Here is a 288358-nt window from a genome sequence, read left to right on the forward strand (position 1 = left end):
ACAAAACAAAAACAAAAACAAAAAGCCATAGAGGAGCCTTAAATGCATATTATTAAGTGAAAGAAACCAATCTAAAATGGTTACATACTGTATGATTCCAACATCTGGAAAAGGTAAAACTATGGAGAGAGTAAGAATTTTACCCAGGGGGTAGGGGATGGGGAGGGATGAATAAGTGGGGCACAGAAGATTTTTCGGGCAGTGAAAATACTCTTTGGTATTATAATGCTGAATACATGTCATTATACATTTGTCCAAACTCATAGAAGGTGCAACACCAAGAGCAAACCCTAATGTAAACTATGGACTTAGAGAGATTATGACGTCTCAATGCAAGTTTTAATTAATTAATTTAGGTTATTTATTTATTTATTTAGGCTGTATTAGGTCTTTGCTGCTGCGCACTGGCTTTCTCTAGTTGTGGCGGGCAGGGTCTACTCTTTGTTGTGATGCACGGGCTTCTCATTGTCGTGGCTTCTCTTGTTGCAGAGCACGGGCTCTAGGCTCTAGGCTCTAGGCTCTAGGCTCACAGGCTCAGTAGTGTGGCACGTGGGCTCAGTAGTTGTGGTGCACGGGTTTCGTTGCTCTGCAGCATGTGGGATCTTCCTGGACCAGGGCTCGAACCCCTGTCGCCTGCATTGGCAGGTGGAATCTTAACCACTGCACCACCAGGGAAACCCTCAATGCAAGTTTATAAATTGTAACAAATGTACTACTCTGGTGGGGGATGTTGGTAATGGGGGAGACTATGCATGTGTGGGCAGGGGTTATACAGAAAATCTCTATACCTTCCCCTTAATTTTGTTGTGAATCTAAAATTGCCCTAAAAATAAAATCTTAATAAACAAACAAACAAACCCTAGAGGCTATCAAACTTAATGTTGAGAAACTGGATGCTTTCCCCCTAAGATGGGGAACAAGGCAAGGAAGTCCTCTCTCATCTTTCATATTCCTCTTATACTGGAAGTCCTAATTAGTGTAACAAGATGAAGAAAGGAAATTTTAAAATATACAGATTTTGTTTCTTCACAGACGACATGATTCCCTATGCAGAAAATCCCAAAGAATCAACCAAAAAACCGCACCCCCATCCCCAACTCCTGGAACTACTAAGAAGGTATAGCAAAGTTGCAGGATACAAGATTAATATGCAAAAGTAAATTGATTTCCTATATACCAGCAATAAACACTTGGAATTTGAAATTAAAAAACAATATCACTTATAATAGCACACAAAATTTAAAATGTAATAAAATATGTATAATATCTATATGAGGAAAATTACAAAACTCTGATAGAATAAATCAAAGATCTAAATAAATAGATATTCCTTGTTCATTGGAAGATGCAATATTGTTAAGATGCCATGTGTCTGTCAATTTATATCTTCAACACAATCCCAATCAAAACCCCAATAAGCTATTTTGTAGCTGTGGTTCTAAAGTCTATGTGGAGGGCTTCCCTAGTGGTGCAGTGGTTAAGAATCTGCCTACCAATGCAGGGGACACAGGTTCAAGCCCTGGTCCAGGAAGATCCCACATGCCATCGAGCAACTAAGCCCGTGAGCCACAACTACTGAGCCCACGTGCCACATCTACTGAAGCCCGCGTGCTCTAGAGCCCGTGCTCCGCAACAAGAGAAGCTACCACAATGAGAAGCCCACACACTGCAACGAAGACCCAACACAGCCAAGAATAATAAATAAATAAAAATAAATAAATTAAAAAGAATAAAATAAAGTCTATATGGAAAGGCAAAAGACCTAGAGTAATCAAAATAATACTGAATAAAAAGAACAAAGTTGGAGGACTCACAATACCCAGTTTTAAGACTAACTAGAAAGCTATAATAATTAAGATGGCATGGTGTTAAAAGAATAGGTGCATAAATTAATGAAACAGAATTGAGAGCTGAGAAGTAGATACACACAAATACAGGCAAATGATCTTTCACAAAGAAGCAAAGACTGACAATTCCATGGCGGGTAATGATGGTCTTTTTTTTTTTCCTTCCAGTTTTATTGAGAAATATTTGACATATAGCACTATATAAGTTTAAGAGGTACACCGTAATGAATTGACTTACATACATTATGATATGATTATCACAATAAGTTTGTTGAACATCCATCATCTCATAGATACAAAATTAAAGAAATAGAAAAAAATTTATTTCCTGTGACTAGAACTCTTAGGATTTACTCTTTTAATAACTTTCACAGATAACACAGCAGTGTTAATTATATTTATCATGTTTTACATTACATCTGTAGTACTTATTTATCTTATAACTGGAATTCTGTACCTTTTGACTGCTTTCATCCAATTTCCCTCCCCTACCCCAACCTCTGGTAACTGTAAATCTGATCTCTTTTGCTATGAGTTTGTTTTTGAAGTAAAATTAACCTACAATACTGTGTTATTACAACATAGTGATTCAATATTACTGTACATTTCAAAATGCTCACCATGATAAGTCTAGTTACCATTTGATACCATACTAAGATATTACATAGTTACTGCCTATTTCTTCTTTTGTTCTCATCACTTGTGATTTGATGAGTCTTTAGTGTTATGTTTGGATTCCTTTCTCTTTTCTGTGTGTGTATCTATCATAGATTTTTGGTTTGAGGTTTATATGTAGCAATCTACATATATATGGGTGTTTTTTTTTTTTTTTGTGGTACGCAGGCCTCTCACTGTTGTGGCCTCTCCCATTGAGGAGCACAGGCTCTGGACACGCAGGCTTAGCGGCCATGGCTTACAGGCCCAGCCGCTCTGTGGCATGTGGGATCTTCCCGGACTGGGGCACGAACCCGTGTCCCCTGCATCGGCAGGCAGACTCTCAACCACTGTGCCACCAGGGAAGCCCTATATGATATTATTTTAAGTTGATGATCTCTGAGTTCAAAAGCATTTTAACAACACTGCATTTTTACTCCCCCCCTCCTGTTTACTATTTTTGACATCACATTTTACATCTTATTGTTTTGTGTATCCCTTAACTACTTACTGTGGCTATAGATGATTTTACTACTTTTGTCTTTTAATCTTCCTCTAGATTCTGTGTGGTTGATTTACTGCCTTTATTGTATATTTGCCTTTGCCAATGAGATTTTTTTCTTTCATAATTTTCATATTTCTTGTTGTGGCCTTTTCTTTTTCATTTAGAGAAGTTCCTTAACATTTCTTTTAAAGCTGGCTTGGTGTGCTGAACTCTTTTAGCTTTGACTTGTCTGTAAAACTTTTGATCTCTCCATCAAATCAGAATGAAAACCTTGCCAGGCATAGTATTCTTGGTTGTAGGTTTTTCCCTTTCATCACTTTAAACCCTGCCACTCTCTTCTGGCCTGCAGGGCTTCTGCTGAAAAGTCAGCTGGTACCTTATGGGAGTTCCCTTGTATGGAACTTGTTGCTTTTCCCTTGTTGATGTTAATATTCACCCTTTATTTTAAATTTTTACCATTTCAATTACTCTGTTTCTTGGTCCTCTTTGGGTTCATCCTGTTTGGGACTCTCTGTGCCTCCTGGACCTGGATGTCTGTTTCCTTTCCCAGGTTAGGGATGTTTGCAGCTGTGATATCTTCGAATATATTCCCTGCCTTTCTCTCTTTCTTTTCCTTCTGGGACCCCTGAAATGCAAATGTTAACATGCTTGCTGTTGTCACAGAGGTCTCTTATACTATCCTCATTTCTTTTTTTTTAATTAAATTAATTTTTTTTATACAGCAGGTTCTTATTATCTATTTTATACACATTGGTGTATATATCTCAATCTCAATCTCCCAATTCATTTCTTTTTATTCTTATTTCTTTTTTCTGTTCAGCAGCAATGATTGCCACTACTCTTATCTTCCAGCTCACTGATCCATTCCTTTGTATCATCTCATCCACTGTTGATTCCTTCTAGAGAATCTTTCATTTCTTTTTTTTTTTCCTGTTATTTATTCTTTATCTCTGTTTGGCTCTTCTTTATATTTTCTAACTCTTTATTAAAAACTTCTAAGTTCTCACTCTGTTCATCCAACCTTCTCTCAAGTTCTTCAACATTTTTATGATTATTACCTTGAACTCTGTATTGGATAGATTGCCTATTTCCACTTCACTTAGTTCTTCTGGGGTTTTATCTTGTTCCTTTATTTGGAACATGTTTCTCTGTCACCTCATTTTGCCTAGATTGCTGTTTTTATTTTTATGTATCTGGTAGGTTGGTTACATTTTCCAGCCTTGGAGAAGTGGGCTTTTGTAGGAGACATCCTATACCTCCCAGTGGTGCTTGCCCTCTCTTCAGAAGAGCTGTATGTTCTAGGGGTGCCCTCTATGGGGGCTGCATGAGTCCTTCTCTTGTGGCCGGCCGACAACTGTGGGTGGTCTGGTAGGCATGGCCAGCCCCAGTCTGATTGGTTGCCAGGCCCTGCCTTGTGTGGAGGCCTCTGGTGGGCAGGGCCAGGTCACAAGGTGGCTAGTTGTGAAGCTTGAGGTGTCCAGGGCCTAGTGCCGGCCCAGTAGTGGGCAGAGCCAGGTTCTGGGGTGGGAGGTTGTGGGCCAGGAGTCCCGGATCTAGTGTCCACCTGCTGGTGAGTGGGCCAGTTCCTGACATGGCTGGCTGTGGCGTCAGATGTGTCCCAAAGCTGGTCTTGGCCCACTGGTGAGTGGGACTGAATCCTGGGGTGGCTAGCTGAGGGGGTCCATGGTGTCTCAGAGCAGGTGTCAGCTTGCTGGTAGACAGAACTAGGTCCTGGGGTCTCTGGCTGCAGAGGCCCAATTTTGTTCCTTTTTATGGATGAGTAATATTCCATTGTATATATGTACCACATCTTCTTTATCCATTCATCTATTATTGGACATTAAGGTTGTTTCCATGTCCTGGCTATTGTAAATAGTGCTGCACTGAACATTGGGGTACATTTGTCCTTTTGCATTATGGTTTTATCTGGGTATATGCCCAGTAGTGGGATTGCTGGGTCATATGGTAGATCTATTTTCAGTTTTTTATGGAACCTCCATACTGTTCTCCATAGTGGCTGTATCCGTTTACATTCCCACCAACAGTGCAAGAGGGTTCCCTTTTCTCCACACCCTTTCCAGCATTTATTGTTTGTACTTTTTTTTTTTTGTGGTACGTGGGCCTCTCACTGTTGTGGCCTCTCCCATTGTGGAGCACAGGCCCTGGACGCGCAGGCTCAGCGGCCATGGCTCACGGGCCCAGCCACTCTGTGGCATGTGGGATCTTCCCGGCCCGGGGCACGAACCCATGTCCCCTGCATCGGCAGGTGGACTCTCAACCACTGTGCCACCAGGGAAGCCCTGTTTGTACATTTTTTGATGATGGCCATTCTGACTGGTGTGAGGTGATACCTCATTGTAGTTTTGATTTGCATTTCTCTATTAATTAGTGATGTTGAGCATCTTTTCATGTGCCTCTTGGCCATCTGTGTGTCTTCTTTGGAGAAATGTCTATTTAGGTCTTCTGCCCATTTTTTAATTGGGTTGTTTATTTTTTTTGATATTGAGCTCCATGAGCTGTTGGTATATTTTGGAGATTAATCCTTTGTCAGTTGCTTCATTTGCAAATATTTTCTCCCATTCCAAGGGTTGTCTTTTCATCTTGTTTATGGTTTCCTTTGCTGTGCAAAATGTTTTAAGTTTCATTAGGTCCCATTTGTTTATTTTTGTTTTTATTTCATTACTCTAGGAGGTGGGTCAAAAAAGATCTTGCTGTGGTTTCTGTCAAAGAGTATTTTTCCTATGTTTTCTTATAAGAGTTTTATAGTGTCTGGTCTTACATTTAGGTCTCTAATCCATTTTGAGTTTATTTTTGTGTATGGTGTTAGGTAGTGTTCTAATTTCATTCTTTTACATGTAGTTGTCCAGTTTTCCCATCACCACTTATTGAAGAGGCTGTCTTTTCTCCATTGTATGTTCTTGCCTCATTTGTCATAAATTAGGTGCCCATATGTGCGTGGGTTTATCTCTGGGCATTCTCTCGTCTACCATTGATCTATATTTCTGTTTCTGTGCCAGTACCATACTGTCTTGATTACTGTAGCTTTGTGGTATAGTTTGAAGTCAGGGAGCCTGATTCCTCCAACTCCATTTTTCTTTCTCAAGATTGCTTTGGCTATTCGGGGTCTTTTGTGTTTCCATACGAATTGTAAAATTTTTTGTTCTAATTCTGTGAAGAATGCCATTAGTAGTTTGATAGAGATTGCACTGAATCTATAGATTGCTTTGGGTAGTGTAGTCATTTTCACAATATTGAAACTTCCAATCCAAGAACATGGTATATTTCTCCATCTGTTTATGTCATCTTTGATATAATGTCATCTTTCATTAGTGTTTTATAGTTTTCTGAGTACAAGTTTTTCGCCTCCTTAGGCAGGTTTATTCCTAGGTATTTTATTCTTTTTGTTGCAGTGGTAAATGGGAGAGTTTCCTTAATTTCTCTTTCTGATTTTTCATTGTTGGTGTATAGGAATGCCAGAGATTTCTGTGCATTAATTTTGTATCCTGCAATCTTACCAAATTCATTGATTAGTTCTAGTAGTTTTCTAATGTCAGCTCTAGTATTTTCTATGTGTAGTGTCATGTTATTGGCAAATATTGCAGTTTTACTTCTTCTTTTCCAATTTGTATTCCTTTTATTTCTTTTTCTTCTCTGATTGCTGTGGCTAGGACTTCCAAAACTATGTTGAATGAGAGTGGTGAGAGTGGATATCCTTGTCTTGTTCCTGATCTTAGTGGAAATGCTTTCAGTTTTTCACCATTGATTATGATGCTTGTTGTGGGTTTGTCATATATGGCCTTTATTATGTTGAGGTAGCTTCCCTCTATGCCCATTTTCTGGAGAATTTTTGTCATAAATGGGTACTGAATTTTGTCAAAAGCTTTTCCTGCATCTATTGAGATGATCATATGGTTTTTATTCCTTAATTTGTTTATATGGGGTATCACATTGATTGATTTGCATATATTGAAGAGTCCTTGCATTCCTGGGATAAATCCCACTTGATCATGATGTACGATCCTTTTAATGTGTTGTTGCATCTGTTTGCTAGTATTTTGTTCAGGATTTTTGCTTCTATGTTCATCAGTGATATTGGTCTATAATTTTCTTTTTTTGTGAAAAAGATGTCTGGTTTTGGTATCAGGGTGATCATGGCTTTGTAGGATGAATTTGGGGATGTTTCTCCCTCTACAATTTTTTGGAAGAGTTTGAGAATGATTGGTGTTAGTTCTTCTCTAAATGTTTGATAGAATTCGCCTGTGAAGCCATCTGGTCCTGGACTTTTGTTTTTTGGAAGATTTTTAATTACAGTTTCAATTTCATTACTTGTGGTGGGTCTGTTTATATTTTCTAATTCTTCCTGGATCAGTCTTGGAAAATTGTACCTTCTTTCTTTTTAGAATTCTTTTATTTTTGTTTTATTTTATATTTTGACAGTTTCAATGTGCATTTTATAAAACATTTGTTATATTCCACATGTTGTATAATATATCCTTGTAGCTTATTTTATATGTAATAATTTGTACCTCTTAATCCCCTACCCCTATATTGCCCGTCCTCCCTTCCCTGTCCCAGTGGTAACCACTAGGTTGTTCTCTGTATCTGTGAGTCTGCTTCTTTTTTTGTTATATTCACTTGTTTGCTGTATTTTTTAGATTCCACATATAAGTGATCATACATTATTTGTCTTTCTTTTTCTGACATATTTCACTTAGTGTAATACCCTCCATGGCTATCTCTGTTGCTGCAAATTTCATTCTGTTTATGGCTTAGTGGTATTCCATTATATATATAAATCTCACATCTTTAAAAAAGAACCGAAACACACCTTACACCTTTCACAAAAATTAAGTCAAAATACGTCATAGACTTAAATATAAGACACAAAACTATAAAACTTCTAGAGGGAAACATAGGAGAAAATCTAGATAACTTTGCATTTGATAAGGAGTTAAATTTTTTTATCATGGTAAAATGTAAATAACATAAGAATGATCATTTAAGCCATTTTTAAGTGTACAGTTCTGTGCCGTTAAGCACATTCATATTGTTCTGTAACTATCACTACCACACATCTCCAGAACTTTTTCATCTTCCCAAACTGAAACTGTGTACCCAAATAAACAGTAACTCTCCATTACTCCCTACCCCCAGCCTCTGACATCATTATCGTACTTTGTCTCTATGAATTTGCCTGTTACAGATATTTCATATAATTGGAATAATATAATATATTTCCTTCTGGTTTATTTCACTTAGCATTCTATCTTCAGGCTTTATCCCTGTTGTAACATATGTCAGAAGTTCCTTCCTTTTTAAAGCTGAATAATATTCCTTTGCATGTACAAACCACATTTTGCTTATCCATTCATCTGTTGATGGGCACTTACATTGCTTCTACCTTCTGGTTGTTGTGATTAATGCTGCAGTGAACATGGGTGCAAAAGTATCTGTTTGAGTCTCTGCTTTCAGTTCTTTTGGGTGTATACCCAGAGTGGAGTGGTTGGATCATATGCTGATTTTATGTTTAGTTTTTGAGGAACCACCAAATTGTTTTTCACAGCAGCCACACCACTTTACATCACACTAGCAACGCAAAACATCCCAATTTCTCCACATCCTTACTAACGCTTACTATTTACCTTTTCTTTTCTTTTCCTTCATTTTTGTTTATCACAGCCATCCTAATGGATGTGAAGTTGTGTCTCCTTGTGGTTTTTATTTGCATTTCCCTAATGACTAAGATATTAAGTATCTTCTTATGTGCTTATTGGTCATTTGCATATCTTCAGATAAATGTTTATTGAAATATTTTGCCCATTTTAAAATCAGTTTTGTGTGTGTATGTGTTGTTGTTGTTCCTGAGTTGTGGTAGTTTTTTGTATAATCTAGATATTAATCCCTGATTTGGAAATATATTCTTCTCCTCCATGGATTGCCTTTCACTCTGTTATTAGTGTCCTTTGATGTACAAAGGGTTTTAATTTTTTTTTAAAGATTTATTATATTTATTTTATTTGTTTTTGGCTGTGTAGGGTCTTAGTTGTGGCATGCGGGCTCTTTGTTGTGGTGCACGGGCTTCTCTCTAGTTGTAGTGTGTGGGTTTTCTCTTCTCTAGTTGTGGCATGCAGGCTCCAGGGCACGTGGGCTCTGTAGTTTGTGGCACGCAGGCTCTCTAGTTGAGGTGCGTGAGCTCCGTAGTAGTTGTGGCCCGTGGGCTTGGTTGCTCTGCGGCATGTGGGGTCTTAGTTCCCTGACCAGAGATTGAACCCGTGTCCCCTGCATGATAAGGTGGATTCTTTACCACTGGACCACTAGGGAAGTCCCCAAAGGGTTTTAATTTTGATGAAGTCCGTTTATCTTTTCTTTTATTGCCTTTACTTTTAGTATCATATTCCAAATATTATTACAAAATCCAGTGTCCTGAAGCTTTTCCTCTTGGTTTTCTTCTAAGAGTTTTATAGTTTAATCTCTTATATTTAGGTTTTTGATCCATTTTGAATAATTTTTGTATATGGTATAAGACAAGGGCCCAACGTTATTCTTTTTTTCTTTTACTTTTTTAAAAAAATAGATCTTTATTGGAGTATAATTGCTTCACAATACTGTGTTAGTTTCTGTTGCACAACAAAGCGAATTAGCCATATGCATGCACATGTCACCATATCCCCTCTTGAGCCTCCCTCCCGTCCTCCCTATCCCACCCCTGTAGGTCATCGCAAAGCACTGAGCTGATCTCCCTGTGCTACACTGCTGCTTCCCACCAGCCAACTATTTTACATTCAGTAGTGTATATATGTCGATGCTACTCTCACTTCGTCCCAGCTTCGCCCTCCCACCCCATGTCCTCAAGTCCATTCTCTATGTCTACCTCTGTATTCCTGCCCTGCAACTAGGTTCATCAGTACCATTTTTTTTTTTTTAGATACCATATATATGCGTTAGCATACAGTATTTGTTTTTCTCTTTCTGACTTACTTCACTCTGTATGACAGACTCTAGGGCCATCCACCTCACTACAAATAACTCAGTTTTGTTTCTTTTTATGGCTGAGTAATATTCCATTGTATATATGTGCCACATCTTTATCCATTCATCTGTCTATGGACATTTAGGTTGGTTCCATGTCCTGACTATTGTAAATCGTGCTGCAATGAACACTGGGGTACATGTCTCTTTTTGTCTTTTTTTTTTTGGTGGTACTTGGGCCTCTCACTGCTGTGGCCTCTCCCCTTGTGGAGCACAGGCTCTGGACGTGCAGGCTCAGCAGCCATGGCTCACGAGCCCAGCCGCTCCGTGGCATGTGGGATCTTCCCGGACCAGGTCACGAACCCGTGTCCCCTGCATTGGCAGGCGGACTCTCAACCACTGCACCACCAGGGAAGCCCACATGTCTCTTTTTGAATTATGGTTTTCTCAGGGTATATGCCCAGTAGTGGGATTGCTGGGTCACATGGTAGTTCTATATTTAGTTTTTTAAGGAACCTCCATACTGTTCTCCGTAGTGGCTGTATCAATTTACATTCCCACCAGTAGTGCAAGAGGGTTCCCTTTTCACCACACCCTTTCCAGCATTTATTGTTTCTAGATTTTTTGATAATGGCCATTCTGACTGGTGTGAGGTGATACCTCATTGTAGTTTTGATTTGCATTTCTCAAACAATTAGTGATGGTGAGCATCTTTCCACGTGTCTCTTGGCCATCTGTATGTCTTCCTTGGTAAAATGTCTATTTAGGTCTTCGGCCCATTTTTTAATTGGATTGTTTTTTTGATATTGAGCTCCATGAGCAGTTTGTATATTTTGGAGATGAATCCTTTGTCTGTTTCATTTGCAAATGTTTTCCCCATTCAGAGAATTGTCTTGTTTATGGTTTCCTTTGCTGTGCAAAAGCTTTTAAGTTTAATTATATCCTGTTTGTTTATTTTTGTTTTTATTTCTGTTACTCTAGGAGGTGGCTCAAAATAGATCTTGCTGTGGTTTATGTCAAAGTGTGTTTTTCCTTTGTTTTCCTCTAAGAGTTTTATACTGTCTGGTCTTACATTTAGGTCTTTGATACATTTAGAGTTTACTTTTGTGTATGGTGTTAGGTAGTGTTCTAATTTCATTCTTTTACATGTAGCTGTCCAGTTTTCCCAGCACCACTTATTGAAGAGGCTGTCTTTTCTCCATTGTATGTTCTTGCCTCATTTGTCATAAATTAGGTGCCCGTATGTGCATGGGTTTATCTCTGGGCATTCTCTCCTCTACCATTGATCTGTATTTCTGTTTTTGTGCCAGTACCATACTGTCTTGATTACTGTAGCTTTGTGGTATAGTTTGCAGTCAGCTCCATTTTTCTTTCTCAAGATTGCTTTGGCTATTCGGGGTCTTTTGTGTTTCCATACGAATTGTAAAATTTTTTGTTCTAATTCTGTGAAGAATGCCATTGGTAGTTTGATAGGGATTGCACTGAATCTATAGATTGCTTTGGGTAGTGTAGTCATTTTCACAATATTGATTCTTCCAATCCAAGAATATGGTATATTTCTCCATCTGTTTATGTCATCTTTGATATCTTTCATCAGTGTTTTATAGTTTTCTGAGTACAAGTTTTTTGCCTCCTTAGGCAGGTTTATTCCTAGGTATTTTATTCTTTTTGTTGCAGTTTGAGAGTTTCCTTAATTTCTCTTTCTGATTTTTCATTGTTGGTGTATAGGAATGCCAGAGATTTCTGTGCATTAATTTTGTATCCTGCAACCTTACCCAATTCATTGATTAGTTCTAGTAGTTTTCTAATGTCAGCTCTAGTATTTTCTATGTGTAGTGTCATGTTATCGGCAAATATTGACAGTTTTACTTATTTTTTTTTCCAATTTGTATTCCTTTTATTTCTTTTTCTTCTCTGATTGCTGTGGCTAGGACTTCCAAAGCTATGTTGAATGAGAGTGGTGAGAGTGGATATCCTTGTCTTGTTCCTGATCTTAGTGGAAATGCTTTCAGTTTTTCACCATTGATTATGATGCTTGCTGTGGGTTTGTCATATATGGCTTTTATTATGTTGAGGTAGGTTCCCTTTATGCCCATTTTCTGGAGAGTTTTTGTCATAAATGGGTGTTCAATTTTGTCAAAAGCTTTTTCTGCATCTATTGAGATGATCATATGGTTTTTATGCTTCAATTTGTTAATATGGTGTATCACATTGATTGATTTGCGTATATTGAAGAATCCTTGCATCCCTGGGATAAATCCCACTTGATCATGATGTACGATCCTTTTAATGTGTTGTTGCATCTGTTTGCTAGTATTTTGTTCAGGAGTTTTGCATCTATGTTCATCAGTGATATCGGTCTGTAAGTTTCTTTTTTTGTGATATGTTTGTCTGATTTTGGTATCAGGGTGATCGTGGCTTTGTAGAATGAATTTGGGAGCGTTTCTCCCTCTGCAATTTTTTGGAAGAATTTGAGAAGGATAAGTGTTAGTTCCTCTCTAAATGTTTGATGGAATTTGCCTGTGAAGTCATCTGATCCTGGACTTTTGTTTGTTGGAAGATTTTTAGTTAGAGTTTCAATTTCATTACTTGTGAGCTGTTTTATATTTTCTAATAATTCCTTGTTCAGTCTTGGAAAATTGTACCTTTCCAAGAATTTGTCCATTTCTTCATGGTTGTCCATTTCATTGGCATATAGTTGTTTGTAGTAGTCTTTTGTAATCCTTTGTATTTCTGCAGTTGTGATTTCTCCTATTTCATTTCAATTTTATTGATTTGTGTCCTCTCCCATTTTTTCTTGATGAGTCTGGGTAAGGGTTTATCAATTTTGTTTATCTTCTCAAAGAACCAGCTCTTAGTTTTATTGATCTTTGTTATTATTTTCTTCATTTCTATTTCATTTATTTCTGCTCTGATCTTTGATTTCTTTCCTTCCCCTGACTTTGGGTTTTCTTTGTTCTCCTTTGTCAAGTTGTTTTAAGTGTAGGGTTTGATTCTTTATTTGAGATTTTTCTTTTTTCTTGAGGTGAGATTGAATTTGTAAAAAATTCCTTCTTAGAACTGCTTTTGCTGTGTCCCATAGGTTCTTGGACATCGTGTTTTCATTGTCATTTGTTTCTCTGTATTTTTTAATTTCTTCTTTGATTTCTACAGTGATCTGTTGGTTATTTAGTAGTGCACTGTTTAGCCTCCATATATGTGTGTTTTTTACAGTTATTTTTCCTGTAATTGATATCTAATCTCATAGCATTGTGGTCAGAAAAGATGCTTGATACGACTTTAATTTTCTTTAATTTTTTGAGGCTTGATTTGTGACCCAAGATGTGATCTATCCTGGAGAATGTTCCATATGCACTCGAGAAGAAAGTGTATTCTGCCACTTTTGGGTGGAATGTTCTATAAATATCAATCAGATCTATCTGGTCTGTTGTGTCATTTAAAGCTTGTGTTTCCTTATTTATTTTCTGTTTGGATGATCTGTCCATTGTTGTATGAGGGGTGTTAAAATCCCCTACTATTAATGTGTTACTGTCAATTTCTCCTTTCATGGTTGTTAGCATTTGCCTTATGTATTGAGGTGCTCCTATGTTGGGTGCATAAACATTTATAATTGTTATATCTTCTTCTTGGATTCATCCTTTGATCATTATGTAGTGTCCCTCCTTATCTTTTGTAACAGTCTTTCTTTTAAAGTCTATTTTATCTGATATGAGTATTGCTACTCCAGCTTTCTTTTGATTTCCATTTGCATGGAATATCTTTTTCTGTCCATTCACTTTCAGTCTGTATGTGTCCCTAGGTCTGAAGTGGGTCTCTTGTAGGCAGCATATATATGGGTCTTGTTTTTGTATCCATTCAGCCAGTCTGTGTCTTTTGGTTGGGGCATTTAATCCATTTACCTTCAAGGTTATTATCAATATGAATGCTCCTATTACCATTTTCTTAATTGTTTTGTTTTTTGTTTTGTGTGTGTGGTATGCGGGCCTCCCACCGCTGCAGCCCCCACCCCCGCTGTGGAGCACAGGCTACCTGGACGTGCAGGCCCAGTGGCCATGGCCCACGGGCCCAGCTGCTCCACGGCACGTGGGACCCTCCCGGACTGGGGCACAAACCTGTGCCTCCCGCATCGGCAGGCAGACTCCCAACCACTGCACCACTAGGGAAGCCCTTGGGTTTGTGTTTGTGGGTCTTTTTCTTCTCTTGTGTTTCTTGCTTAGAGAAGTTTCTTTAGTATTTGTTGTAAAGCTGGTTTGGTGGTGCTGAATTTTCTTAGCTTTTGCTTGTCTGAAAAGCTTTTGACTTCCATTGAATCTGAATGAGATCCTTGCTGGGTAGAGTAATCTTGGTTGTAGGTTTTTCTCTTTCATCACTTTAAATATATCCTGCCCCTCCCTTCTGGCCTGCCGAGTTTCTGCTGAAAAATCAGCTGATAACCTTATGGGGATTCCTTTGTATGTTATTTTTTGTTTTTCCCTTGCTGCCTTAATATTTTTTCTTTGAATTTAATTTTTGTTAGTTTGATGAATATGTGTCTTGGTGTGTTTTTCCTAGGGTTTATCCTGTATGGGACTCTCTGTGCTTCCTGGATTTGGGTGACTATTTCCTTTCTCATGTTAGGGAAGTTTTCCACTACAATCTTTTCAAATATTTTCTCAGACCCTTTTTTTTCTGTGCTTCTTCTGGGACCCCTATAATTCAAATGTTGGTGCATTTAATGTTGTCCCAGAGGTCTCTGAGACTGTCATCAGTTATTTTCATTCTTTTTTCTTTATTCTGTTCCTCAGCAGTTATTTCCACCATTTTGGCTTCCAGCTCACTTATTCATTCTTTTGCCTCAGTTATTCTGTTATTTATTCCTTCTTGTGTATTTTTCATTTCAGTTATTGTGTTGTTTATCTCTGTTTGTTCTTTAGTTCTTCTATATCTCTGTTAAACATTTCTTGTGTTTTCTCAATTCGTGTCTCCATTCTATTTCCGAGCTTCTGGATCATCTTTACTGTCATTACTCTGAATTCTTTTTCAGGTAGATTGCTTATTTCCTCTTCATTTATTTGGGCTTGTAGGTGTTTACCTTGCTCCTTCATCTGTGACATACTGTTTTGCCATCTCTCTCTCTCTCTCTTTTTTTTAATGAGTGGGATTATGTTCCTGTCTTACTGGTTTTTTGGCCTGAGGCTTCCAACACAGCAGTTTGTAGGCTATTGAGTAGAGCTGGGTCTTGGTACTGAGATGAGGAACTCTGTGTGACCTCACTCCAATGAATATTCCCTGGTGTCTGAAGTTCTCTGTTAGTCCAGTGGTTTGGACTTGGAGCTCCCACTGCAGGAGCTTTGGCCTGACCCCGGGCTCATGAGCCAAGATCTCACAAGCTGCGTGGGGCGGCAAAAATAAAACACAAAATACAAAAAACAATAAGAAAGTAAAAAATAAAATTAGCCTAGAAAAATAACAGATATGTTAGAAAGAAGATAAAAATAAAAATATAGATGAATCAACAACTGGAAACTACATCAGTACCACAATAGTAACAAAAGAGGAGGAGGGAAAAGAAAAAGAAAAAAGGGAGAAAAGACCTTGGCTGTGGAGGGTGGAGCCTAAGCAGGGCAGGGTTTGGGTGGTGGGTGGGGCCAATGCTCAGGACCCACAGGGTTGGAAAAGGCCCTGGGGACTGTGGGGGATTGGGGCTTAGGCTCAAGGAACAGAAGGGCCCCGGATGTGGCCCCCACCCCTGGTCTCAGATGGTGGGGGACCTCACCTGGGAGACCAGTAGGCTTTCTGGGCTTGAGTGGGTGGGGCTAACACCCTCCTCTCCTCTCCTTGTCCTCCTGGAAGGCCCCTCCCGCCTGCCTCTCCTTATATTCTGGACCTCCCTCCTATGTCCCCAAGGACCCTCACAGCCTGGAGGGGGGTTTGGAGGGCAGGGGATTGGCCTGGGAGCTCATCAGGCTCCCTGGGTCCGAGTAGGAAGGGCAAATGCCCTCCGCTCCTGTTCTGCTCCTCCCGGAGGGCCCCTTCCACCTGCCTCTCCTGATCTCCCCGGCCTCAGGGGTGCCGTTCCTTTCTGGCCTCCACTTCTCCTTCCCCCTCAGTCCCGCTATGTCCTTCCGGTTCACTTTGGGGTTCATCCCATCTCCTTGGGTGTTGGAGTCCCCCACCAGCGGCTGGCAGGTGCCCTAGTTGTGGGGAGATGCCAACTCTGTGTCTTCCCACACCGCCATCTTCCCATTTTTATTCTTCTATATGTGGACATCCAGTTTTCCCAACACCACTTCTGGAAAAGACTGTCATTTCCTCATTGAATGGTCTTGGCATCTCTGTCAAAAATTATTTCACAATATGCGTGAGGGTGTATTTCTGGGCTCTCTATTCCTTTCCATTTGTCTATATGTCTGTCTTTATGCCAGTACCACAGTGTTTTGATTATGGTAACTTTGTAATATGTTTGGAAATCAGGCCTCCAACTTTGTTGTTGTTTTTCAAGATTATTTTGGCTATTCAAGGTCCTGTGAGATTCCATATGAATTTTAGGATGGCATTTCTAATTCTGTACAAAATGTCCTTGGGATTTAGACAGTGATTATATTGAATCTGTAGGTTGATTTGGGTGCTGTTGACATCTTAACACTATTGTCTTCCAACCCATATACATGGGATGTGCTTTATTTATATACATCTTTAATTCCTTTCAGTAATGTTTTGTCATTTTCATTGTACAAGTCTTCACCTCCTTGGTTAATTCCTAAGTATTTTATTCTTTTTGATGCTGTTGTAAATGGAATTGTGTTTTTTTGTTTTTTTTTTTTTTGCGGTACGCGGGGCTCTCACTGTTGTGGCCTCTCCCATTGTGGAGCACAGGCTCCGGACGCGCAGGCTCAGCGGCCATGGCTCAAGGGACCAGCCGCTCCGCGGCATGTGGGATCTTCCCTGACCGGGGCACGAACCCGTGTCCCCTGCATCGGCAGGCGGACTCTCAACCACTGCGCCACCAGGGAAGCCCGGAATTGTGTTTTTTATTTCCTCTTTGGATAGTTAGTGTTTAGAAATGAAACTGATTTCTGTGTATTGACTTTGTATCCTGCTACTTTGCTGAATTCATTTATCAGTTTTAACAGGTTTTTGGTAGAATCTTTAGGATTTTATGCATATAAGATCATATTGTTTGTAAACAGAGATAATTTTCTTTCTTTCCAGTTTAAAGGCCTTTTATTTTTTTCTTTCCCTAATTTCTCTGACTAGAGCTTCTTGTACTTGGTTGAATACAAGTGGTGAAAGTGGGCATACTTGCCTTGTTCCTCATCTTAAAGAAATGCTTTCAGTTTTCATCATTGAGTGTGACATTTGCTGGGGGTTTTCTAGATATGGCTTGTACTATGTTAAGGTAGTTTCCTTTGAAAGTCTTTGTCTAGTAACTGATGCATGTGTTTCTTCAGAGATGGCTTCTGGAGATTTATTTTCTTTCTTTAAATGAGTATTTCCTCGTTTCTTTGTATGCCTTGTGATCACTGAAAATTTGGCATTTGAAAAAATAGTTGCATCTCCAATATTTGCAGACCAAAATGCAAGACCTTTACTAATTTATGGGCCCTTGAGGTTCTTTTCTTTTTTGAGTTTAGAGAAACGTTGTGTTTAATGGTAAAGCTTAGCACACTCCAGCAGCAGGCATGGCCTGGAGTCCAAGCAGCAGGGGTGGGTAGGAGACCTCCATGGAGCCTCACATGGCGAAATTGATGAGGAAGACGACCATCAGATAGAAGAGCCACATAGCCTCAGATAGGGCAAAGCCCAGGATGGCATAGGAGAAGAGCTGCTGCTTCAGAGACGGGTTCTTGGCATAGCCAGTGATCAAGCTGCCAAACGCTCTTCCAGTACCGGCCCCTGAACCAAGCACACCAACTGTGGTGGCCCCAGCGCCAATAAACCTGGCCGCTGTGTCAGTGTCCTGGGAGACCACACTGGTCTGGAACTCCCGCCCGGCCACCTGAAGTGGGACACTGCTGTAGGAAGGCTGTTCAGATGGGATCTCCGGCCTCCTCAGGAAGGAGGCAGACGCAGGCCTGATCAGGCCCCTGGTACAAGAGTGGATCAGAGCAGGAGGAATGAGTAGTGCCCTGCTGGTCTGCTTTTTTTCTGTCTCCCGGCTTTAGCTGTAGGACTCTGGGCCCTTGAGTTTTGTGGTCATCCCTGGGTAGAGGCTGAAGATATTATCAGATGTTTTCTATGCATGTGTTCTGTCTGGGCTTGTGTGTGTGCTTTTTAAAACTTTCTTCTATTTACACAGCTGATTTCACATGTCTTAATTTTGCAAAGAGCCTCACTCCAACTTCTTCTCAGAGCCTTAGATGCTCTGTTTATTTTTCTATTATTTTTGAGAAATTTTATTACTTGTAATGCCTTTCCCCCAAGCACTTGCATGTGTGCAGTTCCTTTGTGGTTGTCACATATCATGGCGCCCACTACTGTCTTCTGTGGCCTCTGCCAGTCTGAAATCCAGATTATGCCGCCTTTCCCTTTTTGAGCTCCAAGTCAGGTGAGGTAGAAGCCAGTCTCTGGGTCAGTCTACAGATCAAAATGTTGCAAACAAGTTATTCTCTGCTCCTTCTGTCCTGAGGAATGGAACTGGGAATGAGGCCACTTCATTCTGATCACACTGTGCTATCCTGGGTGGGATAAGGGTGAGTAGAAACGCTGTGAAATTTCCTACCATTCTGAATGTGATTTTTTTCTTGATGGGGCATTTGCTTGGTTGCTGTAGATCTTTGACTGGTTTCCAGAGCTCCTGTAAAGTTATTTTAGTCCGTCTGTAGTGTGTTGTTGAATGTTCCCCCTCAGGAAAAATGGCCTGGAGCTTCACCATCCACCATCACTCCTGGTGAAGAGGTTTTAGATACAACACAAAAAGCAGTCCATGGAAGAAAAAATTGATAAGTTAGACCTTCTTAAAATTAAAAACTTCTTCTCTGAGAAAGACACTGTTAAGAGAATTGAGAGACAAGCCACAGCTCCGGAGAAAATACTTATAAAACACATATCTGATAAAGGACAGGTATCCAAATTATATAAAGAATTCTTAACAATAAGAAAACAAACAACCCAGTTTCAAAATGGGCAAAATATCTGCTCCGACACCTCAGCAAAGAATATGTCAAAGAATCACAAGAAAAGATGTTCAGTATCATTTGTCATTAGGGAATTGCAAATTAAAACAACACTGAGATACTGCTAATGACTATTAGAATAGATAAAAGTCACAGAACTGACAATATCAATTGCTGGCAAGGGTGCAGAGGAGAAGGAACCCTTGTTCACTGCTGTGGGAATGCAAAATGGTGCAGGCAGTGTGGAGACAATTCGGCAACTTCTCGCCATGCAACCCGGCAAATTGTGCTCCTAGGTATTTACCCAAGTGACTTGAAAATCTATGTGCACAAAAATCTGTACATAAAGGTTTATAGCAGCTTTATTCCTAATCAACCCAAACTGGAAGCAATCAAGGTGTCCTTCGATAGGTGAAAGTATAAACAAACTTTGGTCTATCTAAACGATGGAACATTACTCAGAAATAAAAAGAAATGAGCCATCAGGCCATGAAAAGACATAGTTTAATCCTAAGTGCATGTTCCTAACCAAAAGAAACCAGTGTGAAAAGTCTACGTACTGTATTATTTGCATCATGCGACAGCCTGGAAAAGGCAAAACTATAGTTAAAAGATCAGTGGTTTGCAGGTGTTTGGGGGGAAGGTGGGAGGGTTGAATAAATGAAGCACAGAGGGTTTTTTTAGGGTGGTGAAAATATTCTGTATGATACTGTAATTGTGGATATGTGACACTATACATTTGTCAGAACCTATAGAACTTTGCAGCACAAAGAATGAACCTTACTGAAATAGATAGCTAGTGGGAAGCAGCTGCATAGCACAGGGAGATCAGTTTGGTGCTTTGTGACCACTTAGAGGGGTGGATAGGGAGGGTGGGAGGGAGACGTAAGAGGGATATGTAGAGCTGATTCACTTTGTTATACAGCAGCAACTAACACAACAGTGTAAAGCAATTATACTCCAATAAAGATGTTAAAAAAATATTAGGAGAAAAAAAGAACCTTACTACACAAAAATTAAAAAAAAATCATTTAGGAAGATCCCAGGATGGAATGAAAAATATGACAAAGCAATCTAGCTTATTACAGATGCATGAAACAACCTCATTGAAGGGGATAGGGGAAAAGTTGCTGACCTAAATAACTTTGGAAATGAGTGTAGTTTGTACGACCAAAAGCAAAAGAAACTGCATATCAGCACTCTACTCTAGTTGATAAAGTTGTTTCCCATATGAGTTCAGGTTAGCAATTCTGATACTGTATACTGGAGTTGAATAATGGATAACAGATGGTGGGGTCCAGTTTTCTTATTGTTGGAGTGGGAGTTTACACATACACAAAGGGAGGAAGCTACGATGTTCCATATCATAATTAATTAGAGACATTAGTATGACTCATGTTTAGCTTAACATAGATAGTTAAATATAGAAATAATTATAGATATGTATATATACAGGAGTTAGTATGCACATGTATATATTCTTGCCTTGTCAGCTGACAGGGCCTAGAAGCAATGACCCTCTGGTAGCAACAAGCATACCTCGCACTCAGATCTTGGTTTCCAATGCCATTCTCCAATAAAAGGAACTGGGGTCCTTGGAGAAATCACTGATTAGGGCAGAAAATATATAAGATCAGACTGGAGACTATTGTAGTGCCAGAAAATAAGGAAGTGCTCAGACGACCCCTGCCAAAAAAACCCACGCTGATGGGAGTGTGCAACAGGGCACAGAACCAATGGCAAGAGTTCCCAGTGGCCAAAGCTGAAACATTTTTGCACAATAAAATAAAGTAATACTGGATTATAACCCAAAGCATAAAGTACAATTCCATGAGTATAACTGATACAAATAAATAATTGACTAAATAAATGAATAAATAAATAAATGGAAGAGAAGAGACGGAACTCCCAGGCAGAAGAATTCCAAATAATTTATGTAGATATTCCGTCCTCAAGGAGGTAGAGCACAACTCCCACTTCTTAAGTCTGAGCTGTAGATGGTGACTTCATTCCAAAGACTGCAGCATGAAAACGAGGAATAAAAGAGTACAGATGGTTCCTGACATACAACGGTTTGACTTACGATTTTTCTACTTTATGATGGTGCAAAAATGATACATATTCAGTAGAAACTGTACTTTGAATTTTGATTTTTTCCTGGCTAGCAGTATTTGGTACAATACTCCTTCATGATGCTGGGCCGTGGCAGCGAGCCTCAGCTCCCAGTCAACTGTGTGATCACAAGGGTAAACAACAGACACACTTAGAATCATTCTGTGTCCAGACAACTACCCTGGTTTTCATTTTCAGTACAGTATTCAATAAATTACATATCTCATTCAACACTTTATTGTAAAATAGGCTTTGTGTTAGGTGATTGTGCCCAACTGTACGCTAATGTAAGTTTTCTGAGTGTGTTTAATATAGGTTAGGCTAAGCTACGATGTTCGGTAGGTGAGGTGCGTCAAATGTATTTTCGACATGATATTTTCAGCTTATGATCTGTTTATCAGGATGTTACCCCATCATAAGTCGAGGAAGATCTGTAGCTTTTATAGTGGAGGAACCTGACAGACACTGCCTCAACCAGGATGACGGTCAAGATCAACAGTGATAAGGGATGTTAATAGTATATACACTTCATATAACGTAATGAAAATGGCAGTATACCTCTGTAGTGTTCCTCCCAAGAACACATAATCCCAGTCTAATCATGAGAAAAACATCAGAAGAATCCAAATTGAGGGACATTCTATAAAATGCCTGACCAGTATTCACAAAATTGTCAAGGTCATAAAAAACAAGGAAAGTCAGGGAACGTGTCACAGCCAAGAGAAACCTAAGGACACGTGATGACTACATGTAATATGGAATCCTGGATGGCATCCTGGAACAGATAAAGGACGCTGGGTAAAATCTAAGGAAATAAGAATGAAATATGGACTTTAGTTAATGATAATAATGTCTCAATATTTGTTCCTTAATTATAACAATAATTATAATTACCATACTAATGTAAGATATAAATGATGTAAGATATAAATCCTGGGGTGTATGGCAGCTCTCAGTACTATCTTTGCAGTATCTGGAACAGGCACCATTTACTTATAATGTTTTTGGCCTCACCTCATTTGTTTTTCCCCGCCTCCTCTGGGATAGGACGGTCCTGTATTCATGTTGGGCAACCAAGGCGAAGAGAGCAGCAGTGAGTGTGGCAAATGTTCACTGCAGAGCTGGGATTGAAATCCAGTCCAGACCAACTCCACAGTCCCTGTACCCACTGTATATTCCACTTCTCAATGCCCTTCAGCTGAAGACCACCAGGAGCATACTTGTACAATTTGAGCATATGCTTTGTTGATGAGGGAGAATACACTCCATCGTGAAACTTGTTGTGTCCCAGCAATAGTGTGTGAAAAAGAACCTATTACAGGACTTGACCTCTGAGTAGGTCATTGGAGGGTATCTCTATGATTTGGAGGTTTGCTGCAGATTCAGTGCTGTTAGAATGTTGTCAAATTAGGAATGAAAGTGGGGATCTTACTACCAACCTTACAGAAATAGAAAGGAATATAAGAGAATACTATGAATATCTGTATGTCAACAAATTAGGTAACCTAGATGAAATGGATAAATTCATAGAAACACATAAACTACCAAATTGACTCAAGAAGAAATAGACATTCTGAATAGACTTCTAACAAGTAAAGAGATTGAAGACTTCCAACAAAGAAAAGCCCTGGTCCAACTAGCTTCACTGATGATTCTACTAAATATTCAAAGAAAAACTAACACATTCTTTTTTAAAAAATTAATTTATCTTTATTGGAGTATAGTTGCTTTACAATGTTGTGTTTCTACTGTACAGCAAAGTGAATCAGCTATATGTATACATATATCCCTTCTTTTTTGGATTTCCTTTCCATTTAGGTCACCACAGAGCACTGAGTAGAGTTCCCTGTGCTATACAGTAGGTTCTCATTAGTAATCTATTTTATACATAGTATCAGTAGTGTATATATGTCAATCGCCATCTCCCAATTCATCCCACCCCACCCTTAGTTCTCTATGTCTGTGTCTCTATTTCAGCTTTGCAAATAATATCATCTATACCATTTTTTTAGATTACACCTATATGTGTTAGTATATGATATATTTTTTTAAAATATTTTATTGGAATAATTATTCAATTGTTAGCATGATATTCACGATAACATTATTCATAGGGTGATTCTTTCCACTTTAAGGAGATCTATTTTTATTTTATTTATTTATTTTTGGCTGTGTTGGGTCTTCGTTTCTGTGCGAGGGCTTTCTCTAGTTGTGGCAAGTGGGGGCCACTCTTCATCGCGGTGCGCGGGCCTCTCACTATCGCGGCCTCTCTTGTTGTGGAGCACAAGCTCCAGACGCGCAGGCTCAGTAGTTGTGGCTCACGGGCCTAGTTGCTCCACGGCATGTGGGATCTTCCCAGACCAGGGCTCGAACCCGTGTCCCCTGCATTGGCAGGCAGATTCTCAACCACTGCGCCACCAGGGAAGCCCAGTATATGATATTTGTCTTTCTCTTTCTGACTTACTTCACTCTGTATGACAGTCTCTAGGTCCTTCCACATCTCTACAAATGACCCAGTTTTGTTCCTTTTAATGGCTGAGTAATATTCCATTGTATATATGTACTGCATCTTCTTTATCCATTCCTCTGTTGATGGACATTTAGGTTGCTTCAATGTCCTGGCTATTGTAAATAGTGCTACAGTGAACACTGGGGTGCATGTGTCTTTTTTTTTTTTAAAGTTTTAATTTTTTAATTAAAAAATTATTTATTTTTGGCTGCATTGGGTCTTCGTTGCTGCACATGGGCTTTCTCTAGTTGCGGCGAGTGGGGGCTACTCTTCGTTGTGGTGCATGGGCTTCACATTGTGGTGGCTTCTCTTGCTGCGGAGCATGGGCTCTAGGTGCGTGGGCTTCGGTAGTTGTGGCACGTGGGCTCCGTAGTTGTGGCTCACGGTTGTAGAGCGCAAGCTCAGTAGTTGTGGCACACGGTCTTAGTTGCTCCACAGCATGTGGGATTTTCCCGGACCAGGGCTCGAACCTGTGTCCCCTGCATTGGCAGGTGGATCCTTAACCATTGTGCCACCAGGGAATTCCCGTGCATGTGTTGTTGTTGTTGTTTTTTGCGGTACGCGGGCCTCTCACTGTTGTGGCCTCTCCCGTTGCGGAGCACAGGCTCCTGACGCGCAGGCTCAGCGGCCATGGCTCACAGGCCTAGCTGCTCCACGGCATGTGGGATCCTCTCGGACCGGGGCATGAACCCGTGTCCCCGCATCGGCAGGCGGACTCCCAACCACTGTGCCACCGGTGAAGCCCCATGTGTCTTCTTGAATGAAGGTTTTCTCAGGGTATATGCCCAGCAGTGGGATTGCTTGGTCATATGGTAGTTCTATTTTTAGTTTTTAAAGGAACCTCCATACTCTTCTCCATAGTGGCTGTATCAATTTACATTCCCACCAACAGTGCAAGAGGGTTCCCTTTTCTCCACACCCTCTGCAGCATTTATTGTTTGTAGATTTTTTTTTTTTGATGATGGCCATTCTGACCGGTGTGAGGTGATACCTCATTGTAGTTTTGATTTACATTTCTCTAATAATTAGTGATGTTGAGCATCTTTTTGTGCCTCTTGGCCATCTGTATGTCTTCTTTGGAGAAATGTCTCTTTAGGTCTTCTGGCCATTTTATGATTGGGGTGTTTGTTTTTTTGATATTGAGCTGCATGAACTGTTTGTATATTTTGGAGATTAATCCTGTCAGTTGCTTCGTTTGCAAATATTTTCTCCCATTCTGAGGGTTGTCTTTTTGTCTTGTTTATGGTTTCCTTTGCTGTGCAAAAGCTTTTAGGTTTAATTAGCTCCCATTTGTTAAAAACTAACATTCTTTTAAAACTTTCAAAAAAGAGCAAAGAATACTTAACTCATTCTTTGAGACCACCATTACCCTGAAACCAAAGCCAAAGACATCACAAGAAAAGAAAACTATAGACCAATATCCCTTTTAATATTGGTGCAAAAATCCTCAAAACAAACAAAAAACATAGCAAACCAATCCAGCAGTGAGATATATTCCAGGGATGCAAGGTTGATTCAACATACAAAATCTATCAGTATAATACACCACATCAACAGAATAAAGAAAGAAATCCACATGATCATTTTAATAGATGAAAAGCATTTGACAAAAATCCAGCACCTTTCATGATAGAAACATTCAACAAACTATGAGTAGAAAGGAACTTCCTCTGACAAAGAATATCTATGAAAAATCCACAGTTCACATCATACTTAATGGTTTAAGACTGAAAGCTGGGACTTCCCTGGTGGTCCAGTGGGTAAGACTCCGCGCTCCCAATACAGGGGGCCCAGGTTTGATCCCGCCCCTGCATGCCACAATGAAGATCCCATGTGCCGCAACTAAGACCCGGCACAGCCTAAATAAATACTGAAAACTTTCCTCCTAATATCAGTATCAAGACAATGATGTATAGTCTTGCCACTTTTATTCTACATTGGACAGGACTTACTAGCCAGATAAATTAGGCAAGAAAAAGAAATGAAAGTTTCTGAATTGGAAACACTCACACACACACACACACACACACACACACACACAAATACAAATACACACACCTCTGAGAGATAATAAACCAGTTCAGCAAACTTGCAGGATACAGATTAACACACAAAACTTTGTTGTATTTCTACACAATGACAATGAACAAGCCAAAAAGGAAATGAAGAAAATATTGGGTTGGTCAAAAGGTTTGTTTGTTTTTTTCCGTAAGATGCCTGTAGTAGCACTTAGTTGTCTTTAACTTCATTCGAAACAATTTTGTTAGATTGTATGTGACAGCTGTCATATCAATGTGCATTTAAAACAAGACATCCAAATTGGTGAATTTTTGTGTAGCTATTTTAATATTGAAGATGGAAGAAAAACAACATTTTCAGCATATTATGCGTTATTATTTCAAGAAAGGTAAAAATGCAACTGAAACACAAAAAAAGATTTGTGCAGTGTATGGAGAAGGTGCTGTGACTGATTGAATGTGTCAAAAGTGGTTTGTGAAGTTTTGTGCTGGAGATTTCTCGCTGGATGATGCTCCAGTCGGGTAGACCAGTTGAAGTTGATAGCGGATCACATCGAGACATTAATTGAAAACAGTCAACATTATACCACGCGGGAGATAGCGGACATGCTCAAAATATCCAAATCAAGCAGTGAAAATCGTTTGCACCAGCTTGGTTATGTTAATCGCTTTGATGTTGGGTTCCACGTAAGTTAAGTGAAAGAAACCTTCTTGACCGTATTTCTACATGTGATTCTCTACTTAAATGTAATGAAAATATTCTGTTTTTGAAACAAATTGTGACGGGTGATGAAAAGTGGATACTGTATAATAATGTGGAACGGAAGAGATCGTGGGGCAAGTGAAATGAGCCACCAGCAACCACACCAAAGGCCGGTCTTCATCCAAAGAAAGTGATGTTGAGTATATGGTGAGGTTGGAAGGGACTCTATTATGAGCTCCTTCTGGAAAACCATCACTCCCATTAGACCAACTGAAAGCAGCACTCGATGAAAAGGGTCCAGAATTAGTCAGCAGAAAATGCATAATCTTCCATCAGGATAACGCAAGACCACATGTTTCTTTGATGACCAGGCAAAAACTGTTGCAGCTCGTCTGGGAAGTTTTGATCCTTCCGCCATATTCACCAGACATTGCACCTTTGTATTTCCATTTATTTCGGTCTTTACAGAATTCTCTTAATGGAAAAAATTTCAGTTCCCTGGAAGACTGTAAAAGGCACCTGGAACAGTTCTTTGCTCAAAAAGATAAAAAGTTTTGGGAAGATGGAATTATGAAGTTGCCTGAAAAATGGTAGAAGGTAGTAGAACAAAAGGGTGAATACGTTGTTCAATAACGTTCTTGGTGAAATGAAAAATATGTCTTTTATTTTTACTTAAAAACCGAAGGCACTTTTTGGCCCACCCAAAATTATCCTGTGCATATAACCCGAATGTGTCTGCAATTACTGTACCCAGTATAACTATCTGTGTTAATTATGACTTACAACAGTAATCAACTTGTCCTTTTTTCTTTAGACATGAGACTTCTAGACAGAAGTATAAAAACTGTCAAATATCTTATGAGTACTCATATTACTTTAAAATTTTGAGATGGCAAAAATATATTATCATCCAAAATCATTTGCATATTTTGTTACTCAACTGATATTTTAAGAAATAAGGGTAAATTAAAATTCTTTTTGTACTAGTTTTTTCTTTTCAAAAATTGTAACAAATATTTAAAGATTAATTTAGGTCTAAGGTTTTAAAGTTACAATCTGGACATTAAAATTTTGTTAACATATTGTCTTCATGAATTGTAGTAATGTAATATAAATACTATTTATAAAGGTATAAAATTTATAATATATTTATATTTTTATATACATTGTATTTAAATAAAATAATGGATATCTTTTAAAGCTATATATATAGCTTTTAAATTCAACCTTGGCCTAGTACAAAGCAAACTCTTGGGCTAACCAGTTTTTCACTAGAAATTGTTAGGCTGAATCCCGTCAAAGCTTCAGGTTTGGTTGGTGAGTATGTTGCCTCTCAAATACCTGCCCTAAGAGTTATCTAGAAAACCCAGGTAACAGCAGAAACCTGTTTGTATTTTTTTTCCCTTTTCCAGGTGTATGGTGTTTCTCAAGCCTGCAGATGAGGGTCCTGTGGGTGAAAGCAGGAAGGCGTTTGGGAGTTTCAGGTGATTCTTCCAAAGGAGCGAGTTTAGGATCTCTGAGATCATCTGACTGAGGTAAAGTCTGCCAACAAAATCTTTTAGTTTGTAAATGAGGGTTTATATGAAGCTCAGCTGTTCAGTGGCTTTGTCACCTTATGAACTGCTTTGGTGTACAAAGAAAATCCCAAGCCTTAAATTTATGTCTCGATTTTGCAACTGCACACAGGAGCCCCTGCTAGTGAGACTGTGCAAGGCCCAGGTCTGCCATGAGGCCGACGCGCGGGAGCTCTGAGTGGACAGGAAGCTGGTGTCCCAAGTCTCAGGCAGAGCATAGGCTGGGAAAGCGATGGGGCTGGCTCTGCTGAGCTTTGCTGCAAAGCAGAGAAAAGGTCAGACTTCAAACCTCTCTGTACGATGCTTCAACTAAACCACTCTGAGCTGGACAGGTGGATTTCTTCATCGTGTAATTGACCTCAAACAGAACATTTATGTTTGGCGTCTCTGGTTACCCAGCAAAGACTGGCTTTATAGATTGCAAAAAGGAGGATGAGTAAAGGCAGCTGGAGCAGGCAACACTTTCTGAGAGATTAAACCAAACTGCCCAGGAACTTGCCTGGTATCTGTATGGTCTCTACAGGCACCACTTGCAGAAGCTGTGGGAGTTTTGAAATTGATAAAGGGTCAACATGCTTCTTTTAAGATGTGTGAACTTTTTTCTATCAAGGGCACTTTTTTTTTTAATATAAATTTATTTATTTTTGGCTGCGTTGGGTCTTTGTTGCTGTGTGCAGGCTTTCTCTAGTTGCGGCGAGCGGGGGCTACTCTTTGTTGCAGTGCGTGGGCTTCTCATTGCGGTGGCTTCTCTTGTTGTGGAGCACGGGCTCTAGGCGCGTGGGCTTCAGTAGTTGTGGCACGTGGGCTCAGTAGTTGTGGCTCACGGGCTCTAGAGCGCAGGCTCAGTAGTTGTGGCGCACGGGCTTAGCTGCTCCGTGGCATGTGGGATCTTCCTGGACTAGGGCTTGAACCCGTGTCCCCTGCATTGGCAGGTGGATTCTTAACCAGTGCGCCACCAGGGAAATCCCTATCAAGGGCCTTTAGGGAATACTATGGAAATAATCAGAATTTAATTAGACCACAGTGCTTCTAGCCATGGTAAGTCCAACTCCACAGGATAAGGCAATGACAGAATGATTTACTTTGGTGTGAGAGAATCTAAATACATGCATCTTGTGTGTAAAAAAAAAAAAAAAAAAGACACAACAATTCAAGGCTTTTGAAAAAAGCATCATTTATTTCAAAGTACAACACAAAGTTGTATTTTTAAGAAATACACATTCAATCTTGTATCTCAAGACTTGGCTATGTGCATTTCAGTTTATCTTTAAAATAAATTCAGGTATACAAATGTTACATACCTCAAGTACAAACAGCACAGAAAATGTGTATGGTCTCAACCGAATGTTTTTACATTCATTCACTGTTCTTAAAGTTGACTTACATTTCTGTAATCTGCTTTTAAACCGAGACAGCCTTATTTTAAAAAAATACTCTATTTTTCAGCACAAAGTCCTCATACGTTTTTAAAATTAGATCTTGGCGCATAATATTGTGAAATTATTAAAAACCAAACTTGGTAATTTAATAAAATTGTCACATGCCAGGACTTCTGAATCAACTCAAGTTATTTCCTTAGCTGTAATGTCAAATTTGTGTTCATACAGATAAATAAAGAATGGAAGAAGACAAGTGGTGGAAACTTGATAACAGTTAAGGTTTTCAGATGTACAGGTCTTATTAGAGTTTGTGGCTGAGTCCAGACTTTTCTCTAAAAGCACAACAGCAAATCTCATATTATCATAATTGCAAGAAAGATCTGAAAGAAGCGAGTGGTACAAGACTGCCCTGCTTGAGTCTGTTTTGCAAAGATGAGGGTGGGGATTGGGAAGCTCTAGCGGTAAGAAAGAGCCTTAAAAAGATGTCTCGAAAATGGGCACATCATGATGTAGACGAGGGGCCCCCACTTTTTTCGTTTTCTTTTTGCCTAATTTCAATTCTCATGAGGGAAGTGCGAATTGGACCAGGGGTCGGAGCTCCTCCTTCCGATGGTGGGGCTCCATATCCGCCACGGGTTGTAGGTCTGGCCCAGGTCGTCGGCGGGGCTGGCGGCGGAGGGTGTGTGAGGAGCAGAGGGGCTTTCGGGGCCCATGAGGCCGATGCTCGGCAGCGCGTTGGCAGGGCTGGTGAAGGGGAGGGTGCTGTGCAGGCTGCTGGACCAGATGGAGCTGCTGAACGGAGTGGAGGACCACAGGCTGCTGGTGTTGCCGAGGATCTGCTGACGAAACACAACACAACGGGGAGCGTCAGGCTCAAGGGAGGCAGGCAGGTGGTAAAGCGGCGATGGTTATGCTAAGGACGGGCTAGACCGCACGGTTCTTTCACTTTAGTTATCTTAAAACAAATGTTTCAGAGTCTGGGCGCACGGTTCTGATGTTTTAAAGAAGGGGCGGCAAGCCACAGCCGGGGGGCCGAGCCCAGCCGCCCGCTTCTGCGGCCTCAGCGGTGTGCTCAGGAGCTGGCCCTGCCACCTGTGCACCCAGGGAGGAGCTGGACAGGCTGCACCAGAAATAACGGCCTGCAAAGTCTCAACAGGTACCGACCCCGTTTTTTTTCTTCTTAACATCTTTATTGGAGTATAATTGCTTTACAATGGTGTGTTAGTTTCTGCTGTATAACAAAGTGAATCAGCTATACGTATACGTATGTTCCCATATCTCTTCCCTCTTGCGTCTCCCTCCCTCCCACCCTCCCTATCCCACCCCTCCAGGCGGTCACAAAGCACCGAGCTGATCTCCCTGTGCTATGCGGCTGCTTCCCACTAGCCATCCATTTTACAGTTGGTAGTGTATATATGTCCCTGCTGCTCTCTCACTTCGTCCCAGCTTCCCCCTACCCCTCCCTGTGACTGTTCCCATTTTAAAGAATGGTTAAGATGACTGTAAAACTGAGGACAGAATGATTACAAGTGAAGACAAACTTTGGAATCTATGAAGCTAAAATATCTACCATTAAACCGTGCACATCTAATCAATTTAGTTTTCCTGAGGATGAAGAGGTCATCACGGTAGGGTCATATTTGTCTGTCACGATTTGTAAAAGCCGAAACCAGTGATCATTTTCCCTGGTAAGAGCACGATCTCTGCAGAACAACTTAGCTGAGAAGCAAAGAGATGCTCTAGACAAGCTCCAGCGAGACGCGGGCGCTGCTCGGGACCAGGCACGCGCCGAGCTCTGGCACCGTCTGACTCTGGAGGTGGTGGGACCTGAGACGGGCCACCCGCCACCCCGCGGTCTAATTCAGTCGGGAGAGGCTGAAGTGAGAGCATTCACCCGTCAACCCCCAGCTGCTCAGCTGTTCCTCCCGTAACTAACTGCTTGACCGTCACGGCTCCGAAGAGTGATGGTCACTTCGGCAGCAATGAAGACACGGCAGCAGAGGTGGTGAAGGCGCTAGCCCAGGCCTTCCGAGCTGCTGTTTGTCATTCGTATCTGTCAGCACCACCCAAGGGACAGCGACGGCAGTGATGACGTGTGAGCGGGCGGGGCCCGAGCCCAGTACTCACTGTGGCCGTGTGGGTCGGGGAACCGGAACTGGCTGGCCAAGAAGGGCTGGGCTCGGTCGCTGGAGAGTCCCAGAGGTATGAGGGGCCACTGCTCAGCTCGTTCCAGCTCCTCTGTGAGGCCTGATTGCACGATCGCGATAACCCGAGCTTGCTGAAAACTTCTGGAGGTGAGGAAGCAAAGGCAAGTCCGTGCTGGATCTGGCCGTGCTCCCCCGGGCAGGTGGGGCGTCCCCTCAGGGGTCCGCATCCCACCCCCTCCATCAGCTCCCACCACATTCGGGGAAAACAGGGTGCGGGGTGCTGTTCTCCAGACCCCAGCACGCCATCTGAATACCTCACCCACACCTATCACTGGACGGTCAAGTGCAAACATCACGATCACAGCTAATGTGAAATTCACACAGTTGCCCCTAATTCTGGACAGCAAGAAAAATAAAGAGCCCCAGCGTGGCCAGGAGTCACATCTCAGACGCAGAATCCTTTCTTGCAGCTCTTAAGTCAGTTCTGCGCAACACGAGCCAGCTGGGACGCGGAGAGCATCGAGCAGACCACCGCACCTACGGGCTGGGGTGCCGAGCGGACAGAGGACCCTTCTGAGGGCCTCTCGCTGGGCCTCCTCACACCGGGGCAGCTGTGCCAGACCCCGTCCAGGAGAGCACAGACAGACCCACTTCCCTGAAGGCGGCCCATCTGCTGCCACCTGACTGCACTGATACAGGGAAACGCATCCTTTAAAAATGTCCACTAAGCGACCATCGTACTTTCCTCCACGCATGAAAGTGGACCTTATCCTCCCTCCGTCCTTGTCCACAGGCTCATTAGTCATGGGTCTAGTGTTAAACACTCACCACCAGTTAGGTTAAAAGAGTTTCCAAAGGCCGAGAACGAATTGAGGGGTGTGAAGTCAGGGCTGCTGGGGTTGCTGACGGGACTCCACAAACCCGAGCTGAACGTTATAAGAGGAAAATGCAACACACAAAAATGTGATGGTTAGTGGAGACAGATCCGTCACGCACGGCTTCACACACAGGAGGCGCTGCTTCAGCTGGGGGCTCGCGTATTACAGGCAGAAGTGGGGACTGGAAACACCTTCCATAACACAAAGGAGGGAGGCACGGAGGAGTTCAGAGCCCAGGCTACCCTGTCATGAGCTGACGGCCTGGCTCAGCGGAAGTGTCATGCAGAGAAAAGAGGCGTTTCTTGTTTCCCTTTTGGTAATGGAAGATTTATTAAAAAATTATTTCAAATCTAGGATTAATTTCCTTTTAGTGTCAAGCAGGTAAAACTGGGACTCTACTTACTGACAGTTATAATCTTATTGTCATCGTTATTTATCTGGGAAAATGAACCGAGGCAGTCGCTGCATGCCACCAGGCCACTGCGGTTGCTCTGGGTCAAAGAAATGGCCTGTCCAATAATTTATAATAAACTGCCTAGAATTTGTTCCGTGTCCTTCCTCTCGAGTGCGTTTTTGTTCTTCTACTTCTAATGATCGGATCACATCCTTTTCACAACAACCATGATAACGGAGAAGGATCAGAAGAGACTCAGAAGGCGGAACACCAGTCTGTCTCCCTCTCCGCTGGGCCGGAACATGTCGCGGCCCCTCCTCCCGTCAGGGAGCCAGGTGGGAGCACGCACTCGCACTCGGGGCTCTGCCCCACCCAACAGAGAGGCTCCTGACCGCCTCCGACAAACACCTGCTTGTCACCTAGGGGCAAACGCCTCGAAGCACACATACGATAGAAGATGCTAAACTGGCCGGGGAAACCCTGCTGCCCTGCCCTGGTAAGAAGGGCCAGACGTACCTGTCTGAGCCATCGCTGTCAACGGGAGTGTGTGACACGCCAAGGCTGCTGGAAAAGTCTGTTTTGCTTGAAGAAACCTTAGCAAAGCCGTTCCCACCTGTAACAATGGGCTCCGAGTGAATCAAAGCAGCCAGGTACCTCCAGGCCGCAGGTACCTCCACCAGGCCCGAGGCCCAGCGGTGCCCGGTCTCCCAGTGCCAAGCCGCTCACCTGGGCTCTTGTCGTACCCGGCCGTGACTGCAGCAAACGTGGGGTTGCCGTTCTGGCCCGGGAGCGAGGCTGCTTTTGTCAGTCTGTGTTTGCTTCCATTTGAATGCTTCGTTTTAGAGTCGCTTGACGGAAGAAGCAAGGATATAACAGCTCAGTCCTTGTGGGCAATGCCCCCCACGGAGGCCCGCCGGGCACGTGTCCCAGAGCCTGCGAGGGAGCCGGGGACGGCCCTGGGCCGCCCACAGGGCCTGGCCAGGCCTCAGGAAATGCTCTGTGGCCTGAGGCTGTGTAGCCTGGGGGGACGGGGTGGGAGGGGAAGGAATGTGGGAGAAAGGTAAAATTCCAGGTGCGGGCGAGAGGCGGGGGCCGGGAAAGGAGGCAGCCCCGTCCTGGAGGGAATGCCGGGCAGCTGGATGGAGCGGAGCGTGCGGACAGGTGAGCAGCCCCCGTGCGAGGGCCCCGGTGGCCAGTGCCCACCAGGCCCGGGGCCTCCCGCCTCTTCCCACGCGGGCAGGGCGGCCGTGGGCCAGGCCGGGCGCCGCCGCGTGTGCGGGAACAGGCGGCCCCTGCTTGAGTGTCATCACCATGCGGGTCACTGTCACTGCCTGGAGGAGCCCTCCCTGCTCGGCTCCGACCTCCTCCAGGTCCCGCCACAGGTCAGAGGGAACGACCCGCAGACCCGCTTCCTTGCCCACAGCGCAGCTGCTGTGGGTCCTCAGTCCTCGCTGAGTGTGCTCCTGGCTCCTGGCCTAGATCGTGACCCTGGGGCCCCTTGGGCACGGGTGACGGGTGGGAAGGCGGCGCTGCGGGGAGGGTGCTGAGCCCGCCGAGGGCAGAGGCGAGAAGGGATGGCCGTCTGCGGCCGCCGAGGATTCCCACCTGCGGGGTGCAGCGCCGGCTGAGCGCGGCACGGGCGGGGGCTGCGGGCCTACCTGCCAGGGCTGCCGTTGACGATGCTGCTGTAGCTGCCCCGGGACGTGAACGGGCAGGGAGCGGCGGGCGGTGACGGGGAGCTGGGCGGCGGCGAGGTCTGGCGTTGTTTTAGGAAGACGTCTGCGTTGAGGGTTTGCAGAGAGAGTTTATAAAGACTATCGGTAGCTGGAAGTTAAAAACAAAGGGTCTCAATGTGATACTTGGATTTTTACCCTTCAGTTTCGGTTACTTCCGGCGTTCTAGCTGGTGCTATGCAGGACTCAAGTGCTTCTAACAAGAAAAACCTACAGCTGTCATACGTGTTCTGTTTAAAGAAAAAAAGGGAAGTCATGTCTCTCTCTGCATTCCGGGCCTTTCCCGGAGTCACCGTTGTGACCCACCTCCCGGCTGCGTTCTGCAGGCCCTGCCGGAGGGCGCGGTCCTCTCCCTCCCACACCTCAGGCTGGGAGGAGGCCTCTCCACGCCCCTCAGGGACAGGCAGGTGGAGGCTCTGCCAGGACCTGAAAGCCTCTGATCCTCCACACAGGTCCGAACTGCGCAGGTGCGGCCCCAGGAGAACACCCCCAGCTCCTCCAGGATGACCCCCGCTCTCCGTGGGCCCACCTGGTGTGGTCCCGGTCCCTGGTTTACAAGGATAGGAACTCCTACTATATTCCTGCTGCCCTTTAAGGCACAGCTGTTTTAAAAATTTAAAACAGAAAAACTCTCAGTGTCACAAAAGAATACTGATTCTGCACCCACCGAATGGAAACACACAACTTGTATCAGAAAAAGGTACCACCTCGCACATCTATGGTGCACACCGCCAAACAAAGCACCCTTCTCTTCGAAGGCGGAGTTGTCCCATCTCCGGAGCTGCACCCGCCCCGTGACTCTCCCTGCCCCTCCCCCACGGTCCTGGCACCTATCCACCGACCCGTCTCCAACCGCCCCGCTCTCACCCTTGCTTACGTGGAGAACCCCTTCTTCACCTGCTCCGGGGTTTGCTGACCTGATGCCCACACCCTCTCCCTGTGTCGGTGCTGAGGCCGGCACGGCTTGCGTTTACTTCACTGCGCCCCAGACAACGCAATGAAACCGGCTCCCTGGGCACGTGGTATTTATTCCCTGCACTGGGACGCAGCTTCTTCTGTGCAGGAACCACCCCGATCCCAGGGTACAAGCTGAGGACCAGTGTCCGGCTGAAACCCCGGAGGGGACCCAAGGCCTCGAAAGCATCAGCCGGGACGCCGGGTGGCCGAGGCCTGCCCAGCACTTCTCGAATGCCCGGGGCTTTTGGATTGTGTCTCATCTCAGGCAGAAGTACAGGACTATGAGGCACCAAGACGTTTCACAGCAATTACGGGCCTGCAGCTTCTCACCCAGGGAGCATCTCTTTCCAGCATGTATTTACAAAGGTGCGTGTTTAACGCACACCTCACCCGAGTTCCCGAGTTCCTCGCCCTCATTCAACTCACCACCCCCTCTTCTCTAAGCCTCCTTCACCTCAAACCTGGTGCGCAACCCTCATCTTCCCTTTGGCACAAATGGGCCAGACGGAGGCCGTTCTGACACCTCGGTGAGTGTAGACAAATCAGCCCTAAGGGACTGACCCCCAAGCCCTGCCACCAGGCCCTCAACCGTGCTGCTCCGTCATCTTCTGCTCCAGGTCGTAAATTTCTAGAGGGCGAGGACCTCCGCCCTCTTCTAGGAGGCGGTGCTACTTCCACAATTTCCTGCAGGCCTGACCGGAGGAACGAGGTCAAGAGGCTAGTGAGAGAACTAACACAGGTTTATGGAAAAGATGTGGGTAAACTGGGAATAAACTGCATTTTTACAAAAAGCAGTTACAGTGTAAATGTATGAGAAACTAGTCAGGTAAAGGGCTGCTGAGCTGATGCTTTCAGGAGGCAGTACTTTGGGTGATTCACTGCTCTACGCAGATCCTTCCATCCCCTACACTCTGACTAGCCCTCTGGATCGTCTGCCGATTTCTCTGGTGTAAATACTCCCACCGCGGCCGATTTAGCTGCAACAGCTTAACGACCAGCAGACTGTTGAACAGCAGCTTTTGCTGGCTGCTGCGAGCCGGCTCCGGCAGGCTAGACACTGGGTCTCCTTCTAAAGCAATACGTGCCCCGGCCACCCCCACCGCGGTTCTCCGGCCCAGAGCTGGGTGGGCTGTGGGTGCGGAGAGCCCGTGGTCTCCAGGTCACCATACTTACAGCTGCCGGGCTTGTGAACGGGCACGGAATCCCACTCTGGCGGTGGAGAGTCTTTTTCACCTTCTGAGCTACTGGTGTTGCCTAGTTCTTGACTATTTGGGAGGAATTTTGCTAGGGCAGGTGGCCTGTTATCCACTAACTTATTTGTACCTGTACAGAATTCAGAAAAGAAGGCTGTTATGGAGGATAATTCCTTTCTTTCGGGCCAATTTCAAAGAACCCATTCTCTTCTAATGAGAATGAGAACCCAACCGTAGCCGTCCTATGACTGGTAACTACTGACTGATTACTGCCAACTCACAACTACCAACACAACGAATCATTAGGGCATCTGTATGATGAAAAATGAAAATACCTTTTGTTTTCTGGGAATTTCGTGGTTTGGATCCACTTGTCAATGTAGTTGGAAGAGGAATCTTGGTTGGGAGATTTCGACGTTGTTTACTTTCCAAAGGGGCGGTATATGGTAGCTCTAAAGAACTGAAAGACAATCACAGGTGGAACATTCAAACGCAGCCCTTTGTTTCAGAGCAGAGAGGAGGAGTCACTGATCCCTCTACAATTTCAACACCTTCTTTTACTCATCTGGCCTCCTGAGGCGTTATCAACCCACAGTCCCGAGGGCTGCCGCGTTCCAAGCACCTCCAGTACGGTTCAGGAGACTCGCACTTGCAGATTTATCCTCTGCTATTCGGAGTGCGGACGAGGAACTGAGGTCCATTGTTTAATAGTATGTAATGGGTGGGAACACCTGCGTCAGAGAAGGTGTCTGAAGCTGCTGGCACAGACTAGCCACTCAGGAGGTACTAAGTGCAGTCATCCCGCTGCTGAGTGAGTCTCACCTGGCAGCTAGACCGCCTGTGGGGCTCCAGAATATGGAGACTCTAAAGGGTCTCAGACTTAGAAATGCCAAAGGTTCTGCTACTCAAAGCCTTGAACGCATTTTTCTCGCGAACACTGTACTGACCAGGGCTAAGCTCCTGGGTGACCTACAGAACCCCGAGAGCCCAGGGCAGAATAGCAAGGCTGCTTTACTTGCCGAAGGTGTAGGCTGAGTCGGGGAGATGAATATTCTTTATTCTTGAACTCAGGGTTCATCTTAGACAAAGACTTAAATACTATTTTTATTAATCTATTTAGAGTATATTTCTTCTAAAATATTTAGAGGTAAGCGTAACATAACAAACATATATAAAAAGGACAACGAATTGGCTCTGACCTTCCTGTCGGCAAGGCAAAGTGGGCGGCAGCTGGGCTATTTTGAGTTTCCACAGCCTGATGAAGAAAACGTTAAAATGTGCCGAGAGAAGCAATCTCTAGGAGAAATGAACTGGGGAGATGGCCCACGTAAAGGAGCCTGGTGAACAATGGAAATGCATGGACCCTAAAAACCTTCTTTACAAAGCTGCTTCTGTGCCGCCCACCAAGATCAAGTCGCAGGCTTGGGAGGCCTCTGACAGGAGCTGGGCTGACACAGTCCAGGAAAAGGACGTCTTCCCGGGGAACGGTGGGACACAGCTGACAGAAGCCAGCGGCCCCTGACGAGAATTCCAAAAATCATCACGCGTCTCCACTGGGCTCCTGGTGACGGCTGCAAAGCTGTCAGTTTAAGGCTGAGCCAGTAGCTTGCTTTTCATCGAAAATATTACAAAGTTTACCGGTCGACACAGATGTTCTTAAAACGGGTACGTGTCTGGCATTTTCCACTGTAGCACACGTCCTGCCCCAGCCTGAGTGCCCCAGCCCTCAGACGTGTGATTCCCACATGCCACTCTGCCCCCGGCCCCACCCTTCAGGTTCCTCCTCCTACCGCTGCCCCTCCAAGTTCGCACTCCCTGGGGGGCGGCCAATTTCTGCTGGGCTCGGGGCCAGGCACAGACCACGCTGGTCCACACCAGAGTGCAAAGGTCAGAACGGGTCAGGCTTTCCAGATCCAACGGCACCACCAGCACCGGCACGCCCCCCCCACCCCACCCTGCAAAGAAGGTAAGCAGATGACAAAACAGTACATGAAGCATGACTTCATAAACAGATAAATTTTTTTTTAAATGTATAGCTTTTTTTTTTAAACATCTTTATTGGAGTATAACTGCTTTACAATGGTGTGTTAGTTTCTGCTTTATAACAAAGTGAATCAGTTATACATGTACATGTGTTCCCATATCTCTTCCCTCTCGTGTCTCCCTCCCTCCCACCCTCCCTATCCCACCCCTCTAGGTGGTCACAAAGCACCGAGCTGATCTCCCTGTGCTGTGCGGCTGCTTCCCACTAGCTATGTATTTTACGTTTGGTAGTGTATGTATGTCCATGCCACTCTCTCTTTGTCATGGCTCACCCTTCCCCCTCCCCGTGTCCTCGAGTCTGTTCTCCAGTAGGCCTGTGACACAGATGAATTTTGACAGAGGCTCTTCACAAACATTTTATAAGGTAGGAGGTCAAAGGTCGTTTTCATTCTTTTGTTTCTTTATATTTCACAATTTTTCTATAGTAAAGTGTTAGTATATTTGGAATTAGTGTAAGAGCTAGCCAAAAGTTCGAAGGGTTCGGTTAAGCCACATAAGTAGAATTTTCGGTGGGATAACAAACTGACGTGAAAAAATCCACCGTTTACGGGCGAGACTATTAACGCTGCAGTTTTAGAAATCATCTGCCCTTCTGCTTCTGACTGACAGGGTTATTTAAAAACGCCACCTTTTAAAAAACAAAGGCTCCCCTGACAGAGACACCCAGACCTCTGGTAGTGGTGGTGGTGGAGCTGGGTGGGTGTGAACTGTTTGTAAGCAAGTCGTTTATAAGTGTGGGGCTGGGGACTGTCTATACAAAGCTTCACTCTGCACCACTGTGGAGTTGGTTGGTTTTTAAGGAAAGAGGTGCCAGACAACTACTTTTGCTGACTCATCCTTTCCTAAGTTAGACCAGATGAGCTCCACCAAGAAGCCTTTTTTAAGGCTTCTGAATAAAAGGGATAAGGGCCAACTTAATTTAGGTGATTCCTTGGAAGAGAGCAGAACAGAAAGCTAGCTGGGATGCTGACGCACGCTCATGAGTGTCATACTCGGTCCACGCCCCCGTCTGGGGGAAGAGGGGAGGCAGAGAGCTGAGGGCAGCGTGAGGCTTTCCCAGAGCCGAGGGCCTGGAGGCCGGTGTGTGCGCTGCGCAAGCAGGCTCTGACAGAGGGCGCAGTGATTCTGTAGCACGTTTTGCTTATTTTAGATGATTACGTTTAAGTCATGTAAACATACATTGATAAACAGAAAACAAAAGAGTCAATGGATAGCTGGTATCCTAAACCAGGGGGCCCTGCGCCTTTCCCGGTCTCCTGAAGTCCTTTTAGTGTCCGACATCTCTCACTCCCTGGCATCTCTGACCTAAAATACAGCCTTCTGGAGGTCTACAGACCCACTTCTACAGCGTATAAGCTGGAAAAAAAGGGGAGACCAGATCTCTGCCCTGTAACCCTCTGCCCCACAATCCTAGTGGTTGTTTTGAAGTCAACTCTTCAGAGTTAGGGAGGATGGGGCTACACAGGCAAAGACCACGTGGGAGCCATTCCTCTGGCTTACTACCACTTACTTATAGGAAAATGAATTCTTCAGCATTTAAGGATTTGGGTCTTCTGGCCTGGAGGTGATATAATATAATGTTCCAACAACATTGATAATATTTAAAGACTAATCTTTGATAAAGTGAATGTGAGCTTAACCCACAGATTTTACTATTAGAACATCAGCTTTTTGGCCAACTGATATATAAATGCTTTTTCCCCACCAGGTAAATCTTCCAAAAGAAAGTCATAATATATGCCTTATTAATATCTTTTTAAAAAGTGTGCACCTATTTCCTTCAGATACGTGGAATCACATATAACACGCTGAGAGCACTTCTTAGGTGACAGGAACGTCGGGTGTCACTGGGGCGGGACCAGCGCGGGATAGCACAGGGCACTTGCTGTCACTCCCGAGTGGGGACAGCAGATGGCTCTATTCAGAGGCCACCTTTCTGGTTATTAAAAAAGGTCTTGAACTCTGAATTTGACTGAGGTACTAAAAGATTCTGACTCAATACTTTTATCCCTGAATTCAGAAAAACACAAAACAAGATCAGTGAGTTTAAAGAGATTAGATACAGGAGGTGAGAAGACCAGGGTTGATATAGATTTCTCCAGTTACAAAAGACAATTTAGAGCACGTTGCTTAAACTGTCTTCTGGTAATGATTTCTCTGTTAACTATACATCAAAAGGACATGAGTTAACCACTCTAACTGCCTCCTAACAGGGGCTGGAGAGCGGGCAGCTCTGGCCTTGGGTTTACCAGCAAACTCAACATCCCTGCAAAGTCAGGGGGCATCAAGTGGAGTCGTTTACAAACTTGCAAAGTCAAATCTGCTAATGGCTAAGTTATTTCATAAAAAAATCAGAATATGACAGAAATCAATGGAAGAGGGACGAGAGGATTAACATGTACACACGATCTGTCTTAGAAATACTGCCCTCAGGCATCAAGGAGAAGAAACGGCAGATCTGGGGACAGCCACCTACGAAATGGTTTCACTAAGGTAATTCTTAGAAGCTGGGTTTTAAAATTTATGATAAGAATGATAGCATAACTGTCCATTCTCACAAAATCTCAGCATTTGTAGAAACTAGGGTTTTTCATAATTTGGGGTTTTTAGCCTCATTTACTTTAAAACATCTGATCAGTCAACTAAGCCTGAGAAAGGTCTAGAAGAATCATCCCTAGTCCCTGGACGAGGGTTGATTCCTGTCCTGGGTGGCAGAACACTAGCACCAAAGGACCTCAGGCGGAGACTCAGTCTCGGGAGCCTCACGTGCATCAGCCATTACTCCACTTGACATTGCTTCTAACTGGGTCAGACCGTTCTCAACGAATCGTGGGGTTAGGTCACTTAAACTGACATTTTGCACAAAAGGGTAACTTTTAGGTATAAATACTCTGTTACTAATCACTGCCATATCCTGTGTTATTGCATAAATTCAGGGACAAGGTTAAATTTTACTGCAGTAATCACTAATTTCTTATTAGCTTCTGGTTCTACAGAACAGACGGCCCCTGTCGAGTTAAGCTGTATAACCCAGGGACAGAGTCTAGCTTACTGATGTTTCTGCAGAGCTCAAGTTTTATTCCTAGAATCAGAGTAAGAACAGACCCGCAAAGCTAAGGGCAATTCTAATGATAAATGTCTTCCTTTATCAATTTATACCTAATTCCCTCAACTTCCTGGGTCGACGGCCACTTACCACACAAGAAGGCAAATACTGGCTTCCACGCAGATGGCCTTTTATATGCTGAGCTAGAAAGGGCATCAATAACCACACTGAAACTAGGAGTAGTTTACTAGACAGACCCAAAGCTTAGTGAAAGTACGAAGTAAGCTTGGTAACGAATAACCCAAGAGTTCAACTCATTCACTGACCCGGGGAAACATCCTGCAGGTCGCCCTCCCTGTGAGGCCCACAGGACCTGCCCCACGGGAACTGGACGGGAGCTACTTCATGGTAGAACTGTCCGGTAGTCACATCTGCCCTGAGCACTGTTTTTTTTAAGGTTAAGAGTAAGTCCTCCCAAGTTGTACAGCACAGAATTCTAGACCCCAACGGCAGCTCTGGGTTAGTGAGCAGACCAGGGCTCTAGCTGAAAGAAGTTATGCTCGTACCTGCGGCTAAACCACCAAGGCCATCTCTGTGCAGAAGTGAAACGGCTCTCTGCCTGGGAACAGATCACCAACCTACATTTTCCTCCTCTATTTTCACAAGTAGCTTTAACTCTGCCTTTTATACTTCTGACATCAGAAGCATGTGGCTGTCCCTCACCAGCAACAGTGAACACTGGGCATTAGGAAAACCCCCCTAGGAACGTCATGAGGGATGCAGCTTTTGTTGCCAAAACCCCCCTAAAAACCAACCAAGCAAATGAAAATATTACCTGGTTCTCACCAGTACCTTCTTTTACATACCTCATTTCTCTGAACTCATTTTTCTTACCTGGGTTTCACATCTGTTGGGATTTCTTTCTTAACATTTAAGAGTTTTTTGCTTTTCTGTTTCACTTGAGACATTTCATTTTCATGTTTTTCAGGCATGGCTTGTTTTCCCTTTTGCTTTTCTGTATCCTATAAAAAAAAATGGACACAACTGCTGAGAAGGATTAACAAAAATGCCTGATATAGTGCTGTCTGAAGGCAGAGACACAGAACCAAACATGTAGTAGATACACACATCACATGAATAAGAATGATCAGCTCCTTTCTTCAAACCTCTCTTTATTGTGGGTCTGTCAATTTTTCAGTCTCTGACTTACTATAAATTATGTTTTGGTGAGTGTGAGTTATAACGAACGTCACTTTAACTTATATCCTGACTGGGGTGGGTGCTGACAGTGGTAGCAACAGACGGGTAGCTTCTTGTTTTTAGGCACTGGGGAGCAAAACCTTGCCTTTTGTACAAGAAAAGTTAACTCGGGACCACAATACAGAGTTACACACGACTGGCGTTGTGGCCTGAGAAGGCCACAGCCCAGCTGCATCTCAGAGCAGTGCTGCCCCTGGGTCCTCGACCAGTTGAGCACGGAGACCATACCGTGCGTTTCAGAGTAAGGTGATGCTGCCGCAACACCCAGGCGTGAGCACAGGGGGCTTGTCTCTAAACAGGGCAGGTATCGTTCAGGCACTGGTGACCCTGCCCGGGAGCCGCCTGTGGAGCGGGCGTGCACCGCTCATGTGCAGAAGGACCACACGCAGCACAAATGGGAAATGAAGAAAACAGAAACCTGGTTCTGTGTTCAGGGTGCATAGGGCCAATCGGGGGAAGACATACCCGGCCGAAGGGCAGAGCTGTGGGTATGGGGGGAGCTCCCGACACAGGGCAGATGAGCGTCCACCCGACAGCATCCGGCTGCACGGTTCTGGCAGCCTGGATTTTAACAGGTCACACAGACCCATCTATTTAACTGCAGAGAAAGGGTAAAACAGCCTCCTGCACATACACCTTTTGAGACTCTTCTGAGTCGTGCAGTATTTCCGGAACTCTGTGGACCGTGAGCCCCTACAGGACAGGAACCTGGTTCTTTCGTCCACGGCTGCTTCTCAAGCACCCAGCACTCAGGTACTCAACATGTATCTGCTGAATGCATGGGTAGAATAGGGCTGGAAAAGACATACATCCAAGAGAAAATGACCTCCCAAGACTGAAATCCACTTTGGAAGAAAATGCGCAAAACTGGCAAAGAGATCAGTCACAAAGAGACAAGAGCACATGAACTCTACGCAGGAGTGCTGAGGGGGAGGCATACAGACTGCTCGGCCGGGAGAAGGGTAACAGGCACGGAGGCCGCCAGTCCTGAGCTGTGTCTGTAAGGAAGCAAATGACCGGGCAGGAGATGGGACAACCAGGAGAAAACCAACAGCAGAGAAGGGAGGATGATGCCAGTGGGTGCACAGAGGGGGTCTGCTGGAGAGGGGCCACTGAGGAGTGGTTAGGAAAATGCCGGAAAGGCAGAAAGGAAGTGGGGCAAAGTTGTGGAGCAAGTCTGTGCTGAGAACGCTTTCCAAACGCTTATTCATATCAGAGACGGCTGGGACCCCACTTGAGGACCAGTAGCTGGCATTCTGCTCCTCTGCAGTCATCTGTCACAGAGGAGATACGGGACACAACGCCAGCCCCATCCCTGATATTTGGCCCAGAGCACCCGCCAAACGTCAGGGATGCACAGGGGAGGGCGGCTGGCCAGAAAGTGTCACGTGTAAATTTTATTTTAAAAATTAATATATGTGGACGACACTGCTGGATATCTTTAAGAAATGATTTTTTAAGCCACTAGATTATGACTGAGAAAGAATTCTGCTCTACAATATTAAAGGCTCTATTGGGATCATTTCAAATTTGAAATACAGTTATTTAAAAATAGAAATGCCAGAACAGAAGTACGCCCTCACTTTTCTGCATACCACTTATAACTCACACTCCCTGACACAGTCACAACAGTAACATTAGCCTCCATTTATCTCATGGCCACGGTGTCTGCACATTTTGCTGTGTTACCCCTGATGCTCGTGACCTCCCCACCCCCGGGAGCAGAGGATGGGGAGTGAGGCGGCCTCCCGGCGTGCGCTGGGTGGGTGCCCGGGCCAGAGGTCACAGTCCCTGCTCTACCTGCTCCCAGGGCCCGCTGTAGCAGCGGTGATCCGACAGGACACGGCCAATATAATCCATCAAAGTGACAGAATTCCTCCTCATCCTCTTTTTTTTTTTTTTTTTTTTTTGCGGTACGCAGGCCTCTCACTGTTGTGGCCTCTCCTGTTGTGGAGCACAGGCTCCGGACGCGCAGGCTCAGCGGCCATGGCTCACAGGCCTAGCCGCTCTGCGGCATGTGGGATCTTCCCGGACCGGGGCACGAACCCGTGTCCCCTGCATCGGCAGGCGGACTCCCAACCACTGCGCCACCAGGGAAGCCCCTCCTCATCCTCTTTTGATACTTAAAATCTGAAACAATTTGCATGAGCCAGAGTCGTTACTATTCTAGATGGTCCCTAACTTTCAAGCTGTGTTTCCAGTTTCTAACTATTTCACCTTATTAGCAGGCTTCCTAATTTGTTCCCAGGGGAAGTGAAGATACTCACGCCCAGCGCTGTGGAGCTTCTGCAGGGGAGTGACTGCCTGGGCGTGTCTGTGCACTCTTGAGCACTAGGCCTCAGAACGTGTGCGCGTGTTGAACACAGCACATTCACTGTGTGTGAACCCTGCTCTACGGGGCCGTCCTACCTCCTTGAGGAGCGGGTCTGTGTCTGGGTTGGAGGTCTCTGTGGTGGTGGAGGAGCTGTCGTCGTCGGCCAAGGAGTCCTTCAGCTCGTCTTCCTGGGCCTTTCCCTTTCCCTTCTTCTCCTTTTCCTCTTGCTTTTTAGGTGGTTTTACCTTGCGCTGAAGAGGCTTTCCTTTCCCTGGGGATGACAATGAATGTAAAATGACACTTGATTTTTAAACAGCTTGGAAAACAAAGCCATTAAAACTTTTTTTGGAGAGACTGAACCCTGATTAATAACTGTTTCTTTCTCTACTTCAGTTCTTCTCTAAAGCTTTTGAAATCATGTTTGGCTTTTCTATTAGAATATTTAAAAAATCAGCTTTCTCGAGGCTTGAGTTATATGCAAGAAGATACACCCATTTTAAGTGTACAGTTCCATGAGCTTTGGCAAACCCACTAGTTGTGACAAATCTGTACGTCTCTCAGAAGACAGCTGACCCTTGAACTGCAGGGGGTTAATCGGTGTATAACTTATAGTTGGCCCCTCTGTACCCTCAGGTTCAACCAACCACGGACCGTGTAGTACTGCAGTCTCTACTGCTGAAAAAAAAAAAAAATCCATGTGTAAGTGGACCCGTGCAGGTCAAACCCTTGTTGTTCAAGGGTCACCTGTACTTTTTTATATCCCGGAGGGTGATGTAGCTTTGAAAAGTCACAGACATGAAAACCAGAGATCCTTTCAAATCTTTCTGGAGATGGGAGCCTGAAGGCGGCACGGGATGAGCTGCATGTATGTCACTTGCAGGGTGCTGAGAACCCCGGTAGCTGGGTCCAAATCCTGGTTCTTCCCTAACTAGCAGTGTGACCTTGGCCTCTCATCTGCAGACTGGGGGAGACGACCTCACAGTGTTGTGATGAGGAATTACATGAAGCCCTTAGGACAGTACCAGGCATATAAGTACCAGCTAATGTTATATATGGACAGAGGGTAAAACAGAACTACGAAAAGCCTATTATTTTATTTTAATTTTTTCAACCTTAGCATTTTATATTTTTTATTATTATTATTATTTTTGGCCACGTGGCATGTGGGATCTTAGCTCCCCTACCAGGAATCGAACCCACGTCCCCTGCATTGGAAGCACAGAGTCTTAACCATTAGACTGCCGAGGAAGTCCTATTATTTTAAAAGATGTGGATGTTCCCAAGACAGATGAGAAAACAACCCTCGACACATTCGAGTGCCTGCCGTTTCCCAGGCAGTGTGGCGTGTCCTGGGAACACTGCAGTGAACACCAATAACATAACGCCAAGAGCCCTCTTGTCTGCGGCAGAAGGGAAGGACCTGTCCTGCTCTGGCCCTGAGAGCCCTCGGATTTCGGAGTCTGAGTGTCTAGCGGTTCATGCTGAAAGCGCTTCAAATTTTCCCGCATGGCTGACATTAACCCCCATGCGATGCATTTCCCACCTGAAATTATACCTTTTTATCATGCTCAGGTTCACTGGACGAGAGGCATTATCTGTATAAATAATCTGTATTCACAATAACCTGAAACCTCCTTGATAAATAGAAAAGATCTGGAAGTGATTAAAAAAAAAAAACTGGACTCAAATTTTGAAGCCACAGATGTACAAATAAAGGAGAAAAGGAAACAGCAAACCAGCAGTTAGTTAAAAAAATCTTATTTCATGAAAGAGTAGTTTACACTTTGACCTCCAAATCCCCATCTTTTACTGACTTTTTTTTTTTTTTCTGACTTCTTAACATGCTGCCCGTGGACGTCTGTCCCTAGCACCTTATAGAATGTGATTTTGACAGCAGCCCAACTGTCAGTGCGGGTGACCTCTAGCACTTCTCATTCTACAAGACCTCTCGGTTCCACTGGACTCTTTGGATTATCCGCCTCCCTGTCCCTGCTGGAGCCCAACATCATCACCCTCTTCCGGTACTGTGATTCTTCTGACACCTGGCTTCATTGCTGGTGTTCCCTGGAAATCTGCCCTTGGAACTTCTTCCCTTTCCTTTCATATTCTCCTTTGGGGCTGAACTTTAATTAATTTGACATAAGCAATTCAAATCTAAAATGTCCCAAACTGAGTTAAACAACCTAGAAACATCTTTGGGTTCTCAGTCTAAAATAATGGTTCTTGCACCTTAGAACAACCTAGGAAGCTTTTAACGAACACTGTTCAAGGCTCCACCCCGCGAGATTCTGATTAAGTGGTTCTCGGTGGGACCTGGACGTGGGTATATTTTTAACAAGCTCCTCTGGTGGACCCACTATGCAGCCAGGCTGAGGATCACGGCTCCAGAGTATCAGCATCAGTCCATCACCCAGGCTAGTGGCTACCTCACTGTCATGTATGGTTTCTTCTGCTGCTTCTATTCCCAAGTTCAAAAGTTGGTGGGAGAGGAGAGAGTGCCCCTTCCCTAGAGGAAGGACTAATGATCTGAGTGGATCAGACGGAGGACAGGCCCACATGTACCCGTAAGCAGTCCCTGCTCCCTGCGAGGCTGCACGCTCGGGGTGGCGTGTCTCCCTCTTGCTGCTGGCAAGCTTGTTCCCACGGGTCTCTACTCTTCCTCAGGGCTCCCGGTTCTTAAAGTGTTTTCCCAGACCAGCAGAATCAGCAACACCTAGGAACTTGTTGGAAATGCAAATTCTCAGGCCCCTCTCTAGGTGTACTGAACCAAACCCGGGGTGGGGGCACCCGGCAATCGGTGTCAACAAGCCCTCCTGGGGACTGGAATGTAGGGCTGATCTCAGAATCCTTGGCTTGGGCTGTAAATTCCACACAGATTTATGAGACCTGAGCTGGGCACTGCAGGCACAGGATCGGCTGCCTTGTTTCCGGTTTCTCGTGACCTCTGTGTGTGTATATCCCGTGGGAGTCTCAGGAGGAAAGGTACCTGAAGTAGAGTAGAATTTGGGCAATTCCGAGCCACCTGGATGAAATGATCCAAAGAGCCCAATTCCACCATCAAGTAGTCACTCAAATGGATTCTACCTCTAAGACCTCTAATTCCTTTCTTACCTCACTCCCACTGCCACTTCCTCAGCTCAGGACTTGCCCTGTGCCTGGCCTACTGTAACGGCCCCATCTTCCTGTCGTCTCTCCTAATACCTTCCACCCTGCCAACAGCATTACTTTCCTTTTGAAACACTTCTTAAATACAAAAACTTGATTCTCGCTGTTTTCTATAGGATAACGTTCAAACTCCTTTACAGTCTGGACCCATCTATCTCTCCAAGTCTGCTCTAGCCTTGTCCCGAGCCCTTCCTTAGCCCTTGGCCCATCGTGGAACATTCAGTTTCCAGAGGCCAAGCTACCAGTTCACACCCCCGTGCTGTTGCTGGGCACAGAAGCAAGAGTAGGAACCTGGGAAGTGGGAATAGAATTCTGAGGGAGACTGCCCTCTCAAAGATAAATTAACTCAATACACAGTGGAGGAGACTGGAGGTCTCCTAGCCTTATGGGAATCATGACTTAACTGATGCATGATCAGTAATAGAAAATTAACCCATCCAAGTAAAGACGGTACAAGCTGAAGGGAGAAGCAGCTTAGTAAACTCAGAGTATGTTTCCAGCAGTGACCAAAGGAGAAATATACGCAACATGAATGACAGGTTCCTCAGGCTTCACACCACTGCCTGGATAAACTGTCCCGGAGGCCACTCACCCTACGTCTACCCACCCCCCCCCCCCCCCCCCACCATCGGCGAGCAGACTCCTGGCTGAGGCTGCTAGCTGACCTGCTGCGATCAACACTCACCCCTAGGCTCTATTCCTTGTACAGTCTTAGCACCTGAAGGGCAGAGATTAGGCCGCACTGAGCTCTCCATCCTCAGTGCCTTACAAGGCCCTGCATGCAGCAAGTGCTCAGAGCCAGTGTCTGCTGAGCCGCAGAAGTGAGTTTTGGGCCTTTCGGAACAGTGAAATACACCAACAGCATGACCTGCTCTGAGACTTGCTGCCCCAAGTCCAGAAGCTTCTCCATCTCAATCCTTCATGACAACTTACCCAGGTTTCAATCCAGAATCACACTTCACTCCATTTACACAACACTCTTGAAGTGACAAAATTATAAGACTGGAGAAATGATTAAACCTCCTCCGGGGTTTAGGCTGGGGGGAGGGGGGGAGTGGGAGGGAAGCGAGTGTGGCTAGAAAAGGGTCCATAAGGGATCCCTGTGTCTTGACTGCATCAACATCAGTATCCTGGTTGTGATGCTGTACTGCAGTTTTGCAACATGTTATTGGGGGAAATTGGGTAAAAGGTACAAGGGATCTCTCCGCATTATTATTTGCAACTGCATGTGAATCTATAATTACCTTAAAAGTAAAAAAAAAAAAAAAAAAAAAAAAAGTGTATGTCTCACTGAAATTTAAAAGCAAAAAGTCCCCAAGAGGTCACATGTGACCAAGTCATGGCATGTTCATGGCGTGGGTACGAATCCTTGCCAAGTACATTAATCCTTCAGAACACATCAAGTGTTGTTTACTTCTAAGAAGCTAAACACATTTTTTTTCTTTTGCAAGTAAAAGGTCCATTTGGCCTGAAAGCCACCCTTCCAAACTCTATTCCAACTTTTTTCTCAACATGCCAAAGACTGGATCTCTCATTCTAACCTCTTGTCCGTCCGTGAAAAATGGGAGATTTACAAATGTCTACCTCACAACTGACCACTGGGCCACCCTGTTCCACTCACTGAAAAACAAACAAAAGGATCATAGTTCAGGGAAGTTGACAATGATCTCCTGTCCTTATAACACAGACACTCCAGGCATAATTACCTTAAATGACAGGCTGCATTAATTACAAATCCCCTGTTCTTAGACACTTAGTTTCCAATTTTCACTATTATAAAACATGAGGTATGTGAGATCATCTCCTGATGTTACATTTCCAGATATGAGCTTACTGGCTTTCAAAGGATGCACGTGCATTATTTTATTTTTATGGCTTTTGACATACTTTAGAAAACTGGCTGCTTTTTGCAATCCATGAATACACAGACTTCTTTTTAACATAGCTACCACTGAAAAATTTTTTCTGTATATGATCTATGGCTCCTAGGCTACTGATACTTCTAGAGATACATAATTTGAATGCCCAAATTAGAGAAAGTGAGGAAAGTCATTTGACAGGTTAAATTCTAATCATCAACAATGAACTAGAAATTAGAAGATAAGCCTGCTAAGGATATGACAATGACCATGAGAGGCTGGCCAGTGCGCTTATGTGACAAGCTTTCTTGCCCAGGTCTTCATGTCCTGACTCCAGGGGGTAAGAAGAGGCCTGGTGGCCCTGTGCATCCTTCCCCCCCAAGAAGGGTTGGCCACGGCTGGCTGGAAAAGTAAACCTGGGGTGCCTTCCGAAGCCCTAACCATCTATCTCAAGCTGCCATTCCCAAACACACAAGTTCTGTTACGAAGTTTCAGACCTGGAAGGGAAGCAGGAAGTCCCGCTTGGACTCTGCATAAGCTTCTTCTCTACCTAAGTTCCATCATGGGCAGGAAGGTGGTGGAGAGGTTATGGATGCCTAACTGGCGACTGTGAGAGTGGTACTTTATTGCTCATTGTGTGTGTGCTTCTGGGGTAGGAGGCCTGAGAGAAAACAAGAGGTGCAAGTTAGAAAGTGGGCCCCAAAACCCACCTCACACTGCTGACAGGTGACAAGCACTCATCAGGACTCAGTGGGTGAGTGTGAAGCCCTGCCACCCAACTCGGACAGGGGCTACTTTCTGCAGCTACTGCATCTCGGTGAGATGACAGGGTCAGCTCTCCTCAAAATGAGGTATCCGGTTGGTGGATGCTCTTAAAAATGGTCAGAATGAAATAGTTTCTTCATTACTTTAAGGCCTAATTAAGTATATATTTCCTAACAGTTGAGTGGATTCAAAACTCTTTATTGACAAAAACCATCTGTCCCCACCTGCAGGACCCCTGGGAGCTACCCCCAGCGGGTACAAGAACACGAGGCAGGCTGCTAAGTGTGTGCGACCGAGCACCACACCACCTGCTGCTGACGGGTCCGCCATCTTCACCTAACAGTGATGCTCTGACCCTTATGAGATAATCCAACCACAAGTGACTGTATATACACCCACAGGCCCCACAGATGCTGTGTGTGTGGGTGAGGCTGAGCGTACGTCTAGGAGGCATGATGCGGTGGGGAGTTAAGGTTCAATGTTACACGACCAACATAAAGCATGTGTGTGAAGAACATTCCCGTTCTCTCTGCAACAAAGACACAACGCCCAGTCTATCACCCAGTGTCCTCAGATTCCTCAGCGGGACTTCAATGCCAGCGAAGTCTGGTTTTTCAGATGAACTCTCCTGCCTCCTTTTCCTGCAGAACTATATAAGGATGTTTCCCTTTGGCCTCAGCCGCCAGGAAATTTGCAGCTCAATTTAACACTGAATGGTAACAACAAACTTTATTCTAGGTTTTTGTTGAGATAGCACCACAATTAAAAGCAAACAGATAAAACATCGAAAACCACTTTCTGTCTTTGATTCACTGTTTTACATGTGCTTTAATCCTTTAAACCACCACTAATCGTTTTAAAAGTAGGCAAAATACGAATTATCCATTTAAAGAATATGCCCGACTCACTCAGTTACTCTTTTGTCTTCACTAAGAAGCGAATAAAGGAATTTGTAATCGCTAGTTTGGGGCAAGTTGCTTTGGTTGTGTCTCTCCAACTTTAAATCGTTTCACTTAAGGCCCACCCAAAAGAACTACTTCAAGACCATTTCAATTACTAGCAAATGGTTTCTCTGAACGTGTGCAGTGCCCGGCAGCTGTGAACCTAAGCCAGGCAATGACAGGTACACCTGACTGAAGGTTCGGAAGAAGCTCTGGAGGATCATCCGTTCCGACAGGAATCTGTCTTTCTCCTCATCTTCTGCCTGGTTAAAAGGTCTAAGTGAGGCCAATAAACAGTACAGACCAACATACGATTTATTTGGGTCAGTACTGGTCATGTAAGTTTACGTCTCCCTACTGGTTCTGAAATGATACGTCAATATGAGTATGATAACCTGAAACATACCAAAAGGTGGCATATGAAGGAACTCTTCAGGAGTTCTTTAAGCTAAAGTAAATATTGTTTTCAAAAATCAGTAGCAATTACCGTCTTATTTTGTCATATTAAGTTCCGTGCTTAGGTAGTGAAGATACTGGTTTAGCCCACTAGAAGGTAGAAAAGAATTTTTATTAAGTGAAAAAAATTTACATCTATCCCAGGAAAGGAATTACCTATGAATTTGCGGGCAGACCCATATTCTCTTTTGTTCTAGTTTTCCTTGTACATTAGGAGGCTGTACATACCTTCTGAAGCACTAAGCAGAATAAGGTACACGGGACTGAGACAAAAAGGCTGTGCAACCATAACCTTATGCAGCATAGAGAGTTCAGTTATTTAGGGTTTTCACAGAAGTATTATGTTCGATTAGATTTTGGATTTCTTTATTCTAGAAATAAAATATCATGGATATTCTAGAGCAAACTTAATACAACTCAATGCTGGGAAAGGATAGCTTCTGTCTTCCCATTTAGGCATTTCTCTCCACTATCTTTAAGGGCAACTCCCAGCTGCCCAAAAACCCACTAGATGGACATTACATGAAATTCCTAAAAATCTTATCTGTTCTGGTATAATGTTATAAGTCATATTTCTAGTTATTACTTTAAAATGTATATCTCAGAAATAACTAAATTTCCTTGTCAATTGCATTATTATGAACTTTCATCAAATCTTTAACCGTGGTCATTTAGGTCTTTTGTCATTTACAGACAGTTCTGGGTGTACTCTGCTGCTTTTGCAAAAATGTTCCTATAAGAGGGTTTCATCTTCAAAGAATTCATGGAAAAGACTCTGACAAGTACAGGTTTCTGGTAACTGACTATACTGCTGAACTGAACGAATAAGCATTTTCAGAACTATAATGGAAAACTGATGAACTCATAAAAGTGCTAACAAAAGATCAAGATGAAAAAAAATTAATTACATGGGACTGAGTGAACTGATGAGGAAGATTATATTTTTTGTGACTGTTTGAATAAAACAAAAACAAAAAACCTACTAGATGGGCCCAGCCCCAAACCACCCCCCAAAAACATTCATTGGTTACATTCCCCTAGTGTAATGGCTCAACACAGGTTATCCCAATCTCCTGCAGATACTGTTAAATAGAGAATCTGATTCGGCAGTCTGGGTTGGGGCCCAAGATTCGACATTTCTAAAAGCTCTCAAGTTACGTCACTATTGCTGATCCCTGGACTTCAACTCTGGGCAGCAAGGCCTCAAAACACTTACCCAATACCCTCTCTTCCAGGGCGGGGTGGGGAGGGCTCCTCTATGTAGGGGCAGCCACCGTACTTCCTGTCCCGGTGGCAAGCTGACCCCAGAGGGCCTGCTTCCCCAGAGCCTACGCTAGCCCTTCTCTCTGCTCACTCTCGTCCAGCGTCTCTGCCTTTGTTGGGCGAATCAGGTTAACTTCACTCCAAGTGCTAACTACCTTGGCCTGTGGGGCTGTACACAGTAATAGAGGAGGGTGCAGAAAGCTTACCAGCCAAGCGCCGGGCTCCACCAGGACCTAGCAGATGCCCTGCTTTGCAGTGAGGAGTGTTTACAGTGGATTTTCGTTTCAGCTCTAAATCCAGTCTGTCTGTTCCCTTGGTGGGCGGCCCAGAGGCAGGAGGGGTGACGCATCAGATCTGCACCCCTAGGACCCTCTACACACACTCTGCCCAGCCTCGACAGTGGAGCCTGCACACCCCGCAGTGTTCACTGAGGAGCCTGGCAGTGACTCATGGACACTTTGGACTCTCAAGCTCCCATCATCCAGGCCCTGGCCTGGTACAGGTAGGGATGACAATCTCTATCAGTCACTCTGAAATCCCGAAGGCTTTCAAAGCTTTCTCTCCCAACTCACTTAGAAACAAAACCTCTTTTGGTGGCACAACTGAACTGAACTGACATGAAGCTGCTTTCATGTTCTCATTGATCTCATGGCACGTCATCGTATACCTTTCTGAAAACCTGAATTCCAACAAAGGTGGCTCTCGAGTGTTGTATAAAGGCCTCGCTGGTGCTAACGGGCTTTATTTCCGTTACACCCCCACACCTCACTTCCAGGCTGCACCTGAGGGCCTGTTACTGCGCGGAACTGCTTTTTCTCCCAAACCCTAAACCCTCACGCCTCCTTTTCACACCTTGGTCTCCTCTCATTCCCTTGCTTCCATCATCCCTGTAACTTGACTTGTTGGAGCCCCGGCCCTTGACTTGTCCATTCTCCCTGTCGGTGAGCCTCCTTCTGTGTTAAGGTCCTGCTAATTCCGCACAGCGTGGCACGCCCATTGTTCTCCTGCCAACGCCCCACGACGTTCTCAGCCCCGGTCTCTCTGCTGTCCTTGCCCTGCAGGGCTCCAACCACCCCGTGTTCACTCTTCACCCGTGGGCTGCACAGTCAATGGAGAAGAACGGCACAAGCGTGAGGGAGGCCACAGTGACCCTCAGCTGGGTCCCCGATGTTGCCCGAGAGACTGCTCTGCAAATCCAATTCCCATGTCCTATGGACTCCCAGCCTACAGAAATCTCAGCTATCTGAGGTCTGATCATTCCAGACTTCCTCTACCTTCTGTTTCTACCCTACCGCTTCCCCTTTGGCCTCAGAAGCTACCAATCCCTCTGCGTCCACGCGCCTGTGCAACACGTGCCCTCGTATACTCTGCGGAGCTGGGTCCCACCCACCCACCTCCCTGGGTACTGGGTCGCACCAATTACCTACTCAAATGCTGCTCCTCCTTGTGGAGGAGGTGGCGTCGTGCAGCTGCGAGCTGAGGGTTCGGGTTGGGCCTGCGCTTGGCTCCTGTGTCTGCCTGACGTAACCCTTCTTAGACTGGGCTTCCCCCCTGCAAACAGGGTCAGCGCAACGCCAATCACCCAGGTGCCCGAGGCACTTGCGGTCGTGTCTGGAACTTCAGGAAGCGCTGACAACACCGCTGCCCTCAGCTCTACCCCCCTTTCTGTCCTTGGCCCACAGATATTTTCAAGCAACATGTTCTCCTATTTTTTTCTTCACTAAAAATACTACTGCAAGATATACGCATCCTTTTTTTTTTTTTTTTTTGGTTAAAAATCAAAGAACATGGAAGCTACAGATTAAAGAGTAACCTCCACCCCTCACTCACTGGCCCCTCACATGCACACCAAGAAGCGGCCACTGGTAACGGTCTGGTGTGCCAGGTGCTCTCCAAGCCACAGTTACCTGGCTTCTAGGCTCACTTCACAGAGACTATTCCTGCCAAGGTCCTCCAGGCTCTGTGGAGCTCGGTTCTCCCTCTGCTCTGGCCTTGCTGGGACATGCCAACCACATCTGCTACCTGCTTCCTGTCACACTGTCTGCTGGCCTTGTCCTCGGGATTCTGTCCTCAGCTCTCTGCTTATCCCATTCCTAACCCTCAAGACCGAGTTCCAAGCAGACATTCCCGCTGGGATGGGCCACAGCCAACTGCTACCCAGCAGCCTAGTGATGGCAGCGCCATTTCCTGCCCTAAAAATCACAGCAGTGCCTACCCCCTACCATGTAAGTAGAAGCTCTTCTCTCCACTTTAAAGGTAACAAACGGAGGCTCAGGGAAGTAATTGTCTCCAAATCACACAGTTAGTTAAGTGGCAGAGCCAGGATTTGATCTGGGTCTGCCTGAAGGTAGAGCCTGGCCTTGTGAGCCCACATCACTCGGCTTCTCCCCACCTGAGATAAAGCTGCCCCTCAGACTGCCGACGGCAGAAACAAGGGTGGCGGCAGATCCCACTGTTTCTGCAGTGAATGCAGACACTGAAAGTGGCTGCACCAGGCTCAGTGTGTTCTCAGGTTTTAACCCTCAATCCAGCAATGGCCCCTGTCCAGTCCCCAGGACTTGCGTGTCACAGGAGGAGAAGCCACAGAAGTACAGAATCTAATGACTGCCCAGCCGTAGGGCCCCTGCTCAGGCAGCCATGAACAGAGGGCATTTCTGGGTCCCATCTCCCGGGAGGAAAAGTGACTGCTGGGATGACTAGAGAAGTGACTGGATGGCCTGCAAGCCATCTACCCAGAGAGGGCAAGAGCAGGGAGGCCCCGTTCATATGAAGAAGGGTCTTTCTGAACAGTCTCCAAAAGCCAGACGTCACTGAAGCTCATTACAAGGAAGATTTCTTTGAGCTACTGGGAAGGGCAGGGGAGAGAACAGGGTGCTTCTGAAAAGAGAAGGTTCTTTAATGTAAACACGAGACTATTTTAGCAGGGGCGCTGGGGTAAGCTTTAGAGAGATGATAAAGGTTCCACCTGGCTAAGAGCCTATGGTTTTATCATCTATCACTATTTTGCAACTCCAAGATCAACGCCCAACTTTTTTTTTTTTTTTTTTGCGGTACGCGGGCCTCTCACTGTTGCGGCCTCTCCCGCTGCGGAGCACAGGCTCCGGACACGCAGGCTCAGCAGCCATGGTTCATGGGCCCAGCCGCTCCGCGGCATGTGGGATCTTCCCAGACCGGAACACGAATCTGTGTCCCCTGCATCGGCAGGCGGACTCTCAACCACTGTGCCACCCGGGAAGCCCTCAACGCCCAACTTTTAAAGTTCTTTTAAAAGACTGAGTTTCTACATGTATGTTATACTTCAATAAAACCACTTATTGAAGAAGAAAAAAAACAAAACTAAGATCTGGCTCTTTCCTTCTTTCCACACAGCAGCAGTGGGAAGGCTACCAAGTGGGGTGGCCACTCATGTGAAGCTGGTAATCACTGTCTCCTTGTGGGCTCAAGAATCACTGATAATGTGGTACCCACGCTCCATCATTACACAGCTTTTAGTAGGTCGACTCTCGGACCACTGTGAACAATAAAAAACACGTTTAAATGTTAAGTTCTAGATGAATGGCCCTGAAAAGAAAAACGGGCCTATGGTGGTGTTAGAGGACTATCTTAGACACAAGCAACAAGGTGCTCACTTCGACTGCCAGAGCCCCTCTTTGTGGTAAGAAGGGATAATATATGTTTATTTTAATATATGTTTATTTATTTAGGAGAAAAACACATTATGTAGCTTGATCTAATTTATAAAAGGAACTTTAAGCATTCATTTAATATTACTGTAAAAATTACCCTAAAATATGTAAGCTCTATTAATAATGAGATAACAACAAAAAAAGGTTTCTATGGAAGAAGTTAAATATTATTCAAGACTTTCTACTGTTTTAAATATCCAAATGCAAGTAATTCTAAGAAGACCATATAGAACTTCTCTAAAAGAAGACTCTCGGATTCTGGGGCGTCAGGTTTCTTCTGGCCTCTCAGGGCTGCCAGGTTCCCTATTCCCTGCGCAAACCAAAGGCAAATACTCCTTGGCACCTCAGTGAGGGAGGGACTTAAATAGGCTTAGAGTAATGTATTAGCATGGCTGCCACAGGAGAGAGAGGAAGATGCAAAAAAGTTCAGGCTGTAAAGGGAATAAACTGAAATATAGCCAGAAGCCATTCACTATTTTTCACACTTTGATTCTGGAAGTTACAAATTAGCCTGCCTATGTATGTGTGGTGCGTAGACTTCAAAGAAGGGAGCCCCACGTTATGCTCTCGTGGAACTCTCTCTCCCGGAGTGTGGCTGGACCACACTTCTAATGAGAACACTGCAGAAGTGATGGGGGGTCACTTCCAAGAGTAGGTCACAGAAGACCACGACTTCTGTCCTGCCAGCCTGTTCTCTCTCTTGCCTTCCTACTTGCTTGCTCTGGTAAAGCCAACAATGGCTTTGAGCTGCTCTATGCAGAGGTGGCTGGCCACAGTCAGGAAGGAACCCAGACCCTCAGTCCACCAGGCCGTGAAGAACTGAATCCTGCCGTCAACCACCTGAGCGAACCTGGAAGCAGATCCACCTTCAGCTGAACCTTACAAAGGCTTCAGCGCTGGACAACACCCCGACTGCCGTCTTGTGAGATCCAGAGAAGCCGGCTAAGCTGCACCCAGATGCCTGACCCCCAGAAACTGTGAGATAGTAAATGGTGGGGTGTTAAGCCACTAGGTTTTGGGGTAACTGTTACTGAGAAATGGCTAACTAATACAGCATGAAGAACTCTAAAGCAGGGCTCAGCAACCTTTTTCTGGAAAGGGCTAGACAGTAAATATTTTCTGGTTGTGGACCTTACAGCCTCTGTTGCAGCTGCTCAGCTCCGCCACTGCTGCAGCACAAAAGCAGCCACGGACCGTGATGAACGAATGAGCACGGCCGGGTCCTCATAAATCCTTCTTTACAACAGGCGATGACTCGGCCCACGGGTTGTAGTTTGCCAACCCCTGCTCTAAAGCACAGGTTGTGCAGAAGTCCTATTTTTGAGTTAAAAGGCAGATGATCTCCGTTCTGTTAAAATTATTTTAACAATTGAAAAGCTCAACCCGCCACAGTAACACAGTAATCACACGCAGTTGAAAGGGAAAACAGTAGATGTCCAATAACTTCCTGAATTTGGCAAGTAATCTAAGAAATACAAATATCTTTTATGACAAATGGGTACCTCTATCTGCATCTTGATATGGAAAAGCTGAAGTCCAAGAGCAGAGATGAACCTGGGCCAGAAGAACACCTACTAAATTAGCTGCTCATCACAACTACGATCACAGTAGCCCCCTAAACACGCGCTGGCTCTCCCCTCACATGTCACGCTTTCCTGGCCGTGAGAACCCATGATTACCTTTGCTTTTCGACAGTGGTGAAGGCGGCTGCTCTGCAAACACTTCCAGGGCTGGGGAGTCGTGGTGCTCGAAGTCTTTGTCCAAGGCTTCGATGAGACTGGTGATGTCCGAGTCCTCCGAGCTGTGCCGTGTGCTGCCGGGGTGCTCCGGGTGGGCCGGGGGTGTGAGGGGTGCGGGGGACAGCCTCTCGGGCTGTGGCTCCTGGTGCTGAGGCACTGGCGGTGGCGGTGCTGAGTGATGCTCCAGCGGGCTGTGGGCATGGTGCTGGCTGCCGTGCTGGCTCTGTTTTGCCCCCTTGGACTTCCTGCCCGCTGTGTGACCCTGGGCCATGGCATGTGAATCTAAGACCAGGGCGCTGGCTTTGCTCGCCGACTGGGCGTTAGTCCTGCTAGAGGTACTTGCGCTGCTTTTGGCTCTGACGTTTTCCACGTCAGCTGAGTTCCTATTGCCGTGACTGCTGTGTGGGTGGACTGGTGGGCCACACTGCTTATGACTCCCTGCGCTGGGTCGGGACGCCGAACCGCCTGTTCCACAGAACCCCCTACTGTGACTGGGGTCACAGCTGAGTGTGTTCAAGCTGAAAAAAGGACCAACTGCAGATCAGTAATAGCAACCTACAAGATCTAAGATTAAAAGCATTACTTCATCAGTATAGCCACCATAAATATGAACTACCCGAAGGAAAAAACAGCAAGAAACAGGATACTTTCCACAACTGGACTGGGTCTGTTCTAACTGACAATATAGGAATTGAGGTATTGATACAACTGAGAATATTTTAACCCTTATCAATATAATAAAAACATGGCATTTGCTGTGAGTTCTTAGTAACAGAGCACTATACGCAGGGTATTTAAGATTTTTCCCCTGAGCGAAGATGAAAAGAAGAAACGTATTTTTTCTTTTAATTACATCAGCCAAATCTATATATTGGAGAATTTATTTCCGGCAGGTGAACATACTTTCCTTCAGATGAAATACCAACGATTCTCCTGAGATCAAATGGTCTTCCCACATCAAAGGGCGGGTTCGAGGCCTCAAAGGATAGTCGCCTTCGAAAGGGCTCCCAAATTCCTTGAGCTTCTAAATAGGCTGTTCCAATTACCAAAAGGAACAGTGCACTGCAGGGGTACAGAAGATGGAGAATCGGGGTTCAGTTGTGAGCGCAGGAGTAACAGAATGTGACATTAAAGGCAAGTTACTTGGTAAAGTACAATATGATATAAAAAACAAAATGCCTGTGACATGACAAAAGAGCATTATGGATGAAAGGTTGCACACCGACTTTTCTAGAATGCCAACGTACACGGAGGCTCGTACGGAGGAAATAATTATTTGTATCAGAACAGACACTGGAGGGTAGCTTTTCTTTTACCAAGAAGAAGCAGCTCTTATCTTTTCTTTTACTTCTAACTCTCTAGGCCAACTCCTTTCCCTTAAAGGATGTGCAGGGTAACTATGTAAGTTAATTCAGAGGCGAGTATATCTCATTCTTAAAAAAACATAAAGAAATATGCTGAAAAAAAGATGAGGATGTTGAGGGTTTAAAAAATATTTCTCATCAGTTTTATGGTGCTTAGGTATGACTCAGGAAGAATAAACTATTGAGTACATTACAAATGCCCAAATCGAGTAACCACCTGGTAAATTATGCATGTTTTTTTCCTTTAAGAAATTAACCTGTACTTCATTTGTATAACAAATTTCAAAGGTAGAAAAGACTCTGGTTTATCGTATATGCCACCCAAGCAGGGTTCAGTTCTGACTGCTCCCACTGGTGCATGTAGGCTTGACAAGAGAGGTCTGCCTGCTTTGTTCGCTGGTGCATCCCCGGCACTCAGAACAGCGACTGGCACGTGGTGGGCCCATGATAAACAGTGTCAAGTGACGCCTAAATACTAATCTCGAAAGAAGACGCAAGTACCTCATTATTCCTGAGATGATGATGTACAGAGCCAGCTCCCAGTTGGGCCTGGGCAGGGCTTCTGCACAGGTTGCTAACATATGGTAAGGAAGGGATGCATTCAATACAAATACGAACTCAGAGCCACTGGTTGTTATAAACTTCAGTTCACGAATAACTCTAGAAGCTGTGAAATCAGGAGTAAACCTAAAACAGAATGATGGCAGTGAGACTAAAGTTTTTAAAACTATACCGCAGACAGTTTAAATATAATGCCTTTGAAACAGAACACAGAATTTTAGAGTTTGATACTTTTATTCAACTTTCTTATTTTAAGATGGACAAAGTATTGCCCTATGAGGTGAATAACCAAAACAACTATATTCTGTGGATAATTGGAGAAGTTACATAAAAAGAGAACAATAATCCCATGATCATTAACTAGGAAAGTAGTCTCTGAGCTTCCTTCCCTTCCCTCTTCCTTCCTCCTTTATTTAATCCACACTCTTCTCTTACGATGCATTCCCACTGCCTTTTTGTGTGTGTGTGTAGAGAACCACCCTAGCCCTACTGATGTTCATCGCCTGCAGCACTGCTTTCTGCCCTAATTATATTATTTTTATTTTGTTAACTGTACGCCCCGCAAGCACATGATCTGCACGTTGAGGAAAGGCGTCTTATTCCTCACTGTACCTTCAGGTGCCAAGTGTATGCCTTACATGGAGTAATGTAGTTACTTATGAAGTAAGTGTCCACTGAAGGTCATGAAATTATCATTCCATTAAGGGGACAGAAGTTACATTTTATTATATAAACTTTATAACATAACAGGTAATCAGTTGTTTAAATATGCTGCAACTACTGCTGATGTAGGCATTAAAACTGTCTTCTGACCAAAATATCACACATTTGTATACACTGCACAACACAGAAAAACCGCATGTGTGTAACATAGGTGTCTGCTCTGCTGCTGAGACTGAATTTATAGTCACTTTCCTACACAATCTTGAAAATAATTTTGAAACTGGTTTCTAAGACTATCTGATCCACTTTGGAGTTTCACAATTTTGAAAACAAAGATATGAAGAAATAACCAAAGACTAAGTGAAGAAAAAAATCAAATGAATATATTTGTGGATAAAGACCTTTTTTTGTGAGTATGCAAACAATTTTAGCATAAAGTTTGAACAACTCCAGTATAAAGTTAATGAGAAGTTAGTGATTTGTTATCGTATGAGAAAATACTTACAAAATGATTATGTCTTTAGAGGCATTGGCACTCAGTGCAAATTCTTGACAATTGACAACTTTAAAGCCATATCCCTCGCATGAGTACCCACTGACTTCAATGGTTTCTATGTGAATTTGAAGTTGTCCTGTATTCTCTACTTTAAATGTTCTTTTCAATGTGAAATTTGGTTCTCTTAGTTTCAAACCTAAAGGAAAAAAATGAGGAGTGAGTATAAATCTTGCTATCCTGTGCTCCAGGTCCAAGTAATGATAATACCTTCTTTATGAATGTATCCCAGAGATTATGAACGGAGCCCCTCAGGGCAAAGAGATCAGCCATTACCCAGATTTCATCAGGAAGTATTCTACTTTGTTAAGTCATTTTACATGGCAGAAGTTTAATTTTGCAGTAAGTCCCCTACATACGAACGAGTTTAGTTCCAAGAGTGTGTTCATAAGTCCAATTTGTTCATAAGTCCAACAAAGTTAGCCTAGGTACCTAACCACCACAATTGGCTATATAGTACCATACTGTAATAGGTTTATAATACGTTTCACACAAATAATACATAAAAAACAAACGAACACAAGAAATAAAACATTTTTAATCTTACAGTACAGTACCTTGAAAAGTACAGTAGTACAGTAAACAGCTGGCATACAGGGGCTGGCTGCAGTACTCGCTACGTCACCGCTGCTTTTACGGTTGCTTCTGGACATCCTGGGCTTGAAATAAAGGTACTGTACTACTGTACTCTATACAGTACTGTAAAGTACACAAAAGTACAAACACTTGTAGAGGATGCACACACGTGACAATGTGCGCCAGACACGTGAACTAACTTACGTGATGGGACATGCAAACGCATGTTTGCAGCTTTGAAAGTCTGCAACTTGAAGGTTCATATGTAGGGGACTTACTGTGCTTTATTTTTCACATTCAGAGTAAATCATCTAAGGCATGCAATGAATACTGACATTTCAAATTTTTTAAGATCCAAACCAAACAACTCTGAAAGCAAGTCAGGGTGTTTTCTTAAAATCTCAAGTATCCATCATTAATATACACATGTGTACATGTAGAAATACTGTTCTTGTTTTTGGAATTATTTACTGTTGACAACAAACGCTGAAATTTGTGCCCTTGGATATGACAGGAATACTCACTGTCTGTACAGTCCTTTAATAATGCTTCTGTGATTTTAAAGCGCAAGGAGCTCCCTGGACCTGGAAGCTTGCCTGCCACCCTCAAGTTCTCAGTTGTTCCTTGTCCTTGGACCATCACAGCATCCATCACAGTCAGGTTATTTCTATGTAAGAACAAGAACCACAGATTTTCCTCCCATTAAATTTGCACAATCTTTTGATCTATAATTTTTACTGTTACTTTATAAACCATGTAAAAATTAATACACTAAATTTAATGGTGAAACATTTGCACTTGAAAAAATTTTAAATGTTTACACAAAGAGGAGCAGGAGTTTTTCACTCTGAAGAGTCACACACGGTACAGGAAGACAGTATTCAGGTCTTCTGGCTAAAAATATCATCACAAAGGTATGTTTCATGAGGCGTGGTGTGTGTGTGTGTATTTCGGGCAAAATGAATACCCTATTTCAGAAATAAATTAATGCAAATATTAATATTGAAACGAATCAGGAAAGGACTCTATGTAAGTACTAAAAGTCAACCCACACTTAAATCACAGAACATACCTGATTATGATTAGGGAAGAAACAGTTCTATTGTGAATTGGAGTAAACTTTACTTTGACAGATTTCTTTTCTCCAGGTTTTAAAATTAGGTTTAAAATTAGATGTCGGGAGAGGCCCTCTGTAAATCCCGTTGAACTCTGCAGTGGATGAGCCTTGAATCATTGGGTAAACAAGGAGTCATTAGTATATTCTCTGGAAAAGCTTTTTTCCCTTTACCCCATGCACAGCCCAGTATTAGTTTCTCGAATTGATCAACTATATAAACAATTTTATCCCTGACGATTTAGAGGCTGGATGGCTGGCAAGCAGAGCTGGGCAACCAATGATGACACTTTATATTCTGCATTAAGTCCCAGAAAGGGCTTTGTTCCCCAGGTCACCGAAGTCTTCATGTTTGTACTAAGCACTTGTTTTTGCGTACAGATCTTTTTATTTTTAACTTTAAAAGTTTTGAAACATGACACAAAAACAGAAAAGGACACAAACCTAAGAGATGAGTAGCTCAGTGTTTTAGCACAAAGCAAACAGCTGTATACCGAACACTCAGCACCAGTGCTGTCCCCACTTTCAGTCACTGTTTTTCTGCCCCTCCCCTCAGACAGATATCAGCTGGAGGATCTTAAGGTTGCATCATTTTATTTGTAAAAATATTTCCAATTCATATCAAGCTATCTTTGAATTTTATTTTGAAAGCTAAGCCCATAATTACTGTTTCATAAACACTTGATGATTTAAAGTTCAAGTAATAGCTTAGTTTAATAATCAAAATATGACTTCCCGACAGTTATAGATAAAATTAAAAAACATTTGTTTTTTATTTTTTAAAAATTCATAGTTCACATATAAGGTTACACTGTTCTGATTTCAAGTAACGTTAATCTTAAACTTTTTGGGGGGAAGGGTTGGTAATACTTGGGTATAAATGTCCATGGCTCTACATGGGTCTGCTAACTTGTGAAAGGAGAGTGCATTTTGTATGATTTTTCTACTATATACAGACCTATCTACTTCAACAGCATGATTCTACAAACATAACTTCATAGTCAATAGACTTTGTGAAGCACACTACTTTTTAATTCTCACTTCTGAGGCAAATATTTTTTCCTACATCGAAAATTCTTCTCTGTCCATGTCTACTAGGACAACAATCTTTTGACTGCTCCAAAATGGTTGGTAAATAGGTTCCCTTTTAAATGAACTATTCTGAGTAGTTGATGAACACGTTATACATTATACATATATTCGCCAAAACAACTAATTTAAACTCTGATGACTTGGAAAATACTTTAGGATGTTGTAATGCCTCTGGGATATCACTAAGGCCCTCAATAATTCTCAATAATTGTTGTAGTGGTGGTTCTTAAAAAGGGATTCATGGACCCCTGGGGATCTCAGAGGTCTTTTCAGGTGTCAAAACTATTTTCAGAACACCGACAGACGTTCTTTGCCTTTTTCACTGTGTTGACCTTTGCACTGATGGTCAGCAAAAGCAATGGTGGGAAAAACTGCTGACCCTTTAGCTAGAAGCAAGGCAGTGGCATCAAACTTCCCTAGTAGCCACTGTCTTCCTCACTGCCATGCACTTGCAGTTAAAAAAAACAAACCCCAAAACTGTTACTGATTAAACAGTAATAAATATTAATCTTATTAAATCTCAACCCTTGAGCACGTGCCTTTTTTTGTTTTTGGATCACTGTGTTTTCATTGTCATTTGTCTCTAGGTATTTTTTGATTTCCTCTTTGATTTCTTCAGTGATCTCTTGGTTATTTAGTAACATATTGTTTAGCCTCCATGTGTTTGTGTTTTTTACATTTTTTTCCCTGTGATTTATTTCTAATCTCATGGTGTTGTGGTCGGAAAAGATGCTTGATATGATTTTAATTTTCTTAAATTTACCGAGGCTTGATTTGTGACCTAAGATGTGATCTATCCTGGAGAATGTTCCGTGTGCACTTAAGAAGAAAGTGTAATCTGCTGTTTTCAGATGCAATGTCCTATAAATATCAATTAAATCTATCTGGTCTATTGTGTCATTTAAAGCTTGTGTTTCCTTATTCATTTTCGGTCTGGATGACCTGTCCATTGGTGTAAGTGAGGTGTTGAAGTCCCCCACTATTACTGTGTTACTGTCGATTTCCTCTTTTATAGCTGTTAGCAGTTGCCTTATGTATTGAGGTGCTCCTATGTTGGGTGCATATATATTTATAATTGTTATATCTTCTTGGATTGATCTCTTGATCATTATGTAGTGTCCTTCCTTGTCTCTTGTAACGTTCTTTATTTTAAAGGCTGTTTTATCTGATATGAGTGCTGCTACTCCAGCTTTCTTATGATTTCCATTTGCATGGAATATGTTTTTCCATCCCCTCACTTTCAGTCTGTATGTGTCCCTAGGTCTGAAGTGGGTCTCTTGTAGACAGCATATATATGGGTCATGTTTTTGTATTCATTCAGTGAGTGTCTTTTTTTTTTTTGCGGTACGTGGGCCTCTCACTGTTGTGGCCTCTCCCATCGTGGAGCACAGGCTCCGGACGCACAGGCTCAGCGGCCATGGCTCACGGGCCCAGCCGCTCCGCGGCATGCGGGATCTTCCCGGACCGGGGCATGAACCCGTGTCCTCTGCATCGGCAGGCCGACTCTCAACCACTGCGCCACCAGGGAAGCCCGAGCGTGTGTCTTTTGTTTGGAGCATTTAATCCATTCACATTTAAGGTGATTATCAATATGTATGTTCCTATTACCATTTTCTTAATTGTCTTGGGTTTGTTTTTGTAGGTCCTTTTCTTCTCTTGTGTTTCCCACTTAGAGAAGTTCCTTTAGCCTTTGTTGTAGAGCTGGTTTGGTGGTGCTGAATTCTCTTAGCTTTTGCTTGTCTGTAAAGCTTTTGATTTCTCCATCGAATCTGAATGAGATCCTTGCTGGATATAGAGTAATCTTGGTTGTAGGTTCCTTCCTTTCATCACTTTAAATATATTGTGCCACTCCCTTCTGGCTTGCAGAGTTTCTGCTGAGAAATCAGCTGTTAACCTTATGGGAGTTCCCTTGTATGTTATTTGTTGTTTTTCCCTTGTTGCTTTTAATAATTTTTCTATGTCTTTAATTTTTGTCAATTTAATTACTATGTGTCTCGGCATGTGTCTCCTTGGGTTTATCCTGCCTGGGACTCTCTACACTTCCTGGACTTGGGTGGCTATTTCCTTTCCCATGTTAGGGATGTTTTCAACTATAATCTCTTCAAATATTTTCTCAGGTCCTTTCTGTCTCTCTTCTCCTTCTGGGACACCTATAATGTGAATGTTGTTGCGTTTAATGTTGTCCCAGAGGTCTCTCAGGCTGTCTTCATTTCTTTTCATTCTTTTTTCTTTATTCTGTTCTGCAGCAGTGAAATCCACCATTCTGTCTTCCAGGACACTTATCCATTCTTCTGCCTCAGTTATTCTGCTACTGATTCCTTCTAGTGTATTTTTCATATCAGTTCTTGTGTTGTTCATCTCTTTTTGTTTATTCTTTAATTCTTTTAGGTCTTTGTTAAACATTTCTTGCATCTTCTCGATCTTTGCCTCCATTCTTTTCCCAAGGTCCTGGATCATCTTCACTACCATTATTCTGAATTCTTTTTCTGGAAGGTTGCCTATCTCCACTTCATTTAGTTGTTTTTCTGGGGTTTTATCTTGCTCCTTCATCTGGTACACAGTCCTCTACCTTTTCATTTTGCCTGTCTTTCTGTGAATGTGATTTTCATTCCACAGGCTGCAGGACTGTAGTTCTTCTTGTTTCTGCTGTCTGCTCTCTGGCGGGTGAGGCTATTTACTGAGCACGTGCCTTTTCAACACCATGTGATCAAATGGAGTACGCACGCAGCACCCCTTGCAGCATACTGGACCATGCTGTCTGGAAGAGCTATCGTTTCAGATGCCAACTGAACTAGTTCCTGCCTCTGCAACACCATTTATATTTGAAAAAACGATTGACAGTCAATATATGGTTATTCAGACTGGAGTAGTTAGTAGACATTTTTACGAAAATGAAGTGCATCTGTTCCTTTAAGGAAACAACTGAAGCATTTGTTGCCAATGGTAAGATTTGAGTGTTTGAGCAAAATTTAGAGTTTTGGCCCTGTGAGCTTTAGAGCCAATAGTTAAAGAACACCCTGATGAGATTAGTGGTTGTAAGAATGAATATGATTTTCTGGATACTGCAGAGTGAATTGTGTCAACATTTGGAAGCTCTTCATATCTTAGTGAACCAATATTTTCCGAATGACTGATGCATGGTGTTATGATAACTAAAAAAGCAATTAAGACACTCCTTTTTGCAACTATATGAATGTGTCAGGTCAGGTCAGATATTTATCATATACTTCATCAAAAACGATGTATCATAAGAGACCAAATGCAGAAGCAGACAGGAGAACCTATCTGTATATGAAGTCAGAGAGCCATTGAAGAGCTCTGTAAAACAATCTACTCTTCTTGCAAAATGGTTCTTAAAAAATATATATATCTATTTTTTCATTTTTATATTACCTATGTCAAATATAATGGGCTTATTATTATTTTATTATTTTAAATGAATTAAACCAATATTTTAATGATCTCTCAGTTTTAGTTTCTAATATGTTAAATATTGATAGATGCAAACCACATAAACAAAAAACCTCTTTGGAGTCCTTAATAATTTTTAAAAATTGAGATAATGTAGAAATCCTTAATTATTGTTCAGACTGTAAAGGAATGCTGAGACCAAATATTCTGAGATCCACAGTTTTATAGCACTGTAGAGAACTGTGATAGAATTTATCCTAAGCTCACCCTAAGACCTCCTCCAGCATTTCTTATTTAGAATGAATTCCTGAGGTGTAGAGTATTCTTATTCATCTTCCTATCTCTCACAGTACCTACATCTTGTAAGTACCACTAAAGATGTGGTAAGATAAAAAAAGGTAAATATAGGTCATGTACTTCTCATGAGTGTTTCCTCTCTTATAAAAGCAGAGTGAAAGGAATTTCTGGTTACTGAGCTTTCTAGATATTTGAGGTCTAGATAGCCTTGAACTTATTATGTTGGTACTTTATGGATGGAAAAAGCAAAGTAAAAAAGATTCCAAGAGAAGGGCATGGACTAGAAGATGAGACTATCTAAATTTCAGTCTAGTATTCTACCTATTACTCAGCAGAAAATAAAAATACAACATTGAAAATTACTGTCTCTTTTTAAAGAGAAAATTTCTTTCTCTTACTTTCTTATATAAGATTTACTTAAAAATAGACATAAAAACAATTCCATAAAGGTTTGGCTAATTTATGCCTTATACATTAAAACACAAAGCTATGGGAAAGGACACAAATCCTTCAAGAACTACAAAACATCTAGTTGGACAGGTTAATTAGTGATTCCTAACAGTAACGACTATGTGTCACGAAAGTATGGGCAAGGGTTCTGGACTCTGAGAGAACTAGATTTGAATTTGGCCCTGCCAGTTATCACAGGTAGGAACTTGGGCAAGTTACTTCCTCTCTCTGAGCTTTGTTTTTCCACCACCAACAGAACAAGGGAAATACTTATTCTTAGGGTGGTTAGTAATAGCTCAGCCTGGCTGCTGTAATGATTACATGAAATTATAAATGTGAATGCACCTGCTGATTATAGTGATACATATGATACAGTGATATATATGATATATATATGATATAGTGATATATATGATACACTATACACATATATATGATATAGTGATATGATACACTATACACATATAGTGATACAATGCTGATACATAGTAGGTGCTCATGAAATACTGAGAACCTTCGTATTGCCTTTCTTTCCCACCTGGTGAGCCACAGACTGACTCATCCAGTCAACATTCATTGAGGGCTTCCTATGTCCCAAGCAACCCATCTAAGGGCTTCCATGTTGGTCTGCTTAACCTGTTCAAAAACTTTGTAATATACAAATTATTAACTTCACTTACAAGTGAAGAAGTTGAAGTTTGGAAAGGTTTATTTACTTGGTCGAGGTGACCAAGTTAGTAGGTACAAAGCCATGGTTATTCTAGGAGCCAACCTCCCTTATTCCAAATGGGAAGCAGCAAAGCCACAGCATGGCAGGAAGGCATCCCGTGGCTACTTGACAGACTGGGACCGTGCTCAGAAAAAGAGCTCAGCAAAAGGAGAGAAAGGAGGTGGTCGTTTACTGTTTTCACTCAAAGTAATTCAGATGATGGAGGATTAACTAGATTCCTACTCTCATTCACTCAACACCCTTCGTATTATAAATGTGGGAAGGAAACCATATAAGTAGAAGAAAAGCCCTCAAGGAGCTTATACCCAGAACTGGGAAACAAGGTACCTACCATACGTCAAAAAGAAAACAAAAAACACCGCTAACATGCTTGCAAACAAAGATTCAGGGAGAGCCAGAGAGCCGAATCAGTGCACGCTCCACAGCCATCAGGGCTGGTGTGAACAGGCTGTTTAAGGCTGGATGAAAGTGGCTGGGAAGGGCATCTAGGCCAAGAGACTTGGGCCAGTTTGCAGGTGGCTTTAGTTCCCAGTGCTAATTTCCTGACTGACGCAGATCCTACACATTAAGTTCTTATATAATCATGAGTGGTTAGTGGCTGCTCAGCCCGGCCTGTATGATAGAGAATATTTGGTCCTAGAACAAACCAGTTTATGTATACATTTATTAGTTTAAAGATACTTGTTGAGTTATAACTATGCTCACTGCTGCGCTAAGTATGAATACAGCTAGCCGTGGGTCTGGCCTTCATGGAGCTTACAATCTTATCAGAAAGTATCCAAAATAAAAATTTAAATGACCAAGCTCAATATTTTGAGGCTTAATAAAAAAAAACCATTATCTATCAGTATATACCTTATCTACATAATCTCAGAGGTTCTGGCAGCCATTATGATGAACCTTCATGAGCTTAATGTTTAATGCCCACAAACAGGACCTTCTATCCAGGGTGCCTCATGGCAATCTAAATCCCACCCATTCTTCCGGGGCTTTTTGCCTCTAAAATAATTACTAGACTGTTCTGACTTCTCCAGTAACTTGCCCTTCAACCAATTTAAGGATGGTTAATATTTTTCTTTCACATTTGCATTGATCATATCGTAGAATTACTTCTTTGGAATAGTATGAAGTCTGAATACTTACACTGTTTCTGAAGACTTGGAATTCTAGTGTTCTTAAATCTATCTTTGCCACCTTACTTAAGTTAAACCTGAAATAAAAAAAATACACATATTTCTTTGTAAACAGCATCATAATTAAAGGGGTTATAAATACTAAGGTTGTGCTTATCTTTTGGCAGATTTTGAGATCAATGTTATCAGATTAACAGCCTTCAAAAAATAGCTACAACTTACAGTTAATATTTTGTTCACTTTTTAAAAGTAAAATACTTGAAAGGCTCCACCACTTGCTTCCTCTTTATAAGATTTTAGGAAGGAGTTCTATATTATTTTTTTCTTGTCTTAAACTGGGAGCTTTTCTAGATGTTTAATATAATATCCATCTCTCTCCCCAGAACCTTCTCTCAACTTCAATTACAGATGCAGAATTTCTCTAAGCCCAATCTATTACTGTATGAGCTGAAATAAAGTTTTAAATGTGTAAAATAATAATTCACTGCTAATATGAAAACATTCTGATAAACTACCCGCAATGCCTACCTTGATATTAACTTATCTACAAAGACAGAAGGGTTGGAATATAAGGCCAGAGGAATAAACTGAATGTAGACAGGCGCATCTGCAGGATTTTCTAACGTAATCTCTTCTTCCTTAAACAAAGTAAAGACACAGTAAGTGAAAGACTGCCACTGTTAAAAGAGCCAGGACATGCAGGCAACCTAAGTGTCCACTGACAGATGAATGGATAAGGAAGATGTGGCACATATATACAATGGAATATTACTCAGCATTAAAAAGAAACGAAACTGAGTTATTTACAGTGAGGTGGATGGACCTAGAGTCTGTCATACAGAGTGAAGTAAGTCAGAAAGAGAAAAACAAATACCGTATGCTAACACATATACATGGAATCCAAAAAAATAGAAATGCTTCTGATGAACCTAAGGGCAGGACAGGAAAAAAGATGCAGATGTAGAGAATGGACTTGAGGACACAGGGAGGGTGGGGGGGTGGAGGGTAAGCTGGGATGAAGTGAGAGAGTGGCATGGACATATATATACTACCAAATGTAAAACAGATAGCTAGTGGGAAGCAGCCACATATAGCACAGGGAGATCAGCTTGGTGCTTTGTGACCACCTAGAGGGGTGGGATAGGGAGGGTGGGAGGGAGACGCCAGAGGGAGGGGATATGGGGATATATATATATGTATAGCTGATTCACTTTGTTATACAGCAGAAACTAACACAACATTGGAAAGTAATTATACTCCAATAAAGATGTTAAAAAAAAAAAAAAAGAGCAGATACTTCATAACCCTATTACAGATTTCCCAGAACTGATGTCACTCTGAATACTTACTGAAGAGCAGTTTGTATTAGTAAGGGGAAACCTCATGTGATGGGGTGAGCTGAGGACGGACGGCCAGGAGAGCTCGGCAGTGATTTTCGACAGTATGTTTTTTTGAAGGTCTGTATTTACTTCAAATATAGCGCTCAATCTAGAAAAACAATTTGTAAGTCACTGTAACAAAATGAAATATTTGAGTTTTCTGAATATAGGAAATTCTATTAGGCTTGTGTATTTGAGAAATTTTACTTGCTCTAATATTTAAGTCTGCTTCTCATAGAGACATGTATGAAGATGCCTCTATTTTGGCACAAAGAGCTGCCAAAGTATCACTGATCACCTGTACAGTACTGTCTTCGTACTGAATTCGAAAGGGAAAAGGCAGGGATATTCAGATAACATGATGTTACAGGGATCCTAAAGGATCTTGCATGTTTAGTGGAAAGATCCAGACACCAACAGCAGGCACATGTTTTCAGTAGAACTAATAAGAAGGCAGTGCACTGCTTGGCATATGGCTTTTTCCCCCACTAGAGATAAAAAACAAAACAAAATCCTGATACACAATGAAGACATCAGTTGAAGAGGTAACACATATGAGGATTCTGTCCCGATATATATAGTTAAGAGCAATTTTCAGGGCCTCATTTGACTATTTCCCTACATATGAGTATTTATAAGCCAGCGGTTAAGAACTCAGGCACATTCCCTAAGGAAACAATATTATAAATGGGGCTAAGGTGCCTGGGCACAAACACTGAAGCCTGTTTTATCCTATAAGACTACTGAATTATGACACCCTAATATTGGTGAAACTACCGGTTTTGTATGACGAGTAACGAATTCTCTGTAACATTCACGCTGAGAAAGTAAGACAAAGGCAGGGGCAGGGAAAATGCCACATTCACTGTGCAACTGGGACACAGTGGCACAGGGCAGGCAGGGAGCCTGGGTCTTTAGGAGTGAAACACTAGGCTCACAGAGAGGAAAGCAGGGGTTTCAGGGGGCGGGGCGTGAAGAGGTTCCGGGCAGCACTGCAAGTTATTTATTCATAATTGGATGTTAAACTGTGGAGGCGACCTGTACCTTACAATGTCCGCTATGGAACTGTAGAGGACCAAGGAGTGTTTGAATTAGTGTTCTCTTAGTGAGTTCATTAGAAGTCGTCTCTGTACTAATTTTAACCATTGTAAAGTTAAAATTTAACTCTCTTTTGCCTTAAGAGAACCTTTCACAGAAGATAGTTCAGATAAATAGAAACCTGCAGATTTAATCATTCATGGCTTGAAAATCTTACATACTATAAATTGGAAGATCTTGATGACACTGACAAATACATTTCAAATCAGCCAATGGAGAAGAACCGTTTTCATCAGTTTGCTAGTCAAATTCTCTTCTGAAGTACACAGAAAGATCAAATTTCTATACTGCCACATAAGTGTGTCTTTGCTTTTGAATCCAGATGCGGTACTGATTTGTCGCTGGGACATTTTCTACCTGCCACAGACATAAGGTTGAGCCCATGTGAACGGGCCATGCACCCCTAACAGCTCAGGTCTGGAAAGGGAGGAAGCAGTTCTTTTCAGGAGGGGCAGAGACACTCCTCCTCCTGTGAGGTTAAACCTAGAAAGTGTTTTCCTAGCCTTTAACAGAGGTCAGTGGTAGGTAGAAACTTTCTTTCTTATGCAAATGGATGTGTCTAAGGTAAACAATGAAGTTATCCTACACAAGGACAACTTCATCGAGTTCCTTTGACTTTAAGGAAGCATCTAGAACACTGGAAAAAAGACAAAAATGGTAGTGTGCATACTTCTGAGAAATATACAACTACAATGGCAATTCAAGATGCTTCCTGAAGATTAGGCATATTTTCTTACCTACAGGGAAATAAAATAACCCAATATAAGAATAACTTTAGAAAGTCATGTTTCATACTGGTAAAGATAGCTCAAATACTTAAATGAAGCAAAACCACTTACTTATGACCTGAATTTTCCTTTATTCCCATCCATCCTTTGAACAGACTTTGATGCAAATCCCAGTCAGCATCCCAAGCATCTTCCTGCATGGCTATACCAGGCTGCACTTTGGGTTCAGCTAAACCAAGGAGACAAATGGTATGACATACTCAGCCCTTCAAATGATTCCTATAGCATCAAGAGATAGGGATGGGCCTTAAAAGTGGCCGCCTTTTATTAAAGAGTATTCTGGGGAGGGAGTGAAGGGCATGAGAGAGAACGGCAAGATAACTTACATTTGGACAGAAAAGGCAAGCCAACATAGCAATGATCCCCACACTGCAGTCCAGGATCAAAATAAATGTTTGCAATCTACAAAGAGGCACAGGAGAACCATGAATCCCCAATCCACAGAAGGTCACAATGACAAAGTGCTAATGGACGGGAATTTTTGCAAATATAACATTTTCAAACCTTTGATTTTTTCCCTGGCTCCAAATCTTCCTTATTGCCCCGTAATCGTTTGTAGTAAAATCGTACATCTTCTGACAAAGATCGTATTTGTTGGATCTTTACCTTCTGTGAGAAGGAATTCATAATATTTAAACTCTGATGAACTATTTTCCCCTGAAGGAAGAAAACAAACAAACTCATCTGTAAATGGTAGATTTTCTTCAGAACACACACTTTAGAGCTGACAGACATATTTCTAGGAAACCAAAGTTCAAAGGACATTTAGAATTTTCAAAAGTTGATAAACTTTAAATTTGTAACCAGAGCCCCTCCTCCAAATGTACGTATTTTGTTGTTTTTATGGCCTATTACAGATAAATTAGCAGGTCAAATCTCTGCAATCTTGTAAAAATGAATTAAAGTAAAAATGTTCACATACTAACAAAGGTACAGAGCTAGCTTTGAATAAAGGAAGCAGTCACTGTCAGTTTGTTAAGAAAGGTTTGATTATACCAAGGCCAGGGTGCCTTAAAAGTATCCAAATTCAGGATGAAATAAGTGAACTCTAAAATCCAAAGCTATTTTCTTTATAAAAGAAAAATACTATTTGTGCCAAAGAGAAATTAGACATTTTTAAAAAACACAGGTTATCAAGCATCATATTAAAACAGTATACAGCTTAAATCATTAAATTACCAATGATTGCTCTTATCAGCTGCATGCTTCTCCCTATGACAGAGTACCAGATTTTAAATAAAAAACTACATGATTCAAATAATCATCAATAAGAATCATATTATAATATTTTACTTTCTTTTGTCTGAATATAGAACCAGAATCCTATAACCTGATTCCTAGCCATTTGAAGAAGTCTCTAAAATGACCAGACCCTGCTGGTCTAATATTTGGTATTGAAAGACAAAGAAGTCGGGACTTCCCTGGTGGTCCAGCAGTTAGGACTCCCGCTCCAGGTGCAGGGAGCCTGGGTTTGATCCCTCATCAGGGAACTAGATCCCACATTCCACAACTAAAAGATCCCACGTGTTGCAACTAAGACCTGGCACAGCTGAATAAATAAATAAATGTTTTTTTTTTTTAAAAGACAAAGAAGTTAAGAAAATGAACAGTAAAAGGAGTTGAATGATGGTGCAGTTAAGACTAACACACATCATTTACAGTCTGACCAGAGTAGAAAGATGTTAGAGGGTGGGGACGCTGCTGTGAGGATACGAACATAAGAGAAGAAAGCAGAAGCCTATGCTGAGTCCCAGCTTGGCCTCCACCCAGCTGTGTCTTCCCGGCAGTTAACTGGTCTTCATGCACCTGTAATAACTACTACTCTTGTGTCCACATCTTGTCTCTCAGGGGTATGGTGGGGATCAAGAGAGGTAACAGATACAGAAGTTCATTTTATAATGGTATTCAAATACGAAGTATTAAACTGTGAGTTATTTGAAATGTTCATTCTGAAGTACCAAGTTTTCATCACTTGGCTCTAGTAGTCTCCATCTGATAAGAGATTTTACAGAATTTCATGACTGTTATGGGCTGAACGTCTGTGTGCTCCCCCACACTCACATGTTGAAATCCTAAACCCCCAGTGTGATGGTATCAGGAGGCAGGGCCTTCGGGAGGTGATCAGGTCATGAGGGTGGAGCCCTCATGAACGGGATTAGTGCCCTTAAAAGAGGCACAAGAGCTTGCCCTCCCTGTCTGCTCTTTTGGCTGTGTGAGGACACAATGAGAAGATGCCTGTCGGCAAACCGAGGAAGTAGGCCCTCATCAGACACCAGATCTGCTGGTGCCTTGATGTTGGACTTCCCATCCATCTGAAGATATCTGAAAGCTTAATCTGAAGTACTGCAAAACCAACACCTTGTTTTTATAGATGCCTTCTCATTTACTCTGTCCATGAGCCTTTCACTTTGTCATCTACTGAATTATTCCCTTCCAGGATATATGCAGGGATCAAGGAGATCATGGATTGAAAAGGCAATTGAAGGTTCTTTTGGATAAATAATGAAGTCAAGAGTTCTGTATAGTCAGTACAAAGTGGAATGATAAGAAGACAAAGATTGAATTAAGACCCAAACTTAGGTGTGCTGAACCTATTAATTCAAATTTATATTTGAAGCTAATTTATATTTAAGGAGCTAAAATTTGAATTTAGGTTTTATCGTATATAGCATTAAGATTTTGCAATGTACTGTTTCTCTTAACCCGTCAGGTCTCCTACCACAGCTGAGAGACACTTCCATCTGTTCCAAGGTGTCCTGAATCGTCTACACTATCTTCCTGCAAAAGGTGGCCTCCTGGTTTCCCCGTTTCTTTCCTCCCTGTTCTCCAGGCTCAAACTCTACGTCATATTCTTGAGTCCTCTATCTACCTACCTACCCATACCTGTTTCCATTAGTATAGCCTCCTCAAGATATTCAAGTACAGTTCAAACGGTTCATCGGAAATGTCTCTTGCCTATGTTCTCTTTTTCATTATTTTGCTCCTTCATCCACCCATTATCTACTAGATACCTGCTACTTGGGGTATAAGATCCCTCATCTCTTTCCCACCGGATCTCAGAGTCTTGTTGGGGAGACCAACACATAAGGCAACATTTACAGCACAACGTGAGGCTTGCTGCCAGAGAAGTAATCTCAAATTGTTTCAGAAGCACACATGAAATAACTAGTACTGTCTAGTGGAGTGAAGAAATCTTCAGAGAGGAGATGACAATGGAATTGGATCTTGAAAGACATGAAAGAGTTCTTGAAGGTAGGAGAGGAGGAAGGGCAGCCAAGGCAGATGAGCAGCAAAGGTGTGGAGGTATGAAAGCGATTTACTGCCTCTGCCAATGCCCTAAGCTCAAACCTCCCTTTGACGCTTTCCTTGTGGACGGTGGCCAGAGTCTCTGGGTTGGCTTCCAGGTACACTATTGCTACTCCCAGACGTGTCCTACGTTTACTTCTGCCAGAGAGCCAGTCTTGAAAGCTTAACTCTGACGATGTCCAGCCTCTGCTCAAAAACTTTAGATTTTCATGGACTTAAGTGCATTGCATTTTTTTCATGCTATCACTCCAAGGTACCATTCCATCTTCTCTCTTGAAACTTCCCTGCATTCTTGTAAAACTGGACGACTCACCACTGCCTAAAGCCATCTCAGACTCTGCTGCCTGTGTCTCTATTCAGGTTGTTTCCTGGGCCCTGAACGCCATTCTTGCTAACCCTTGTCTATCCCTGCCAGAAGAAATTCCAAGCCAATTCACATGGCACCTTCATCAATTAGATATGTATTTTCTTCATAGCATGTTATTTTTCACCTCTTAGGGCAATTTCTACATCCTGCTCTACGTCTATGAATCATGGGCCCATTTCTCATTCTAGATTGAAAACTTTTTGAGAGAAGGGACTATTTCTTATTCGTCTTTATGTCTCCTAAAGAAGCTGGTACAATGTCTTACCTTAAAATAAGTGATTAATAAAGAGTAACTGACTTTATTGTTGAATTCTAGGAACATAAAGGCAAAGAGAAAAAAAATTAGCAAGAAGAAGGCTACAAATTAACTGTCTTACTGGAAAAGAAGGTGGAAGAACCATATGCTTTGGGAAGCAAGTCAGAGAACCCACTGCGATCACAGCTTTCACGGGAATTGTTAGGATCTGTGGAGGGAAGAAGCAAACCACAGAGAAATGAGTGTTTAAGTCTGCGATTGACACTGACAGTTGTTGTAGGGGGCAGTTATTTTGGGGGATTAAAAGAACCAATCTTGGGATGTATATTAGCATTAACCAACTGATAAGCAAAATTAAAATCACCCATGGATACTGTTTAATCTATCCATGTACTTCATAAAATGCACTGAAATACAATAAATTTCCATGTACTTCTCAGTGAGTCGATGAAAACACGGTAAACAAGACCAAACAATGGGGAAGGAATGAAGAACAGATTTTTCATAATATAGGTTTTATTTTGTAGATTATTAATTCAAAAAGTTCAATTATTCTCCTAAAACAATGAATGAAAAATCCAGCATTTTCTAAAGTTACATAGCTCTCTACTTTTTGTACTCAGCAATAAATTAACATCAAGCTAATTTGAAAAAATGAGTTGAACGTTCCAGATTTTGAATCTCAACTCGTATGCTTATTTGCAATTCACAAAGATGCTGACACTTTGCTAAGATATGAAATGTACTTATTCCTATCAAAAGTGATAAACGTGGATTCCTTATTTTTGGAGGTAATTTGACATACTCCCAACATATCATTTATTATTAGATGACCAATTCTGTTTATTCTGAATTAGTTTTCTTTCATGTGGGGGTTGTATGTACTGAAAAGATAGGAGAACAAGGGTAGCAACTTGCTGACTTTAGCAGTGCTCGACTTCCCAAACAGCTCTGAAATAATAAATCAAAATATTTAGGTGTGGCAGAAATATGTCTCTTCAAAGTCTCATTGAGTGCAACATGTCAAACCCCACAAAAAGCCTTTAAAAAGTTCACTGATTTTCACTTGGTTCCTTGACTTAGAAGTCAAGGAACACGTAAATATGATTGTGAGAACTCAAATTAAGATGTGATTTCCTGATTGTATCTTCCTTCTTGGAAATGTTACACAGGAGGATATTTATGACCTCAGAAAAGAGAGAGACCTATCTCAGGAATTTCAGTCAGGGTCTGTGCAATGCTACAACTATTTGTAAGCAGGCTTCTAACAGCAATTCTAAATGTGCCAAATCCATTTTTCTGAAGTTGTTTTTAGTCAAAAGATTTGGGTTTTATCAGAAAACTATGAGCTAATGAACACAAATATTCTGTAAACTAGTCTCAAAAGCTCAGTTTTTAAGGCATGAAAGCGATAAACTGTAACTTTCTGAGTAAACTTAGTTCTGTTTCTATAAAAACAAAAAATGACTGAATTACTCAGAAAGACCCCATTGACATGAATCCCTGTAAATAAAGTCCTTACCTCATAGTCTGTTGTGATCTGTATGGCCCCATCATGAATCCCTTCCAGTTTTTTTGCAGTAAGTTTGACTCTGAACACTGCAAAATATCCTGAAGCTAGTATTACCTGTATGTAGGAGAAATGACATCATTCATCAGCCTTGCTGGCTGAAGTTTTCTATTAAAATGGAAAAGAAAGCCACAGTGATAAACTGACTTCAAAATCCTAACCTGTAACACTGTAATTCAGTGTAACACTGAATTACCATATCATCACATACAAATATCTCAAAATAATGCCCATCCCTGGATGTTTATCTACTATACTTATTCCATGGGCTACTGAGAAAACTGGTTCCCTGAGGAACAGCTGACTTCTCAGCTGCAAAGCTGGGGAGGGGTGTGGGCCTCACACCCCAACCGGGTACGTGCAGGGTCAAAGCGGGTGAGGGCTGCAGCAGAGGGACACAGGCTTCCACTAACCCTTTGGCCACATTAGGGCACAAGTATTAATACATACAAAGTTGGTTATGCTTCAAGTTCTGAATTTAACTCTGTCATGTTTTAATAACCATGTCCTCAGATCCACTGAGATTGGATCATATGGAAACATCAAAAATCATGGAAAGAAGGAAAAGTTACGCAATAAAAATGTGAAAGAAAGGAGAATGTGGATCTTGTTTTCTCAAGCTATTTGCTGATGTTTCTGGCACTTAACTTTTTCAATCATGATACTTCCAAAAAACATGAAATTCAATTTGTGAAGTTGTACTTTAGTTTGTAAATGTTGATATGCCAAACATACTCACTTTCCCCCTTTTATAAGCATTTCTGTGTTGGATTGGTGCAACTCTAACGTTTTCATCATGACTCTAACCAGCCAAATAAGAACATGTGTCTCAGGAGTGCAGAGAGCTGCTGGCAGTGTGTGTTTCATAAGGAACAGGATGCTTGTTTAGCTCATAGGTTTGGCTTTTCGGCAAACAGGGGGAAAGCAGCTGAAAGTTCAGGCATTACAAACTTAGACACACATATTGTGGAGCTGCTATTTGGAAGCTGGCAACTCACTACACTTCCTATTTTAAGTAAGCATTCATAACAGTGATCTCATCTTTCTGTCCCTTGTTTTTGTGTTTATACAGTTTTATATAAGACCTAATTCTAAAACCCTGAAGTTTCAAGCAGGCTTCATGTTACTGAGTGGACCTCTCAAATTTAAGTAGTAAGTGTTAACACATGTTATTTAGTACGAGGAAATGATCCAGAGTCCTAAAATTATTAATTTACAATGTCTTATAAAAAACAGTATAATTCAACCATCTCAGATTAGATATACATACAATTTTACTGTAACTTCATTACTGAAATGAACACATTAATGGCTGGTCTCATTATTATCCTTTTTCAGCACTCAATTTGTATTAAAAATAAAACCTCAGCTGGGGTGACAAATATTACTTGTCACGGGCATATCCTTTTTTTGTTTTAAAAGGAGGCTTTATTTATGAATCAAATTTAAAACATTATAAATTATTAAAATGCAAACACCCATATACCGACCACAATATCTGATTATGTAGCCTGAATGCCACACAACTGCAATTAGAATACACATTATTTAGTACTATTTCCCACTTTTTCAGAAATCCTTTTCCAAATTTCTACATACAATCGTATTTACAGCTTTTTATTTGCTTTAATATTCAATCATAAAATCATGACTTTATGCATGTGGCTGTTTCCAGTCATTTGGAATTATTAATAATGCTATCAAACATCTGCATTCTCACAGCGTTTGGCTCTTTCAATTACTTCCATGGGAAACATTCCCAGGAGTGGTATATGTTGCCAGATTGTCCTCCAAAAAACCTATTTTGGGGGATGTTTAAGTCAATTTTTATGACCTATGGCATTCCATGGAAGCATATTTGTCAATAACCTCTGTGCGTAAGGACACTTGCTTTTCCTTTTGTAAAACTGCCACAAGAAGGTCTACTCTAAACTACAGATGACATATCTTCTGCTCCTTCGAAGTCGTACAAGGTGATTCTACTAATTCTGTTCTGAGTAGGTATAAACTCCAGGTTCTCTTTTCAGTAGTGGTCAGGGCTTAGACTGCTACATTCATTTACTCTTGTTTCATGCTCTTTTATGACCAACTGTACATAAGATAGAGTAAAAGTATATAGGGAGATCCACACAGAGATCCACCAAACGATGTTTGCCTCACTGATACTCTCTTCTAATCAGTACAGAGAATTGACCAGAAACATTACTGTATAATTGAAAACACCTTCTATCAACGTGCAGGGCTATCTCTTCTGCCTAGTGAATTCAATGAACACAGGGTTAGTTTACTACCCATGGGAATTTCTCCTGTAAGGACACTTGTGTTACAACTTAACTCCTTTGAGTCTCAAGTGCTCTCTCACCATGAGAGGAAGGGGTTTAAGTAGACTACCTATAAGGTCCTTTCAACATCAAATAGTCAGTGCTATTGCAACTCTCATAAAAATATTATGATGACTAGTCTTCTATTTGAGGTTTACATCTAAGTTTAAGGAAACAATAAAAAAGTTAACTTACTGATGACTGGTCTGATAAGGAGGATTTTTCTAACTCTGGAAGGCTTGAGATTATTGTAGTTCTATTGCCTCTTTCAGTAGCTACGAGTTCTATTGATAAACCATCTCCAATGATATGCCAACTTTTTATAGCCAACTTAAAAGAGAGAAAGATATGAAAGTGATTATTGTGGCACTAGCATAAAATCCTTAAATGTGAGTGAGAATAAAAACAATTTTTTTTTTTTACCTCAATTGGGTTGCTGTTTATAATTGCAAATAAAATGTTACTTGCTTCTGTAGCACTCAGTATACCAAAATCTATGAAACGTTCTTCTATTTTTGGGGGTAATACAAAGTACTGGAAAGATATAAAAGAACTAGATTAAATGTAAAGTCACACTTATGTAAGAGAATGTTATCAAGAAAAAGTAACTGTATTAAGATATACTAAGGTTCCTATATTTTATGTAAATATACGCATACATAATATATAATTAAGAACTTTGTACAATGGGAATATTTTGATTACTCAGAAAGGAAAACACTCATGGCCTCTACTGAATTGCTAGTTCTCCTCTGAAGGCACATAAAAATAGCAGGAAACTAAAGTGCTAGGTGAGATTAAGTGGAGCCCTGGGGAATTAGGCAAAAAGTCCTCCGTCTCAGCAAACATCACACATTCATGAAAGCAGCTACAAACCAGTAACTATTTAAGCAAGAAATGCAGAAAGAGTGGTACAATAGTGACGGTCCCTTCAGCTCTAAAATTCTTGTTGATGCTAGCTTTTTGGAGAACTGCATCTCTCTGTTTTCACTTTCTTTTCTATCTTTCCTATCAGTTTTCTTTCTCATCTAAACTTCTTGCATTGATAATTTTAAGCACAGCTTTGTTTGGATTTTTTTTCCTGGCTTGTTTTCTGTACTAGAAAGACCTTTCCTGCCGTATTTCGGTGACTATTCCAGCTGTGTCTTTCCCACCTATTCCCTCTTTCTTATCTGGTTCTCTTCTTCATTCTTGCACTTCTTGGTTTTGGTCATCTCTTCCCTACAGAGTTTTCTTTTCACCCGTCCTATAGTCTTTCTTCCCTGCTTATTATCTTTCTTCCACTTAGCTCGTTTTTAGCTTCCCCATGACTATGACAGTGTAAAAGCAAAACCAAGAGAAAGTGGAATGTGGAAAACATCTAAATAGAGGCGTAACTAGAGGAGTAAACTGCATCATGAGGAGACATGGCCGCTGGGAGGGTGAAAATCTTGTAAGTACTGACGAGGGAGGAATTAGGACAACTTGTAAAGCACAGAAATAGCAAAATTTAAGTGTGTGCAACACGACTGGCTAATAGTAGCTGAAAACACAAATGACGTGTAGGGAGTTTAAATTTTAAAGGCAGATAGCATACTTACATCTAAAAAACCTGTGTATACCCGCACAGGTAAATGAAACTTAGAGGCATTGGTAATAAGTAAAATATTGTTATCTATGTGCATGGATGATGTGGATGGCATAAAAAACAGAGTAAAAATGTATCCTGATCCATTTGGAAGAATTAAGACTGGTTTGCTGAAGTTGTGAACCTAGGAAATGATGGGAGAGAAAAAACAATGTGTCAGCATCATTTGCTTGGCAGATCAGTAAAATTAAAAGTATGAGGGTTCCCAGACATACTTTAAACATTGTTTTGGCTTCTTCTGGTAGCAACACATCATGAATGAGGATCGCAAAACTGAAAGTGTTAGTGAGGTAAATTGGCCTTTCCACAGGATCAGCAGGACTGTCTCGGATGTGAAATAATGTTGCAGAGTGATCAAATCCCAAATAACTATTTGAAAAAAACAAAATAAATTATTTTTATTTCCACGTGTTAATTTAAAATCCAAGTTCTTTCGCTGTAATAATTTACATTCAGCATTATGACTGTTACTAGAGAATTAAGACTATAAACATTTTAGTGGTTGACCACATGGAGTCCCTGCCATGCTGGACATTAAACTATTATTGGTTAAAGTATAATTAGAAAATGAACTACATCTATTATTGCCCGTTTATAAAAAGCTGTAATTCTAGAACAGTGTTTAACAAGTCTATAAAGGAATATACATGACTTTGTTTCAAGTGACAATATACTTTAATAATAAGCCATAGCCACTTGCATGTTACAAAAAGAATTACAGAAAGGAAATGGTTCAAATGATTTAAAAATCACGGATTCATTTTTCTATTGTATTATGGAATCATTAAGACTTCATTTAAGCCCAAATCATATCATATCCCATTTACCTCTTTCTTCTAAAAAAAGTAAACAAAATACAGGAGATTTTTCTCCTTTATATCTGAATTTGTTCTTCTCAACACGAATTCCATGGAGTTTATGTGAATTTGGCTACTACTTTTGCTAAGATCAATAAATTTATTTATTAGTAAAAAGTTATGAAGTTTATTTTAAAGAAAAACTCACCCATCTAAAACCTCTGCTTGATATGGTATTTCAAGTTTAGAATAACTCTTTTCCTTTGCTTTAACAGTTATTTTCCCAGAAAACTGAGATGGTTTTTTTGCCTTTGATGCTGAAAGGAAGCATAAAACATAATCTGTCACATTTTGCTACCAAAGAGTTTATACAGAGGATGATGAGAGTGACTTTGCATGTAGACTGACAAAATCTTAAGAAGCTGAGCTTTCAAACTGGCACAAAGAATACTTTTACAACATTTTAACTGAAATATCACATTTTTCATACAAAAATGGGAAGATACTTTAATTTTCCTATAATGCGATAAACAGGTAAGGAATTAGCAAGTGAACACAATTCAGGAGGAAAAGCGCTATATCTGAGCTACTTTCTCTACAGCCATAAGCTTTGGCTTTACCTACAGCAGGGTTTCTCAACCTTGGAACCACGAACATTTTAGGCCAGGTAAACTCGCTGTTGGGTGGCAGAGTGGCTGTCCCTGTGCTCTCCGGGATGTTGGGCGGTGCACAGGACGGCCTCTTGCTAGACATCAGCTGTGACAACCAAAAGTGTCTGTAGACGTTGCCAAACATCCCCTGGGAGGCAAAACTGCCCAGCCCCCCCAAGTTGAGAACTGCTAGTTTACAGCTGGATTAAGAAATAACATTCCTTGTGTGGCCAGAGTCTTGCTATAAATACCAATAAAGTAGCCTGGTGCAAAAAATGTCAAGAGTTACGAGCTCTGACTTTTTATATTAGCCAACCCTAACCTATAGTGTAAGAGGAGGCATATACCCTCCCTGCCATCATACTGTCCTCACAGATGAAGTAAAACCTTTAAGTTTTGTAGCACTTCTGAATCATTCCATCTGGAATTACAGAAAGGAGTCAGTTGGATCCAATCTGTGTACCCATTAGGTGTTCTTTCCAAAGCAAATAAAGAAGCTGTGTATCTTTATCCCCTGTAAGTACTTCAGGAACACTTCCACTTATGAGAAGAATTTATACGTAAGTTCTGCAAATGTTTGTTATCCAACTCTAGCACAAAAAAGAACATCAAAAAGAATGGAGTGACATCTAGTATGTGGCTTATGTACGGACAGCGCAGATCCAGATTTTTGAAACTCCCATTAAACCTCGTTTCTTTCTGCTTTTTACTGTAGAGCTGTTTCTGGATGCTTTAAATGTTTTTTTTTTTTTTTTCTGCTATTTATTCTGACATAAGGCTGATAACAAGGGCCATAATTCAGGCATTTCATAGTATCTAATCAAGTTATATTTTAGCAATGAAGTGGTCAAAACCTCAAGAAAATTCAGTTAAAAATCATAAAGAGTCATGAGTTGATGAGACATGCTTGCTTGGTAAGTGAACACTGTGGAGTTAATATTCATGGCACGTTCTGAAATTTTAATTTTTAAATAAATTAATTATTTTGGCCACGCCTCTCGGCTTGCAGGATCTTAGTTCCCCTAACAGGGATTGAACCCAGGCCAGTGGACCGCCAGGGAATCCCCCTAAAATTTTTAAAAGTTAAGTAAAACAAGCATTTCTTAGCAATCTCAAGGGTAATATCATTTGTATTGGAATCCGGGGTGGTGATGGGAGAGGTGGGAGGTGAAAGGTGGAGGGATTTTCCCATGATAATAAAAACCACTTTTAAGAAATGTAGCACCTGCTTTAAAAGATGCTCTCCCTTGTCTCTGTGTTAAATTTTACATCATTTCTTTAAGAAACACTTATTTTGGAGTCTGTGATCTCAGAACCACCATTCCTGACTTTCATTTATCTCAGTGGAAACAGTCACTGTATTGTCAATACAGGAGCTGGAAAAGAAGAATGGGGGAAGTACACAGCACAGCTGCCCCAGTGTACACACCCCCCCCCCCCCCAACTCCTTGGATTTATCAGAAGGGTAGGTCCTACATGTTGTTCTTGGGGTCAGAAATTATTACTGGTTGCTCTGTTTCTCCGTAAGGGAAGACAATGTACCTACTGATACTGACACTGATACTGGTGGTCATGGCTGGTATCTTAGCAATACAGAAGACAATTTATCACACATTTGGAAATATCTGTGCTATCAAGCCTTCTACAATACTGATTATTTCCTGACAGCTGGACTATGGAAGTATGCCATGTATTTAATCTTAACTTCTTTGGGAGTTTTCTCTGAGCTCATAGGATGAACACTGTGCTGGCAGCCAACTGTGCAGTTGCTCCAGATTCTCCCCCAGACTCTCCATGTGCATGGAGTGAGCCCAGATGCTCTCACAAACACTGTGCCACACTCAGTAGGTCACTCAGTGACCAAATATTCTCTTCTGATGAGGAGCTTAGTTGTAAAATGTGGACTATGAGTAAAGATGGCTTTATCCCGCGGCCCAAGCTTAAGCTTCAGGGCTCCTCACTTGCCCGTGCCTTTATGAGCCAAGTCCCACTTGGAGTTTCAGCTTTCATTAAATTTAAATTACATATACAGTCAGACAGCCATTACATCACTACTCAAAAAATTTTATGACAGCAAATTCAGTAAATGTTCTAGTAAAGTGGGCAAAACTGAATAAAAACATGCTATTAAAATATGTTAAAGTCTGGGTTAATATTTCAAATGTCAAAATACACAATATACGTGTTTGAAATCATTGTTATCTAATTTGACAATTCTATCATGAAGGCAGTTATTTTAGTTTAGGTAGGACAGTCTGCCTCGTTAATAAAAGCCAATATATGGAAATGTTACAGAAAATACTTTATTTCTGCTCTTAAATTCAAACATGCTTCTGAAATTCAAACATATATTCACTTAATTACAAAAATTAATGACTTCATAATTAAGGCAAAGCATAATAGGTATATATGTAAAAGAGCCCAGATAACAAAAATTTAGTTCCAACCCTAATGTATTTGCTAGTATTAATTTAGGTTTATGAAGTTAGAATATTTTCTTTCGTGAAACAATCAAATAAGAGTTGGTGATGATTTACAAGAAAAACCAACCTAACCAGTACTATAATATCTGACTGTAAAATGGTCTGGGTTTCTATATTAAGATGTCAACATAGATGCCTTCTAATTTATCAAAATAAGAGCACTCTACCAGAGAGAAAAAGTTGAACACTTACCATCAAAGCTGATACTTGCAACCTTGGTATATTTACTTTCTGAAGCTTTTAATGTAATTGGTTTAAAGTGTACCGTTATAGCGTCATTTTGTGGTGTAGGTCGAACACTCTGCAAAGAGAAAAATTTACATAGCATTATTTTAGTCTAGTGGTTCAGTTTATAGTGAAAAGTAAAGCAGAATGAAAACTTGAAAAGTTTAACTTTATGTGGTCCCTTTAAATAGAGTAGGCTAAGCTGACAAGACCTCAAATTAACTTCATTAGACTATTTTTATGAAATAAAATGATGACCAGAAGGAAAATGATGAAGTGACTGTAAAAAGTACAATGGGTATGAATACATAACATAGAAGAAAAGGTATTTATTTTCTAAATGAATGCCTAATTTATATATAAGAGAAAGGGACATGAGAACTTATGATAGGGGCTGCACTCCCAACTGTGGGGTGAACCGTGAGGAAGAGGATGGCAGGGATGCGCAACCTGGAAGAGGTCAGAACGCTTTCAACTTAACAAAGTAAGAGCTTTCTGTTCAAACAACTAAACCTAAAACAACAACAAAACAGTAAAAGCTTGCACTTTTTGAGCAAGCTTAAAAAATAAGTACTATTTAAGTGCAGTTACTTTTTTAATATGATAATCCGCACTGACAAAAAGCATTTTTCATGGGAAGGGCCCTTTAAAGATACCAATTTCCTTCCCTGTTTTACAGATGAAGGACATCTTGCAATACTGAGTGATGTTTCAACAGCTTGGCATCCAGAGACAGAACTGGAAACCAGCTGTCCTGACTTGGTCCAGGGCTCTTCACCTGGCATCCTACTGCCCAAACATATACTAATGAAAATTGCGGTATTGAACACAAGTCTTGATCAAAAATCTTCTTTTAGAATGCAATTTGAATACTACTTTGATTTCAGAACACTTCTGGGATTTCCGTTGAATTTTCAGGGGGCTTTATAAACTTGTCAAAGCAAGATGTTTCCAGTAGAAAGGAACACTCATCAGGCAATCGTGCTGACATGGGCGCAGTCAGATCCCCATGAGCCACCAGGTTCTTCCTCCAGCTCCCCACCCACCTTTTCTGCTCATTTATAAAGGTGGAATCTGCCTATAGAGAATGAAGGACAGTCCTCTGAAGGCACAAGAAGCACCTCAGAAGAGTGTGAGGAAAAGCAGTCTCTTGCATTGTGTTTCAATCACAGGAAACAAAGTTGGTTACATACAGAGTGATGACAGACACTGCTTTTCAGTCCCAGTCAGCAGGGCGCCTCCCTTCCCACTGCTGTTAGTCCTCAGTTGTTCGGGTGTCTTTACTAGGCCTGGGAGGATAGCCCTGCAGTTTCCTGTGCTAGAAATCTTAATTGCCTTAGCTCTTGGCCTCAGGCTCTCCCAGTATTTTAACTCTTTTTCTTTCTTCTTCTTTGAGAACTCCTCATTTGCTTTTTTTTTTTTTTTTTTTTTTTGCGGTACGCGGGCCTCTCACTGTTGTGGCCTCTCCCATTGCGGAGCACAGGCTCCGGACGCACAGCCTCAGCGGCCATGGCTCACGGTCCCAGCCGCTCCGTGGCATGTGGGATCTTCCCGGACTGGGGCACGACGTACCCACGTCCCCTGCATCGGCAGGCGGACTCCCAACCACTGCGCCACCAGGGAAGCCCCTCATTTGCTTTTGAATCTCTAATGGAGCTGGGAGTTGACTGGTTCATATCAATATATTTACTATCAATAAGCTTGCTGTTATTAGCAATCATTTAAAGTATGAATCTCTTCATTCCTTGAAGGGTATGTATATATGTATATGTGTGTATGTGTGTGTGTGTATTTTTAACAGTAAAACAAAGTGGTTTGACTATAAGATAAACTACAAACTGGACAAAAGGTTCATTTGGTTTCATCACACTACACTAAAAACTTTTTCCAAAGGAAAGGAAAGCAGTATAGAAGTACAGGTGAGACCCAGAGTGATGAGTTTACAACAGAAGGATACTAACTATTTAACCAGCAGTGTGAGTCTGAGTAAGCTGCCCATTTACTCTGGGCCTTATTTCTCCCACCCGTAAAATCCTAGGGGTTGGATTAGATTTTTTTCTAAGTTTCCACCTATCTGAAAAATTTTGTGATTCTATTAATTTTGCTGTTTTTTTTTGGTGGGGGGCTGCACCACACAGCACGTGGGATCTTAGTTCCTTAACCAGGAACCCAGATTGAACCCGGGCCCCCTGCAATGGAAGTGCAGCGTCTTAACCACTGGACCACCAGGGAAGTCCCTAATTATGCTGTTTTTTGTTTTTTGAATTAGACACATTTATCCTGAGGTCAGGATCTGTTAGAGAGATGACCGTATAAAGCCTTACAGTTTACAGAGGACACATACGGTTCCTAATTCTTTCACTTACTCTATTGATTATGATACAGCAGCAAGGGAACCTTGACCATTTTCAAACACTTAAAGAATTTAAGTGGTGGTTCATCAGTAACAAGCACAACCCCATGTCAGAAACAGCTAAGCAATGGTATCTATTACCATACATAGTCACAGTAAGTAGTAAGAACTAAGAATAAATATTTGATGAAAAAAATGTTTTTCTCACATGAAACACACTTTAAGATTTTTCTTACCAGAGGAAAACTTTACATTCAGTATTATTACCTTAAAACATGTCACACTAACAGTAAAATAATATTCAACTGACTCATGTTTTATACAAATGGTCTAAATTAAATTGTTCACCTGTTACCATTAAAAGAAAAAAAATCTCCCAATCAGTTAAAACCTGTTTTCCAAGGAAACAAAAACAAAGAGAGACAAACAAGCAAAACACTTAAATAGCTGTCTCATTCTGACAGTTTTATAAAATAATAAATAATCATTAACTTGTAATAAGCATATTTATACTAATAATATATTTTAGTACCAGTCACTAACTGTTGCTTACTTAATCAAGAAGTGGAAAAAATATGGCAAGATTCCCAGGAAAGGCAGTTTGCACAGGCTTGAAGTATACTGGGTTGGTCAAAAAGTTTGTTCCGGAAAAGACCGAACGAACTTTTTGGCCAACCCAATAGTTCTAGCCTTTCTCACGACATTCATACCCAACTAATGCTCCGTAACTCTCAAGTGAAACTCAAGGCTCAGGACATTCTGAAACTACTCAACTACTTTGAGCAAGCAAGAAAAATAACCTTTCAGTAGACAGCGATTGTATTTTTAACAGTAGGTGCACCAATGAGCTAAGGTCCATGTCAAGTTGACATTAGTAAAATTAATTAAGTACAGCTGTGGTTTTTATTCATTAATTAGCAAGGAAACTTCATACAAAGGTGCCTTAAGACATCTCAGGCAAACTTATTCCATCATTTATATAGTATTGTTTTATAAACATTGAGGAAAACCATATTCTCTAAGTTGCATTATAGACAACGTCAGGAAGGCTTGGACCTGGGCATCTTGTCCATTGACAGGTGAGGAACTTATATTTGGAGCTGCTTCCTTTAGTGGTCTTATATCTTGAAAGATGAAGAGACTCTGAATTCCCTGAAGGGGAATTTTCAAAAACCCTCTGAGTTTTAGCATTGTTGAGCTCATCCTAAAATTCTATATATTTGTGGAATGGAGGGAGGGAGGGACGCTTAAAAAAATGCACCAGTCTCTAGGTCTGGCATATTATGGAGAAAAATACAGGAAAAACCTTGGGAAGCTCTCTTAAAACTCAGTTTCCATGGTAGATGGGCTCATCCCCTGGCTGATAAGGCGAGGAGTCCAAGCTACTGTCATTTCTCAAGTGGACCATGCAACAGATTTTTAACCTTCTGCAGTTCATTCTCCACAAGCAGCTACACTGACTTTTTACAACGCATAAATCAAATGACATCACTCTCTTGCTTACAATTCTGTAACTTCCCATTGCACTTATAATAAAATCTAAACCCCTCCCAGGGCCCCAGGAAGCCCTGCTTGACTCTCCAGCCTTCATCTTTTCCATTCAAGCCACCCCCTCAACCCTGCTTCCCTTGACAACAAAGCTATTCCTTTGCACTTGCTGATCCCTTTGATGGGAACACTTGGCCACCAGCTTTTCTTATGGGTGCCTACCTCTCACTCTTGAGTTATGACGGCAAACGTCAGCTCTTCAGAGACAACTCTATCTAAACCAACTCCCTCCCCGACTTACATGCCATTCTGCTTATTCCTCAATTTACAATTATGCTGCATACCTGTTTGTCTGTCTCCCAGCTAAAAAATGAGCTCAGTAAGGACAAAGACCTTGGTTGTCTGATTCCCTTCTGTATGCTCAGTACTTAGCACAGAAGCTAGCATATAGTTGATGCTTATTAAATATTGACTGAATGAGTGAATGAGTGAATGAATGAGGAAATGAGATAAAACTACCAAAACACTGGCAGAGTATAGGCTTTGGATGTTAGAAAAAATACATACATAGGTAGACACAAATGTAGCTCTAAACACATATACATAAATCAATAGGTTAATGGGAATATTGAATATAAAACGATATATTCATAAAGACTTGATCAATAAGTATCATTATATTCCTAATATACTTTCATGTAACTTGTACATTTTACAGTCAAATTAAGTCACTTAAAAATAAAAAGGTCTGACTCATTTTCCCTATTTGGAAAACAAGGACCTGAGTACGTTACAAGAGAGCTGTATCAAATAAGGTAATCTGTGTAAAGAACCTAGATATGTCTAACCCATGGTAAGAAAAATGTTCACTTACAGTGTATCCTAAAACTCCTTAATAAAAGAGAAAAGGAGGAACATGGGCCTGTTTATATTGAATTACCTATCATAAATGAATTACATTTTTTCATTCACATTCTTAGAATTGCTAATTTCATTTTTCTAGAAAATGTTTATTGAAAAAGACATTTGTTTGAGTCTATTCATTGTATGTAAAAAGTTAGACCAGAATGCTTGGGCTAAGTAAATGCACTTTCCCATCAAATCTCTAAGCCCTCACATTTGGAGAAGTGACTTCAAGGCCTGAAGTCTGCCCCAAAAGCATGAGAGTTCCTCCTCTGTACAAGACATCCCACAGACTGAAGAAACCAGTAAGAGACAAACAGCATGCGGAACACATAAAAAGTAAAAATTATCTGACATCTCAAACGGAGGCAATGGCAAGTGATCCACCGATAGGCGGGGTCTGCCCTACAGACAAATGTGCTGCTGAATCCCAGGACGTGCGGCCAGACGGTGTGCTTCAGGAGTTTTCCTTCGTGGAGGTCAGTGCCCTGAGCATGCGGGCAGGAAACGGCTGGGGAGGCAGTTGCGTGCACATCATCACGTATACGGTAACTGTGCTTCATGATGCCAACTGGGCTCAAGAAGAAATCCAAGACCAAGAAGTTCAAAGAACTTCTTGTAGGCTGTAGCCAAAGCAAGCTGGACAAATCTAGCAGAAGGAATCACGCTCCATTGCAGAGGAGAGTCTGATATAGTAAACTAGGACATTTGAACAAAAGGAAGCACAATTCTGAGTACAAAGTGAGATTTTAAAATGTTGTAACAGAGCAGTGGTTATTAGGCCTTTGCATTTCACTGGTAAAATCTAAAATGTGTGTGTGTGTGTGTGTGTGTGTGTGTGTGAGGAAGTCTAACAGGTTTTCTAACTTTTTATTTTGCAAATGTGAGGATGTTGGTGGCAGGGAAGGAGAAATTCCTACTATCTACTACCTTTCTTCATAAAACAAAGGGTATTTTGGTATCAAACCAAAGGAAAAAAAAAAGGAAATTAACAAAACAAAAAGTTGGTCCTTTGAAAAGGTCAACAAAATCAACAAACCTTTAGCTAGACTGACCAAAAAAATTTTTTTAATATAGAGAAGACTCTAATTGCTAAAAACAATTAAAGATGGGCCATTACTACCTACCTCACAGGAAAAAAAAAAAAAGTATTATAAGGGAATACTGTGAACAATGGTATGCCAACAAATCAGATAACTTAGATGAAATGAAAAAATTCCTAGGAAGACATAAGTTACTGAAACTGGTTCAAGAAGAAAAAGAAAATCTGAACAGGCCTGTAGCAAGTAAAGAGATTGAATTAATAATTTTAAAACTTCCCACAAAGAAAAATCCAGGTCCAGATGACTTTATTGGTGAATTCCACCAAACATTTAAAGAAGAATTAACATCAATCCTTCAAAAACTCTCCCCAGGGTCTTCCCTGGTGGCGCAGTGGTTGGGGGTCTGCCTGCCGATGCAGGGGACGTGGGTTCGTGTCCCGGTCCGGGAGGATCCCACATGCCGCGGAGCGGCTGGGCCCGTGAGCCATGGCCGCTGGGCCTGCGCGTCTGGAGCCTGTGCTCCGCGGCGGGAGAGGCCACAGCAGTGAGAGGCCCGCGTACCGGGAAAAAAAAAAAAAAAAAAAACTCTCCCCAAAAACAGAAGAGGAAAGAACACTTCCCCACTTATTCTATTAAAAAAACAAAAACAACCCTCTCCCAACTATCTACTACCTTTAATAATAAAACAACAAACATTTTAATGTCAAAGAAACAATGACATTATCTCAGAATAGTCCTTATCCAGAAAGGGTGTTTACAACTTTATGTTAATTATGTTAACATATACACACTCATATTTTTATAAATATTTATATTGCTCTTTTTTTTTTTTTTTTTTTTTTGCGGTACGCGGGCCTCTCACTGTTGTGGCCTCTCCCGTTGCGGAGCACAGGCTCCAGACGCGCAGGCTCAGCGGCCATGGCTCACGGGCCCAGCCGCTCCGTGGCATGTGGGACGAACCCACGTCCCCTGCATCGGCAGGCGGACTCCCAACCACTGCGCCACCAGGGAAGCCCTATATTGCTCTTATTTTGCTCATTTTTCTATAGACTTGTGAAAATTTCAATACAGATTAAAGAGGCAAAAACAATCACTAACCCCTCAATATAGCAGTAACAGTCAGCAGTATGTGTTTTTTTTTTTTTTTTTTTTTTAAGAAAAATATAGTATCAGAGTGGCTAGGTCAAAGGAGCTGTTCCTTGTCATCTGTGGAAGGGTCCCAGGCCCTTGAAGACTTCACCAAGGAGCAGGGGCATGAATCCCAGCAGACTCAGGCACCTTCAGAGCAGGTCCCTCTCAGTCGGCCTAACACTCCAGTGCTAGGAACCTCAGGTTGGGGTAGTTTCAGCTCCACTGCAGATTGGGGGAAGTTCTTTACCATAGGCGTCCCCAACCCCCGGGCCGCAGACCGGTAGCAGTCTGCGGCCTGTTAGGAACTGGGTCGCACAGCAGGAGGTGAGCGGTGGGCAAGCGAAGCTTCATCTGCTGCTCCCCATTGCTCGCATTATGCCTGAACCATCACCCACCGTCCCTCCACACCCACCCCGGTCCGTGGAAAAACTGCCTTCCACAAAACCGGTCCCTGGTGCCAAAAAGTTTGGGGACCGCTGCTTTACCAGACTCCATTCCCCTAACCCACCCCCAATCCTCCTACCTAGCAGGAAGAAATACTAGGTCATATGGCAGGACACTGCTTAGACTATGACTCTACTAGTGAGCAAGGTCTACCTAGATTTTGCTTTAGCTCACAACCTCACCTCCTGGTGAGGTTCCCAAGGTACAAAGAGAACAAGGGAAGAGGAAAGCAGCATATTTTTATTATAACCTGTGCTGATGTCAGAAAACCCAAATTCAGAGAACTCTGATAAAATGAAATAGATCAGATGGGCTTTGAGACTTAACAGACTGTTGCCCATCCCTGCCCAAACCCAGAGTTTACCACCAAATGGTGGAACAGAGACCAAAGAGAAGAGAGTATACAAACCCCAAGTGACGGGAGAGATGGTCATCCCAGGTAACCACATTTTAATGCACAGTGACCTTGCTCACCATCTCATGACACTCCACTTCCACTTACAAGGCATCAAAGTCACCTGTTCTTCGAGTATGTGTGAGGGGGAGAGAGGACCCTAGTTTACAGTGTGCTGTCAAGGGTAACTACGGCAGCTGCAGGTTAGAAGGGGTACCAGAGACAAATGTTAACAGCACTCAACCACTACCTACCGGATTTCTTTGCTTCCTTATTTCTCTTTCCAACTCATCTGAATCTTTTCTTCTCTCTTTTTGCTTAACTGTACCTTAAGTCTAACAACCCGTTTTTCTTTGCACATGGCACGCAGATCCTAGGATTTATCAGACTCTACAGGCCTAAACAGGAACCTCATGAACTTTGGTTCACACTTAGCTTGGGGAAGATTGTCCACATGCCCTTCTCATCCTGAAAATCTGGTGATTAGAGAGGCAGAACAGGTTTCTTGTATCACGCTTTGAACCAAAGTGTCACCAGGTCACCATAAAATAGAATTCCTTTAGAGCAAGGGTTTAATCATTTTAAACTCTGTCATAAGTTTAAAAACAAAGAATATATAAATTAGGAAAAAGAAAAGTAAAAACTTACTGTTATTGGTACATCTTTTGTTCCTGAATTTAATAAATGAAGATTTAAAACTTTTGGTAGATCTGTTAAAATTGAGGAAAAGAAAATATTTCTTAAAATGGTATGCTTTATAGCAAGTTAGAATCTTTCTCTTTTTAGATATCAGACTGAATGTATTTTAGAATGTGAACTAGAATAACAATCACATTTATAAAAAGAATGTGACAATCACACTCCTTGACAGGCACTGCCTTACTCTTAAGGACAGTGAGTACTATAGGAACTGCCCCCTCCTAAACAATCGGACCAAAAAACAAAACAAAACAAAAGTTTTCATTGAAATTGACGTTATCACTATCTTTTAGTTTCCCAGCAAAGCATAATGAAGCAATTCAGTAAAGTACAATATAAAATTATTATATTAAAACCAAATCTAATTTTCAAAACTGAGTCTTCAATCCTAAACAACCAAATTTTTAATTACATATGGCCCACAGGAATCCCAAATTACAGGTACTCTTACTTTTCTCTTAATAAATCCTTTTTTGGTTATTTTCAATTTTAGAATTTGAATTCTTTCTCTGACTACTGGGGACCAATTTCTAACATTATGTTATTATAATGCAATTGGATAATCCATATCTAAACAAAAATCCAGCAGTCAATCTTTTTACTTCCTTTATTTTACTATTAAAAGAAAAGATTCAGCATAACTAAATAGGTGAGAAACTGGATAAGAAACTAAGAAACGACTTGATGCCTCAATCTTCCATTTAGAAGACTTAAGTTACCCATGACATTGCTTTCCCCTCTTGTAAGCAGTGGTATCCCTCAGAGGAATGGGGTATAAATCACTAAGGGCTCTGAGTTCCCAAAAGCAGATTTCTACAAGATCATGTAACCCACTGAGAAATAACTTTCAAAGCTGAATTAATTACAAAGGAGTTAAAGTAGAGCCATTCAGCAATGAATACAGGGATTTTTTAAAAGACCTATAAAGACACTGTCTCTTTTTTTACCTTGTGTTCGCAGTGTACCAAAATCTAACATTTCAGTTGAGGAATAAATTCCAGGAGCTTGGAAAAAAGAAAAGTAAACAATTATATTTCACTTTGCCAGAGTAGGATGTACTGAAACCAAAACAAACTTGCAGCTCCTTTAGTCATCCACTCACCTGTAGTAACTTCCACCTCAACTGGAAGAATGATAAACTCCGTGCTGTCTGAAGCATTAGTCTTTATTCTTATGAAAGCTGTGTGATTATCTGCTTCTCTAGATGAAAAACTGGCTCTCATCACTCCCTTGGTTTCATAAGGAGGAATTTCCTGACAAGTTAACAGACCATAATGTAGCAAAACCACCACAGTTTACTGAATAAGATGACATCACCTGAAAGATGCACTATTATTTTATACACTAAGAAAAAAAACATATTGCCAATTAAACAAAGATATTCATTCCACTGATTATAACACACAGTCCAATTTTGGAGGATGTTAAAAACACACATATCTTAAAACTAATGAAGTATGGTGTGTAAAACTGAGCAAAATGAAAGAAATAAAATTATATGAAAACAAACTGTCAGCGGCAAAATCATCATTAAGATGATAAGTGATTAAGATAGAGTTTATCTATAAAAATCAATTACTATTTGATGTATTGCTGGTGCTTGGGTATATAATTCAGTCCTGAAATTCTCTAAACAACAGAGACATCACCATCAGAGGGAAACTGCTTTTCCAGAAGTTTACAGGATTCTCTTTTTTTTTTAACAGATCTTTATTGGAGTATAACTGCTTCACAACACTGTGCTAGTTTCTGTTGTACAACAAAGTGAATCAGCCATATACATACATATATCCCCATACCCCCTCCCTCTTGAGCCTCCCTCCTACCCTCCCTATCCTACCTCTCTAGGTCATTGCAAAAAGGATTCTTTTTTTTTAATTTATTATTTTTTTAAACAAAATTCTTTTAATTGATGGACTTCCTGATACATCTCTGTAATACTTTTTTCCCTACACTTTTTAGCGACATACTCATTAACTGTCTCTTCATATGCAATAGTTTCAGAATATAGTTTTATTTTAGCTAAATAATGTTTTATTTATTTATTTATTTTAACATCTTCATTGGAGTATAATTGCTTTACAATGGTGTGTTAGTTTCTGCTTTATAACAAAGTGAATCAGCTATACATGTACATATATCCCCATATCTCCTCCCTCGTGTGTCTCCCTTCCACCCTCCCTATCCCACCCCTCTAGGTGGTCACAAAGCACTGAGCTGATCTCCCTGTGCTATGCGGCTGCTTCCCACTAGCTATCTGTTTTACATTTGGTAGTGTACATATGTCAATGCTACTCTCTCACTTCGTCCCAGCTTACCCTTCCCCCTCCCCGTATCCTCAAGTCCATTCTCTACGTCTGCGTCTTTATTCCTGTCCTGCCCCTAGGTTTTACAGAACCAGTTTTTTTTTCTAGATTCCATATATATGTGTTAGCATACGGTATTTGTTTTTCTCTTTCTGACATACTTCACTCTGTATGACAGACTAGGTCCATCCACCTCACTACAAATAACTCAATTTTGTTTCTTATTATGGCTGAGTAATAGTCCATTGTATATATGTGTCACATCATCTTTATCCATTCATCTGTTGATGGACACTTAGGCTGCTTCCATGTCCTGGCTATTGTAAATAGAGCTGCAGTGAACATTGTGGTACATGACTCTTTTTGAATTATGATTTTCTCTGGGTATATGCCCAGTAGTGGGATTGCTGGGTCAAGTGGTAGTTCTATTTTTTTTTTTTTTTTTGTGGTATGCGAGCCTCTCACTGCTGTGGCCTCTCCTGTTGCGGAGCACAGGCTCTGGACGTGCAGGCCCAGCGGCCATGGCTCACGGGCCCAGCCGCTCCGCGGCATGTGGGATCTTCCCAGACCAGGGCACGAACCCGTGTTCCCTGCATCGGCAGGCGGACTCCCAACCACTGCGCCACCAGGGAAGCCCTATTTTTAGTTTTTTAAGGAACCTCCATACTGTTCTCCACAGTGACTGTATCAATTTACATTCCCACCAACAGTGCAAGAGGGTTCCCTTTTCTCCACACCCTCCCGAGCATTTACTGTTTGTAGATTTTTTGATGATGGCCATTCTGACTGGTGTGAGGTGATACCTCATTGTAGTTCTGATTTGCATTTCTCTAATGATAAGTGATGTTGAGCATCCTTTCATGTGTTTGTTGGCAATCTGTATATCTTCTTTGGAGAAATGGTCTTCTGCCCATTTAGGATTCTCTTTAAATGCTAACCAAGAGAGAGTAGACTCTGCTCTCCTTTCATTTAAAACCTAACAAAACAAAGCTTCCCAAGCAAATCCACAGTTCACCAACCGCGTTCAGTAAGGCTCTGAGCATGTAAGATAGCAAAACTTTTTAGGCTCATAAAAAGAGAACACTTACATCTACACTAGAAGGAAGACTCACTGGAAAAAAAATTTGTTTTTGAGGTATAATTCTTTTCCTGGTTTTTGAATAATCTGGCTCCCTCGGGACCACCAGAGTTTTTCTGCACACACCTTTTGGCCTATTTTAAGAAATCCCCATGGTTTAGAATTTACTGGTCTTCACTTGCCTCTACTCTCTTAACTTTTTAGTCTCAAAGTAGGAAAGAGGTGACTGGAACCCTCCTGGGGCCACTAGAGATAGACCATCCACTTCCCCATCTTTAGGAGCTGGGGTTTTCTCATGTACACTGAAATGGGCTGGGGGTGAGGTCAAGGCCAATTGACTTTTTCTCACTCTAGATTTGTAGGAATAAGCTCGTAGCTGCTAGGAGTATTAAAACAATCTGCCATGTCTGCTACCATTCGTTACTGTTCTTAACTAATTAGAAATCTGAATTTTTTAATGTTTATTTATTAGAATCCGGTTATATTTCATAGTAAATTCTTAGTTCTTCTATCTAGAATTATAATACAAATTTAATTGCTTATAGTTAATTCTATGAAGCACTGCTTTATACACTATTTCTCCCAAAGGCTTTTCAAACAATATCATAATTTCAAGGTAAATCATTTTTGTGAAAGGATATAAAGAGACCATCCATTACACATTTCTACCTGCGAGAGTGCTTCTACATCTTAGAAGTTAACCTAGTCACTGACAAATTGGTTTCTAAATGTTCAAGTCAATACCCTAAAAGCGTCCCCTCCACGTCCCTTCCCTGGCTGAGACTGGTCATACGACAGAATCTAGAGGCTGTGTGTGTTTAACAGAGCAATTAACAAAGAAACTTTGATGTTCAGAACCTACTCATAGTGGTCAGATCCATGTGTCTTCAATTATGAATGAGCAGCGATTTTAGCGACCTCGGTACAGGAACTGCATTTTCTATGACTTTCCCTTCTTTGATTAAAGCTGGGTAGGCAACGTTAAAAAAAATAAAAACAACCCTCCTATGGCAGGAACCTTTGTAAATAAGGTAGTTACTAGGTATTCATTAATCTGTTAATATTTGCTAGTATTCTCCAAGAAAAAGTGGTTCTCTGACCATGGACACAGAGTACTGTCAAATATTAAATAGCATTAAATGTGGCTACAGACCGCCTAAAAATTTAAAGTTTCTAAGTCATCAGGAGGGCCTGACTATGTTCCCTCTGCAAATGGCACCTCCTCCATCAATAGTGAGTATGCGTGTTCAATGCTTTACCTTAAAACATGGAGCAGGTCCTTCTCACGTTTTTTTTTTTCCTTCTTCAATATTAGTGTAAAGCATATTATAAATGATTAGATTCAGAGACAACTTTACTAATATTATTCTGAGGAAGAATAGTTAAAACCTCTTTCTTTCCACACAGTGGCTTAGAGCTTACACCAATTTTTGTTCACTGCTCTTTCCAAAAACTACTATTCTATTTCTCTCTGTCTCTCCAATTTTCAAGTATACGTGATATAAATTTATTTTATCTTTTTAAATTAATTTTTACTGGAGTTGCTTTACAATGCTGTGTTAGTTTGACATAAATTTAATATTAAGACAATAATTACAGAAAAGTCACCCGTATTTCTTCGGGTGTTGAGGAGTTAAGTATTTTCTGGTGTATTTAAGAGAATAACTGGTTTCATGTGAGCTCACAAGAGAGAACACGTCAGCACTCACCCACAGTTTCCCGGTGCCTCCCTGCTGGCCTGTCGGAAGTTCGAGGTGAAGATCTCCGCCACTAGAGTACACTTCTACAACCTATGGCAAAGGGGCACATGACGGTTAAGTCAAAATCATGTGTGCGATGCAAGTGATCTGCTGTTATACAGAGACGTTTGACACCCTAATTGTTCATCAGAAAAAATTTAAAGGCGTTTACAGATATAAATGTAGGATAAGAGTGGTGTCACATCACCAGAGGCAGTGCTCACATGGGTAAGCAATGGTGGTGTATTTAATTGAAGCAAGGTAACTTTGAAATATTGAACTCGGAAATAGCGTAGCTGTTTCAGAGGCTGGAGTTTAGGAAATCCAACCATAGGACATTTATTTCTATTTTTTCCTAAGGAAACAGTTTATGGAAAGTATCATATTTTAGAAATACAAATTTTACAGTTCTTATAGTAACACAAATGCTTCTTTATTCACACATTTATAACAAGATCTAGCAGCAGATCTAATAACTACTGTAATTGTGACATAGTGAAGAGCATATCATTCTTCAGCATATGCAACAATATCAGTGCAGTATGAAAATATTTGAAGACTTCTGTAGCAAAATCACAGCTACTATTAATGTATCTCTGTGGCTTGTACCTACACCCATGATTGTTTCTTTTAAATATTTATTTATTTATTTGGCCATGCCGGGTCTGAGTTGCAGCAGGCGGGATCTTCACTGCTGAGTGCAGGATCTTTGCTGCGGCGTGTGGGATCTAGTTCCCTGACCAGGGATCGAACCTGGGCCCCCTGCATTGGGAGTGTGGAGTCTTAACCACTGGACCACCAGAGAAGTCCCAACCCATGATTTTTAAAAACTGTTTACTGAGGTATAATTCATGTACAATAAACTATACATTTTAAAAAACTATTTATCTATCTATCTATCTATCTATCTTTGGTGTATTGTGTCTTCGTTGCTGCGCACGGGCTTTCTCTAGTTGCAGCGAGCAGGGGCTACTCTTCCTTGTGGTGCATGGGCTTCTCATCGCGGTGGCTTCTCTTGTTGCAGAGCACAGGCTCTAGGTGCGCGGGCTTCAGTAGTTGCGGCACGTGGGCTCTGCAATTGTGGCTTGCGGGCTCTACAGTGCAAGCTCAGTAGTTGTGGCGCACAGGCTTAGTTGCTCTGCAGCATGTGGGATCTTCCCGGACCAGGGCTCGAACCTGTGTCCCCTGCATTGGCAGGCAGGTTCTTAACCACTGCGGCACCAGGGAAGCCCTAAACTATACATTTTTATTTTTATTTATTTATTTTTTTGCGATACGTGGGCCTCTCACTGTTGTGGCCTCTCCCATTGCGGAGCACAGGCTCTGGACGTGCAGGCTCAGCAGCCATGGCTCACGGGCCCAGTCGCTCCGCAGCATGTGGGATCTTCCTGGACCGGGGCACGAACCCGTGTCCCTTGCATCGGCAAGCGGACTCTCAACCACAGCGCCACCAGGAAAGCCCTATACATTTTTAAAGTGTACAACTTGATGAATTCTGACATGTACACAGGCATGAAGCTACCACTATAATTACAATATTAAATAAACCCTTTACCTCCTAGAGTTTTCTCATGACCTTTGCAATCCACCTGTCACCCTCTGCCCTCTCCCATCCCCAGGCAACCACTGAGCTGCTCTTGGCCACTCTAGATTAGTTTGTAGTGTCTAGAGTTTTATATAAATGGAACCATACGGTATGTACTCTTGTGTCTGGCTGCTTTTATTCAGTGTAATTATCTGGAGATCCACCATGTTGTTTTATGTACTAATAGTTCATTTCTTTCTTTCTTTTTTTTTTTTTTGTGGTACGCGGGCCTCTCACTGCTGTGGCCTCTCCCGTTGTGGAGCACAGGCTCCGGATGCGCAGGCTCAGCGGCCATGGCTCATGGGCCCAGCCGCTCCGCGGCATGTGGGATCTTCCCAGACCGGGGCACGAACCCATGTCCCCTGCATGGGCAGGTGGACTCTCAACCAGTGCGCCACCAGGGAAGCCCAGTTCATTTCTTTTTGATTTTATGGATATGCCACAATTTTTGATCCATTTACTTGTTGATGGACATTTGGGGTGTTTCCAGTTTTTGGTCACTACAGATGTTTGGTCACAACGCTGTTATGAACACCACATTGTATAAGTCTTTGGGTTTTCACGTGCTTTCCCTTCTCTTGGGTAAATACCAAGGAACAGAAGAGTCATATGGCAGGAGACTTTTCTTTAAAGGCAGGTAACCTTCTCTCTTAAAAATAAAGAATATATTTAATTAAATGCAAATTTGAGGTGAATGAGAATGGGTAGAAAACCTTTACTTGTTTTATCACAAAAGTCCTCTAGGAGTACACAAAAAAAGGATAAAGCAGGAAAAACAGCAATACTTTAGCATATGCTTAAAGGTTATTGTTTTTGTTTTTTGTGTGTGTGTTGTCATTACAGTGATGCATTTAGCAAAGACTAATGAGCCAGGACTTTCTCTGAGTACTATCACTTGCCTTCCAATTTATTAGTGTTCCCCTACAGTACTGCGTTAACAGTAACAGCACCTTAACTGATGGGGTGACTGCAGAGCTTTTTCTAAAAACCAGAAAACATCATGTATTATTTCATTTAATCTTCCAAGGTATTAAGGACACAAGCCTAACAATGTTTGGAAACATAAGATTACAAAGGTAGGCTACTGATAACAGGAAAGGGAATAAGGAAATGAGGACAGATAAAGGCTAAACTATAAAATCAAAGGACAGATTACATTAAAACTAGGACGACACACTCCTGACTTTTAGTCCAGTGCTAGTTTTCCTAATATAATAAAGTTTAGAGAAAAAAAGGAAGCCAACAATATATACAAAATATAATTTATGTAAAAAGATTCCCACGAAGAATGTTAATTTTTGTGTGCCCACATATCTGCACACAAGCACACAGAAAAAGGCCTGATGTGACACACGGAGATCACATGACAGGTATCGCCAAGGAAGGGTTCAGGCTGGAGCTGTGCTAACATAACAGTCACCAGCTACATGTGGTTATTTAAATTGAAATTAATTGAACTAAAGTAAAACTGAATGTTCAGCTCTTCAGCCACCCCAGCCACAAGTTCAGGTGCTCAACGGCCACCTGTGGCTGGTGGCTGCTGCACTGGACAGAGCAGACACTGAACTTTTCCATCAGCACAGAGAGTTCTGCTGGACAGCACTGGACCGGAAGGTAGCAAGTTCAAAGGGACTTTTGCCTCACACGTTTGAATTGTTGACGTTCTTTTTTCAATGAGAACATACTCGTGTGTTTGTGTTGTATAATGAACAAATCAGATGTAATTTCTTGCTTTACAATACTATCTTAAATTTAAGGACAAGACTCATATTATAGGACTCCCAGGTTAAGAGTGCCTTCCACACAACCTTCCAGTTATTAAGGCAATTAAGTCACAGGAATGTGACAGACATGATAGTGACTATAGTTAAACTATACTGTATACCTGAGACTGATATAATGTTGTATGTCAGTTATACCTCAATTAAAAAAGCGTCCATCAGGTAGGGACTTGGATTTTCTCTTTAAAAAAAAAAAAAAAAAAAAGCACTCCAGATAAACAATCTATTGTTTCTAAGAGGGCAACTTTGGCTTTCCATTTGCTCTCCTGTGCGCTGATGAAAAGTCCGTTGTGGTAAATCTTGAATTGAAATGTTATATAACTGAAAAAGACTAAATGAACAAAAGAAAAAAATCACTATTGAATTCAGAGATAATTTTTCTAGATTATAGCTTGATGACTCCAAAGGCTGAGGAGCAAAGGCGCAGACTGTAAGGCTACTAAAGTAACCGTAGATTAGCCAACATCTGCTGAGTCTGTAACCTCCATCCTTCCAAGCAGGAAGCGAGGCCCTCAGTCCGTGGTGTGGCAACCACAGAGAGGGCACATCCCTGGGTGCTTTGTAACACTGCTGCTACAGAAGAGTGTGGCAACTCATGCGGCAGGGTCTGAGAGAATGAGAGGACAGTTTTTATGTCTTGGACTGAAAACAGTCAAGAAAAGAAAAGTAGCAAGAATTTCTGAGGTTTCTGTACAGATTTGTAATAAAAGTTAGCCAGAACAGGGAAAATTCACCATTATCCAAAGTAGCAAAAGGATATAAACGACAGACTGATGATGGAGAGGAAATACTTTTCACTTGTAAAAGCAGGAGACAAGAGCATTTTCCTCTTTTATGATCAAGATATCCAGCTACAAATAATCAAAATTTGGGTGGAGTATTTTTATTTGTAGCTATCCTCACCCAGTGTCAGCCAAGTTTGGGGGTGAAACCTTTCTTGCTACTAAATTCCTAAGCATTTCATAATCCCAGCTCTGAATATCTTGTCTTGTTCTTTCTTGTTTTCACCTTCACTGTTTATGAGCCCTTCTACCAGGGGGTTCTAGGATGGCAAAAACCATTTCGGTTGCCAAAGTGTTGTGGCTTACCACAATGCATGGTATTTTCCCTCCACCTGCCATTTTCAAGGCACCACTAAGTTCTGCAGTATTGGGGTCCTAAAGAACTCTACGGGCCCTGGGTGTGGACATTAAGGACTGTTCTGGAAAGCATCCACATCTCCTTCCAACACAGACAACAAAACTAGAAGCTACAGTGGCAGCAAATGTTACACGGCTGGAAGTCACTGGGGGCATGGGGTGGGGTTTTTATTTTACGAAATATTTGAAGGAGTGACGCCAGTCACGCCCACTGTCTTAGAGACAAGGGACGAGTGAGGAGGGATTTCAAATGTGAAAATAATTACTACTAAAACACTGGGTAAGATATGAGTTGGATTTTTTAAAATAAAAATATAAGTTGGCTTTTAATCAGTGGTTCTATATTACCCTTTCCTTGGATTTTCATTTCCAGGCTGCCATCACCAAAAACTTATTATTATTAGAAATAAATACGAATACTGGTTTAAAAAATTTATACTGGGACAGAAGGAGCTGAAGGCAAGAAAAGCAGTGTCCTTGTATAGATGAAAACTCTTCTTAAATTACATGTACAGGTGCTTAAAACTAACACCAGAGAAACCACAGTCATTTTAAAAGTGGTTCCAAAAATTCGATAACTGGACTGATATAACCCCAAATGCAGACTACAAGCTGCAATAAAATAATATCTCTCTTTAGTACTATTATTCAGTACCACGTTATTTTAAATAGTCTTGAAAACTATAACAAACTGAGATTTCACGCTAAGCATTAATTTCCACTAAAGTTAAACACATTCAAAATCACCACCATAAACTCACCTGTAAAGGCTCACTGTGAGGATTGTGTATGTTTATTATAGGCGAGAAACTGCTATTCACAGGGACTCTGGCCCCAAGGAACGGCCTCAATCGGTATGGATTTGGAACTCCAATACCAAATACCTGATTCCAAGGAGGAAAAAAAATGCAATTTTAGTTGCTTTTAGATTTTTAGAACATTTTTATAGTTATAACTGATTGATCTAGGGAAAACTGGTGAGGTTAACTTATGGAAAAAATCGTAACTCCTTTTAAAAGAAGCACACATGTAGTTTCTATACTTGTTTGGCTACCTATTTGATATACATAAAATTCTTGATACACATCAAGAATATATACATATTCTTTTATATATATATATAAATGCACATATATATACATTTGGAATGATTTCTATATTAGAAATGAAAATGATAGTAGTCCTTCACGAGGTCATAGGATAGACAAAAGGAGGAAACAGGGAATTAAAAGATTTCCCTGTTCCAACCATCAGAAGATGGATGTAGGGCCCAGACAATCTCTTAAATACGAAGCACAGTCCCAGGTCATTCCTCCATAGGAATGTGGGCTGACCAAACAGGGTGAGCCAGTCATTCAATGACAACTATTTATTAAGTGCCTATGATGTGCTAGGTACAACCACAGGCACTGCTGAACAATTCAACAGTGAACGAGACAGATAATGTGCCTGCTCTTATGAAACTCACATCCTAATATTAGGGACAGCCTAGATAACAATAAAAAGGTTTAGAAAAATGGGTAATGTGATACAGAGTAACTGGGTGGAGCGAGGGTGGGAATATTCTTTAAGAGAGGGTGGATGGGAAATGACGTGAACTGACGTCACCTGATAGATGAGAACAAGCCAACAGTGAAAGTGTATTCTGCAAGGGGAAGTACACAGGCAAAGGGCAGGAGGCAGGAAAGGGTGTGGCTTGTTTGGAGACAAAGAACAAGATGAGAACCATGGTCAAATGGGATGAGGTGGGAGAGCTACACGGGAGTCAGATCCTTAGAGCCTTGTTGGCCTTGGTCAGAAGCTTTCACTTTGCTCTGAGAGCAATGGGAAAACATAAGGATTTACGTGAGGAGCTGACTGGATCTGATTTATGCTCAGAGAATATCACTCTGGCTACAGAGTGAACAATGCACTGTAGGAGGGGCTGTGGAGGAGAGGAAGGGCAGTCAGGAGGCTCCTGTGTCATCATCCAGTGAGAGGTGGGGATGGCCTGGGAGCAGTGGGGGTGAAGAGGAGAGAGGTAGACAGACTCAAGGTACATTTAAGAGAAAGACGTGGTGAAAGACTAGATGCGAAGAGGTGAAGACACCTGGCACTGAGGCTCACCTTGAGAACAACCTGATCATGACCCTCAGGTCACCCGTGGGCCACAAACACCTAGGTCAGTTGGGGGCACCATTGTAGGGCACAGGTCTTCATATTCTCATGGTGGTCTTTTTATTTACTCAACAAGTATATGCCAAGTGCTCTGTACAGCATGTCAAAGTTATTCATCTGTACTGGCTTCAAAAGTATATACTGCCTATCAGACAACCACTAAAGACTTGTGCACCATAAATAAGCGTAAGATATGATTCTTGACTAAAATGGAATGTTTACTCTGACACTAATTTCCAAAATACATGAAGTGTCCTAGGTAGTGGAGAAGAAATGTTCAAAAACAAAAGCATAAAAACTGTAAAGTAAGACACTAGCCAAGTAAGGATTTAAACAATTGAGTTCCATGGGCAATATAGCTCAGTGGTTAAGAGGATGGTCTTCATAGTTATAAAGACATGGGTTTGAATCCCTGCTCAGTAACTTAATAGTAGCATAATTATTTAACCTTTCTCAACTTCACCTTACTCATCTAAAAAAGTGAGAATAACAGTATCTGTAATGCAGGCAGAAGTGCATGTAAAGTGTGTAGCACAGTGTCAAATAAGTAATTATTCTTAGTAATCTTGATATATAAAAATCTTGATTCACAAAACATTCACTTTCTTTAATAACCCAAACAATGATTGCACATAGAAAAGAGTTTATCAAAAATTTTAAACAATATAATTACCAAAGAAAAGCAGGCACATAAGTTTTGATCCTGAAACTATTATCACTTCGTAAGCGTGCAAAAAGTAAAAAAAAAAAAAAAGTCTAGAGTCACTGTGAAAATATTTTTAACTGTTCTTTTGCCAACCAATCTTACAGTAACACTTTAGCTGTAGCTTTAAGAGCATTTGTTTCACAGTCTGATGTGAACAGGGATATTCACAAACACAGCTGTAAGTATAAAAATGCTCAGTATTATGTAACAACCTAAATGGGAAAAGAATTTGAAAGAGAATAGATACACATATAGGTATAACTATGCCACTTTGCTGTACACCTGAAACTATTACAACACTGTTAATCAACTATACTCTAATATAAAATTAAAAGTTTTAAAAAAATTCTCTGAATCTAAACTCTTACATTTTCCCTCATCCCCTGAATTTTTTAAAAGAGTTCCCAAAAGGTTGTCATATGACAGGTTGAAGATGATAACTGTATTTTATAAATAAAGTTTTCATTCTGATTCTTACCTGGTAAGTGAATACCCCATGATTAGATGTATTAATAAATAAAGTATTTTCTACATTTCCTACTACTCTTGCAAGAAAAACTACATCAAATGATGTATTTCCTCCTGGAAGAATTTTCTGAAAAAGAAAAGTAATAAGTAAAGTTAAATTAGTAACCAAAAAATCAGATCATGGTGACCACAATTAGATAGCTAAAGTTCCTGGAACTTCCCTGGTGGTCCAGTGGTTAAGAATCCTCCTGCCAATGCAGGGGATGCGGGTTCAATCCCTGGTCAGGGAAGTAAGATCCCACATGCTGCAGGGCAACTAAGCCTGCGTACCGCAACTACTGGGCCTGTGTGCTCTAGAGCCTGCGTGCCACAACTAGAGAGAAGCCCACGTGCTGCAACAAAGAGCCTGTGTGCCTCAACGAAAGATTCTGCGTGCTGAAACTAAGACCCGGCGCAGCCAAAAAAAAAAAAAGATAGCTAAAGTCTTCTAAAACATCTTAGAATCATTTGCATAAACTAGCCTTTTCCTCCTAAAGGTTTAAGGTTTAAATTAGCCAAACTATTTTGCAATGGGAAAAAAAAGATGTCTTCATATTGGAGGTCACATATCTTTGTCAATCATGATTCTAAAACCCTGTACAACAGATGGTTCCCTTGAATTCTGTTCATTCAACAATAACTAGGCTGGAATGAAGTACCTAATTACAGGCTCTTCCAACATCAGACGATCAAGGAGGAGCTGAGCTGAAGCCGAGCTTCTTATACAGATGTTCTACTCTACTACTGAGTAGACACTTGTACTATCCGAATAAACAAATAAGCCCAGCCTCAACCTCTTGACCTCTGTCGTCCATTCACAAAGGGCACAAAATGTGCCAGCAACTTACATTAAAAAAGAAGGGAGCCTTGGTAACACATGCAGGAACTCCTTCCTGTTACCTTGTGTAGAGACTGAGAATGTCACGGTGGTTAGCAAACTAAATTTTATTACAACAAAATAGGGCTGCTTCATGAAGTTTGAGAGACTGCAAATGCAGTTCTGCCTGCAATGAAGCCTTAAAATGCATTTTAATATGTAAAGTCATTAACTTCTCTCATTCTGCCTCTGTGGCTAGAACTCTAAAATGCTCCCCAAATTATAGCTTAAAATATATGGCACTGAGATGTCTGTCTTTACCTCTGGATGTAGAAAGCTGGGAATTTCTCCTGCATTATCAAAAAGAATAATCTGCAAAATCATAACTTTTCTTGAATGCATCACAATTTGTGTATCAACTAGCCCCAAACTTAAGGAAAGACAAGCACCTTCGAGAAGAGATAGAATGTGAGTACCGGCTAACCCATGACAGAGAATGGGAAGAAGATGAGGCTAACGTACAAGACGGTAAAATGAATTCAGCTAAAATTTTTACACACTGCTAAATGCCGAGTGTGGGCGACAGAACTCTGGTGCATAGAATCCCTAGAAGCTATAGATGCTAGATGGAGGTCACACTTGAGCCAAAACATCAGTAATAGGATACTGGTAAACAACACACTTCTAAATAACCCACTGGTCAAATAAGTAGTCACAAAGGAAATTATAAATTATTCTGAATCAACTGGAAATGAAAACACAACGTATCAAAATTTAAAGCAATACTCTTTTTTTTAAATAGATCTTTATTGGAGTATAATTGCTTCACAATACTCTGTTAGTTTCTGTTGTACAACAAAGGAATCAGCCACATGCATACATATATCCCCATATCTCCTCCGTCTTGAGCCTCCCTCCCACCCTCCCTAACCCACCTCTCTAGGTCATCGCAAAGCAAGGAGCTGATCTCCCCGTGCTATGCTGCTGTAAAGCAATACTTGGAAGGAAAATTACAGTATTACACGCTTATCTTGAAAAGAAATGTCTCAAATCAATAATCTATGTTTCCACCTTGAGAAACTAGAAAAAGAGTAAATTAAACCCAAAATAAAGAAAGGAAAAATATTAGACAAGAGCTTAAAATAATGAAATAGAAAATGGAAAAATAGTGAAAAATCAGTAAAACCAAAACAGTCCATAAAACTGATAAAACCCTAAACAGAATGACCAAAAGTAAAAAGGAGGAAGATGAAAATATAAGAAACTGAAATGTGGACATCACAATACAACCTTTACACATACAAAGGATGATAAAGGAATATTACAAACAACTCTATGCCCATAAATTTAATAGCTAGAAGAAATAAGACACATTCTTTGAAAAACAATCTGCTAAAGCCCATTTGAAACAAAATTGCCAGAACAGTCTTACAACCATTAAAAAAAATTTAATTTGTAGTTAAAAAACCTTCCCACAAGGAAAAGCCCAAGCCCAGATGGTTTCACTGGTAGAATGCTAGAGTTCTATACCAACCATTAAATAACACCTATCTACATAAGCTTTCAGCATACAGAAGAGAACACTTCCCACTTCGTTTCATGAGTCTAGTATTACCTTTATACCAAGACCAGACAAAGATGTGACAAGAAAAGAAAACTACAAGCCAACATCCCTCATGAATGTAGACATGCAATCATTTACAAAGTATCGGCAAACTGAATCCAGCCAACATAAAAAAAGATAACACATCATGATCAAGTGGTTTTTATCATGACAATGAAATTCTGAATCCAGCCAACGTATAAAAAAGATAACACATCATGATCAAGTGGTTTTTATCAGGACAATGAAATTCTAGCTCAACATTCAAAAATCAAACCAATGTAATTGATATTATCAACATACTAAAGAAGAAAAATCCTTTCAGTAGGTGCATAAAATAATTTGACAAAATTCAGCATCCATTCATGATTAAAAATCTCAGTAAACTAAGTCAATAGAAGAGAACTTCCTCAACCATATAAAGAGCATCTACAGAAGACCTAGAGATACCAGACTTAATGGTGAATGACTGAATGCTACTCTCCCGCACCCCCAATGTGGAACAAGGCAAGGATGTCCTCTCTCATGACGGCTATTCAACATTGTATTGGAAGTACTTGCCAGTACAATGAGACAAGAAAAATAAACAGAAAGCATATACATTAGAAAGGAAGAAAGGTCTGTTTTTAATCACAGACAACATGGCTGCCTATATAAAAATTCCCAAAAATAAACTTCAAAAATGCTCATAAGAGCTAATAAGAGTTTAATGAAGTTGCAGGAATCAAGGTCAATATATAATAATCAATTGTATTTCCCTACCTTAGCAATAAACACTGGAATTCTAATTTTTAAAAAAGTATCATTTACAATAACACGCACACACAAAAATATAAATCTAATAATATGCAAGTTCTGTGAGCAGAAAATGACAAAGCATTGCTTAAAGTAATAAAAGAAGACTTAAAAAATGGAGAGATATGCTGTGTTCATAGATAGGAAGATAATATTGTTCAGATGTTAATTCTCCCCCAATTGATTTATGTATCCACCGTAACTGCAATAAAAATTTCAGCCTAAGGAGAAACTAAATACAACGTGAAATAAGATCCTAGAACAGAAAAAGTACATTGATAGAAAACTGTTAAAATTCATATAAGTTTTTAGTTAACAGCACTTTACCAATGTTAATTTCCTGGTTTTGATAATTATACAATATAAGAAGTTAGCATTAGGAGAAACTGGGTGAGGAATACAAGATTATCTGTACTTAGTTATCTATATGTTTAAGATTAATTCAAAAAAATGTTAAAAAGAATCTTAGCAAGAGGTTTAAAAAAAGAAATTGACAAGCTGATTCTAAAATTCAGATGGCAAGAAAAGGGAATAAGAAGAGCAAAACCATTTTAAAAAAGGAAAACGAAACTGAAGGGTTCACACTGCAATTCCAGGAACTACTAAAAACCTAGTGTAATCAAGGCAGTGTGGTTATTGGTGAAAGGGTTGACATATTAGATATCTATTAGATACACATTAGAACGTAATGGGAAGTCTAAAAAAACAGGCCCACATATTCAATGTCAACTGACTTTGACAAAAACGCAGCGGTATTTCAATGAGAAAGGATAGTCTTTTTAACCAACAGTACAGTAACGACTGTGTATACATATGCAAAACAAAACAAAATAACTCGATCTATACCTCATGCCATAAACAAACATTAACTCAAAAAGGATCACAGACCTAAATGTAAAATCTGAAACTATTAAACTTCTGGAATAAAAACTGGAGAAAATCTTTGTGACTTCAGTTTAGGCGAATAGTTCTTAGCTACAAGTCCAAAAGCATAACCCATAAAAGAAAAATTTGATAAGCTGGACTTCGTGGAAATTAAAAACTTCTGTTATTTGAAAGATTTTATAAAGAGGATGAAAAGACATGCTACCGACTAGAAGAAAAGATCTGCAAATCACATATATGATAAGGAAACTTGTTGTACTCCTTGGAAGTATTTAGTGAAGTTTTAAAGGAAATAAGTTGATTTGCAGCATTACATTTAGTAGTTATGTGCTTCTTTGAGAATGCCAGATGTGGCTGTCTTCAGTCTATTACATGGACAAACATACATTAGTACAAAGATTTCTTTGAAAACAGATTTCAGTATTTGTTGAAAGCTGTTAAAAGCATTATATCCTGGGAGAAAAAAAGAGCCTGGATACAAGAGTACAGGTTCTCTTTGATAGTTCCTAATATCCAATCAACTCTTTATAACTTAAAGACTGGAATACTCTAAGAAGATGCTGAGATACACAGAACACATCTTTTCTTTCTTTCTTTTTTTTTAATAACAGGGAAAATCTACTCCCAAATGACAATTAACAATGTAACAAAACAGTGATGAAACAGAACAATAAACCCAGGCTCAGGAATGTAATCTTCCCATAAGAATTCATCAGATTTGCTACAATTCATCCTTTTGTTCCCTCTGGTACAACAAACTTCCTAAATAAAATAAACTTAGTTTGATTAAAAAAAAACAGTAGGAAAAAGTAATGAAGACGACACAAGGTGTGCTAACTTTAGTTTTAAATTATCTGCAGCAAAGTCTCACATATTTGTACCATAGATCAGAGTCCCTGGCCTTTTGCTCCCTTGGTGATCTCACCCAGGTCCATGGATTCACATCTTTACTTCTATTTCGAGTCTAGTCCTTTCCCTCATACACCAGACTTCACTTGCCTACTTGGCACCCCCAGCTGGACGTCTAGGAGACATGCCAAATCTAACACGTCCAAAATTGAACTACTGACCACACTCCCGAAACCTACTCCACCCTCAGCCTTTGCCGTCTCAGCTGATGGCAACTGTCTTCCTAGTTGCTCAGGACAAAAACTCTGGAGTCCACCTTGACTATTCTCTTCCTCTCAATCCCACCTCAGAAAATCCTATTCCTACCTTGAAAATATACCCCCAATGCAGCTTTCTTCACTTCTTCACTCTGCTCAGAGTAATCCTGCCCTGAGCCCTGCAACAGCCAAGGTAACTAGTGTCCCCGATTCTCCCCTTACCCTTCTTCAGTCTATTTCTGATAAACAGTGATCCTTAGAAAACATAAGCTATCATTCATTCCTCTGCTCAGAATCCGTGATGGCCTCCCATTTCAATCACAGCTTCTAAGACCCTTCACAGTCTGTCCCTTCCCACCCCCCCTTTACTTCTGCTCTCACCCTTGCTCACTCTGGTCTAGCTACACTGTCCTCTTTGCTCACCAGTTGTGTTTCCACATTGGAGACCTTGCTGCCTGAACGCTCTGCCTGGAATGTTCTTCTTCCACACATTCCATTTCCCCCCCTACAGTCTTCTCCCTTACCTCCGTCAAGTCTGTTCAAATGTCACCCTCTGAATGAAGCCTACTCTGACCATCCTGTTTAAAACTGGAGGAGTGATGCCAGCATCCTGGTGGTGTAAGACATTCCTCCTTTTTGTCCTCCTTTTAAAACAACGGGTTAGACATCCATCGACAAACAGAAGTGCCTCTGTGGGACTTGGGGAATACAACACCACACGCCTGAGGATCTGGGAGCTGTCTTGCCCGCCTGTGCATCTGGAAACAGGCCGTGGGACAAATGAACCTGCCCCAACCCTTCTCACTGCAGCTGGGAAAAAAACCTAGAGACTGCTGACCTGGGCAGATACTGATGGACAAGAGATAATGTGCAGAAGTCTAACTTTCCCAAGGAGATAGTCCAGCATGCCATTGGAGGAAAAAAAAAAAAAAAAAGAGTTTGGTTGCAGTGGAGATAGTAAGAGGAATTTTCCCAGGGCCAACTCCCCCACCCATGCTAAGGCAACAGTGCATGGGATGGTGACCTCTCCTGGGCGGGGGTGAGGGGGTGGGGGGAGGAGAGTACCCTGAGCGAGTGAGTGCCCAACTCCTCCAGCTGTGCAGGATGTGGCTGGGAATCCTGTTTCTCTCCACTAGCACCCACAGTACTGAGGTGGGACTTCCATAACTGGGGGAGGCAGGAGATCAGGAAAGAGGCAGATAAAAATATCAAAGGGCATTAAAGGTAGGCAGTTCCTGCTGATTGTGCTCAGGACTGCAGCAGGAAGTTCATCCAGGAGTCTCTGGAGTATCTCACTGGAGGATCTCCCCACTAGGTCTGCAGGCACCCCCAATGCCCCAAGAGCTAAATCCACACCTCCCCCAACTCTGCAGACGGCTCCTTGTGTGCACTCCCAAGTTAGCAAGAGCAAGTCCGGGTACATGGACTGCTATCAGAAGAACATACCAGGATGTGTGCGCAAGGGAGAAAGCACAAACTTGAGCTATAGCACCACCACCTTCTGAAAAACCCTAGACATATAACAGCAGCCATGAACAGTACACCCCATCTGAAGGCAACTAGTGAAGATTTAAGGAGGTGTGACTGCCACTTCAAATGTAAAAGCAGCAACACAAAATTGTAAGAAATGTGAAAAATCAAAGAAAACATATCATCACCAGAAGAACAGTAATTCAACAACTGAGCTCGAAGTTACAGAATTTTGTGGTCTAGGTGATAAAAGATTTAAAATAGCTGTTTTTCTGTTGGTTTTTTTTTTGCGGTACACAGGCCTCTCACTGTTGTGGCCTCTCCCGCTGCAGAGCACAGGCTCCGGACACACAGGCTCAGCGGCCATGGCTCACGGCCCAGCCGCTCCGCGGCATGTGGGATCTTCCCGGACCGGGGCACGAACCCGTGTCCCCTGCATAGGCAGGCGGACTCTCAACCACTGCACCACCAGGGAAGCCCCAAAATAGCTGTTTTGAAGAAACTCAACAAGCTACAAGAAAACCCAGAAAGATAATCCAACAAAATCTCAAAAACATACACGATCAGGCTTCCATGGTGGCACAGTGGTTAAGAATCCGCCTGCCAATGCAGGGGACATGGGTTCGAGCCCTGGTCTAGGAAGATCCCACATGTCGTGGAGCAACTAAACCTGTGCACCACAACTACTGACCCTGTGCTCTAGAGCCCATGAGCCACAACTAATGAGCCCACATGCCACAACTACTAAAGCCTGCGCGCGTAGAGCCCATGCTCTGCAATGAGAGAAGCCACTGCAATGAGAAGCCCGCGCACGGCAACGAAGAGCAGCCCCTGCTCACCACAACTAGAGAAAGCTCCACAGCAACAACGAAGCAACGAAGACCCAACGCAGCCAAAAACAAATAAATAAAATAAGTAAATTAAAAAAAATACATGATCAAAATGAGATATTTACCAAAGAGAAAGAAATCACAAAAAAGAACCAAATAGAAATTCTAGAGCTAAAGATTTCAATGAATGAAATGAAAAATGCAATGGAGAGCATCTGCAGTAGGTTAGATAAAATGGAAAATAGAATAAGTGAGCTAGAGGGCAGGAATTTTGAAATAACACAGCACAGAACAAAGAAAAAAAGAATGAAAAAGAGTGAAGAAAGCCTATGTGATCTATGGAGTTCCATCAAAAAATATTAGAATAATCAGAGCTCCAGAAGAGAAGGGAAAGGGGGCAGAAAATTTATTTAAAGAAATAATAGCTGAGCACTTCCCAAACCTGGGGAGAGACTTGGACATCCAAGTTCATAAAGCTAACAGATTACCCTATTATCTAAAGCAGAAAGCCTTTCACCAAGATGTATTATAATGAATGTGTCAAAAATCAAAGAAAAAGAGAGAATCCTAAAAAGAGTCAGAAAAAAAAAGATTGTAACCTACAAAGAAAACACATTAGGCAATCAGCAATTTCTCAGCAGAGACCCTACTGGCAAGGAGACAGTGGAATGACAAATCAAAGTGTTGAAAAAAACCTGCCAGCCAAAAATACTCTATTCAGCAAAGTTATACTTCAGATATGAAGGATTTCTCCCAGACAAACAAAAACTGAGGAATTTCATCACCCCTACACCTGCCTTGCAAGAAATGCTGAAAAGAGTTCTTCAAGCTGAAATCAAAAGATGCTAATCAGCAACATGAAAACATACAAAAGTATACAACACTCTAGTAAAGGTAAATGTACAATCAGACAGAGAAAACTTAATTCTGTAATAGGATGGTGTGTTAACCACTTAACTACAGTATAAAGTTTAAGGAGAAGATTATTAAAAATAATTACAGTGACTATAATTTGTTAATGAATACACAATATAAAAAGAGGTAAATAATGACACCAAAACACATTAAAGGGAGGGAGTAAAAGGGTAACACTTTTGCATGACATCAAAATTAAGTTGCTATCAATGTAAAATGGACCATTTTATCTAAAGATATTTTATGTAAGCCTCATGGTACCAAAAAGCAAAAACCTAGAGTAGATTCACAGAAGGTAAAGAAAGGGAAAACAGAATATAACACCGTGGAAAATCACCAATTTACAAAGGCAGGCAGAAACAGAGGGGAAAGGAAACAATGGAAATATAAAATAAACAGAAAGCCATTAATGAGATGGCACTGGGAAGTCCTTACATGTCAATAATTACTCTAATGTAAATGGACTGAATTCACCAACCAAACGCACAGAGAGGCTGGATGGATAAAAACACAAGACCCAACTATATGTTGCCTCCAAGACTCACTTCAGATTTAATGAAACACATAGGCTCAAAGTGAAGGGATAGAAAAAGAAATTCAGGACTTCCCTGCTGGCACAGTAGTTAAGAATCTGCCTGCCAGTGCAGGGGACACGGGTTTGAGCCCTGGTCCAGGAAGATCCCACATGCTGCGGCGCAACTAAGCCTGTGCGCCACAACTACTGAGCCTGCGCTCTAGAGCTTGAGAGCCACAACTACTGAGCCCACATGCCACAACTATTGAAGCCCACGTGCCTAGAGCCCATGCTCTGCAACAAGAGAAGTCACCACTGCAATGAGGAGCCCGTGCACGGCAACAAAGAGCAGCCCCTGCTCGCCAAAACTACAGAAAGCCCACGCACAGCAATGAAGACCCAACACAGCCAAAAAATTAAATAAATAAATAAGAAAAAAAGAAATTCAATGCAAGTGGAAACCAAAGGAAAATGGGGTTAGCTATACCTATATTAGACAAAATAGACTTTAAGTAAAAAATGGTAACAAAAGACAAAAAGGTCATTACATAATAAAGGGGTCAATTCATCAAGAAGATGTAATAATTATAAATATATATGCACTAACATTGGAGAACCTAAATATATTAACAAATATCAACAGGTTTGAAGGGAGAAATAGGCAAGAATACAATAATAGTAGGGGACTTTGATATCCCACTTTCAGCAATGGATAGATCATCCAGACAGAACATCAACAAGGAAACACTGGACTTGAACCATACATTAGACCAAATGGACCTAACAGACATTTATAGGTCATTCCATCCTATAGCAGCAAATACATATTGTTCTCAAGTGCACATAGAGAAGAATAAGTTTGAAATCATATCAAGTATTTTTTTCAGACCACAGTGGTATTAAACTAGAAATCAACAAGAAGAAAGCTGGAAAATCTACAATTATGTGGAAATTAAACAACATTCTCTTCAACAACCAATGGGTCAAAGAAGAAATTAAAAGAGGAATAAAAAATAACATTGAACAAATGAAAATGGAAAAAAAACATACCAAAATCTACGGAATGATGCAAAAGCATTCTGAAAAGGATAAACTTAGTTTAGAGTAATAAATGCATATTTTAAGAAAACAGAAGGATCTCAAATAAACATTCTAACTTCACAGCTCAAGGAACTAGAAAAAGAACAAATTAAGCCCAAAGTTTGCAGTACAGAAATAACGAAGATCAAAATGTAACACAGGCCAGAAAAACAATAGAAAAAAAAAATCAACAAAGAGCCAGTTTTTCAAAAAGATAAACAAAATTGACAGATCAAGAGCCACATTAACCAAGAAAAAAGAAGACTCAAATAAATAAAATCTGAAATGAAAGAGGAGACATACTACAGAAATACATAGGATCATAAAATACCAGTATGAGCAATTCTATGCCAACAAGCTGGATAACCTAGAAGAAATGGATTAATTCCTAGAAACACACAACCTACCAAGACCGAATCAGGAAGAAACAGAAAATCTCGATAGATCAATAATGAGTTAGGAGATTGACTCAGTCATCAAAAACCTCCCAAAACAGAAAACTCCAGGACCAGATGCCTTCACTTGTGAGTTCTATCAAATACTTAAGGAAGAATTAATGTCAATCTTTCTCAAACTCTTCCAAAAAGTAAGAGAAGGGAACACTTCCAAACTCATTTTATGAGGTCAGCATTACCTTGATACCAAAGCCAGACAAGGACACTACAAGAAAACTATAAACAATATCCCTGATGAATACAGATGCAAAAGTTCTCAAAAACTATTAGCGAAGTGAATTCAGCAACACAATAAAAAAGCATTTGACAAAATACAGCATCTTTTCATGATAAAAACCCTCAACTGATTTGGTATAGATGGAGCACACCTCAACATAATAAAGACCACATACAAACACACAAAGCTAACATCACACTCAATGATAAAAATCTGAAAGCTTCCCCTTAAAATCAGAAACAAGACAAGGGTGCCCACTCTCACCACTCTTATTCAACATAGTACTGGAAGGTCTAAGTTAAAGCAATTAAGGCAAGACAAAGAAATAAAAGGCATCAGAAGTGGAAAGGAAAAACTGTCATTATTTGCAGGTGATATGATCTTATATATAGAAAATCCTGAAGACTTAACCAAAAAACTGTTGGAACTAATCAAAAAATTCTGTAAAGTTATAGGATATAAAATCAACACACAGAAACCAGTTGTGCTGCTACACACTAACAATGAAACATCTGAAAAAAAAAGATTCTACTCACAATAGCATCAAAAACAATAAAATACTTAGTAATAAATTTATCCAAGGAGGCGAAAGATCCTGTATAATGAAAACTGTTAAGACCCTGATAAAAAGAAGTTGAAGACAAATGGAAAGATATCCTTTATTCATGGCTCAGAAGAATTATGTTTTTAAAATATCCATACTAAGCAAACCCATCTACAGGTTCAATGCAATCTTATCAAAATCCTAGTGGAATTTTTAACAGAGATAAAACAAACCTAAAATTTGTATAGAAACACAAAACAATCATAAGAACAACAAAACTGGAGGCAGCAAACTTCCTGCTTTCGAACCATACTATAAAGCTACAGAAATTAAAACGGTATGGTTCTGGCATAAAAATAAAACATGTAGACCAGTGGAACAAATAGCCTAGAAATAAACCTCTGCATATATGGTTATCTAATATTTGACATGGGAGCCAAGAACACTCAATAAGGAAAGGTTGTCCTGCTATATCATTGCTACTGCTATATCACATTTGTTCAATTCCCATTAACATGTATGGATATCAGAAATAGAACAAAAAATGTCCAGGTCTCTACATATAATTAAAAAATAATCATTAATATTCATTAATGACTTTCAACCTATGAGAAGAGATTGTTTACTATATTAAGCATACTAAAATAAATGGGTAAAAACATTTTCATTTTAGCCATAGATTGAAACAAAGTGTATCCTAATTAATCTTCAGTTTACCTGAAAAGGTAATCAAACAAAAGGCTCTACAGAATCAAGGAAAATATACTTTTTGTTTGCTCACCAATGTCTATAAGGCACCCATTTCCACAATTCTATGGTAATTAAAATTTGACTATTATAGAGTATTAAAAAAATCTGTATTTTTTGTCACAAGCCATACATTACATATTTTATGGCCAATATGCAGTATAGCCATGAAGATGAACAGGCCTAAACTGCAGTCTTAATATTATGTAATTTTAATTATAATTAATTAGACAATTATAGTTAGTCAACAGATAATTATAAACCACAATTATTAGGAGTTATATATAGAAAAACGAATTGTCACACAACCACATTCCTTTTATTACCCTTGTTCTTGATTTCCAGGTGATCTCAGAATCAAAACCTTAGTAAGGGGTATTATTTATATGTGTGTATGTGTTAAAATACAGTTATGTAACACTTAGCCTTTTAAATAATAACTATTCTACTTTGTATTTCCTACTGGTTGCTTAACGTAGAGATGATACTGGTTAATAATCAACAACTTAAGTGACTTACAGGAAATGTTTTACTCTCAAAGAAATATGATCTGACCAGGAATTCTAAAGATGACAAGGCAATTAGAGTTAGGATAAACATACAGAAAGGTTTTGCTCTCTTGGACATGAGAAACTCTTTTCATTTTTCCCCAAAGGCTCTTATGATAGGCATAAAATTAAGTGGAGGGGAAATAAGGTTATTTCTTCTCCCAAGAGTTAATTCCATCTCTCCTCTCCACTTCTTGAGCTTCTGGAGTCAGTATCTTACTGTAGGGAATAAAAATGAAAAGCAAGAAGAAGAATAAGAAAAAAAAAAAACTTAAGGTAGCATAGATTTTGGCTATCTCTTTTAAAGCTAAATCTAGAGTACCTAAATGTAGATTTTGATAGGTATAGATTATTTTACTGTTTAATTCTATCTCCTGATACTGGAAAACACAGACTGGCTTTTAACTTTTCTTCGACTATATATACATTGAGATTATCTTTTTTTTTTTTCTTAACACCTTTATTGGAGTATAATTGCTTTACAATGGTGTGCTAGTTTCTGCTTTATAAGAAAGTGCATCAGCTATACATGTACGTATATCCCCATATCTCCTCCCTCTTGTGTCTCCCTCACACCCTCCCTATCCCACCTCTCTAAGGGGTCACAAAGCACCGAGCTGATCTCCCTGTGCTATGTGGCTGCTTCCCACTAGCTATCTATTTTACATTTGGTAGTATATAAGTCCAGGCTACTCTCTCACTTCGTCCCAGCTTACTCCTTCCGCTCCCCATGTCCTCAAGTCCATTCTCTACGTCTGCGTCTTTATTCCTGTCCTGCCCCTAGGTTCTTCAGAACCATTTTTTTTTTAGATTCCATATACATGTGTTAGCATACGGTATTTGTTTTTATCTTTCTAACATACTTCACTCTGTATGACAGACTCTAGGTCCACCCACCTCACTACAAATAACTCAAATTCATTTCCTTTTATGGCAGAGTAATATTCCGTTGTATATATGTGCCACATCTTCTTTATCCATTCATCTGTCATTGGACATTTAGGTTGCTTTCATGTCCTAGTTATTGTAAAGAGAGCTGCAATGAACATTGTGGTACATGACTCTTTTTGAATTATGGTTTTCTCAGGGTAGAGGCCCAGTAGTGGGATTGCTGGGTCATATGGTAGTTCTATTTTTAGTTTTTGAGGAAGCTCCATACTGTTCTCCATAGTGGCTGTATCAGTTTACATTCCCACCAACAGTGCAAGAGGGTTCCCTTTTCTCCATACCCTCTTCAGCATTTACTCTTTGTAGATTTTTTGATGATAGCCATTCTGACCGGTGTGAGGTGATACCTCATTGTAGTTTTGATTTGCATTTCTCTAATGATTAGTGATGTTGAGCATCCTTTCATGTGTTTACTGGCAATCTATATATCTTCTTTGGAGAAATGTCTATTTAGGTCTTCTGCCCATTTTTGGATTGGGCTGTTTGTTTTTTTGATATTGAGCTGCATGAGCTGCTTGTATATTCTGGAGATTAATCCTTTGTCAGTTGCTTCATTTGCAAATATTTTCTCCCATTCTGAGGGCTGTCTTTTCATCTTATGGTTTCCTTTGCTATGCAAAAGCTTTTAAGCTTCATTAGGTCCCATCTGTTTATTTTTATTTCCATTTCTCAAGGAGTGGGTCAAAAAGGATCTTGCTGTGATTATGCCATGGAGTGTTCTATGTTTTCCTCTAAGAGTTTGATGGTGTCTGGCCTTACATTTAGGTCTTTAATCCATTTTGAGTTTATTTTTGTGTATGGTGTTAGGGAGTGTTCTAATTTTACATGTAGCTGTCCAGTTTTCCCAGCACCACTTACTGAAGAGACTGTCTTTTCTCCATTGTATACTGTTGCCTCCTTTATCAAAGGTAAAGTGACCATATGTGCATGGGTTTATCTCTGGGCTTTCTATCCTGTTCCATTGATCTATATTTCTGTTTTTGTGCCTGTACCATACTGTCTTGATTACTGTAGCTTTGTAGTATAGTCTGAAGTCAGGGAGCCTGATTCCTCCAGCTTTGTTTTTCTTTCTCAAGATGGCTTTGGCTATTCAGGGTCTTTTGTGTTTCCATACAAATTGTGAATTTTTTTGTTCTAGTTCTGTGAAAAATGCCATTGGTAGTTTGATAGTGATTGCATTGAATCTGTAGATTGCTTTGGGTAGTAGAGTCATTTTCATAATGTTGATTCTTCCAATCCAAGAACATGGTATATCTCTCCATCTGTTTGTATCATCTTTAATTTCTTTCATCAGTGTCTTATAATTTTCTGCATACAGGTCTTTTGTCTCCTTAGGTAGGTTTATTCCTAGATATTTTATTCTTTTTATTGCAATGGTACATGGGAGTGTTTTCTTGATTTCACTTTCAGATTTTTCATCGTTAGGGTATAGGAATGCCAGAGATTTCTGTGCATTAATTTTGTATCCTGCTACTTTATCAAATTCATTGATTAGCTCTAGTTAGTTTTCTGGTAGCATCTTTAGGATTCTCTATGTATACTATCATGTCATCTGCAAAGAGTGACAGTTTTACTACTTCTTTTCTTTTGTGGTACGCGGGCCTCTCACTGTTGTGGCCTCTCCCGTTGCGGAGCACAGGCTCCAGACATGCAGGCTCAGCGGCCATGGCTCACAGGCCTAGCTGCTCCGCAGCATGTGGGATCTTCCCGGACCGTGTCCCCTGCATCGGCAGGCGGACTCTCAACCACTGTGCCACCAGGGAAGCCCTACTTCTTCTTTTCTGATTTGGATTCCTTTTATTTCTTTTTCTTCTCTGACTGTGGTGGCTAAAACTTCCAACACTCTGTTGAGTAACAGTGGTGAGAGTGGGCAACCTTGTCTTGTTCCTGATCTTAGTGGAAATGGTTTGTTTTTCACCACTGAGAATGATGTTGGCTGTGGGTTTGTCATATACGGCCTTTATTATGTTGAGGAAAGTTCCCTCTATGCCTACTTTCTGGAAGGTTTTTATCATAAATGGGTGTTGAATTTTGTTGAAAGCTTTTTCTGCATCTATTGAGATGATCATATGGTTTTTCTCTTTCAATCTGTTAATATGGTATATCATGTTGATTGATTTGCGTATATTGAAGAATCCTTGCATTCCTGGGGTAAACCCCACTTGATCATGGTGTATAATCCTTTTAACGTGTTGTTGGATTCTGTTTACCTGTATTTTGTTGTGGATTTTTTCATCTATGTTCATCAATGATACTGGCCTGTAGTTTTCTTTTTTCTGTGACATTTCTGTCTGGTTTGGTATCAGGGTGATGGTGGCCTCACAGAATGAGTCTGGGAGTGTTCCTCCCTCTGCTATATTTTGGAAGAGCTTGAGAAGAATAGGTGTTAGCTCTTCTCTAAATGTTTGATAGAATTCGCCTCTGAAGCCATCTGGTCCTGGGCTTTTGTTTGTTGGAAGATTTTTAATCACAGTTTCAATTTCAGTGCTTGTGATTGGTCTGTCTGTATTTCCTATTTCTTCCTGGTTCAGTCTCAGAAGGTTGTGCTTTTCTAAGAATTTGTCCATTTCTTCCAGGTTGTCCATTTTATTGGCATATAGTTGCTTGCAGTAATCTCTCACTATCCTTTGTATTTCTGCAGTGTCAGTTGTTACTTCTCCTTTTTCACTTCTAATTCTATTGATTTGAGTCTTCTCCCTTTTTTTCTTGATGAGCCTGATTGATGGTTTATCAATTTTGCTTATCTTCTCAAAGAACCGTGTTTTAGTGGTTTTTTTTTTTTTTTTTTTTTTTTTTGAGGTACACGGGCCTCTCACCGTTGTGGCCTCTCCCGTTGCAGAGCACAGGCTCTGGACGCGCAGGCTCAGCGGTCATGGCTCATGGGCCCAGCTGTTCCGCGGCATGTGGGATCTTCCCGGACCAGGGCACAAACCCGTGTCCCCTGCATAGGCAGGCGGACTCTCAACTACTGCACCATCAGGGAAGCCCCATCTTTTAGTCTTATTGATCTTTGCTATTGTTTCCTTCATTTCTTTTTAATTTATTTCTGATCTGATCTTTATGATTTCTTTCCTTCTGCTAACTTTGGGGGTTTTTGTTCTTCTGTCTCTAATTGCTTTAGGTGTAAGGTTAGGTTTCTTATTTGAGATGTTTCTTGTTTCTTGAGGTAGGATTGTATTGCTCTAAACTTCCCTCTTAGAACTGTTTTTGCTGCATCCCATAGGTTTTGGGCCTTCGTGTTTTCATCGTCATTTGTTACTAGGTATTTTTTGATTTCCTCTTTGATTTCTTCAGCGATCTCTTGGTTATTTAGTAGTGTATTGTTTAGCCTCCATGTGTTTGTATTTTTTACAGATTTTTTTCCTGTAATTGATATCTAGTCTCATAGCATTGTGGTCAGAAAAGATACTTGATACGATTTCAATTTTCTTAAATTTATTGAGGCTTGATTTGTGACCTAAGGTATGATCTATACTGGAGAATGTTCCATGAGCACTTGAAAGTGTATTCTATTGTTTTTGGATGGAATGTCCTATAAATATCAATTAAGTCCATCTTGTTTAATGTATCATTTAAAGCTTGTGTTTCCTTATTTTCATTTTGGATGATCTGTCCATTGGTGAAAGTGGGGTGTTAAAGTCCCCTACTATGATTGTGTTACTGTCTATTTCCCCTTTTATGGCTATTAACATTTGCCTTATGTATTGAGGTGCTTATGTTGGGTGCATAAATATTTACAACTGTTATATCTTCTTCTTGGATTGATCCCTTGATTGAGATTATCTGTTGAAGAATTTTTCAGAAAGACTTCTCTTTGCATAAGATTCATTTGTAGAAATAAGTCCCTGGGAAAGCCTAGGTCAGAAATGTCAAATTGGTGTCCTTTAACTAGCTTTCTTTGGTCAACACTATCTGTCTTTCTAAAGTCAAATTCATTTTTAATTTGTAAAATCAGTAGATATTATCTTATAAAAATTCCTATTTCCAAGTCTTCTTGGAAAATCAGAAGAACTGTGCATGAGCTTACATTCCCACGTGGCCACCACTGGCTGGAGCTGAGTGGGGGCTGGTGCCTTTGGATGGGACATGTGCTCTTCCAGGTCACCCCCCATTCCACTTGGTCTGCATTGTCTACCTGGCTAGCCCCTGTAAGAATCTATTTGTAACTCTGCTATTTATTTGGTCTGCTTTGTATTGTGATAGGAACATGAAAAAAGTAAAAATCCTGGTCTCTAACAAGGGTGAAGCTTGATGTTTAGAAACAACAAAACATTGCTTGAATTAGCAAAGTAAGTTAACAAGGTAAAAATAAAATCTGTAGTGTAGTTGTGCACTACTTTTAAACAGTTTTCATTGCACTTTACTATTTTGCCTTTTAACCCAACATGTCTCTACACTGTGGCAATGCCTGAAAGCTGGATGACACCACTTACACCTAAGTGTGTCTCCATACACAGATTGTAATGTATATGACCCACCCTGTAGCTTAATATGATACAAATCCCTGCGGAGGCCAACAGCACACCTAGACCCTCACCTTGGCTCTTATCCCTAACTGCATGACCACAGGCAAAGCCCTCCGGGGTTCAACTCTTCATTCATATAATGAGGGTACTGGACTAGGTCTCTCTTAGACTGGGATTTGATTGTTTGAGACCATCAGCACATTTATAAAAATTGTGGAAATATCTTTTAGGTAAAACAAATAATAACTCAAGGGAAACTTGTTTTAGAAAATATTTTAGAAAAGGGATGCTTTCCAAGAGTACAACAAGAAAATTAAAACTTTATCATCAAAATATGCTGACTTATCCATTCCTTGTTTACAAAATAGTTTTAAATTTTAAAAGAGCCAAAATTATATGCCATTATTTACCCTAGAAATTGCTACTTAATGACAACATACGATGAAGCCAGGATTTTAGAAAGGAGAAATGTAAAAATCGAAATAATTGATATAAATTTATATGCTAAAAATTGGTTATTTAGTCATATCTCTTCAAAGGAGTCAGTGAAAACCCTCGGAAGATGAAATCAGGCTCCATTCATTTACTTCCCTCTGACATTTGCTATTTAGCTAATTATTTCGGAAGCCTATATATTAAAGCTTAATGCATTCTCTCAAATCCAAAATTTATTAAGATCTTTTTTTAGCCAGATAAAAGTTTTTTTTATAGTAACAAGTTTGCATACTATCTACGAAAATGATTATAAGTAAAATTTTATAGGACACCTGTGTAGGAAGAACCCTAAACAGGCCCTCAAATTTCCTGCCCTAATTTCTGTGACTGTGAATATGAAGGATACCACACCTGTGATCTGCACTACTTGATAAGAGGGATTTTGCAGATATAATGAGATTATTAGTCAGCTCTGAGTTAATCAAAAAGGAGACTACCCAGGTGATGCTGACCCAATGACATGATTAAAGCAGAGTTTTCTCCACCGGTGGTAGGAGAGGTCAGATTTCTGAAGCGCGAGGGAGATGTGACGCACCAGTGCTGGCTTCAAGATGGTGACAAGGAGTGTGGGTACCTCAGGGAACTGAGAGAGGTCTCTGGCTGACAGCCAGCAATGAAACGGGGACCTCAGTTCTACAAGCACAAGGCACTGAATTCTGCCGACAACTTGAATGTGTCTGGGAGTGGATTTCCCCTGAGCCTCCAGTCAATGACTCAGCCCAGCTGACATCTTAGTTACAGCCTTAAGATACTCAGAGCCCACTGGACCCACTGGACTTGTGGCTTACAGAACCATGTGCTAATAAGTGCGTGTTTGTGGTGATTTATTACACAGCAATAGAAAACTAACACAACGCTGAGGAATTACCTATTATTAGGTAGGACAAGAAAACCAACTGAATATATGAATGCTACATTTTTCAGAGTGCTTAAGTTACAAAGTTGATTTGTTAGGCTGTTTCATGTTGAGAAAAACAATGTGTGTTGAAAAGTAGAAGTGATAATTCTCAGGAAATGGGGCAAACTAAAGTCCAGAATAAATGTGAAACATTCAAACTAGATTTTAATTATAGCAAAGTAAAATTATACACTAAAAACCCTAGACATTTCAATTTCAAACTCAAAAGAAATCAAATACAGCAGAGATGCTTACCCTATTTTGAAAAAATGATGCATGAAAATGTGATGTTGTAGCAGATATTGATACTAAAGTAATAGTTTCTTCAGAACTAGGATTATGTAAGTAAACTTTTTCCATTTTTGGCATTCCAACTGGTCTGTAAAAACAAAAAGAAAACTGTTACAAATACTTCAAAGACAATTTCTAGTTTTAGAGTTAAACTTTAGTTGTTAAAAAATTAAACATCAAAATTATTTAGACAAATACATACCCAAACGTATGAAATTATATATTAAATTAGTTTATACCTAAAATTACACATAAAATGCATGCATTCGCTATTCAGCAAATAAAATTATTGAGTGCCAACTGTATGTCACACACTGAGCCAGGTACTGGGATGTAAGGGGGCAAGTCTCCACCCAGATGAAGTTTACAATCTAGTGAGGAGGCAGGCAGGGAACAAAACGGTCAGATCCCTTTATTACTTTCTGTAATACCACCTACCGCCTGCTTCTCTACTAATTCTGAATCTTATCCTCCTCTCCCCAAATTCCACTGATAGATGCTCTTCAATTTAGAAGAAGTTTAGTGGCAACGTTATGTGAGCAGATCTGTCTTATAAGTTAGGGGCTGTTGTTATACTCATTTTATAGATGAGGACACCAAGGCACAGAAAGCTTAATTAACTCGCCTAAAGTCATACTTGGAACATCACCCTGAATCCAGGCCATCTGGCTCTAGTCCCTGCTCTAACCCTCTCAAAGGAACAGTATAAAGCACACACTCGAGGTCTGATGTCCACAGATGCATTTTAACGTTCCCCATGGCATCCACATTACAGTTTGTCTGAAAAGTGAAACCTCCTTAGTATGTAGTCCATTAAGTACTTACGTTGCTAATCATATTTGCACAGGCTTCCTAGCTTGACAGCTTAAGAGAATTCTGCAAATAAATTACGTTTTTTCAGAGTTCTCTCTAGTTATTTAATTGGCACCTGTCTTATTTCCTCAGCAAGATTATCAGTACCTTAAGGACGAAGTTTACGTTGTATGCGCACTGTGTATTCCTCGTATTGTCTAGCACAGAACCAGGCACCTGGTGAGAGCGTGCATGGGGCAGCTTGCCCGCCCCTGCCCCTGCCCATGACCTCAGTGGTTACAGTCTAGTGAAGAAGCAGGCAGGGAACAAACTGGTCAGATCCCTTTCTTTCTCTCTGTAATACCACCTGCTGTTATGAAGTGGTTATCAGCCCCCTAATCTGGAATCACTCAGCCTCCACACGTGGTTCCCTATGTTTCCACCTGAGTCAGGCTGGTTCCATGTGCATGACCCCCACGCCTTTACCAATGTCTTTGCTCTGTGTTTTCTTCCCTATCCTCTATGTGAATCCAAACCCTCATGTTCTAATTCAGTTACAGCTTCTGTCACAAGGTCCTCTTCTTGTACAATCATTTTGGCCTATGCTTTCTGAAATTTTATTTCATCTGTAGAAACCTCAAATTCTAAGTAGTTGAAGATGCAGCGCCAGAATTACGTTTTATATGTGGTTCAACTGTCCACCATGCTTTTGTCCTTCAGGAATTTTTGCCCCTGCCTTTTCCTCAGTTCAGTTTATCACTTGTAACTTATGATGTTGGAAAACTGATCAAACAGTGAACAGCTGACAACTTTCACTAGTTTAAAAAAAAACAAACCAGGGGCTTTGGGTTCCTTTTAAAATGGTGAATTGGTTAGTATATGTTACTGGTTCTCCCTGACACCCCCTAACAGCTGCATATACAAACAACAACGCTGGAAAATTTTAGAAGTTAATCCCTGATTCCAAGGATTAACCAAAAACAGCAAGAAACCCTTGGGGGAACAGAAGGCTGCCTGAACTGGCAGGTGGGGAAAAGTGAGGGACACAGGGCAGCGCAGGCCGCGAGAAGCCAGGAATAACTCTCCTCTTCTCCATTCCCTTCCCTGCTTGCCTTGGTACAATCAAAGCCTCCCCCTTCAACCCAGATGGCAGAAAGGCTCACTGGGGTAAGAAGCTGCTGATCAGCTACACTTGAACACACCCGCCTCTACACTCCTCTCTCTGGTCCTCCAAAGCCCTAAAGTTGTTAGATTACAATTTAGGAAGATACCTCTTCCAGACACTTTTGCCTAAGCACTGTCAGATAGAGTGGTGGGAACATAGGACAATCAATAGTTTTTATGTGAATGTGTGTATGTAACTGGACCTCTCCACCTTGGGGATCATCTTCCTTCTTAAATTCACAAGAAGAGACAAAGAGAAAGGCTTGGTCTTCTGCTCTTCCTCAATATGTATTATAAGACAGCAACTCAGAAGTTCACACATCAAAATAACATGATCTGTGAGGAGTAGTACAATCAAGTTGAAAACATATACAGTGTTGTGATAGACCACAATATTGTTCCCAATTTGCTGACTGAACTGGTGAGAGGCTTATATCTCTCCACTTCATTAACATTAGGCCAATGAAATGTGAGCAAAAGTGACATATATCATTAAGTTTTAAGAGTCTTCTTGTACTCTGTTTCTTCTGCTAAGTAAATGGCATTTCACAGATAGGAGTGCTCTTCTAGTCTAAATTCCACTGGGTCGTTTGTGATCACAGCATAACCTAGTAAAGGCTGAATAATGCGTACCTGAAGCTGCAAAAGTTAAACCAAGAATTAAAAATAAGCATAATGGAATATGCTTAAGGAGAAATGGCAAGATACTAGTAAAATGAAGAAAGCCTATAGAAAACAGGAGAAAACATCAGCAGAAAACATAATGTACAAAGACAATGGATGGGATATAGGTACATAAAACTATATTCGTGAGCTGGAAGATCAGATTGACAATTTAGTTCCAAATTCAGTAAGAAAGTATATACATTTAGAATATTTTAAAAGATAGAGCTATAAAAATCAAAAGAAAAACAGATATGTAGAACATAACTAGAAGTGGTAATATTTGGAAAATGGAGTGTAGGAATACTTGAAGAATATGGACAAAAACAATGGGCAAAACCCAAAATTTAAAAAAAAAAAATGAAATAATTCTTGATTGAAAGCGTTTGTGAAATGTCAACAAGGAGAGATAAGGAAACCCTGTACTTAATAAGCACACAGCAAAATTTAAGGAGTTGCAAGAGTTTTTTATACATTATGGATATAAGCCTCTTAGGAGATATTTGCAAATATTTTCTCCCATTCTGTGGCTATCTTTTCACCTTCTTGATGGTATCATTTGCAGCACAAAAGTTTTTAATTTTTATGTAATCCGACGTGTATATTTTATCTTTTGTCACTTGTGCTTCTGGAGCCATATCTAAGAAAATATTGTACAAATCACTGCATAATGGAGACACATTACAATGTTTTCCTCTAAGGTTTTATAGTTTAGCTTTGTTACATTTACATTTAGCTCTACGATACACTTTGAATTAATTTTTGTGTATGGTGTCAGGTAGGGGATCCAACTTAATTCTTTTGCCAGTTGTCTTAGCACCATTTGTTGCAAAGATTATTCTTTCTTCATTTAATTGTCCTGGCACCCTTGTCAAAATCAATTTACAATAAATATAAAGTTCTATTTCTGGAATCTAAATTCTTTCCCATTTATCTACATGGCAGTATTACAGGGTCTTGACTACTAAAGCTCTTTAGAAGGTTTCTGACATTGGGAGCTATTAGTCTTCCAACATTGGTCTCCTTTTAAAAAATTGTTTGGCTATCCCGGATCCTTCTTATTTACATGTGAATTTTAATACCAGCTTGCCAATTTCTGTAAAAAAGTCAGTTGTGGTTTTGATGGGGATTGTGTTGAATCCACAGATCAATTCAGGGAGTACTGCCATTCTCCTTTGTGTCTTCTGATTTATGAATACGGGATGGTTTCTATTTACTTAGTTCTTTAATTTCTTTTGACAATGGTTTGGCATTTTTAGTATACAGCACTATTTTTTAAAAATTTGTATATAAGTATTTTATTTTTGATGCCATTGTAAATGGAATTGTCTTCTTAATTTTGATTGTCCATTGCTAGTGTATAGAACAAATATTTTTGTATATTGATCTAATAATATCCTGTAACCTTGCTGAACTCACTTATTCTATTTTTTTTTTTAAAGTGGATTGCTTAGGATGTCCTATGTACAAGAGTATAACATCTGAAAATAGAGATGGTTTAATTCTTCCTTTCCAAATGCATTATCAAAAGTGGGGTACCTAAATCTCCAACTATTACTATTGAACTGTCGGTTTTTTCCCTTTAGTTCTGTTAGTGTTGCTTCCTATATTTTGGGTTTCTGTTGTTAGTTGTGTCTTGCTTTTTTAATGTGACAATCTTGGTCTCTTAATTGCTGTGTTTAGACTATTTATATTAAATGTAATTATTTTTATGGTTAAAGTCTACCATCTTGCTAGTTATTTTCTATTTGTTCTATCTCTTCTTTGTTCAGAACCCTTTTATATGCAGAATTTTCTAGTCCTGGCCCAATTAAACTAGAAATCAATAACAAACAGATAAACAGATTCTCTGTAAATATGTAAATAAACCAACATGTGTAAACGACTCATGGATCAAAGATGAATAAAAATTAAGAACTATCTGGAACTGAATCAAAATGAAGAAATTAACTCATTAAAAACTTGTGGAATACAGTTCAAGTTGTGCTTAATCGAAAATTCATAAATCTAAATGTACATATTTGAAAAGAAGAAAGCCTGAAAATTAATGAGCTAAGCATCCATGTCATTAGAAAAAGAACAGCAAATTAAAATAAGAAAGTACAAGGAAAGAAATAATACAAATAAGAGTGGAAATCAATGAAGCAAAACATAAAATAGAGATGATTTATGAAGTCAAAAATTCCCATTTTGGCAGGGGGGACTAATAAATTGTTAACTACCTGGCAAGATGAATAAAGAAAAAAGAGGAGGCATAAAATATCAATACCAGCAGTGATGAAGAAGACATCACTACAGATGCTACAAACAGTAAAACAATCGTAAAATTATATTAACTTTATGATAGTAAATTTGAAAATCCTGAAATTGCCATACTCCTAGAAAAAGAGCTTGCGAAAACTGACAAATTTAAGAAAAAAATATGTAAGCATTACAGAAAATAAAACTACTGAAGAAATTAAATCTGCAATTTAAAACTTCCCCACAAAGAAAACTCCAGTCCATAAGGACTTGACTGGCAAAGTCTACCAAATATTTAAAGGGACTATTCTACCAAACACTTTGGGGAAAAGAGAGATGCTGATACAAAATGGGGAAAGATGAGAAAGAACTCTGTGAGGCTGGATTTGAATTGGGAAAATATGAACTGGACCTATCAGTATGGGCCGTGATTTATGCATGTATACATATCAATATATACATACATAATGCATATGTATATATACATGTATATATTCCTCCAGAGATTGGTCCACATGAGCACAGAAGCAATGACATATTGGGGCAATGAGCACATTCAGTGCCCAGATCTGGGTTTCTAAATGTCATTTCCCACTGAAGACACCAGGATTTCTTTAGTTTTGGCTAATTCCAGGTCTTGGACAAAGCAAAACATAAGGAAGTCTAGAACATTTGTTCTATTAGAAAGCAAAGAATTGTTCAAAGATAATAGGATGTATCAAAAAAAGAAAAAGGAATCAGCTTAAACAGGCTCCCACTGGCAAAATCTGTAAAATTTGGAGCAAAAAGAACAGTGAAAGTAAAGGGTTATTACACACTGATTAAAAAACAAAACCCATGAGTCTACAGCAGAGATCAACAACCTTTTTCTGTAATGGGCCAGACGGTAAATATTTTAGGCTTTACAGACCATGCAACCTCTGTCACAACTACCCAGTCTGCCACTGTTGTGCAAAAAGCAGCCATAGACAACGTAAATGAATGGGTATGGTTATGTTCCAGTGAAACTTTATATATAAAAACAGGTGTCAAGGGCCATAATTTGCTAACCCTTGGTCTATAGTGATGGTCAAAGAAAAGAGGGGGAAGAATCTTGATTCCTAAATGAAAAAAAACAATGATAGAATTTGAAGGGGAAAAAAGGAATCACCATTTTGCAACTATCGATGTAATGACTGATTCAGGTAAGAGTCTATGGGTGCGGATGAGGTAAACTATTAGATGAAAGGTTGATGGAGAACAGGATAGCAACCCTACAGATTATTTATTAATTACGAAGAGGAAAAGCCGTCTTTACAATTTACAGGATCTGGCAGGTAGTACACCAATGAGCGCTCAAACTCAGCATCAACAATAATCAGAAATATGGACATTACCCTGATATAACGTAATACAACATTACCTATGTAATGTTCTTGACAAAAATGTTTAGCCTGAAATCTAATCAGTAGGATATAATCAGGCAAATCCAGTTTGTAGGCTATTCTAAAAGTCAACTGACCTGGACTACAAAAATTTCAATCTTATGAATAAAAAAAAAGAAAAAAGGTAGGAAACAGTTCTAGATTAAAGACACCTACCAACCAAATGCAATGTGTCATCCTTAATTTAAACCTGGTTAGAGGATGGAAGACTATATTGCTTTTGGCAATTAGGGAAATTTGAATGTAAACTATATATTAGATAATGTTACTGCATCAACATTAGATTCTCTGGGTGTGATAATGGAATTGTGGCTACTTAGGACCAGTCCCTTAGGATTCACACACTGAAGAACTCAGGGGTAAAATATGATGTATACGTTTACTTTCGGGAAAAAAAGTGGAGTTTGTGTGTGTGTAGAAAGAAAAAGAGACAGAAAGAAAAGGTTAGCTCTTGGTGAATCTGGATAAAGGTTATGTAGGTGTTCACCATATTATTCTTCCAACTTCTCTGTACTTTTAAATTTTTCAGAAGTTGGGGAAAATATTAAGACTTTCTGTTCAACAAAATACCAGGTGGGAAAATTTAACAGACACATGACAAGCTGGGAAAAGATATTTGCAATGTCTAAATATCTTTTTAGACTTTAAGGTTATTTTCAGACTATAAGAGGAATTACTAAGAACCCCAAAAGAAAAATGGCCAAAGGATATGAACAGGCAATTTATAGGAAGAGGAAACTCAAAAGGCCAATAACCATATAGAGATGGATATTCGAACTTGCTAGTGATGAGAGAAATGCAAAATTAACAAGGCATCATGTTATCCCTATTAACTAGCAAAATTAGAAAGCTGGCTAATGTTAAGTGCGAATACAGGGGACATGGCAATACAGGAATGCTAGTGGACTGCTCGGAGGAGTACAGAGAGGAAGAGCCATTCACAAGAGCAATCAGGCCATACCTAGATACGTGAAGCGTACTCACACTCTGTAACCTATGCATGCCACTCTGCGCTTATAGTTCCAAAGAAATTCTCATGACGGTCCGTAAGTGACCCTGTAAGAGGATTTCACTGCAGGGCTGTCTGTGGTGGTAAGGCAGGAGAGGCAATATGTGTAGCCATCAAAGGGGGAGTTAACGGTAGAGTAAGTACTCACTATTTTACTCCAGTGGTTAGAAATAAGAGAGCAGAAAAATAATCTAACAAAAACAGACCTTTAAAAAGGTTAAGAAATAGAATGAGCTATGCAGCCACTACGGAAAACAGTGTGGAAGTTCCTCAAAAAATTAAAAACAGAACTACCTTATGATCCAGCAACCCCCTCTTCTTCCCATATCTGAAGGAAATGAAAACAGGGTATCGAAGAGATACATGGCACTCTCAGGGTTACCGCAGCATTGTTCACAATGGTCAAGATATGGAAACAACTGAAGTGTCCATCGATGGATGAATGCATAAGGAAGCTGTGGTGTGTATATATACACGATGGAACATTATTCAGCCATGAGAAAAAAGGAAACCCTGCCATTTGTAACAACACGGATGGACTTCAGGGCATTATGCTAAGGGAAGTAAGTCAGAGAAAGACAAATCTGTGTGATATCACTTATATGTGGAATCTCAAAAAGCCGAACTCCTAGAAACAGACTAGAATGGTATTTACCAGGGACTAGGGGGTGGGGGTAAAGGAGAGATGTCGGTCCAAGAGTACACATTTCCAGTTAGAAGATGAATAAGTTCTGGTGATCTAATGTATAGCATAGTGATTATAGTTAATAATACTGTACTATACGCTTGAAAGTTGCTAAGATCTTAAATGTTCTCACCACAAAAAAGAAATGGTAATTATGTGATGTGATGCAGGTGTTAGCTAATGCCACGGTGGTAATCATTCTGCAGTGTAAGTCAAATCAACGTGCTATATACCTTAAACTTACAATGTTATTTATCAGTTATATCTCAAAGTTGGAAAAAAACCAGAATGAGCTATATCACGATATTATTTATGTTAAAATATAATTACATACATTAAAATTACATAAGAATAATTTCTAACTGGGTGGCAGATACAAAACTATACATATGTCTTATTCATTTCTGTCTGTATATTATATTTCATAAAAAAGAAAGAAGGTGAAAATAATGTGGTAAAGTAATGAAAATACTCTGGAAAGTAACACTGCCCTATAATTGCTAAGCATCATCATATAAAAGTGAAGTAAAGCATTCAGTCTTTTATTCTTCCTTTTGCTTGAGAGTGACCACGTCAGTCAAGGTGGCTTTGCTATGTGAGTTGTTTACTTGAGGTCAATGAATCAAAAGGTATCTGCCGAGGACCTACATCTGAGCCACCACTGTTAACAATGCTGCCTTACCTTTACAGGTGCTTCTTACATAGCCATCAATGCTGAACCCTGTTTAGTCAGACAGGAAGCCCCATATGTTGTGATATGACCCCTCAATAATTCAATTTGAAAAGTACTTTAACAAATTTTATCTAAATAGAATATTAGAGAACTTAGGGTGGAAGTGTTATAATTAAACATTATGATAAATAAACTCAAAGCTCATTTTATTGTCCAAGCAGAAGTTTTAGTCTGTTTCCTTAGAGGTTTGTCTAACTTCCTTATTAGGACTTCTTCTTTTGGGGGTAAAACCCTCAAAGTCTAAAGTTGGGCAGAATTACGTGCGCTCAACCTGACTTCTAACACAGTCACATTATTTCGCTTGATTCTCATATTCTGTATCACCTAAATCAACATCAAATGTAACTCAGCACCACTTTATTCATTTCTTCTGCAGCTTCATCTACAGTTGACTCTTGAGTTGTTTTAAACATTGTCTTTTCTAGAATGGGATAACAATACCTTCTTTCCATACTACCCAAAAAAGTCACGTTCATATGCATAAGGTCCACAAACTATATAAATAAGAACTCTTCACTGTCTTTTGTAAGCATTTAACACATTTTTAAGGTTTTGAAAATGGGCTGTGCTGCTTTTTATTTTACACACCATCTGAGAATTTCTTTATAATGCTGACATGAAGTTTTGTTGTTGCTGAGGTTCAATGTCTTCTGGTGCCTCTAAGCCTTAAACCAAGACATATTCCCCTTCTGAGAGCTCATCACTGCAGATGCCACCAGCTCTTGCCAGAAGCGGGAAGGCTGTAGAGAAGATGAACTCCCTTAAAGTCTCTCAGCAGAGAGCAGGTGATTCTGCGGCATTAGTGGTCACTAAGAGGCTGTACCCACAGACTGCCCTTGGGAGGCAGGAGCCCACAGGCGAGCTTCCTGCTTTGCAGGGAAGCAAAAACCTGGTCCAAAACTGCTCCGTGGTTTACAGCCCAGCCATCACGAGGCTCAAAATCTTCCTGTGGCTTACAGTTCAGCCATGAGGAAAAAATCCAAAGGTGAACCAAGGCTTGGGCCCTGAGGAAGGGACAGAGGGGCATCCAGAGGCAGGTCTGCAACAACGCATTTAGGGTTAGGAGGCAGGAAGCTGAGTGCCCTCGGGAGCCCCCAATGCGTGGACTTCCTCTTGCTCAGGCAGAGACTTTCCCAGGAGCTAGACCTCTTAACCAACAGGCTCAGCGATCTCAGGTAGGGTCACGGGACCATAAAATAATTAGGGAAGTAGGTACAGATCCAGCTGGGACTTCAAACTATGGCCACGATGCTGCAGGAAGAAGCTTTACAAAGACAATATGGAAGATAAAACTCTTCTTCCTCAAGCTTTATACACATGTAAGTAGAATAACAGTACACAGAAATAAAAATGTGCTCCTTCCACCCTGTAGTTCACCGATTGTGTGCTTTTTTCAGCAAACAGGCTCTTTTACAATTCAAGTGTCCCACAGGCTACCTGGCAACCAGTGTTTCTCCTCCCTATGAATTTGTTCTTAATGTTTTTCCTCCATTGACCTCAGTGCAATCAATCTCAGTTTAGATAAAGAAGACAGGGTATAACACAGACAAGTACTCTGGGGGATCCTTGAAGAAGACAGGACTGAAGATGGCCTGCTACAGGAGAGGGCTCTGGGGTAAGGAAACAAGCCTGGAGGTTCTAGGAGCCTGGAAGCAGGGGTGGATCAGAAAGCTTGGTTTGCAGTGCCGGTGAGGCTGGCCTTACCCTTTCTTCTAGGAATCAAAGAGGAAAGGCCCTAAGCCACACCCTCCGGAAATGAACCCTTGGAGAAGGGTCATCTACTTACGTTGCCGAGAGAAGTCTGGAGTAACAAGAACTGAGGGAAGGCGTCAGCAGGCTATTCCAGCCACTCATGCACACACAGAGCAGGCTTCCTGCAGTTCCAGGTGGTCCAGACCATGGAAGCAGAGGGAGGTCTCCTTGGATGGACCAACTTACAGACCTCATACAAACAGCTTCCCCTGCCTCTCCCTCTCCTCAGTTCCCTTGACAAAGTGGAAGACTGAGGAGAGAAGTCACACTGAACCATGGAAAACTATGCTCAAGTACTAATACAAATTTACTTGTGAATAAATAAGCAGTGCATCAGTGTTCTATGCTGCCTAACAAAGTACCACAAACCGAGAGGGTTAAAGCAATGCCCATTTATCATCTCTCAGTTCTGTACGGTAGGAGTCCAGGCACAGCATGACTGGTGTATCTGCTCAGGGTCTCACACATCACGGCTCAAAGTCCCCTTCTAAGCTCATGCAGGTTGCTGGCAACGTTTAGGTTGCTCTCAGCCTCTTGCCATATGGCCCCTGCCCTTTCCAAAACCAACACAAAGAAACTCCCTTGCATCAAATACCTCTCATGCTTCAAATCTCCGACATTTCTGTCTCTGACTGCCACAGCCAGATGTAGAGGGCTCATGTGTGGTTAGGTCAGGTGCCCAGATTACCTCCCTATCTTAAAGGTCAACTGATTTGGGACCTTAATTACATTTTCAAAATTCTTTGAAAATTCTACAGCAACATCTAGATGAGTGTTTGATTGAATACAATTGGGAGAAGATGAATGAGCACCTTAGGGGCCAGGAATCAGGGGGCATCTTAGAATCCTGCCTGTCATAAGCATCATGTGTGACTGCTTGGCTAGACAGGTAAGATTTAAAAATAAGACAAAGATTTTCAAATGCCTGCTAGTGTGCTGGTCCAGTTTGTTTCCATTATCAGCTGCTCCAAAGACAGGAGGAGAGCCAAGCGGGTTAGTGTGAATTATTTATAGATAAACCAAGCTGAGATATACAGCTGTTCTCTCAAGAGCAGAGCTTCTGACTAACTGTCCATATTTTACAAGAGTCTGAGGCTCAAAAGAATTAGGAAGCAGCACTCATGAATTAGACACTAGCTTGGAAAGTAAGCTGCAATTTTGTGGTCAATGGCAATTTTTCTAGCCACTGAAAGATGACAATGCAGTGCCACGAAACAGCCGAAGAAATGGCTGAGTAGCTGCCCTCAGGCAAACTTGGTGAATGACAGTGACACAGCAGTCTATTAAACACAACTTTTGGCAGGAATTTGGGCCAAATCAATATGCACTACTTTGACCACTCGATTACCACAAAATCTGACCATCGTCTCAAACACATTTTAGACTGAGGGCTGAGCTGGAGTGTTGGTTGAACAGTTATAAACTGGAAAGCTAAAAAGCACCAAACATCCCTTTAGAAAAGAGGGCCTACTTGATTTTCTCGGAATACCAAAAAGTGATTAGGGAGAAATGCCTCTCATCAACTGAACTTGACAATAAACACCTCCATTTTTAGCAAGTTTATTCAATTTCCACCCTTTTAAAAGCCATTAAGTCTCTGTTTTAAACTTTTAGATTTGAAATCAAGATTTTCTTCACTTAATAATTATATAAACCAAAGAACTCAGTAAAACAAGATCCCACCCAAAGAATCTTTTAAATCTGCAATAAATGTTTGAAAAAAGGAGTTGTTATGGAAACAGAAAAATATTTAACAGCACTGGCATAAATAACTGTGGGGGGGTGAGTAAAGCAGGGGGTGGGGGGAAGGTGGTGGTCAGGCCCAAGATTGCTCCAGGCTGACTGCTGGGGGGGGGGGGGGAAGGGGGGAAAGAAGAGAAGGGCAGAGGGAGAGGGAGGGAGAGGGAAGGGGCAAAAAAGTAGAATCAAAGAATAAATTTAAACAAAATGGATGTAAACAAAGAAAGCCTATTTTTCAAGAAAGTTAATTTGATCAAACGTCAAAGACATTCTAGAGGGCGGTAGGGACGGCCAGGGTAGTGAGAGGAGTGAGGCCACGGTGGTTTAGAAAGCAGCCACGGAACTAGAGCTGCATCCTTGCTAAAGGACAGGAAACCGTCTTGGAGACCCTGGTTGGCAACTGAAGGCAACCTGGAGTGATAAATTTCATCCGACTCAGAAGTTCTTCCAGTTACTGCAAAGGGTGTTTTAAAATTAAGAATGGCTTCTGGTTTAGAAAAAATGACCACAAGCAGTAGAAGTAGTTCACAGAAAACATAAGGCAAAACTTCAGCGCATAAGTCAAGGTACAGTGAACAATGATTTCTGATCACTTACAATTTCTGGAAGAGAATATTATAAAGTGTTCTGTTAAGGCTACTTCTCAAGTCCTAAAATTACTGCTAGACATATGAAGCTAATGAAACATTTACAGCATGGGCATTAATTAAATCAGTACATTGCTGGATCAAGAAGAAAAGGTATAGTAAATGTTTAATGAAGTGCTGCAAAAAACACTTGAAAATACAAAACGAATTTTACTATAGCAGAAGAAATCAGCAGGTAATCTTGCTGGACTTAAAGACAATGTACGGCATGTGTTAAGTGTGAAGTACGTGCCAGATATGTAAAGATAAATAGCGCGTATTTATCTTGATAGTCGGGTCTAGTAGGGAAGCAGACGTCAGAAGAACCAATTAGAGCAATAACCAGCACTGACAGAAGTTAGCAGAGGATGTCAGGTGTGATGAAGAACCCAATTCCAGTTTTGATGTCTCATTGCTGACAGTTTTCAAGCCCCACAATGTCCCTTCACCTTATGCCCCACATCTGGGCAAGCCCACAGGGAAGCCTGCACACTCTCTCTCCGATCTACTAAGAAGTTCAGACCATGCAAGCCTGCCCAGCCTCACCCCCTAAGCATAAGAGCCAAGCCAGTTTCCTTTCTCTGCTCTCTCAAGCCATTTTTCAGACCTTGGGAGCCCTCTCTGCTCTCCCCAGAAAGCTTCATTATGTGAGGATAATAAATCTTTTCACCCTTCTTGGCATGTGAACCAGTCTTGACACCTAAAGCAAATTCTGAGTGTGGATCCATCCCAGCTCTGCGGAGTGAACGCCACACCATGGAAGCAGGGGGAAGGCAGTTTCTACCTCTGCTAGGCAGGCTGGGGAAGGCATGTTTTACAGAGGACTGAAGGTCATTGGAGGTTCAATGGGCCAGGGAGGTTGTAACGGGCTTCAACTGGAGTTCCCACTGCACGACTTTTCTTTCTCTGGGTGAAACCCTGATAATTACAGAGACACCCCCTGGAAAACACGTCCACTACCAAACACCGTCCTTATCTGAGTGATGAGGTAGCCACCTCACCTAAGCCAGGGTGATGACTGTACTACTCTGAGATTTTTCCAACTAAAGTAAAAGAAGCTATTATTCCCCGAGGAAGGGAGGCTAGAGAACGCGGGTCTCAAGAACAGTCAGTAGATTTGCTCTCATCATTGTAGGGAAAAGATATGGGCAGTGGGAGAGAAGAAGCCAACAGCAAGTGGGGCAGAGATAAGAGATGGGGGTGGGCGGAAGAAAAGCCTAGTGGTGCTGGATAACGTCGTTCCCAGGTCCCACTGCAACTGTGAACTTTCTGCAAATATATTACAGTCCTTGGAATTCCTTCTAGTATATCCTTATTTTTGCTCAACTCCTTTCAGTTAGATTTCTATCACTTAGAACCAAACAACAACAGCACTGACCAAAACAGACGGATTACAGCACTCTGTAATTACTGTTAATTTTCTTACAATACCAATGATGGTACTGTACTTATGCAGAAGGTAGGCATGAAATGTCATTATGTCTGCTACAAATGATTAAAAAAATGAACAAAAATATGAATATGGCAAAATTTTTAATTATTGAATTTAGTTTAAGAATATATTCACTATCTGTTCTATTTTTCTGTATGACTGCATGAAACCTTCTATGAAAAATTCTTTTTGGAGAGGAGCCTCTTAAAGTATGTATAACATGCCTGGAGCTTTCAAAGAGAGTTTGGCCGTCATCTGAGCTAAGAGACTCCCAACAACAGCTGGATGTGAGACTGGCCTGCTTCCTTGGGATCCTCCCCAAGTGCCGGCCCGTGGACATCAATATTCAGGTCCTGCCCTTGAGGCTCCAGCCTGCTCGCAATTTTCCCTTCCTGAGTGCCTGCCCCTGTACACTTGGGGCTTGCTTAACCAGCTCCCACAATTAGATAAGCCAATTCCTTATAAAAACTCCACACATAAACATATACGGACAAACACACACACACACAACACTGGATCTGACTGGATCTGTTCCTCTGATTGAACCCTAATACATGTATTCACATCTGCTCCCAACTCCTACTTCTATAGATCCACTTCTACCTTTATGAGATAAAAACAAACTCTGTTCAGTGCTCTCAGGCTGGACACAGAAAAGTTTAAATTAAGGGTAAATTTTTTTTCCTTTTGTTTCTGCTCTTTTGCAGCAGCATATAAATTTGCTGCTTTGGGGAACAGTCCAGTCTAACCTGTAACCAAGAGCTCACAGTCTGCTTCAAACAATTTTCTTCATCGTATAACCCAACCCTCGTCTGTAGTGGAGTGCATCTGTCTGTTCGCACATCTTCAGCACATCGTCCTCTACAGTCGTAGATCAGTTCATTGATTCCTATCGGTGCTCCTTGTACATGACGCCTAATTACTCGCTAGCCTAAATATTAACTAAAAATGTTTTACATTCTGCATATCCTTTCATCTCCTAATTCCATTTTTTTGGACTTTCCTGAGGAACTAGTAATGGTTGTGCTTAAAGCATTAGTTTCAGCACTGATTATAAGACCAAAGAGTTTAAAACAATAAATGAATTTAAAAAATATATCCATACAATTTGCTGTTCTTTGATACCACAAAATAATGTAACAGAAAATTCTATGGAATAAAAAAATGCACAGTATATATGTTTAGAAAGCAGGTTAGGGACTTCCCTGGTGGTGCGTGGTTAAGAATCTACCTGCCAGGAATAAAGACGCAAACGTAGAGAATGGACTTGAGGACACAGGGAGGGGGAAGGGTAAGCTGGGACGAAGTGAGAGAGTGGCATGGACATATATACACTGCCAAATGTAAAACAGATAGCTAGTGGGAAGTAGCCGCATAGCACAGGGAGATCAGCTCTGTGCTTTGTGACCACCTAGAGGGAAGGGATGGGGAGGGTGGGAGGGAGATGCAAGAGGGTCCGGAGATATGGGAACATAGGTACATATATAACTGATTCACTTTGTTATACAGCAGAAACTAACACAACATTGTAAAGCAATTATACTCCAATAAAGATGTTAAAAAAAAAAAGACTCTACCTGCCAATGCAGGGGACATGGGTTCAATCCCTGGTCTGGGAAGATCCCACATGTCTCGGAGCAACTAAGCCCATGCGCCACAACTACTTAGCCTGTCCTCTAGAGCCCGTGACCCACAACTACTGAGCTTGCGCTCTAGAGCCCGCAAGCCACAACTACTGAGCCCACATGTCACAACTACTGAAGCCTGCGTGCCTAGAGCCTGTGCTCCGCAACAAGAGAGGCCAACGCAATGAGAAGCCCACGCACCACAACGAAGAGTAGACCCCGCTCACCACAACTAGAGAAAGCCCATGGGCAGCAATGAAGACCCAATGCAGCCAATAATAAATAAATAAATAAATTTATTTTTTTAAAAAAGAAAGCAGGTTATAAAATAGTTTATGGTCAGAAAATACTGTTATATTTTTGTAACTCAATAAATAAATACAGATACACAGAAAAAGGACTTGAAGGATAGAAGTTCAATGTTTATGTTTCTGGGTGGTTGGATTACTGGTAAATTTTTGCTTCTTTCTCTTGATAAGCATTTTCTAAGTATACCACAGTGAACACGTACTGCTAGCATATTGGGCAAAACCCCAGTAAATTCTGTAGTGATGATTTAATAATCTGTGGCCTAGAACAGGAATTCTTTACTAGCGCTTAAGGATCCAGATATGGACTTTGATGGGGATGGCTATAAAACCCTTGAACCTATGTGCAAAATGTTATTTGTATGTGCAACTGTGTGTGTGTGCATTTGGGGAAAGGAAGGAAGAGGTTCTGATAGCTTTCATCTGTTCTTAAAGAAAACCATGATCCAAAAAAGGTTAAAACTACCAGTCCAGAATTTTGCTTGCCCTTATCTCAATTTCTCCTATTTAGGGGGTGGGGCATTCATTATGTAAAGCGTTGAGGGACAGATAATTTGGAACAGGAATTACCAATTTCAATTCAGATATTTTGCACACCTGAAAATTTCTTTATCTCAGGGGATGCATGAAATTTTCAAAACTCCCTTAAAAAAAAAATGAAGTGAAAAACGTTGGATATAACTTTTTTTTTTTTTTTTTTTTTTTTTTTGCGGTACGCGGGCCTCTCACTGTTGTGGCCTCTCCCGTTGTGGAGCACAGGCTCTGGACGCGCAGGCTCAGCAGCCATGGCTCATGGGCCCAGCCGCTCCGCGGCATGTGAGATCTTCCCGGACCGGGGCACGAACCCGTGTCCCCTGCATCGGCAGGTGGACTCTCAACCACTGTGCCACCAGGGAAGCCCGGATATAACTTTTGAAACAATCTCTCTAAAATGGTTACTGCTAAGCTTTTCAAAGTAAGAATACTCACTATGTTAGACTTAAAGTTTTGCTACTGTACCCTGATCTCCTCTGTCCCCAGGCTCATGGTGTCATCATAAACATGGCCCATGCCACAGTCCTAGATTGGAGTTCATCAGAGAGATAGAACTCATCATTATTTTAAAAATAATGAACCTTCTTGCTAAAGATCAAAATGCATGCCATGTTTCATTAAATATCTTGGCATTTGACAGAAGGAGACTACGGGTGATATATTACTGTGACTGGATTAAGAACTCTATGTTTTTGCCATTTCAACATCATTTCTAAACCTTTTTATAGGACAGAAACAACAGTGATGTATTTCCTATCTGAACATTATGGTCTTTAAACCTAACACCCACAAGTCAATTTTACTATTTATATAACGACTACTTGCAAATACTGATTCCATCTGTAGGTACAAAAGGAAGCACACAAACTTCTCTCTGCAGCCCCACCCCAAAAATCCATGATCTCTGTAAACACCTGAAAAGATGGAGTTGTTATCAGATAGCTCTTCTTATGCTGACTACTCTACCATGGTTTTGTACAAGTATAACTGATATATTTGATTATTCTAGGTTTGAGATTGTAAAGAAATTATTACAGAATTAATTAAAGAATGTTAAAAAATGCAAGGCTGCCTACTGTGGTACACGTAAAAACTAAATGAAAACTTGACATTAACATCTTAGTGTAGAAGAACAGTTTCAGGTACCTGGGTTCAAATCAAAAGATTAATACACTTCCAAATTTAAAAATACTCTGAAATATTTAAACAGAAATTATTTAAATTTAATGTCTTCACTAGTAGAAAACGGTTAACTACAACTTTGACAACATTAAAAAAATTACAGTTTTCATTTATTGAATCAGAATAGACCTGCATACAGCTCCCCCTACCAACTTCCCTTTTAAATTCTTTTCTTCTAATAAATGCTGGAGAGGGTGTGGAGAAAAGAAAACCCTCCTACACTGTTGGTGGGAATGTAAATTGGTACAGCCACTATGGAGGTTCCTTAGAAAACTAAAAATAGAGCTAACATATGATCCAGCAATCCCACTCCTGGGCATATATCCAGAGAAAACCATAATTCGAAAAGATACATGCACCCCAATGTTCACTGCAGCACTATTTACAATAGCCAGGACATGGAAGCAACCTAAATATCCATCGACAGAGGTACGGATAAAGAAGATGTGGTACATATATACGATGGAATATTACTCAGCCATAAAAAAGAATGAAATAACACCATTTGCAGCAACATGGATGGATCTAGAGATTGTCATACTGAGTGAAGTCAGACAAAGACAAATATCATATGATATTGCTTATAGGTGGGATCTAAAAAAATGGTACAAATGAACTTATTCATAAAACAGAAACAGAGTCACGGATGTAGAAAACAAACTTATGGTCACCGGGTGGGGGGGTAAAGGAGTGGGAGGGATACATTGGAAGATTGGGATTGACATATATACACTACTATATATAAAATAGATAACTAATAAGGACCTACTGTATAGCACAGGGAGCTCTACTCAATATTTTGTAAAGACCTATATGGGAAAAGAGTCTAAAAAAGAGTAGATATATGTATATGCATAACTGATTCACTTTGCTATACACCTGAAACTAACACAACATTGGAAATTAACTTTACTTCAATAAAAATTATTTTTAAAAAAAAGGACAAACAAATTTAAAAAAACTTCCTTTCTTCTGCTAACTTACCAGAGTGGCATTGCTCTAGAAGTTATATCATTTAAGATGTTCTCTTTACCTACCTGCTAAATTGGGTTGGAACCAAATACGGGTGAAGACTTGTCTTCCCCTCAGTGTATCTGAGATGTGCAAAACCTGAGACCCAGAGGCAGAAGGTAAGCAGAACTATGGTTTGAGGAAGTACTCTGTGATTGGACCTTGTCTTCCTGTAGGATCTGCTTTTGTTTGGCCTCCTGGGTTGGTGATAATATTATTTATTTGATGATGTAGAAAAGTTTGTACTTTAAAAGCATATACATCAAACAAATTAATATATTCTTCCACATCCACAAGGAAAAATGTTAAATAATAAAACTGGAAATGAAGTGCTAATCAGAAAGGTAACCAAGTTTAATGCTGCTTCTGAAGATAAGATCCTCTGAACCAGAGACTCCAAAATGTGGATATTTTTCAAACTCCAAACTTTAATATTATACGTTAGATTTATAACAGATACTTACTTCCCATCTTCAAACTGTATTCAACATTATTTACTTTCCTGATGACTAAAACATGTAACTTTCTCATACAAGATAACACAGGCAAAAGGCAAGACAAACGCATGCATAAAATATATGTAATATTGCTATGGCCTGAAAATTTTAAACTTACTGTTCATGGAAATCCAGCATTGGTGGCTCAAATCGTATAGGTCTGCAATTACCCCGGTACAGAGATATACTGTAAGTAAAAAGAAAACAGCCTAAGAAGCAATTCTTCAACATATGTGTTTCCCCAAACCAAAGTCAGACACTTGAGTTTTGTCATGATAAAGTTTCTTTAAGAAAAGTGGAGTCTTATATTAGAAATATGCGTTACTTTTTTATTGGAGGAAATCAATAAACATTTGTTTTAAAAAATGGTGAAAAAAAGGAGTGTTTTTCCTATCAAAGGTATGCAAAAACAGAAACTGCTCAAATAGACTGCTGAACTTTATTTGGTTGATATAACTGATAACAATATACCTTAATATGTTCATTTGGATTTTTTTTTTTTTTTTTTTTTTTTTGCCCCACCACGCGGCTTAAGGGATCTCATTTCCTCAACCAGGGATTTAACCTGGGGCACCGCAGTGAAAGCACCAAGTCCTAACCACTGGACTGCCACGGAACTGTCTCATTTGGATTTTTAATACATGTACAATGAACAATAAATAATTACTTGTACTTGGAAGGCAATTTATAGAGATAAAAACTCATGATCCTATTGTAACTAGAGTGTCAAAGAACTAAACAAGAGTCAATTTGGGGATAGAAATTTCCAAGAACTGAAATATCTTTTTAATCTGAGAGTTTGGAACATACTGATCTATGATGTCTTGGCCTAAATATTTGAGTATCATTTCTAACTATTCCCCTTGATACTAGAACTTCTCACTAAAACAGATTCCTGAATAAGCAAACCTCCTAGACATCACCACGACCTAACATTGATGCAAAGTATAAATAACCTTGGAGAGGAGGTCCACATACCTAAAGTCATCTGTTTACATACTGAGAGACGGAGAAAGTCATTCAGACACTAAAGTTTCTAAACAGTAGATTATCTTTCTGCTGTATTTTAAGAAATGATGTAAGAGCAAAACCCATTTTGTGAGACTACTTTATTTCCATCACCTCTGCAATTCAAAAGAGCACAAGCTTCACAGGATGTAGTAATTTCATTCAGGAAATACAACAGAAATAGACAAGGACATACAGAAAATGTGGAAGATCTAGATTTAACTCAATTCAATAAAGATTAAATACTCTGAGCAGTGGAATAATTGAGCTTAAAAAAATAAGGTTTAAAAGTGTTTTTAGCCTTACCAATTAAGAGTATTACTCTGTGCTGCTTGACAATCCTTCTACATATGTTAAAGATGACAAACACGAGAAGGAAAAGACCAAATGTAAGACTATACTTTACTAAAGCACAAAACTAAAGACACTGGGAAAATGAAGGCACAATTCCTCACAAGGCAGCTGCCACATGTAGCCAGAGGTACAGAATCTACTCCCTCTTGATTTCTGCACTTCTCAGACATACTATAACGAGGATACTCTTCAGCTCCTTTGAAACAATAGATACTGATGAGTTCATCAGTTTTAACAGTGTGAAACTCACACTTACATAAAATCTCCATCCAATCAAGAAAAAAAATTGTAATGCATAAAGTAAATGTGTCTAAGTCAGTAATTCACACATATATAAACAATGACTGTGTTAGATGCTGGAGATACAAAGGAGATTAAGATACAGTTTTTTTTTTTCCTCTCACAGAACTGAGAGCCTAATCCCCAAACTTCAAGTGGAAATGTTTAAAGTGGCCAGGCAAGGGAAAAAGGTGCAGTGCACACCCCATTCACTCAACACAAATATACTGAATGTCAGGGGCTGTCTAGTGGCTGGGGCCATGAGAACAAAGAGCCTGTTCTCATGGCACTAACATGCCAATGGGGAAAACAAAAGTAGAACACATCACGTGATGACGTCCAACATATAAAGACAAATCAAACACAGCAGGAACATAGACGGTCTCTCTGAGGAGGGACATTGGGGCTGAGACCTGACTGGTGGCGATCTGGAGGAAGAAAGCAGGAATGTCCTTGGCATGATGAGGAACCAGGAGGCTGAAGTGGCCAGAGTACAGGAAGGAGGGGGAGGAGACCGGAGCTGAGATCAGAGCGGTACAGAGGCCAGGTCTCCTCGCAGAAGTCTGGATTTTATCCTCAGTGTAACAATAAGCGTCTACAGTGTTTTGAGCAAGGAAGTAACATGATCTAACACATTTAAAAGGTCAAATCTGGCTGCTGTATGAAGAAGAGACTGCATGAGCCCAAGAGTGACGCATGAAGGCCCTGCAGTTGTCCAGAGAGGAGGAGACAGCCACTGTGGTCCAGGATGACTGCAAGGGAGGGTGGTGAGAAGTGGCTCTTTTCTGAATATTTTTGGAAGCTAGAGACATCATGCTGATGGATTGATTTTGGAGTGTAAGAGAAAGAAGAGAGGCATCAAGATGACTTAACTCTAAGATTTTGGCCCGAGAAACTGGATACGTAGTCATGACATGCAAGAGTAGGTTGGAAGTAGGGAAGGGTAGTTGGGTAGGGATTCAAGAGTATTGTTTTAGACATTTAAACTTGAGATGTCTTATCTAGATGGAGATGTCAAGTAGGCAGATAGATATACATGGTTATTGCTTTATATTAAAAAGTTACTGATTTGGGGGTACTGATCTTAAACCCAGGCATTTTGGTGAGTTAATTCTAACAGTCTGTCTATAGATTCTCTTAGATTTTCCCCTGCCATTATATGTGTTGCTAAAATGATCACTATCTTGAATTGTCTCTGTAGACAGATCACCTGCAAGTAACAACAATTCTGTTTCTTCCTTTTAAATCCTTAGACCTTGTTTTCCTTTTTCATGCCTTATGTGGGCTAAGACCTCCCATAAAATGTTCCAAAGAAGTGGTGTCCAGCCAATTGTTATCGTGACACTTACAGGATGCTCACAGAATATGAGATAGAGGGGACAATACATAACAGATAATTCTCTCATAAATAAATGCATATTTTCAAAACAACAGCAGATCTATATCTAAGGACCAATTGAATATTTGAGTGGGTACAACACAAATTGTCATAGGTATAATCTTATCTTAACAAAACCAAAAATTCAATAACATAGCTATCACGTACCTACAGCTGATTGAAATGGCTGCTACTGTTTATTTAGAATGGCCATGACACTCTTTAGTGCTTTATTAACAGAAAGCAAATGTCTACAAATCCATAATGTTGAAAAATAAACTGGGGAAGAAGCAATATGAAAAAACGGTGCCCTTTGTCAATTTCAAAGAAACAGAATCTTAGACATTATAAAAGTAATAACATGACTTTATGCTTTCGGCAGTGATTGTATTTTTTCTGAAACTCAATACAATATTTTAGTTTCACTAAAACATTAACTGTTTATTTGGGGAGAAGGAGATGAATAAGGGCTATTCTGACTTCAAGCGAGGGAACAACTGGAGAGATACATGAAATCTGTGTTGCTTGGTGAACTGTTAGGTCGAAATTAAGCACACAAGACCTTCCCAAATGAGGCATACAAGACATTCTTGGAGCTTTGGGAATTTGTTTAAACTGTGAAATTTAAAATATTTTCCTAGGGGCAATTACTACCTAAACAAAAGGTTCTCTTCGGCCCAGTATTTCCTAACGAATGATTTCTGGTCTACCTACATCTTAATCATCTAGGATGCTTGTAGAAATGCAGATTCCAGGGCCCCGCGCCTCTCGATTCTGATTCCTTACATCTAGTATGGAGCCCAGAAACGGGCACTTTTATGTCCACTCTCACATTTGGGAACTACTCTTTTGTAGCTTGATCCACAGTAAGCGTTGCAAGCAGAAATAAGAGGGGAATAAAAGCACTTCAACAAGTAAAACCTTTTAAAAAGTCACCAACAGTTTAAAATGGTCCCCAATATGACTTTTATTAGAGACAGCTATATAGTGACTTAAGAGAAAAGATACAGATTACTCCTATATCAATATTTTCCAATAAATACATTTTAGCTTAAATTTTCATTTCCCTAAGGACTAATGATGTTGAACATCTTTTCATTTGTTTACTGCCCAATCAGATATCTTCTTTTGCAAAGTGTCTGTTCAAAGTATTTTAACTGGGATGTCTGTCTTAATTTTGAGTTTAAGAGTTCTTTATATATTCTAGATACATGTCCTTTGTCAAATGTATGTACTGTATTTTCTCCCTGTCCCTCCTTTTCCTATTATCAATGATGTCTTTTGGGGAGTGACATCATCAAGATGGTGACATAGGTCATTCCTGACTTCAGTCCCCCTCACAAGAAGACCACCCAACAACTACCCATAGATGAGATACCATTGTGAAAATCCCAAAACACAGGGGTGAGGCTCAAGAACACCCCTGGACCACAGACAGCAGGAAAGAAGAAGAAGAAGAAAAAAACTGTATTAGAAAGGTAAGAGAAATGGCTATACTCTGGTCATATCACCTCTCTACCAAGTTGGTACAGCGCTGCACTGAGAGGGCCCCCGAGCACCTACAGTTTCTCAGATGGGAAAGAGAGAGCCCACGGTGGACATCTAGCTCCCCCAGTGTTGTGGGGAGATAAGTGGACATCTAGAGTTATGAGGCCCAAAGAACCCCACACAGGTTGAACTTGAAAAGGCCTACAATGAGACACATTATGATTAAACTGTCAAAAGTCAAAGGCAAAGAGAGAATTCTGAAAGTAGCAAGAGTGACACATCACATACAAGGAACACCCCACTCCCCACCCCATAAGACTACATTAGTCCCCCCTCAGCTGTGGTTTCACTTTCTGTAGTTTCAGTTACATGCGGTCAACCATGGTCTGAAAATATTAAATGAAAAATTCCTGAAATAAAAAATACATGTTTTAAACTGCACACCCTTCTGAGTAGCATGATGAAACTTCATGCTGTCCTGCTGTGCCCTGCCCGAGACATGAATCATCCCTTTGTCTACTGTACCCTTGCTGTATATGTGATCCACTGTCAGTATAGGAAAGAAACAGAGTATATATAGTGTTTGGTACTATCAGTAATAGTGTAGTGTTTGGAATGTATGCCCCGCAGATAAGAAGGAGGGACCGTACAGGTGGATTGCTCAACAGAAATTTTGTAGGCAAAGAGAGAGTGGGATGACATTCAAACTACTTAAAGAAAATAACTGTCAAACAACAATACTATACCCAGCAAAGCTGTCATTCAGAAATCAAGGAGAGAGAAAGACTTCACTGAACAATCAAAAGTTGAGGGGGTTCATCATAGCCACTTCCGACTTACAAGAAATACTAAACGGTGTTCTTCAAGCAGAAATAAAAGGATGCTAATTGACATCAAAAAAACACATGAATGTATGTGTAAAACTCACTGGTAATGGTAAATATACAGTCACACTCAGATTCCCTAATATTGTGATGATGGTACATAATTCACTTACCACTCTAGTTTAAAAGTTTAAAAACAAACATATTAAAAATAAATTACAATAATTTGCTACTGAATGGACGATAAAAAAAATGTGTAAATTTTAACACAATGAATTAAAATGTGAGGGGAAAGACTTCCCTGGTGTTCAGTGGTTAAGACTCTGTGCTCCCAATGCAGGAAGCATGGGTTTGATCCCTGGTCGGGGAACTAAGATCCCACATGCTCCACGGCGCAGCTATAAAATAAAATAAAATTTAAAAATAAATAAATAAATAAATAAATAAAATGTGAGGGTGAGAAGTAGAAGCTTGGACCGAGAATTTCTTTGCTTGCTAAAGTGAAAGTCATTAATGGATCAACTGACAAAATTAAAATAAGGTCTGTAGCTTAAGTAGTATATGTAGATATTAATTTCCTGATTTTACTGTGGCTTGTAAAATAATGTCTATATTTATAAGAATTATACACTGAAGTTTTTAGGGGTAAAATAAAAGACCATCACATCTACAACTGATTCTCAAAAAATTCAGAAAAATAATTACATATACATATATACCTATATATAGAAAGATAGGGAAGAGAGAGAGAAGGAAAGAAGAGGTGGAGAAGGAGATTATGAATGACCAAGCAGATGTGGTAAAGTGTTAAATGGGGAATCAATCTAGGTCAAGATATACACGGGATATATATGGGAATTCTTTGTACTCTTTTTGCATCTATCCTCTAAAGTTATTTCAAAACAAATGATAAAATAATTAAATATAAATTGAAAAATATAGTACATTTCTTGTAGACAATATATGCTTAGATCTTTCCTTAATATAGTCTAACAACTGGTGTTGAAACCATTCACAGTTATTATAATATTTGATATGGTTGGGTTTAAGTCTACCATCAAAATTACTACAGTCTTCAAGATCTATGCAAAGTAGTACTGTTTTTTGCATATATGTCACTTCATGTGTGGCTAAAAGCTCCAGAGCTAGAAAATTAATCTAAGTATAAACCCAAATGGAATCTTAAAAAACAACTTAAGAACATTCCTTTTAACTTTTTCACAAAATTTATAACAGATATTAGACAAACCGCAATTGTGAGCAGACTTTATCTGCCATTAAGGTATTAGCAAGCTCTGGCTCTAACTGTAATGTTCTAGATGCTTATGGTTAACTGTAGGCAACCAAAATGGTTGTACTTAATAAAAAGCAAACTATACAGTCAATTAAAGAACCTCAACCACCTTAATTTGAAAAGTACTCCGTAGCCCAGTATTTTTGGCTTATATCCTAGAGATACCAGGAAACTTAAAGATCAGAAGACTCTGGTTCTTCTTGTGGACACTGTGTATACACATACACACACAGATGTACACATGTATCCTTCTTACCTAAGTGTATACACCAACATTTCCAGCTCTTATAACAACATAATATAATAACAACACTGCTCCCAATATCAAACCTTTGCACTAGCTGTTCCTCTGTCTGAAATGCTCTGCCCTAAGATTTTCACCAGGTAAGCTGAAACATCATTTCAGAGAGGCCTTCGTTATGGTCAAATCTAAAGAAGCAATGGAGTCTTGTCTATCCCAGACCTTTCTCTAACTGATACTTTGTTCATTTATTTGGTGGCTTATTGTCTATTTTCCCCATTAGCACACAGGTTTTACCAGGGCAGGAGTCTTGACTATCTGGCCCAGCCAGCACTGTGGTAGTTTTTAAATGTGTTCACAAATTCTCTGATCTGCCTCTCTTCAAGAGGTGGGGGCTTAATCCTGCTCTCCTTGGGGGTAACTTCCTATGAATAATATATGGTAGAATTGACTGTGTGACCCAATTACAAAAGACACTGTGGCTTCCTCCTTGTGCTCTCTCTTGGATCTCCTGCTCTAGGGTCTCCAGCTGCTGTGACACGGGAACATTCAAGCAGCCCTACGGAGAGTTCCACATGGCAAAGAACTAAGGTATCCTGCCAACAGCCAGTAAGGAACTGAGGCCTTCTGCTAATAGTATGTGAGTGAGCCATCTTGGAGAGGACCCACAGGGACCAGGCCTTCGGATGACTGCAGCTTCGGTTGATGTCTTGGCTGAAATCTCACGAGAGACCCTGAGCCACAACTACTTAGCAGAGCTGTTCCTAAATTTCTCACTCACGGAAGCAGAAAAATAATAAATGTCTGCTGTTTTAAGCTTCTAGGTTTGGAAGTAATTTATTACATAGCAATAGATAACAAACACAATGACTGAATCGCTAATTCTTAGAACAATGCCTGGTGTATGTAAAGATTCCAGTCAATATTTGCTGAATGACTGAACAAATAGATTAACCAACACCCACAACTTATGTAACATTTTAATGTTTGCAAACTACTGTTACCCACATAAGTCTCTCATTTGGCCCTTACAGCAACCTTATATAATGCATAACCTTATATCACATATAAGATACATCAGGCCGAGAAATGATCTTCCCCAGTCTGCAAATGAAAGTCATGCTCAGAGCAGTTAAATAGTTTTTCTCCAGGCTACACATCTGGTGAACACAGAACTCAGGTCTCTTTAATTCCTAATCTCCCACCATAGGGCTCCACAACCCTAGGAAAAGACATTCATAAAAGGTGGCCTCACGTCCCAAAATGTTAAATCATTACTGGTACTCATTATAACATTTTGGTGTTCAACTAAAATAAACACTGATGGAACACTATGTGCACATTATCCACCATTATATTATGTAGCTGGCATCTTTTTAAACAAAATATTATCATGTAATTGATAACTGTATTAAAACAAATTAGAAAGGGTGAACCAGAAGGTAGGAGAGAATCATAAAAAAGAGTATCTTGGAAAATTCTTTCATAGTTTTATTTCCCATGATCCTGAGGTCGTGAAAGCAGCAGCTCTTCTCTTTGCGGAATGTCCTGGAAGCCCTTGGGGCTGAAGCAGATAGTAACCTTTGTGGTGGAGACGGAGCAAATGGTAGCCAGAGACTAGCTTCACCACCATTAGCTACAGAATCATTTTGTAACTAAGCTTTTCATGATATAAATTTCCCTGGAGCAGGTTAAGTTTCACTTACAGAATGAGAGTTTTCACTCAGGAGATCATGTATGGTAATACAAGAAAGGATGGGGCTGAATCTCTTGCCTTACTAGAAGAGTCACAGGGCAGCAAATGGACTATACAACTGGGGAGTACAAGAAGTCAGAAACTGGCGCAGAAATGACTACAACAAGAGCTCAAAACCACAAAGCGTCCATCTCAGCAATCTCTAATGCTCAGCAGAAACGGGGGTACCCCCAAGGAGAAGCTGGTAGAGGCAGCCAGTAGTGGAGACCAGGAGCCACAGTCAGAGGCTAACTTCACCTCAGCTGTGCCTTAGGCCTTGTGGACTGTTTTGATGATGAAAGTGAGACACCATGTGAGGCACACCCATGTGTCTCAGGTACCTGATCCCCTACAACTAAGCCCTGAGGCTTCTATCATTGGATTATAATATACTCTTCAAGTGAGCCACCTTCTTTCAGAAAGCAGATTGCCTTTGTCATTTCATCAACACATATGCTTTATAACCTCATCAGAAGCTGTGTCTCTACTGTCCTTCAAGACGTCTCAAGGCAGGGAGTGTACCCACAGCCCCAGCACAGAGCAGACTGTGCAGACTCTCACCTCTCTTCCCTACCATGTAAGCTCCATCACGACTACTTTCCTTCATGTGCCTCCACTGGCTCCCCTACGCCTCTTTCAAAGCATTTCCCCTCTAATTCTTAACTAACTCTGTATTGCTCTTCTGGCTAAAGAGAGAAAACACAGCGAACACTGAAGGATTCCATACTTGATATAAGAATATCAAAGGGAACGCAACACGGGGCTGGTGATCAGAAGATAATGAATTCTACCTGAAACCCTGCCAGTCTAACCTTGTTAGCACATCCCTTGGTTCTAAGAATCTCAGAGTCCTCATGTGTCAAACAAGGGGGGTCAACAAGACAACCAGTTAGGGTCTCCTGTAATTAGAATCATCTCTCCTTATACGGTAACTTCCTCTGCCAGGGGCCTGCAGGTAGACCCTTGATGACAACTGAGGGCAGCACTGCTCAGCCCATAAAAAGCGGGGAGGACCACGGGAGAGGTCACTGGGAGCTATAAAGCCGAAACTCTTCCAAAGCAAGGGGAGTTTCAGCTACAAGTAAACCCCTTTGCATGTGATGCGGAAGGAATGCTACACAATGCACGACATGCAAATTCAGATTTAAACTTGGTCTTCCATACACAATACTTGAAATACATGATATAATGTGATTTACTATTTGTTTTCCCTCCTCACCAAAAAAAGTATGGGGAAAACGGAGAGCGGGAATCCCCCAGAAAGACCTAAAAGTATGTCAGTATCTTACTAAATACATAAAATTTTATATATTAAAAATATATATATATACCTATTACTGCCTTACCTTTTCTGTTGGTATGAACTGAGTCCAAGTGTTGTCTCAGTCTGTGAAGGAAGAAAACAATGGTGAAAACACAGAAACCAAATCTTTATACTACAGACATACAGAATATCCAACATATTTTATTACAGTTTCAACTTTGACCTTATACTTACTTTCAGGTTAAACCTGATCCCTAAATCATATGAAATGATTTGTCATACCATATAATTCAAATGAGAGAATAATTTGGATTAAATTTTAAACACACATGGAAGTAATGCAAAGTAATAGGATTGATTTTTAGAAGCTTGTCAAACCAATACATCCTATGAGAAGAGTCCTCTTTCCAATTACTGTGTGAGGCTACCCGTGTCTCTACTGTTCACTCCTTCCCAACTGTGTGCAGGTGCTGGTCTATTATGGTTCCTGCCACCATGGAGCTTGAGGTACGGAGCGGGGTAGGGGTAGGCGGAGTCAGTTATTTTAAAACTAAATAAATATGTGTTTATACATTGAATAAAAGGACTTTGGAAAAATTGGAAAGATGTTATGAAAGAGAATAAATAGGTGACATGCTTAAATATGTCATGAGGGAAGCCCTGTCTGAAGAGATAACATTTATACTGAAACCTAAAGGATAAAGAAGAGCTGTGTTTGGAGGTGGGATTTTGTGGTGGTGGAAGAAACAGCACGTGCAAAGGTCCTAGTACAGGAAAGAGCCTGGATGCTCAAGAAACAGATGGTCTATGTGGCTGGTCTATGTGGCTGGAGTTTAGAGAGAAGAGGGAGAGAAGCAGAAATGAGGTTGGAGGTGAGGCAGCGCCCTATCATGTTGTGCCCTGGTAAGAAGCCATGCTAAGAAGTCTGGACTGTGTTGTACTCTAAATGTAGTACAAGGGGACTGAAGTTGTAGGGGAGAAACAGAGACACAGACATGGTCTAGACGATTTAAGTGTTAAAGACATTATTTTGGCTGTAGTGAAGGATATGGATTAGAAGATCAGCAATCACACTTCTAGGTTTATACCCCAAAGAACTGAATGCAGAGAGCAGGGACTCAACAGTTATTTAGATATCCATGTTCATAGCAGCATTATTCACAATTGCAAAGCCTGGAAGCTACGCAAGCACCTACTGATGAATAAATGAAGAAACAAAATGTGGTGTATACATACAAAAAAATATTATTCAGCCTTGAAAAGGAAGGAAATTCTGACATATGCTACAACATGGATGAACCTTGAAAACTAAGTCTACACTTAGACTAAATGAAACAAGCCAGTCACAAAAGGACAAAAACTATATGATTACATGAGGTACTTAGAGTCGACAAATTCACAGAGACAGAGAGTAGAATGCTGGTTGCCAGGGGCTGCAGTAGGGGGAATGGGGAATTGTTGTTTAATGGGCACACAGTTTTGGTTTGGGATGAAAATAAAAGGTCTGGAGCTAGATGGTGGTGATGCAGAAACAAATGCGAATGTACTTAATGCCACTGAAATGTACACTTAAAAATGGTTAAAATTGTAATTTTATGTTATGCGTATTTTACTACAATAGAAAAAAAAGCTACAGCAATCAAGACAGTGTGGCACCAGTGTAAAGACAGACAACACAGATCAACAGAACTGGAGAAAACTCAGAAACGAACTCACGTTTATAGTCAACTTGATTTTCAACAAAGGCATCAATGTGATTCAGTAGAGAAACATGCATCTTTTCAACAGATGGTGCTGGAACAACTGAACAAAACTTGGGGGAAAATGAACCCTTACCCTTGTATCACACCAGGCACTCAAATTAATTTTAGATAAATCATAGTTCTAAGCATAAAAACTAAAATTATAAAGTTTCAACAAAAAAATAGATATTTGCAACATTCAAACAGACAAAGATTTCATGAACAGGACAAAAAAAACACTAGTCATAAAAGAAGAAACTGATGGATTGGACTTCATCAAACTTTTAAAAATACGCTCACCAAAAGACATTGCTATGAAAATGAAAAGGCAAACCACATACTGAGAGAAAATATTTGCAAATCACCTATTTGATGAAGGATTTGTATCTTGAACATATGAAGAACTTATGAATCTGAATAATAAGAAAACCACCCAATTTTAAAAAATGAGCAATTCTACAAATGTCAGTTAAGAACATGAGACGATGCTCAGCACCAGTTATCAAGGGAAAGCAAATTTAAACTCCAACAATACACTACAACCTACAATAATGTCCAAAATGGAAAAGACTGACCATACTGAGGGTTGGCAAGGATGTGCAGTAACTGGAACTTTCTTACACTGCTGGTGGGAATGTAAAACAGAATCACCATTTTAGAAGAAGCTTGGCAATTTCTTACAAGTTAAACTTAAAACACCCACCATATGACCACTCTGAGATATTTGCCCAAGGGACACAAAAGCATAAGTCCATACAAAGACTTATACATGAATGTTTATGGCAGCTTTATTTGTTACCGGAACCACCGAAATTTCCATCAACAGATGAAGTGACACATGAATTGTGGTATGGGATAGAACAGTAGAATATTACTCAGCAATAAAAAGAGAGTAAACTCAAAGACTAGGAACCTTTCTTTTTCTCTATGAAATATTTATTATTTTAGAAAAAATATTTTTAAAAGAACAGAAAATAACATTTGAATGGGGAAAAAGAAGTAAACTACTGATACATGCAACAACATTGATAACTCTTAAAATAATCACGCTGAGTCAAATTCCCAAAAAGTACGTTCTATACGATTCCATTTATATAAAATGATTTCAAGTATAAACTGATGGTGTCAGAAAGCAAATCAGCGTTGCCTAGAGATGGAGAGGAGGGTAGAGGGATTACCCAGGGTCACAAGTAAACTTTTGGGGGCCACGGATACATACATCTATTATCTTGATTGCAGTAATACTTTCACAGGTGTATAATATGTCGAACTTTTCAAATCATACACTTTAAACATGCAGTTTACTGTGTGTCACTTTTACTTCAATAAAAAGTACAACCTAAGAATTCTAGGACATGCCAAACTGTGGTCCCCATCTGGAGCTGACAGAAAGGAGACTCAGGAAGTGTAGCACCCATGTATACTTTCTGGAGGGGGAAAAAATATCTTCATGAAGACAATCTGGGCAAGATGATTACTCATGAAGAATTGCAAATGAGGAAGCTGTCTTGTGAAAGATAAGCAGTTACAGTAAAGGAACTGTGGAAATAAGGTTAGAAAAGCAGAAAGTAAATGTTGTTTTTGAAGTATAAGCCACAAAATAGAAAAGTCATTTAACTATAATAAGAATAAAAATCTCAGCACAACCCTAAATATTGAGAGAAAAGGAAAGATCACAATAGACACTACTTTGTTTCTGAAGTAGTTTGAGAAATGAAGGTTTAAACATATCTTAAATACGTATCTGAAACTTAAGCCCCGAAACTGAGAGAAAACAAAAAGGAAGGCATAAAAATTAGATGGAATAGATTAAACACATATATAGCATGATTATCTCATTTAGAGATAAACTCGTCTATTAGGAAAGACAAAAGGATCATGTTGAAAAAACAAAGCCCAACTATAGACTGCAAATCCCTAACACAAAAGGATTCAAAAATGTTGAAAGCCGAAGAATGAGCAAAAATAAACAAGGTAAACGCCTCCTCCCACCCCATCCCCCAGAAAAGAAGAGAAAAATCAAGCAAAAAAAGGGTTACATTAGTGACAATGAAAAGATCTGCTATTTACGTAAGTATTTTATAACTGAACAGCAGAAAGAAAGAAAAAGAAAGAAACTGGGGAAAAGAATACTGTGATTGAAATATAAGCAAAGAACAGGAGGCAAATCACTTAAAGAAAAATAAATGGCCAGTAATCATATGAAAAAAGATGGTCAGCTCACCAAACTATGAAGTAATCCCTAGAAGAGACTGAGATTTCCTATTTCACCATCTGATTAGTGGAAACCTTTGAACTTTATGCTCAGAGATAAGGGTCTGTCAGGAGTACTCGGGGCCCTAGAAAATGTCTGTGCCATGTATTTCTGTATCTTCTATCAAATATAAGACACACCTACAATATTTCAAAGTAAACTTCACTGAATCGCAGATACTTAAAGTTGGTAACGCTTGACATATTGCAAATGATCTTTTCACTGTGCATCTACAAAGATAAGCACAATTCCCACCCACAATTCAGACTCCATTCTTCTGTTGCATTTAAGGGCTCCAGTCTCAGCCTAGCTCACTGCTAGTCTCCACATTCCAGACCAGTCTGAGCACAGTCTCTCTCAGAGAGCACCCCAAAGGGATATAAAGGAGGAAAATGAACTATTCTTCCACTCAAATGGAAAAGACTCTGCAAAAATAAGTATGTGGTATATTCCCAAACAGTATTAAATTCTCTTATCATAAAAATAATATATGTTTATCCCTATAACCTAGTGGTTCCAATTGGGGGCAATTTTGTCCTCCGGGGCATTTGGCAATGTCTAGAGACATTTTTGATGGTTGCAACTGAAAGGGCTACTGGCATCTAGAGGGTAGAGGCCAGGGATGCTGCTAAACACCGTACAACACTTAAAACAGTCTTCTTTCCTCATCTGCCAGCAAGGAATTACCTGGTCCAAAATATAAATATTGCCAAGACTGAAAATCCTACTGTAAACTGAATTTTATAAAGACATATCAATAATTTAATTTTCATTTGTAATAACATCTCCTTACATTATAATTCAAAGTGCATTAACGGCCACAACTGTCTCTATCTCTAGTGGTCCTTGCAATTCTCAATACACTGGAGACACTCAAATTATATTTACCAGTCCAGGATCAAACAGTATATGTCAGAATTCAAATCTTGTGCTCTTATGTGTAATTATTACACACTTATTATGACATATCCTTTTTTCTTTTTTTTTTTTTGGCTTTGTGGCTTGCGGGATCTTAGTTCCCCAACCAGGGATTGAACCCATGCCCTCAGGAGTGAAAGTGCGGAGCCCTAACCACTGAACCGCCAGGGAATTCCTGACATACCCTTGGTAAGACTGTATATGCCTAAAACTGACTTCTTTTAGCTTACACAAGCTGAAGTTGGCCACTCATTTCCTTTTATGTATATTTTACATTATTTTCTTAGTGGTTACCCTGGAGATTATAATTTATATCTTAAATCTACAACAAACTTGTTTGAATTCCTACCAGCTCAGCTTCAATAGTATACTTAATTCCGTCATTTTGCTATTTGTTTTCTATATGCCTTATACTGTTTTATTCCCTCATTTCCTGTAGTCCTGTCATCTTTTGGTTTAGTTGATTTTTTTGGTAGTGAAATGTTTAAATTCATTTTGTGTATTTCCTATATTACTTTCTTTGTGGTTACCATGGGGATTAATCTAACATCCTAAAGTTATAACACCCTAATTTGAATTTTTATCAGATTTAACTCAATCACACTCAATGCGTACTTCTTTACAGCTCCATCCCTACTTCTTTTGGTTGTTAATGTCACAGAATTTCTTCTTTTTGTATCCAAAAACAAACTAAGAATTATTTTAACTACATTAATCTTTAAATTATATAGAAAACAAAATGTGGAGTTACAAACCAAAGTGACAATAATCCTTGCTTTTAGACTATTTTTTTAAAATGTATTAGTCTCAAATCTTGTAGAAAACAAAAAGTGGAGTTTCAAACCATTGTTACAATAATACTGACTTTTAAACTGCCCATGTATTTACTTTTACTGTGATCTTTATTTCTTCATATGGCTTTACCTTGTTGTCTAGTGTTCTCTCATTTTTACCTGCAGGACTCCCTTCAGCATTTCTTGCAAGGCAGGTCTAATGGTAATGAGCTTCCTCAGCTTTTGTTTATCTGGGAATGTCTTAATTTCTCCCTCACTTTTGAAGAACAGTTTTGCCAGTTATAGGATTCTTGGTTGATAGTTTTTTCCTTCTAATACTTTGAATATATGGGTCCACTGCCTTCTGGTCTCCAAAGTTTGTGATGAGAAATCTCTTAATAACTTATCGAGGATCCTTTTTATGTGATGAGTCCCGTTGCTCTTGTTGCTTTCAAGATTTTCTTTGCCTTTTTAAGGTCTGATTTAACATGTCCCAGTATGAGTCTCTGAGTTCATCTTACTTGGAGTTCATTGAGCTTCTTGGATGCTTATATTCATGTCTTTCATTAATTTGTGACATTTTCAGGCATTATTTCTTCAAGTATTCTCTCTGTCTCTTTCTCTTTTTATCTTTCAGGACTCCCACAATGCATATGTTGGTTCACTTGATGGTCTTAGGCTCTTCTGACTTTTCTTTAATCTTTCTGTTCCTCAGCATCAAGAATTTTTCACTTCAGTTACTGTATTTTCAGCTCAATTTTCTTTTTAATTTCTTTTTTGCCCAGCTTCACTGAGGTATAGTTGGAAAATAAAAATTGTTTATATTTAAGGTGTACAATGTGATGTTTTGATGTACATATACATTGTGAAATGATCACCTCATATACTCTTTTTTTTGGTGAGAGCAATTAACTACTATCTTAGCAAATTTCAAGTATATAATACAGTATTATACCTACAGTCATGTTGTACACTAAATCTCTAGAAGTTACTCATCTTGCAAAACTGAAATACTGTACAAAAACTGAAATGAAAAATTCATTAGAACGATTCAAAGGCAGATTTGAGCAGGCGAAAGAAAGAATCATCAAACTTGAAGACAAGACAGTGGAAATTCTCGAGTCTGAGGAACAAAAAGATGAAAGATTAAAGAAAAGTCAATACTCCTCTTATCAGCAAAATCTGACTGCTCTCAGTTTGTGCCCTTCTACGGGTACTTCTGCTTCTTTGATGGATTCTGAATTTCTCTTCAAAGTATTTTGGTACCAACATTTACTTTTATGTCAGTGTTTCTGTACAAGAATGAGAGCTAGGGCTGCCTACTCTGCCATCTTGATGATGTCACCTTCTTTTGGTTTTCTTTTTAGGTTTTCTATCTTTTTATTGGTATTTCCATTTTATTCATACATTGTTTTCTTGATTTTCTTCACATCTTCCTTTAGTTCTTTGAGCATCCTTAAGATGACTGTTTTAAAGCAGATCTACTTCAAATTTGTATAGTAGATCTGCCATCAGGTCTTTTTCAGAGATAGTTTCTGTTGATTAATTTTTTCATTTGAATGAGCCATACTTTGTTTCTTTTTGTACACTGTGATTTTTTTGTTTAAAACTGGATATTTGAATTTAATAATGGAGTAACTCTGGGTGTCAGATTCTCCTCCTTTTCCAGAGTTTGCTATCTGTTTGCTTCTGTTTATTGTTTTTGGTTTTATGATGTAGGCTATGTCTGTGCCAAAGATAACCCTGAGGTGTACACTTAAGGTCTTCTCAGGTGTTTTATGAACCTGGGCCTTTCCCTGAACATTCAAAGTGATTTTCTAATTTCCCCCATATATGCAGTGGCTTTTGAAGGTTGTCAGCCCTTTAAATCTTCTGGTTCACTTCAGGGTGAGGAACTTTTAACAATGGGGGAGTTGCAACAATAATGGCCGCCTGCCTCTCTGTCTAAACCTCTGTGATCAAAAGCAGCAATCAGGGCATGGATCCCCAATATCTGGAGGACAGAAGCCTTTTTTGCCCACAGGCTTCTGCAAGCTGTGTGCAAGCTGCTTGATGAACATGCACAGCTGCTTGCCGCAGGGCCGGGGGTGAGGGTGGGTAACTGCTTCTAGGCTAAGAGCTGAAATGGACCATATTTTACTTCAATTTACCTCAAGCCTTCCGCTTGAAGCTATAAGCATTCAAAAGACTCCAGAGTCCCAAAATAGTTATACTATTTTTGTTATTGGTGTGAAGTCAAAGTTTTATTTCTCCCATATAGATATTCACTTGTCCTAGCACCCTTTATTGACTGTTCCCCAATATTTTCTTTCCCCAATATTCTTCAGCGACACTTTATTCATAAATCAAGTATCCATATATGTGTGAGTCTGGCTAGACTCTGTTGCCTTTTCTGATCTATAGAAGTGGTATAATTCATACGGCTCAACATAAACATAGAAATGCAGTTGTTTTTTATGTATCAACTGTTATCCTGCAAACTTGCTAAATTGCTTACTGAATCTAGTAACTTATCTGCAGATGCTTTGGATGACCTCCATAAACTATCATAATCTGAGGTGCATAACATTTTTTTCTTCCTTTTCAATCCTTTTAGTTTTTAATTCTTTTTCTTGTCTTTATTTATTTTTAAAATTTATTTTTACAAGTTATTTATTTATTTATTTATGGCTGCGTTGGGTCTTCGTTGCTGTGTGCGGGCTCCCTCCAGCTGCGGTGAGCGGGGCCCACTCTTTGTTGCGATGCACGGGCTTCTCGTTGCGGTGGCTTCTCTCGTTGCAGAGCACAGGCTCCAGGTGCGCGAGTTTCAGTAGCTGTTCTTGTCTTACTTTATTGGCTACAACTAGCATGATGTTGAATATAAGTGGTATTTAGTGGGCATCTTTGATCCATTCTTCATCTCAGAGATAAAATTTTCAGCATTTCACTGTTAAGTATGTTGTTTACCATAGTTTTTTCCACATCCCTCCTCCTTAACAGATATCCTTTATTATATGTGTCAGCTGGGGTTCTCAGCAAGATCCTGAGGCAGAATCCTCAGTGTCTGCTCACCTTAAGAACTGACTCAGCTTCCTATGTTCTATATACCAAATCTTAGTAGCCTTGCCAAGCAGGAATTACAATGGTCAAAACACCAACTAAAGAAAACATGGGCTAAGAGGATTGCTACGATTTCTAATCATATCCTAACATTACTAGTGATAACGCATGGAACGCACTGGCAAGAAATGCACATGCATCATACTGTGGAAAGAGCTCTGGAACCAGGAAGCCGGGTACTTACTGGATGCTGGATTCTCACTCTAGCAACTGAATATTCTATGAGCCTCATTTTCCTTTTCTTTAAAAATAAAATAGGAAATCAAGTCCAAACTTTCTAGCAAATTTTTAATGTTTTTACAATTTTTACTGACTTATCATCAATTAATTTTTAGGACTTAAAAAATCACCATGAGCCAAGCCACATGACTGTAACATAAATTCCACAATCTGGGAACGAATGCTCTCAAGCAAAATTCTAATTTTAAATAATGTAAAACAAGGCTGTTGCTTTGACTCTCTCCCTGCTTTAGCTTTAATTTAATTTGGAGAAACCCAATATATATTCTGCCACAGAAATGCTACATGAACCTACTTCTCTTCTAATCACAAGAAACCAGGAGCTGTTTAAGAAATAGCTGAACTTATTGGCAAATTATCGCCAGAAAGAATGACATTATGTCAAAATCAAAACAGTTGTTCCTAGGCAACATTCTTCAACATTAAAATGAATGATTTTTATAAATTTCTATTCAGAGGGGTCTTATGTTGTTACTTGCAGATATATAATCCACTATATATAGCATCTCAACATTAGGCATTCTGCAGGAGGCTTAGTGAGGTTTCACTGTGCCTGAGGTAACCAGTGGTAATACCTGCCCTTAACACTCCAGTCTAAAATTACTTTAGCTATAGAACTCTGAGGCCTCCCCCAAGCACTGGTCCAAGCATTTCAGCAGATCCAAAGAGGATGAGCAAATGACATCCCAGCTGACGAGCTCTTCCACACCCAAGTCCTTTTAGACGTGAATTGACAGCCTCCCCCAGCAAAAACACATGTCAAGCTTCAGAGTTTTCAAAATGGATTATCAACTTGCAACCTAGATGTCTAGTTCCTGAAGGATATAATAAATCCTTTTTCAATCAGTACAGGATAACTACACTCAGAGAACTTTTTAGAAATTCAGTCCTGAGTTGCCTGCTCTCTAGATCCTGCAAATCACCAAAAGGGAGATGTTTAAAACAGTGATTTCTATAGGTTCTCCAAGTTCTCATCTTGCAACAGATTAAAGAACTAGAGCAAGAGACTAAGATCATTTTCTAGCAAGGTGGCTTTACAAAACTAGAGATCATTATATATCTTCAGTTGTTATTCACTTTTAAAATATAAAAAGCCATACGAAGACTTTCTGCAAGCACCATGCAGCCACTGCCTGCTGTGTTTCTCAACATCTCTTATATAAAAGTAGAATAATAAGTTTATTTAAAAATTTAGAAACAGGGAAAAAGTTTTCATCCGAAACATTTATTTGCTTCATTGTCAGAGAAAAAGAACCTTACAACCCATCACTTTTTTCCTTGCTTACTTTGTTTGGCTTAGTGTCTGAAATCTAAATTTATGCTAAAACACAAATCTTATTCCAAGTCCCGAGCAGAATTATTTCTCTATTGCCTTGATCTAACTTTAATTTTCACTTTCCTGCCTTTATTATAAGCTACAGGAGAACTACTTAAGTCATGTATTTAGTTATAAGTAAGTAAACAAATACATCATAGGCAGCATCATGTAACAAAGAGACTAACAATCACACCTGGAGTGAGAAGACCAGAATTCTAATACCCATGCCATTACTGCAAAGTCATGGGATCGTGGGCAACTTTCTTAATCTAAACCTTGGTTTCCCCTGAATATAACATGAATAAAAAAATTATCAGCCATGCTATCAAATAACATGGTATTTAAAAACACTTGTTATTACAAAGGTGGTGAGTACTGTAAGACAAGCATAGAATATGAAAAAAGTTTGGAAGGAGAAAATCAGCCACAAAAATCAGGGTTGGTTAAGATGGCTTTTACTGTCTCTTTCAGCTCTGAAATTCTAGAACTGCTTTTTAGCTAAGAAGACTAAAATAGGCTTCATGGTGATACGTGAGCTATGTCTGAAAGGCAGAATAGGATTTTTATCAGATTACACTTTCTAATTTTATGTATAATATATATAAAGACACGGCTTAGAATGGCTAGTGGAAGGATGATATAGATGTAAATCTGCAGAACTTATATCCTCTGGAGAAGTTCTCTTCCAGATAAATATTTTTCGGTCCAACATCCAAATTCAGCGTTTCACTCACTGGCTCCATACTAATAGAGCTTACCACCAAATCCCACTGCTCCTGATCTAACTCTCCCCACCTAACCTCTCAACATCCCCCAGAAATATTTTATTTAAAAGGTAATCCATACAGCTATGGAGGTTTTTATTATTACCAATGACTCTACTGCCCTGTCTGCATATGAAGCTCATAAAATATATTCCATATGAACCAGTTACGTTTTAAAAGAAAAATAATAATCAGATGTTATTCAAGGCTTGACACTGAGATAATTCTTCAAGCTTAAAATAAAATTACCTGTAGAAGTCCTCCATCATCAAAACGCAGTACTTCTATTATGCTCTCCGACTGAATAAATGCTGTGAAGGAAGCAAAACATATTATCACTTAACGGGAACATAAATTTCATTTAAATAAAATCTTTTAAAGTTAATTACTACAACTTAATATTTTGAAAATATACTGCTTGATGGTGATGGTTGAAGAGAAAAATCTGACTAGTTCTTCAGGATTTTAGTAACTATGAAACCAAAACAATACAACCCAATTAGAAAGTATTTTTAACAACCTACAGGCTATGTAAGCCACTCACAAAATATTTACTCCTGCTATACTGCCAGAAAGCACAAAACAGTAAAATTCAACTAGATGCAGCTGATTATTTTCACTGAGAGATTAACTGAAAATAACATAAACACATAGGAAACATCACTAGAGGATTTTATTTCCCCCCAAAATGGTAAGTTGAAGTTCTATATCATTTGCTCCTTTGTAGTGATGACAGGACCTGGGATCAATGGTCAAAACTGACTTGGTGGGGGAGTGGGCAAGGAGAATGGCAAAAGATTATTCCATTCCAAGAAACTGAGTACAACGCAAAGACAGGGTATTTAGAAAGCTAACGTACGTTTACCATACAATCCAGCAATTGCGCTCCTAAATATTTACCCAACTGATTTGGAAATTTATGTCCACACAAAAATCTACAAGCAGTTCCTTATAGCAGCTTTTTTTTCCTAATCATCAAAAACTGGACACAATCAAGATGTCCTTCAATAGCTGAATAAAGAGACAAATGTAGATTAACCATACAGTGGAATATTAGTGATAAAAAGTAAAAGAAAGGGCTACATGCTCTATGATTTCAAGTATATGCCATTCTGGAAAAGGCAATACTGTAGAGATGGTAAAAAGATCAGTGGTTGCTAGGGGTTTGGAGAAAGAAAGGAAGGGTGGAATAAGCAAAGCATAGGGAATTTTTCAAAGCAGTGAAACTCTTCTGTATGATACTGTAATGGTAGATGCAATTAACCCTATACATTTGTCAAAAACAGAACTTCACAGCACAAACCGTGAACCTACTGTATGCAATTAAAAAAAATCATTTAGGAGATCAGGAATCCCAAGATAGACTACAGAATATGACAAAACAATTTAAATACATAGCAAAGGTATGAAACCATCTCCCTGAAGTAGGGTGGAGTGGGGAAAGGTGCTGACCTAAGTAATTTGGAAATGAGTGGAATCTGTAAGACTAAAGGCAACAGAAACTGTACATAAGCACTATCTCTAGTTAATAAAGTTATTTTCCACAGGGGTTTGGGTTAACCATCCTGACGCTGCTATACATGTACGCTGGAATTGAACAATTAAATATATGCATGGTGGATGGTGAGAGATTTCTCACTGTCGGAATAAGAGTTTACACAAAAGCAAGGGAAGGAGGCTAGAACAATCTATGTGGTAATGGATTAGAGTTGGCAACATCAGTACAAATTCATGTTGAGCTTAATACAGGTACAGATGGCTGCATATAGAAATATTTACAGATGTGCATATACACAGGTTAGTATACACACATGTATTACAACCCAGTAGCAAAAAGCACATCTAGCACCTAGATCTTGGGTTCTACTACCATTCCCCAATAAAAGGAACTGGGGCTTCTTGGAGAAATGGCTGAATCTAGGACTGGGGCAGGAAATACACAAGATGAAATGGGAGCAACTTGTGCCAGAAAGTGCTTAAAAAAAAAAAAAGTCTTACATTGATGGGAATGTGTCAAACAGATGTAAGAGTTAACAGTAAGTGTTCCCAAATGGCCAAAGCTGGAACAACTTGAGCAATAAAATAAGTCAAGCAGTACTGGATTAAAACCCAAAGTATAAAGTAAATATCTGTGAGTCCATACTGGTATAAAGAAATGAATGAATAAATGAACAATGGGGGAGAAGAGACAAAACTTTCAGGCAGAAGAATTCTGAACAATTTATACAGAAACTCTTCTACTTAGAAGGTGGAACATTATAACTCCCCATTCCTTAAGCATGGGATGCATATAGTGACTCCTAAAGAAAACAGTATGGAAAAGAGGAAAAAAGGAGTAACTTTACAATGGAGAAACCTGACAAACGGTACCTCAGTCAGATGATCAAGGTCGATATCCACAGGGAAAAGTCATGTGGACAGTACCCTTGATATGTCATAACAAAAATGGCATTTTATCTCTGTGGTCTTCCTCCCCAAATCACATAACTCCAGACTCATCATGAGAAAAACATCAGACAAATCCCAGCTGAGGGACGTTATACAAGACACCTGACCAGTACACTCCTGAAAACTGTCAAGGTCATCAAGAACCAGAAAAGTTTGAGAAACTGTCACAGACCAGAGGCGCCTAAGGAGACATGACTACTAAATGTAATATGCTATTTTGGATGGGATTCTAAAAAAGAAAAGGGAAATCAGGTAAAAACTAAGGAAACCTGAATAAAATATGAACTGTACTTAATAATAATATACTAATACTGGTTCATTAATTGCAAAAAAAAGTACCATATTAAGTGAGATGTTAATAATTGGGCAAACTGGGAGGGGGGTATAATGGCAACTCTGTACTATATTTAGAATTTTTATATAAATCTGAAACTGTTCTAAAATGAAAAGCTTATTTTTTAAAACCCATGAAACAACGGTGCTTCACTTGGCTTAACATGACCCTCACTGGCTCCTTCTTGTTGGTCTTTGGGTAGAGTCCATGAAGAAGCCTACTGTCTAAGCCCATGTACCTGGCTTTTTCAGTATGACCAAAGCTGAAAGTCACGCAGCAGATGAGATGCCAGCGAACTAGATCACTTCACCTACTAGGATGGTGTCTTTCCTGCCTGCTGAGCATCGATTTCCTCTTATTCTCTTAATCACACCCTGACTTTATTTTGGGAAAGCCCTGTCCTCCAGTTCTTGTGTTTCTCTTCAACCACAGCTCCAACTTGCTCTACCCTGCTCATTCCCCACAAGTTCTTCGTATATACAGAACATTCAGTAACACTGAGTGCGTGAATGAAATACCACCTTTCTGCTCAGGTATAAGTACTGGTATTTGCACACACTGATACAAACGAACTCTTTCTGGTTACCTCTAGTCTTAGCTTGTAGCTGCATTTCAAAAGTGAGATCAGAGCTAATGGCTCCAACGGAATTACTGACATAGAGTACCTGTGGAGTACACAAAAATGTCTCCAAATAAAGTGATAAACCATTAAGAAAAAAGGACTGTGAATGTAAAAGGCTCTGCCCAGCTCACCCATCCCACTTCTCATCCCCTCCCCCACCCTTTTAACATAAAGTGAAATTTTAGATGATCCAGAAAACCTTTTTGTGATACTCCTGTTGAATACAGATTTACTGATGTAAGAACACAATGAACAAGAATTAACTGAATAGTCAGATGCTCACAATGTACAAAAAGTCTAGCTCCCAGTTAGATGCTTTCCATCTAGTTAGCAGAGAAAACAGACCCAAAAATGTAACAGAAATGTGCTATATTTGGTGCCTGCTAATAGATTTACGACATAATGACCATCACATAAGTTCCCATCATCAAGCTAGACCAGACCTTTATCTAACTGATGAGAACTTTACTAAAGAAAGAAAAGCAGTAATATAATTTGGGTGTATTGTATTTTTAATTAGGAGCTTTTAAAAAAAACAAAAACATGAATTACCTTAGTTGAAAAAAATTAAGAGCGGCAGCTATTTTATAAAGTTCTGAAAGGGAAATATTGTGTTATACATCAACAGCTTTCCTTAAAATATGTAGAAATGAATAGGATTCAACTCTGGCATAAAACAAATTAGGGTATTTTGCTTTAAATGATCAATCATAGTAACTTCAAATTATATGCCTAGAAAAACAGAATATGTACTTAATCATTTAATGTGTTAACAGTTATTAAGCTATACATTACAAAAAGTAACCAAAGCAAGTCAAGTTCACACATCTCCATATCTCTAGATTTGAAACCACAACTGACAGCTACTTCCTCTTCCAAGAATTTTTGTCCCTTATTTTACACTCTAAAGGAATCCCAAACTGTCTCAATGTTCCCCAGTTAAAGCAGCAATCTGATGTATCAGAAACGAGAATACCATCTAATAATTATCAATTACTGTGTTATTAAACTTCAAACTAATCCTATGACTAGACTTTATGGATTCTGTTTGAAGATAAGCAGGCACAGGGAGGTTAGGCTCGAAGTCACTCAGCAAGAAAGTGGCTAGAGAGGGGCCATAAATTTCAGCAATGGGACCCCAGAACCTATGCTTCTAAACCCATCACTATTTACTTTCAAAGTAACGTGACACTAATGCTCACAACCAACAGTACCTTCAAGCAACCTAATTTTAAAAATCAGCCATGTATTTCCAATAACAAGGGAGGAAAGGAGGACATATAAACACAAGAGGTTTTAGTTCTGGCTTTTATGATTCTATTGGCATTTACTCTGTGAAGCTGGGCTCGGTAAGATCTACTTTAAGCACCTCATATTCACCCACATCACCATGATGTCTGAGAGTAACAAAGACATTTATTTTCAGCGGAAAAATCTCAGTGTGTCAGTTATTTATCACTTACTTTCAAAACAGAAGATCAGAAATTGAGTTTACTTCCCTATCTCACTTAAATGACATTTAAATATCATTTAAAAGAATGACATTTATAAGACAAAAATATCTTCACTTTAAGGGCAAATCTTTCTCTACTATAATTAGGGTTTTTTTTTTTTCTTTTAGGTAGAGATTCTTTTTTCTGAACACTGCAAATGATGACTAGATACAATGCTTGTTTTCAGACATCTTTTATAATAATTCATGAAAACAATGAATGTTGTAAATAGTAGGAATACATGTCATTTGGGCGTGTGTATGGGGGCGCGGGGGTGTGTACCAGGCATCAGGATCCTAGGCTGTCACCATCAAGTCTTTACTTTCTGGCCTTCACAGTCTCCTCACATGAGGGGAGGAGGCTGGACTAGTGAAATCCATGATTTTTTTAAAATCCAAGAGGAGAAGAAAGGGGCACACAGGCAGGACTTGAAAGGACTCCCAAATCCTGTGTCAAAGAGCCACCCTGCCTGGAACGCTCTTCTCATGGTTGTTGCCCTTCAAGTCTCAGCCTCAACAGTACCCTCAGAGGGGACCCCCAGTGACTGCTCCAAGCCACTCCCTGTCCCCTCTAACCATGCTCTATTTTAACTCTTATCACAACCTGTAAATAGTTTCTGGTTTGCCTGTCATCTAGCACAGAGTCTGGAAAATGGAAGAAAAGAAATATTGGTTAAAATAACGGCATTACTGGGCTTCCCTGGTGGCGCAGTGGTTGAGAGTCCGCCTGCCAATGCAGGGGACATGGGTTTGTGCCCCGGTCCGGGAAGATCCCACATGCCGCGGAGCGGCTGCGCCTGTGAGCCATGGCCGCTGAGCCTGCGCGTCCGGAGCCTGTGCTCCGCAATGGGAGAGGCCACAGCAGTGAGAGGCCCGCGTACCGAAAAAAAAAAAAAATGGCATTACTATCTCAGAATTAATTATTGTTAATGATATTAATGTCTCTTTTATATTTACACTTGCTCAGGATCTTATTTCAACAAAAGGCTCAGTAACAAATATTTTTAAACATTCTGGACTAGGTTTGTATGGGTCCCTTCTATCCATAAAGATACTTTATGACTGGACCCTTGTTTCTTTCATTGATTTTCTTATCTGAAAGAAGTAATATATACCTACTTTGTTATCTTCTTCCCACATTAAAAGTGCAAAGGAATTTATAAGTCAAATTCCAATTTTATCAACACCACTCAGTATTACCAACTTCCTAAAGAAAGGCTGTGTCCATGTTGCTTACTAAAACTCAAAATATAGTTTTACGCGACTCCGATGTGTTGGACATACACCACACATCTAAAATGGTGAGTCACAAATGTTTTTCAAAATTAATGTTATAGCTTATGATAAAATACCACAATTTTTATTTTATCCTAAAGTGCTTAATTTATATAAAAAGATCAGCAAACTTATTACAAAATGAATGGCTGAGAACCACCAATTACTCTAAACAAGCAAGAGAAAATCACTAAAACACTGAAGCTCACCCTACTGTGCTCCTTCATCCCTAGCACAAGCCAAGGTCCGTGGGAGCACCAGAGGCACCACACAAAACTAGCAGACCAAGGACTTCCCTGAAGGGCCAGTGGTTAAGTATCTGCACTTCCACTGCAGGGGGTGCGGGTTCAATCCCTGGTCCTGGTCGGGGAACTAAGATCCCGCATGCCACGCAATGTGGCCAAAACAAACAAACAAAACAAACAAACAAAACAAGCAGACCAAAACACCACCACCAGGGCTCTGAAAATTAGGCTGGTTACTGGAACCATAGCCCACAACAGGATCTGTACGATAAACTGTCTATCAACAGATGAATGGAGCCATAAAATGTGGTGTATAAATACAGCAGAATATTATTCAGCCATAAAAAGGAATGAAGTTCTGACACATGCTACAACATGCATGGACCTTGAAAACACTATGTTGAGTGAAATAAGTCAGACATCAAAGGGCTAATATTGTGATTCCACTTACATGAAATGTCTAGAATAGGCAAATTCAGTGAGTCAGAAAGTAGGTTAGAGGTTACAAGGCACTAGAGCGAGGGGGAGTCAGACTTACTGCTTAATGATTACTGAGACTCTGGGGGTGAAGAAAAAGTTTTGGAAATAGATGATGATGGTGGCACATCACTGTGAATGTAATTAATGCTACTCAATTGTACACTTTAAAACAGTTATAATGGTACATTTTATGCTACATATATATACTACTAAATTTTTTTTCTAAAAAAAATCAGACTAAAAAACTACAGAATATATCTCATTAACTTAGACCCAAAAAAATGTGCAAAAAATTTTAATATATTGAATCCAGCAATGTATAAAAAATTACACACCATGACCAAGTGGGATTTTTTCAAGTTGTGCAAGACTGGTTCAAAATTTAAATATCAATCAATATAATTCACCACTATCAACAGGCTGAAGAAGAGAAATTACTTGGTCATATAAACTGAATCAGAAAAAGTATTTAACAAAAGCCAACACCCAGTCATGATAACAACTCTCACAAAATAGGAGAAAAGGAAACTAAACCCAAAACAAGTAGAAAAATGGAAATAATATGTTAGAGTGGACACCAATAAAATTGAGAACAATAACAAAAAACAGAGAAATCAGTGAAACAAAAACTTGGTTCTTTGAAAAGATTAACAAAAATGACAAATCTTTAGTTAGGCTGACCAAGAAAAAACCCATAAATGAAACAGGGAACATTACTATTGACTTAGAAATAAAAAGGACCTACCAAGCTTATAGAAATAAAGGGATTATAAGAGAATAACTAGGAACAATTGTACACCAACAAATTGGATGAATGGACAAATACCTAGAAAAATACAAATAACTGAAATTAACTCAAGAATAAATCTGAATGGACCTATAACAAGAGATTGAAATAGTAATCAAAAATCTTCCTACAAAGAAAAGCCTAGGGACACATGGTTTCACTGGTGAATTCTACCAAATGTTTAAAGAAGAATCAACACCAATGCTTCACAAACTTTTCCAAAATAAAACAGAGGAGAAAACACTTCCCAACTTATTCTATGAAGGCTTATTCTATGATATCAGGATCAGATAAAGTTATCACAAGAAAGGAACCTACAGCTCAATATCCCTTATGCATATGGATATCAAATCCTCAACAAAATAAAAAATACACATCCAGCAACATAAAAAGAGGGTTATACACTGTGATCAAGTGTAAGACCAATATACTTTTTACACTACAAAGCTTCAATGAAACAAACGAAAGATCTAAAGAAATGGAAAGACATAGGTTGGAATACTTAACAATGTAAAGATTGTAATACTCCCCCAATTGATCTTAGATTCAATGCAATCATAATCAAAATCCCACCTTGTTTTTTTTCCAAATTGATCTTAAAACACTTAAGAAAATGTGAGAAACCCATAATAGCCAAAACAATCTTGAAAAAGAAGAACACAGTAGGGGACTCACACTTCCTGATTTCAAAATTTATTACAAAGCTACACTAATCAAGACAGCGTGGTACTAGGAATAAAGATAAATGTGTAGATCAATAGGACAGAATTGAGAATCCAGAAAGAAACCCTCATATTTATGATCAATTCTTTTACGGAAGAAAGAAGAAAGGATAGTCTTTTCAACAAGTAGTGTTGGGCAACTGGATATATGCATGCAAAAGAATGAAGCTGGACCCTATCTCACACTGTATGTAAAAATTAACTCAAAAATGGAGAAAAGACCTTGGTGTAAAAGCTAAAGCTATAAAACTCTTAGAAGATAACATGGGTAAATCTTTACAACCTTGGATTAGGCAATGTTTCTAAGCTAGGAGAGCTAAGCAAGCAAAGAAAAACACATAAATTGGACTTCATCAGAATTAAAATTCCTGTGCTTCAAAGGGCACTATCAAGAAAGTGAAAAGATGACCTAGGGAATAGAAGATTCTTGCAAATTATTTATCTGTTAAGGGTTAGGTACACAGAATATATAGAACTCATCCCCCCAAAAGACAAATATTCCAATTTAAAAAATGGACAAGGGATCTGAATAAACATTTCTCTAAAAGAAGAGAATACAAATAACCAATAAACACATGAAAGGATGCTCAAAATTAGTCCTCAGGGAAATACAAATTGAAACCAAAACAAGATACCACTTCACACATACTAGGATGGCAATAATCAAAATGACAGATAATAATGAGTACTGGTGAGGATGTGGAGAAACTGGAAAGCCATAAGTTGCTGGTGGGAGTAAAAAATGGAGTAGCCATGGGGCTTCCCTGGTGGCGCAGTGGTTGGGAGTCCGCCTGCCGAACACGGGTTCGTGCCCCGGTCCGGGAGGATCCCACGTGCCGTGGAGCGGCTGGGCCCGTGAGCCATGGCCGCTGAGCCTGCGCGTCCGGAGACTGTGCTCCGCAACGGGAGAGGCCACAGCAGTGAAAGGCCGGCGTACCCCCCCCCCCCAAAAAAAAAATGGAGTAGCCACTTCGGAAAACAGTTTGGCAGTTATTCAAAAAGGTAAATATAGAGTTACCATAGACATAGCAATTCTACTCATATATATAAACAAGAGAACCGAAAACCTGAGGACAAAAACTTCTACATAAATGTCATGGCAGCTCTATTCATAACAGCCAAAAAGCAGAAACAACCCAAGTGTCCACTGACTGATGAATGATAAACAAAATGTGATGAATCCATATGATGGAATATTTCTCAGCCACAAATAAAGAATGAATTACTGATACATGCTACAACACGGATGAAACTTGAAAACATAATGCTAAGTGAACTAAGCCAGATACTGAAGACTCATATTTTATGATTCTATTTATATGAAATGTCGAGATTGGAAAGTCCACAGAAATAAAGTAGATTAACAGTTGCTAGGGGCTGGGAGGAAATGGGATGTGACTCTAATGTGTATGAGGTTTCTTTTGGGGGTGTTGAAAATATTTTGAAATTAGATTGTGAACATACTAAAATGTGAACATACTAAAAGAACCACTCAACTGCACACTTTAAAAGGGTGAATTTGTGATATGGGAATTATATCTCAGTATTTTAAAATTCAACAACAAAAAGATATTGCATGATTTTGTGTTCTAGTCCCTAAATTTCTTCTTAAAAGGTTGCCTGTATGGCATGTTAAATACTGTGGAGCCGTGGGACAAAATGTGATACCTACTCCAGAAGAGCTTTAAGCTTCACAGTTCTTTCATGTATAGAAATTCACTCTTCAGTGTGCACATGTGTGTGGGAGGAGAGAATACAGAGCAGTTGCTAAAGCGAATGGGGTAAACTGTCAACAGTAGGTGAAGCTGGGTGAAGGTATGTGTTTTTTATTTTGTTTTGATTCTTAGAAATTTCCTGAAAGTTTGAAAATGTTCCAAATAAAAAGTTTACAAAAAATAAAATCATTTACACAAGACTTACAACAATTTGAATGTTTAAACACACTCAATCTTTAAAAAGACCACATACTGAGCTATAGTAAATCTCCATACCTAATTATGCCAAGTTGCAAATACTGTTTGTAGAGGTGTTTAGTATCTCAACTGCTGTCACAGATTAACTGTGACAAAAATGATAAACTGCTGAAGTGTCTATGACTACAGTGGTATTATAGCCATCTTAAAACTGTCAGTTAAAATGATATGTCAATTCAATTATTGTGCAGGGATTTTACCTTGTATGTCCAATATGCAATCATATATTATGAGATGTATGGTGTACATATGTAATATCTGCACTGCATATATGTATACAATACGTAACATCATATTCTAAATATTAGGTAAGAATCGTCCGTTATCTTATTAATGTAGTTTTTATCCCACATGCTCAAAGAAGTGACCAATATAAGCAATTAGAAAATGAACAGCAAATTAAACCTAAAATAAAAGAAATGTAAATTGACAAAAGAGCAGAAAATAGGGAAAACTCAAGAAATCAAAAGCTTTTTGTTTGAAGATGAATAAAGTTGATGAATTTCTAGCCAGACCTGTCAGTAAAATGAAGTCACATATTAGAAACATAAGAAATGAGAGACTGGACACGACTACACTTCCTATAGACATAAGTCTAGTAAAGGAGTATCATTAAAAATTCTGTCAATATAGTCAACAATTCAGATTATGATATGGATACATTCCTTCAAAGACTCAAAATGCCAAATATCAGTTTTAAAAAAAAAGTTAACTTGAATAGCCCTATATATATTAAAGAAGTTATTTCATAATTAAAAGTCTTACAAAGAAAACTGTAGGCCCATCCCCCATAGATTGATGAATTTTCCCAAATATTTAAGGAAGAAAAAAATACCAACTCAACACAAACTGTCTCAGAACAAAGAAGAGGAAAAACTTCCCAACTCATTTTATGAAGCCAGCATTACTCTGATACCAAAAGCAAAGACATTAAAAGAAAAGAAAAACTACAGACCAACATTCTTCATTATTATAGATGCAGAAATTCTCATTAAAATTTCAGCTAATATAACCCATTAATGTATAAAAAGGATAAATACATCATCATCATATAGGGTTTATCCAAGAAATGCAATATTTAACATTCAAAAAAAAAGCAACCCAACCTATAAAACTAAAAACACAAATAAAAAATCCCCACCAAACATTAAAAACAACAACAACAACAAATAATAATAATAATCTCAAAAGATGCAGGAAAAGCATTTGTCAAAACTCATCATCCCTCCATGACAAAAAGATCTTGGCAAAGTAAGAACAAAAGGAACTTCCTTAAGCTTCCAAAAGCCATTTACAAAAGACACAGCTTAACATCACACTAAATGGTGAAGGACAAAATACTTTCCCTCTAACAAAGTAAGGGATATTCCCTCTTACTACTATTCAACATCATATCTGAAGTCTTAGCCGATGCAAGAAGGCAAGAAAAAGAGGTAAAAGCATACAGATTGGAAAAGAGAAAATCAAATTGTCTTTACACACAGATATCATCAACTTCAATGTAGAAAATCCTAAGAAATCTACAAAAATTGTAGCAGAATAAGCAAGATTAGCAAAGTGGCAGCATGCAAGGGCAATATAAAAAATCAAATGTATTTCTAATATTGGCAAGGAACAAATGGAAACAAAAATTAAAAACCATTTACAATAGCATCAAAACATATGATATCCTAAGGGATATATCTGACAAAACACGGCTGGGAGAAGTTAAAGAACACCTAAATAAACAGGAAGATATACCGTGTTTGTGAATCAAAAGACTCAATACTGTTGAGAGCAATTCTCCTCAAACTGATCTAGACATTCAGTGCAATTCTAATCAAAATCTCAGTAGGCTTTTTTCAGTAGGAATTTACAAGATGATTCTAAAACGTATATGAAAAGCAAAGGACCCAAAATAGTAAAAATAATTTTAAAAAACATAAACATTGGAAAACCTAACGCTCCCTAATTTTAAGACTTAAAATAAAGCCACAGTAATAAAGTCAGCATAATACTGACACAAAAACAATATATAATGGAATAGAATAGATACTCCAGATATAGACTCCCACATATATGGCCAATAGATTATGACGAAGGTACTAAGGCAATTCAATCAGGGGAAAAATGATCTTTTCAATACGTAATGCTGGTCCAACTGGTCAGTCATATGGGAAAGGAGAGAAAAACAAAGAAAGAACGTAGATGCCTCAACACTTACAAAAATCAACTTGAAATTACTGACATAACTTAATTTAAGAGCTAAAACTCCTAGACATCAACATAGGAGAAAGATAGTGACCCTGGGTTTGACAAAGATTTCTTACATAGGATACAAAAAAGAAAAAAAAGAAAAAATGAACTATTAAAAAAAAAAAGGTAAATTGAGTTTGACTAAAATTTCTGAAAACTTTTACTCTTTAAAAGATACTGGTACAGAAGTAAAAACACAGGGAAGCCCCCCCCCCACCCAAAAAAAAAAAAAAAGAAAGTGATAAAGAGGATTGGAATTTCATAAAGGAAACAAGAATAAAGAAAATGATTAAAAAAAGGGGTAAACATAATAGACTATTCTTCTTTCTCATGAGTTTCTTAAATCATACTTGATGGTTGAAACAAAATTATAATGACATCAGTTGAGCACAATGTATGGAGAAAAAATACTTCAGGAAATTATATTTTTAAAAGTGGTACGGGCGATGGAATCTCAATGAAATCAAGGTTTTAACACCGTAGTCAAAGCTGTAAAACACTGATATCAGGAGGCTATGTTAAGTTACATACATACTGTAATGTATAAAGCAACCACTTAAGACATACACAAAGCAATATAAACTAAACAATATGGATCCTAAAAAACTTTGAAGTAACTCACAGAAAGAAAAATGAGATACAGAAACAAGAAAACGAAGAAACAAACAGAAAACAAATAATATAATGGAAGACTTAAGCTCTAACATATCAATAATCACTTTCAATGTAAATGGTTTAAACACATCAATTAAAAGGCAGAAACTGCCAGAATGATTAAAATGATTATCCAACCATATACTTCAAACAAACATAAATAGATTTTATATTATTAAAGGGTTAGAAAAAGATTTATCATGCTTTTTTTTTTAAGGTACAGCTATGTATTAGATATAGGAGACTTCAGAGGAGGGACAGAGTATCATTTTATCATTAGATAAAAGAATCAACTTACCAAGAAGAAATACTGTTCCCAAATGTGTGTGTACCAAACAACATAGTTGCAAAATAATGAAACAAAAACTGGTAAAGCTAAAAGGAAAAATAAACAAATCCCGTATTTGGGGACTTCAACACCCCACTGTCAGCAACTGGTAAAACTAAAAAGAGACATAAGATATAAAAGAATACACATCTAAGTAAAATACTGGGTTACCCAAGAAGTTCATTTGGGTTTTTCCATAAGATGTTATAGAAAAACACGAACGAACTTTTCGGTCAACCCAATATTTGAAAACCTGAACACCATCAACCAATAGGATCTAACTGACATTTATAGAACACTCCACCTACATCAACACAATACGTATTCCTTTTAAGCTATGTTGGACAATTCCTCAAGATAGACTACATCCTGGGTCATAAAAGAAACCTCAACAACTTTAAAAACACAGAAATCAGACTAGATTCTCTAATCACAATGGAATCAGATTAGAAATCAGTAACAGAAACACAAAATAAAAACATCCAAACACTTCTTTATTAAACAATACACTTCTAAACAAATCATGGGCCAAGAAAGAACGGAATTTTAAAAACACATAGAAATGAATAAAAATAAAAATGTAATACGTCAGGGGCTTCCCTGGTAGCGCAGTGGTTGAGAGTCCGCCTACCAATGCAGGGGACACGGGTTCGTGCCCCGGTCCGGGAAGATCCCACATGCCGCAGAGCGGCTGGGCCCGTGAGCCATGGCCGCTGAGCCTGTGCGTCCGGAGCCTGTGCTCCGCAACGGAAGAGGCCACAACAGTGAGAGGCCCGCGTACCGCAAAAAAAAAAAAAAAAAAAAAAATGTAATACGTAAAAAACAGTTCTAAGAGGAAATTTTTATGGCACTAAAATGCTCACATTAGAAAAGAGGAAAAGGTCTCAAAAGGTCTCAAATTTATAATCTGTGTTCCCACTTCAAGAAACTAGAAAAAGCAGAAAAAATAAACTCAAAACAAATAAAAGTAAGGAAATAATAAAAATAAGAGCAGAAGTCAATGAAATTGAAAATAGGTAAATAACAGAAAAATGAATTAAACAAAAGTCAAGCAAAAATCAACAAAACTGACAAGCCTCTAGGCAAGACTGAAACAAAGAGAAGACACAAGTCATCAACACCAGGAATGAAGCAGGGGATGGCACTGTAAGTGCTGCAGCCGCTAAAAGATTAGTAAGAGGATACTATGAACTTTATGCTCATAAACTCAACAACTTAGAAAAAAATGGACCAACTTCTCAAAACCCACATGCTACCAAAACTCAACCAAGATGAACTAGAAGGCCCGCATACACCTACAGCCACTAAAGACACTGAATTTGGCAAGATTCCCCAGAAAAAGAAATCCTCAGGCACAGATGGCTTTACTGGAGAATTTTATCAAACACTGAAAGAAGAGTGATTATCAGTTTTACATAATTTATTCCAAAAACAGAAGCGGGAATACATCCCAACTCATTTTATAAGGCTAGTATTACCTTGATATCGAAGCCAGACAAAAACACGGACAATTTTTTTTTTAACCACAGGCCAGTATCCCTCATTAACTTAGACAGAAAAACTCTCAAATACTAGCAATCTGAGTCTAGCAATATGTAAAAATAACAATATACCATGACTGAATGGGATTTATTTCACATATGCAAGACATTTGAAAATCAATCAATGGAATCCACCATACCAAGAGATAAATAAGAAAATCACATGATCAAAACAATTGATGCAGGAAAAGCATGTGACAAAATCCAACACCCATTCATGATACAAATTCTCAGCAAGCTAGAAACAGAATGGGACTTCTCCACTTGATAAAGAGCATCCGCAAAAATCCATGACTAGCTTCAATACTTAATGGTGAAAGAATGAATGGTTTCCCCCTAAGACTGGGGAAAAGGTGAGGATATTGCTTTCACAAATCTTTTTCAGCACAGTACTAGAAATCACAGCTACTGAAATCAGAAGAATCAGTAAAACGCATACAGATCAGGAAGGAAGAATAAAATTGTCCCTATTTGCAGATGACACGATGGTTTATGTACAAAACCCAAAGGAATCTACAAAAAAAAAAGAAAAAGAAAAACCACCAAATTCCTAGAATAAGTGAGTTCAGCATGGCAGCAGGATATAAGATCAACACACAAAAATCAATTACATTTGAAGAAGCTCTTCCCTTCTCCAGGGCAATTTATAGCTTGGCAATACCTAGAGATACCAAACTGGGGGGAAGGGACCACGAGCCAGGTGAGGGCAAGAGCAGAACCTGGCTCAGCCATAGGAGCAAGTCCATTCTCTGGCTCCACAGGTGAAAGGCTTTCAAAATGCAAAGAAGTACTTCCCTTTCTCACTCACTGACTTTGTTTAATGGGCTCTGAAACGAAAAATCCTAGCAGTTTGTGTAAACTTCATCAATATCTGCAAATGAGAACACTCCTAATTGGGCTCTTTATTTTACTAAGACAACTATCATGGCATCTCAGGTAAGAAAATAAATAGCTATCTCAATTCCCCAAACCCACTTTGAACTACAGTTTCATTAACATTGGTTTGCAAAGGTAACTGCAGCAAGAATTCCATTAACAGTAACACATATTTGCAAGTTTTAATTAAATCTCTCCTATTTATGTAATGTTTAAAATTAATCCTCACTCTAAGTATAGGGGAAAGGACGATAACCTTAATATAAACTAGTTCTTTTAATGACAAATACTTGTGTATTCTCCAAAATTGTAAGTTTATATAAATACATAACTTCCATTTTCTAAAATCTTCCTTAAATCTTATTTTAGAATAGTTTCATAGTTGGAGAAAGGAGATAATAGGTGTTCATTTAAAATCAATTTTAAGTATTTGATGAAGAAGAAAAAAAGGAAGGAGGAGGAGAGGAGAATAAAAAGAAGAATCGATTACCTCGCAAATACTGTTTTCCAATAAATATCTTTGTCGTAAGACGATTATTATAATACCCACCTAGAGATCTTTATTCCAAAAATACTCCTAGCACACTCTCTAGATTCCAGTGACTTAAAACTGCATGGTTTTTTTTTTCCGGTACGCGGACCTCTCACTGCCGTGACCTCTCCCGTTGCGGAGCAACAGGCTCTGGACGCGCAGGCTCAGCGGCCATGGCTCACTGGCCCAGCCGCTCCGCGGTATGTGGGATCTTCCCGGACCGGGGCACGAACCCGTATCCCCTGCACCAGCAGGCGGACTCTCAACCACTGCGCCACCAGGGAAGCCCAAACTGCATGTTTTTAATAGTTGCATCCAATAGCTGCATGTAGAAACAAGTACACCTATTTGAGAAGACATTAGTAAGTAGAAGAGGAATCCAGATTAGCTATCTCTGTTGCACACTCTGATCCTATCAATATTTTAGCCAATTTCTCTTCCTGTCTATCGCACATCCTATCCAGCAATCACTCTCTCTCAGTGGTCAGAATCCCAGACAATACGGTGTTAGATGTTTGTAACCCAAAGTTCCCTGAGGGAGACAGCTGGCTAACATAAGACTAGGATTTTACATGCATGTTGTGATTAACTTTAGAATTAACAGCATTTCTATTTGCGAATATTAAGATGACTCTACTTACACACCAGGTGCAGATATACTCTAGTTTTTGCAGGACTAAGATCCTTATTTTCTCTCCTATTCTTATGTTCTCCCCAAACTCTGGGAGTGGGGCTGAAGACCATTGCCTGGTCCAACTGGGTTGACATATGATACCCTTCTGTTGCAGAGAGTGGATATCATCTCTTTGCCCTGAATGATCAGGTCAACTGTCCTTTCCCTCTCTCTATGCCATTTCTCAGATACTTTTAAATCTAGAATCTTCATGTCTCATGCTACTGAGATTTAACTCATCCCCTGGTTGTATGGCATTTTTTAAAAAGTATTTGCTATATGCAGAACTGCTTTCATCTATTTTGTTTAGTGTTTTCGTTCCTTATTCTTTGCTTTAAAAAAGCCCCACTTCTGTTAAATTTTTCTTTACATTTTTGCTCTGAGATCTCACTGTCATCATTTTCTTTCTTCCTTTTTCAATGGATTCATCTATTTACTGCTTTTATGTTCTTTCTGCCATCTATTTTAGGCTACAGGATCAGAGCAGAAACTCAACTGGATTGGGGCACTGAGGTAAAAGTGTATTTTATGGCAAGAGTGGGAATTAGAGATTTTAGTAACTAGAAATTTATTAAGTTCACACATGGCCAAGGTTTTCCGTAGACCACAGAAAGAATTCGTGAAAGTGATACCAAGAAAATCCTCCATGTTGGTGGAAAGCTGGATTTTTAAACTGTACACCCACAGTGTTAAAAACAATCTAGAGTTGAGAGAAGAAAAAAAGAAAATGAATATGGATGGAGTCAAGTCTCTGGGGCAAAGAGTAAGAGCCCCATAATTTAACTACAATACTTACAATTTCCAAAGAAAAGGAAATAAAGACCTAGCAGTATTGAAGGTGGCTTTACAAAAGCCTTTTCTTAAACTTATGGCTAAGAAAATATTGGAAATGAAAAGGACAGTGACTCAAAAAGTAATACTGTGTCAGGCTGTTGAAGTTGGCAAAGAAAATATTATTTAGGTGAATCTATCTCAGGGGTAAAATAAAAAGTAGTTTGAGCTAATGTTAGCCATAGGTTTTAGAAAACAAATTATATATTTTTTCAAAGACAGTACTCTATCACACAAGGAATATACCATGGTAAAACAAATTTGCTAATAAAACAATAGAAACATTAAATTTTATATTAATTCCCTTTAAGATCAGAGGGAGGATTTCTATTTAACTGAACGTATAGAGAATTATAATTCAACTGCTTCAAGTTATGTGAAAAAAGTGTATCCAGAGAGATTAATTCACTTACCAAAAGCCACAGAGATAGTTAAGGTGGGGTGAGGTGGAGGAGGGGAAATATTCTGTGTTTTCAACAAGCTAAAGTGTTTTAATAACATTTTATGGGAGAGAAGCATGGCAGACATTCAAGACCTCTACTTCAAAATTTGATTCTGGAATGGTCCTTACTATTCTGATAGAGGGCAGGAAAGACAGATAGGTCTGATTCATTCTATGACACTCCTGGGAAGGCATTTTGCAGAATGGATTATATGGGTTTGCTTCAAAAATACATATGCATCCTGGTCCACTTGTCCCTAATTCACCTAATACTAAATTAAGCGTCAGAAATTGGTAGGCTCTTGAAGGAAAGAAGTTCATTTATTAGGTACTGAACCAAAAGGAAAGATAAGAAGGACACAAGGTTCTCTACCTCTAGCCCCAGCCTAAATGGTGTCATGAACCTGAATGGGCTTCCCTTTTGGGTATTTAAGACTTCTGTCAGAGGTGACAATGGCCTGAGTGACTCATCTCTTGGTCTGTGAGCACGTTTCCACTCCAGGTAGTTGCAGCCTACTGTGGATACAATGATAACGACATCTCCTGGACCACAGTTGTCCTTTATGTGTCCCTATGTTTTCTATCTTAAGCAAGGAAAGAGGAACAAGTTTGGATACCAGGAAGTCAACGGGACATAAATAATAAACATTTTTGAGAAAACTGGGACACAGAAATGTTAAGTAACTTCTCCGACATCAAACAGCTTCACTTTTCACATCTCAACCCCTCAAGACTTGACAACCTTAACAGAAATTTAAGATATATTCAAAATAACTGTGACTATTTCAAGGACTCCAATCTACTCCTACTCTAGTAGGCTCCAGAAATTAACTTGAAGGATTTATAAGAATAGCTTAAATAACATTTATTAATATAATTTTCTCATCATCACCAAGGGAAATGCATGAAATGAAAACAGGGCTATTTTGCCAGCCACTCCCCTTAATGAGGTTACTGAGTTTTAGCGGTAGGCTTTTAGAACTCTTAGAAATTCTCATTATGAAACAATATGAATGGTTTAAAGATAATAAAGCCACCAGTATACCCACCATCCAGCTTCAGAAATTAAATATTAAAAATTAACTTTTGCCATCACTCATTTGCTCTCCCCCATCTGTATTCCTTCCTACCCGCACCACCAAGGTAACCACTATCCTCTATTTTGTGTTTACCATTACCTTGCTATTCTTTATAGTTTTAACACATATATATGAATCTCTAAAAAATATCATTTTAAGTTTTTCCTGTTTTTGAAGCTTTTATAAATAGCATCATGCCGTAATATTTATTTCTCCAACTCACGGTCTTTAAGGGTATGTTCTGAGATTTATCCATGCAGCTGAAGGTTATTCACTATAATATACATTATATTCAAATATATGAATTTATCACTGTTTTTACCCACTCTTCTGCCCGTAGACATATGCATTGTTTTTGATTATGTGCTGTTACATACAGTACTACCATGATCATTCTCATACATGTCTTCCGTTCTGTGTGTGCATGAGTTTCTCTTGGGTATATACCGAGGTAAAAAATGGATTCGGGTTTTGTAGGTCTGAAGTTTTTACAATATAGGGACCTTATTTTTAAAGAACAGTCCCAAATTAGGAATGGAAGTGTATATTTACTTGGAATGAGAAAAGAATTCACAAATTTTAATGATAAAATTTTAATAATTGTTCTTAATTTGGTGGGTATCAATGATGTATCTTTGAGTTTTTAATGTGAATCTTTCTGATTACGAAGAAGTCTGTGAATAATATATGTTTATTGGCTGTTCATGTTTCCTTTCCTGTGAAATGCTTTGTCACAAATCTTCTGTTCGTATTTATTTTTGGTCTGTGATTCACTGAAGTTAGCTATACCTACTGCAGATACTTTCAGCTTGTGGCTTGTGTTTTCACTCTTTTCTGTTTTCTTTTCATGAAGAGAAATGCTTAATCTTAGTGTAGTCCGATCCTGTCATTCTTTTATTTTATATTCTCTATATTTATAAAATTAATAAAATTTTACCTTTAATATTTGACTCCTTAATCTACCTAAAATTAATTTTTGTGTATGCTTTGAGACAGAACTTACTTCCATTTTTTTCCTACACTGATGACCAGGCATCCCAGCACAGTGACTGAGAGAGCCTGTTCCTTCCCCCACAACCTGCAGTGCTACCTCCGTCTACATCACTTTCTCATATATCCACGTGTCTGTTTCTGAAAATCTCCATTCTGGTCTACAGCCAAACCACCCGGGATGCGCCTGAATGGAGATTTCTTATCTGAAATCTCCATTCTGTTCCTCTGGCCTGTTTCTATCCCTGCACCCACAGTATGCTGTCTTAATTATGTTAACTTTGTAACAAATCTTGATATCTGAAAGAGCGTTCCCCACTCCTCCTCCACTGCTTCTTCCTTCTTCTACTCCCCCAAATTCTTGACTCTTCATCTTTAGCATGCTCAGATATAATTTAGAATCCCCTTGTAAATTTCCAGCAAAAAAGTCTGTCAGTATTATTGATGACATTTATTGCATTTTTTACTTATATGGGGGAAAACGGGCATCATTACAACTTTGATTCTGTCAAAGGCACTGCACATTTTTTCCCCAGATTTAAGTACCAGTTTTTAATTTATCTTGCTGAGGTAAATTCTACCATTTAAAAACTTACATTTCTGCATAAAACGAAATTTAATTTCATAGTAATCCTGCTCAACTACCAAACTAATAATGATAATTTGCATATTATTTAGGTCTTCTCTGGAGACAAACACGGTCAATGAATAATGACTTTTAGTTTTCCCAACAGCTATCATTTCCATTTTTTTCCACTTAAAGTAAATACCCTTATTATTTTCACTTTAAGAAAAATGCTTTTAAATATATTACCAGTAAGTAAATTGTTTACTGTAGAGTTTTTGACAAAGTCCTTTATTAGGGGCAAGGAAGTTCTTGTCTATTTCTGGTTTACTTTTTAAATCATGGATGGATGCTGAAATTTGTCTAGATTTTTGTTTGTTTGTTTGCATCTACTGAGAGGGTAATTTTCTCTTAATTTGTTAATGTGGTGACTTATATTAATATGTATTTTAATACTGAATTTAGCCTTGTACTTTTGATATAAATTAACTCTAATATAAGATACTTTTTAAAAATAAATTGCTGGATTTGATTTGATATTCTATTAATTATTTTGCATCCCTACTATTGACTAAGATTGGACTATAATTTTCCTTTTGAGCTATACTTGCTGGCTTTGACATCAAGGTTACTGTAGTATCAAATAAAATGTATTGAGTCTGTGTTCTTTTTTTGTTTAACACAACTTTTCACATCATTCCCTTATGAAGAGCTTGTTTTATGTCCTGTATATGAAATCTCTGCTTACTCCAAAGTTATTAAGACAGTTTCCTATGTTTTCATCTAAAAGCTTTTCTTGTTACTTTTAACATTTAAATAGGTAATCCATCTGGAATTGATTTTTATGCATGGTGTTAGGTTGGGGGTCAAGATTCATTTTTTTTCCATGTGGATATTTAGTTGATTTAATGCACTATTTTTACTATTATTTTAGTGATTACTTTATAGAACAGCCATCCTTTACTTACTACAATCTAATACACATTATTACATTTACCACTTTCTCAATAATACTCAAAGTTAGGAACTCTTAAAGCCATTTAATCCCAAGCCACCATTAGGATAATTCAGGTAATTCCTTTTAATTATTCAAATGTTTTAAATCTATATTATCATTAGTTTTGTGTACTATTCATTTATTTTTACCCACAAACTTTTGTTGTTCTTCTTCATTGTTTCTTGCATTTCTGTTTTTATCTGGTTTTGTTTTCCTTCAGCCTGAAAAACGTCTTATAACATTTGTCGTGTACGAGTTGGCTATTCACAAATTATCTGAGCTTTAGTTTGTTTGAAAATGTCTTTAATTTCATCTTAACTTTTGAAGGATACTTTCACCGAACACAGAACTGTAGGCTGATAATATGTGTTTTTCCCCAGGACTTGAGAAACTTCATTCCATTATCTTCTAATTTGCATTGGTTTTCATGACAAATGAGTGACAGTTCTTTTCTTTGTTAGCCTAAATAAAATGTGCTTATTTTCTCTGACTGCTTTTAGGATTTCTATTTATCATTTGTTTTCACCAATTTCAATATGATTTGTTGCGATGCAATTTTTCTTGTGTTTATCTTGCTTAGGGTCATTAAACTACTTTAATCTGTGGATTTATAATTTTGATCAAATTAGGAAATATTCTGACTATTAATTTTTAAAATATTTCTTCTCATTCTAACCACCTTTTCTTTTTTCTAGGGTTCCACTTTTACATATGCTACACTGCGTAACATTGTTCCACAGGCATCCAAAACTCAGAGTTTCCCCTTCTTTTACTGTTTGCTTCTGTACTGATAGTTTTATTGCTATGTCCTTACATACACTGTTCTTCTTTCTCAGTATCTCATCTGTTATTTAGCCTGTCACTTTTTATTTCAAAGACTGTGCTTTCAGCTTCACAATGTTCATTTGTCTTATATCTTCTGTTTCTCCCTCTAAGTTTATATTTACCTTTAAACAGCTGAATTTATAATAGCATTTTGAAATCTTTATTAATTTTATCAACTATTATTTCTGGGGTTTTTTTTTCCTATTGATTGCTCTTTACCTGATTATGTGTCAAAATTTCCTGCTTCTATCTAGTTTTTTTTTTTTTTAATTGGATACAGGACACTGTTGAATATCACATTGTCAAATGTCTGAATATTGTTGTCTTCCTTTAAAGTATGTTGAACTTGATTTTGGCATACAGATTAATTTCCCTCAATCAATTTATTCATTTTGAAGGTTATCTTTATCTATAACCCAAGGCCTGACTGCCTATTTTAAAATTTTACTGGAACCCCCAAAACAAACAAACAAAAAACATTTCTACATACTAACAATGATCACATGGAAACTAAAATTAAAAACACCATTTACAATCAATCCAAAAGAACATAATACATAGGTATATACTTAAGAAGATATGTATATGATCTGTATGCTAAAAATTACAAAATGCTAATTAAAAAAAAAACCTAGATAAATGAACTTATATACTGAATTTGTGGGTCAGAGTACTCAACATAGTAAAAATGTCAATTCTCCCAAAATTAATATACAGATTTAATGCAATTTCTATCAATATCTCAGCAAGATATATTTTATAGACATAGATAAGCTTATTATATAATTTACATAGAAGGCACACTCCCTAAAATAGTTAAAAGAATCCTGAGAAATAATAAAGTGTAAGAAATTACCCTACCCAATATTAAGGCTTTCTATATAGCTAGAACCCTCAAAGCAATGTGATACTGGTAGAGGGATATATACATAGAGATAAAAGGGACAGAACGGAACCAGACCCAAACAAATATGCCCAACTGATTCTGACAAAGGTGCAGAAAGCAATTCATGGGAAGAAGGAGACAAAGGTGCAGAAAGCAATTCATGGGAAGAAGACGAGAAAGGTGCAGAAAGCAGTTCATGGGAAGAAGGAGAGCCTTTTCAACAAAGAGCAACTGGACACTCATAAGCAAAAAAACGCCAAATATTCTAGTATCTTAGAACCACTTCATTCTTGCTTGTGCTGAGTAGAAATGTGAAACAGTTACAATGTCCCATCAGATAATTTGGTGATTATATAGATGACACTTTTTAAATTCCATTCTTTGTTTTAACTCATGTGGTACTGATCTCCTATACCCTGATCAAACAATTTACGGGTGCAATTTAAAATTGCAAGTTTCGTTCAAGGAACTCTTATAAGTAACAGTTAAGTTGTACTCCATAAGTGGTAAACAAAAAAAAAACACTTAAAAGCTGGAAAATTTTCTCGGGTACAGAAGTAATTGGGGATGAAAACAGATAAGTGAGGTCAAATTGAGAATTATAATTAGAAGTAAAGAGTTAGAGAATATTTCTCTCCTTTCTTCAGTAAGTAGTAAAAACTAGATTTCTTTCTTACTATTAAACATGCCTTTTGTGAATGTATGGTTCAATAATTTTATTCACTATTCGTCTTTAATAGCTTATTTCCCACCTCTGATTCAAATTTTAAGTTTAAAAAATTGGCCAACAGCATTAATTTTAACATGAAATTGGATATGTAAGTAAATGTGAAACTTTTTACAAGGAGTAAAAATTAAAAGACACCAATTTGGCAGGTTCCAAACCAAAAAAAAAAAAATCCTATTGTACCCAAGTATTAAATGTTTTACTTAAATATAACTTTTAGCATTACTATTTTTTATTTCTTATTTTTATATTTATTCATATATGTTTTACTTTTGATTACATGAATATAAAAATGTCATTATACATATCTTTTCCTCTCTAGAAACCAAGCACAAATCTTAATTTACTTCTACTCTGCCCTGGTTTGCTTCAAAGCTCTAGGGATACCATTTTTGGTGTTAACTACTGGCTATAAACAGAAGACTAACTCAGAGGATGGGGAGGGGCAAGGTTACTTTATGATCTCATTGTGGGGTGAGTCAATTACAGACCTAAACTTAAAAAAAAGAAACAAGTTAACCTTCAAAATTAGGGGAAAAATGTGTTGAAGTTGTTAAAACTTGTATTCCAGAAGAACATACATTTTCTGTTTTGAAAATGTACTGGAAAGTTTCCTCCCTGTTCACAAGGCCACCAAGTATGTTGACAAACAAATGAGGAAGAAAATCTCAAAACTGGGCCTCCAAAATACAATTAGCTAATGCCACAGTAGGTACTCTGATAATTTATTAAAAAAAGAGAGAGAGAACTTTTAAAAGGAAGCTACTACACACAGGCACCGTGCTAGGGACAGGGCTAGATACTGCCCTGTCCTCGAGGAGCTCTTAGACTAAGAGGGGACACAAGTAAACCAAGAACTAGGGGCACCAAATTCAGCCACAAGGGTTTGCAGATGTCTCCAAATAGCGGTTTCATGTGAAGAACAAGTGAGAGTCAGACAAGTGAGCAAGGAGGTTAAGGTAGGGCCTTCCTACCGGAGAGCACCACAGGGCCAAGGCACTGGAGGTGTAAGAAATTATGGTACTCGCAGAAAATAGCAGTCATTTTCATAGGCCTGGAATTTAGGGAACATTGGAAGGAATCAGAGAAGAGCCTGGAAAGGGAAGCCGAGGCTGAGCCATACCCCCATGCGAAGCCCTAGAAGTTGTGTGCCGTTCTTCCCATTTGTCTAGTAATTGCCTAAAGTCACACAGCAAGTAAATGGCAAGGTCAAGATGAGAGCTCAGGTCTTCCTGTGTGCAAAGTTCAAGTCCAGGCTGCCTCTCAACAATCTTCCATACTTAGAGGGAATCTCTCAATAAGACCGGCTTCTTCCACAGTGAACTAGTACAATAACTAACCTTTAAACTAATGACTGAAACACCAATTCTCAACGTGGCATCTTTGGATCTCTGCACCAAGTCATCTCAATACTCAGTAAAATGGAGGTTCTGGGCCTACTTCTAAAGAAGCACATTCTCTGGGATTTTGCATTTTATAGTAATAAGTAATACACAGATGCTCTGCAGGATGGTGACTGAAATGTCTGTTCAAATGAGCCAGGTGATGACCAGCTTTGAGCAGAGTATGAAGAAAGGAAAAGGCTCAGTTCCAACTTCAGACATAAAGGACTTGAGATAACAATGGAATATGCCATGAAAATGCTGTTGCAAGCAGTCTGAAAACAGTATTTGAACTTGCGGAAAGAGGTCACAACCAGAGACACCCACAATGATATGAAAACTGAGGGTGTAAGATGTAAAAAGCCACCAAGGAAGAAATGAACTGAAGCCTACAGTTTAATATACAGCAGAACGTCCCTCAGGCAGCAGAGGCACTACTGACAGTAACAGTGTCTGAGAAGAGGAACAGAAGAGCACAGCATGTATCGTGGAAGCCCCGAGAGAGGAGGATTCAACAGTGTCAAAGGCTGTCACATAGAGAGCATGGGGGAAAGAGGAGGCAGACTTCAAGCCACCAGATTTGGCCAACTGGAAGCCACTGCTAAGTCCTGAGACAGGTTTCTCAGTGGCAGAGCAGAAGCCAGGCCGTAAAGTGGCTGCCTCAGAGGGTCAAGAGAAGAGTGGAAGGGCTAGCCTTGAAGAAACATGTAGGTAAAGAGACACAAAGGGAGGTTAGGAGAAGGGAGAGGTCTAACAGGAGGAGCTGATACTGGAGGGTCTGTCTGCAATGAGCTAAGACTCAAGGTCAATGTGCAGGTGGGCTGCAGACCCAACTGCTCTAGGCTCCTGGTGAAGGCTGAGGCCTTCATTCTCAAACAGGAAAACATGTTTTGCCATTTTTTTTTTTTACTGTAGAAAACTTTAACCTCCAGAAAAACTGAAAGAATAATATTTTGTCAGATTTGTTTTAGCACATTCTTCCTCCTCCTCTCCATCTCTGTATACATTGACTTTTTTCCCCAAAAAACCATTTAAAAGTAGGCTACAGATATCACAACACTTCCCAGTAAATACTTCAGTATGTATCCTCTATGAATAAGGACAGGGCTTCCCTGGTGGTGCAGTGGTTGAGAGTCTGCCTGCCGATGCAGGGGATACGGGTTCATGCCCCGGTCCGGGAAAATTCCACATGCCGCGGAGCGGCTGGGCCCGTGAGCCATGGCCGCTGAGCCTGCACGTCCAGAGCCTGTGCTCTGCAACGGGAGAGGCCACAACAGTGAGACGCCCGCGTACCGCAAAAAAAAAAAAAAAAAAGAATAAGGACATTCTTCAACGTAATCACAATTCTATTACCACACACAAGTAGTTTGATATTGATACATAGTATTTTAAAATATGTAGTCCGCATTTATGTTTCCTCAACTGTCCACCCAGAAGTGTCCTATCTTTTTGCAGTCCAGAATCCAGTCAAGGATCATGCATTACAATTGGCTGTAATGTTTCTTTAGTCTCCTTTAAATTAGAAGTCTCCTCAAAGTTTTTTGTCTTTCATGACATATTTCTGAAGAATAAAGAATAGTCTTACAGAATGTCCCACAATCTTGATTTGCTTTACTGTTTCCTTATAATTAGATTCATATAAAACGTTTTTGGCAAGAATAATGCATAGATGACATTGTATATCCCATCATCAGGCAGATATGCCAGTCTGTCTGACATTACTGGTGATGCTAAATTGGATCACTTAGTTAATGTAGAACCCACCAGCTCTTCCCGTAATAAAGATGTCTTTCTCCCTTGGTAATTAATAAGTAATCCATAGGGAGAACACTGAGATAGTGTGCATGTACCCAACAACATTTCACCAGTGATTTTAGCATCCACTGATGATTCTTGCCTGAATCAATTATTACACTGGTGGTTGTAAAATGATGCTTTGCTAATTCAACCATTCCTTATAACTTTACTACATGGCATTCTTTGGTAATGCCATTTTCAATTCCTTCCACCCTTTTCATTTTTGAGTATCACTATGGGTTCATGGATTTTTCCCCCAATAATTGAATACTGTTATTATTCCTTTTTTGATGCTCAAAATGTTCCAAGTTTGGCCAATTAGTGTCCCTTCAAGTCAGCTCTTGTGTCCTTCTGATATGTTCCCATTAGTCCTTGAGTAGTTCTTTGCTCTATGTCACAGTAAAATATTTCAGCAGGATCGCCTTGTAGTTTTCCTGTCTGAGCTCTGGATGGTTTCCCAAAACAGCATGAAAGATCTAAGACCAATTCTATACAAATATTTCAACATATAGAAGAAAATACCTCCCAATTAATTTTATGAGGCCAACATTATCCTGGCACCAGAAACAGACAAAAAATACTGTAAGAAACTGAAATCCATATCCCCTAACAATGTTTTACTAAATTGAGTCCAGCAATATATAAAAAAATGAATAACATATAATGACCAAACAAGGTTAATACCAAGAATGCAAGGCTGGTTTAACATTTTAAAAAAATGTATTACACTGTACTAACATAATAAGAAAAAAAAAGAAAGAAAAGGAAAAACTGTATAACCATCTCAACACATAAGGAAAAAGCATTTGGCAAAGTTCACCAATTCATGATGAAAACTGAGTGAACTAAGAATAGAAAGGAACATCTTCAACCTGACTATGAACATCTGTGAAAAACCTACAACTACTATCATACTTAATGGTGAAAGACTAAATGCTTTCCCCCTAAAATAGAGAACAAGGCAAGGATGTCCATCCTTGCCACTTTTATTCTCTCTACACACACACACACACACACACACACACAGAATATTAAAGAACTTGCAAAAGTTAATAAGACAAACAACTCAAAAAGATTTGACTAGAAACATTACAAAAGAGATATATAAATAGCCTAGAACCACAGGAAAAGGTGTCCCATATCATTAGCCATTAGGCAAAAGAAAATTAAAACCATAATGAAATACCACCACACATCCACTAAAATGATTGAGGACACCAAGTAGGCAAGGATGTACAGCAAGAACAATTGGAACTCACGTTTGGCGGGTGATGGTGTGGCAGTTTCTTATAAAGGTAAACATAATCGTACCATATACTCATCAATCCCACTCCTAGGTTTTTACTTACAAGAAGTGAAAATATTTGTTCATAAAAAAGACTTTTACTTGAACGTTCACAAAAGCTTTAATTACAATAAACCAAAACTTGAAATGTCCAACAGGTGAATAAATGGTACTATACCCATGTAATGGATCACTACTCAGCAATAAAGAGAAACAAACTGCCGTAGAGGCCACATGAATGAATCTCAAAGGCATCATGCAAACGGAAACAAGTCAAGCACAAAAGACTGCACACAGTACGAGTCCAGTTATTTTAAAGTCTAGAAAAGGCAGAACTGTAGTGACAGAAAGCAGATCTGTGGTTGCCTGGAGCCAGGATATGAAGATGGCACTGACTGCAAAGAGGCACAAGGGAACTTTCTGAGATGATGAAAATGTCCTATATTATGACTGTGTATGTCTGTGAAACTAATTAAGTGTACACTTTTATAACTGGTGAACTTTATTGTATGCAAATTATACTTCAGTACAGCTCGTTAAACATAAAAAAAGGAAAGCTGGCACAAGTTCAATAAAGTTCACTCACCTTACAGGGCTGTTTTAGGTACATATTACTACAGCTATATACGCTCTTAATAAATACCCCTAGGGCATGCAGCTTCACCTAGTATCTGTCTTGTCTTAATCTCCTCTGTGTTAAGGGGAGAGAAAAGGAGTTGTGAGGCTTCTCAATGGCTTTTTTTTTTTAAGGTCCTAGGAAGCAATCAGCTTTAAAAAGTTTCAAGATTGCTAGAACAATATGATTTTCACTTCAAAAACTGTTTGTACTACATGATGTATTACAAAGCTTTTCTTCTAAGCAAATGTACAGTGGTAAATTTCTATTAAAAGTACAAGATATTAAAGCAGAGGAAACTACAAACAAGATGAAAAGACAACCCTCAGAATGGGAGAAAATATCTGCAAATGAATCAATGGACAAAGGATTATCTCCAAAATATATAAAGAGCTCATGCAGCTCAATACTAAAAAAACAAACAACCCAATCAAAAAATGGGCAGAAGACCTAAATAGACATTTCTCCAAAGAAGATACACAGATGGCCAAGAAGCACAGGAAAAGCTGCTCAACTACAAAAAGCTGCTCTCTAATTATTAGAGAAATGCAAATGAAAACTACAATGAGCTATCACCTCACACCAGTCAGAATGGGCATCATCAGAAAATCTACAAACAACAAATGCTGGAGAGGGTGTGGAGAAAAGTGAACCCTCTTGCACTGTTGGTGGGAATGTTAAGTGATACAGCCACTATGGAGAACAGTATGGAGGTTCCTTAAAAAACTAAAAATATAATTACTAGCAATCCCACTACTGCGTGTATACCCAGAGAAAACCATAATTCAAAAAGACTCATGCCCCCCAATGCTTCACTGCAGCACTATTTACAATAGCCAGGTCATGGAAGCAACCTAAATGCCAATCGACAGACAAATGGATAAAGAAGATGCAATGGAATATTACTCAGCCATAAAAAGGAATGAAATTGGTTCACTTGTAGAGACATGGATGGATCTACAGACTGTCGTACAAAGTGAAGTAAGTCAGAAAGAGAAAAACAAATATCGTATATTAACTCATATATGTGGAACCTGAAAAATGGTACAGATGAACCTGTTTGCAGGGCAGAAATAGAGACACAGATGTAGAGAACAAATGTATGGACACCAAGGCGGGGAAAGAGGTGGCAGGGGGGATGGTGGTGGGATGAATTGGAAGATTGGGACTGACATATATACACTAATATGTATAAAAGGGATAACTAATAAGAACCTGCTGTATAAAAAAATTAAACTTAATTTAAAAAAAAGAATCTTACATCCAGGAATAAAAAAATTAAGGTGAAAAAAAGACCAAAAAAAGTGCATGATATTTGGATATGGAATCAATATTTAAAAGAATAAGTTATCTTTTCAAATATAAACACTTTCATCAATCCAGTTTTCTGACCCACAGACTTACAGAGAAGTGACGCAGGGTAGTAATGTTCTACAATACTCCAACTACTTCCGAGAAAACTGACAAACCAAGCACTCACATTCCTGACCGTTCAGCCAACAGGATGGTAGCAATCCCTACACACCCATTACCACGTGTAACTGTAGTCAAAGGTCTCCTTTTCTTTCTCAGTCAGAACTCCTCTGTCCTCAGACAAAAGAAAATAAAGGAGACTACCATCTATAAGTTCAAAAGTACTGCTGTTAAATTTAGGAAATTGGGAGAATTGTTACGGCCCTCTGTTTTTACACTGGGTTTTTTTCACGACTGATCTTTGACTCTCTATTTCCTTGCAATTTTGTTCATGTCACTTCCTATTACTGAAATTGGTATGCAAGTCACATACCTCCCCCTTTAGAATAAATTCAGTTCCACTGCATATAAAGCACAGGGGAATACAGTTACGGAAGAAGTCAATATTTACCAACATTTTCTTAAAACAGTCAAATAAATGTTGCCGAGGAAAGCAAACGTCACATGTAACTAAGAATGGAGCTTGTTAAATACCTACTTAAGAAATAATGTCCTTGACTAAATCAATCCTTTTGCAATCAGATTGTTTTTCCTTATACAACTTCACTTCCAGACAGAAAAACACTGCAAGATAAAAATAACCAGAGTAGGGGCTTCCCTGGTGGCTCAGTGATTTGAGAATCTGCCTGCTAATGCAGGGGACACGGGTTTTGAGCCCTGGTCTGGGCGGATCCCACGTGCCGCGGAGCAACTAGGCCCGTGAGCCACAACTACTGAGCCTGCGCGTCTGGAGCCTGTGCTCCGCAACAAGAGAGGCCGCGATAGAGAGAGGCCCGCGCACCGCGATGAAGAGTGGCCCCCGCTTGCCACAACTAAAGAAAGCCCTCGCACAGAAACGAAGACCCAACACAGCAAAAATAAATAAACTCCTACCCCCAACATCTTAAAAAAGAAAACTAATAATAACCAGAGTAAAATGTCTAACAACATCTACTGAATGCCTTGTACATACTGAGCACTGAGCTAGACAATCTGCATGCATTATTCTTATTTAATCCCGGCAAATCCTGGTAAGGAAGATATTAATCTCTAAAATAGGGAGGGGGCTTCCCTGGTGGCGCAGTGGTTGAGAGTCCGCCTGCCGATGCAGGGGACGCAGGTTTCTGCCCCGGTCTGGCAGGATCCCACATGCCGCGGAGCGGCTGGGCCCATGAGCCATGGCCGCTGAGCCTGCGCCTCCGGAGCCTGTGCTCCGCAACGGGAGGGGCCACGGCAGTGAGAGGGCCGCGTACCGCAAAAAATAAATAAATAAATAAAATAGGGAGGCATTATAAAATGGTAAAATTAAATGTATACTATTAACTACTATCAGGAAAGCTTGGGAAAACACTGACTCATGGTCTTGAAACCCCAGTTTCCTCATCTATAAAATATGCATTTACATTTCCTATTTAAACAGGCGCTACTGTGTACAGCATCTGGCACATAATAGCCACCATTTACTAAGCACCAACTATCAGGGCCATTTGCAGGGCCATTCAGCTAAGCACCTAGTGGAAACCAGTTAGAATGAATCTGAATGGTGTGACAAGCCCTATGACTGGGCACCAACTCATCTTACCTCACAAACAGCATAGACTGTTTAAATAGTCTCTAGTGTAATGAAAATTACTGCTTCTGGAAATCTGAAGAAACTCTCCAATGAATTTAGATTGTAACTTGGCTACCTTTGAAAGCTCGCTTCTATCTTTCTTTAGTCTGCTCAGGGAGAAATGATTTAAATATAACTCTGAAAGTCACATAAAGGTAGAAAAGGTGGCATTAGCCAAGTTTCCTGGTGTGGCTCTTTCAACTAGATCTAAAAATCTAATTGGGCAGAGAAAGATAGTAATGTAAGGAAAATTCTGTAAAGGGCGAGAGAGCAGAACCTAAAGAAAAAAAATTTAAGTGAAACTAGAAACTAAAGAAAAACTTTACAAGCAAGATTATCAACTTTAACTTTTAATTTAACCTGTCATCATTAAGTTGACAGGCATATATTTTTCTTCCCTTGTCATAAAAGAAAATTCTATCATGGGTATCTAGTAGGTCAAACTATCTGATTACTAGAGCTGACACATATACTGAACATGTAAACCTCAGAGGAAGCTGACTGGTTCTCTGCTCAATGCAACGTTAATTCAGCAGATGTTAAGCCCGCATAGTGTCTGGCATCCAACTCAGATGAAGTCCTTCTGGGGTGGTTAATGAGGTCTGGAAGGGACAATTTTACTTAAACTACTTGATATTTTCCTTTGAAAGACAAAACACTTTTCTAATTTTCTCATTTCTTCCACTTTTAAAATCTAATTCTTTGACTGTCCTGATATTAAAAGTACTTTGGCAAAGAGTACGCTACAAAGGAAAAGTATAAGCTACCTGAGGATAGGAATCACCTCTTATGCATCTCCGAGGCCTCAATGACCAAGCCAGCGTCTGACACACTTCTTGGCCCTCAATAAATGTTTGCTGAGCTGAATACATGGAATATCTTCAGACCAAGGAGTCAGTCTGGTCCAACTGAACATAATTGCAATCTGGCTCTCTTGGGATTACACGAGTCATACAGATTGGTCCATAATATGAATGTGTGACATAAACAAGAGCCAGCACTCATCTAGCACTTACTGCCTGCCAAGATGACCCAATGCCGTCCTTGCACCAACCCTAGAAGGGAGGTACTCCAACCATCTCCATTAAAGCGGATGAGGAAGCCGAAGCATGAGGGCTGGAAAACCCTCTCAAGGGCACAGTCACGGTGGTACTCCCAAGTCAACGGTATGTCTAGTCTCTACACGAGACAGGCAGCCAGGCTCCTCAGGCAAGATGACAAGACTGATCACGTACCAGGAAGACAGGAGCTTGCTGTGACCAGACTTCTCCCAGGAGTGTTCACTGGTTTGAACCGAGCCACACCTGCTCACCACTTGAAACAACTAAGGGGCACACTTGTTAGACAGGTAGCAAGATGAGCTGAATGGAACTACAGAGCGGTGTTCTGACTCGCTGTAAGCCTGGGTTACGTCCACCAGACCAAACAGCCTTACTGGTGATGTCCTCTCCACTATATACGGCTGAACAACACAGGCTTTTTTTATACAGTCCACCCAAGTCCCTCCGCTTGCAAACACAACCTTGATACACTATCATTATTTGTTTAAGCCTGTCTCTCTAACAAGAAATTCTTGGAAGTGAATGATTATGTCTTACTCCTAAACATATTCTCAGAGCCCAGCGGCAGGCTCGCTGATCACTGGTTGCGTGAAAGATGCATGCTGACAGGGAACGGGAAGTATAGCTGAAAATGGGACCGTGTGGAAATGTGTTCACACGTGTGACAACAGGAAGGAAGGCTTGAAAAGGTTCCACCTATTTACTTTTCCTTGGTACAAACGAACTGGCAGAAAGGAAAAGGGAACAAAAAATCAAAGTATAAAGACCACACGGAAATAAGGAATTTTAATAGGTCATGAACAAATTACCTATCATTAAAGATTGCATACTCGCTAATCCAAAGCTTACAATGGGGAATTTCTCAAGAGAGTCGACACTGGAGGAGGGAAGGTGATGGCAGACAGATTTATCAAGCACCCTCACACCACAAGTTTAACCTCCTCAACCTCTCCATAAAGCGCCTCTATTCCCATTTAATCTAAGAGAAAACAGGGTAAGTGACCTGACCAAAGTCACAGGGCTAGTAAGTACTAGAGCTTCACTGCTTTTCTTTTTATCAAACCATGCTGTCTTCCCACATGAAACATCCTGTTGGGATGTCTTATATCATTTTTTAGGGTTTTTCTTTTTTTAAGTTGGGAGGAAGGGAGGAGGAAAAAGAAATATAGAACTCCCTCTTTGAGACACCTTGTAACAAAGCTACCGTGTCCAGCCGCAGACCCCAGTATGAGTTACTTATTCTAAGCACAAGGGCAGTTCAAAAGGTGTTTATTTATGGACCCCAAAAGCTTTATTCAAAGCCCAGCATTTTGCTTATAAGGAAGAAATGGTCCCGGTAAGAGACGTGTAAGCTGGATCACAGTGAACGTCTTTTCTCCCAGCTCCCAGCTGAGGTCCTCTGTCCCCCCACCTCCCGTGTGCACTTGGAGAGCCCTGCCCGAAGTAACTGGCCTATCCTGATAAGCACTTGTGACCTGTAACCTGAGTATCTGTCTGCAGTCCTGCTCACCTCACCACGCTGGAGGCTCCTGCAGGGCCAGAACTGCGTCTTTATCTTTCTAGAGCCAGCCTAGGACATGGCACCCACTGCATCAAAATTAATGAATTAATCTGCCAGTGTTCAGCCTAGTCTGGTGGCCAAATAAGAACTGAGATATGACTTCTAGATAAGGGGCAATGTTTAAAAAAGAAAAGAAACCAACGTGGTGTTTTAACGTTTTAAGTATTAACATTTTAAGAAATCAACATGAAGTTCTGAGGTGAACACAGAGATGGTCATGAACCAGCCTTGTGTGTGATTCAATTTCCAACTGAGTCAAGATGTACTGAGCACGTGCTGTGTTCGTGCACAATGCAGATAACAGTGGGCTCTCCCATCTCCCTGCAACCAGGCCTCTGAGAACGAGTTCCACCCCAGAAAGGAGACGTTCAGACCAAAACATAAATCAGAAAGTCTGCCAAGCAGTGCTGGCGTGTGCTTGTAGGGGAAGCCTGCACAAAGCAAGAGTGACTCCCAACGGCTTCCACCCGCCTTTGTGTGGTGAAGACAGAGAGCTGTCATCAGGGGGAGGGAACCCTTCCCCAGCTCACCTCCCAAGCCAGTTTCGAAGGCACAGCCTTCCCACCAGAACAAAAAGGAAATGACAACACTTATGTTGGTGAATTAGCTGACTTAACTCAATCAAGTGTAATCTGTTGATGTGTTATGACCACTGAGTATGTATAAATTAAGACTTTTATTTGCAATTGTACAAAGGCTCTGAAGAGAAATCACCCTGTACATCTTAAGACCAGGCCCCTGGAGGTGGCGTGGTAGGGAGGTTAGACAGACAATGTTGCTTTATTACTAGTTTCTTCCAGGCCCCAGGCCGAGCTCACCTTGTTTAGGTCTTTCTGCCACCCATCCAACTCTTTCCACAGACCTCCCTCCACTAGCCTGTTACTTCTTTCTTCCCCTAACTCTGTCTGCAGACACCCAAATGCCTAGGTTGCATTTTTGAAAACATCTCCTTTTCAAAATCTAATGAATGACACTTTCAGGCCTTCTCTGATATTTCTGAATGTATCTTTCTGCATAGATATTCCAAAGTCTTGGAGTACTCATTCCGCAATGATTCAGAAACATATCTACATACCCATCTGGTGAAAATTACTCATATATCACTGTATACAACCTGCTCAAATTTTTAAAAAAAAAAGGAAAAAAAGAAACTGATGTAGTAAGAATCTACAGGAATAGACCCATGAAACTGAAAGCCAAACCATTTCTCCCACAAGTAGCTGGTGGCCATCACGTGCCTTCACTTCCAAAGCAGTCTGTCGTGCAACAGTGGACTGCGTGGTGTTACCGTAAGGGTTGGAGAATCATCCACTTCTCTAAATTTTACTCAGCGCCTTTCATAACTTGTCCAATGCTAAGTTGTGCAGGAACGCGGGAGGGTCCAGGTTAGTGCACCGCTGCAAACAGGGCTTCCCTGGTGGCGCAGTGGTTGAGAGTCCTCCTGCCGATGCAGGGGACACAGGTTCGTGCCCCGGTCCGGGAAGATCCCACATGCCGCGGAGCGGCTGGGCCCGTGAGCCATGGCCGCTGAGCCTGTGCGTCCGGAGCCTGTGCTCCGCAATGGGAGCAGCCACAGCAGTGAGAGGCCCGCGTACCGCAAAAAAAAAAATACTTCCAGGAATGGACAGCTGTGAACAAGAAGTAGGAAACACGAAATATCTTCCAGGAATATTCACTTAGGAAAAATTGTTTTCAGCATGGAATGGAATGCAAAATTTGCATATATCATTCAAATAAAACACGACACCTTAAAGAAATGGCTACCTCTCTGGGGTGTGTCCTTGAGCTTCCCTTGTCCTTGGGCTTTCCTTGCTCAGTAAGGGGCAAGAGGGAATTAAGAACTGATCCAAGAGACAAAAGCTCCAGGCACAGTTTCTTTACCTGGGGGGCAGTGGTGGGAAGATGAAAATAAGAGACGCAGGCCAGAGGAAACAGCCTAGAAAAAGAAGAAAAAATTTAAGAAGGTAGGAAGTCTTCTCTGTAAAGATATCAAAAACTAACATTTGAGTACCTACGTAAAGTGCCTAACAACTCTATTAAGCATGTGTGCTCCAATTTTATAGATGAGAAAAGTCCACAATTAAATAATTTGTCCCCAGGACACAGCTAGTAAATGATAAACTAATTCGTGAAGAAAAGTCATCCATCTGCAAAGCCTTCACCTTGTCTATTTACCAGGCACGAGACCCTAGGTAGAACCCAGCCAGGTGGAAGAACAGATGTTCAGCCAGTTGAGGCTGTTATACATGATAAAAAGCAACAACACAAGAAGTGAACTGTGATAAGAGTGTGTGGGGGTAGGAGGTGGGGACAGAGATACTATTATACGATTTTAAGAGAAAAAAATATTGAAATATAAGGTAGGTTCACACCTGCCTAAAATTACATTTGTGGCAATACTTCACACACTTCAGAAGTTTTTACAGATTGCCAGATACGACGAGCTGAAAAGTTCTCAATTCACAAGTTGAGCCAGTAAACCACAAAAATTAATATATGAATTGTATCTGAAATTAAAATAAACTACCTCTAAATATTATGTATGGTAGACAAGCTATATACAACACCTTTTTTTAAAATGTAGGTTTACAGAGTTTCACTGTTTCTAATAATTTTTTTTAATGTGTGTAGGTTAAGAAGAAAATCCTTAGTAGATCATTTTTCTTCACCATAAAAAGAAAGAAAAACGTGTGCAGCAGATGAGAAGGATGCTGAAAGCCATCTATCTCTGGCAGGCAGAATGATGTTCCCCCACCCACCAGACGTCAATGTCCTAATCTCAGGAACCTGTGAATATGTTAGGTCACAAAGCAAAAGCGAATTAAGGTTGCAGATGGAATTAAGATTGCAATCAGCTGACTTTAAGATAATAAGGTTATTCTGGATTATCTGGGTGGGCCCAATATCCGTAAAAGTGTAAGAGGGAAGCAGAAAAGGGAGGACCAGAGAGATGGCAGCATAAGAAGGACTTGGCTGAAGCCAAGGCATGTGGCAGCCTCTCAAGAAGCTTGAAAAGTCAAGCAACAGTTTCTACCCTTGAGCCTCCATAAAGGACACGACCCTACCAACACCCTAATTTTAGCCTGTGGTATCCAGTTCAGACTTCTGATCTCCAGAACTGTAGGATAATTAATTAGTGTTCTTTTAAGCCACCAAGCTTGTGGTTATTTCTTACAGCAGCAATAGGATACTAATACACTATCTGATCTGAAATCACCAAAACGTTTTCTGTAGCAACAGGTTTGGGAATAACACCTAAAAATAACAACGTTGGCTATACTGGAGAAGAATAACTGATACAGATGTCTAGACTTCTACCTCTGGGCATGAAGGAGTAACAGGGACCATACCCTCCCACCTGAAACAACCAAAGACTCAGACACAATACATGAAATGCTAGTTTTCAGACCCTAAATATCAGTCAATGAAGAAAACAATCTCTAAGAGATGGGAAACAAACAAGGCAAGCCCTATAATCGGCTCACTGCCTTGAGTTAGGAGGCCACAGGGAGGGGAAGCTGTGATAGAGTCTGGTGGACTCTCTGACTTGATGAGACAGAGCTGAGAGTCCAAGGAAACCGAGGCAGTGAGAGTTCATAGGATGGAATATCATAAAGGAGAGAGCCGCACAGAGAACTACAGAGGGTCACCGTACTCAGCAAAGTACTGATCAGTACCTAAAGTGGGAAAGAACTACCCAAAAGGATTAGAGGGAACAGTGCTGGGCACTCACAGAACCAGTTACAGTGCCTGTTCCCACCAGGCTTTTGGATAGAGGACTCAGGGAGGTCTTGCCTCGGCTGTGGAAAATAACTGATCCGAGCCTGAGCCCTGCTCCTGACCCGCCTAACAAATCTTAAAAGCAAGACGCAAAGAAGATCAAACTGTTTCCAATTAACTTCACTGCATCTGAGAACAAAGCTCAAGAGTATTTTTCCGAAGCCAGAACAACAGCACCCAGCAAAGTAAAATCTGAAATGTCTGGCATCCAATTAAAGATCCACGAGCACACAAAGGGTAAGAAAACATCAGCTACCAGGAGAGTAATCAACTGAAACCTACCTAGAACCGGCAGAGGTTAGAGTCAGCCGACAGAGCAATTTAAAAAGTATCATAAATGTGTTCCATATGCTAAGTTAATAAGCAGAGAAATAAAAGATATAAAAAAGACTGAAGTCACACTTCTAGAGATGAAAACTACTGATACAATGTATGAGATGAAAAATACACTGGATGGGATTAATGGCAGATTAGACATTGCAAAAGAAAAGACTGATGAACTTGAATCAAGGCATAGCAATAACAACCAAAATGAAACACAATGAAAAAGGCAAAAACTAAGTAGTACAGTGAGCTGTGGGAACAACTTCAAGCTGCCTAATACATGAATACCTGGAGTACCCAAATTGGGTTTGAGGAGAGGAGGACAGGAAAAAGAGTCAAAGAAATAATAGCTGAAAATTTCCCAAACTTAATGAAAACTATAAATCCATAGATCAAGAAATTCAACAAACATGAAACATGAAAAAAAACTATACCAAGAGACATCAAATCAAATTGCTCAAAAAAGTGACAAAAATGAAATCTTAAATTTATCAAAAGAGATATATTACACACAGAGGAACAAAGATAAAGATGACATCAAATTTCTCGTGGGAAACAATGAAAGGAAGAAGAAAGTGAAGGTAGACACTTCACATATGAAATAAACATATCAACCTATAATTCTATACATAGCAAAAATATCTTTTGAAAATAAAAGCAAAATAAAGACATTTTCAGACATATAAAAGATGAAAGAAATCATTATTAGCAGATACACACTTCAAGAAATGTTAAAGGAGGGCTTCCCTGGTGGCGCAGTGGTTGAGAGTTCGCCTGCCGATGCAGGGGACGCGGGTTCATGCCCCAGTCCGGGAAGATCCCACATGCCGCGGAGCGGCTGGGCCCGTGAGCCACGGCCGCTGAGCCTGCACGTCCGGAGCCTGTGCTCCGCAACGGGAGAGGCCACAACAGTGAGAGGCCTGCGTACCGCAAAAAAAAAAAACTAGAAGTAATGAAGTAAGCAGAAGAAAGGAGATAATAAAAATCTTAGCAGAAATAGAGAGACAGAGAGAGATTAATAGGGAGCAAAAAAACCCTGAAATCTGTTTTCCAGAAGAATATTAAAATTAATAAACCTTTAGCCAGATCAAGAAAAATTAGAAAAGACACAAGTTATAAATATCAGGAATGAGAGAAGTGTCACTAGTACAGATTCTACAAATATTCAAGAAATAGGAGAACACTATGTACAACTTTTTCAATGAATCTAATGACTTAAATGAAGTAGACAAATTCTTTGAAAGATTTTAATTACCAAAGCTCACTCAGAAAAAGACAGATAACCTAAACAGCCCTGTATCTTAAAAGCTGAGATTATAACTAAAAAAAAAAAAAAAAAGCCACAAAAAAAATTCCCGGCCCAGATGGTTTCAATTGTAATTCTTTGATTGGTAACCACATATTATGGGGAAAATAACACCAATTCCATGCTGACTCTTTCAAAAAACTAAAAAGGAAAAAATACCTCTCAACTATTTCTGAGGCCAGTATTTCTCTATTACCAAAAGCAAAGACATTACAAGAAAACAGAATACTCTCTCTCATGACTACAGTTATAAAAATTCTATTATAAAGAAAACAGTGACAGATTTGGCCAATACATTTTTAAATAATAATAATAAATAGAAAAGTAAAAAATAAAAATGCAAATGGAAACTTGGAAAAATATGAAATCGTTAATTGTATATTTAAGTCAAAAAGAAAAATTCAAACACCAACAGAAAGATTGACAAAGATGTGACCAAACAACACAAAAGAAATACAAACAGCCAGCAAATGTGTAGAAGAGTTCAGTCTTACCAGCAATTTTTTTTTTAATGTGCCAGGCACTGTGCTAAGGGCTCAACACCCACGACCTTGGTAACTCTCTGCAATAACTCCATGAGAGAGGTGCTATTATTACCCCTACTCTATGGATAGTGAACCTGAGACAGACAGTGGTTAATGCTACTTACCTACAGTCACATCGCCAGAAAGCAGGAGATGGCCAGAGCCCAGACCCACACTCTGAACCACTATTTCTACTTCTCAACTTCCTACCTCTTGTGGACTTCGCTCTCATTAATTTAGATAACTCACGGGGTAAGTGTGGTATGTTCTTCCTACCCCATCTCCTTGCCATGCACAGTGGAATGGTGGTCCCCAGAATTCCTTCCTTGTTGATGCACACTTTGACTTAGGTCCATAAATAGAACACTGCCTTGCGTCACCCAGAATTTCTCAAGGTTATGTGATCTTAGTACCCCAGCTGGAGCTCTAACCCTCCTCTCTCTGAACCTGAGATACATCTTACACCTAAGTGCATCACTCAACCTGGTATGAAACCATGCCTAAGAAACACTAGCAATTTTTAAAAATCAGTTAAACAAAGGGATGTCTTTTATTGCCAAGTGGGCAAGGACTTAAAAGAAGGACAACAGCCAATGTGGGAAAGCGGGCACCCTCACACAGTATTGTTGAAATATATGAATTGACAGTTTTCTTCAAAGGCAATGTTGGCAACATCTGTTTTTTAAATGGGGAGTACAGGGGAGAAAAATGGGGGAGAAGAGAGATGATGACTGATGTTGGTTCTTTCTACCTGATAGATTACAGAAATTTTTCTCAATTTACTCATCCATATTTTATAATGTTTCATTTTTACAACCAACATAAATTTTTTTGTGTGAAATTAAGAAGTTTTCTCAAACTGACCTCTAAGTTGTATGCACAAGAAAAACTATTATATACTACACTGTCTCATTTTATTGGAAATTAAAATCCTTTATTATACTCTCACAAACAAGCAACCCGCAGCAGTACTGACAGCCACAGAGGAATTGTAGCCAAGAACAAAGAGATTTAGGAGAAGAAGGAAGAAGGACTGTGGCTCCGCACAACATTAATGTGAGGATTAAAAGAGGTAAGGCATGCAAAGCAATCAGCACGTGCTTGACACAAAGAAAGAACTTGATAAACATTAGCAATCATCATCAAGTAATTCTAGGCATTACCAACTATAGGCAGTAACTGCTTACATAATACATTCCTGAAATGGTACAATATCAAACTTGTATAAATATTATCATTTCACAAATACTTTTTCTTCATTCTGGTTCAACTTTATGACCATCTTTATGGTTTACTGCTTCTCCTACCAAGACAGAACTCAATGTGTTGAACTCCTTAAAATGCTAGGTCCAGGAAGAATATGACCTAGTCCTTAACTTGCAGAAGCTCAAGATCCTATACAAGTATAAATAAACCCAGATGCAGCTGGGAAGAAACTGACAATATTCAGAAATTATTTTCTATTTACAAGAATCTCTAGGATTCCAATAAAATTAGATCTAATTGCCAGCCTGCTCCCTTCTTACTTTCCCCTCTTGTCAACACTATTCTCAGTAACCTATTTTCGAGTCCAGCCATAACCCAAGAGAAGCCCCCAGTACAGTGAGGTAAACTTCTAAATATGAAATAACTCCCTTACCTGTGAAACAACTACTGCTGAACTAGCCCCGAAAAGAGACATTACCTCTTGATAGTGCTAACCACTACTCCATTATCCATTTTCAAATCAAGAAGCAATACTTCACACGAGCCCATGTCACAAATTCATGGAAGCACTTTTTAAAAGTGATCTGGTTAGAAAAGCACACCGCCCTCTCTTAGACACTGCTTAGACACCAAGTAAAACTTTAGAATGACAAATTTGAACCTTATTTCAAAGCTCTTTATAAGTACAGTTAAGTCTTAGAAAGCATCTTTGTACCAGAAACAATCTCCTAGGAAAATCTTCTGCTTCCAATTTACTTATTCCCCTCCAAATAAAATCTAAGTAGGGCCTGTGCCACACCATGAATGCAAACCCTAATTACTTTGTACCAATAGACTTGGCTTAGGCTATATCTCAAATTTACTGCTGAGATAGGTTTTTATTAGCATATGTTTTGATTCAAATGTATACTGTAACTACATAGGAAAAAAAGTAGTTCTTAAGAACCAAAGTTAGACTGTCACATCATTTTATAATCAAAACTGATTAAGAAAACAGTCACAAATTGTTAGAACTTAAGAGGCTTAAAATACATTTCATTTTATAGGCAAATAATCTAAGGAACTACCTTAAGCTTGCAGAATTTTTTGTTTCAAAAGCAGACCATGTTTCTTTTATCAAAAACTAGTTCACAACCCTTAGTCATACAATGCAGGTGTGATTTACAATAGCATCAAAAAAGAATAAAACATCTAGGAATAAATCTAATAACCAAGGAGGTGAAAAACTTGTACGCTGAAAGCTACAAGACACTGCTGAAATAAAATAGGACACACATAAGTGGAAAGACATCCCATGTTCATGGATTGCAAGATGTAATATTATTAAGATATCAATATTACCCAAAACAATCTACAGGTTCAATGCAAAACCTATCAAAACCACAATAGCATTTTTTGCATATATAGAAAAATCCATCCTAAAATCCATATGGACCCTGAGAAAACCATAATTCAAAAAGAGTCATGTACCACTATGTTCACTGCAGCTCTATTTACAATAGCCAGGACATGGAAGTAACTTAAGTCTCCATCGACAGATGAATGGATAAAGAAGATGTGGCACATATACACAATGGAATATTACTCAGCCATAAAAAGAAACGAAATTGAGTTATTTGTAGTGAGGTAGATGGACCTAGAGTCTGTCATACAGAGTGAAGTAAGTCAGAAAGAGGAAAACAAATATTGTATGCTAACACATATATATGGAATCTAAAAAAAAAAAAAAAAGTTTCTGAAGAACCTAGGGGCAGGACAGGAATAAAGATGCAGATGTAGAGAATGGACTTGAGGACACAGGGAGGGGGAGGGGTAAGCTGGGACGAAGTGAGAGAGTGGCATGGACATATATACACTACCAAATGTAAAACAGATAGCTAGTGGGAAGCAGCCACATAGCACAGGGAGATCAGCTCAGTGCTCTGTGACCACCTGGAGGGGTGGGATAGGGAGGGTGGGAGGAGATATGGCAATACAGGTATATGTACAGCTGATTCACTTTGTTATAAAGCAGAAACTAACACACCATTGTAAAGCAATTATACTCCAATAAAGAGGTTAAAAAAAAAATCCATATGGAATATCAAGGGAACCCAATAGCCAATCCTGAAAGAAAAGAACAAAAGTTGAGGTCTCACACTGATTTCAAAACAAATAACAAAGCCAGAGTAATCAAAACAGTGTGGTACTAGTGTAAAGAGAGATTAATAGACCAATGGAATAGAATAGAGAGCCCAGAAATAAACTCCCATGTACATGGTCGCATGATCTTTATACAAGGGTTCCAAGACAACTGAATGGGGAAAGGACGGTCTCTTCAACATATGGTGCTGGGAAAACTGGACATCCACATGCAAAAGAATGAATCTGGAACCTTATCTTACATCATATACAAAAAGTAACTCATAATGAATATCAAAATGTAAGACCCCAAACTGTAAAACTCCTAGAAGAAAATACTTCAGGGAAAAGCTTCATGACATTGGATTTGGCAATGTTTTCTTGGATATGACATTAAGAGCACAGGCAACAAAAGCAAAAATAGACAAACAGACTACATCAGACTTAAAAACTTCTGTGCATCAAAGAATACAACCCTAAAAGGCAACCTACAAAATGCGAGAAAACATTTGCAAATCATCTCTCTGATAAGGGGATAATATCCAGAATATATAAAGAACTACTACAACTCAACAACAAAAATAACCCAATTAAAAAATGGGCAAAGGACTTGAATAAATATTTCTCCAAAAAGGATATACAAATGGCCAACAAGCATATGAAAAGATGCTCAGGACTTCCCTGGCAGCACAGTGGCTGGGAGTCTGCCTGCCAATGCAGGGGACATGGGTTCAAGCCTTGGTCCAGGAGGATCCCACATGCTGTGGAGCAACTAAACCCATGAGCTGCAACTACTGAGCCTGTGCTCTAGGGCCCATGATCCACAACTACTGAGTCCGCGTGCCACAACTACTGAAGCCCACGTGCCTAGAGCCCATGCTCTACAACAAGAGAAGCCACTGCAACGAGAAGCCCATGCACTGCAAGGAAGAATAGCCCCTGCTCGCCGCAACTAGAGAAAGCCCTCGCACAGCAATGAAGACCCAACACAGCCAAAAATAATTAAATAAGTCTTAAAAAAAAAAAGAAAAGATGCTCAATATCACTAATTATTACTGAAATGCAAATCAAAACCACAATGAGATATCACCTCACATCTATTAGGATGGCCACTATTAAAAAGAAAAAGAAATAAGTGTTGGCGAGGATGTGAAGAAACTAAATCTTTGTGCACTGTTGGTGGAACTGTAAAATGGTGCAGCTGTAATGGAAAACAGTATGGCAGTTGCTCAACAAATTAAAAATAGAAGTACTATATGATCTAGCAATCCCACTTCTGGGTATATACCTAAAAGAAGTAAAAGCAAGATCTCAAAGACACATTTGCCCACCCACGTTCACAGCAGTATTATTCTCAATAGCCAAGAAGTGGAAGCAACCCAAATGTCTATTGGACAATGGATAAACAAATGGATAAACAAAATGGAAAAATGATATATATATGTGTGTGTGTGTGTATATATATCATTATATAAATATATACATCATTTTATAAATATATATCTTTATATAAATATATATTATATATATTTTGTAAATACATATATCATATATATAATTATATATATATGACATATATATACACAACAGATTATTCATCCTTAAAAAGGAAAGACGTTCCATCACATGCTACGACATGATGAGCCTTGAGGACGATATGCTAAGTGAAATAAGCCAGTCACAAAAAGTTAAACCCTGCATGATTCCACTGATATAACGTATCTAAAGGAATCAAATTCACAAAAAACAGAAAGTCGAATAGTGGCTTCCAGGGGCTGGGTGGAAGAGAAAAATGGGGAGTTGCTGTTTAACGGGTAGAGAGTATCAGTTTTGCAAGATGAAGAAGTTCTGGAGACCCATTGCCCAACAATGTGAATATACTTGACATTACTGAACTATACACTTAAAAATGGTTAAGATGCAGGGAATTCCTGGCTGTCCAGTAGTTAAGACTCCACGTTCCCAATGCACGGGGCATAGGTTTGATCCCCGGTTGGGGAACTAGGATCCCACATGCCACGCAGCCAAAAAAAAAGGTTAAGATGGTAAATTTTATGTGTTTTATTTTTTACCACAATTATATATAGAAATAAATAAAATGAGTCTGATGCTGTATCATGACAGACCATGTCAAGGATCTTCTTAGACCTTAGACATTTTTCACACCTTTGCCCTAAGTGCTATATTCAACAAAATGAATCAAGAGTTATCGTTTTCTAAAAATCTTTCTAAAGCAATCACAAAGGAATGAAAGAAAAACTGATCTACTACGGATGATAATGACTGCTTAATCCAAAAACACCTTCATAAGAATGAACAAAAGCACCAGAGATGAACTTCTGGAGCTCCTAGACTTCTCACAGAAGTCTGAAAGAGATTTCATCACTGTCAAAAGCTGATGCCACTACAAGCCTTTGGATTATCTCCATTTCCTCTGAAGACAGGGCCAGCTTCTGAGACTATTCCACATGTCTACACTAACTTGTCGCACCAATCTAGAACTAAGAAGTACATGAATTCACAGAATGCAGTGTAATTTCAACCTAAGCAATATACCAGGTACCTAAATCATCAAGAGCTAAGAGTCGAGTCAGGGGCTTCTAATACCAAATACCTGCTCCATGGATCATCCATTCATGAATTTCCTTGGTTTCCTTTTAAGAATGTGCACGATCCAGATGGCCTGTGATCATTTTAATGGTTAAGAAGTTAATAGAAAGTGATATAGATGTTTACAGTTGTTAAAAAAAAAATTCACCTCACTTGAATACTTAACACATTGGTTTTGCATGAACTGGCAGGACTGTTCTTTATCCAGCTGGTATACAAGAGAATCTACTACCTTAAGTACTCATTCAGGATTAAGCAGCTCGACTCGGGAGAGATGGCTTGCAAGGGAACCCTAGCTCAACTACCTACCAGCTCTGTTACCTTGGGAATATTACTTAATTTCTCTGTGCTTGCTTCATGATCTATAAATTGGGGCTTTATGAGGATGTGAAATATTAAAATCTAAAAGTAACAAAAGTGATGGTTTAGATAAGTATATGTTACTCATTTTAGTTACAATAGAAAGCAACATGTAGGGAAGAAAAAAGTAGTGTTGCCCTATGTCTTACTGTAGCAGAATTGCTAACACCTGCATCCAAGTTCAGAGTTTTACCTGTACTGTGGACTCTCAATCCAGGTTTCAGATATGAGAAGGGGAGGATAAGGTCATTCTCGGTGGCCCTCTGTTTAAAACTGAATGCCTGTTATGTATTAATACACACTGCAGATGTTGATAGAGGTTCTGCCCCATAGAAATTCCAGACTGGGTGAAGAATGACACCCATAAAACAATTTAAGGAGCTAAACAAGGCAGTATATGATTAAGTGTCAAAATGAATAACAGCTGAGTAACAAAGACAATGCAAACTGAGAGAGGGGACTGCAGGACTTTAGAGAAGTGGAGAGAGTTGGGAAGTGAGGGCCTAGGGCAGTGCCCCAGGCAGGAGGCCGGAGGCGGTGGGAGAGCTGCCCAAGAAAGTTAACAGACACTGATGCCACTCGATAAACGGTCAAAATCGAGACCAACGTGGCACAGAGAATAATCATGGCATTAATAAAAACTGGGAAACCAGAGGTAGCGCCAGAGAATTCTGCTCTGGACATGTGCAGCGTGTGCTGGTGGCCAGATGTGCGTGAGAAGGAAGACAGCCAACGGGCAGCTGCAGAGCAGTGACTGACAACAGGGCAGGATGATAACCAAGAAGTACAAAGTCACAGAAACGAAGGAAGAAAAGTTCCAAGAAGCAGCTATCAACAGTGCCTGATGCTGCTTACAGCAGATAAGGAAAAATTCAGCCAGAGAAAAAAGGCCTCTCCGCGTGACAAGGCCAATCAGAAAGCTCAAGCTCCATGCAGATGAAGGAGAATTTCTAGAAGATCAAAAGCACCAACAATGACTTCATTTTCCCCCAAGAGTAGCTTTGCTTATTACTACTCTGGATGATAACAAATTAGATGATTTCACACCTACTCCCAAAAGCTGATTTTTTGGGCAGGTGTCTATGGGGATGGCTGCAAGCATGGCAAAGAGGAGCAAAACTGTCCTTAGCGAGAGAAAGAGAGAACACACTTTTTCCAACTAGAGGATTCCAAGGATCCAGGCAGTAGCAAACAGCTTTTCGTAAAAGCAAGCAACGGAAGTTCTTTAGTGAAGCACTATGAATGAATATTCTACTTACTAGGCCCTAAATTAAAAAGTAATCACTCTACCCCCATGCAAGGATTAAAACATTTCACTCTTAAGAAAATCACTCTTAAAAAACATTTTTAGGGCCTCCCTGGTGGCGCAGTGGTTGGGAGTCCGTCTGCCAAAGCAGGGGACACAGATTCGTGCCCCGGTCCGGGAGGATCCCACATGCCGCGGAGCGGCTGCGCCCGTGAGCCATGGCCGCTTAGTCTGCGCTCCGCGACGGGAGGGGCCACAGCGGTGAGAGGCCCGCGTACCGCAAAAAAAAAAAAAAAAAAAAAAAAAACATTTTTACATTATGAAGTAATAATTTGATTAGAAGAAAGCAAATACCACTCCTGACCAATTCTACCATCCTAAGACAAAAAACCTAATCAAATTAGGTTTTTTATCTCTTTTCTTCTGGCCTTTATTCCTAAGCACTTTGTTCATATGCTTTGGAGAGAGAACACTTTTGTACCCTCCTTCTGCACTTCTGTCACAAATAAAGCTTTAATTTGTGCACGAAACTGAAGTATCTGGTAGACAAATTTAAAAGTCCTAAGAAAGACTGTCAAACTTCGCCCTGCCATAAATCGCCAATTAATGATAAAACATGTGACACAAATATAAATTGTCACAGACTAAAACAATCACATTCCTGAAAATTTATCCAACTTTATATTTACTAGATGCATAAAATGTAGCTCTTCATTCATGATAAATTAAAAGACAACCATGCCCTCCAAAAACACATTTCACAAGGAAACTATATTATACATGATATATGATGCTTTTTTCCAAAAGCTCTTATTTGCTTGTAATAATGAATGGGCTGATTTACAAATAAAAATACCACTAAAAGTTATACGTTTAAGATGTACACACGTATTTTCACTATATATATTTTAATATATTTTCATTACACACACACCCCCCTATTTTCATTCTTCTTAATATCTAGATCTTAGCTTCAAGAAAAATCTTGACCCCAATCCAGAATAAGCAAGTTAGTTGTAGTAATTACAGTAACTTCCACCTCTGGCAACTCTTTCAGAGGTCCTTACAAACTGTAGAGCAGAGTCAAAACATCTTCAAAGGTCCCTTTTCTCTGGACTAGTGAAACACACCCCCATAGATCAGTGAAGGCAAATGTTAAGATATAGGAGTGTTAAGACATACAGGATGTTAAGACAAAGAATGGTTCACGCTTCTGACTTAAAATTAACAACATCTAGTCCAAACATGAAAAACTGCACTAGGTAATCTAGCTATTTCTGCTGCTTTCCTTCCGAAGACAATGAGTTTTATTTTGTTTTGAAGATTTTTTAGTGAGATTCTGCTGCAATAGAAATATGCTAAAACACAAAATGCCCAGAGAAACATCATTAAAATTGCAGGTAAGCCTTAACTTTGAAAAATTATGCTGGTTTATACTGCCAAAATAAACACAAAAAGTCCTCAGGATGTAAATGGACAAAGTGAACTCAGCTACCTTCAGAAATCTGCCCAGATTTTCTGGAAAAAAAACCCAACAGCATCCTTTGCGGGGTGAATGGTGCCAAATTTGCAGTATCACATTCATGTAAGAAAATCAATCTCACTACTACTCAAACAAAAACTACCAGAATCTGATCAGCAAGGAGGCTGAAAGCACTGGCCATTTTTGGAGCTACCTTCATGGAATATTTGATTAGAGCCAGATCCATTTACGATGGACAGAGTCCTTGTGTTCTATATTAGTAATAATTACCATCAATACCTTGAATAGCTAATTTCTCCATCCAAATTGTTCATCCAGACAAAACATGGGCCACAAAAGGTGTCTGATTCTGCCAGGACCTCTGGCTGATTCGACCACATCTTTTCATCCTTGTACACCCTGGCACGTATTCTCCTCCCTTAACCCTTACATTTACGGGTATTAGAAGAGGTGTATTAAAACTTATAAACCATACAAAAGGGAAACTGGCAAATATAACCTAGGCTGACATTTCTCAAACAAGGGATTTGTTTACTTAGGTATACAATGAGAATTAGCACATAAAATGGCTCTTGGAAAAATAAGCAGCAGGATGACAATACAAACTTAATGTTTTACTAGACTCAATCATTTTATTTCCCTGTGCTAATGACCCATGAGTATAATCAATCACTGAAACAAATGTTAAATGCCTACTGTGTGCCTGGCACTGTGCAAGGTAAGCAAAGGCAGAGAAAAAGCGGGACACAATACCTGCCAAGGACTACCTTACACTCAAGGAGACATTAACTTATTGTACTATTTCAGACTTACTGGACACCAACTACATGCCACGCTGTGCTGGGCACCATGGCCACACAAGAACCAGCTGCAGATCTGTAACCAAAGATGAACTATGACAACCCCAGGCCTGACTAGTCCTAAAGTAGCAAAATTTTATTCAGGAAATAATCTTGCCTCTGTCAATTAATCCTTTCTACAGATGGCAATTCTCTGAATAACTTTCACCTATGTTAACCCAGACTAAGGCTGCTTAGAGTTAAGTGAGAGGATGTACTGTTCTGAGCAAAAAAATAAACAGTAAACTGAAACACACTCTGCACTTTAACATTAATTTGGTTTGCTCTGCTGTTGCCCTCAGTAACAATAAAAAGCAAGTGACTTTAGTTGTAAAGTAGAACATCAACCTTAAAGTCATTGCGGCAAGAAATTATTTTCTTTGCAGTGGCAGTTTAGTGTGAAACAGAAGCTAAACTAACAAGTTTTGCTTAGCTTTTTAAAAACCATTCACTTTTAGTGATTTCTTCATGAAGGCTCTGTGGTCACTCATTTCCCCAGGCTCAAAAAAAACACGTAGTAATGACAAAATTACAGATCTGGTCTTCTAGGTTACAAAATGTTTTAACCCTGTAAAAGTACCGGTGTTACAGTCATACAATACTAACGAGAGTTTTAAAAATAGGGGTCAGCCCTTAACTGTAAATTATAGATAAAGGTTTGCAAACTAGAAACTTGACATTGGTTTTTAAAGTCTTTCACATTAAAGACAATGACACCCAATTAAGTATCTTAAAACATGTAAAAAATATAAACAGACTTTCAATAGCTCAATAGAGAGCTAAGCAGAATTGTACTATAGAGAGAGAGAATTGTTAGCTAAACAATCATCAATATTGCAAAGCGATACTGAAAAGGGAAGCTGAAAAAACAAGATTCCTCCTCCCAAAATGTTTGAACAAATGCAAAGTAAAATTCGGTAAGCTGTCTTGAAGCCTTTCCACCAGTCTCGCTATTTTTACATTTTAAAGTGAGCTCTGTTCGCACGCCGCTATTAAAACCGCAACCAAAAAAAAAGTGTCCTCAAATTTGCCTATTAACAGCAATCAAGTCTAAAAATATGCCCCTCTACCTAGTGAGCCAAGTGGCAACAATATATGAGAACTCAGGAAGTTTTGAAACGGCAGTGACAGGAGACAACAGGGAAGACGAGGGGAAGGAATCACGGAGAACAAGAGCAACTCCGTGCGGCCAACGCCGCGAGTTGGCATCCGAACCGCAAGTTCCCGGCTCGGGACGGGACTCGACCAAGCAACTTCGCGTCGGACCGAGCCCCGCGCTCGGCCGCCCTCCGAGCCCAGAGCCGCAGCCCTTCCTCCCCGGCCGCAGCCCGGCAGCGGCCTCCGCGAGGGCGCGGTGACAGCCGCGGGGCCGGGCCCGGGAGATGCCGGCCGGCTGACACCCACCTTCCTTCTCGGCCCGCGCCGCGGCCACGACGAGGGTCATCACCAGGTGCAGCGCTCCCAGGAAGCCGGCGGCCGCGCTCCGCGGGCCCCCGCCGCGGCTGCCCGCGGGCTCCAGACCGGCCCCGGGGGACGTGGAGGCGGCGGCGGCTCCTGCTGCTCCTCCTCCGGCCCGCTTCCCCATCCCTGCCGGCCGCGGGCCGCCGCGCTCGAGATCCGGCGCGGTCCTTCTCGGCTAGGCGGCGGCGGCGCGGGAGCCGTGGTCCGGGCTCTGGCCGCGGCGCCGGGGGTGAGAGCGGTTCTGGGCCCAGGGCTCGGACTCCGGGCGTGGGTCTGGGTCCGTGCGTGCGTGTGAGCAAGAGTGTCAGTCACGGCCTCGGCCTCTGCATCGCTTACGGAGAGTCGAAGCGGAGAGGCCGCGGGTCAAGCACAGCGGTCGGCCATACTGGAAACGGGCACGGGCCGCGGGCTTTGGGCGCTGGCCTGCGAGGGGCGGGGCGCGGCCCTGGGCACCGCCCCCGCCGTGTCGTCACCTGGGCAGCCCGCCTGGCAGTCTGCCCGCCCCGGGGTCCGTGGGTCGGAACTCGTCGTCCCGCCCTCGGAGGCCCACGGCTTCAGTGGCCAGGCGGGACGAGGGCAGCACACCCCCAGCCCGTCACCCCTGGCCCGCAGGGGAGGAGGAGGAGGGAGGCAGGCCAGGGCCCAGCCGCCAGGACTTATGATGGCGGTTCAGGCTTCGCGGAGGCAATGACGGCGATCACGTGCGGACCGGGAGGCCTGGCCGCGCAGCCGCCCTGGCACGGGGGCGGGGCCGGGGCCGGGGAGGGGCTGCGGAGCGCTGGGGCCGGCTGGGACGCTGCTGTGAGCAGGGGACAAACCCCTGCATCCCTGGTACTGCAATGCGAGAGCCTTCCAGAGGACTGAGTGCGCATCCAGACCTCGAGACCCAGCACGGAAAATGCAGTCCAGTGACTCCTCCTGGCCGCACCTCCGCCTCTCCGCCGCTTCGAGAATACCCATGGCCTGATTGAGTTCCTGGTGGCGCTGCCTTGGGGACGCGGACCTGCTCTGTTCATCTTTGTATCCTTCAAGACACAGCACCCAAGAACGCTTAATGGACTCCTCCTGCCCTTGGACTGTGCCCACTTTGCAGCGAGAAAGCCCTTTGGGGTGTGTGTGTGTGTGTGTGTGTGTGTATAAAACAGCAGTGTCCCTGGAGGCAGAGGGCAGACTGTTCTTCAGAACAGCGTCCAGTGTTCATGCTGGCTTTCTCCGTCTTGGAATAATTCTTAAGACATTTTATTCACATATTTCCTTCAAGGCTCAACACAAATGCCGTCTCTTTTAGTCTCCTTCGGGAAGCCACCTCATACCTCTTAGATGCCCTTTTCACCTTAGGTCAAGGTTCTTCGTGGGCGTGGCTGTTCGCTACAAACTCCCTCTTTAATCAATTAGTAACCTCCCCTAATTCCTAATTTAGTAACTATCTTAGTAACTTCCCCTAACTACAGAGCCGTTTGCTTATGCTTAGCAGGATTTGTTGCGTGAATCCTTGTATGAAGGCCAAGTCCACCCCTAATACGTCTTGGAACAAACTACGTGGGAAAATAAAATTTCAGGAAGACTTAAAAAAGAAGCTCGAAGTGCTACCCTATGCAGTAGTCTTCTTTGTCAAGCAAGCACTTTGCATTTTAATAGCCTTACTCTGATTTTTGAAAAGCACTTTTACTTTTCTGAATATTAGAGTCAGAATTTAATCGAATTTTGTTCTCGATATAATTAAATAGGAATAATTAGTATTATCTCTAAGTTGGCTTTTCCATGTTTGTATCCGGAAGGCTTTTAACTCACCGAAGAAATCAAGCCCAAGGATAAGTAACTCAGTGCCTTAGCTGGGTCAAAACTTACCTTCAAGGTGCGGCACAGGGACTCAGCAGCCCTTCACCGACTACCAGGTTCAGGGCAGACAAATCTCTTCAACCATGAAACGCTCAGGTTCTCTTACACAGGAATCGACCACATCCTCTGATTAGCCTGAGGCTCAAGAGCCCCATGGGAACTAAGCATATGGCTATAATTGGAGCCTAGACATACACAGACCTGTTTGATCAGAGGCTGATTTCCCATGAAGCTAATGAAGCTGAAGCTTTAGGGCCCCTCTCTTGCACAAGCTTCTTTCAAGGCCCTGCATCTAATTGTGTGTTTATAAGCTTGTATTCTTGTTCTTTAAGCCCCCCGTCCCCAATAGCTGTGTAAGCATTTAGGGCCCACCATACCTGAACCCCCCCTGTGCCTGATGGATGTTGGGAGTCACAGGGGTGATGATGGTAGTTTGTTCCCAGGAAAGGGCAACGAGACTGCTGGGAGAATAATAATAAAAGAAGAACTTACTGGACAGCTTGGTAAACTGTGTTGGAGAGCACCTGGAGTTGAACCGCCATCACCCCATCATCCCCTCTCCCCCAACAGCCATGTGCCTTGGGAAGGAGAGAACTACGTTAAAACTGAAGGAACTGGGAATTCCCTGGCAGTCCAGTGGTTAAGACTCTGAGCTTCCACTGCTGGGGCCCGGGTTCAATCCCTGGTCGGGGAACTAAGATTTGGCGTGCTGCACGGTGCGGCCAAAAAAAAAAAGAAAAAAAAAGGCGAAGGAATTATCACCAAGGACCCTTCTGAAGTTCCAATTAGCAGCAGATACCCCTCTAATCCCCTTTGGGGAATTAGAGAGACCTGGGCATTTGGCAGGCTAATTCACTGGCAGAAACAGTGAAAAGCACCTAAACCTGTGGTTCTCACAGTGTCCTCCCCAGACCAGCAGCACCAGCATCACCTGGGAACTTATCAGACATACACATTAGCAGACCACATCCCGGACATGTGGAATCAGAAACTCTGGGTTGAGGTCCTGAGTCTGTCTTTTAACAAGCCACTGGGTGATTCTGATACATGCTCAAGTTTAAAGACTATTGCACTAAGTTGGAACATGCCAGGAACTACGAACAGTTGGGACTCCTCACCTTCTAGTCAACTTTGTTCTCTACCCAGATTAGTAACTATTGGAAGCAGAGTTAAAAGGGACTCAGGTGAACTTGGGCTTAAATCCCAGCCCTGCCTTTATTAGCTACTCATTGATGCCAGGCAAACTACTCAACTATTCTGGCCTCAGTTTCCTTATCTGTAAAATGATATCTAATAAATTGGGGGAAATTAAAACACCATATGAGGCACAGTGAAAGTTCCAATGATCATTGATTTATACTCCCACTTCATTCCACAAAATATTTGAGGAGGCTTACAAGAATACTTTCATTGTAATAAAAATATATATGAATTAAAATTTGGGACCTGGAGGGGAAAATACTGTTGGAGTCCCCAGGGCTCCATCTCACTGGCTCACTGGTTGACGGCACATGGGCTCCTGGTATTTGACACCATCTATACTCTTTTTCAAGTCCCAACTTTACGTCACCAGCCAGACCTCACTGTCCCTGTTGCTGCATCTATTTGACATCTTAAACTCACATGAACTCCTCATCTGTTCCCCAAACCGTTTCCACCCACAGCTTTTCCTGTCTCCAGGGCAACTCCAACCATCAGTTGCTGCTTCTCATCACCTCCATGGTATACTCTGGGATGAGCCCCATCATCTTCTGTCTGGATTTCTGCAAGAGCTTCCTAACAGGTTTCTCTGTGCCCAACAGTAAAAGGAAAATTTTCCACTTACAGCCCTTGCCTAGGAGATACCAAAATGGGATGCTATGTTATACTGCAACTGGTTCAAACCAGCTGAAACTGATAAAGGACTGTGAACTTTGAGTGACCCCTAGGCCAGACCCTTATTAGGCCTAACTGAAGACTTGTTTCTGCCCATTGAACAAAGTTCCCTGTTTGATCCAGCACTGTTCTTTCCTATGAGGGTGCTGGTTTTCAATCTTAGATTAGCATCACCCCCATGAACCCCCTTTCCTCTTTCTAGCACTTAAAAAACCCTGACTTTTCCCAATTCATAAATTAGTAAACTTTTTCACTGATGTGTTTCCTTGCCTGACAAGTATATAAACTCAGCTTTGATTTTATTTTTTTAAGTTCTGGTGGTATTTGCTTTCTTTTTTGACATAAATTTGCATGTTTATAGTCTATTGTCCACAGAGCAGCAGAATGCCCATTTAAAGCGTAAGATACCTCTGTCCCTCCTGCAGTGGCTCCCATCTCCGGGTAAAAACCAAAGCTCTTCTGCTGGCCCACGTGGCTCTACACAATCTGGCCCCCCATGAACTTTGACTTCCATTTCTACTGCACTCCCCTGGGGTCAGTTAATTTCAGCTGAACTCGCCTCCATTGTGTTCCTCAAACACACCAGGGATGCTTCTTCTCCAGGGCCTATGTCCCAGCTCTTCCCTCTGTCTGAAGTGCTTTCTCCTCCCCCAGTTCCCTGCTTGGCTCACTTTCTCACCTCCTTTCAGTCTTAGCTCTGTCATCACCTTCTTAGTGAAGCATACTCTGATCACCATTGTTAATACTGCAGTTTAATAATATATCCAACCCCAAGTCCCAATCCTCCTGACCCTGTGCTCATTTTTTTCTTTTTCCATAAAATTTATCCCTTTCTATAATACTATTTAATTTACTTATTCATTATGTGTTGTCTTGATCTGTCTTTCACCTCCATCTGTTTTGTTCACTGATGTATCCCAAGCTTCTGGAATGTATTAGGCTCTCAGTAACACTTATGGAATGACTGATGTATGGATGAATGAACGAATGATACCAAAAGATAAAGATCGGTAAGACATAGTCCTTTCCCTCAAGGGAACTTAAAGTCTTAGTGGATAAGATAGATAGGTACAAAATGTCATAGGAGGGAGAGAACCAAAGGAGAAATGAGGAGGAGAATTAAATGAAGGCAACTCTGGGTTCCACCAATGTCTTTATTTATCCAGCCTTTGCAACTTCTACTGTTTTTTCTTTGTTTTCAGTTCTCTTTCATCTAGTTCGGAGTATGAATAAAGCCCACAGCAATAAGGGAATAAGAAGAAATGTAGCATACTGACAATCTCCTTTAATGTACAGAGTAATCTGCTCATTCTGTCTGCTGCGTGCCTTATTCCTTGGTAGGTTTTCCATGGCATTGTTCTTAAAAAGAAAAAAAAGCAATTCAGGTTTAAGTCTGTTCAATTATTAGGTAAATTGCTGTAGCCTAGGGTAAGGCAAATAAACCCCAGACGGGTTCATGCTGCAGGATGACGATAGCAGCTTGGGAGATGGTGGGTTGAGCCCACTATTTATGTGGATTTCATCCTACTGGAAGCGTTTTACTCAGATATTCCAAGAAAACTAGATGCCTTTGCAATTTCCAAATTTACTTGAACCAGGGCCTCATCGATGACTGTAACTGCTACCACATTTACACCTCTACTAATAAGCATTTTGCATTAAATGCTAGAATTAACTATGGTTTTGTTCAACATTTTCCTTCCAAGCTGACTGACACATTTTACAAGCCTATATTAGTCTTTCTAGCATTCCCAAAAAACATTTCCATGGCAAACAGCCTAGTTTGAAATAAACCAAAATTTCAGCCTGCCGTTTCAAAGTCTCAACAGACTCCAGTACCTAACTGTTTCTCTTCTAGAATTATTATTAATCCTATAACTTTTTGAGCTATTTCATGTGGTTTGGTGGTCTTTCCATTCAAAGGAGGAAAATAATATTCTTGAGGACAGAGGGTACCTCCAGTATTTTCCCTGTTCCTCTCACCTCCTGTACCATTGTCCTCTCTCATACTCAATAAGAACTTTGATATGGAATTTTAGGCTGCCCTGACTTCCTGAACTTTCCTAAACACCATTATTAAAGAAACCTATTTCAGTAATCATTCACCTGTACTTAAGATATCATGGTTGGATGTTAATTAGCAGCCTTGGAAAGCCACTGGGAGGCGGTGGGGCGGGGGGAATGACATTGAACAATGTATTGACAGACTGGTGTTCCTACCTCTCCCTATTATTTAACCTAACAGTAAAGATTTCAGGAATATTCAGTTAAGATGAGGACCAATATATTTAAGGTGCTCAGATGGAGACCAGAAATGATGAAAAACAAAATTAAAACATTAATGTGTGACAGTAAAATAAAAACATTAGCTGAGATGAAGATGCAGGAGAGACACAATTCTCTCTGCCCAGTCTAGTGTGAGTTCCCTAAATGGGGAACCAAGAATTGGCCATTATGTGTGGAGCTGGTAATGGCGGTCCGAGAGCAGATATCATAGCTGTAACACACACACACACAGACACACACACACGCACACACGCCTAAGCAGTGTTTTCCATAAAGTGAATTCTCCCTTCTCTAAACATCATTACTTTAATTTCCAATATTTTAACCACAAGTTAAATTTGGTGTTGTAAGTCTGGTGTTGTAAAACCATACGACGTGGCTGGCAAAATGTCTTTATGACCATGAATTAACAAGTCTTTGAATTATTCTGAAAAGAAAAGTGTCAGCAAAGAAATAGTCTGTGTCAGAGAAAGACAAATACCATATGATATCACTTATATGTGGAATCTAAAAAAAAAATGATACAAAAGAACTTATATACAAAACAGAAATAGACTTACAGACATAGAAAACAAACTCACGGTTACCAAAGGAGAAGGGGGGAAGGGATAAATTAGGAGTTTGGAATTAACATATACACACTACTATATATAAAATAGATAACCAATAAGGACCTACTGAATAGCACAGGGAACGATACTCAATATTTTGTAATAACCTATAAGGGAAAAGAATCTGAAAAAGTAGATATATATGTATGTATAACTGAATCACTTTGCTGTACACCTGAAACTAACATAATGTTGTAAATCAACTATACTTCAATAAAAAAAGAAAAGAACTTACCAAAAAAAGAAAGGAAGGAAGGAAGGAAGGAAGGAAGAAAGAAAGAAAGAGAAAGAAAGAAAGAAGGAAAGAAAGAAGGAAAGAAGGAAAGGAAAGAAGGAAAGGAAAGAGAAAGAAAGAAAAAGAAAAAAGGAAAGAAAGTCTGAGCAAGCTCCCGGGGAATATTTGTGTTTCAGAGTTCGTCTATATTACAGTTAACATCTGAATTCTATCATAAAGGTTTGATGCTTGAATCCCTTTGATAGTACACAGGCCAGGGAATATTAATAGAAGAGTCCTTGATCTTCATAAAGTATGTGCTCTGTCACACGATGGAAAATATGATTGCAAATAAAAGAACGCTTCTTTTTGTTGGAGAAAATATTATTCTCTTTTTGACAGTGTGGTTTTACTAGTTGTGAATAGCCTTACACCAAAAACTCCACAGGATTTTAGAACAAGCAATGGACCTTAAACCTTTAGTTGAGGATAGCTTTGGAAGTACCCCCTCCACGTGCAGCTATTGTTGGGCAATTATGCAGCCTCTCTAAAGATGTTTCCAGTTTTGTGTTTTTAAAAATGGTACAAAAAATTAACTACTGAAAGCTAGTTGTAAGGATTAAATAAGTTAAGTTCCACGGAACTATCTAGCCCGTGTAAGGTGCCCAGTAGTGTCACTTTTGTAATAATGATTATCATTACAGAACAGGAAACTGAGGCCCAGAAATGAAGGGAGCTGTCCAAGGTAACGGAAGGGCAGAGACATGACGCTCCAGGCCAGGGTTTCATCTTGTGTTTCAACTTCAGGTCTATTTAATATTTTATACATCTAAGGTGTTTTATTTGTCAGGGTGCTCTTTTAATTATTGTATACCTCTTATAATAATGTCAAAGCCCGAAGAATTAAGATTCTACTGCTCTACCTAAAGGACAGCACAGATCAATTCAGTAAAATCATAAGAGGTGAATCCAATGATCCCTCAAGAGGGTTCTCACTAAAAGGTTATTAGCCATAGCTTGACCTTCCCTGAAATCACCTGCTCAAGGCTAACCACTTTGCATGAGTCAAGGTAGGCCAGGTTATGCCTTGATAACATACAACCTCAAACTCTCAGTGACTTCAAACAACAAATTTGTTTCTCTCATCCACTACCTGTTTCTCCAGGACCCCAGGTGATGGAGTAACCTGAGTCACTCACTATAGCACGGTGAAAAGAATGCTTCAGAGGGGCTCGTAATGGAAATTAAATTATCTGATGAGAACTGACATTTCATCACTTCCACTCACAACTTTCGGTAGGAACAAGTCATGTGGCCACACCTCACTTTAAGGGACTGAGGAACTGTAATCCCTCCTGTGGCTGCAAGGAGAGAGGGTGAGACAATTTAATAGCCCTAATGATGACTTAGGCTTTAACCGTTTTTTCTTTCCTTCTTGGAAAATAAGAAGCAGCAGCCTGAAAAAAGATGATGGAAACTGGTTTCAGTTTCTCATCATTTATCACATTGTAAAGAACAACTTAAACTTTTTATCATTTATTGTTTTGTTTCATGGTTTAATATATTTTATTGTGAATATTATCACCAATGAACGCTTTTAAAAGCAGTTGGGGGATTCTAATTTTAATTTTTAGAGTTTGTACATTAAAAAGGCAATAACAGGGACTATTGGAATACTGGCTGGACTTTTGATGAAGAATTTTTAATTATCTTAGATGTGATAATGGTTATTGATTTTTTAAAATGAGAATTTATCTTTTAGACATACATTCTGAAATATTTATGAATGAAATTATATGATGGAATTTGCTTCAAAATAATCTACAGGGTAAATGGCTGCAGTGGGTAGGGTTATAGAGGAAAGATTAGTCATGAATTGATCAGTTGCAGCTGGGTGATCGGTGCGGGGCTTCATTATGCCAGTCTCTCTACTTTTAGGTATGCTTGGAATTTTCTGTTTTTTAAAAAAAGCAACAATAGGCTTTCAGCTGCTTCAGCCCCAGATCTAGCTTCTCTACATATGGCTAAGAAGGCATCCTAGACCATCACTTGTGCCAGTGGGGCCTGACCAGAGAGATCAAGTCATCAAGCCCTGGGTCATATTTCATCCAAAGAATTCTTGCACTTGCCAAATATCTGAAACAACCAAACTTAGCCCAGGGTGGCAGCAGATAATGCCCATGCCTTGAAACACCTGGTGGGACCACAGAACCACTTCCTCTTGCCTGCTGAGGAGGCCAAGTGCTCAGAGCCTCCTGAGGCCACAGTAGCTGGCACAGTCCAACACCTAAGACTTGAGTCCAACCCTGGGCCAAACTCCTCTTCTTAGGTTACTCTGTGACCCTGGCAGGACACCAAAGTTCCTTTGGTCATTAACAGGGTGCACAGAGACCTGTGATCTCTTTGAGGTGTACAGAAAGGTGTGGGGCCTGAGCCTGGGCCACACAAAGACCCAGGGTAGGACACAAGGGCTACTATGAATGTTCCTCTGCCCCCAAGACCCTTGGTCTTCAGGTCAGATCTTTTCCCCTGAGCCAGTCCACTCTCGGCTTCAGGCACTGCCAACGTATTCTGACGGAAGCACTACTTGTGAGCATCACCAGGGTGATACCTGGCATATAACCCATCCTTCCTCTATGAGCACTGCTCCCTTGCCCACAGGGGTGGACCTCTGGTCATGGGTTTTATCCTCCGTGATCTTGTTTCGCTGTCATAGTTGATTGGCTATGAACTCCTATCCCAGGCTGGTCCAATCAGATTCTCTTGAAATTTATGACAAAGAAATATGGACATGGAAGATGAATTCTGAGTTATGTAAATGACAGAGCTTACATAGGACCATCAACAAACTCCTGCTGCAGAGTCCTCATAGCTGCCTCGAGCCTCACTCTCCTGAGGACTGGTTGCTTAGCATTTCCAGATGCCATGAGACAATCCATTACCACCAAATATGTATATATTTACACATATATGTATACGTAGGTACATGTATTTTTTTACGTATGTCTCCATAGGTATATATATTGAGATCTCTTTCTGTTTTGAGTGCCTTGAAGAGTGTGTGGGATGCCCCCAGGATGACCTCCAATGATCTCCACATTCTGTTATTCACAGCTTTCTCTACCCCCCACCCCTGAGTATGGGCTGAGTCTAACATCACTTCTAATAAACGGAATGTGGCAAAAGTGATATGACTTTACTTAAAGGATTAGGTTACAAAAGTCTCTCTCTGTTTCCTCAGGGGGACGAAAGCTGCCATGTTATGAATAGCTCTGTGGATAGGCCCCCTAGTCAAGGCTGTAGCCCAGAGCCAGAAAAGACCTGAGGCAGCCAACAGCCACATGAGTGAGCTTGGACGATAACTGGGAGCCTTGAGATGACTGTGAATACAGGCCAGGCTGACCCTTCGATGACAGACTTGTGAGAAACCTGAGCCAGAAGCACCCAGATGAGCCATCCCCAGATTCCTGATAACAAACGCATGTTGTTGTGAGCAGCTAAGTTGGGGCTAATTTGTTACACAGCAATAGATACCTGATACAAGGGGCTGGGATTATTAAAAAGAAAATCTTAAAAACTGATGAAAATGAAAGGAGAACTAGACTAATCCAAAATTACCAAGCTGATTTGCATATTCCTCTATCAGTATTTAAATAGAAAACGTAGACAGAAATCATAAGAACAGAGATTTACACACTTTCCACCAACTTGACCTAATCAATGTTTCTGGAACACTCCACCTAAGAAGAACGGAACACACAGTCTTTCCAAGTGCTTATGAGTTTATCAAGATACACCATCTCCTGGGCCATAAAACAGTCCTCGATAAGTTCATCAGGACTGAAATCATACAGAGTATGTTCTTTCACCACCATAGAATTAAAATAAAAATCCATAATAGAAAGATATCAGGAATATGAAAACCCCAACATGTTTGGAAATTAAACACTTTAATTAATGCATGCGTCAAACTGGAAATCTTAGAATATACTTATAACTAAAGGATAATGAAAACCCAACATATCAAAATCTGTGGGATGAAGTTTATGTATCACTTAGAAGGAGGATAACTTTAAATGCTTACACTAGAAAAGAAGAAAAGTTTCAAATCAATGATGTAGGCTTCTGCCTTAAGAAGCTATAAAAACAGAAAATCAAGCTCATAAAAATAGAAAGAGGTAAATAATAAAGATAGGAATGAAAATTAATGAAATAGAAAGCAGGCAAACAACAGAGAAAAGTCAATTAATCTCAAAATTGGTTGTTTGAAAAGATCATTCTTTAGATTCCACATATCATTGATATACGATATTTGTCCTTCTCTGTCTGACTTACTTCACTTAGTATGACAATCTGTAGGTCCGTCCAGTATACCACAGGGAACTCTACTCAATACTCTGTAATGGCCTATATGGGAAAAGAATCTAAAAAAGAGTGGCTATATGTATAACTGATTCGCTTTGCTGTACAGCAGAAAGTAACACAACATTGTAAATCAACTAGACGCCAATAAAAATTTTAAAAAAAGAAGAAAAGTCACTCTCCTGGCTCCCTACTTTCCTCGCTTTCATCTTGGATTCTCATCTTGACTCTCAGACATGATTCTCAGCTCTGACTGCATGATGAAGACTCCAGCTTCTATTCCCTGCATCCACTCTAGTCAGTTTATTAAGAGGTATTAGAAAGATCACAGTGTCCTTAGTAGAGCTAAAGGGACATATTGGGCTGAGCTTTTATGGGCGTTGTCCACAATCTGTTCACAGAACCAACCTGGTCAGGAAGGTCCATCCCCAGAACCTGCCTCTGCCTCTGCCCAGCACACAGGCAATGTGGGTGCCCTAGATCCTGCCCCTTTCCCCTTGGAGTTGGCTTCCAAGCGGTGTCTCACAAGTCAAACATCTGTACTCCAGCGGAAAGGGAGGCTGGAAAAGTTAAGATCTGGCTTCTACGGCTGAAGGGAAATTCACAATCTGGGAAATCATCAAAATATGGAGAGGATGTTTACAGGATTTTGGATGGACTCCCACCTGCCAGTTCTTCTCCTCTGAGTATGTTCTCTTGTATAACTAGCTCCACCATTCCTCCGTCATTCCCACAAAGCAGGGGAACGCTGCTTTCCTGACATTTCCTCCCACGCATGGCAAGCTTGCCCAGGGTATCCTTCATGCATTAATTCAATATCTGTTCATTGAGTCCCTACGACATGCCAGGTACTGTGACAGCCAATCAGCGGTCTTTGACCTTGCAGACCCTACCAGGGTTCATTAGGACACTTCCATTGAAGGTAAAATAAATGGACTTAGGCCAGATTAGCCAGAAAGGCAGACATTATTACAAGAAAAACAGAGTGTCTCATAGACCCCCGAGTTGGAGCTATGGCTGGGTTTCAGAAAGGGAGTTGGAAGAGAAATGTCTCAGAGGACATTTTCCCTCTACGTGCGTCTCGTGTGCTTCACTCCTACCCTTGAAGATGTGTGTTCTGTTATGCCCCATGGCATAAAACATGTTGGGCTGCAGTGTCTGTTCAAAACACAGAAGAGACAGAACCAGAATTTCACACTGTCAGTTCTCAGGAAGGAGAAGCAGGACCCATTAGATGTGTTAGGGGTGGATGGGAAGGGTCGGGGAGTATTTCGGGATAGCCAAGGCTACCGGGGCTCTTCCACTCCTGGTAAGAGGGGCAGTGAGAGGATCACTGTGAGCTGAGTTGATACCTTAAATATTGTCCTAATTTCCTGGGCTGCACAAGTAGGAATCTGATAGTGTTTGGACGTATTGCTGGAGGTTACAAAACAAGTGACATTCACCCGGATTTGGGTTCTGCATAACTTAACAGAAAAATCTAGAATCAAATATGAACGCTAAAAAGCAGCAAGTTAACTTAGCTGCACCTCACATCTTTGCACAACTTGTCCTTTCCTGTGCTCTGAGACACCACTGCACCCGTCAAAGCTATTGTCATTGTCACCTGGCACCTGACTCCTGGGAGATGGGTCATGCAGCAGCCAAAGGCTCGAGGAAAATGTTTCTCATTGATTAAAAAAAAAAAATAATGATATATCTTGGGCTGGGAAATCCATAATTTTTTAAAGTTACAATTAAAACATTCTTTATATTTTTTCTCGACTAGTCCATTCCTACCATAGAAAGAGGGAAAGGTCAGGCAGAGAAGGTGAAGGAGAAACAGGCTTTCCAGAGCCTCGCTGGCTGGGGTCTTGCACGGGTGGGATGGTCCCTGGGTCACCGCACTTTGCGTCAGAGAGAGGATTCTTGCCCCGCTCAGCTCTGGCCCTGAGTTCTGAGGTCAGGTTCGCCCTTTTCCTACTCTCCAGTTCCCCAGGGCTCTGAGCTCTGACGGGTCCTGGGGAATTTCCTCTCCAGCTTCTCAGGCCCGGGTTTGTGGTTTCCAGGCACAGTCTTGCAGACCACCCCCCGCCCCCCTCCCGTGGTCCCTGCAGAGCCAGCCCACCACTATCCAGACAGCAGCCAGGTCATCATCCTGGGATAAACCAATCTGTTCTTCAAATGCAAGTTTTCAAAAATCTGTTTTTCCACAATTAAGCGTAACACTTTGTGTAGGTTATTAAAAACAAATAAACGTGAAAAAAATTAAATGTGACGCAGTATCCTCCAGTGCCTATTTTGGAAACTTCAGATAAATCAAAACAACAAAGGTAAACAAAAGGGAATTATTCCTATGGGTTTGGAGCGAAGCTCTTGGGACGCAGAGCAAAGATACTTCTTTCTTCCTAAAGCTTCCAAGTGCACAGCGCGTGCAAGTAATATGTGAGGGAGTTCAAGCTGTGTTGCCGGACACTGAGAATCATTTTAAAGCTTTTTTGCCTCTTGATTACTTTTCTAGCTATAGAAGTTTGTATTTTAATGGGAAATTGTGGAAGGAATACAATATTTTAGAGTCTGGTTTTCTTTTCCCCCCTACATTGAATTGGGATGTTTTATGTGGATTATGTCATGAGAAAGTAAGGACTTAATTAAAATAATAAATGTATTGTAAAACTATTTTAAATTAGATTTATTCTTCTTGTCCATTAAGGAGATAAACAGAACATCTCAGAATAACAGAAATTTAAAAAGATTATATTGTTGGGCTTCCCTGGTGGCGCAGGGGTTGAGAGTCCGCCTGCTGATGCAGGGGACACGGGTTCGTGTCCCGGTCTGGGAAGATCCCACATGCCGCGGAGCGGCTGGGCCGTGAGCCATGGCCGCTCAGCCTGCGCGTTCGGAGCCTGTGCTCCGCAACGGGAGAGGCCACAACAGTGAGAGGCCCACGTACCACACACACACACAAAAAGATTATATTGTTTAATTAAAGAATCCCTTGACACATAAAACATTTGCAACCACTGGCCCTACATCATCGTCAAGGCTTAGGCTCAGGGCTCAGAATGCCTGAATTCTTTGTTTGTTTCTAACTTACTTTTTGATATAATCGTATTCACATGTGGTTGCAAGAAATAAAGCCAGGAGAAATTCTGTGTACCCTTCACCCAGTTTCTCCCAATGGTAACACCTTGCAGGAATATATACTGTCAAAAGTAAGAAATTAACATTGGAACAATCCATAGAGCTTGTTCCAATTTCACCAATTTTAACGCGTTCACTTATTTATTTGTGTGTGTGTTTAGTTCCATCCAGCTTCATCACATGTAGATTCATGTAACCACCATCTCAATCAAGATACAGGGCTGCTCCGTCACCACGAGGATCTCTAGTTACTCTTAGCTAGTCACCTCCCTCACTTGCAATTGAGAGCCTATACTATCCATTTCCCTATGGAGGCTTGGAAAATGTGGGACCATGAACTTCTCAACCTTCTCTTAACATTTCCAAATCAATACTGCATAAGGGAAAACACTGTTCGGAAATGCCAATTGGATAGTTTTAGGTATTTAGGTTTTGTCACAATCTTATTCTTCTGCTGAGTAATTTTGCATATGTTTTAGGGAACATTGTTCCCTAAGTGGAAGCCCATTTCTGCTGCTACAGTTTTTAGTTTGGGTCAGTTTCTCTTTCATCAGTGAAGCTATGCATCCGGGTGGCGTTTTAGAAGTCATTTGATTTAGCCTTAGATTGTGACAGGGCTCTGCGTATACTGTCAAGGGAACAGTCCCGCTACTGTGCCAGTTGGCTGGTTATCTGTAGTTATCACGTGTATAAAGCATTTTTATAAGTTCCCAGAACTCTCTGCTTAAATGTCAGCTCAACAGAGAGGCCTCCCTGACCACCTCTAAAATAGCATCTGTCTCCTGTCTCTCTTCATTCCTTTACCCTACTATATTTATCTTCAGAGCACTTGTCACCACCTGACACATTATATATTTATTTGTTTACTCTCTGTCCCTCACCTTCAGAATGCAATCTTCAGGAGAGAAGGAGCTTGTCTATTCCCTGCTATATTTCTGTAACCTAAAGTGGTCTCTAACACATGGCATTTTTAGAATGACTGAATGAAATGAAGGAGAGAATAAATGAATTCTCCTGCTATTAGGGAAGGGAGGAAGGGGGGTGGGCAATTTATACCCAGAGAAATGGTAGGAGAGATGGTGACCTGAACAGGAAGGACTCAGGGTATGTTAGTTATCTACACTCCAGCCACAGAGCAGAGGACAAAGGTTCCCAACATGAAGGCAGAGATAACAGTAATGAAGGTAATGACAATAGCAAGTCTGTGGCAGAGGTGGATTGCAGTTCACAAAGCTGGGTGTGCAAGAAAAACAACTTTACTTTCTATAACTCAGGCCAGTTCTGATTTTGAGGCTTGATTTTGTCATGATGGAGGTACTTAGCAGCAGTAGAATTACCGTCCTGCTGCACCTTTGCCAGTAGTGGGAGGTCTACATTCCCTGCGGTGGGGTGGAGGGTTCACTTCATCCAAGATGGCTGTTCCTGCCTGTCTGCACGGACTGGAGAGACTGGGGCCCATCACTGTTCTGAGCCTGTCCCACCAGGATTTCTCATTCATCTGCTTTCTGACTCACCCACTGGGCTCTGTTACAAGAAGGTGATTTCCCTACAGCTACGTTCTGCTTTTTTAACCATGCCTGTAATTTCTGTTCTCAATTCCATGGCAAGTTTCAGTTCTTTATTCTCATCCCCCGTATGAGAACTTTCCTCTGATTCTCAGGCCTAAAGGTTTGGTAGTAAAATGAGGTAGTTTTGCTTGGAGACTCTTACACTGCCTTTGTTCCTCATGCATGTTATGGAACATTTCCTAATTAAGATATCTCATTTATTGCGGTAGGATTCTTCCTAAATCAAGTACTTAGTTTCATTTAAATCATGGGAATGTATTATAGCCATATAGATTAATAAGACATTAGTACTTGGGTTTCTTTTATTATAAATGAATTATTCATCTGAATAAAGTATCTCTTGAGAAAAAAAGAAAATCCCACTTTATATGCAATCGTAGCCAAAATTTTGTGAGGGAAATGTTAGCGCTATTATTAGACAGGTTTTACTTTAAGCAAATGAGGGGTATTAATATAAAATGTTAGAAATTAAAAGAATCTAAGCAACCAGCAGTGTATGTCAGAAGCATCTATAGAGCCTTCCTAAAATACAGAGGCCTGGTCCTACCCTCAAATACCCTGATTTGGAGAGTGGATCATGTGGTCTGAACATGTATGTATCCTTGACTGCAAGCTGAGTCTAATCCAGCCCCTCATTCATTTTACTGATGAAGAAACTGAAGCTTCAGAAAAACAAAGTGATTTGTCCAACCTCACACATGCGAAAGAGGCAGTTCATCAAGTATATTCCAACAGGCTATGACTCTATGGCCAGAGATAAAGCTTTCCTGGGTGATGATATTTAAAACTCATTACAAAACTCAACTTTCATTATCACCTTGTAATTCTGTAAGTAAAAATGAAGAAATTCTTAGTTTCTATTGGAACCAACCCTCCAGTATTCGGGTTAGCAGTTCTCAAAGGTCATACTTACGTTTTGCCAGAGTTGTCTAGAAAGAAAACGTCTTGCAGTCCCACCCGAGGTGGGGCTGAGTTGACAACAGGGGTAAGAGGTGAGCAGTGGACACAACCATGGTTAGAAGAGGGTTGAGAGTAGGGGACCAGCAACTCTGTCGTAGACGTTTGAACCTAAAAGGACACGACTCAGAAAGGCACTTGTCACATCCTGATGGTACACTGGCTGAGTTCCTTGAGGACATGGATAGAGAAAGAGGCCTGCCGACACCAGACTCATCTATGCCATTGACGTCACTCTTTGGATGGTTTAAAACAGGAAACTTCCTTTGACCCTGCTGCCCCTTTCCAAGCAGTTACTTTCTCACATGCCCTTTACTGTCACTTTTCTCAAAAGAATAGTGCAAATTCGACATCTTAATTTCCTCAACACCTATTAGTCATCCCATTGGGTCTCATCCCACTATCTCTTTCTGCAAAATCACACTGTTCATTCATTCATCTGATTAATATTTATAAAGTGCTGAATTCGTGCCAGACAGTGACCTAGGCTCAAGGTGAGTATAAAAGACAGTCATTAGAATGGATAAAGAAGATGTGGTATATATATATATATATATACATATATATAATGGAATACTACTCAGCCATAAAAAAGAATGAAATACTGCCATTTGCAGCAACATGGATGCACCTAGAGGTTATCATACTAAGTGAAGAAAGTCAGAAAGAGAACGACAAATACCATATGATGTCACTTATATGTGGAATCTCAAATAATGACACAAATGAACTTATCAACAAAACAGAAACAGACTCACATACATAGAGACAGACTTGTGGTTACCAAGGGGGAGGGGGGTGGAACGGGATGGATTGGGAGTTTGGGGTTAGCAGATGCAAATCATTATATATAGAAGGGATAAAGTACAAGGTCCTACTGTACAGCACAGGGAACTATATTGAATATCCTGTGATAACCTATAGTGGAAAAGAATATGAAAAAGAATGTATATGTATAACTGAACCACCTTGCTGTACGGTAGAAATTAACACAACATTGTAGTTCAGCTATACTTCAATAAAAAATAAATTAAAAAAAACAGTCCTGGGGCTTCCCTGGTGGCGCAGTGGTTGAGAGTCTGCCTGACGATGCAGGGGATACGGGTTCGTGCCCTGGTCCGGGAAGATCCCACATGCCACGGAGCGGCTAGGCCCGTGAGCCATGGCCGCTGAGCCTGCGCCTCCGGAGCCTGTGCTCCGCAACGGGAGAGGCCACAACAGTGAGAGGCCCGCATACCGCAAAAAAAAAAACAAAAAAAACCTGTCCTTATAGAGTTTACTTTCTGGTGGGGAGCACAAATAATCACACAGCTACTTACCCGGTGCAACCAGGGAAAAGTAGAGAGCATCAGGAGAGAGTATAATAGGGACCTAATTGAGATTGGAGTGGGAGGTGGTGAGCAGGGAAGGCCTCTTTAAGCAAGTGGAAGTTAATCTGACACCTCAAGCAGTAGTAGGAAATGGCTTGCAAAGAGTGAGGAATAGGTGTTCCAGGCAGAGGAAGAAGAGTCAAGGACCCAAGGCAGGAAAGAGCATTGGCAGCAATTCATAGAAGGAAAAGAAGGTGGGCCAGTGTGGCTAGAGCTGATGAGCTACTAAGCAGTGGGTAGTACATAAGTAAGCAGTGCCCAGCGGGTCTAGGGAGACAGGCAGGGGTGGCGTCACGGAGACCTTCATAGACCAGGCTGAGATCTTTGATCTTGATTCCAAATTCAAAGGGAAGTCATTGAAGGAGTTTAAGCAGAGAAGAGATATGATCAAATTTATATTTTTAGAGTATTGCTTTCTCTTGGCCGGAGACTGGATTAGAATGAAACAGGAAGACGGTTAGAAGTCCATTGCAGTGCTCTCGGTGAAAGATAATGGAGACTTGGAGTAAGATGAAGGCCTTGGGGATGGAGGGAAGTAGAAAGACTCAGGATGTATTTTGCAGGTTGACAGACCCTGATCCATTGGACACCTGGGAGATGTCAAGTATGACATCTAGGTTTCTGGCTTATGCAATTGTGTGGATTGGTGGTACCACTTACTGAGATTTAAAAAGTTGGAAGAATAAAAGATTTGGAGAAAAGGCAAGAGTTTTTGTTTTAGATGTCTGTGAAACATCAACAGGGCAGATGTCAAGAAGGAAGTTGGATCTGTGGGTGTCAAGCTCAGAAGAGAGGTCTGGGGTGAACATAAATTTGGCAGTCTTTGGCATATGGTTGGTATTGAAAGCCATAGAATGTGGAAGATCATCTAGCGCAAGAGAGAAAATGACAAGACAGACCTCTAAGAGCCTTCACAATATAGAGATCAGACAAAGAACGAGTATCCAGAAATGAAGACAAATAGAGCAGAGGAGGCAGAGGAAAATGAGGGGCCGTGATGTCATGGTAGCTAACGAAAGAGACAACTTCGGGAGGAGCGTGTGGGCCATGCTGTGTAGTGCCACTGAGGGCACAGGTAAGCTGAGGACTGCAAAGGGTCTGCTGGACGAGGAGGTCATTGCTGGTCTTCACCTAGAAGAGTCTTGATGAAGTTCTGAGGCAGAAGTCAAACTGAAGTGACAGGTAAGTCACCATGAGCATTCAAGAAAGAAAAGAAATAGAAAAGGATGGAAAAGACCAGACAATTAAGCATAAGAAATGTTTTCTGAAACTTGTTTCAGGTATGTGAGAATGTCCAGCTGTGGATCGTAGTCAAAGGAATCTGAGAAACAATGGGAGGTTGATTTGGAGACCGTTTTCATTGTTACAACTGTGGGTGGGGTTCCCACTGGCATCTATTAGGTAGAGGCCACAGATGCTGCTAAACATCCTGCAATACAAAGTACATCCCCACGTGGGATCTTCCCGGACCAGGGCTCAAATCCCTGTTCCCAGCATTGGCAGGCGGATTCTTAACCACTGTGCCACCAGGGAAGTCCCAGTGTGCCTTTTCAAGCTGAGCATTCATTGTCCTCCAATTCTGGTAAATTCTCTGCCATTACCTCTTCAATGTGTTGCCTCTCCTTCATTCTCTCTGTCTCTCCTCTGGGTCTCCTATTAGATTCATATTGGATTTCGTCATTCTATTCTTCACATTAAATTGATTTCACTTTCACAATCTCTGTTCTTCTCTCTGTGCTTCAGTGTAACTTCCTCAGACTCATCTTCCAAACCACTAGTTCTCTCTCTAGTCGTCCAGACTGGTTAACTTGTCTACTGAGTTCTTAACTTTTCTGACTATATATTTCATGTCTAAAATTTCTATTTGCATCCTTATTTTCCCTAATGTTCTCTTCCTGCCTTGTGGGTTCCATTTGTTCCTTTTGAACATTTAAAATCTCTCAGACTGTTTCATGATCATTAGTTGTTGGAGTGTTTGCTGAGTCGCTTCCTTACGATCTCAAGTAGACGTGTGTAGTAACCTAACAGGTCTGCAATAACGTAATGCCAGTATTGCGGGATAATATTCACTGTCTTCCTACACTTAACATTCACTACATTTCCTACACTCAGTTAAGAGTATTGTTTTACTGATGTCTAGAACTTCATTTTGTATGAGATAGTTCATGTTGTTTTAAAGCTCTGATTTGGGGAGAATACCGTGGGCTGTTTTTTCTATAATTAAGGTTGGAATGGGGGAACAGAGGCAAAAGAACCTTTCTAAATCACTCAGTTAACAGTGATTTGATAAAGGTAATTTGATAAAGAGCCTCTTGCTAAGCTGTTATAGCCATGTCACTACCAAGGCTAGATTTCAAGGGTTGGAAAAAACTCTAACGATCTTTATCAAAGGACACCACATTAAGCTGTATATTTTCTTAACTGAATATCTTCAACTCTTCCAGCTGTTCATCCTCTGATGCCATTTCTAGATTACTAAACACCCTACCTTCCCTCCTTTGAATACACTTGGAAATGCCACTAGAATCTATCAGTGTATAAGGATAAAACACAATATGTCACACCAGCTGAGAGGACACAAAATTCTTGCCCTTGTCCTAGACCCTATCCTCTACTCACGTAGTCTAACACCATCAAACCTTTTTAGATAACACATGACCCTACTGACTTATAATGTTTAGTTATCTAAACCTTGAGAGTCTCACACACAAACCTGCTGCCTGGACTCTGTAGGCAGCTGAGAGGGTGTAACCTCTGCTGTACAATCATTGAGACCCCAAAAGGCATCTACAGAGATGGTCTGATGCCCTATTGCACTTCAAGTATCCTGCAATGGCCGTTTCCTGGGTCTTGCATCTAGAAGGTCATTACAGAAGGAAATCGAATGAGATGAGGTCCCTGCTCAGAAGGACCATACTCTTTCTTGAGGTAAGAGCACTTGCATACATGAAATAATGGAAGTACGCAGTCAAATGTCAAATCATATGGACCAGACAAATACTGCAGAAGGGAAGGGAAAAATTAAGAGTTGGTAAAGCTTCATGGGCACACTCAGATCTAATCTGGCCTGGAGGGGTAAGTGGGGCCTATGCATAAAGCATTCTAGGTGAATGTAGTGATAAACGCATGCTGGAACATGCTGACAACTCATGCTACCCTTTTGGTATAAGTGGGAAGATAGGCTTTGGTAAGGGGCCGTAGGAACAGGCAGGGGCGTGGGTAGGTACAGAAGCTGGAGGGGAGAATACTGATAATAGACTGATGCTTAGAGGGGAGGTTGTGGCAGGCAGGTGACAAGCAGGAAAAGCCAACAATATAAACAGCCACGGCTCACTGAATCCTTCCTATGTGTAGGGCTTTGTGCTAGCTATGTTACATGAATTTCTCATTTAATCCTCACATATCCTGTGAGGTAGAGTGTGCTAGTACCCCCGCTTTTCAGATGAGGACTTTCAGGCTACAGGATGTAATTAAGTTGCCCTAGGTTACACAGGTAGCAAGTGATAGAGTGTAGATTAAAGCCCTGGCAGTCTGGCCCCAGAGCCTGTGGTCCTCATCACCAGGAAATACTGTGCCTCAGAGGATTCTAGTGACTTGCTACTAAAAATTGGAGCACGTATCATCTTGATCATTGCTTTCCATTGGTTGTCACCTTCTGAAGTAAGACATTGCTCATTCAACAAACACTCATGATACTGCCAACCCCTAGCCTTATATTGTATGCTGAGGACATCAAGATGAGTCAGACTGATCGCTGGCCTCAAGGAGGTGACAGTTCCCATAAGGAGGTCACAAGAAAGAGAGTCGCGCAAACACAGTTATAATGCAATATGACAATTGATGATTCAGCAGATGTTTGTACAGAATGCTAGGGAATCTCAGAAGATGGAGTGGCTAATTCTATGAGAGGGAGTTTGGGAAGGCTTCAGAAAGAAGGGGATATTTAAAATAAGTTTTAAAGGGACTTCCCTGGCGGTCCAGTGGTTAAGAATCCACGCTTCCAAGGCAGAGGGCACGGGTTTGATCCCTGGTTGGAGGACTAATATCCCACAAGCCGTGCAGCATGGCCAAAAAAAAAAAAAAAGGAGAATCTTAAAATAAGTTTTAAAGGGTGAATAGTTAATCAGATGAATGTGGGTGTATGAAAAGTTTTGAAGCAGAGGAAATATTGTTCAAGGGCATGAAGGTCTGAGAGTGCATGGCAGGGCAGGAAATGAGCACAGGTAGAAGAGATAATCTTTAAATATGTTCTGCAGACCACTGTTCCTGGGTGATGTGAGTTCTGAAGTCAATGATGTGTGGAAACCATTGTACCCTAGAATCTCTTTTGCATACTCATAATGCATGTAAGCGTATTAAAGACTTTAAGAAGTACTGCAGGAAGCCAACCTGTTACACTCTTTTGAAACAAGTTTCCCATTTTTAACTGTCCACAGAATCCCTTTTTGTTTAAACCGCAAAATAACATTTTTACTTTTCACTTCAATAATTTCCATTTTTTGGAATACTACTCAGCCATAAAAAAGAATGAAATAATGCCATTTGCAGCAATATGGATGGTCCTAGAGATTATCATACTAAGTGAAGTAAGTCAGCAAGAAAAAGACAAATACCATATGATATCGCTTATATGTGGAATTTAAAATATGACACAAATGAACTTATCTACAAAACAGAAACAGACTCACAGACACAGAGAACAGACTTGTGGTTGTCAAGGGAGAGGAGGGGTGGGGGAAGGATGGATTGGGAGTTTGGGATTAGCAGATGCAAACTATTATATATAGAATGGATAAACAACAAGGTCCTACTGTAGACCACAGGGAACTAGATTCAGTATCCTGTGATTAAACCATAATGGAAAAGAATATGAAAAAAGAATGTACATTTATGTGTAACTGAATCACTTTGCTGTACAGCAGAAATTAACACAACACTGGAAATCAACTGTACTTTAATAAAATAAAATTTTTAAATAAGGATTTCCATTTTTCATAGTTTTCAAGTCTCATTTTCATTGTTGAGATTCCTTATCTGTTCACTCTCCAAGATCATATTTTCCTCGAATCCTTTAAGAGAAGTTTAACAGCTACTTTAAAGTCTTTTTTGCGAATTCTAAAATCGAGGCCCATCTTATATTTGGTTTAAATTAACTGCCTCCTTTAAAAGAAAATTACTACGGATTATTATCCTGTTTGTTTGTATGTCTAACAAGTTTTGATTCTCAGCCATTGTGATAGTACATTTTAGAGACTCTAGTTTTTGTTTTCTTTCTCTGAAGAGTGTTGATTCTTGTTTCAGCAGGCTCATTAATTAGTGAACAATCACTGTGAACTTATACAGGCTTACATTTGTATTTGGTTAGTGCTGTTATGTGGAAAGTTCGAGATTTCTCCCAAGCCATTTTAACTTGGCAGTGTGCATAAGCCCATGCCACTCTCTCACTTCGTCCCAGCTTACCCTTCCCCCCACCTGTGTCTTCAAGTCCATTCTCTACATCTGCATCTTTATTCCTGTCCTGCCCCTAGGTTCTTCAGAACCATTTTTTTTTTTTTTTAGATTCCATATATATGTGTTAGCATATGGTATTTGTTTTTCTCTTTTGGACTTACTTCACTCTGTATGACAGACTCTAGGTCCATCTACCTCACTACAAATAACTCAATTTCGTTTCTTTTTATGGCTGAGTAATATTCCACTGTATATATGGCAGGACTCAGCCTCCAAACTCTCTTTATCCCACGTGAACTTTGTTGGGACTTGGCTTTAGACTCTGTTAGGGTGAATTTAGGGCAGACGTTACTCTAGGGCTTGGTCCTTACTCCTAAGGTACAGGCTTTCCAGTGTCTCAGCTGGATGCCAGGGATGCTAATGAGGTGTAAACACTATCTCTTCATTCCGGCACGGCTGGACTCCGATGTCCTCAAGTGCTCTTCAGTCTCTACTCCCTGTTCTCGTCTCAAAATCATAGCAGTTACTGTCTTGTAAGTCTCAAGAAGTGTTTCTCTGCACATGGACTGCCCACCCCTCAGCAACAGATTCATGGGGGCTCTCCATATGGACTTCTAAGGTGCCCTCTTTTCTTAGGTCCTTCCTTTGCTGTATCCTGCCCCACAGATTCTGCCTGCCTCAGCTGCCCCAGAACACTATTTCTACGTCCTCAGCTAGGATAGACCACAGTGTTCTACTTAAGTTCCAGTTCTTTGCTAGTTGTTGGAAAACGTTCTCAAGGCAGAGGTTTGGGCAATCAAGAAGCTCATTTCGTAAGTTTCCTTTTTTCTAAGGGATTACAGTCTTGTGCTGCCTGTTGTTCAGTGCCTTAAAACAGTTGCCTATGGGGCTTCCCTGGTGGTGCACTGGTTGGGAGTCCGCCTGCCGATGCAGGGGACGCGGGTTCGTGCCCCAGTCCGGGAAGATCCCACATGCCGCGGAGTGGCTGTGCCCACGAGCCATGGCCGCTGAGCCTGCGCATCCGGAGACTGTGCTCCACAATGGGAGAGGCCATGACAGTGAGAGGCCCGTGTACCACAAAAAAAAAAAAAAAAAAAAAGAATAGAAAACTACAATGAGATATCACCTCACACCAGTCAAAATGACCATCATCAAAAAGTCTACAAACAATAAACGCTGGAAAGGGTAACTCTCTTACACTATTGGTGGGAATGTAAATTGGTACAGCCACTAGGGAGAACAGTATGAAGGTTCCTTAAGAAACTAAAAATAGAGCTACCATATGATCCAGCAATCCCACGCCTGGGCATATATCCAGAGAAAAATATAGTTCAAAATGATACATGCATTGCAGTGCTGTTTACAATAGCCAAGACATGGAAGCAACCTAAACGTCCATCGACTGTTGAATGGTTAAAGAAGATGTGGTACATATATACAATGGAATATTATTCAGCCATTAAAAAGAATGAACTAATGCCATTTGCAGCAACACAGATGGACCTGGAGATTATCATACTAAGTGAAGTAAGTCAGACAGAGAAAGACAAATATCATATGATATTGCTTATATGCGGAATATAAAAAATGACACAAATGAAGTTACTTACAAAACAAAAACACTCACAGACTTAGAGAATGAACTTATGGTTACCAGTGGAAAGGGTGGGGGGGAGGGATAGACTGGGAGTTTGGGATTGATATGTGCACACTGCTATATTTAAAATACATAACCAATAAGGAACTACTGTAAAAAAAAAGAAAAGGAAAAGAAATAAAAGCTGTCTCTTTAATTCTCATTCACTTCATAGCTACTTGATGGATAAATAAATGTCTCATTGTAATGAGGATTGCCTTTTTTCCTAGCCAGGAAAAATTATTTGACCAAATTAGTCAGTCTCAGGAAAATGACCAACCAATTTCTTTAAAAATCTATTCCTAAAATTTCACTACCTACTATATATATTATAAAAGTGGACAAAAGGTTAAAATCAGGACTCACAAATATAACATTTCCAAGGGTGTTCAGGATTTGTAAGGTAAACTTCAGTGAGACCATAGCTGTGTACATACAGAGGCTTGTAGAAAATGTTAAGGCTTGGAGTAAGAAAGTGATCAAATTTGGGGGATCAGGTGGTACAGCATTGACTGAGGATATTAATGAATTAATTCATCCATCTGCCCAACAAATGTTAATTCCATTCATCCACTCATGGTCAAGGTTATGTAATAGATATAAATTATATCTTTCTTTTTTACTTAACAGGAAACATTTTCCACATCATTACAGATCTTCACAAAAAGTAATTTCAGAGCTCTGGTTCCACCCAAGATGGAATAGTTACATTCCTCCCAGGATTTCCCTCTTACGACTAAAGAATCCCTGCACACAACACAACAAACAAGCATAAAAAGACTCTGAAAGGCAGAAGGCAGACTTCCTAAGAACAACAGGAATTGAGAAAACAATAGGTTTTTTTTCCTGCCTCCCGTATATTCTGAATGGAGCATTGGTGAAGTCTGCAAAATGCAAGCACCAACAAGAACAATGAAAGCAAAAAAAAGGGCTCCAAGAAAAGCCTATTCCTCCCGAACAAAGGACCAAGAAAAGAGACGCATAAGAGAGCAGAAAACCTTTCTGGTGACACCTCCCCTACTCCAGCCAAACAACAGTGGATAAGTATCCCCACCCAAGTTTTCAGCCAGGCCCAAAAGGGAGCGAGTCTTCCGTTCCCCTGACAGCCTCAAGGACAGGACTGCATTACTGATTTATCCAGCTGGTGGTGTCGGCGGGGCCAAACAGGGAGCTAACCTTCTGTCTGCGCCCAGCAGAAGCAGGCAGTGCCCTGATATTCCTGCTTTGGAGCTTTCAGTGGGGCTCAGTGGGGAGCTGCACATCTCCTTCCACCTGGCCTCAGTGAAATGGAAGGAGGCAGTTTGTGGGGGGACTAGACGGTCCATCACATCCCCCACCCTGGTGTCAGCTCAGCAGGGAGCTGAGCTACACCCCACTTGGAGACAATGAGGTAGTGTGAGTCAGTGCTAACAGAGTTGTTGAACTTCCACCCCACTCCTTTGTACTCACAGGAGGTATGAGTCACTGCTCAGCCTGTGTCAGGATGCTGTCAACAGGGTCCAGCAGGGAGCTGAAAACCCACCCACACCTTGACCTGTATGCTATACCTGTATGCTAAAACGGGTGACTGTCTGCCACAAAAGTTACATAGGATTCAGTGTCTCACAATATAATAATCAAAATGTCCAGAATACAACTGAAAATTACTCATCATACCAACAACCAAGAAAATCACAATTTTGAGTTAGAGAGACCATCAACAGATGTCAACACTGAGATGACTCATGTGTTGGAATTCTCTGACAAGAACTTTAAGGCAGCCATTATTTTAAAAATGCTTCAACAAGCAATTACACACATGTTTGAAACACAGGAAAAAATAGAAAATCTCAGAAAAGGAGTAGAGGTTTGAAAAAAGAACCAAAGGGAAATTAAATGATAGAACTAAAGATACAAGAACCCAATTTAAAAAAAAAAAGCTTCACTGAATGGACTCAATGCCAGAAAAAAATATTTCAGAGAAATAAATCAATGAGATTGAGGATATAACAATAGAAATTACTCAATCTGAACAGCACAGAGAAAATACACTGCAAAGAAAAAGAACAGAGTCTCAGGCACCTGTGGGACTATAATGAAAAAAATCTAATATTCATATTATTGGAGTTCTAGAAGGAGAAGAGAAAGAAAGTGGAGATGAAAAAACAGTTGAAGCTATAATGACTGAAAATTTCCCAGTTTAGGCAAAGAACATAAAACAACACATTCCAAAATCTGAGTGAGCCCCAAACAGAATAAACCCAAAGAAATTCACACCAAGACACATCATAGCCAAACCTAAGAACAAATAAAAAATCTGAAGCATCCAGAAAGAAACACTTTACCTACATAAGAAAAACAATTTGAACGACAGCAGATTTCTTCTGAGGAACCAAGAAGGCCAGAAGGAAGTGGCACAATGTTTTTTAAGTGCTAGGAAAAAAAACTGTCAATCATGAATTCTACATCTGGCAAGACTATCCTTCAAGATTGAAGGAGAAATAAAGACATTCTCAGGCAAAGAGTAATGAAGAGAACTTTTTGTTAGCAGATCTAGCCTTAAAGAAAGGCCAAAAGAAGTTTTTCAAGGAAAACGTAACAGAAGAAGGCGTGGAACTGTAGAAAGGAAATAACAATGAAAAAAAAAAACCCAAACGAAAAACAAACAAAAAAAACCCATAAACACACAAAGTGGGGAGGGGAATAAATATAGACTGTTTTATTTCTCATGAGTTTTTAAAATAATATTCAGTGGTTGAAGCAAAAATCGTAACATTATCTGATGCAGTGCTCCATTTATATAGAGGAAATAGCAAAAAATTATATTTTTAAGTGGATAGATAGAAGAAAGTTTTCTATACTTCTCTTAAAGTGGAAAAACAAAGAAGACAGACCAATGGCCCACAGGTACATGAAAAGATGACCAACATGACTAATCATTAGGGAAATGGAAATCAAAACCACAATGAGAGTCACCTCATACCTGTCAGGATGGCTATTATTAAAAAAAAAATAGTGTTTTCACTATTAAAAAAAAGTGCTGATGAGAATGTGGAGAAATTGGAACCCTGGTATACTGTTGGTAGGAATGTAAAATGATGCAGCTGCTATAGAAAACAGTATGGAGGTTCCTAAAAAAATTAAAAATAGAACTAGCATATGATACAGAAATTCCATTTCTAGGAATTTGTTTTTTCATAAAATTGAAATCAAGATCGTGAAGAGATATTAGCACCCTCATGTTCATTGCAGCACTATTTACAAGAGTCAAGATAGGAAAGCAACCTAAATTTTCACTGATGTTGAATGGCAAAAGAAAATGTGGTATATACATACACAGGAATATTATTCAGCTTTAAAAAAGAAGGTGTTGGGTTACACCCTGCAAGCCTGTGAGCCTTGCAGTTGCCCAGTCTGAGACCTAAGAAACAGCCCCGTTATAGTGACAAAGACATCAATGGTTTATTGGATAGGGAAGCTTACCAGTCTGAAGCAAAGTGTCCTGAGGCGATACTCCACCAAGTACAGCAGTTGGCAGCTAGGACATGGCAGCAATCTTCACTACTGATGGGGGGGATGGGGAGCGAAGAAGAAAGCTACCATTTATGGGGGAATTGATATCAGGTTGGCTCATCAGTTACCAGGGAAACCAGCAGCTGGGGCAGTGGGCAAGCACATAGGCAGTTGCTGATTAAGCCCTATAATTAAGAGAACTGGATAGTCATGTGAGTGAAGCAGGGACTGGTTGAGCAGGTGATGCACAGAGAGTAGGAGAACAACTTTTAAAAAAAAATTTTCCACACAATTTTTAAAGGTTACTTTCCATTTACAGTTGTTACAAAATACTGGCTATATTCCCCATGCTGTACAATATATCCCTGAACCTATCTTACGCTCAATAGTTTGTTTCTCCCACTTCCTCACCCCTATATTCCCCCGGCCCCCCGACCACTGGAAACCACTAGTGTGTTCTATATATCTGTGAGTTTGCTTCTTTTTTGTTATATTCACTAGTTTGTTGTACCTTTTAGGTTGCACATATAAATGATATCATACAGTATTTGTCTTTCTCTCTCTGACTTATTTCCCTTAGCATAATGCCCTCCAAGTCATTCCATGTTGTTGCAAAAGGCAAAATTTCGGAGAACAGTCATCTTGAATAGCTTGACCATACAAAAGGAAATCTTGCAACATATGACAGCATGAATGAACCTTGAGGACTTTATGATAAGTGAAATGAGCCAGTCACAGATGGACAAATACTGCATGATTCCACTTATACGAGGTATCTAAAATAGTCTAACTCACAGAGGCCAAAAATAGAATAGTAGTTTCCAGGGACTGGGGGAAAGGGAGGTGGGGAGTTGCTAATCAATGGGTAACAGTTCTAAAGGTCTGCTATACAACATGCGTATAGATAACAATATAGTATTGTACATTAAAAATCTATTAAGAGGATAGTTCTCATGTTAAGTATTCTTACTATAACTAAAAAGTTAATTAAAAATAAAACAATGCTGGGCTTCCCTGGTGGTGCAGTGGTTGAGAGTCTGCCTGCCGATGCAGGGGACACAGGTTCGTGCCCCGGTCCGGGAGGATCCCACATGCCGTGGAGCGGCTGGGCCCGTGAGCCATGGCTGCTGAGCCTGCGCGTCCAGAGCCTGTGCTCCGCAACGGGAGAGGCCACAGCAGTGAGAGGCCCGCGTACCAGTAAAAAAAAATAATAATAAAATAAAATAAAATAAAACAATGCCAAGATGTTAAAAATAAATAAATAAAACAATGCCATCTGCAGCAATGTGGATGGACTTAGAGATTATTATACTAAGAGAAGTAAGTCAGAAAGAGAAAGACAAATACCTTATGATATCACTTATATGTGGAACCTAAAATATGAAACAAATGAACTTATTTACGAAACAAAAACAGACTCACAGACATAGAGAAGAGACTCATGGTGGCCAAGGAGGAGGGGGATGGGGGACGGATGGTTTGGGACTTTGGGATTAGTAGACGCAAACTATTATATACAGAATGAGTAAACAACAAGGTCCTACTGTATAGCACAGGGAAATATATTCAATATCCTGTGATAAACCATAATAGAAAAGAATACAAAAAAGTATGTGTATATATATAATACATGTATAACTGAGTCACTTTGCTGTACAGCAAAAATTAACACAACATTATAAATCAACTATACTTCAATAAAACAATAAAATGAAATAAAACCAAAAAAGCAATTAAGGGCTTCCCTGGTGGCGCAGTGGTTGAGAGTCTGCCTGCTGATGCAGGGGACATGGGTTCGCGCCCCGGTCCAGGAAGATCCCACATGCCACGGAGCGGCTGGGCCTGTGAGCCATGGCCACTGAGCCTGCGCGTCCAGAGCCTGTGCTCCGCAACGGGAGAGGCCACAACAGTGAGAGGCCCGCCTACCGCAAAAACAAAAACAAACAAACAAAAAAAAGCAATTAAACATCTTTAACAATAGACTGTGATAAGTTATGTATATATATAGTAGACAAATATTAAAAACAAATTCATGAATATACTTGGGATATCAACACTCCACTCTCAGCAATTGATAGAGATACTAGACAGAAAATCAGCAAAGATATAGAAGATCTGAACACCACCACCCACCAACAAGATCTAATTAACATTTATGGAACACTCTACCCAACAACAGCAAAATACGCATTCTTTTTTAAGTGCCCATGAAACTTTCACAAAGAAAGATAGACCATACATATCCAGGGCCATAAAACAAACCTCAACACATTTTTCTTCTATATTTGAATTTTATTTTATTTTTTTATACAGCAGGTTCTTATTAGTTATCTATTTTATACATATTAGTGTATACATGTCAATCCCAATCTCCCAATTCATCCCATCACCACGCCCACCGTTTTCCCCCCTTGGTGTCCATATGTTTGTTCTCTACATCTGTGTCTCTATTTCTCCCTTGCAAACCGGTTAATCTGTACCATTTTTCTAGATTCCACATAAATGCATTAATATATGATATTTGATTTTCTCTTTCTGTCTTACTTCACTCTGCATCACAGTCTCTAGGTCCAACCACGTCTCTACATATGACCCAGTTTCGTTCCTTTCTATGGCTGAGTATTATTCCATTGTATATGTGTACCACATCTTTATCCATTTGTCTGTTGATGGGCATTTAGGTTGCTTCCATGACCTGGCTATTGTAAATAGTGCTGCAATGAACATTGGGGTGCATGTGTCTTTTTGAATTATGGTTTTCTCTGGGTATATGCCCAGTAGTGGGATTGCTCGGTCATATGGTAATTCTAATTTTAGTTTTTTAAGGAACCTCCATCCTGTCCTCCATAGTGGCTGTATCAGTTTACATTTCCACCAGCAGTGCAAGAGGGCTCCCTTTTCTCCACACCCTCTCCAGCATTTGTTGTTTGTAGATTTTCTGATGATGCCCATTCTAACTGGTGTGAGGTGATACCTCACTGTAGTTTTGATTTGCATTTCTCTAATAATTAGTGATCTTGAGCAGCTTTTCATGTGCTTCTTGGCCATCTGTATGTCTTCTTTGGAGAAATGTCTATTCAGGTCTTCTGCCCAGTTTTTGATTGGGTTATTTGTTTTTTTAATATTGAGTTGCATGAGTTGTTTATATATTTTGGAGATTAATCTTTTGTCCGTTGGTTTGTTTGCAAATATTTTCTCCCACTCTGAGGGTTGTTTTTCTTCTTGTTTATAGTTTTGTTTGCTGTGAAAAAGCTTTTAAGTTTCATTAGGTCCCATTTGTTTATTTTTGTTTTTATTTCCATTACTCTAGGAGGTGGATCAAAAAAGATCTTGCTGTGATTTATGTCAAAGAGTGTTCTTCCTATATTTTCCTCTAAGAGTTTTATAGTGTCTGGTCTTAAATTTAGGTCTTTAATACATTTTGAGTTTATTGTTGTGTATGGTGTCAGGGAGTGTTCTGATTTCATTCTTTTCCATGTAGCTGTCCAGTTTTCCCAGCACCACTTATTGAAGACACTGTCTTTTCTCCATTGTGTATCCTTGCCCCCTTTATCAAAGATAAGGTGACCATAGGTGCATGGGTTTATCTCTGGGCTTTCTATCCTGTTCCATTGATCTATATTTCTGTTTTTGTGACAGTACCATATTGTCTTGATTACTGTAACTTTGTAGTATAGTCGGAAGTCAGGGAGTCTGATTCTTCCAGCTCCATTTTTTCCCCTCAAGGCTGCTTTGGCTATTCGGGGTCTTTTGCATCTCCATAAAAATTTTAAGATTTTTTGTTCTCGTTCTGTAGAAAATGCCACTGGTAATTTGATAGGGATTGCATTGAATCTGTAGATTGCTTTGGGTAGTATAGTCATTTTCACAATATTGATTCTTCCAGTCCAAGAACATGGTATATCTCTCCATCTGTTTGTGTCATGTTTGATTTCTTTCATCAGTGTCTTATAGTTTTCTGAGTACAGGTCTTTTACCTTCTTAAGTAGGTTTATTCCTAGGTATTTTATTCATTTTGTTGCAATGGTGAATGGGAGTGTTGCCTTAATTTCTCTTTCTGATCTTTCGTTGTTTGTCTTTAGGAATGCAAAAGATTTGTGTGCATTAATTTTGTATCCTGCACCTTCACCAAATTCATTGATTAGCTCTAGTAGTTTTCTGTTGGCATCTTTAGGATTATCTATGTATAGTATCATGAAATCTGCAAACAGTGACAGTTTTACTTCTTTTCCAATTTGTATTCCTTTTATTTCTTCTTCTTCTCTGGTTGCCATGGCTAGGACTTCCAAAACTATGTTGAGTAAGAGTGGTGATAGTGGACATCCTTGTCTTGTTCCTGATCTTAGAGGAAATGCTTTCAGTTTTTCACCATTGAGAATGATGTTTGCTGTGGGTTTGTCATATATGGCCTTTATTATGTTGAGGTAGGTAACCTCTCTGCCCACTTTCTGGAAAGTTTTTATCACAGATGGGTGTTGAATTTTGTCAAAAGCTTTTTCTGCATCTATTGAGATGATCATATGGTTTTTATTATGCAGTTTGTTAATATGGTGTATCACATTGATTGATTTGTGTGTATTGAAGAATCCTTGCATCCCTGGGATAAATCCCACTTGATCATGGTGTATGATCATTTTAATGTGTTGTTGGATTCTGTTTGCTAGTATTTTGTTGAGGATTTTTGCATCTATATTCATCAATGATATTGGTCTGTAATTTTCTTTTTTTTTTTTGGTGTATCTTTGTTTGGTTTTGGTATCAGGGTGATGGTGACCTCACAGAATGAGTTTGGGAGTGTTCCTTCCTCTGCAATTTTTTGGAAGAGTTTGAGAAGGATGTGTGTTAGCTCTTCTCTAAATGTTTGATAGAATTCACCTGTGAAGCCATCTGGTCCTGGACTTTTGTTTGTTGGAAGATTTTTAAGCACAGTTTCAATCTCAGTGCTTGTGATTGGTCTGTTCATATTTTCTATTTCTTCCTGGTTCAGTCTTGGAAGGTTATACCTTTCTAAGAATTTGTCCATTTCTTGCAGGTTGTCCATTTTATTGGCATAGAGTTGCTTGTAGTAGTCTTTTATGATGCTTTGTATTTCTGCAGTGTCCATTGTAACTTCTCCTTTTTCATTTCTAATTTTGTTGATTTGAGTCTTCTCCCTCTTTTTCTTGATGAGTCTGGGCAAAGGTCTATCAATTTTGTTTATCTTCTCAAAGAAGCAGCATTTAGTTTTACTGATCTTTGCTATTGTTTTCTTTGTTTCTATTTCATTTATTTCTGCTCTGATCATTATGATTTCTTTCCTTCTACTAATTTTGGGTTTTGTTTGTTCTTCTTTCTCTAGTTTCTTTAGGTGTAAGCTTAGATTGTTTATTTGAGATTTTTCTTGTCTCTTGAGGTAGGATTGTATTGCTATAAACTTCCCACTTAGAACTGTTTTTGCTGCATCCCATAGGTTTTGGATCATTGTGTTTTCATTATCATTTGTCTCTAGGTATTTTTTGATTTCCCCTTTGATTTCTTCAGTGATCTCCTGATTATTTAGTAACATACTGTTTAGCCTCCATGTGTTTGTGTTTTTTATGTTTATCCCCGTAATTGATTTCTAATCTCATAGTTTTGTGGTTGCAAAAGATGCTTGATATGTTTTCAGTTTTCTTAAATTTTCCAAGGCTTGATTTGTGACCCAAGATGTGATCTATCCTGGAGAATGTTCCATGTGCACTTGAGAAGAAAGTATAATCTGCTCTTTTCAGGTGGAATGTCCTATAAATATCAGTTAAATCTGGTGTATTGTGTCATTTAAAGCTTGTGTTTCCTTATTAATTTTCTGTCTGGATGATCTGTCCATCAGTGTAAGTGAGGCGTTAAAGTCCCCCACTATTACTGTGTTACTGTCGATTTCCTCTTTTATGGCTGTCAGCATTAGCGTTATGTATTGAGGTGCTCCTATGTTGGATGCATATATATTTGTAACTGTTATATCTTCTTCTTGGATTGATCCCTTGATCATTATGTAGTATCCTTCCTTGTCTCTTGTAGAAGTCTTTATTTTAAAGTCTATTGTATCTGATATGTGTATTGCTACTCCAGCTTTCTTATGATTTCCATTTACATGGAATATCTTTTTCCATCCCCAAACCTCAACACACTTAAAAGATTTTAAATCATACAAAGTAAGTTCTTTGAAGATAATGGAACCAAGGTAGGAATCAATAACAGAAAGTCAATAGGAAAATCTATAAACACTTGGATATAAAACAACAGAATTCTAAATTATCCATGGGTTAAAGAGGAAGTCTCAATGGAAAAAGTTCCATGTAACTAAATGAAAATAAAATACAACTTATTGATATTTGCAGGATGCATCTAAAGCAGTGCTGAGACAAAAATAATAAAAGACCAGAAATCAATGCAATTAACTAATGTCAGCAAATATGGCAATGTAAGGATAGGCAAAACTCCATAAAAGCAAAAAATGGCAAACTTTTCAGAATCAATGTTTTTCAGAACTGTGGAAATTAACCAAAGACTTTTAGCAATCCAGAAGTAGTGTTTATTTATTTATTCTTTTAAAGGCTGAATTAGAGTAAGAACAATGGTTTTTCTGGCATTTTAACTTGCCCTATTTCCATTTCCCCTCCTCCCCACCCAGCTCTGTGGCAGCCTTGAAAACCAAGTGCCCAGAATCATGGTGACAGTGGTTTTAAATTAGCTATCTTAAATATGTTCATAGAACTAAAGGAAACCTGTTAAAGAACTAAAGGAAAGTATGACAATGATGTCTCACCAAATACAAAATATTAATAGATAGAAATTATGAAAAAATATAGAAATGTGTAGTAATTGAAATGAAAATTCACTAGAAGGGCTCAACAAATTTGAACAGGCAGAAGGAAGAATCAGTGAACTTGAAAATGGGCCAAATTAAATGATCTATTTTGAAGGATAAAAAGAAAAAAGAATGAACAAAAATGAACAGAGACTCCCCGAATCTTCTGGAGTCCCAGAAGAAGAGGAGAAAGAGAAAGGGGCAGAAATAATATATTAAGAAACCATGGCTCAAAACTTTCCAAATCTGAACAAAAATAATCTATACATCCAAGAAACTCAACGCACTTCAAGCAGGATAAACTTAAAAAGATCCACACCTCGAAATATCAAACTAGAAATATCAAACCAAACTATTGACAGCTAAAGACAAAAAGTGAACCTTGAAAACAGGAAGAAAGAAGCAATTCATCATAAACATGAAATCCTCAGTAAGCTCAATTGATTTCTCATCAGAAACCACAGGGCCAGAAGGGATGAAATAGTCAAAGGTTCTGAAAGAAAAAGACTGTTGACCAAGAATTCTGTGTCTAGCAAACTGTCTTTCTAAAGATAGTTTTGAAAAAAGAAGGTGAAATTAAGACATAACTAGATAAACAAAAACTGAGAAAATTCATCACTAGCAAACCTGCCTACAGAAAGTCCTTCAGACAGAAATAAAGACACTAAACAGTTACTTGGATCCACTTGAAGAAACGAAGAGCTCCAGTAAAGTTTAGGAAACTGTAGTCAGATTGAGCTAAGGAGAAGCCTGAAAGATGCTAATCTATCTTTAACACTCTTTTACTATCAGTCTCTGTCTTTTTAACCTTCTAGAAAAGACTTTCTCCCAGGTAAAGGAAGGGCTGAGGGGAGCGGCTGGGGAGAGGAAGAAACCCAGTGTTGCCTCACTTGCTGGTATCCCAAAGTTGACTATAGACTCCTTAAGGGCAGGACCTGGGCCCGAAATACCTTTCAGACTTAACACCCTGGAGCACTAGGTATGTGCCTGGCATGTTTCCAAGTTAACTGTGAAGCCTCAGCAACCTCAGAGATAGCGTTATTATCATCCCTACTTTACAGATAAGGAAAATAAGGCTCAGAAAAGTATTAAAAAAAATCAAAGCCAACTTACATTGGAATATGGTTATCAAAACAAATTTAGAAATAAAAAAATTGCACAATGAATGTTGAAGCTTTGTTATACACTAAGACAAACTGACGAGTTGGCCTTACTTCCACTTTAAACATTTTTTTATTATTCATTTGTATCATTTCCAGTGAATTTAGTCACCTAAGGGCACGTCTAAACTTTCTGTCAGGTGTGACAAGTGATGCTGTAATCCTGACGTGGAATGAAAGGTGCACAGTAGTTATAATTGGCTGTTTGTATTTTAAAATAAAATGTTACAGAGTATGTAGAAAAATGGTTAATCAAAGACATTAGGAACTAAAAAACAAGACAAAACCCAAAACAGAAATAAGTAGCACATCAATCAGGAAATGGGAAGTCTTTCTAAGATTGCGTATGGACTGAAGTGTGTGTGTGTGTGTGTGTGTGTGTGTGTGTGTACGCACGCACGTGGTCTGCACCTGTGCCATGTGGTGCAGTAATAAGTAAATGACTGGTGAGCGTTCCTGGAGTTCCTTGTTGCTGAAGCACTCACCTCTCACCCAGGGCCTCTCCCATACACAGTCCCCCTGAGAACCCTACCCGGAACCTCACACATTCCCAAGCTAGTTTCTGACTCTAACTGCCTTTCAAGCAGCATGTTCAGAGTCAAGGTCTGTGTTAGTTTCTCAAGGCTGCCATAACAGCGCACCACAAAACCAGGTGGCTTAGAACAACAGAAATTTATTGTCTCATAGTTCTTGAGGCTGCAAGTCCAAAAGCAAGGTGTTGGCAGGGCCATGCTCCCTCTGTAACCTGTAGGGGAAGGACCCTTCTTAAACCTCTTGCCAGCTTCTGGTGGTTTGCTGACAATCTTTGGCACTCATTAAAATTACGAGTGCATGACTCCAATCCTCTGTCTTCACGTGACCCTCTTTCCTCTGTGTGTGTTTGTCCCTGAGTCCAAATTTCTCCTTTTCGTGAGGACATCAGTCATATTGGAATAGGGCCCACCCTCATGATCTCATTTTAACTTGATTACATCTGCAAAGACCCTATTTTCCAGGAAGGTCACTTTCTGAGCTGCTGGGGGTTAGGACTTGAATTATGTTTTGGGGGGACACAGTCCGATCCATAGCAGGGTGTTAGGTCACGGATCTGAGTTATATGTTCTTGCTTCTTGCACTTATGGAACTGGGAGGGCTCCGTGGTGCTGCCTTCTTCAAATTCACCTCCATCTTTGGACAATTGTTTCGTCAGGCGCTTCCTGGGGAAGCCTGCCCAGGACCCAGCTACTGTGATATCAAGTGCCTTAGATCCCAGATGTCAGCGCGGGCAGGGACTCCTCCATGTGAGTAAAGCAACTGACAGCTCATCAAGGATGGAGACAACCCAGAAGCCCTCTGGGTTCATCTTACTAGTTGCCCTTACTTTCCCTTCACTCTAAGGGCTTTCTATTTTTATCCTGCTGTGCTCTATGTTTGTTCTTACAATCCTCCTTAACTCTTTTGGGGATGAAATAAAGTATAAAAATAAATAAATGGCAATTCCCTGCCATGGTTTGGTGGCTTAATTAAATAGCAGCCCAAGGGCACGCTGTGATTTCCAGGGCCTCAGTGTCGCCATGACAACCCCAGGGCACCGCTTCCCCTTGGCCCTTCCCCAGCCTCTCATACTAACTCCAGCTCGTCCTCACCCTCAGCCCAGCCGCTGCCCTTCTGAGACGCCATCTCTGAGCAACAGACAGGACCACGAGGTTCTCCATGTGTTCTCACAGAATCCTGGGCTCCCTGTCTTGCTGCACTCACCTCTTGACTTTCCGGTCGCAGGTTTAGTTCTGTCTCTCTCAAGGACAGGGACCATATCTCCTTCATCATTTATTTCCACCAGCATCGAATTCAGAATCTTGCTTTCAGGCAGTCACCATAGCCATAGCTGGAAGACCATAGCAGTTATGATCTCCAATGGCCTGCCTCCGGAGCTGCCATCACAGGTCACCAGGTGTACTTATTTCAATCTAAAATTAAAATTGAATTTAAATTAACTGAAATTAAAAATTCAGTTCTTCCATTAGCCACATTTCAAGTGTTTCATGGGCCACCTATGACTAACCTGGGACAGCACAGCTCTAGAACATTTCCATCATCACCGAAAGTTCTACTGGACAATGCTGGCCTAAGAGGATTGTGTAACCAGTGCCAGGATACTCTTGGTGTTTTTCCATTGCACTCCTAGCCCATCAGAGCTATGCCAAATCATTTTAGCCCTGGAAACGAAAGAGAAAATGTAAGCAGTGTAGCCCTCCGTTAGTATCAGGAGCTAATGCCCCTCAATAAAGAGAGGAACATAGGTGACATGACACATCCCCTCATCAATTCCTAAACAAGCCTAGGCATTTCTGCCTCTGTGCTTTTGCACCTGCTATTTCTCTGCCTGGACTGCCCGCCCTAACAAGAGCTCCTGACGTCTTCAGGTGTAAGCACACATGCCTTCACACGCATAAATCCTTCCTGTCCCACCCCTCCCCCTCAGTTGGGTGTGTGTGTGTGTGTGTGTGTGTAAAATCTTTCTTCTCACAGTCCATCCCAGGTATTATTATGCAGTGGCATCAGAATCTATGAGCAGATTATGTTCTGTAATTGGCACAGAAGGCAAAATTAAGTACAGCAAACACTGCCCTTGAAATTCTCTTAAATCTGCCATAGAGCACGCACACTGGGTTTCATTCCTGTAACCCCATCCAGAAACCCTCAGGGACACCCAAGCGTAAGTAGTACTTGGTTAGACGAGGCAGGAAGCAGCAGAAGGAAGATGCGTAAGCAGACATGTAGACATCGAAAGCACCTGCCCTTTGAGAGCACCACAACATCCCCAGGGGGAAGAGGGGTGTTCAGGATGGTCGCTGAGAGACTGCAGCATCTCCTCCAGGGGTTCTCAAAGCGTGCTCCCTGGGGCCAGCAGTATCAGCATCACCTGGGAACTTGTTAGAAATGCAAATTCTCAGGCTCCACCCCCCCCCGGACCAACTTGATCAGAAACTCTGACGTCAACCTGAGTTCTAACAAACTCTCCAGGTGATTCCGTTGCGTGTTTAATTTGAGAACCACTGGTTTACTCCCTCTGGCTTTAATATTTAGCCTCTATAGCTTAGTATAGATTTGTGTATTTGTTTGCTGTGAGACAATGATGCTATTGTGAGGATGAAACAAGATAATAACTGTGAGACATAGAGAACGGACTTGTGGTTGCCAAGGGAGAGGAGGGGTGGGGGAAGGATGGATTGGGAGTTTGGGGTTAGCACATGCAAACTATTACATATAGAATGGATAAACAACAAGGACCTACTGTATAGCACAGGGAATTATACTCAATACCCTGTAATAAATCATAATGAAAAAGAATATATATGTATAACTCAATCATCGTGCTGTACAGCAGAAACTAACATGACATTGTAAATGAACTATACTTCAGTAAAATAAAATTTTTAAAAAGATAACTGTGAAAGCATCCAGCTCAGGGCCTAGCTTGTAGTAGGCCCTCAACACATTTTTGTTGGACTGTAATCTGTTGCATTCTTTGAACAGAACCATTTGAGGAGCTGGAGAAGAGTTTGGCCACCTGCGTGTGTCTTTCCCAGATGGTGTTTCCACTGAATGGTGTCATTCCCGCTCCTTTGGACGTTGGTCTCATCTCAGAGGAATTAGGGGAGAGAGTTAGGTTTGAAAGTCTTCTCAGAACTTAAGGGCATTAAAGTTGTACCACACACTCTCCAGGGCTTTCTCACTCCTCCTCACAATGGAAGGTTCTGTGTGAAGAAAGGTGAGGTCATTACTGTGGAGGAGAAGGGGCAGGAGTACCGATGGGTTAGGGTTAGGGTTAGGGTTAGGGTTAGGGTTAGATAGAACACCTGACATTGTTAGCACCATTTGTTCTAAGGGCTTTCCCTGTACCCAGCAGTCCTCACAATAACCTATGAGGAGGGTACAGACATTGTTCCCACCTCATACAGGAAGAAACGGGAGCACAGAGGGGTTCTATAACTCAGGCACTCTTAGCCAGCTGGTATGAGGTAGAGTCGTGATTTGAACTCAGCCTGGCTCCAGATTCTGAGGTCTAACTACCACCCTCTGCTACCTCTCATACAGGGTCAGGTGAACCTCTTTTTTTTTTTTTTTTCTCTTGGCCACACCATGCAGCATGCAGGATCTTAGTTCCCTGACCAGGGATGGAACTAGTGCCCCCTGCATTGGGAGTGAGGAGTCTCAACAACTGGACCACCAGGGAAGTCCCAGGGTCAGGCAAACTTTAAAGAGATGTTAGATGGGACAGTAAGGAGAATATTAATATCCAGCCATGAGGAAAAGGTGAACTAAATTCTGTGGCATTCATGAAATGGCATGCACATGGCCATTAAGTATGCAGCTATGGGGTTTACTTGAACACATAGAAAGATGCTTTATATCTAAAAAAGTGTGTACACACCTTAATTTTACACACACACACACACACATACATTCAAGAAAAGTATGTATGTATAGAAAAAAGACCAGAGGATCACTATAACGGTTTCCTAGATTTGCTAAAACAAGTTACCTCCAACTTGGTGGTTTATAACATTGGAAACGTATTCTTTCACAGTTTCGGAGGCTAGCAGCCTGAAAGTGAGGTATCAGCAGGGCCATGTGCTCTCTGAAGGCTCTAGGGAGGATCCTTCCTTGTCTCCCCCAGTTTCTGGTGGTCGTTAGCAATCCTTGGTGATCCTTGGTTTGTAGATGCAACAAACCAATCTCTATCTCCATCTTGACGTGGCCTTCTCTGATGTGTGTATGTGTTTTTTCCTCATATAAGGACACTAGTCATTGGCTTAGGGCCCAGTCTGATCCAGTATGTCTTCATCTTAATTTAAGTCATTACATCTGCAAAGACTATTTCCAAATAAGGTCACACTCTAAGCTTCCAGATGAATGTGAATTTTGGAGGGACACCATTCAACCTAGTATAGTCTGCCCTCTGGCATCTAAAAAATTCAAGTCTGTTCCGTATGCAAAACACACTCATCCCATCCTAAGATTCCCAAAGTCTTGACCTGTTCTCCTATCAACTTTAAGTCTCAAATCTCATAAAAAAATCCCAAATCTCATCTTCTAAAACCTCTAAATCTATGAGTAAGACCTGGGGTATGGTCCATCCTGGGGCAAAATTCCTCTACCTGTAGACCTGTGAAGACAAGAAAACAAGTTATCTTCTTCCTAAATACAGTGAGGGAACAAGCATAGGATAGGCAAAGAGCATGCCCACTGCACCACTGCCCCAAACTCCACAGCTGCTGCCATCTGACACTTGCTATGCACAATGCCAGGGACAAGACAGGAACACCTCCACCAGCTGTCCCAGAAGAACCAAATGCTTCCACTGCTGCTTTCCAGTTGATGCCAATCCCTGTGCGTGGTTGATCATCTCCCGCTGCTCACTTGTGTTCCAATTCTCCTGTCTATACGTCTGATGAAAGGAACTTAAGTACCACGCTTTCTAGCTGTTTTTGTGCTAGAGGTTGACTGAGGTTGTACTGAGTGAGTCAACTGGAAACACTGACTACATGATATTATTTGAGGCACAGAAGTTCATGACAATTTGTGAATTGCACAATTTTGCTATAATGAAGTGCTTTTCCTTAGCTTGGAAATGCTTTTTGTCCTGAATTTTCAACTTATCTATAATAAAGATTACGACCCTGCTTTTTTTTCTTTCTTTACCTTTGCCTGCCTGGCCTTTGCACATTTAAAAAAATTTAACCTTCCTGATCAATTTGTTCTGGGTATATTTCTTACATAGAGTTGTATGTATTTCCATACATTAGAACTGTGGGCTTTTTTGGTGATCTGATACTGTTTTCCTTTTTTATAGGTGAGCCTGTTTATATTTATTAATTTAACTAACACCCTTGGGTCTCAATTCTGTCCTATTTTATGTTACGCTTTTGTTTTGATTGCTTCCTTTGAAATCTTTCACCATGTTGTCTGACTTCGTGTGTTTGTGTGTGTGTATGTGTTTTCTGGTAATTAGAACATTTATATTTTGTTCTGGTGATAAACTTTTTTATTGAAGTGTCAGGTTGTGATCAAGTTTATGCTGGCCTCAACTTTTTGTCTCTTCTCTGGACAAGTTTGTGTAATATTGAACCTATTGTTATTTGCAGAAATTTCCCATTGAAGTCATTAGAGCTTGGAATTTTCTTTGTGAAATGAGTTTTAATTATATGTTCAGTTTTATTTAACAAATAAAGGGCTATTTATATTTTCCATTCTTTTTTTTTTAAACGTCTTTATTGGAGTATTTTGGTGTTTTTATGCTTTCTTTCTATATTTTTTCTTATCTTTGGCCTTCAGCCTTCTTTTTTTTTTGGTTTTCCTTTTTTAAGGTAAGAAGTGGATTTATTTAGAGAGATACACATTCCATAGACAGAATATGGAGCCTTTAGCCTTTTAATGATGGGTCTAGGTGTGTTTTTCTTTGTACTTATCCTACTTGGATTCTTGTATCTATGACTTGATACCTTTCATCACTTTTGGAAAATTAATAACCAGATTCTCTGCAGCCACATCCTCTCTCTTCTCTCTTTCTGGGACTTGCATTTATGTGAGACTTCTTTTTTTTTTTTAACCATGTCCCGTATATGTCTTACACTTATTTCTCCTATTCTTTATTTTTCCTTTCAGAATTGCAACTGACTTATTTTTCAATTTCCTAATTCCCTCTTCTGTGTGTAACCTGCTGTTGTTCTCGTGGGGAAGGGTGATCTGATACCAACTACTCCATCATACTGGCAATATCTCCGAATCACTTAAAATTATTTGGTTATTTTAATTTCACTAGCTCGCTTTTCTCAATTCTCTCTTCCTTTTACCTTATTGTATTTTCCAGCTAAGCCCTCTTCTCTTGTGTGCCGCATCGGTTTGAGTCTTTGTTTCTGTAGTGGTTTTGCTTTTTATTCCTCTGGTTGCCTATGCTTTGCTGACTCATATTCCGTCTTCCTCTGTGCCTTACCTTGTCTACAAAGCTCTTCAATCTTGCTTTGCGCTCTTCCTTTTTTTCTTTTTTTTTGGCTGCATTGGGTCTTCATTGCTATGCATGGGCTTTCTCTAGTCGTGTCGAGCGGGGGCTACTCTTCGTTGTGGTGCGTGGGCTTCTCATTGTGGTGGCTTCTGTTGTGGAGCATGGGCTCTAGGCACGCGGGCTTCAGTAGTCGTGGCACGTGGGCTCAGTAGCTGTGGCTCACAGGCTCTAGAGCACAGGCTCAGTAGTTGTGGCGCATGGGCTTAGCTGTTCCACGGGATGTGGATCTTCCCAGACCAGGGCTCAAACCCGTGTCCCCTGCATTGGCAGGTGGATTCTTAACCACTGTGCCACCAGGGAAGCCCATGTGCTCTTCCTTTTTCATGAGGAAATACTTCACTCATTTCTTTCTAAAATTCCTGGAACTATGTTTAGTCAACTTTTCATCTGTTCTGTGGCAACAGCCTTTTTGGTAATTGTTTTTCACCAGCCACTTCCCCACTGTTATTTTCATCTTTATCTTCATGTGCTATCTTTGTTTAGATTCTGTGGCTTAAAAACAAATTGATACTCTTTTATAAAGAGATGGAGTCTGCCTGGAGGTTTAAATGGCAGAAGGGCTGGTGCCACTTCCCAGGCTAAACGTGGTTGTGTGTGAGAGTTCTTATATCCTTTATCTCTCCTCAGTCAGATTAGATTGCTCACACCCTTCTGCGTCACATTCAGAATGCAAACATGGCCCATCTGTGTCCTTCCTCATCCAGTTCCACCTTTCTTATTTGTCAAGACTTTAGATTTAACCACTCTACAGAATTTCCAGCCACAAACCTGTACCGTTCCCATTATTCCAAAAAGAGGTCATTGGTTTTGTCCCTTAGGGTGTGTCACTTACTTTGAGGAACCAGGCTTTCCTGGGTTTGAGTGACATTTCCAACAGTGGCTATCCTCTCTCATTATCTTCCCACGCGCCTACTTGACCTTCACTGCACTTCATCTATTTTGGTTCAGGGTTACAGATGTCTCTATTTCTTTCAATCTAGAGTTTTGTTCCTGTTTCTTATTCTCCTTCTTGCTTTGGGGTGATTTCTCAGAGAAGAGGGAAATTGCCCTCTTTATGCCACATTTTAAAACCAGAAGTCTCACCCTCAGGGAGTCTTTTGCATGCTACACTATTTTTAGTTTCAGTTCTGCATCACATATGATCTTTCAGACTTGTAGTAAATGGTGCTTAGGGAACTGAATTCAAGTTTAAATTCAATCTTACCTGGTGTTACCAATGCAAATAACTCAATCAAAGAGACGATCAAATCATCAGAAACAGTCACAGGTGGCTAACCCTGCATAGGTGCAGGCGGTGACAATCCTATCAGAATATAATCCTCTGCCTGGAAGCTAGTAAAACATTTGGAAAAAACGGTTATAACATTTAAACTGGGCCTGAAGAATGGTTAGAATCCCACTGGCTGGTAAGGAAGGTGAGTTCCTTCTGTGGAGCAGCACCAATTTTTGCAAAGGCTGAAATCTTAGCGTGGGTTTAGGAATCAAACAGCACATGGTCCCACTGGGAAAGAAAACAGAGTTCTAGAGCCCATGACACTTCTTCTTCTATTGAATAGGAAACCAATTCTTTAACTCAGAATGAAGCCTGCCCCCAGCTGTCCGACAAACCTTGTCTTCTCACTGTCCATAGAACAATGGTTACATTCCACAGACTGTCATTCAAAGCCCTTTACCCCATGAAGACAAAACTAAACTGAAGAAATTGGGTTAAATGACCAGTCAAATCTCTTTCACCCTGTGGACAAAGAATGTCCCCTGCCATATCAGTAAACAAAGGATGCTGCATCCGTCAAGCCATCAGCCACTGCAGCCCCCCACTGTGCACCCTGAGGATGGAGAAAAGCCAGGATACTGGCCCTAGAGAGCTAAGATGCATATACAAGGAACGATTTCAATGAGCCCAGACTCTTGCATCTACCCATACATAGAAAAGTGCTACATTCATTCATTTGAGATGTCTGGTTTTCTTTTTTTTTTAATTTATTTATTTAATTTATTTTTGGCTGCACTGGGTCTTCATTGTTGCGCATGGGCTTTCTCTAGTTGCGGCGAGTGGGGCTACTCTTCGTTGCGGTGCGCATGTTTCTCATTGTGGTGGCTCCTCTTGTTGCGAAGCATGGGCTCTAGGCACGTGGGCTTCAGTAGTTGTGGCATGTGGGCTCAGTAGTTGTGGCTCGTGGGCTCTAGAGCACGGGCTGCAGTAGTTGTGGTGCTCAGGCTTAGCTGCTCCACGGCATGTGGGATCTTCCTGGACCAGGGCTCGAACCCGTGTCCCCTGCATTGGCAGGTGGATTCTTAACCACTGTGCCACCAGGGAAGACCCTGGTTTTCTTTAATTAACAGTAATCTTTGGATGTTCTGACTACCTAGTTTTTCCTGCAAAACTCCTATATATCTTGGCTCCTTCCTTACCTCTTTGGAGCTGTCCCTCAGAGCTGAGAGGCTGTCTTCCAGGCTTAAGTTCTCAGTTTTGTCCTCCTAATAAAACATAATTCTCAACTTTTAGATTATGCATTTTCTTTTCAGTCGACATTGCTATGATGTGATAGCGTTCTGCCCCCTCTTCCCCCTCCGTGTATGACTGCGTGTGCTGTTCAGCAAGCGTGCCTCACACTTTCCCATATCTGTCCATTGCTCATGCTAATTTCTCCACTTGGAATTCTCTTCTTCCTATCAACTCTGCTGATAAAAAAATCCTGCTTATCCTTCAAAGCCCCACAGGCCTTTCCTGATTCCCTGATCAGATATGAACTTGCTTTCTACCTCTTGGACTGAATTTTCCACAATCTTTTTAGACCAGGTACCACTCCCCAGGGAGGCAAGGACTCCTGTGACACCTCAAGTCATCACTCTGTCCTTGGGAAAGTGTCTTCAAAACCAGCCTTCAAACTCTTGCTCTCATGTTTCCCTCTTTTATGACCTAGCCTTGGAAGTGAAACACCATCATTTCTGCCATATCGTCTTGGTCCCACAGACTAATCCTGATTCAATATGGGAACCACGCCAGGGCATGAATACCAGGAAGCTGGGCTCAGTGGAGGCCACCCTGGAGGCTACCACACCTACTTACCTGGGGTTTGTCTTTGTGCAAGTCACTAATCTGTCTAGACCTCGTTCCCTCATTTATAAATAATAACACCTCCCAGGAATTTGTGGAGACTAAATGCTTATAAAGTGGTTTGAGCTGCTTCCCCCTCCCTGACCCTGGACAAACATTACCCAGGACTCTTCTAGGGAAGCCAGTTGCAGCCTCTCTCCCTGAAACGCTCCAACCCTCTGCTCTCTTCTCCTCCCCTCTTCATCCTCCTCCCTCCACACCAGGGGGAATATTTTCGAACCATTCCTCAAACCTCACTCCTCCCAAACATGATGTCTATGCTTCAGTCCTCCACATTCCCCTGAGGACCCAGGCTTTAGAATCTAAAAGTCGGGAAGAACCTTGCTAGTATTTTTTCCCCTATTCTATCCTACCTTTGACCATATCAGGGCTGATCATTTACTTGGAAGGAATTACCAGGAAAGTGAAAAAAGAAAAAAAAATAATATATGTGTGTGTGTGTATATATATATATATATATATATATATATATATATATATATATATAATTTAAGAAATCTTATTTTACTAGGGGTTAAACAGAGGATAAAATACAATTTCAGAGGAATGGCTCCTAACCCTGACTGGCTTCCTGGAGGAGGTGTGTTACCAAGTCCAAGCTCATACTGCTCACCTCACCACAGGCCAATAAATTGAGAAATGAGTTGTTGGGGCAAGGAATAGTGACTTTATTTGGAAAGCCAACAGACAGAGAAGATGGTGGACTCGTATCCCAAAGAACCATCTTACCTGAGTTAGAATTCAGCCTTCTTTTATACTAAAAGGGGAGAGGGTGGGGTTGGTTATTGCAAACTTCTTGGCATCAGGCTCTTTCCTTCTTGCAGCTGTCCACATAGGTCAGGTCACGATGTTTCTGTAAACTTCCAACAAGAAATATGTTACTCTCTGTTCTTCAACTTTTTATCTCGGTAAGGATGGAAAAGTGTTACACCTTTAAAGTTTATAGCCTTGAGAATGGGCTCTCCTGTATATTTCAGGCCATAGGCAACATTCTTAACCTGTAGCAAAAGCAATAGAATACAAAGATTAAAGTAAAAGAAACAGATCCAATTGGAGTCAGATTTGTTTTTTCCCTATTACAGTGAAAGTCAGGTGCAAATGAGAGTTACTCATTGTATTAGTTTCTTAGGGCTTCCCTAAGAAAGTACCACAAACTGGGATGCTTAAGAAAACAGAAATTTATTGTCTCATGGTTCTAGAAGCTAGAAGTCCAAAATCAAGGTGTGGGCAGGACCATGCACCCCTGAAGCCTATAAGGGAGTCATCCTTCCTTGCCTCTTCCTAGCTTCTCGTGGGTTGCTGGCAATCTTTGATGTGCCCTGGCTTGCAGCTGCATAGCTCCAATCTCTACCTTCATCATAACATGGCATTCTCTCTGTGTGTCTGTGTCTTCACACGCTGTCTTCTTACAAGAATACCAGTCACATTGGTTTAGAAGCCGACTCCAGCATGACCTCACCTTAACTGCTAACATCTACAATGATCCTCGTTCCTAACAAAGTCACACCCTGAAGTACTGGGGGTTAAGACTTCAACACATTTTCTTTGGGGAGGACACGATTCAATCCACAATACCCGGGGAAAAACAGGAGCAAGTCCTGCGTTGGGTAAAGGCTCTTTGGGTAGAAAGTGCCTGTGTAAACTCACGTAGGTGGAAACCATTTCCGCCCTTGCTGCCAGCAGGGATTGGGCCTGGAGTTGATATGGGATGAGCCAGTGAGGTGGTAGTTCCAAGTGGTCATGGGAAAAGGAGTAAGGAGGCTGTGGAATCTGGGTGACCCAAAGTGAATCAAAGACAATAGTTAGATTGTCCAAGGAAGATGATCCCTAATGGAAGCTGGGAACAGCAGGGAACAAAGAAAGTAAATAAAGCAGCTAGTTTAGATTCCCAGGTGCTCTTCTAAGTTGAAACACTTGAAAAAAATGATACAATTAGTTAGAATGGCAGGGAGAGGGAAGCCCAAGCAGAGGCTTCAGATGCCAGTATATGGGCTAGTTATGGAAACAGATTCCTGGGAGCACATTCTTGGAAACTTCTGGAGATGGGGTGTGTTGTTAGGGTACAGCGCAGAGAAACACCTAACCTCTTTGGAAAGTATCAATGGAGCGATTTTCTTCTCTGGTGGGAGGCAGAGATGGGGGTCTGTGCGCTCTGCCTGGACCCCACTTCTGCTCATTCTCATGGTCTCATCTCCTTCCCCAAGTGGCTTAAACCATTTGAGGTCAACCCTTTGGCTTCAATAACAGCTCGTGGCCTCACTTTCGACACAGCATACTCCTTCTATGGCAGCCAACACCCACATTTTGTTCCATTTGGTTTGGCTATTTTTAAAAGTCACTCTGCATCTTCAAAGTGACCGCTTGCTATCTTGTGAGCAAAACTTGCCCACGATGAAAGGCAGATTTCACACGGACTGCTTCATTCAGCAATTTAGGCGAGTTTGGAGAGACACTGTCTGTTCCTGTGAGTACTATAAATTTTTTCAAATTCATTCAATCTTTCAACAGTGACTTGAGTGTCTACTACATGCCATAACATGAAATATTCTGCCTTTCCTGAGGAATTACTCACCTAGCTTGAAAGCTTTAAATGTGTGATATCTTTAGGGAGGTGTTTTAGTTTAAAATACTTTTGTCTTAGTGTGTTTCTTTCCCTCCAACCTGACCCTTTTTCTCTTTCACTTTTAAAAAAAATTGAACAGAGATAATATAAAAATTCATTCTAAATTAGAAGTGAAATTTTCTCTTCCAAACTTAGTACTAAGGAAAATATTATCAGCTAGGAGCCTTAGGCTAATGAAGGAAAGTTGTTTCTTAGTTCAGAAAACTTGTTCTTATCAAAGAGACATCAAAGAGATGCTGTCTCACTTCAAAGAAACCACCAACACAAGTTTATTTTGTTTGGTTTTTAAAGAGGGGCAAAGGATGATTCTCAAAAACATTACGTTGAGCAAAAGAAGCCAGGCACGAAAGAGTACGTATATATGAAATTCTAGAAGACTTGAAACTAATCTACACTGACAAAAAACAGATCAGTGTTGGCCTGAGGCTGCGGCTGAATTGACTGCAGTGAGTCAGTCAGAGGGAACTTTCTGGGAGAACAGAAATGTGCTATATCATGATTGTGACAGTGATTACACAGATATGTACACTTGTCAAAACTCATCAAGCTATACATTTATTTATATGCAAATTATACCTCCATAAAATTGATTCAAAAACAAGAACATAAATGCAATCTGGAGCTGGGATCTGAATGGACAGGAATTCTCAAGGGAATGAGAAAGTATATGTTTCTCTTGTTTTCTTTAAAGAGCTTTATCAAGGTATAATTTATGTATCATAAAAGTCACCTATTTAAGTGTACAATTCAATGCCTTTTAGCAAAGGTACAGAGTTGTGCAACCATTACCACAATTCAATTTTAGAAGATTTGCATCACCCCAGTAAAGTCCCTCATACCCATCTGCATTAGTCCCATCGGAACGTTTGCTTTATTGTGACTTGAGGAAGTGGGTTAAGCAAGTATCTTAAGTTGTCTGAGCTCATTTGCTAGGGACCCGGAGGACTGTAGCCATAGTGAGCTTGGCTGTGGGTGCAGCCTCCGGTCACTTCGGGGTCCCCACAGAGGCAGGCTCTTCATTTGTGCTTTAATTTTTTCTGCGAACACAGTCACAAGCATATTCTCTATGCCCCTCCACGGACTGCAAAGGGACAGGCATAAGGAAGCCTACGGCTGTCCTTTGGGTGCATTCTGCTGCTCTCTGTGCCCCGAGGTCTGCCGGTCGCAGGGCAGCAGAACCCCCTTACCCCAGCTGCCCCTGCCCGGCTCACCTGCCTCCCTTCTGTGCCCAGGCTACAGGGCTCAAGTGCATCGCCTCTGTTCCTGCCAGCTGTCCTGGAGCAGGCCCAGGAGGAGCTTGTCCTACCGGTCAGCTGGTGCTGGACGCAGCAACAAGAGCAGGGCTGAATATCCCCGGAGCAACACAAGTAAGTGGAGAGACCACAGGAAAGATCATGGTAGACTTGGAGCAAAAAAAAAAAGCCCCACTTTGGACAGCAATAGTGTTTAATCTGAAAAGGCTTGCACATCCTCAGGCATAGGGGGGTAACGCTGCAGCCTTGATCTGTGGAAGTCAAGGGTCAAAAGCCAGCAGAAGGTAACAACTTGGGCATCTCCTCCACGTTTCCATAGAAGGCCAGGGTTAAGAGATGCGCTCAGGACTACTTGTTATGTTCCTCCCAGTGAGTCTACTGAAGGAGTTTAGCTGTGAACAAAATTAACATAATTTATTCATATATAGAATATCACAAATCTAAGAGTATGTGTTACAGCTCCTTCACGGGAAAGGCTGAGCTGAGGCTCTACGTGAGAGAGTCCGTAGCTGGTTTGCATAGTTCTGAGCTGCAGAGCGGGTCAAAGACTGGAGGGTGTTGAGAGTGGTGTGGACAGACTGTTTGTCCCTGGGACACTACTATTAGTATTACAGGTATGTCTTAAGTGTGTTGGAGCTTGTGTTAAGTGCGCCAGCAAGTTGCCCAGGGGCTCCTTGCCTGAGCAAGTGGCCTATATACACAATTATGTTGGGACGTTGCTGTCAAGACTGGCTACATCATGTGCGGGGCCCAGGGCAAGATGAAAATGTGGACCCCTTTGTCTACTAGGAGGAAAGGGATTTTTCTTTTCCTTTGTGGTCTCTATATTCTCTCGACCTGATAGGGTGTTTTTTAATTCTCTCTCTTTTTTTTTTTTTTTTTTGCGGTACATGGGCCTCTCACTGTTGTGGCCTCTCCCGTTGCAGAGCACAGGCTCCGGACGTGCAGGCCCAGCGGCCATGGCTCACGGGCCCAGCCGCTCTGCAGCATGTGGGATCTTCCCAGACCGGGGCACGAACCCGTGTCCCCTGCATCGGCAGGTGGACTCTCAACCACTGTGCCACCAGGGAAGCCCTTATTTCTCTTTTTAATGTACGTCATGCATGGGAATTTTCATGGGGCAAGTGCAGACCTTCCCAGATTCCTAGCACCCCAACCTACAATTCAGTCACGGACAAGTGTGATTGACCTCGACCTTCTCTGAGTCCAAGCCCAGCCCCCAGCAGGGGTAGAGGGCAGTAGTGGCTGCTGGGCGGGGATGGGGGATGAGCAACTGAGCTCTGGCAGGCAGCAGGAGGTGGGACTACATGTGAGCAGAGCCTCCAAGCCCCTGGCATGCATTCCATTGTTCCATTGGACTTTAGCCACAAAACACAAATTCAAAGATCAAATCGTTAAGAGTTTCAAGATGGCAACCACAGAACACTAAGCCCCAAGCACGGGGCCCCCTTCTGAGCATGTGGCGCTGTGTGGTCACACACTGGTCACAGGTCTATGCAGCCGACCTAGATTGCCACTTACCCTTTATCACTTCTGTCCAATCTCCCACTGGCAGGATTTATCTCCATGTGCCAGGAACCCCTGCGTAAGGTTTTGGAAAGGAGCTGGGTTGACGATGGCGTTCCTCCTTGCTCCTTGGAAAACTCAATCTTCATGAATTGAATTCTCCTCATCTACACCATGTAAATAGCTTCCTTTCAGAAATGCTGTGAGTGTGAAACGAAATAAGAAGAAAACATATATGTTTACACTTATGGTTGTATTATTTTTGAGGGTCTGGCGTCAAGCAAAATGCCTAAAATTGGGAGAAAAATTCTTTGTGCCCATGATCCCTGAGTCATTTCTGAGGGCAGTGCCAGCCACGTGCAATATATATATATTTTTATATATTCTTTCAAATTCTTTACTTATTATTCTCTATTCATCATTATTAAATGACCTTACAGAGACGTCCTTCAACTGAAGGATGTCCTGGAGATAGGGTATAATAGTAATATACGTAAAGCATTTAGAATACAGAGTGGCAAATGGTATGCACTAAGTGTTAAATATTAGTAGTAGTAGTAGTAGTAGTAAATGTAAGTACAGATTTGATTTTTTTGCGGTACGCGGGCCTCTCACTGTTGTGGCCTCTCCTGTTGCAGAGCACAGGCTCTGGATGCACAGGCTCAGCGGCCATGGCTCACGGGCCCAGCCACTCTGCGGCATCTTCCCGGACCGGGGCACGAACCCGTGTCCCCTGCATTGGCAGACGTACCCTCAACCACTGTGCCACCAGGGAAGCCCACGTGCAATATTTTGATTCAAGGCTGTTTATCTTCCAGGTCTCCTTTTTTTTTTTTTTTTTTTGCAGTACGCAGGCCTCTCACCATTGTGGCCTCTCCCGTTGTGGCGCACAGGCTCTGGACACGCAGGCTCAGCGGCCATGGCTCACGGGCCCAGCCGCTCCACGGCATGTGGGATCTTCCTGGACCGGGGCACGAACCCGTGTCCCCTGCATCGGCAGGCGGACTCGCAAACACTGCACCACCAGGGAAGCCCTCCTTTTTATTTATCTATGTAACCTCCCCTCCAACTCGTAGCACACTCCTTCCCCTGCTGCCTGCCATCTTGTTCAGTGTCACTCAGCCTGGACTACACTCCCTGGCAGTGGCCTATGGTTCACGCTCTCCTGATTCTCATCAAAATGTACCTGCTTAGCATCCTACATGCTTAAGGCTCTGCAAGGTCTTCAGAGAGATTATGTGGTAATGTACTGATAATTCGAATTAATTTTCCATTGCTTTAGTAGACTGAGACATTAAGTATATTTGCAATAAAGCAAATAACTTTAATATCTTAACCCAAGAAGTAAGTCAGCTAGGAATTTCAGAACCCTTAGAACCATTGGGGGAGATATTTATGAATAGCTGAGAACACTGAACAATAGAGTTGTGAATAAAGCTGGCTTGCCTTTGGGACAAAAGAATCTTCACTCCAGAGAACAGCTGTAACACGATTTTCTGGGCCAGAAGCGCAATTTCCAGGCACAGAAGCTGCTGAATTTGGCCCTCTGACAGGCCATGTTTGGTTGCGATTGCTTGGTTTTGTAAAATTTGAATGCAAATGCAATTAAGTGGGGTCAGCCTCTCTGGTTCACCAGAGCCCCACACCCCTATTGTCTGAATGGCTCCTCCTTGGCTGGGTCATTAGGCCACATGCTCATTGTAGAGAGGAGAGGTTGGTTTGGTTAAATGAAAGGCCAAGGCCAGAGGGCCTGGCCCCAGCAAGGCTCTGCCCTGCCCCTCAGATCCTTTGTCAGTTTTTTGCAGGATGGTCCAGGTGTGCCTTCACTCCCAACGGCCAAGACCTGGAGTTTCCCTTGCCTGGTGTACTAGTTTCTAAGGGCTGTAATAAATTGGATGGCTTAAGACAACAGAAATTTATTCTCTCCCAGTTAAAGAGTTTGAAAGTCCAAAATCAAAGTGTTAGCAGGGTTCGTTCCTTTCAGAGACTCTGCAGGAGAAACTGCTCCACGCATGTCCTAGCTTCTGGTGGGCTGCTGGTGACCCTTGGTGTTCACTCCTACTTCTGCTTCTGTCTTCACATGACATTCTCCCCTGTGTGTGTGCGTGTGTGCATGTGTGTGTGTATCTGTTTTCACTTCTTATAAGGATACCAGTCATTGGATTAAGGCCCACCCTAATCCAGTATGATCTCATTTTAACTGATTATATCTGCAAAGATCCTATCTTCAAATAAAACTGTGAGGTTCTGGTAGACGTGCATTTTGGGGAGATACTGTGCAACCCAGCACCCCTGAGCTAAAGAAGAACCCAGAATGTCTAGGAATTTACGTCCCTCCAATGGAAGTAGGTATAAATATTCCACCACCTGACTATATAATTTGTAGGTCCCAGTGCAAAACGAAAATGTAGGGCCCCTTGTTAAGAAATTATTAAGAATTTCAAAATGATGGGAGCAGAACACTAAACTAAGTATGGGGCCCTTCCCAGTGTGGAGCCCTGTATGACCGTGGACTCCCGTGAAGCTGCCCCTGCCCTTGCCTCTGATTAGGAAAACACAGAGGGGACTCATGCACCGTCTCCACTGCTCACTGAGAGCTCAAGCTAACGTTACTCTGTGGATAATGCACCCTTGTTGGCTTCCTTCATTTCCCAGTCCCACTTCCTCACTCCCCTACTGGTTATTTACTTCCTAATACATCCCTTTCACCTAAATCCCCGCCTCAGGTTTACTTTTGGGAACTGACGGTCAGACAGGCAGGGACAGCTCTGCTCTAATTGGATGACCATTGAAAAGGCCTTCGCAAGGCAACAAGGGCTTAAAGAAAGCGAGAGTCTCTATTCCTTTTATCCATATAAGAAAAACTTCCAAAAAAAGTCTTAAAGATACATCAGTGAACTTCCGGGAAGATAGAGTAGGTGCAATTTACCTATTCCTCCCACTAAGTATATCTGAAAGCCATTGACATTATATACAAAATAAACATAAGGAGACTCTGAAGGGTGGAGAGGAGAAGGCTTGGGCTTCAGGGTCCAAGAAATGACATGGTGGTGAGTTCCCCAGATTTTTTTTTTTTTGACCTTTTACATTCCAGACTTAGAGTAGAAGATGATGGAAGCCTGGAAATGCCAATGGTGCAGACAAAAAAAAAAGCCTCAACAGAGCCTGCTCTTTTAGCCAAAGGATCAGGAAAGGGACCACCTACAAGACAGGAAACTGTTAGACAATAACTGCTCTCCTCCAGCTAAATACTACAGAAAAGCCTGTGGCCCCACTCCTATTCCAGCAAAGGCTGAGTGGGAAGCCTAGACCTCCACCCTTACCAGGTGTAAAGAAATGCCCCAATCACCCAAGTAGTGTTTCAGAAGCCTAGTGAAGAATCAGGATATTTGCTATTGCCTGGCAATAACTAGGCCACTCCCAGATGGTGTCAGTGGGGAGCAGTAAATGACAAACTCTGACTTCTCCCAGCCAGGGAGGTACAGCCTAGTGAGGAGCCAGAATTTTCACCCCTACACAGTAGTAATGAAGAGTCCCATCACCCTTGAGTGTCAAAGGAGGCCAAATGGTGAACCTGGACTCTACCCTGCCTTGCAGAAAGAAGGTGGCAACCTCACTTCTGCTGGAGTAGTGTCAAAAGAAGCCAACTAAAACAGAAGGTTTGAATAAGACCCAGAGTCTCATAACAATACTAAAAATGTCCAGGAGTCAATAAAAAAAATCACTCATCATTGTATCAAGAACCAGAAAGGTCTCAAACTGAGTAAAAAAATACAATAGATGCTAACACCAAGATGACAGAGATGTTAGAGTTATCTGATAAAGATTTTAAAGCAGCTGTGATAAAATACCTCAGTAAGCAGTTATGAAAATGCCTGAAGCAAATGAAAAAGTAGAAATTCTCAGCAAAGAAACAGAAGATATAAAGAAAAGTCAAATGGAAGTTTTATAAGTGAAAAGTACAATAACCAAACATGTAATAGATAGGCTCAACATCAAAATGGATGAAATGGAGGAAAGAATATGTGGACGTGAAGGTAGAACAACAGAAATTACTCAGTCTGAGCAACAAAGATGAAATAGCTGAAAACGATCGACACAGCCTCTGGAGTCTGTGGGATTGTAACCTAAAATTTAATGCTATTTCACTGGATTCCCAGAATGAGAGGAGAAAGAGAGCAAGGCTAAAATATTCCTGGAAGAAATAATGGCTGAAAACTCTCAAATTTGTTGAGAGATGTAAAACTACAGATTAAGGAAGCTGAGCAAACCCTAAATAGAATTAACATAAAGAAATCCATCCAGGACACAGTACTGTCAAAGTCTGAAAATCAAAGAGAAAGAAAAAAAGTCTTGAAAGCATCCAGAAAGAAACATGTTGTCTATGGGGGGAAACCAATCTGAATGACAATATGGTGGCCCGAAGGAAGTGGCACAATATTTTTCAAGTACTGAAAGAAAAGAATTGTTAACCCAGTGAATATATCCAGTGAAAATTTTCTTTAAAAATGAAGAGGAAATCAAAGACACTTTCAGATGAAGAAAAACTGAAGAAATTTGTTGCCAGTAGAGCTAACCTAAAATAATGAATAAAGTAAGTTCTCTAAACAGAAAGGAATAATGAAAAAAAGAACCTTGGAAAAGCAGGAAGAAAGAGCACAGAAAAAATATAATATATTCTCCCTCTCTTCTCGATTTTCCTAAATTCTGTTTGATGGCAGAAACAAAAATTGGAGCACTATCTGATGTGGCCTAAATGTACGTAAAGGAAATACTGGAGAACATTGTATTGTTAGTGGGAGAGAGCAAAGGGCCATAAAGGGAAATAAATTTCTACGCTTCACTCAACTGGTAAAGTGAGAATAGGACACTGTGACAATTTATGTATGAATAATATAACACCTAAATCGGCTACCAAAAAAAAGCTATAAAAAGAGATACACTCGGGCTTCCCTGGTGGCGCAGTGGTTGAGAGTCCGCCTGCCGATGCAGGGGACGCGGGTTCGTGCCCCAGTCCGGAAAGATCCCACATGCCGCGGAGCGGCTGGGCCCGTGAGCCACGGCCGCTGAGCCTGCACGTCCGGAGCCTGTGCTCCGCAGCGGGAGAGGCCACAACAGTGAGAGGCCCGTGTACCGCAAAAAAATAAATAAATAAAAATATATATATATGAATAGAAAAGATGAAATGCCTCCAATCAACAATCTAAGCTCCCACCTCAAGAACCTAGCAAAATAAGATAAACCTGAAGCAAATAGAAGGAAGGAAGTAATAAAGATCAGAGCAGAAATCACTGAAAATAAAATAGAAAAAAATAGAGAAAAGCAAGGAAATAGAGCTGTTTCTTTGAAAACATCAATAAAATGTAAAACCTCTGGCAAGACTGACAAGAGGAAAAAAAGAGCTAAGACACAAACTACCATTATCAGAAAGGAAACAGTGGATATCATTACAGACCCTCTACCTATTAAAATAATAATAAGAGAATACTACAAACAACTCTACCCACAAAAATTTGATAAAATGTGAGAAGTCCTCAAAATACACGAACTACCACAACTCACATTTATGAAATAACTCAACTGAATAGCTCTATAAATATTATGAAATTGAATTAATAATTTAAAATTTTCCCTCCAAAGAAAAAACTAGTCCCTCCCAAATTCTACCAAAAGGTTAGAGATTTTACACCAGTTCTACACAATTTATGCCGGGAAGTGGAAGAGGAGGGAACATATCCCAATTTGTTTTATGAAGCTTGTATTACCCTTACACTAAAACCAGACAAAGGCGGGGGGTGGGGGGGCTTCCGGGAAGATGGCGGAAGAGTAAGACGCAGAGATCACCTTCCTCCCGACAGATACACCAGAAATACATCTACACGTGGAACAACTCCTACAGAACACCTACTGAACGCTGGCAGAAGACCTCAGAACTCCCAAAAGGCAAGAAACCCCCCATGTACCTGGGTAGGGCAAAAGAAAAAATAATAAACAGAAACAAAAGGATAGGGACGGGACCTGCACCAGTGGAAGGGAGCTGTGAAGGAGGAAAGGTTCCCACACACTAGGAAGCCCCTTCGCGGGCGGAGACTGCGGGCGGCGCAGGGGGAAAGCTTCGGAGCCGCGGAGGAGAGCGCAGCCACAGGGGTGCGGAGGGCAAAGCAGAGATTCCCGCACAGAGCATCGGTGCCGACCGGCACTCACCAGGCCGAGAGGCTTGTCTGTTCACCCGCCGGGGCGGGCGGGGGCTGGGAGCGGTGGCTCGGGCTTCGGTCGGAGCGCAGGGAGAGGACTGGGGTTGGCGGCGTGAACACAGCCTGAAGGGGTTAGTGCGCCACGGCTGGCCGGGAGGGAGCCCGGGAAAAAGTCTGGACCTGCCGAAGAGGCAAGAGACTCTTTCTTGCCTCTTTGTTTCCTGGTGCACGAGAGGGGATTAAGAGAGCTGCTTAAAGGAGCTCCAGAGACGGGCGCGAGCCGCGGCTAACAGCACGGACCCCAGAGACGGGCGTGAGACGCTAAAGCTGCTGCTGCCGCCACCAAGAAGCCTGTGTGCGAGCACAGGTCACTATCCACACCCCTTCCGGGGAGCCTGTGCAGCCCACCACTGCCGGAGTCCCGGGAACCAGGGACAACTCCCCCGGGAGAACGCACGGCGCGCCTCAGGCTGCTGCAACGTCACGCCGTCCTCTGACGCAGCAGCCCCGACCCTCCCTCCCCGCGGCCTGAGTGAGCCAGACCCCCGAATCAGCGGCTCCTTTAACCCCGTCCTGTCTGAGCGAAAAACAGACGCCCTCCGGCGACCTACACGCAGAGGCGGGGCCAAATCCAAAGCTGAGACCCTGGGAGCCGTGAGAACAAAGAAGAGGAAGGGAAATCTCTCCCAGCAGCCTCAGAAGCAGCGGATTAAAGCTCCACAATCAACTTGATGTACCTGCATCTGTGGAATACCTGAATAGACAACGAATCATCCCAAATTGAGGAGGTGGACTTTGAGAGCAAGCTTTATGATTTTTTCCCCTTTTGCTCTTTTTGTGAGTGTGTATGTGTATGCTTCTGTATGAGATTTTGTCTGTATAGCTTTGCTTCCACCATTTGTCCTAGGGTTCTATCCGTCCATTTTTTTTCTTAATAATTATTTTTTTATTTAAATAACTTTATTATATTTTATCTTTATTTTATTTTACTTTATTTTCTTTCTTTCTTTCTTTTTTCCTTCCCTCCTTCCTTCCTTCCTTCCTTCCTCCCTCCCTCCCTCCCTCGCTTCTTTCTTTCTTTCTTCTACTAATTCTTTCTTTCTACTTTTTCTCCCTTTTATTCTGAGCCGGGTGGATGAAAGGCTCTTGGTGCTGTACCAGGAGTCAGTGCTGTGCCTCTGAGGTGGGAGAGTCAACATCAGGACACTGGTCCACAAGAGACCTCCCAGCTCCACATAATATCAAACGGTGAAAATCTCACAGAGATCTCCATCTCAGCACCAGCACCCAGCTTCACTCAACGACCAGCAAGCTACAGTGCTGGACATCCTATGCCAAACAACTAGCAAGCCAGGAACACAACCCCACCCATTAGCAGAGAGGCTGCCTAAAATCATAATAAGTCCACAGACACCCCAAAACACACCACCAGACCTGGACCTGCCCACCAGAAAGACAAGATCCAACCTCATCCACCAGAACACAGGCACTAGTCCCCTCCACCAGGAAGCCTACACAACCCACTGAACCAACCTTAGCCACTGGGGACACTAAAAACAATGGGAACTACGAACCTGCAGCCTGCAAAAAGGAGACCCCAAACACAGTAAGATAAGCAAAATGAGAAGACAGAAAAACACACAGCAGATGAAGGAGCAAGTTAAAAACCCACCAGACCTAAAAATGAAGAGGAAATAGGCAGTCTACCTGAAAAAGAATTCAGAATAATGATAGTAAAGATGATCCAAAATCTTGGAAATAGAATAGAGAAAATGCAAGAAACATTTAACAAGGACCTAGAAGAACTAAAGATGAAACAAACAATGATGAACAACACAGTAAATGAAATTAAAAATACTCTGGATGGGATCAATAGCAGAATAACTGAGGCAGAAGAACGGATAAGTGACCTGGAAGATAAAATAGTGGAAATAACTACTGCAGAGCAGAATAAAGAAAAAAGAATGAAAAGAACTGAGGACAGTCTCAGAGACCTCTGGGACAACATTAAATGCACCAACATTCGAATTATAGGAGTTCCAGAAGAAGAAGAGAAAAAGAAAGGGACTGAGAAGATATCTGAAGAGATTATAGTTGAAAACTTCCCTAATATGGGAAAGGAAATAGTTAATCAAGTCCAGGAAGTACAGAGAGTCCCATACAGGATAAATCCAAGGAGAAATACGCCAAGACACATATTAATCAAACTGTCAAAAATTAAATACAAAGAAAACATATTAAAAGCAGCAAGAGAAAAACAACAAATAACACACAAGGGAATCCCCATAAGGTTAACAGCTGATCTTTCAGCAGAAACTCTGCAAGCCAGAAGGGACTGGCAGGACATATTTAAAGTGATGAAGGAGAAAAACCTACAACCAAGGTTACTCTACCCAGCAAGGATCTCATTCAGATTTCATGGAGAAATTAAAACCATTACAGACAAGCAAAAGTTGAGAGAGTTCAGCACCACCAAATGAGCTTTACAACAACTGCTAAAGGAACTTCTCTAGGCAAGAAACACAAGAGAAGGAAAAGACCTACAATAACGAGCCCAAAACAATTAAGAAAATGGGAATAGTAACATACATATCAATAATTACCTTAAATGTAAATGGCCTGAATGCTCCCACCAAAAGACACAGATTGGCTGAATGGATACAAAAACATACCCATATATTTGCTGTCTACAAGAGACCCACTTCAGACCTAGAGACACATACAGACTGAAAGTAAGGGGATGGAAAAAGATATTTCATGCAAATGGAAACCAAAAGAAAGCTGGAGTAGCAATTCTCATATCAGACAAAATAGACTTTAAAATAAAGACTATTAGAAGAGACAAAGAAGGACACTACATAATGATCAAGGGATCGATCCAAGAAGAAGATATAACAATTGTAAATATTTATGCACCCAACATAGGAGCACCTCAATACATAAGGCAAATACTAACAGCCATTAAAGGGGAAATTGACAGTAACACATTCATAGCAGGGCACTTTAACACCCTGCTTTCACCAATGGACAGATCATCCAAAATGAAAATAGATAAGGAAACACAAGCTTTAAATGATACATTAAACAAGATGGACCTAATTGATATTTACAGGACATTCCACCCAAAAACAACAGAATACACATTTTTCTCAAGTGCTCATGGAACATTCTCCAGGATAGATCATATCTTGGGTCACAAGTCAAGCCTTGGTAAATTTAACAAAATTGAAATTGTTTCAAGTATCTTTTCCGACCACAACGCTATGAGACTAGATATCAATTACAGGAAAAGAGCTGTAAAAAATACAAACACATGGAGGCTAAACAATACACTACTTAATAATGAAGTGATCACTGAAGAAATCAAAGAGGAAATCAAAAAATACCTGAAAACAAATGACAAGGGAGACACGACGACCCAAAACCTATGGGATGCAGCAAAAGCAGTTCTAAGAGAGAAGTTTATAGCAATACAAACCTACCTTAAGAAACAGGAAACATCTCGAATAAACAACCTAACCCTGCACCTAAAGCAATTAGAGAAAGAAGAACAAAAAAACCCCAATGTTAGCAGAAGGAAAGAAATCATAAAAAGTAGAACAGTAATAAATGAAAAAGAAATGAAGGAAACGATAGCAAAGATCAATAAAACTAAAGCCTGGTTCTTTGAGAAGATAAACAAAATTGATAAACCATTAGCCAGACTCATCAAGAAAAAAAGGGAGAAGACTCAAATCAATAGAATTAGAAATGAAAAAGGAGAAGTAAAAACTGACACTGCAGAAATACTAAAGATCATGAGAGATTGCTACAAGCAACTCTATGCCAGTAAAATGGACAACCTGGAAGAAATGGACAAATTCTTAGAAATGCACAACCTGCCAAGACTGAATCAGAAAGAAACAGAAAATATGAACAGACCAATCACAAGCACTGAAATTGAAACTGTGATTAAAAATTTTCCAACAAACAAAAGCCCAGGACCAGATGGCTTCACAGGCTAATTCTATCGAACATTTAGAGAAGAGCTAACACCTATCCTTCTCAAACTCTTCCAAAATATAGCAGAGGGAGGAACACTCCCAAACTCCTTCTACGAGGCCACCATCACCTTGATACCAAAACCAGACAAGGATGTCACAAAGAAAGAAAACTACAGGCCAATATCACTGATGAACATAGATGCAAAACTCCTCAACAAAATACTAGCAAACAGAATCCAACAGCACATTAAAAGGATCATACACCATGATCAAGTGGGGTTTATTCCAGGAATGCAAGGATTCTTCAATATATGGAAAACAATCAATGTGATAAACCATGTTAACAAATTGAAGGAGAAAAACCATATGATCATCTCAATAGATGCAGAGAAAGCTTTTGACAAAATTCAACACCCATTTATGGTAAAAACCCTGCAGAAAGTAGGCATAGAGGGAACTTTCCTCAACATAATAAAGGCCATATATGACAAACCCACAGCCAACATTGTCCTCAATGGTGAAAAACTGAAAGCATTTCCACTAAGATCAGGAACAAGACAAGGTTGCCCAGTCTCACCACTATTATTCAACATAGTTTTGGAAGTTTTAGCCACAGCAATCAGAGAAGAAAAGGAAATAACAGAAATCCAAATCAGAACAGAAGAAGTAAAGCTGTCACTGTTTGCAGACGACGTGATACTATACATAGAGAATCCTAAAGATGCTACCAGAAAACTACTAGAGCTAATCAATGAATTTGGTAAAGTAGCAGGATACAAAATTAATGCACAGAAATCTCTGGCATTCCTATACACTCATGATGAAAAATCTGAAAGTGAAATCAAGAAAACACTCCCATGTACCATTGCAATAAAAAGAATAAAATATCTAGGAATAAACCTACCTAAGGAGACAAAAGACCTGTATGCAGAAAATTATAAGACACTGATGAAAGAAATTAAAGATGATACAAATAGATGGAGAGATATACCATGTTCTTGGATTGGAAGAATCAACATTGTGAAAATGACTCTACTACCCAAAGCAATCTACAGATTCAATGCAATCCCTATCAAACTACCACTGCTATTTTTCACAGAACTAGGACAAAAAATTTCACAATTTGTATAGAAACACAAAAGACCCCGAATAGCCAAAGCAATCTTGAGAAAGAAAAAAGGAGCTGCAGCAATCAGGCTCCCTGACTTCAGACTATATTACAAACCTACAGTAATCAAGACAGTATGGTACTGGCACAAAAACAGAAAGATAGATCAATGGAACAGGATAGAAAGCCCAGAGATAAACCCACGCACATATGGTCACCTTATCTTTGATAAAGGAGGCAGGAATGTACAGTGGAGAAAGGACAGCCTCTTCAAAAAGTGGTGCTGGGAAAACTGGACAGGTACATGTAAAAGTATGAGATTAGATCACTCCCTAACACCATACACAAAAATAAGCTCAAAATGGATTAAAGACCTAAATGTAAGGCCAGAAACTGTCAAACTCTTAGAGGAAAACCTAGGCAGAACACTCTATGACATAAATCACAGCAAGATCCTTTCTGACCCACCTCCCAGAGAAATGGAAATAAAAACAAAAATAAACAAATGGGACCTAATGAAACTTCAAAGCTTTTGCACAGCAAAGGAAACCATAAACAAGACCAAAAGACAACCCTTAGAATGGGAGAAACTATTTGCAAATGAAGCAACTGACAAAGGATTAATTTCCAAAATTTACAAGCAGCTCATGCAGCTCAATATCAAAAAAACAAACAACCCAATCCAAAAATGGGCAGAAGACCTAAATAGACATTTCTCCAAAGAAGATATACAGAGTGCCAACAAACACATGAAAGAATGCTCAACATCATTAATCATTAGAGAAATGCAAATCAAAACTACAATGAGATATCATCTCACACCAGTCAGAATGGCCATCATCAAAAAATCTAGAAACAATAAATGCTGGAGAGGGTGTGGAGAAAAGGGAACACTCTTGCACTGTTGGTGGGATTGTAAATTGATACAGCCACTGTGGAGAACATTATGGAGGTTCCTTAAAAAATTACAAATAGAACTACCATATGACCCAGCAATCCCACTACTGGGCATATACCCTGAGAAAAACATAATTCAAAAGGAGTCATGTACCAAAATGTTCATTGCAGCTCTATTTACAATAGCCCGGAGATGGAAACAACCTAAGTGTCCATCATTGGATGAATGGATAAAGAAGATGTGGCACATATATACAATGGAATATTACTCAGCCATAAAAAGAAACGAAATTGAGCTATTTGTAATGAGGTGGATAGACCTAGAGTCTGTCATACAGAGTGAAGTAAGTCAGAAAGAGAAAGACAAATGCCATATGCTAACACATATGTATGGAATTTAAGGAAAAAAATGTCATGAAGGACCTAGGGGTAAGACAGGAATAAAGACACAGACCTACTGGAGAATGGACTTGAGGATATGGGGAGGGGGAAGGGTAAGCTGTGACAAAGCGAGAGAGTGGCATGGACATATGTACACTACCAAATGTAAGGTAGATAGCTAGTGGGAAGCAGCCGCATAGCACAGGGAGATCAGCTTGGTGCTTTGTGACCACCTGGAGGGGCGGGATAGAGAGGGTGGGAGGGAGGGAGACGTAAGAGGGAAGAGATATGGGAACATATGTATATGTATAACTGATTCACTTTGTTATAAAGCAGAAACTAACACACCATTGTAAAGCAATTATACTCCAATAAAGATGTAAAAAAAAAACCAGACAAAGACATTCAAAAAGAGAAGTTTATACCAATATCCGTCATGAATATATATGCAAAAATCCTTAACACAAGATTAACAAATAGAATTCAGCAATATATAAAAAGAAGTATACAATACAACCAAGTGAGGTTTATTCTAGGGATGCAAGACTGTTTAATCCAAAAACCAATTAAAGCAGTCCACTAAAATACCAGGAGAAAGAGTAAAAATCACATGATCATACCAATCAAAAAAGAAAAAAAATGTTTAAAATCCAATTCATGATTAAAACTCTCAGAACACTGAATATAGGGAAACTTCCTCAACTGGGTAAAGAACACCTACAAAACCTTATAGTTTAGACTGTCCTTAACGGTGAAAGACTGAATGCTTTCCCCCTGAGATCAGTAATAAGGCAAGGATGTCCACACTCACCACTGTTATTCAGCATAGTGCTGGAAGGCTAGCCAGTATAATTAGGCAAGAAAAGGAAATAAAAGGCATGCAGATCAGAAAGAAAGAGCTAAAATTGTCCCTATTTGCAGAGGACACTTTTGTCTACAAAGGAAACCCCAAGGAACCTACCAAAACCAAAAAACCAAAAAATTGTAACTAATAAGTGAGTTTAGCAAAATTGCAGGTTGTAGATCAACATGCAAGGACATATATACACTACCAAACGTAAAATAGATAGCTAGTGGGAAGCAGCCGCATAGCACAGGGAGATCAGCTCCGTGCTTTGTGACCACCTAGAGGGGTGGGATAGGGAGGGTGGGAGGGAGATGCAAGAGGGAGGGGATATGGGGACATATGTATATGTATAACTGATTCACTTTGTTATAAAGCAGAAACTAACACACCATTGTAAAGCAATTATACTCCAATAAAGATTTTAAAAATAATGTAAAACTTTTGCTATTCAAAAAAACCCCATTAAATGTATATCAAATCAAAAGAAAATCAATTGTATATTTGGATACTAGCAATAAACACATGGAAACTAAAACTTTAAATGCATTATCATTTACAGTCGTTA

The 288358-nt window shown here is 40.3% G+C and overlaps 2 protein-coding genes across 5 annotated transcripts; both read right to left on the bottom strand.

The window, feature by feature from the left end:
• Positions 1-17686: 17686 nt before the first annotated feature.
• On the bottom strand, positions 17687-22246 carry LOC309969421 (ATP synthase F(0) complex subunit C1, mitochondrial-like; the record flags this gene model as incomplete). The annotated part of the gene is made up of 2 exons (XM_082851235.1): positions 17687-18113; positions 22197-22246. The coding sequence occupies 2 exons, from the start codon at positions 22244-22246 to the stop codon at positions 17687-17689; spliced, it is 477 nt and encodes a 158-aa protein (XP_082707361.1).
• A 6659-nt stretch (positions 22247-28905) lies between these two features.
• On the bottom strand, positions 28906-222460 carry TMEM131 (transmembrane protein 131). Of its 4 annotated transcripts, none has more exons than XM_082851815.1 (41): positions 222012-222460; positions 169733-169794; positions 158458-158498; positions 148629-148697; positions 129057-129180; positions 109440-109556; positions 106860-106982; positions 101564-101644; positions 97573-97723; positions 97418-97474; positions 96420-96481; positions 87983-88091; positions 84866-84974; positions 84076-84229; positions 83814-83984; positions 82657-82767; positions 82429-82563; positions 79865-79969; positions 78464-78550; positions 74918-75022; positions 74740-74815; positions 74465-74582; positions 72498-72636; positions 71677-71786; positions 71159-71225; positions 63994-64145; positions 63446-63588; positions 62298-62484; positions 61070-61255; positions 60108-60266; positions 59145-59722; positions 45426-45601; positions 42651-42778; positions 37003-37127; positions 36648-36797; positions 34443-34608; positions 33511-33632; positions 33301-33397; positions 32341-32438; positions 31493-31653; positions 28906-30204 (listed from the first exon to the last, which is right to left on the bottom strand). In XM_082851815.1, the coding sequence occupies exons 1-41, from the start codon at positions 222190-222192 to the stop codon at positions 29920-29922; spliced, it is 5577 nt and encodes a 1858-aa protein (XP_082707941.1). In that variant the 5' UTR covers positions 222193-222460; the 3' UTR covers positions 28906-29919. The 4 variants fall into 4 exon arrangements, with proteins under 4 accessions (XP_082707941.1, XP_082707940.1, XP_082707939.1 ...); XM_082851814.1 differs by having other exon boundaries at positions 28906-30201; positions 74918-75070; XM_082851813.1 differs by having other exon boundaries at positions 74918-75070.
• Positions 222461-288358: the final 65898 nt, after the last annotated feature.

The sequence above is a fragment of the Leucopleurus acutus genome, assembly GCF_964270905.1.
Source record: "Leucopleurus acutus genome assembly, chromosome: 12".
Taxonomy (NCBI): domain Eukaryota; kingdom Metazoa; phylum Chordata; class Mammalia; order Artiodactyla; family Delphinidae; genus Leucopleurus; species Leucopleurus acutus.

What these genes read in the sequence shown, in the direction of transcription:
- TMEM131 (XM_082851813.1), bottom strand. Translation starts at nt 222,192, where the DNA reads ATGGGGAAGCGGGCCGGAGGAGGAGCAGCAGGAGCCGCCGCCGCCTCC. An exon ending in ATTAAAGGACTGTACAGACA is followed by an intron (nt 62,485 to 63,445) that starts GTGAGTATTCCT and finishes TTTTTCCTTTAG; the next exon opens with GTTTGAAACTAAGAGAACCA. An exon ending in CCCCGACCCACACGGCCACA is followed by an intron (nt 30,205 to 31,492) that starts GTGAGTACTGGG and finishes GTGTTTCGTCAG; the next exon opens with CAGATCCTCGGCAACACCAG.